Raw genomic sequence first — 288358 nt, 5'->3', positions numbered from 1 at the left:
CATTAAATTTTCTTTGTATAGTACAATTCATATCAAGTATACATGAAATTCTTCTTTACGTTGTACAAATAAGAATTCGAGATCAATTGCTTTCGTAGGTACTAAAAAGTTTAAGTTAAGAACTAATGATTTAAACAGCTATTTACTTATTTTTATTGAAGATATCTCTTCTTCAAAATGAAACTACATTAACAAATTGTTGCTTGTGTGGGCTACCCCGTAGCCTCATGGGTACAGCGCTCGCCTTCGGCCCGTTTAGTTTCGGGTTCAAACCGTACTGGAGATCCTCGGATTCAAACCGATAGTGATTTGGATGTTACTTTAAGCTATAGATCCCGTGTCTATAAAGCCTCCCTGCTGAAGAGGGGCGTTGAACTCCCCAACGCACCCTGTTTTAAGTCAAAGGTCAAATTTCAAATTTATAAAGCATTATACATATTATCATCCAATAAGGTTCAATTTTTAATTGAAAATCCTGCTTTTCCTATAAGTGTAACTACTACCTCCGTTTAGTCCGCTGCATTTTTTGTTTACATACCAGAAGATTGCAAGGTATTCTTTTACAAAATAGTAACTTTGGATGATTAGGCTTACGTCTGAGGATCTGCATGAACATTTGATTCTGGCACCAAAGATTGGCAACAAAAATTATTTTAACATAAGTATCTAATAATTCATTCCCGATAAAGATTAAGTGAATCGAACTTATCTTTAGTTTAAAGATATATTAAAAATATTGCTTACCTATTCCAAGTTATTTAACAAATAGTCAAGTTGCTGCTACACTACAATTCTCATTTTTCAATTCAACTTCGGTGCATCTTCATAAACCAGCATCGATCAACTTTCAATTACAACCATGTTCAACTCACAACACAAGAGTAAATACAATTCAGAAAAGGAGAGTTTTCTTACTCCGTTATCACATAACATAAAACGTAGTTAAAATTCCCCCCCCCCCTCTCTCTCCATGAACAATATACACAAAACAAACCCATATACCTGTGTGATTTAGAGCGAAACAGTTGCGACCCCCTGTTGAGGGATGCTGTCTTTTCAATCTCTCGCATATTGACCGAAAGCCAATGACTCCCAGTAAAAGGATGTTTTCAGTTGCAAATTCCAAAAAGGACAGGAAGAAGTAAACTCTTAAAGGTAAGATTAAGGTAAAAGTATGTTGTTTCTGAACAAAAATGCATGTTTGCCGATAGAATAACCATAAATTATTTTTCTCCTGCAGCGAGGGTCGTTTGAAGCATTAAAAAAAAAAAAAAAAAAAAAAGTCTCACGCTCAAAGAAACATTAGCAATTCAAAGAAGCGTAGCGCATAAATACTTTAAATGAGGATAATAAAAGTAAATTTTAATTTAGCACTCTAAAGTACATTTGGAAATACAATTTCTTCCAACATTTCAGTCAGTGTTCGAATTAAACTTTCGAATGTCAGGGTGATGTTTATGTATTGTTGCTGTAATGTAGAAGGCAAAAATTTATCACAGACAGGGATGTTATGTTACTTCTGTGATATGAGCCAGACATAAAGTTTTACCGAAGGGAATTTCCCCGGCATCCCCCGTTAATTCAAAGTGATTTTAGTTAGGCGGGCTGCAAAAAATTTAGGGGGGCTGAGCCCGCCCTAGCCCCCCCTGACTACGGGCCTGTGTCCCCATATGCCCACGCAGTACTGTAAGATTGCCATTAAAATTGTCTTGTTATATAATTTGAAAATCTTCTTGTCCAATCTAAAGTCCTTTGTTGTAACTGTCAGTAATTTGTTGGCTACCTTTTTTGCTTTTTCTGTTATTTCTGTTATATGTTTATGAAAGTTTAATTTTTTATCGATCCATACTCCAAGATATTTGAATTCATTTACGTGTTCAATTTTTTTATCATTAATTTTTATTATTGGATCCCTCTTTAAGATTTGACCAAAGACCGTGTATTTAGTTTTACTTGCTGATAAATTTAACTTATTTTCTTTGCACCAATTATCTAATTCTGTTAATACTATTTTCCCTTTTGTTTCTATTTCATTTCTTGATGATGCTGAAAATACAACTGCCAGATCATCAGCATAACCCACAACACCGATTGTTTCTTGCATATTATTTAAGTGATTTAAACATGGCTGTAGTGTAACATCCCACATTAAGGGTCCGAGTATCGAGCCTTGTGGGCAGCCTTTTGTGCTTATTGTTTTAATGGTTTCTCCCGGTGTTTGTATTTGTATTTGTCTTCCGCTACAGTAATCTAACATTATATTATACAGTGTTTTACTGATGTTCATTTTCTTTAATTCGTTGAAGAAAGCTGGCCACCATAAATTATCAAATGCTCTACTTATGTCAGCGTAAATAACTACTTGATATTTTTCTACTTTTCCCTCTTCTATCAGGTCTATCATTCTTTTAATAGCTGTTTCTGTGTTTTTTCCTTTCCTAAAACCATATTGTAATAAGTCATTTTCTAAAACTCTCGTCCGATTAATCCTTTCTGTTATTGTTCTTTCAAACAGTTTGCTTATAATATTTAGTAAACATATAGGTCTATAGGATTTCGGATCGTCATCTTTTTTATAGTCAGATTTCGTAAAAATTACTAAGTTAGCCTGTTTCCATCTTCTGGGTATTTGTCCTTTTTTAAAACATAGATTAAACAGCTTTGACAAGTATGGTGCCCATTTATCCGCGTTTTTCTTATAAATTTCTGGTTTTATGCAGTCTGGACCTGGTGCCTTTTTATTTTTTAATCTTTTAATGTGATTTATTATTTCTTCATTCTTAACTTCTTCATTTTTATCTTTTATTGGAGTCACCGTCATTAAATTTCGTAGTTGTGTCTGTGTTTCATTGTCTTCCCGCTGATCGTCTTTTGGCAGCAAGATGTTCATCAGGTATTCCACTGTTTCTTTCCAGTTTTTTGTGTACGTCCCGTCCTGTTTTCTGAAGGTTGAAAGAGTGGTAGGTGTTTTTACTTTTTTGCTTATTATTTTATAAGGCTCTCCCCACGGATCTATATTCAGATTTTTTTCGATATAAGATTGCCAGCTTCTTTTCTTACTTTCTGTTATTTTATTTTGATAGTTTTGTTTTAAATTTCTGTACTTGTTTAACCTTCTTTCTCTTAGATTATTATCTATAGTATTTTGGTATAATTTTCTCGCTTTTCTTGTCTTCCTCTTTAAATTTTGTAATTCGTTTCTCCAAAATGTATTATTATTTATTTCTAATGTAGTTGTTGTTTTAGTTTTAGTTGATTTTTTTATTGCACTTTTTGTTGCTTCCTCTATCTGTTGGCCAAGTTGATCTAGGTTGCTCCCATCTTCTATTTTTGGTAATTTTATTTCGTTCCAAAATTTTTCCCAATTTATTTAATCTGGGTTATATAGAAATATTTCCTCTCCCTTGTTTGTGACTATTTCTTGAGTTTTTGTTTTTATTATGTCGAAGATTATTATATTGTGGTCACTTTCAGTGGCCGCATCTAAAACTTTCCAATTTTTTTATTAGGCTGTGCATCTTCGTTGATGCTATTGTTAGATCAATATTTGACTCTCCTTGACTGCTTCTATAAGTGGGAGGATTTCCTTCTTCGTTAATTATTGTTAAATTATTGTTCATTATTAGATCTTCCACTCTTTCTCCTCTTTTATCTGTTCTATTACTATGCCATAAATTTGATTTTGCATTCGAGTCCATGCATATTAAAATACTGTCTCCCTGGTAGATCTGACAGAAGTCATCAATATTGTTTAAAAAAGGGTTCTATATCCATGCTATATTGGCAGTAACAGTTTACTAGTTTGAAATTTCCTAAAGTAGACCTTAACTCTAAACACACAGTCCAATTATCTCCGAGTTGCGTAATATTTAATATCTTTATATTTTTGTTCCTATTTATAACTGCTGCCTGTGGTTTTTCACCTGTATTGTATAAATTATGGTCTCCTCCTGTGTGACTTTTAGATACAATTGTTTCCCATGTTCCCATGTTTGTTAATTTTTTGTTTCTTGTATATGGTTCTTGAAGGATAATCAAATCTGCTTCCACTTTTTCTGCCAAATCTTTGATTTCATCCATTACTGTTTTGCTTCCCTTTGCATTTAGTTGAATGACTGTTATTTTTTCTTCTTTAGCTTGGTTATTCATTTTGTTAATATGAGTTTGTCATAGTTCAAAGATTTTGTTGTTATTTTACTATTTTCTTCTATTAAAAGTCAATTCTTGCTATTGTTCTCTCATATAACAATTTGTAAGTTGCACAGTCTTGATCGTTTTTTGCACTACATTGTTTTTTCCTTTTTGTGCAAGGGATGCATACTTTCTGTTTATCCTTGTTAGGACAATTTGTCCGGTCATGATTTTCTCCACAGTGGTTACAGACTCTTCTCTCCTCTTTACAGTACTTACTTATGTGTAGGTAGTCACAGCACACCGAACACTTGGGAATAGTTATAAAATCTTTTATTGCATGGGCCTCATACATGAGGTATACCCTGCCATTTTGTAGTAGCCTTCTTCTAATTCTAGAGGTGACTTCTATGACTAAATGACATTTTGTTTGATTTTTGGGTCCAGTTCGAAACCTTGGTTTTATTTCACTTTGTACTTCTCCTGTTTCTTCTTTTTCGAAGTTTTGTTCTATGAGTGTCTCTATTATTTCTTCATCTTTGAAATCAGATGGGACACTGTATATAATGAGTAATGGTTTTTTCTTCTTGTGTTGTTCTACCATTACCATTTCCTGAAGTTTCTTGTTCCTTATTATTTTTTTCATGTCTTCTTCGGTAGCAGTCTCTACAATTACTGTGTTCTTCATTTTCCTTAATGATGTAATTTTTATTTTCTCCTTTGCCGGGTTTACATTTGAACAGAATTTTCGGTGTACTTCCGTTACATTTTCGTTGTTTTTTCCTTTCAGAAATATTGTGGGCTTCTGCTTTGTTATTACTTGTTGCACCACTTGTGCTCTTTTGCTAGTCAGTCCTGTATTTTGTGCTCCCGAAAGAACTGAGGAATATGTTGGTTTGTTTTCTACTTGTTTTCCGTTTTCGGCTTTTAATTTTGCAATTTCGGTCTTCAGTCTTTCATTTTCTTGCTTCAATTTTTCGTTTTCCATTTTCAGATGCTCGTTTTTGCCTAGAGTTTTTGATTGTTGAATGAGCCATTTTGTTAGCTCCTTCTTTATGCTTTTTGCAATAGCACCACTAGCCTTGCTCCTTTTTACTGCGTTGTCCACAAATTCTAAAGCAGATTCATACGTCTGTGATATATCTCCCACTGATCCCTCCTCCTGATATTTGTCCTTTTCTCTCGCTAATTCTTGTTCGTCGGCAGATAATATTTCCTCATCTTCCTTTTTGTTTATACTTTTATTTTGATTTGAATTTACACTTTGGTACATTAAATGTCCTCGTTCCTGTTCCAGTCTATCAAGCATATCGTCATACGAGCCACTTGAATATCGCGCTAGTCTATCCATTTTATTTAATTTGTATTTCTTAGTTCTGGGGGGATCCCGCCCCCTGTTTATGTTGCAAAGTTCTTATCTGTTTTGCATATACAAGTCAGTGGAGAAAAAAAACAAAGAAAGCTATAAAGTCCACTTACCTTGTTATGTTGATGTTTAAGTCAGCCAGAAATGTCACTATATGCACACGTGATCTTTTACTATTGTTTACTACAACACATGATACAGGATGAGTTTCCGCGGGAGAAATTCACGCACACTTAGGTCACTCACAGTTCATTTACACTTTGTCACTTCCTATGTTCGCACAAAATGCAAGCTTGCAAATATTTCTTTTTCCTCTTCAGTCTCCACGTCTTAGGTTTTTAACATTTAAAAGTTGCCATGTAATACACTAAAAACACTAGATATTTTACTAATATGTCCGTAAGTTTCTAAAATTTTTAACATCTATTTTCGCACACCTTGACGTTATACCTTTACGCGTCCACAGACAAGCGGCTACTTTCCAGCTTAGTCTGCAAACCGTACGTTTTACCGTATTTTGCCGGAGCGACACACACACGTCCACTCGCGCTCACATATACATATACAACATCTTATGAGCTTATTATATGAATTTTTCTCAAATTTGAAGGCTATATTTATAAGTAATGACCATGTATTGTTTCGTTTGGTTTGAGTTTAGTATCTCTTTCAGCAGCAAGGTTATAAGAGACACAGATCTACAGTTTAACGTGGGATCCAAATCACATGAGCCCCCAACGGAAATCGAAGTCAGATCTCCTGCGCTAGTCATGTATTGCAATATTATCATAAAAGCAGGGGTAAAAGAGCGGGAGAACGCGAGGGAACGCCGTTCTCCCACCTCGTAAAAATATGTACGGCGTCCCTCCAGTTCCTAAAAAATTACAATGGGCAAAGATAGGCAGGGGAAACGGCGTGATGTCATGCCGCTACCTACCGTCCCCACGCCTTTTCAGATCCACTTTTACCCCTGCATAAAAGGAATAGAGAATCCTATATAAGAATATCATTTCAGTGTGAAAGGAGAATAGTTAGATAACGAAGAATTTGTCCTAAGTAAGCACTTCATATAGGGACTAATTTAGCATAGCAATGCTCTCTCATTAGCATGGCAGAAGTCTAAATAGGTGACATCTCTTTGCAAGTGTAAATAACTATTGAAACGATTGGAGAAGTTAGAAACAATTGGAAGAGAGTCTAATCCAGCATTTGTTTGAGCTAATCCAGCATTCGTTTGATGTTAAAGCAGAAACAAACTATTAAGATTCTACTTTCAGATTGTAACATGAACACTCAATGCTTCTCAATCATGCTTCTGTATTATATAAAAAGGGGGTGTATTATAAATTCAACCATTACGATGGCAGTAGAAAATAAGAATGGGAAGGTAGTCAGCGAGAGAAGTGACGTCTTAGAAAGATGGAAAGAATATGATTGACCATGTGACCTACATGTTGAAGTAGAAAAAATCGTAGGTGAAGACGAAGAGGTTGGTGAAAGACTGTGGAACATGGAAGCTTCTTAGTTACGGCAAATGATCTGCCAATAATGGCAGAATACTTGTGATGATGATGATGATGATGATTATGATGATTATGAGTTCAAAGATATGATACACAACAATGTCAAAGTAAACATTATTCTTGCTTCTATCAATTTTCTTTCATGAGTTCCTACTCAAAATTGTAGAATGAATTGTGAAAGAGACTTAGGAGTGGTAGTTTACTTTTCACTACGTAGCCCTATATCAATATTTTATTAGTGATACTGCTGTAATTCAAGAAATCTCAGTGAAAAAAATCAATACTCGTCGCAAATATCAAACTTATGATCTCCAGATTACAAAGTGAGTATTCAATTGACTCGACTCTATATTATGACCAGTTCGTATGAGAGGACAAATGATATGAACGCCAATCCCTGGTGAGTTCAGAGGTATATGATATAGTTATGTTATAGACTTAGGATCAACATTGCAGACAATGATCATTATCATGTACTAAAGTACTATTTAGAACATATAAACTTCGATGAAAGAATGTATTAAAACAAGAGTTTGTAAATGACAGTTATAATTAAGTATTATATGACAAAACGCTGAAACGAAAGTTGATTTGTCACTCAGTCGAAAAAGTGTAAAAGCTAAGTAAGATTTTTTCTCATTCACACCAGGCAAATGCCGGGATGATACCTAAGATACAGATCCCAGGCCGTTTCCGTCCTTCTCCAATTCTTTCTTCCTTCCCTTTCCTCGGCTACTGGGATCACTGAAGGAAATCATCTCCCATGCGTGACGGGCTAACGTGGCCATAAATGCCGAAAACCCAGAAATATAATTCCTAATCCTAATCCTAAGATAGATTTGTGTGATCGAACAGAATCTTACAGCCTACATGAAATAATACAGCGTCAGAAGAACGTTAAGGCCCACACTGAAGTCTAAGAAGATGACAGTTATCGGTAAACGTTCAAAGAAACACAAAAGAGAAAGAAGGAAATATCTAACAATAAATCTGATTCACCATAGCGACATTTGATTGGTGATAATGAAAGATATCCAAGAAAACCACGATCAGAACTATTATTGGAAAGTATTGAATTTATGATCTTCGGATTAATAAGGTAGCATTCAACCCTTTTCTACCATGATCAATCTTTATGTGGGGATAGTATCACAAACACTAATCGCTTGAGTCCAGAGATGTTGAGTATAACTGGTTCACAGATTAAATATCTTGGCTACGCAATATTCGTCATAAGTCCTGTGTTTAAAAGTTCAAGAACTGCAGGCGATGAAAGGTAATATTACTACAGTATATGACAATATATAAGTATCTGAGTTTAAGTTTTTGTGTTTAAAATTCTTATGCAGATGAGACGTACTATTAACGTGGACTGTGGCTTCAATCTAGTGCAGTTGTTGGGTGAATAGCCCAACCTGTAAATTTTATCCTCACAGTACAAGACACTCCCCACCATTCTATCTCGCCTTCAAGGGACCAAGATTCAGGGCCACGCCATCTGTCCCAACTCATAGGCATGGTTGCCGAGAGGGCCCGTGACCCCTTGAAATTTGCTTGAGGGGCTACTATTTGCATTAAAATTCTCATTGATGTCTTGTTAGGTGATACCAAGCTGCATGCCTCTCCTCCTCAAATGTTATACAGAAATCGGCGCCTCTGCTAGTAGGTTATGGATTTCAATATGTATTGACAAAAGCAAATACTGTAGCAACACCTTCTGAAGTATATAAATTCGATGTAAGAATATATACAACACAGAACTTATGAAAGATGAATTGGATAGCCACGAGTTTATCTGCAACTAAAGTAGTTGAATTGAGTTGATTTTGAGTTTAACATTCCTTTGAGCAACGAGGCTATATGAGACGTGGATCTACTGATTAACGTGGAATCCAAACCACATGTGCTCCCACCGGGAATGCAATTGAAGTAGATTTGTTTGTTTAATAAAATCTCATAAATTACATCGTAACAAAAATATCCAACTCTTATGGTTCAAATGAAGTCTGAGACGATATTTCTCTACAAATACTCTCAGAGAAGAAAACGATTGCAAAAGAAGATCTAGAATCTCAATTTCATTTACCATATCAGCATTTGATCCTAGTAAAATCTTATCAGCATTGGCAGGAACTGAATTTGGTTTCTTCAAATTAGAACTAAATATTGAATCAATCTCTCATCCGTCATGTTCAGTTTCTATGATGATATAATAAGTTTATCATAAGAGAACTAATCACTGATAAGCCGATGGAGTGTAGGGCATACTATAACTAAGTCACAGAAGTATTTTGATTACTTAATTTCCGTTATAAGCCCTGTATTCGAAATTGTAAATAAAATCATTCAACAGCAAATAAATTGAAAAAAAAAAAAAAAACTGCTTGCACAGCAACCCATAAAAGGCTTAGGGTGTACCAATCACACATTTAGAGTAATATGTGATAAACACAACAGCTCCATGTTACTGCTGGGGTTTCTACAGTTTTATTCAAGTGGTTACCCATTTGTCTTCATGACCCTGGGTTGATTGCCAACATCCTCTACAAAGTGCCAACGCTTCGTCTGTCAAAGCAGTTTTCAAACAAGCGCTGCCTGACTCCGGTGATCTCACCTGGATATTGTCTAACATCATTGTGCACTATAGCAAGTCTCATAACAAACAAAACTGTCGATGCGATATTATTAATACAGGGCTCATAAAAAGAACAGTACAGTAATCGTAATATTATCTGACCTCCAAATTCACTAAAGGTGGTTCAACTCGATTCATAATTAAGTACGGAATATTGTTTAACATCAGTCATTCCGCTTATAGATTCTGTTCATTGAATGAAAATGAAATGAAGTTATACATCCCACGATCATGCCGGCTAGGCAAAAGAAGACGGTAATGATGAGAAATGAATTAAATGGTAGAATGAAGAAAGTGGGAGGAAACTGGAGAACTCCGAGTAAAGCCACGCACACGATGTTTGTATACCAGAAAGCTCACTTGGCACGAACTGGGATCGAACCAAAGACCCCATGGACCAGAGATGAACGCTGTACCACTGAGCCACCGTAGTTCCCCCCCTGTTCATTGGATTGTTGATTAAACAACTTTTAAGCATAATTGACTCATATTTAGTGAAACTGGCGGTCAGATTAACGGAGATATGATGTGTAAAAAAAAAAAAAAAAAAAAAGCAGAAGATGCGTAGTCCCATTCAAAACGTAGCGATAAAAAAAATCAATGTTTCTCAATATGTTTTCAAGTCACTATCATCTCAAGACCACTTTTCATTCTCATAATTACGATAAGTATTCGTATGAGTTTGTTCTTTATAGGACTTCTCACTTTTAGTTACTTTTTTCTTTTCGCAAATTAAGAGAATTTTTTTATAATCGTTTTGTTTTTCATAAATATGTATTCTAGTTCTTAAAAAAAAAACAAATGAACGTGCCAATCCATTTACACTACTAAACAAGAAGTTTATTGTGAGGCATGTCACATAACAATACAATTTGTATAAAATTTGTTTTTGAAAATTATTTTGCATTTTTTTCTTTGTGCAGTATACAAGATGTTCCAAAAAAATTAATAAAGATGTTGCTTTAAAAAATATTACTGAGATGACATTTGTTAGTTAGTCATTCTTTGATATAATTCGTCTCGATTTAATCGTATCAAAGAACGGTGAAAAAAATACGAGTTTCACTATGTCATGTCATCTCAAGTAATGTTTTTTTTTTTAATCAACAAAATTCGTTGTTGCTATTTTGTTCTTTTTAAAGTTGTTGTTTGTTGTTGCTATTCTTGTTCTTTCTTTCTTTCATCAGGCTCTGTGATTGACATGTATAAACAATAAAGAATAAATAATAATAATAAATAGCAAATAAAAGAAAAATAAAATTAATTTTTATAATGAACATGGAGGTTCCCCATTATTGTTATTATTATCTTTTTAACCCATAAGAACTAAAACACACTACCACCTCTCTCCCTTTCTCGCTATGAACAAACTCTCACTTTTCATTGTTGGCACAAAACTTCATTGTTGGATCTCTTCATTGTTGATGTTAATGGTTAAAGGGCTCAAGCACACATGAACCAAAGCAGAATATGGTGCTCATATATTTTGCTTAAGTTGACATGTGTACTAAGATGTCTTTCTGATTATTATGCTCTGTTATCTTAAAAAGCCCCTTTATTCACAAGATCTCAATATGAGCATTTATAATAATAATAATATAATAATAATATTAATTATTAATATAATTATAATATTGTTACAAAATATTGTTCTCTAATAAATTGAGACACCATATCACCTATTGTATCATCTCACAAGTCTAACGCAGGATTGATTGAATGTTAAACCTGTAAATAGACACAGAGATAGTACAAGAGAGTCTGGTGTTGCGTAAGTTATCCAAAACAAAACAAAGACTGAGAGGTGGAGTTGCTTTTGTTTCTTTGTTTGATTGTCCATTGTTCTTGTTGTTGTTTTCTTTGCTTGCTTGATGGAGATGCATGAGGGGGCGTGTTTGTACGCTGCGATGTTGTTGCTGTTTGTTTGATGATGTTGATGATAGTTGATGATGTTGAAGTTTTTTAAGTTGAAGCAGTTTAGAAGCACTTGCGGTGGACAATGCCAGGGCCAGACTCGTCGTATTCCTGCTTGGAGATCCACATCTGTTGGAAGGTGGACAATGAAGCCAAGATGGAACCACCGATCCATACGGAGTACTTCCTCTCAGGAGGAGCAATGATCTTGATCTTGATGGTGCTGGGTGCCAAGGCAGTGATTTCCTTCTGCATTCTGTCAGCAATACCGGGGTACATGGTGGTGCCACCGGACAAGACAGTGTTGGCGTACAAGTCCTTCCTGATGTCGACATCGCACTTCATGATGGAGTTGTATACGGTCTCGTGGATGCCGCAAGATTCCATACCCAAGAAGGATGGCTGGAACAGAGCCTCTGGGCAACGGAATCTTTCATTGCCGATGGTGATGACCTGACCGTCAGGCAATTCATAGGACTTCTCCAATGAGGTGGAAGCAGCGGCAGTTGCCATTTCCTGCTCAAAGTCCAAAGCGACATAGCACAGCTTTTCCTTGATGTCCCTAACGATTTCCCGCTCAGCTGTAGAAGACAAGAAACAAGGAAAAATCTTTGTTAGAAAAACTGTCCGGAAAATTTCCCTTCAAACATACAACTTAAAAATTACACAAAATTCCCCTAAACATCATACTATAGAACTTCGCCAAGAAAATGCCTTTATTTTTGCTCGCAAGAAAAGCAAAACTTATTCTGAAATTGAATTTTGGTAAATTTTAATCTGCCTCTTTCTACTGTTTCCGTTTTCGCTGTTTTTAACGCACAGCATTGAAAGGTAAAATAGGGCTAGCTAGTTTTTTCTTTAGTTATATTTATATTAATTTACCTTTAATGAAACTTCTGTATTTTCGTAGGGAATAAATATTAACTTAAAGAAAATCCTGAGATTAGGAGAAACGGACAGAGTACAAGCTAGGAAACTAGAATTAGAAAATAGTTCTCCCGTAACGAGAAAATAAATATAACATGAGAGAAGAAGTCTCAGACTAACTAAGAAAATGAGTGTCACGTAAAAAGAAGGTAACCCTTGGATTAACTAAGAAAATGTCACGTAGAAAGAAAGTAAGCCTTAGATTAACTAAGAAAATGAGTGTCACGTAAAAAGAAGATAAACCCTGGATTAACTAAGAAAATTAGTGTCCCGTAAAAATGAAGATAAGCTTTGGATTAACTAAGAAAATGCGTGTTGGGTAAAACAGAAGATAAGACGCGAACTAACTAAGAAAATTAGTGACGCGTAAAAAGAATATAAGTCTTGGATTAAATAAGAAGATGGATTCAATGTAATAATGAGAAAGGAATCGCAGAACCTATATAATGATATAAAACGACCCTAAGTAGCTAAGTAGTAAAAGAGAATCCCCAAGTAGCTAAAGAAAGAGACAAATTAAGAAAGTATTAGGAATAATAAAACAAAGAGTAACTCCAAAAGCTAAGAAACATAGTCTTGCGTACAAGAAAGAAAACTGAAACCCAGTCACTAATTCTAGTTGTTTGCTGATCATTGTTTGGTATTTGAATCTATTTTAAAAATCATGGATTATCTACAACAACTACCAAGTTTCCTGGCTTTACTGCCTAAGAGAGGTTATGGATGGCCAGACGGTTTTAGCTCGCTTTCGATATTTTGTCAGTACATCGGCTATCAGTTCCTTTATTTCTACTTTTCATGAACAGACTTCGTTAACTCTTAATGCAAGTAGCCCGATTGCCTCACACTGTTGGGTGGTCAACATCGAGAATCAAACTCGAGACCGTACCCAAAGACCATCACGCTAACCAATTAACTATACCAGGATACAACAATCTACTAAAATTTAAAATTATATTTTGCAGGTATGTTTTAAAAAAAGATTTTTTTATTTCACTCCCTGTTATTGAAGATTTATGAATCTGACTGGTTTTGATTTTTTTTTTTTTTTTTTTTTTTAATGAGAGAGAACTTTTTTTCTTTCTGATACGTACCGGTTGTGGTGAAGCTGTAGCCACGCTCTGTCAGGATCTTCATGAGGTAGTCAGTCAAGTCTCGGCCAGCCAAGTCCAGACGCAAGATGGCATGTGGCAAAGCGTAACCTGAAATGATTCAAACACAAATAATGTTGTCAACCTTCAGATATATTTACATTTAAAAAAAAAATATTACAGCACAGTAGTTTCTACTCAAAAACCAATAATTTATATTAGCATGGCTCTAATGATTTAATGTATTGTGCAATGTTAACATATCTTAAGCAAATATTAACTTTTTTTTTCTAGAATAATTACGATATGGTCGATAGAACTATAAGGAGTATATTGACCAGTTTGCACATTATGAGTTCGAGAAAGATAATCGTCTTTGGATGGATATAATTATGAGATTTAACTTGTAAGTTAAAAGAACGATTACGTTAAGTTATGCATATTCTAAAAGAACGAATAGGTGTTACAAAACTGGTTCATTTTAAATGATTAACATTTCCTGTAAGGAAATTAATAAACTAATCTTCCTTTCTATTTTCAGAACGGCTGAAGATTAGATATGCTAATTGTCACCAAAACAGTCGGCATGTTCATTTAACGGATTCAGTAAGTTAGATTTATTTTGAGTCCTCAAGTTTTGCTAACATTTTAAAGTGAATGTTTTTCTTCAAATATTTAAGATTATAAATCAAACATTGGTGCTGTGTAATGATAAATATAGTCAAAACTATTTGATATGTAACATACAGTATTGAAAATAGATATTTGATATGTATACTTGTAAGATATAGTCAAGCACTATTTGATATGTTCTCTAGACAACAGAAGGAATATGAACTAAGATGAATTTTAAACTTTAGGCATTAGTGTCTTTTACAATTGTATTTATTAATTGTTTATGCTGTAGTGCAGTACAAGTTACGATGCTTTGATATTTGTGTACCTATGATTCTTATGAAATGAAATGTTAAGAAATTATTTTTATAGCATACCTTCATAGATGGGGACAGTGTGGGAGACACCGTCACCAGAGTCCAGCACAATACCAGTGGTACGGCCGGAAGCGTACAGGGACAGCACGGCCTGGATAGCAACGTACATTGCGGGTGTGTTGAAAGTCTCAAACATGATCTGGGTCATCTTTTCTCGGTTAGCCTTGGGGTTCAGGGGAGCCTCTGTGAGCAAGATGGGGTGCTCCTCTGGGGCGACTCTCAACTCGTTGTAGAAGGTGTGATGCCAGATCTTCTCCATGTCGTCCCAGTTGGTGATGATGCCGTGCTCGATAGGGTACTTCAGGGTCAGGATACCTCTCTTGGACTGGGCCTCATCACCTACATAGCTGTCTTTCTGACCCATACCTACCATCACACCCTAGAGAGGAAGAAATTAAAATTATTCTTGTGGTGGAAATACAGAAACAGCACGAACATAGGAAAGAAAAACTCTGTCCCTAGCTTTTTTAAAAGGAAAAAATTCTCACATGCGACAAAATATAAGACAAAATGGATATTACAAGGACTCTCCGGAGAAATGATGTCGGGGAGAAAACTGAAACGATTGAGCGTAGCACTCTCCGGGAAAATGATGAGGAGAACGCTGAAACGATTGATAAAAGAACTCTCCGAGAAAATGATAAGGAGAAAACTGAAACGACTGATAAAAGAACTCTCCGGGAAAATGATGAGGAGAAAACTGAAACGATTGATAAAAAGAACTCTCCGGGAAAATGATGAGGAGAAAATTGAAACGACTGATAAAAAGAACTCTCCGGAAAAATGATGAAAAGAAAATTCAAACGATTGATAAAAAGAACTCTCCGAGAAAATGATGAGAAGAAACTGAAACGACTGATAAAAGAACTCTCCGGGAAAATGATAACAAGGAGAAAGCTGGAAAGGTTGATAGAAAAACTCTCCAGAACATAAGCGGTAGAGGAAAATTGAAAAGCTTCATAATAGAACATACTGGGAAAGTATTGGGAAAATGGGTGGATGAAAACATAGATACATACAAAAAAAATCTGAAACACTTGTTTAACATTTTTGAAAGATCTTTGGAAAGGACAATGACTATTTAGAACTGGAAGACAACTAGTATTGAAAAGAGGGCTTAGATAGACAGAAACTGAAAATTGTAAGGGAAAAATTTGGTTAACACATTATATTTCACAATAAAATATCTTGATTTAGAGAAATTGAAATCAATGAGGAAATAAAAGCAAGTGGAAAGTAATATTATTAAACAGAATTAGAAATTAGAAGATCTTTGAAAAATGAATGGGTACTTGGAAGAAATGTAGTAACGAGACAGATAATTTAGGTAGAAGTAATAGGATTAGCACTAGCACGAAAAATATAGTTTTTACGAAATCGAAACTAAGGATTGAATGTTGAAGAAAACTGGAACGGTTGGAATCTGTTAAAAATGCTAATAGTTTAGAATACTGATGCTATGAGAAATGTTGTCTAAGTTTAAGGAAAGAAATAGGAAAAATATGATAATGTAGTAGAGAGTCGCTGTATTTTAGTAGGAAAGCTGAACTGTAAACTTACATGGATCTAAAAAACAATACAAAATTAAAGGAAGATTGAGTTAAAATGGCTGACCTTTTCCATCACATTGAAAGGAGTGAAAGAATGGTTTGATTCCCATAATAAAAGTATCTCGGTTCAATTACCGATTAGAGTACTCAAGGTGCAGATCACTTCTTAAGAATAGGTTCACGTCTCAAACAGCGCAGATAGTGTAAAGCATATTAAACTTCAAACAAAGAAGTAAAATGAAATCATTATACAAGAATGTAAGAGTTTTTTTTTTTTTTTTATGAACTCAAGTTTCAACAAAGCCAAACAATGAAGTGAAATTACTAAAAACTGGGTCCCGTAGAAATTCTTTAAAATGTTTTGGGTTTAGTTAAGTTCTTGAATTTGCTAGATTGGATCATGATTCCGGCTTTCGTCCGAAATTTTAATATGTGGAAGTAAACTACGTTTCATGTGCATTGTTTCTTTGTATGTCTTAATGTTTTCACTCGAAAATTCTATGTACGTAAAAATTGGACAATATGTTCCTACAAAATTTTGTTTGAAACCTAAATTAACTAAACAGCTGTTAACTCGTGGAACTTTCTTTTAAAATAATTTTCATTACCGAGGTTAGAACCCAACATTATTGGTAATGTTATTACCATTTGTTGGTTTACAGTTTCACCGCTCCATTAACACCGAGGCTATATGAAACGCAGGCCTTCCAGATTAAACGTGGGATTATTAACCGTAATCGGCTCCCACCGGAAATCGAACCCGGGTCTCCCATACTGAAGATATATATGCTAACCATATAGCTGCGACGGAGTTCTCTTAACTTCTTACAAGTTAAAGCGAGAACTAGAAGAGAGAGAGAGGTAGGCTTCTAGATAAAACGAAATAGCCGTTTCCTTCAAGTGTCAGCCATGGGAGTATCGGTTGGTTTGTTTACAAAAGTTACAAGGATAAATATTTTAAACAATTCAGAGAAAGGGTGCTCGAATCAATGTGTCTTTTCCGTAAATAAACCAACATTAAGGTATTATTAAATCAAATACTGGTTGTATCTCAGTGGATGCTCTCACTGTGAGAAACAAACGAGTTTTGTGACTACAAACTGCATTCTATGCGAAGATTTGCTGTATGTACTCCTGATTTAAAAGAGCGGCAGTGGAGTAGTTGGCCAGATGTCCATCCACCAACTGGACAAGCTCCAGTTCGAACCCGAACAGAATTTATTATTTATTGTACGATGGATGTGTTCAGGAACTGAGAGTGGAGGCGGTAGTGGAGTGGTTCTGGTCACATCACCTCCTCTAAGTGCCAAGGTCACGAAAGTATACTGCCGGTGAATCATATTGACCTGTCCGCATTAACGGAGTTCTTTCATAATTTTACTTCCGATTCGTTACCTTCTAACTTCCAATAATTGTTTTATTTAATTAGCATTTAACATGATATTTGGTGTTTATGATCGGTTTCGGTCCCGTGAAGTCACATAATGTTTATAATGTTAACCCAGCACCTTGAGAATTGTGAAACCGCCTTAATGAAGAGGCAGTGAATGTCCGGTCCGGTCTATCAATATAATTCCAGAAGTAATTACTGTACACAGCCGATATGTTAACAACACCTATCTCTACTAAAGTTCCACTTGGCTTCCCATAGCCTTTCGTGCACTGTGGTGCTAGGATTTTTTTTTTTTTTTTCATCTATCTCCTTTAGGTTCAAGTTATAATTTTATTCCATTTTCCGACAGAGGCTGAGAACCTTTACTGTCATTTAGTGAACACTTTATTTTTTAATGAGTTACCAATTACTAGTTATATATGTACACACACACATGAGCTTTAATTCTTGTTCCAGCTGGTTAAGAGAGTCAGCTAATAGGTAAGGGAGAGCACGAAACAAATTGGAAACAAGGAACTTGACTTGAAAAAAAAAAAATGGAAGAGAAAGATATATCCAAAAATAGTTACGAGTTGGAAAAGTGAAGATGTACGCGCATACTGTACCCAACCCAACTAACTTTTACCCTAACACCCCTTTACGCACGCTTTGCCGTAATTTTTTTGAAAGTCAGCCAGAAAAATGTTCATGTGCTGTTTGTTGAGTCTCGATCAAGTTGAAGAGTTATTTTTCTTCTTCTTGAGCTCGCTATGGGAAGAAGAAGGAAAGAAGAGGCACAGCTCTAAAAGAGAAATGAACACGTGAGTAGAAACACACATGTACACACATATATACATAGGAGAAGAAATAGCGGAGAGTCCTGTTGGAAATAACCAAGGAAAGAATTTACACATCCTTATATGGTCTCGTTCCCCGCGTTGTACATAATGTGTGAGTGTGTTCATCATCACAAAACGGTCGCTGGCTTGCACGCACATAAAGCATCCGTTTCGCAGAGCGTACAAGGGAATTGTCAACACTAAAAATAAACATTTGCTTATTTTTATTAGTTCTTATGGTTTAACCATAAAGTCTGGGATTTATTTTATTTTCTTCCAGTGTTACAGGCCTATTATTTGTTCTTTCTTGAAATGCTTTGCTCTTCCTCAATACGAGCAATTTCATTTTCTTAAAGGGTTCTCTGAGTAATTACAGGTTTTCTTTGTGTGTGCCTGAATGGTCTCGAAATCAATCCCCGATGGGAACATGACACGACACGAGTCATGCTTACGAAGTATGCCTTACAGTTCTCCATAGCCTCAATCCACAAAAGAAAGGTTAACCTTTATGTGTCTTAAAGGTTCAAATTGAGCTTATTGTGTGTTTTGCGGTTCTCAACTCAATACCCAGGTTATGAAAGACAGGAGCTACTATTAATGTCGACTCCTAACTACTGACCGGGGCTTGAACTCAGTTAAGTTGGGGAATTACAGTATGTGTGCCCACCACACTATCTTGTCTCCTCGATTACAGAACTACGTCATCAGTTTCCGTCCTAAAGGCTCAAGCTTATTATAATTATGTATAAACGTCATCGGTTAGAAAGAACGCTTTGGAAACGAAAACCTGTATCCAAAGAATGATGTTAAGAGCTTATGGCGTATCTACAAAAGTGAGCCTTATAAAATTCACTTAGCCTACACATGTCAGAAGATTTGTAACTGACTGTAATGTAATGTTAAAATTTGTAGGTTCCCATACCTACAATCGAAAGAGTATCTGCATAGTTCAAAGCCAAAGCGCCTCAAATTTAACTCCTTACTTTCTGCTCATGTTCTTAGCTTGTCAAGTTAAGTTTGAAGTTACGGGTCATCTTGTTAAGCTATAAAGCGCTTTGAGGCTTTATCTCAGTGGCGCCATATATCTATATAGCATTGTGGCGGAACACGGGGGGTCATCAGGTTTGTCAGATATCATTTAACAAGACATCAATAAGGAATTTAATCTAAATCCTTAAGTCCGAGCAAACTTCTGGGAAGACAAGGCCCCCTTGGCCCTCCTAGGATCGGAGCCCATACTTTGACTGTATGTAACGTTCTATTAGCTGTAATTAATTTATCAGCAACATAATTTTAACCGACTTGGAGCACAATTGATTCGGCATATGATGATATAGTAACTTAACGTCTCGTCTCACAATTAACATAGAAACCAATTTCCAATTAAAAGGTCAAAGCACACAGGCAGTGCCAGTTGCTTCGGACCCATGGAGAAGATGCTATTTATCTTCATACTATATGCATGAATATCGTTTGAGAAGCTAACGCGTAGCCTACAATACTAAAGATCTAGAATATGAGACGCAAAGTTTGTTCTCTTCCAAAATTTTGTTTTATATTTAAGTTACTATTACCGGTAGTTCACATACCAGATACATCAACATATCATAGGGGAAAGCATGTAATGTAATTGTTTAAAACAAATTAACTGAAAATATTAATTATTTAAACTACTAAACTTATTACAAATTATTTTTAAAAAATTGTTATGCTATAACTGGAATATTTAATTCAAATAACTAAATTATTTAAGTTGAATTCAAATTTTTAGAATGTAGTTAAAAACTAGACCAATTGAGTTATAAAGACCTCTGAATCACTCATTATGTAATTGTTCAGTTAGAAAGAATAAAATTGTATGAGGAGTGAGTCAAAATGTGAGAAATGAATCAAGAAAGTGTCCTGAATCAAAGATGTAAGAATTGATGAATGGGAGAGAAAAAAAGAGCTAAGTGAGAGATAAATCAAGGTTGTGATAATGTATTTATTAATAAAGAAATCAAAGTAAGAAATAAGTTTAAAGAAATGTTAAAATAAATTTGAGAAAAATAAAAAAATAAAACAATGCCAGATAAATGAGAAATGAATCAAGGATGTGATGATGAATTTAAACGGTACTAATGAACAACTGAGAATTGATCTAGGATTTAGAATTTCAAAATGGAAGAAAAAATGCTCAACCTTCTGAAGAATAGTTAAGAAAACGTACAAATTAATCATAACCCAATCAAATAAGTAACTGTTTTCTTTTGTGTGAGATTGTGAAAAAAGGCAGAATGAATGAGAACTACTGACTTGCAGAAAAGTATGTAACTATGTGTGTTAAGTGTATGTTGTGTATATACGCACCTGGTGACGGGGTCGGCCGACGATGGAGGGGAACACGGCTCGTGGGGCATCATCCCCAGCAAAGCCGGCCTTGCACATGCCGGAGCCATTGTCTACAACCAATGCAGCAACGTCGTCGTCACACATGTTGGATGTCTGTCTTTGTTAACCTGCAACAACACAAATACAAAACGGAACATAAGTACACATAGTTCCATCACATAAAAGTGAAAATACACAAAAATTAATTAACATTAGACTCTTAGTAAAATCCACGTCTTTACTTAATGAATCAAGGTACAGTGCGCAGCAAAATTATATGTCCATTCTCAATGGCCGCTCATGAGGTAAATCATGTCAGTAAAAAATTACAATTTTATCTTAAAAAGCTTGTTGCAAAAATTTGCACATTAATAAGCTTTCTTCTCTTAGTTTGTAACGATAAAATTGTAATTTATACATATATGACTTCTCTCTCACGAACCGCCACTGTTCTGACAATAATTTTGCAACAGTTTTTCGGTAGCTTGCAGATAATTAATTGCGTTCTCTCCAAGCCAGAGAAAGAAGGCTTTACTTGAACTGCTCATTCGCGCTTGATTTTATTCGACTATGACAAAATAACAACTATGTACAGCATGGAAATTGACTCATACTGTATATTACTGGTATTAAATTACACTTACTGAAATTAGACACTAATATTTATTATTTTGAACTAATGATTTGAACTTGTTTTTATTATTATATATCTAACTTCTTAGCAAATTCTTTCAGATAGAAAAAAACTGTACACATTTAAATGGAAGTTCACATTTTATCTATACATAAAAATAACAAACTTTTTAGTGCGTATTGCAAGATTCTTTAGCAGCTATGATGAATGTTTTACTCATGTAAAAGAACCGATGAAATTAGCTACGAAAACAAAAATCACTGTTAATTTTTAGCGAAAGGTAAATTACTAAAAATGTTCTCACGTTTAAGAAATATTTAAATAAAGTATAATACTTACAAGTTGCAATCTTATGAGAAAACTTAGAAAATCAATCAACTTCTGTGAAGGAAATTTTGAAAAAAAATATTTTCGGAGTGCTTATGTTCAATCAGTGTTTTAATTTGAACTTCGTAACTTGCACAGTACGTCATTGTGACGTGAATATATGTAAAAGTAAAGAAGTTATCTAAACCGAAAATTCATTCAGTACTTTGTTTGTATGGATTATAGCAGAAAGAACCTGAGTCACATTGTTGTGAAATTTGGTTTATGAACATTTCCGATTCTCTAGGGGTATATGTATGTATATAGAAAGAGCAGGTGTCGAAGGTGTTACACAACGGTCCGAACACAAGATTGAACTATAGGTTGATAGCAAGAAATGTCTGTAGCCCTAGATTTAAACAGTTTTTCTTTCAATATCTCAATGATACACAAAATAGGCTCAGAGGGGACATGGTGGCTGAGTGGTGGAGCACTTGCCTTTGGTCCCTGGTTCGATCCCGCCCAGTAAATTTATGGCGGACAACATTGTGCTCGTGAGTTTTCCCGTTTCCTCCCACTTTCTCATTCCACTAATTCTTCAATCATTATTCACTTGTTTTAATAATCTCCCTTAGCCTAAAGGGCATAATCGTAGGACGTTAAACTGAAAGATTTCATTTTTACAAAATAAGCTCAGGTTTCTTCTGCAATAATTCATTCATATACATATATTAGCGTTAATTCAACAGTATTGTTAAGTATATCATACAAATTATGCTATTTAAAAAGTTAAAAGCAAGTCCTAAGCATTTGGCTGTATATGGCAATTCTTTTAGTTGACATTTTCTAGTCTAATTATGTCTTAAAACTTACATAGAAATAAAAAAAAAATAATACAACACTGAATCAAGAAGACCAGAAGTATGTGATTCATAATTTGGAGCTGCCTTGAAATATTTTAGGCAAGCATAAGCCAGTGTGTGGGCATTTGGTTTCTCTCACATCCCCACACTGAGATCGTATTTCTTAATAACGTTAAGTTAACAGGAACGTAAAAGCGTTAAAATATTGCATAGCAGGTGTGGCTGTGGGAGGTATTGGACTGCAGCCAGATTCGAAGCTACTACGTCGTTTCCACGCCGTTTTATTTGTACGAAAAATAAATTACCCAATCACGCTAACGATCATTTCTGCCATTTATATTGTTTTTTCCCCCCTTCTTCATTGAATCTTTGGCATCAGGATAGAGAGAATGAAAAAAAATCATTCCATGTGGTAATGTAGCAAAGACCTCCACTGCTTGTTTAGCATTTCAAAAATTTCTATTATGATTTTCAACTGCTCTAATGTGTCTTTTTTTAAAAAAAAAAATTTCATTATAGGTTATATCCAATTCTATTTTCGAAGCATAGATAAATATTTCTTTATTTATCTTTTTGAGTTTCATCTTGTCTTAAGAACGGAACTTAAGAAACTGTAATAGACAGATTCGATGTCTTTTTTTTTTTTTTTTTTAACCAGTCAGTAAATTAATATTTAAAGTATAGATGGGAAAGCTAATCATAAAGATAAAATCAAAGCTTTTTCCTATTCAAAGTTAAAGAAAATATTTTCTGCCGTTAACATTTTGTACTTTAAACAAGGTTTTGTTAAGGTCTTTTGATATTTTAATAAAGTTTTCCCGAGAATCATGTCCCCCATCTTATTAGCCAAGCTTAGCTATAAGTCGAAATGTAAGTTCTCACTTATCTACAAAATAATTTTAATCTATTTCATTCAAATTAGATATGTTTCTTTCAGATAATCATAAATAGTGTAAGAATAATTTAAGACTGAGGTGCTGCATAGTATTTATCAACAATGATAAAATGAAACTCGCTTCAAGAAGTATAAGTGTCCATTCTCAAATATCTAAACTATTTTTCGTGTGTTAAGAATGGAATGTGGATTTGAGTTAAGTGTCCCATTCAGCTGCGAGGCTATATGAGATGTGGACCTACAACTTAACATGGAATCCGAACAACATGAGCTCCTGCCTGGAATTGAACTCGGGGTTTCCCACGCCACCATATGTTTAAGAGCTCCATCATTGTTAGAGGATATTCCCATTTACACTTACTATTCAATAATTATAAATTTTAAAAATTAAAAAAAAAATGCTTTAGTAATGATAACTATCGTTATTTCTACATAGCTATCTTTCGTATTTAACTTTCGTAAATGTTGGATGTTGAAAAATTAAGAGATATTAGTCCAATTTTCGAAAGCTTGCTTGCTTTCAAGCTAAATATTACGAAGTTTTGTTGGTAGGGTAGTACTTTCAAGTGTTTCATCTGAAAACGTTGTTATATTATAAGCTCTATCCTATTGCATGTTTCAAGCATGACAGCAATAGTTTAACAGAAAGAGGCAAACGAATAAAAGAAAAGATTTTTCAGTATCCCATTATATGACTAGAAGCAAGTCAAAATAGTCATTTTGAAAATGGTTTCGAATCGATTTAAATTTCCGATTGTCAAATCTACTAACCCCCAACTCCTATGCTAAAATAAATAAAGTAAATAAATGTGTAAGATCAAGATTCGAGGATAACGATATAGTTTTACTAACTTCATGTAGGCCTAACCGTTTTTGAAATTACCATCTAATTCTCCATAATATATTCATTGCTAGGAACGGTATGTTTCCACATGTTTCATTATAATTATTTCTTAACAAGCTTCCCATATTTGGTTGTGCCTCATGGTATTCCCTAGTTAATCCTCTCCCTCCTTCCTTCTCACCCACTGGTTTCTTTACACACACAGACCACGGTGCTACACCCATCCCGAATTCGTAGCACTAAGCACTATTTCAGAATATTCTTAGTTGCACTCATTCAAAACTTGGCAGCTTGTCATTGGCTCCATATATGGAGAACAAGGCGATTGAAGTGCCACGTGGTGCTACCAGGCTAAGATTAGAAAAAGCATGTCAATAGTAAATGTTTATTTCCATTCAACCCTATCCACTAAATTCTTTTTCATCATTTTTATGGGCAACGGAAGAAGCGCAGAAGAGTAGTAAAACATTTATTAAATGTTGGTCTGCGTATACTTATAATGTGTTCTATGATCAAAATGGATTTTTAATTGCAACTGCACAGAATCACTATTTTGAACACCACAATTACTATCTCCATATATTCATAATGCTCCCCATACTATTTAAGTTAACGTTGCCTTTAAATTAAAAATTTAATTGTTTTAGGAAACCTTAACATAAAAATAAAGACCGGTTTCTGCTGAAAATCGAATTCATTAGGAGGAAACCTAAATCAGCTATTACTGAATGAAATGTGTAAATTGCTTAAAGTACAATATTTCTAGTAGAAAATGGGACTAAATGACAATAAGATATAGCAGTAGGATTAATAAAGCAAATTATTAATCGATAATTTAATTAATTATAAGTCTCGATATTCTGTTAATATTGATCTTATACGACCTCAGCATTTTAATTGTAAAGAAAGTAAAAAAAAAAAAAAAAAAAAAATCCCAATTCGTTACGATCTAATGCGTATGTGCAGGTAAAATATTTTCAATTTAATTCTATATGTAACTGACAAAGGCTTTCGAGTTGGGTTTAAGGAATTATACAATAACCGGATGAAAAATTCATTTAAAGAGATGGTGTAGACGTTTTAAAACTTAATTGAAGTGTTAATTAAATTTTACCTTTAATATTCTGTTTCTAAACTTTATATTTCTACTCGAATTCGCATATTAGTTAACGATATTGAAGGAAATTTCATGTTATGAAACAGTGGCGGATCTAGAAGTTAAAAATTGGGGGGTCAGCCAGAATCCAGACTATGACAGGTATATCACGAGTTTATTATAAACTATAGCTTAACTTATCTTTGCCACTCAAAAAACCAGGGGAGGCTAGGCCCCCTCGGCCCAGGGCTAGATGCGCCATAGTTATCAGACTCTACTAGAAGAACATCAGTTACCGATGCTAAAGCAACTCTCTACGATTAAGTAGTTATTAACACGTATTCCCATTGGCCAATAATTTTTGATTATCTAATAATGAATCAGGATAAACTTATTTTTGCTTATATTAGTACAGTTATTAATCTTTTACAGGGTAATATGAGCCTATTATTTTTTTACTATTGCACGTAAGTGAAGTTTCTTACTTTAAATAGGCTATCTAAACATTTTTATTTATTAATAATTTTATTATTTGTTATAATCGTTTGTCATTTAACGTGTTAGTTATTCGTCAATATATTCTTTTGATTTTATTCAGAACGTGGCATCTATGGATTTTCCCGAAAATATACCGTTTCCTCCAACATTCCTCATTTCTCCAATTTTTCTATAATAGTTCACTTCTATTACTCATCAGCCGCATTTAACTTTCATAGCATAATCGTGGCAGTTCAATTCTAATTCGAATCCCTAATTAATAAATATGCACCAAACTTAACAATATGCCTCAGAGTCATTCTCGCTGATCTAGTGGTTATCCCGTTTGCCTTTTTTAGATCGTATCCTGGGTTCGATTCCCGGTGCGGGATTGTTGCGAAAGCACCTACAGTGCTTCATATATTCCACTTTCAACTGTAAGTCTTATCCTATATATTCACGTTGTTGGTAAAGAGCGTATATGAAATCAACTATTATGCCCCAGTGTCACACTTAACGTACTAGGGCTATTAGATTGTTTCTACAAGAACATCGGCTGCCTATTTCTAATGTATTTCTTCTAGCTAAGATCACTCAAAAGGCCACTGTTCGAGCTGTCACTTCCTGTCAGTGACTGCGAAATATAAAAATACTGTATTCAAATGTTCACTCTGAACTCCTGTCACTGCCTCAGTCCTTGCGTTATTGTATATCAAAAGACAAGAATGCTTTGGGATCTTCGTCAATAGGATTCGGCGTGCGAGAAAAAACAAAATAAAATATAAACACGAAGTTGAATCACATACTTCCACTGAGCTTCAATTTGTTAGTCTTCACTTAATTCACTCTCGCTGTCCTGTTCACTGTTTCATAAATGATCACCACTGTCACACAGGTAAATAGCGAACCTCCTGAAACAATTAGCAAAAACCTAGGACCGAGTGAAGTAATAACAAGCGCGTATGAACCAAAAAACCACACTATAGATTAAATGAAACGACCACTCTCACACAATCCTAGTATAAGCACAAGTTGTGTATATATCCCCTTTGTAGTAGTAGTAGTTGGTAGTACGTACCCCTTCTGAATCTGTAGCTCCGGCGTGCTCGGTACCCTAGTATCGAGTGAAGACCAAAGCGTCGAAGGGACTATCTATATGCTCTCGCTGTAGGCCAGATTCCCAAAATAAGTCCTCCCAAACAAGGTATCCCCTCTCGCTCAGGACCGATTCGTCTTGGAGCAAGCACTCAGAGGGGGCCCCCTAATCTCCTTAAAAGGTCATTGGTGGCAGCACGGCAGACTCGGGGTAAAGCATGCCAGCCAGTCCATAAGGGAGGCCCTCGTTTCCCCCTCCACTAACACTCACATACACACACATACACATAACAACCAACCTCAGAGCAACGTTGCCACCTATGGTGTGTTCTCCAAAGACACACTTTCTTGCATTAGATTCTTAGTTGGCATGTTCTTTCTTTCTTTTTTTTTTTTTTTTTCGAAAAGAGGAGGCGGGCGGATGAACGTGGATCGTACCCCGAAAAGGAGGTCCCCTGGATTTGAATACATTCACATCTTTCCACATATTCTCTCTCAGACAAAACGTTTGCTTGCACTTTTTTCTCTCTAATTAACTAAGAGGATAAGGATTCGTTTGTGAAGAAAATGTGCAGTTGTTATCTTATAAATCATAATCTAACTTACTAAATAGATTTGCCTAACGTATTATAACTTGAAACAAAGTTAAAAGCATCATACCTTATTCGATATTTTTTAAATGCAGAAGTATAACGTATTTGTTCAACAGCAAGACCGCACGAACTTAAATTGAGATTATCTAGAGCTCCCATTGGAAGATCTGAGTTCGATTCCCGATACAAGTTCATAGGTTTCGGATCAAATATTAACATCTAAATCCATGTCTCATGTAACCTGAGTGTGAGAAACGAAAATTGAATTTCAAATAACTGAGTCAAATGGTCTTACTCTCAATCTTAGGCGATTTCTAATATATTGTACCAGTGTAGGGGGTAGACTACTAAATATTTTTCAAAAGCTAACAATTTTTCTTTTGCCAGTTTTTCGTAAGTGAAAAGAGATGATGAAATGTAACTTGCGTCAGTAATAGATAATGTTATTCTATATCCGAAAATACGAATCGGAAGAATTTTCAGTGTTGCCATACATAGAAATTATAGTATGACCAGAATTTGAATTACCCAAAAATCTAGGTTATGGCAGCGACTGGAAAAATGGACTCAACGGCAATTGATGACTTATCATTCTGTCTGTGTTTCTTGTTAATTACTTTTTAAATATTTGTATTTCAATTTTACTGTTTATTAAAAATTATTTATTTTTTCTCTTTATTCCAAAATAAATACAAATATTATTTAAAAAGTAGTTAACAAGGAACACAGACAGCATGATAAGTCATCAGTCGCCGTTGAGTTCATTTTTCTAGTCTCTGTCATAACCTAGATTTTTGGGTAATTCAAATTCTGGTCACACTGTAATTTCTATGGATGGCAACACTGAAAATTCTTCCGATTCGTATTTTCGGGTGTAGAATAACATTATCTACTATTGAGGTAAGTTACATTTCATTATCTCTTTTCATTTACGAAAATGTGGCAAAAGAAAATTGTTAGCTTTTAAAAAATATTAGTAGTCTGCCCCCTTAATGGGCACTAACTAAAATTCTAATAGGTAATACTGGTACTATGTTTGCAAAAGTGGCTTTAAATTTCGTAAACAGTTATTGGAAATTAGTGAAAAAATTAGTGAAGCGTAACTTACTCAGGAAAAGCATTATTGTTAACATTGTAAAATCATTAATGTATTATTAAGTCATTAACGCATTATTCCGTTTACCCATGGAAAGCTACTTTCACAGCTTCAGTGCCTAAGGTGGGCATTTTTGCTGACCCTCACTCAACTTCAGAGTCAATCTACTCCCTCACATTCAGGGTCACTCACCCCATTCTCAATATCATTGATACCCTTACCATTAGTCAACTTTCTCACACTCACATTCACCCTCGCCCTCATGACCGAAATGAAGTCGAGTGAGGTTAGGGTACCAACCGTCCGGTATAGTACCGGACAGTCCGGTTTCTTTGACCTCCTTGTCCGGTGCCCGGGACGACCTCAAAACTGGACGTTAGATGTCCGGTAATTTTTGCTCTTACTAGTCCTGTTCTTTGTTCTATTCAGATTATTTTGGAGTAACAAAACGAATCGTTTGTTGACAAGGGCGCCCATGTTGTGGTTTCCAAGGGGGGGGGGGCAAGTATAAGCAACGTTTCAAATATAGTTTCAAATTTTGCTGTAACTAATGTAAAAATTCTATTGGGTTTTCGATATCCCCAAGTACAATTTCCTCTTAGGGAGCGAGCGCCCCACCTTGCCCCCCTGATGGGCGCCCTTGTTTGTTGATGAACATGGTCAAAGCAGAGCTTATAATTCTCTTTGATATCGACCTGTTGTGCGCGGAATTTGCTGAAGAGTTCACTGCACTGCTTCATCCTCAGCTACATCTTTCAATTAAATAGTGCATCCAGATTCAGTTAAATTATGGGGACATTATGAGACATTACCAGCCCCAGGAAAGCTGGAAAGACTTATTTTTTAAGTTTATTTTGTGCATGCCGTAATTATATTGTCAATTATATTTGCCTTTCTGTTTTAAATACGATGTAGTATTGATGACTGACTACAAAAATTGCTTGTGCTGACGCAACCAAAACTGGAATAACCAAGTTTAATAAATGATTCAAAAGTAACTAAAGTTATTAAATTCGGTCACCGAATCGCTCAATTTCAAATAACCACTTTCAGATTGTTCACATTTTTGTAAGCGATAATGTCACAATATTAAGAGTACACGTACTCCATAAGGCTGTCCGGTATTTCTAGTTTTGAAAAGTTGGTAACTCTAAGTGAGGTGACAGCGGCCCTATTGGGGGTAAAATAAATAAGGTGCCCATCTCTATTGGATGGACGCTACGATCCTGGAAAATTTCATGTACTCTTTGTATGAGTATTTTTTTTTTTTTTTTTTTTTTTTTTTAGATTTATCTTCAAGAAAATTGTCTTTAATTCCGAAACTTAGTAGCAACCGTTTAATAAAATAATAATAATAAAAATCTTTGTGACTATTTAAGCACAAATGTGATGCCAATGGTTGTATTTAATATTTTTCTGGCGCCCTAAGTCATTAACAAACAGCGGCGGAAATCTGTCTTCAACATAGGAGGGATAGGTAAGACCGTTCTCATATATATTGTGATGTCCAAAATATTTATGAAGTTGAAAAACAATGTTGTTGAGGAGCAGAGGAGCAGAGTTGTCTTCAACGTTGGGAGGCGGGCAGATTTGAGGCTTATTCTGGGGGACATCAATTTTATCTCACGTTCCTTTCTGACGATCGGATAAAAATCATCAAATTTCTCCCCAAAAACACATTTCAAATCGGATTATTGAGGGGAACACTTCCTTTTAGTTCCAAGATTGGAGGGGACATGTCCCCCTCAACCTCCGGGATTTGTGCCAGTGTTAACAAATGCAGCCTTCTACACCTCTAGGCCCAAGAAATCTGTTTGACCTTCCTCTTCCCTCATTTGTTGGTTCATAAAGGAGAACGATACAAAAATTGTAAAAGTCAAAGATTATAGTTTTATATTGGCACCCAATAAGCAATAACCTGAGCTCCTTTCAGTGCCAATAGTATCATAACATAAATACTCAGTTGTGTTGTGGTTTTCAGAATACATTTTCCTTAAATTTCTTTCGTAGATAGTTTCTTGTTTCCGCATGCCATACGTAATCTCGATTTTTCTTTAAAAAAATATGCCGCTCCTCAAAATTTGCCTCCCAGGGCCCGGGTCGGTGTATTACTTTCGTAAATACGGGCTTGGTTATGCACATCCATAAAATTGTCTATACCTAACACAGTGGCGTATTTACGATTTTGTTTCGGGTGGGCTTTATTAAGTTTACTCCTGGAAATGTGAAAATTTTGCGAGATATTTCATTTACTTTAAAAAAGTTTATTGAATTTCGGGGGACACTTAAGCCCGAAAGCTCCCCCCCCTTAAATACGCCAGTACCAAAACATCTCTCAACAAAAGAGTCCGCATAACTATCTAAAAGGTTTAACATTTAAAAGAAATAACAAAGATATTCCATGTGAACTTCAATCTCTTCAGTGGCACACACAAGGGAGGATCGAGGTTTAAACCTCGTCCGAGCAAGATATTATATAGATATAGATATATAAACATATAAATATACAAAAATCATACTTGTCCTTGAAGAAAATAAAATTGAATGCTTGAACCTTCTCATTGATTGTATTCTGCACACGCGACTGTATCTATTATCTATTAGACAGTTGCTGTCTACTTAGCCCTCTTCAATCACTTTTTTTTTAAATCACTAATTATTTTAAACTTCCTTTTACCGAAGAAACAATATAGTAGTTTGTTAAACAAGAACAAATTATAGAAACAAAACAATCAATTATACAAGGATTTTAAAAAATAATTTTCACTGCTAAGTATAATAGATCTATTAGTTAATGAGAGAGTAACAAATAAGAGAGATATTGAACGTCTATGTGAAATTATAAATGAAATAAAAGAGGAAATATTAGTTGAGTGTCACACTTGCCCAGTGGCGGCTCTTGGAGGAAGTCACATCGGTAAAAAGAATAATAAATATTATCGTTACAAGCTAAGATATTAAAACTTGCCTAATATAGCTTTCTGTAGCTGTATGAAGTTTTCTTCCTTCAGTTTTTAGCAATAAAATTTAATCTCACACCGATGTGAGTTCTTTCAAGTGCCGCCACTATAGTTATCTATAACATATTAAGTTCTATATATTTGATATCACTAGGAGATCTTGGCGGGTCGTTTGGATGGGACGGGTGGCATATTGAACGATAAACGTAGACTCGGAAGTGTGAAGTTTTACACTAAAACAGAATAAAATAGTCTATCATAACATTAAATGTGTGTATGATCCAGCATAACTCTGAAAAACCTGAGACAATGTCAACCAAACCTGATACACGTATTATTTCAACCAAACTTGATACCTGCAAAAGAATACTGTGTAAATAAGATCCCTCTAGCACACCTAGGTGAAGTGGCAAGTTTAGTTTTAAAATCATCTAAAGTGATCTAAACTCTGTTCGGCGTAAGCTTTAAACTGCGATAAACAAAGCCACGTGAAACTAAATCTCGCTGATTTGCTGTTAGCCTACAAACGCTTGTACTCTTCCGCAAAATAGTTCGTGTGATTTGATTATTACTTTTACTATGAAGCTCCATATAAAACTGCTACATTATTATAAATGAGAAAAATATAATACGGATTATCTCATAAAACTGCAATCGAGTGTAATTAATGAAACAATAGAAATAAACACTAAGCATGCGCAGTAATTATGGCGCCAATTCAACTGTGGAGGCATGTTCTGCTTTCAAGCCTGAAAGATGGCTGGCATGAATCCCGGTTCCGCGAGTGTTGTGATGAAACACCAGCAAGCTAAACCTTTACTCACTAAACAACAATAGTTTACCAGCAAAATTCAAATATTTTTTTAAAAAAATCTTTCGATTTTTTTTCTCTCTTTTCTGCTGCTGCTATAAATATCTGGACAACGCGAGACACTATTGTCAAAATGCTCGTGTATAATTTGCTCCTCCCCGTAGGGAGTGGGAGTGATACATCACTAGCCAATCAATACATCACAATACTATTTGTGACGAGCGGAAGGATACTAATATTTTGTTTATCGGAGTTTAGAGCTTACACTGAACAGGGAATATATTAGTGTCGAATCCATAGTTTTCGTGGTAGCTGAGGTCAATCATGACACTCCTGATGCGTTAATGGCCAAATTCAGCTCCATCAGTACCCTTGGGGAGAACAGGGACATGTAAAATAATCTAAAATGATTGATACTGGTATCAAATCAATTTTAGGGGTTGCTAAATAAGATACCAGACAAAAGCCAGGCTTAGTCACCAAATATAACGATCTTGATTCTTTACACGATGAGCTACATGCGGCAACTTTCTAAAACTGAGTATCTATTAGACACTTCAATCTTGCATTCCCTTCTCGCCGACCTTCCTCTAATTTATTTAATTTAAACCTTTCCGCTTTCAGATGCTTAAAAATTGCCTCTTTTAAAAAAAGATGATCTCTCTCTCTTATAATTCCTGTTAGCAGGTAGTTGTAGTCAGTGTCACAGTTAGGTTCTGTAGGCCTAAACGAGCGAACATCGATTATGACAGACTGTCTTTTTCTATCTATTAAAACGTGATCAATTTGATTTTGTATGTTTCCATCTGGTGAAGTCCAAGTATATTTATGAAGTAAAGATGTTGGATGTTCATATTTTTCACGATAAAGTTTTTAGACATTACGAGTTCACAAATCGAATGCCGTTGTCATCATTTTTATTATGCAGACTTTCGTTCCCTATAATCAGGTAGAAAAGGATAGGTGCTGACTGCCACGACTGTCGCTGATTTCAAATATGAAGGTGCTGACTGCCACGAGCCTGGGAGAAACTGTATTTGGAAAGAAGGGAATTAATCCCTCATACTTAATTTATGATTATTAATTAATTTAGTAGGGATTAACTGAGTAATCATCACAGCAAATCTATGTGGCATCCTATAAGTTACAAAGTTGCTCACTAAGTGGAACGACATACACTTGGATGTTTATAAAGGGATTGTCTTTTCTGTTATATGTACAATTTGCACATTTCATTTTTTATATTAATTGTTTTATTGTATTATTTAATGAATATGATGGTCTGAAGCCAGCTGACAAGGGAAGTTTGGGAGAAAGCATTCGCCTGCAGAGAAATAGGCATGTCATTTGAAGGACCAATTCATGCTGATTACAACAGGTAATAAAACTCCTGTACGTTGAGAACTGTTCGAGATATTCAGCTTGGAAGTTTATATGAGAAAATGAGTGGATGCACGCTTCAATGCGTTAAGTATTCTCACCCATGACGAAGCCTGATGGTTTGAAATTGCTATTGCTTGATCACTGGGGTCCATTTCACAGACAAATTGTCCATTACAAGTTGCATGACGGATGGCAAAGACGTAATGGTTGAGAAGATACCAAAGAATTGCACACGATTTGTACAACCATTTGATGTGTTTTGATTCCGATCAATCAAAGATTATGACAGGAGATTTGTACATAGTATGAATCTTCTTCATCTGGACGTTATAATGTACCAACGAAACAATCCAATAAAGTTCGTGTCCATACGAATCACTTCCGATCACCGCGATACATTGGATTGTTTCAGTTTGCGTTCTGCAAGGCAGGTTACAAACAAATTATAGGCCTATAACTTTTGAATCACTTGTCGAATTTGCTTTTTGCTTTGGTTCTGCGAACTTTTCTCTTAACGGATGCAACACAATTGCACATATAAAATGTTCATGGTGCAAGGGAGTATTTTGCGTGCGTCATTTCTTCATAAAACAGAAGAACAACAGTGATCAATTTTCATTTCTAACCTATGATTATTGTGAACAATGTAATGACTAATTGTATCTAACAAACCCGTTAGTTATTGCGAAACACTTTTTTCTGTTACTTCCGATAGCTTTCAAGTCGTATATCAATATTCGTTACTAATTATGTTGTACTTAACGCGTAAAAATGCGTATATCCTAATTTTCTCATATAAACTTCCAAGTTGAATATCTCGAAACGTTCTCAACCGTACAGGAATTTTATTAGCTTGTTATAATCAGCATGAATTGGGACTTCAAATGGCATGCTTAGTTTCTCTGCAGGCGAGTGCTTTCTCCTGAACTTCCCTTGTGAGGTACAGCCAGCAGTGCTTTTTTGATGGAACTTTCAAGAGCTGCTCGAAACAATTTGCACAGGTGTACACAGTTCATGCTGACATAGGGAGTTCAAGTGAGAATACATAAAATCGTACCAATTTTGTACGCACCGCTCCCTGACAAAACTGAAAGTACACTCATGTCCAAAATTATTGTCGCATATCTATAACTGTCTTCTTGTAAGAATATAATTTGATAATTTTGCAGAGAACTTTTAATATTTATATTATGTGTATAATCAGGAAATTTATATTTGTGATAAATTTCATAGGAAAAGAATTATAAATATGAAAATCATAATGAGTAAAATAAAATGTAACTAAATGGACAAGAATTTTTTTTTTCGTTTTATTGTTTTTATTTACTGCTCTTTTGACATGAAATTTACCACATACAGCAGAGCGTCGATTATCCGAAGTAATTGGGGGACATGGGTGTTCGGAAAACTGGTTTGTTCGGATAATCGAACTGTACATGTTTATTTGCCAAAAAGAAGTACTGTACAGTAAATTTATTCATAAAAACAGGCATCTCTTTTGTATTACAAAGTAACGTACAAAGGCAACTTTAGTAGGAATATATAGTATGTGGTACAGTTTATTACACAAAAATATGTACATATTACATATGCATTTTGCTGGCGGCTTGGCCGGTCAGCAGCGCCTTATGAAGGCCCCATTAGAAGCAATGTTTCGCCAGCGGTGGCTCAGTGCGGCGACTACTGTGGGAAACTTGGTTTGGGAGTGAGGGGGATGATGGACGGTAGGGTGGGAGAGTAACAGGTGCGAGCGAGTACACAGTTCGGTTAAGCGGTTGTTCGGTTGACCGACGTTCGGATAATCGACGCTCTACTGTACTTGTCTTTGCCGATTATACATACTAACATTATAATAAATACCGGGCGAATTCGTTATCAAATTATATTACTAGAACAACATATTTATAATCATGTGACAATAATTTTGGACATGAGTGTACATACAGAGACCTGTTTACCTTTGTTAGGTGTTGGTCTGAACAACACTATCCTAAAGACCATCTAGTTTCTTTCATGCTTCTTGGCGTCCGGTAATGTTACGTCTAGCAACTTTCTCTCAGGCTCGTGGCAGTCAGCACCTTGATATTGGCAATCAGCGCCAGTCGTGGCAATCAGCACCAATAATTGGCTGTGGCAGTCAGCACCCGTGGCAGTCAGCACCCCACCGTAGAAAATACCCTCTCGTAATACTTTCACATTGAAATTCCCAAACAGAATTTTCATGGTACCGAGGGAAGTTGTCAAATACCCGTTCTAATTTTCCGTAAAAATTACAGATATCCTTTATATCATCTTTATCTTCTGCTAGGCACGGGCGTCAATCTCACCGGGAATGTATCCCAAAATATTTGTAAAACGGCTTTCGCCCCACTAATATTTCAAGAATCTTAGGTCAAATATGATCTAAAGGAGGCTCAATTATATAGCAGTTTATTACGTTCACAAAACAATGTTTGACGAGGTGAATATGAAAAGAAGTAGCACAAAAGTTTGTTTCCATTTGTGGAAAAAGGCAGTCAGTTTTTGGCCCTATGAAGATGAAGGTGGAGAAAACAGTAAAGTAACAAATTATTTTTGTTTAGATAGCATGCAGCAAAGCGAATTTAGTTTAACTAAGTAAACATAATCTTCAATTCATTTTTTAACTATACATTGTTGAACCTCATTTACATTAGTTATAGACTTGTAGGCCTAAAATCTATTTTCAAAACTTTACTTTTTCTGAGTATTCACTTCACACTACCTTTTATCATTATTTTATTTCTGATCTACTTATATCGTTTAATCAAAATTCTAAAACAAGGTTGAATTTTACAGTTTGAATAAACTAACAAAATGTAAAGTGTTTTTTTGGTACCACATTTTTCAAAAACTGCTCTAGCAAAGATAAAAATAAAACAAAAAAAATTAAGTTTTTATTTGCTTTTTAAGTTAAAACTGCTTTAGAATGCAATGTACGAAGGATTTTTCTAATGTTCCGAGGGGGATCCCCGAAATCCCCGTTTTCCCGGGGTATTCCATACACCCCAGTATTCTCCGAAGTTTATGTTCTGCTGGGGCATGTACAGTGGGTCACATAAATTCTTGATGTACAAAGTCCGTGAGTTAGGCAACCCAACTAACGTCTGTTCCAAGATTAACTACGCCTGCTAGAGTAGCTAGAACAGCAGCATAAAGTTGCCACACCTGTTAAAAGAACAAATCGTAAAGTGTGTTTTTGTGCAGGAGTGGAGCGAATTGCTGACTGACGGAATGACGGAAGGGAGTTTTTGGATACTTGTACTCACAGTAAACAGCACAATACTAGAAAACAATATATGGACACCAGAGGCGCCTATCAGAAGATAACAGTCAGGGGACTTAAATAATCTTGTAAGTAACTCAAATGAAGGATTATAAACAAGTTATCTTACTTCAAATTACTATACATAAATGAGTATCAAATAATATACGGATAAATTATGCGGTATATATAGTGGGTCATTTTTTAAGTAAATACAAAGCCTTGCGCTGAGTTTTGAAACTATTAACAATAGTCACGTGGAAATCATTAAAGTATGGATCGATCATTCGGGGAAGAGCCCAGCCTCCAATGAAAATTTTGGGGGTCTAACAGGGCCTGAGCTCCTTGGTTCCGGCGCCACTGATTGATACGTAATACTACTTCGAAAGAAGAACTTGCCCGATCTCATCATTCGTTAAATGACTTTTGAAAATGTTAAATATTGGTACGCAGTAATTTACGAGTATTTGTAAATATAAAAATGCAAAATTCGATAATTCTCAAACGAGTTGGAGAACTTATCCGTACTAAGTGTATTTCCCCCTAGGTTGCAAATATAACTGAAGGTTCCTGATTTGTATAATAGTTGTGAAACTTTACACATTGAGACACAAGGAGAAAAGGGGAGAATATAGTGTCAATTAACAACAATTTTTAAAATGCACCAAATTAACGGATAATATCAAATATAGAACCATTAACAGAATTAACCCTATAATTCGTTTTCTCCATTCATTTTTCTTCCTTTATTTTCAGGATTACATCATCACTGAATTTCTCCACTAGAAATTATCTTCGTTTAGCAGCATCCAACTGAAGCTCAGCCTTGTAAATGAAACATTTTTAAAAGTGTAAAGGGAGCGGATGAGAATCGAACCCGGACCAGGAAATTGGCAAATCACAACGCTAACCATTCACCTAAAGCATTACTTACTCTGGCTCGCCTAAATAAATAGTCTTTTCTGTTCGCTCAAAACAGTAGTTTGTTTATAGTCAAATTGATTTGCAAAACACAGGAATATGTAATTGAGGATTCGCAGGGCATTATATCATTGTATTCACTAAATTATCAACATTACAGATTTTTAAAAAATAAAATACAAAACTCCATTATTTTGAATCAAATACGGCGCGTATATTATCCCTTTAATTGGCAAAGCTGAACGAGTTGTGTTAAAAATTGCAAATTTGGGTACAATAAATGAAATATGATACGTTGTCCACAAGCAACCGTTCCAATTTGAGGCATCTTTTATGCCGTGTTACACCTCTCATACTTTGTGGATAATTTTTTTTTTTTGATGGATATGATCTTACGTTCTTCAACAAAGATATATTTGGAATATACAAATTATATATATACTGTATATACAGGGTGTAACATAAATGCATGGCCAAAAATGACAAGGAGATTGAGGACATCCAAATAATTAAAAATTTTCCTATAAACATGGGTCTGATACCACTTTGTTCCCGAGATATAGGGTGTTCACATGTCGAGTCCCTACATTGGCTCACTATGGGAAAGTAAATGGAAATGTTCAATATTACAGGAATAATACAATCAAGTGGAATTATGAGTGTGCAAATACTGTTATACTAACATAGAGAATGAAGCTAATCAACATTTGAGCTTATTGGGTTGACAATATTGCCCACCTGGTATAAAGAGTTATGTTTTCAAATAGCAGTAGACGTCCACACTTTAGCATATGATTGCTGACATCAAAACGTTCCTAAATATGGGGCATTGCCTTCCGAAGTTTATGTGCGACATAAATGAACGCTGCGTCTAAATCATCATCATCACCACCCGGAGGGAGTTCACGTGGTTCGGTTTTTACGTTAATCAATACGTCCACGTCTCATATAGTATTGTTGTTGAAAGGGACGTTAAACTCCAAATCAACTCAACTCATTAAGAACATAGTTCTGAGTTAAATACCAACTTGAAACCGTACGTCCAAAATGAAAATTATTCATGCTTCTGGTATATACAGTGGCGGATCCAGAATATGATCAAGGGAGGGGCTAAACCATAGTTTGCCGTTTTATCCAGTGTAAAGCAGGATTGAAGCCCATTTTTTCCAGTGTATACCTGAGCGACAGGGGGGCTAAAGCCCCTATAGACACCCTTGGATCCGCCCATATATATATATATATATATATATATATATATATATATACATATATATATATATATATATATATATATATATATATATATATATATATATATATATATATATGTGTGTGTGTGTGTGTGTGTGTGTATATATATAATGAAAAGCAGAGAGAGAGAGAAAAGGAGCATAATAAATATGGTTGTATTTTTCATATCGCCGCGGTGGCTTAGTGGTAGAGCGTTCACCTCTGGTGCATGGGGTCCTTGGTTCGATCGCAGCTTGCGCAAAGTGAGATTTGTGGTGGAGAAACACAGTTTGTGAGTGGGTTTTATCAGGGTTCCTCTGTTTTCTCCCACTTTCTTCCACAATTTTCATTCATTCCTCGTGATCACCATCTCCTTTACCTATCTGACGTAATCATGGGACGACTAACTTAAAGATTTAATTTAATTTCATTGAAAAAAGTAGTATAATTAATAATCTGCATCTTTATAAGCAACTTGAACAATCATATAGATGTATAATGTTTAAAATTGAATTAACTCCTAATTTCAGTAATCTGCAATATCTTAGGTTTCTCATTTATTTACATCAAATGTTTAGTTATTTTATACTTTATAGCAAGAAACATGAAGTGAAATCATTAGTTTTACGTCCCAAGGTTATGCCGGTTAATCTAAAAGAGATGGTGATGATGAGAAGTGAATGAAATGGCGGAATGAAGAAAGTGTGTGGAAACGGGAGAACCCCGAGAAAACCCACGAGCACGGTGTTTGACCATCACAAAGTCGATATTATCTTGCTATATAAGACACAATTATCTATACCTTTGGTGTGGGAGGGCCTTGTTCGATTCCGGCGGAGCTCATGTGGTTCGGATTCCGTGTTAATCAGTAGGTCCCGTCTCATATAGCCTCGCTGCTGAAAAGGACGCGAAACTCAAATTCAACTCAACTAAGCAATTATCTATACATTGAATTTAATTAGGAAATCGGTATTGTTATCATAAGAGCAAGTTTATGAAAATGAAATGTATAATAATGGTTATATATAAAATTGAGTTTGCGTAATGTTGTAATACCCAACTAGGGTTGCAATAGTGGACAGTTCAAACTGTCGATCACATCATTCTAATTATTTCACTTCAATGTTCATGTTCCAAAGTTGTGCCCGAAATGCATTGGTATACCAGACAAAAAAAAAGCAAATATTTGCTGCTCAGACGGTGAAGTCATGGACTACTAACGACGTCATGGACTCCGTGTACGAATCTCGCTGCGATCATAATTTTTTATAGTCGGGATTGAAATGCTACGAAGCATATTTTTACTTTGCTGAAGCATTAAAATTTTCTATTTCTAGCAGTAGCTTCTATTCCTATCAGTATCTGCAGTTGGTTGCTCCAACAGCTCATAAAAAAGTATTTTTTATTTGCTAACAGCCAGAATCCACTCCTTATTTCGATGTATGTTGTTTGACTTAAAGTGAGCATTGTATAAGTGTTTAGTATTCTGTTCCACTTTCCTTCAGGCAATTTTTACACGTTAACAGGCAATATTGTATTGACCTTGCAAATGCCTCTAGGCATAAGAGAAAATCAAAATGTTAACATACTGTTCTGTGAGTATTAGCTCAGCACAGGTTTCGATTTATGTTTATCTGCTATGTTTCTGCTCTCTTTAGAAACAACAACTATTTGTCGTATAAAGAAATTAATTCGTTCCATTACTTTCTTAACGTTCACCCACTAAAGCTAAACAATCATCTGTTTTACAGAAAAAACAATATGTAAAGTTTTACTTTCCTGTTTAAAATTTAATCCTTTTCCAGTGCTATGTGCCAATCAGTGCTTTATATGTAGAGTGGAAGAGGAATTTACATAAATACTGCTTTCCCAGGGCGGGAAGAGTCCCTGTAGAAGCCTAACAATTCTCATAAGCACTATCAGTTAGGCAATATTCCTTCTATAATACGGCAACTATATTTTGCATCTCAAGTAATATGTAACATAATATAATAATAATAATAATAATAATAATAATAATAATAATAATAATAATAATAATAATAATAATAATAATAATAATAATAATAATAATGGGATTTTTACATGATACATGTATTCATGAAAATAGTCACTACTCGTTACGTACTCAGTTAGTCTTCCATTCCCAGCGGGAGCTCATGTGGTTCGAATTCCACGTTAATCAGTAGGTTCTGTCTCATATAGCCTCGCTGCTGAAAGGGACGTTAAACTCTACAATGAAATGAAATCTTTGAGTTTTACGTCCTACGATTATGTCAGCTAGGGTAAAAGAGACGGTGATGATGAGAAATAAATGAAATGGTGGAATGAAACAACTGGGAGAAAACCCGAGAAAACCCACTCACACGGTGTTTGTCAACCACAAAGTTCACTTGGCGCGAGCTGAGATTGAATGCAGCAGAGGTGAACGCTCTACCACTGAGCCACTGCGACCTGGATTAAACTCTACAAGTCTAAAATGCAACACTTCCCAAGTGTAAGACTCCGATTTTGATAAAATTTAGCAGATAGATACTACACATAAACGAATACGTGTTTTTTTATTTTCTGAGGAAAAACGGTCTTAGGGGGCAAAAGCTCCCACTTAAAATTTTGAAAGTTGACGTCCGAAAGGCAAGAAGAAGTGGACTGAAGTTAAGGAAATTGTGCACAGATATTGTAGACGTAAACTGAAGAAACACGTGCTTCACATTTTCCTGGAAAAACAGTTGGGTCGGCCACGGATCCCTCCAAACCTTTGATCACGAAATATCAAAAGTGTTAACATGTGTTCTAATAGTCATAACATGTGTTCTTTATCCGAAATCTTGTATCGAGACGGTTATATCAGGATATGAGTTGAGTTGATTTTGAGTTTAACGTCCCTTTTATTCAGCGAGGGTATTCATAAGAAGTGAAAAAATTAGAAAACCTATCACTGATTGTTAGTATTGCGATTTAAATCCATATTGGGAAGTAGAAATTTTGTATTTGGAAACATTTTGTAAATTAATAAAATTATGAATTACACTTTCAACTTTTTATGGAAAACACAAGCATTAGATATGTGTGTGTGTATTCACAGTCCCGGAACGATCAATTATCTTGTGAAATATACAGATCAGGAAAACAAAAACATGTGTTAAACAGTTTTGAAAAGGCTACCAAAAACGTGAATAAGCACTTACCTTTTTATTTTGGGTGCCGACAAATTTTAATGAAATTGTGCATATACGAAATTTATTTCGGGGGGCTTGAGCCCGATAGCCACCCTCCTAAATACGCCACTGTCATTATATTTGCGGATACAAATGAACATTTTTATTGTCGTATGCATTGAAAATATGGTGAATTAATACTTTACTTGTAGTTACAAATGACTACCTTATTGGTTACAACAAGAAAAATATCCCGATCGTGACATTTCGCGTGTAACCTACTCCTCACTCTGCCACTTGATAACGCGTTCTATCATATATGCGGAGAGTCAGAAACTTTAAGACGGGTTTTCTGGCTATTGCAGTTCGTAATATTGACACTAAATGTGCACTCTTTACCTCGCGAAAGATAGCTCCGAAGTTCATTTACCAAAGCTTGCTTTATCCCCGTCAGTAACTTATGTTCCTACTCAGTTATACACATTTTACCACTATTTTCAGTAACCTTTAACGACAGGGACACCAACACAGACACACTGAGAACGTTTAAAACTCAAAACGTTCTCATACCGGGAATCGAACCCGAGACTCTGTCCACCAACGACGCACGTGTTAGCCACTAGACCACACAGGCAAGTTATGAAGCCAGCGCGTTTTAATAGTTCTACCGGAAATGCTCAAGATATGCACTTGTAACACATTGAGTGAATTATTCGAGAGAGGCAAAGCATTTTACATTGAATCCTTTTCATTGTTTCGTTTTTATTGTGTTTATTCTTTGCATTTTTCGCACAGCGTATGAAAAAGGAAATACATTTTTCGCTACGGTGTCGAGAAATACTATTCTAACTGATCATAAAACAGAAATATATCGGTAAAGTAATATAGGGTAATGTGTGGTATTCTAGTTTTATACCGAGTTCCTTCGTAGCTAAGCGGTTAACGTACGCACCTTTGACGTAAAGGACCCGGTTCGATTCCCGTTGTGAGCTCATGTGGTTCGGATTTCACGCTAACATGCATTTATTTCTTTGTCACATATTACAAATCATCCGACTATTTGCGACATTAATTACAAAAGCTTTGAGAAAAAGAAACTTTATGAACAAACTTTATGAAGTCGCTTCAAGCGTTCAAATCGCTTTATAAAAATCCAAATTATGAATTACAATAACTTTTACGTTGTAAGTAAAAATACAAACATAGATTGTTTTTTATCTCTCACATACTCTCTCCTCCTCCTTTCTCTCACACACTCACTCTTTCTCTACATATACACCTGTATATTGCAATAGGTATCAGGAGCATGAATAATTTTCATTTTGGACGTGTGGTTTAAGGTTGGTATTCAAATGAGAAATCTGTTCCTATTATAACAATGTTAACGTTCCTCATTTTAGCGTCTTCGTATATAAATGATGAACATTGTCAATAAATATGACTGACAAGGAGAAAGCAGACTTTGGTAAATGAACTTCGGGTCCATTTTTGGAAGGTGATAGTGCACATTTAAAGTATTCTTATTACAAACTAGGAGAGTGCAAAGGCCTAATATAGGAGAGAAAAAACATCATAAAGTTTCTACCTCGTCACATATTTCATACGTTGCGCAATGTAATGAACCGACAGCGCGCCAGAGTCAGTAGTATGAGTGACTCATTTGCCAAGGGTTCTGGGTTCGATACCCGCAAGCGTCAACCGTTTTTTTCTTGCTTCAATCAATAAAGTAACCACTTGTAGCTACAAGTAAAATGTTAGTTTCCCATAATGAATTAAAACAATAGAAATATTCAAATCAGTTGTAAAATCATTCAATGTTCCATGTTAACTACCAACGAAATATAATCTATTTCGTAAATATATTGATATTATTAGTTATATTATGGTTACCACAGTCGTGTAAAAAATGTTCTTGACGCTTCGTATCTATATCTGTTGACGGTCTGAGAATTACAAGGGTGATGAGAAAGAAATCCTCTTTGGTAATGCTAGATGTTAGTATAACCAAAGGAGATTTCCCACTTATTCCCCTTGTAATAAGCGGTGAAAATCTGTCTCCAACATTGGGAAGGGGTAAGACCGTTCCCATTTTATAAAGCGATGTTCGAAATATTTATTAAGTTGAAAAACAATACTGTGGAGGATCAGGGGAGCAGAGTTGTCTTCAACATTGAGAGGTGGGGAGATATGAGGCTTATTCTGGGGGGATATCAATTTCATTTCATTTTCCTTTGTGGCAATCGGATGCAAATCACCCCGTTTCTCCTCCCCAAAAGACACATTTCAAATCGGATAATTGGGGGACAGTCCCTCAGTTCGAAGATTGGAGGGGACATGTCCCTCTCATCCCTCCGTGCCATTTGCACCAGTGCTTGCAATGCACACATCGTCAACAGATGTAGACACGAAACATTAGAACATTTTTCACACAACGACTGTGGTAACCATAACATAACTCGTGATATCAATATATTTACGAAATAGATTACATTTCGTTGCTAGTTGCCAAGGAATATTGAAAGATTTTACAACTGATTTGAATATTTCTACTGTTTTGATTCATTATAAACATACTTTATTGGTTGAAGCAAAAGGAAAGATAAGTTAGCTACAGCGGGAATCGAACCCGGTACTCTTGGCTCCTGAGTCACAGATAGTATTGATCCTGCCACTTCGTCACTTAAAAAACTTGCACATTGTACGATATATAAGGCGAGTCGGAAACTTTTAGACGCTTTTTCTCCGCTTAATTAGGCTGTTTCTCCCAGTTTTTAATGTGAACACTTTAAATGTGCAATTTCCACCTTGCAACAATTGACCGCGAAGTTCATTTACCAAAGTCTGCTTTGTCCTTGTGAGCTTCGAAAGGTAACGGAACGAGTTGATTTTGCTCTCTCATGCACTTCAAAACAGAACTTTATATTTAAGAAAATGTTTCCATTTATTAAAAAAAATATTTCCGGACCTTCAGATTTCAGGCCGAGAGCCTTGACCACTGAACCACGTTTATTACGCGTTAATTGATTCGTCTTAAGTTTGGGACCGCGGTGACTCAATGGTAGAACATTCACCTCTGCTTCATGGGGTCCCGGGTTGGATCCCTGCTCCCGCCAAGTGAATTTTGTGGTGGACGAACACCGTGTGAGTGGGTTTCCTCAGGGTTCTACCGTTTTCTCCTACTTTTCGTTCCACCATTTCATTCCTTTCTAATCATCAGCGTCTCCTTTAACCTAACCGGCATAACTGTGGGTCGTAAAACTCAAAGATTTCATTTCATTTTTTTCGTCTTTAGTTTGTTTACGTGTATAATATACGCGCGTATCTGTTTCAAAATAAAGGAGTTTTGTACTTTGTTTTTTTAAAAATGTGTAATGTTGATAATATAGTGAATACAATGATATAATGCCGTGCGAGTCCTCATTTACATATTCCTGTGTTTTGCAAATCAATTTGACTATAAACAAACTACTGTTTTGAGCGAACAGAAAAGACTATTTATTATGCGAGCCAGGGTAAATAACACTTTAGGTGAATGGCTAGCGTTGTGATTTGCAAATTTTTTGATCCGGGTTCGATTCCCGCCCGCTCTCTTTACACTTTTAAAATGTTTCATTTACAAGGCTGAGCTTCAGTTGGATGTTGCTAAACGAAGATAATTTCTAGTGGAGAAATTCAGTGATGATGTAATCCTGAAAATAAAGGAAGAAAAATGAATGGAGAAAACGAATTATAGGGTTAATTCTATTAATGGTTTTATATTTGATATTATCCGATAATTTGGTGCATGTTTAAATTGTTGTTAATTGACACTATATTCTCCCCTTTTCTCCTTGTGTCTCAATGTGTAAAGTTTCACAAATATATAAATCAGGAACCTTCAGTTATATTTGCATTCTAAGGGGAAATACACTTAGTACGGATAAGTTCTCCAACTCGTTTGAGAATTATCGAATTTTGCATTTTTAATATTTACAAATACTTGAACATTACTGCGTACCAATATTTAACATTTTCAAAAGTCATTTAACGAATAATGAAATCGGACAAGTTCTTCTTTCGAAGTAGTATTACGTATCAATCAGTGGCGCCGAAACCAAGGAGCTCAGGCCCTGTTAAATCCCCAAAATTTTCATTGGAGGCTGGGCTCTTCCCTGAATGATCGATCCATACTTTAATAGATTTGGACGTGCCTATCCAAAAACTCCCTTCCGTCATTACGTCAGCTAGCGTTTTGCTCCACTTCTGCACAAAAACACTCTTTACGATTTATGCTTTTAACAGTTGGGGGCAACTTCACGCTGCTGTGCTAGCTACTACCAGGCGTAATTAATTTTGGAACAGACGTTAGTTGGATTGCCAGTTCACAGAGTTTTTACATCAAGAATTTCTGTGGCTCACTGTACATTCAGAATAATAATGTCGCACCAACGATCCTGATGAAGAGTAATAGAAGAGAGTATATCATTAATAAATTTCACACATTTAATTGCTGATATTATTCGTTTGTGAATGGAAAACTATTTCTTGTTAGTAATTTTTTATTTCCTTCTCCATAAAAAAACGTAAAATTTCCTGTCTGTGATTTTTATTTCTTTCTCCATAAAAGAACGTAAAATTTCCGGTTTGCACCGCATCCTTTCCATCCCATTTAACTTCCTTATTTTCTATCAGGCCTATCCTATATTTCTCTAACTCACTTATGGATTTTAATGTGCCTCTCTATAAAGACTTCTTATATTCCAGGTTTCAATTAGAAAATTTAATTCTCAAAGAAAGGATTGGAAGAAGAAATCATTAAAATTAAGCTTTTAAAATACTAATGTATTTGAAAGAAATAAAAATGTTATTCAACTAGACTATGAAACAGAGATGGCGCTGGTGTTCAACTCCGTGAAGTCCATGACGGAAAACAACCTTTTAAATTTGTACACGAACATAATTACAAAATTAGTCATATAAATAAACATGTTTTATTTTAGAATATTTAAACTCTGTTTTGATGTAAAGGACTATTTAAATCGACTCCTTCTTTCGTTAATATATCATCTTGTAAAGAGCTTAAATTAATGCGGTCTCACTTTTGTGTATGTGTGGACGCACGGTGATCCGAACACAGTTGCGGGCGAGAGGTTGCAAGAGATTGAGGGATTTTCCCAAGTGGAAGCTAGCTGAAGTGCACAAGTAGTGCATATTTTGAACCTCATTTTCATTTTCATCTTTCTCCTATACGCGTGGGTCCTGCTTCAGATCGGTTATCTTCATCGCTTCATGGATACTGGACAACCTCCTCCACCACCCCTGAAGATGATCGAGAAGCGGAGAAATCACCGTGATACGATGTCCACCGACCAAAGTCCCGAGCATTCTCGTTCTCCAATCCACGGGCACAACCTAGCACCATCAACTAGTCCCCACCATCCAAGAAGAAACATACCGACGCACATAGCATCTCAAGCTCCGACGCTGATTCCGAACGGCTTATCATCGACAAAGATTTTCCTCCTCTGCAGCCTATCTACAGCTTCCTACTGCAAAACTATGATCCAAAGTACAGGAATTCGAAGCTCTTGCTCCAGCAACTTCTCAAGTATCGTCCACGCTCCGAGATTTCACAGATAGTGGAAACACGAAATGGATTCATCATCAAATCAAAATTGGCTAACTTCGCAAAAACCATCAGAGACAAGCACAGTTTTGAAATCTTCGGGAAAACTGCAACCTTAACTTCTCTCACCAGCAGCCGCTACAAGCAACCCCCGCCACCACGTCAGCCACCCACCATGTCCGTCGTGGTACGAGGAGTTGACCCGTCCATAACCGATGACGAAATAGAGGCTGAACTACGAGAAAGCTACACCTTTAAAAATGCATCCGGATTCGCAACAATCAGGGACCTAACTACATGGTTCGAATTCTGACCAACTCCCAGGATACTATCAACGACCTACTGGATAACGGTGCCTTCATTTCCAAGAAGAAGCATAGAGTTGAACCATCCCGCTCACTACGACCACTTCCTCTCAGAGGTGAACGCTGTCAGGAATACAACGTGCATCCTACTCACCGCTGCACCAATCACCTCAAATGTGGGTATTGTAGTGGACCTCATCCTACGAAAAGCTGTCCGAATTTGCAACAAGCTCCAACTTGCAACACCTGTCATGAACGCACACATCCGACGCACAGCTACAAGTGTAAATCTCGACCTGCTCCAGAAGAAGACAAGCCAGAACTTGTGGTACCGCTGCGAACTCATGATGTTCAAAATCAAACCGTCGAGGCATCATCAGAGAACGATCATTCTGCTTCCATTCATCAACTATTAGCCTTTGTCACCCTCACTCTTCAAAACGTTCATCCTTTTGCACGCCCATTAATGTTACAACACGTACAGCACGCAGCTCGCAACATCTTTCACCTCGATTTTCACGCAACCTACAATGGCCCGTACGTACACTTTAATGCATCTCCACTTGCAACAACTGTTTAACTTCATCTTGCTCATGGCTTTAACTATGGCACTTATATTTCCATTTCTCAACATTCGCTCACTCTTAACTCATAAACTCATCTTTGAACAACTCCTACATGAGGAACAGGTTAACACATTCCTTCTTAATGAAACCCATCTCACTCCCAAACTCTGTTGCAAACTTCCTGGCTATCAACTAATTAGACACGATAACAACCTTCCTGCAAGACGAGCCAATGGCGGCGTAGCAATAGGATTTTCCTCTCACATACCGTACCGTATCCATTCTCCATCTCTTACCAACATTCCTGAACATCTAATCATAACACTTTATTACAAATCCTTATGTGTCACAGTCGCAACTATCTATGTTCGACCAGGTCATCAAATTCCTCTAGCATTCTTTCAATATCTTTCTAATCATTTCCGACATTACCTTATCTTAGCTGATATTAACATATATAGCCGCTCAGACAGAGATAAGACAGCTTTTCACAATTTTACTTCTACTACAGGCATCATCCATCCACTTCCAAAACCAACCCGTCCCGAATCTAACACTACCCCTGACATAGCTATCACATCTTCATCACTTTCCCACCGCATCATCATCGACATCCTCGATCCTCTCGGTATTGACCATGTGCCCATTAAACTCACTCTAAAAGTTTCCATTCCTACTATTTCAGACTCGCCGCCTCCACGACTAATTCCTCGCTATGATAAAGCGGACTGGTCCAACTACCGAACCTACTTAACCCATGCCCTTTCAGCAATCACTCCCCCTTCTACTGAATATGAATTATACTCCACTAATCATATACAACTTGCATCCGAGCAGTTCATCCCTCATACCACATATTCATCTCATCGTCCTAAACTCCCTCCTCACTACCTTCCTCTGATTAAACGTTCCCGTCAGTTTTGTAAGGAATACATTCACACTGGCAACCGTGAAGCTCTTCAGGCATCATAGAGCCCTCCATCGCACAGGATACAAATTACGACAGTGGATTAAAACCTGCAATACCCTTTCTACCACATCGCACCCTTCGCAATATTGGAAACGTTTCAACGCATTAGCTGGTAAATTTACTAAAACCTCATATCCTATTCTAAGTCTCGATCAGGAATTACACACAGACTGCGAAAAGGCTAACGCTTTTGCTTCCTACTTACAGGAGATCTTCACACCTCTACCATCCGTCCGGCATTTTCATCATCCTGTAGACCATTTCAGCTTCAATTCACCATATCTTCAACCCAACGTGGCACACAACCTACCCACTCATAAAGCACTCACTGCCCCCATCACTATCTCAGAAATCACTCATGTCATCAATCATAAACACAATACCGCTCCTGGAATTGACAACATTTCCTATCGACATGTTAAAGAAAGTCCACCACTTCTGCTCACTCTTCTCGCCCTCATTTACACCTTTATCCTCCGCACTGGCTATGTACCCGCTCACTGGAAAACATCCAAAGTTCTTATGTTTCTTAAACCCAATAAACCTCCTGATAACTTTCATCCTACCGGCCGATACAACTCACTCCAGTCTTTACAAAAATCCTCGAGAAAATCCTTGTCAAACGCCTTCATGTTCATCTTTCTCATAACCATCTCTTACCACACCATCAAGCAGGCTTTCGTCCACAGTTCAGCCTCAACAATCAGCTTCTGCGTCACCTCAACTACATCCATAATCAGTATAATACCGCTAAGCCATCTTGTCTGGTACTCTTTCATTTGGAGAAGGCATTTGATAAAGTATGGCATCAGGGTCTGCTTTCAAAACTGCTCAACTTTCGCCTTCCCATCGCATATATCCGCTTTATTTATAATTTCTTGTTCTGCCTCCTTGCTTATGTTTACATAAACCAACAGTCCTCTTATCCCACCTTTCTGCACTCAGATGTTCCTCAAGGCTCTTCACTATCACCTTTATTATATCTACTTTATGTAGCCGACATGCCTCGACTCCCTCAACATGTTCACTTATTTCAATACGCTGATGATACAGCATTGCTAGCAACTGGCCGCACTATACACCAAATCAACAAAGCCTTACAACCAGCAATAGACGCGTTTGTTCTCTGGTGCGATAAATGGCGACTAAAGATCAAGGCCGCTAAAACCCAATCTATAGTCTTTCTTCCTCCTAAGAAACGCTCCAAAATTCACCGTAATCCAACCTTACTTCAGATCACCGTTCACGACACCCGTCTTACACTCTCTAACACCGTTAAATACTTAGGACTCATCTTAGATAGGCACCTCACATGGAAAGCTCATCTCCAGGACATCACCAAGAAGGCAGACTTAATCTCTTAAAACGTCTTACTGGCACCACTTGGGTCTTTCTGCGGAGCTACTATTAAACACTTATAAAGTCTTTCTTCGGCCGGTGCTTACTCATGGGCATCCTGCTTGGGTCTCGGCACCCCTCTTGTATTATCGAAAACTTCTCGAACGTCACGCTCTTAGAATTGCATACAGAATCAAACTTCCCAGTCCTACTGCAGAGCTCTATGATCACATGACTTTTCCTCACATATGGTTCCATTTAGAAAAACTCCGCCTCCGATACTTCCAGCAACGCCTCTCTTCTCATCATCCACTCCTCGTAGATACCATCAATGCTCACACCAATTTTGATATCGCTCACCCCATCACTCATTCCCCCCTCTCCCTTCTCTTCACGATGTATCATTATTCCTTACCACCAAATCATCCAAATCTTCTACTCACCCGACCATTTCTTCTCGATCACCCTCCATCGCATATCATACCCTCATCTTCTGCACAGTAACTCCTTTGTCACTAACAGGGCTTCCCACCGCCCATCATTAATGCTTCGAGTAGCCCCCAAGCGAGAAGAATAATTGGCATCTGTCCATTAACACTATCCTATGTGTTGTGTCGTCTAACTGCACCTCATCCCATCACTATATCACTCATCCCCTCATTGTCATGTAACCTAACTACAGTACTTTCACTAATGTATATAACTAATTGTGCAATTTCCTCTCCTCTACATATGATTACGATCGTAAAGATCGTAATGTCCTCATATATATAAATTTATTTATAAATAAAGTTAATGACAATATTGAATATCCCTTAGCCCATCTCCCATTCCTTTCCACCTGTCCCTTTACTTTACTTCCCTTTTCCCATGGAGGGCGTAACCCTCGAGGGGTGGCTAGCCCCGGCTAGCTATTAAAAAAAATTGTGCCATGAAAATTTACGATAAAAACGTAAGGGTAGGTTGTATCAAATATGATGGTGTGTACAATAGAACTCCTATCAGAAAGCCTCTAAAAGGTTCTCTTATATCTTTGCAATCGGGAGGAGATTGTGAATTTTAGAACTAAAATCGTAATTATTAGATTATATATGTTTTATAAATCAAATTTTACAAATCACAATTTCAATTTTAGACTAAAACATACCATTAGTAACAAATTCAACTTAACAAAAAAATACAATTTTAGACTAATGGGAATTATTAAAAAACAGTTATAACGTTACTTCTGTTAATTATAATTTATACTTAAAATAAAGAATTGGGGCATTGTTTTCCTACTACAGAAGTATAAGGAACATCCTTATTCCAATGTTAGACGCTTTTCTGTTTTAAAAATAAATTCACATTTAATATTCATTTATTAAGAAACTTCTAGGTGCAGCATGAGAGACCATTTCACACTAGAATCATAATAATAGTAACAACCACAAGCACAAAAGAAAATAACCTATGTTTAAAGTAACCTGACATATTCGCTTGAGAAAACTGAAAATTCAGTCAGGAAGATCGGTAACCACATTTGAGCCTATTGTCTCTCGATTGTAAAGTGAGAACGCTTACTAGCCTAAGCCTATTTGGTTTAATTTATTTCGGTGGCATCCGCATTTTGACAGTCTTTCAGGTCTAAATTCAAGAACAACTAGGCTGAGTGCTGATTTCCGTTTTCTTCCGCTGGATTTCCAATACCCGGGAGGAAGGAAGGAAGTGGAAATAGTTCTGTGCATCTACTGGTAATCCACCTTAAGTACAAACGGATATTTGACTCCGGAGGTAATTTTGCTGGTTGGGAAGATTTTCCCCGTTGCTATTGATTAGCTATAAAATAAAAGACTTATATTTCAACTATAGGTATATATAAAACATAGCATTCATCGTTGCTGCAAATGTTTATTTCTTTTATGTGCAATTCCATGTTATCAATTGGGCGAAGAATAGCTGGTCGATATCACCGTGTCTGTGAGTTTTCTCGGGGTACTCCCGTTTTTTCCTGCAATCTCATTCCGCCAATTCTTCCATCATCTCAGTCTAAAGAGCATAATCGTTGGATGTTAAACTGAACGATTTTGTTTTCATTTCATTTCTTGAACATATCTAGACAATCAGGGAGGCTGAAGCTAGTCACAGAAAGTGGTAAATCCTCCTGGCCACTCCGTAGCTACAGGTCTCCTTTACAGTTTATTTAAATTCGTAAATTAATATTGCATACCTCGATGCAACTGTACTTTGGAAGTGCATCTGGTCCCACAATTCTGATGTTGGACATGGCGCAATAGTAGACTACTCGAGTTTAAAATTCTTAGTACGAGAAAAGGCCAATAAGATGTTTGGTGCCTCTAGCAAGAAACATATCATTTTACTTAGAAGTGAGTAAAATGCGCTAATTTGAACTTTCGTAAAAGAAAGGAAAGGAAATTACAAAAATGTCATATCTAGGTAAACTTCAATTTTCTAATGCTCTACAACTTTATGATTTAGAAGGGGGAGAAAATCGTTTAAGGTGGTCACTGCCCGCTCTAAGCTCTCTCTGGATACAGGCCTGAAAGTCAGGAACACGCTGTTGTCCACCATAAATTCAAATGGAGTAGGATCAAATGAGGGACGCTTCGTATCAGAGGTGAGCGCGCCAACACAGTGAGTCAGCGTTTTTCTTCTGCAGCAAATTTAGACTTGCTTCTATTGTCTTATACATTAAGCAACAGAGCAGAAGTTTTAAATAAAATAATAAAATAATCGTATGTTTTTTCTGTTGTTTCCTATATGTCCTTATGCATACTCGTGAATATGAAGGACGAGGTGCACTATTACAAAAAGAGATCCGAACCACGTATATACAAGTATTATCCGAGGGAATAGTTGAAATCGAAATGTGGGAGCTTTTGGGAGAAAGGAGATTGTGAGAAGATCCTTGTGTAAAAAAATGAAGCCTTCTTTTTATTTCTTTTCTCCTCTCTCCCATAAATAATATTCTTCTGCTGCAGTAGCAGGAGTCTCGAAATCTTAAATGCTTTCTCTGTCTTAATGAGTTAAACGAAATACGCCTAATGTGTAGGCATTTTGCTGCACAGCGAAGTCGATTTGGTTATCGTCTCAAAGGGACTGCAATGTTGGCTGGGTCAGGAAACTAAAGGGAAAGAAACTTGATTTTTTTTCTCAACGATATATAAATTGTTGAATTAATCAATATACAAGCATTTTTATGTGACACATTGATACGTTATCTATAAACTTTTTTTTGTAATACTGTAGAATGAGCGTACTAAACGGCTTGCCATCTCCTTTTGTAATCGGAAGGTTCGTAATCTGAAACTTGAGGTTGGTCATTTTGATGGAAGCTTTCCCGAAGAACTTCATCTTCTTACGAGGAGAAAACTAGGCTAGTTAACACACGTTCCTTTAATGCGCGTGATCCCTGGTTGAATTCCCTGGTCGCCTCCGAAACAAACCGAAGTACTGGTTCGTATCCCTCTTTGAACAGTAGATCCCGTCTTATGTAGCCTCAGTGCTAAAAAGGGACATTAAACTCAAATAAATTTAATTAAATCCCATTCTAAACCATTGACCCCGTATTATATAGAATATGTACACAAAAGGGACGCTAAATTCAATCAATTCAATCCCACTTTAAACAGTAGAACCCGTCTCATATAGACTCGGTACCCAAAAGTGACATTAAATTCAATTCAATTCAACACAAGTTTAAACAGTAGATCCAGTCTCATATAGCCTCATTACTCTAAAGTAGTGTTAAACTCAGATCAATGTTATTACATTTCACTTTAAATAGTAGACTCCCGATTTATACATCCTTGGTGCTCAAAAAAAGACATTAAACTGAATTAATTAAACCAATTCAATCCCAGTTTGAACAGTAGAGCCCGTCACACACAGCCTCAGTATTTAAAAGAGACGTTAAATTCAAATACAATCACACTTGAAACAGTAAATCCCATCTCATATAGCCTCATCGTTAAAAACGGAGTTAAATCAATTCAATCCAATTCAGCTTTAATAAGTAGATCCCGTTTCATACAGCTTTGGCGCTCAAAGGAGACATTAAAATCAGATCAATCTTATTAAATCTTACTTCAGATCAGATAGTAGATCCCCACTTATACATAATTGATGCTCAAAAAAAGATATTAACCTCAAATCAACTTAATTAATGCCGTTCTAAATAATAGATCCTGTCTGTTATAGGCATGTTACTCGAAAGGAATATTAAATTCCATGAATCAAATAAAGTCAATCACATTTGCAACAGTAGGAGGGGCGTTCCATATTGATTTACATTTTACTCTTTTACACTTATAAGAACTATTATGCTTCGGCAGATACCTCCACTTTCCCAGCATAGTCTCCATTAAGAACTACACACTTGCGCCACCGATGTGGCAACTTCTCTATGCTCTCTCCGAACCACTTTTTCGGAGTCTATTGCACTCATGTCCGGACAGTGTCTTGCAGTTCCTGGAAGTCGGCGAAATGATGTCCACGCAGGGTTTTTTTTTTCAATGCCCCGAATAGGTGGTAATCACAAGGGGCCAAGTCAGGAGAATAAGGTGGTTTTGGGAGCACCTGGAACTCCAGCTCATTAATGGTAGTCGTTGTTGCCCGACTCGTGTGAGGACAAGCGTTGTCGTGTTGCAGGAGCACACCTTTCGCCCATTTTCCTGGTCGTTTCCTTAGAATTGCACGGTACAAACTCCGAAGCGTTGTCACGTATGACTTGCTGTTAATGGCATTCCCGGGTTTCAGCAATGAGGATGATTCCATCCTTGTCCCAGAATACTGTGGCTATGCGTTTGCCTACGGAGGGCTGTGTAGGGAACTTCCTTGGTGTGGGGCTGCCTTTATCCTTCCACTGTATTGATGGGGGTTGGTCTCTGGCTCATGGTAATGCAGCCAAGTCTCGTTGCTAGTAACGAGTTTGGACATTAAGCCTTCTGAATCCTGGCTGTAGTGATGCAGAAGATCACTGCTCACGTTCTTGTGCTGTTGTCTCTGTGCTGCATTCAGGGATTTGGGAACCACCTAGCAGACATCTTACCAGTCTTAAGATGTTCGTGCACTATGTGGTGCAGAGTGATTCTGGCAAGTCCTGTGGCCGCCTTCAGTTCCGTGAACCTGTTGTACTGAATAAGCCGCTCCACTCTTGAAATATTCAGTGCTATTGTCATAGTCACCTTCCTTTCAGAACTGGTTCCCTTCTCCATTGATGTGAGGCCACTTTTCCAGCCATCCATACAGTTGTATACGGTTTTGCATGATAGTGCGCACTCTCCACACACTACCATCAATTACCAGTGAATTTCTGCAATATATGCACCCTCTTTCCACAGAAACCACGTTGTCCAGCGCTATCCTTGCTGATCATTTTCCATATTGTCCGCTCACGTATTTACAGCTGTTGGTGAAATGTACTGTTGTTTCCAAGGATTACATTTCTCTGTATTGTTCTTCCACCTGAAACCAGACCTAAGTACTACTTCCTTCCAACTATAATGATGAGCTCAATGGTGGACCCTGAAAGAAGAAAACAAGGAAAGTGTAAATGAACATGGAACGCCCCTCGTAGATCCAGTTTCAAAAAAGATGTTATATTAAAATCAATTCAAATAAAATTCAGTTTTATTTTAAACAGTAAATCGCAATTTATACAGCCTCTGTAATTTGTAAACTGAAATCAAATCAAATCTAAACAAAAAATATATTCCGTCTCTACTCCAATCTCTCTCTCTCTCTCTCTACTAAAACCGGAAATGATAGATTTCTACTACCACTTCTGGTTTTAATATTCATTGAGAAAATATTACTCATACAAACTCTTTCAAGTGGTGTACACGTGATACTACTACTTGTTTTCTTCATTATACTTAACACTACCCTAGGAAAAGTCCTTTAATCGCTTAGAAATAGTCTGGGGGAACCGTTGTATAAAGGTATGAGACTGTTATGTTCATTTGTTACTCGATTCAAGGTTAAGATTACGTTGGGCCTAAAATATAACAGATGTCATTTTAGAACGTAGCAGACAATTTTTCCCAAATACAATTTCAAACTAAAATGGCGAACAGACACGTTTTTTAGACCTAGAGGAACAATTTTTGTTTGTTACCCTAAACTCTACTCTATCTATCTAGAAGCCAGAAACATTTTGCGTAACAATGTTGGCTGAGAATTCTGTAAACTGTCCTATTTCTTAGCATTAAGCCGAACCCACTAACCTAGAAGTTTCCAACTGGCGTGCGCTTATAATGTCTTCTGTGATTGTCTATCTGACAATGCAAACAACCAACTTTAAATTGGATGTCTATACCAAGTATTCTAGATCGATCTAAAGGAATGGATACCCAAAGCGTTCGTCTCACTGTAAATTTTACCTTATGCCAATTATGTCGCGACATGAGAAGCACATTTTAAATTCGAGACGAGACAAGGCATTTCAGGAGTCTCGTGGACAACACTAATTCGCCCAAGCTTTAAGACTTCAAACACTTTTTTTTAGTGCTACGTGAATCAAAGCATAAAAACTATAACTTGATAAAGCGATTGTACGAACATAGTGAAGGTTTAAAGATTCACAAGTCATTACACAATGTACTCCAATCATAAATATGATTTAAATGATGTTTGGTAACTTCAAGATGAAATTCAGAATAAAACACTGAGGGCATAAATTTTTACACATTTTTTTCAAAATGAGAATCGAGACGAGGGGACACTTCTATTAAACTTAAGATTCCATTTATTTGTTTAATGGGCAACAATCATCGTCTCCTTTAGCCTAGCCGGCATAACCATGGGATGTGAAACTTAAAGATTTCATTTCATTTCATTTCACTTTAAAAGATGTGGTGGAAAGAAAACCAAGGAGATGAAGAAGACAACAGAAATCAGTGGATAAGTACTAAACAGGTAGCGAGGTACTCTAGTTCGTAGGAATTCTAAAATGGTAATATGTAAACTATGCCTGATAACAAAGCACTTTTCAGCTTATAAAAGTTCTGGTAATAATGATCAGGCGTGGGTTGTTTTGCTGGACAACCGGACTCCTCGCCCTCCCTTTTACCACGACCATTTTACAACCTATTTAACACGATAATAAAGTAAATAAATTTCCCTTAAATATTTACAGTATTTTCTGGAATAATACACAAAATTACACGTATCTTGTGATTCCTCGTCGTAGCTCCTCCACGCGTGAGTGAGGATAACTTAACTGAGGTTACAACTGTAATGTCGAGGTATCGCGGCTGACTACTGTAATCAAATATCAAATAGCATTTTTGTTTCAGACGTCTTTATTTCAGAATTGTGCCTAATGTTATAGTTAAAACAATATTGCTTATATGGAATGTCTTCAACAACATGCGACTATTAATTACAAAATTACTCACGATCAGCAATCAATTGATCTAGCACAACTGATAATCAGAATATGATTAATAGTTTCAATTTATTGATAGGTAACTGTATGTCAGATATATAGCAGATAATAATATGCATATTTTATAAGGAACAGAATGACATACACATATCTTACAGAAGCATATTCGTGATTCTCCTACAAAGAGAGAAATTTTCTATTTTCTTCTTTATTACTGTCGTAAAAGAATACCTTCCTTCTACATTCATGTGTGTACATATCTGAAGCGCATGAAGAGTTATGGCTCAACTTGCTGAGTCATACAGAAATGAATTTCCGCCTGCCCAATGTTTTCTTCGCTGCATTGTTGACCATCGCATCACAGGTGTTTAAGCGTGGAATTGGGACATGTATGCATTAGGCGAGGCTCCAAAGTGGCAACAAAGCTTCCCAGCCAGCGGCACTCAGCGATTCTCTTCAAGCGAATGATGACTAAATTTAGCAGCGTACGTGCTCCCGTTGTCTTAATTTCTTAAAAACCCACTCAGACTCTGTACAGTGCCTAACATGAACCCACGGACGCCAACATTCCACAATTTTCTTTTTTTTTTTTTAAATATTAATTATGAATTCTTTTACAAAAGTGCTTCACACGCTCTCAGATTTTCCCCCCCTTTAAACATTACTTGAGCCTTTAGTGTGAACTAATTGAGAACGTTAAGTAACGGGAACGTAAATAAACTATTTATTTTCAAGCCAATATTAAGACTGAAAATGTTTAAGTACTCATGGTCACTTACCATAAATAGAAAAGGTTCCGTTCATCTCGGTCAGCTGATAACCTCTTCGCCGTGACATAAGAATTATTGTCCATGAACTGCAATACTTTCTTTTTCTCCCTATTTTCCCTTCTATATCAAATCTAATATCATGCTTTCTTGAAATACTCCTCAGACAATGCCTAAAACACTTTTTCACCTTCATTTTAGTTGTCTCCTCACTCACTCTAAATCCATTCTCCGAACAGCGGTATATTGTACAAATATACGGAATCCTCTTGCTTACTACAGAAATCAGTACGAAGCATACGTTATCCGTATGCTACGTAGGCACTGCCCTTAGATGTTACATCACGCCATTGCAGGATGTCTTATATCTAATATTACATACATATATGTATATTACCCTCGTCAGCTATATGTTATATACGTCCATTTGTATGTGTGATCCTGACTGCCTATATAATTGTTTCACACGGAAAGTACGTAGAGGCGGACCACTTATACAGAAAGTATTATAAAACATGCGTTTTCCGTTGTACGTTTGCTGTACGTTAAGTCCAAAATTTACAGGATTTACACATGTAACATACGATTTTACGTACGCTACATACATTTTTTCTTCTCAGTTCAACCTTGTTATTTTCCTTCTAGCATTCTCATTGATTTGTCGTTCCATCTAGGAATTGTTTCCTATAAATTCAGACGCCAAACAGTTCCACACCTTTTCTCATTGATAAAGGACTCGCTTACATTTAAATTTAATTAAATGAAAACTTGAGAAAATCTCATATAAGCAGACTTTTTTTTTTTTTTTTTACAAAAACATTATGTGTGCTAACAAGGCAAATGTTAAACTGAATGGTAGAGTGAATTGATACAAGTGAATTGATCTATTGGAATTCTGAAAAATCATATTTTATTATTCAGAATAAATTAGATGCGCCTTTTAAGTGTATGGGTAGAATGCGCCTTTCTTTATTATTATTATTATTATTATTATTATTATTATTATTATTATTATTATTATTATTATTATTATTATTATTATTATTATTATTATTATTATTATTATTGAACTGGAAAAGAATCTTGCATTTTGAATAACTGAAACCAATCTTGAACAGAATAAAACATTTGGCAACAAGACTACTCCTTACTATTGAAACTTCATGTGAAATTATAATGAATTAATTGGGTGACTAGGTACGATTAAATGGCCAGCACATTCACCAGATCTCAACCCAATGACTTTTCTGTCCGGGGAGTAATGGAAGATTTTTTTTCTTTTTTTAAAAAAATGTGGATTTAGAGTAACTGAAAGAGTGTATTACTTCAGAATTTGAGAAATTATCATACAATAGCATACTAATATAATATATTCTGTGCATAAAAGATATAATTTGTGCATTGAAAATGTTAGAGAACACTTTAAACACTTTTCTAGGTAGCCTAACTTCCTAATTAATGTTATAGCACACATTAATTTTATAGTTTCCTAGTTGAAAAGTAACTTATTTTAAATCGACTTTAGTTAATTGATATTCATTTATTAAAAGGTGTCATTACAGATGAGTTAGACGACATACCATACCACTGTTGTTCGGTGGTTCTGTGCAATAGCTTATATATATATATATATATATATATATATATATATATATATATATATATATATATATATATATATATATATATATATATATATATATATATATAAGTTTGATTCATGACTTGATACTGGCCAACAAGGATTACCGGCTGAAGGTGTGCAGACGTCTTTCTGATTATAGGGAGAACTCACGCCAAGTGAACAACTTTGTGGTGGACAAACACCGTGTGCTTGGGTTTCCTCGGAGTTCTCCCATTTCCTCCCATTTTCTTCATTCCACCATTTCATTCATTTCTCATCATCACCGTCTACTTTCCCATCATCACCGTCATCACCGCCAGCATAAGCGTGGGGCGTAAAACTCAAAGATTTCATTTCATTTCTCTGATTATACGAAGCAACAAGAAAGGTATCCTGCATCGGGTTATCACTTCTGATGAAAAATGGATCTCCAATGATAGAAATAAACTATTAGATCAATTGTTGAATCGTGATCTATGTCCAGGACGTTTTCAATACCAGCAGAACGCATTGTAATCTATGATAGGGGTGATCCACAATGTCACTTTTAGACGAGATAAAATTAACATTGTGGATCGTTGCAGTGCTGAACTCGATGAAAAGTACGGCAACCTTATCTTCAAGCATTCAGCGATGATCAACACTAATCTTGTCCTTATGTCGGATAAAAATGCAGTATAAAACCCTTCCTCAGCTACCGTATTCTTCGATATCTCTCCCACTGACTACTATCTCTTCCGACATCTCGATAACTTCTTGGGAAGTAAGATCTTCCCTGATGATTGGGCGGTGCAACATGCAGTAGAGAGGACTTCTGTGCATCGCAAAATCGAGAATATTCTTTCGCGATAGAATCCAATCATTGGCTGGTAGATCACAAATGTGTATGGTTGCAAACGGCGACTCATGGGGCGGCTTTAGAATTTTAATTTTGGGTAGCCTGCTCCCTCACTTATAGATACATATGCACATTTGATTTATTAATGACAGTAGGAAATTACTTTTTACAGTAGTAGTTGATGCTATTTGTTAAATAATTATCTACCATTAATATAAATAGTGGGAAATATATTTACTCTTTATTGTATCTTTTAACGTTTATATATTTTTCAAAATTTTGGGTTAGGCCCGTCCCCTCAAAAGCCGCCTCTGCAGCGACTATTTTAATTAACCACATATTGAAGTTTTCATCTTTTTACCTTTAACAATTACGCACCTGTGGTAGACATGTCATTCGCATCAACCTAATTTTTTTTAAATTTGTATAATCTAATATAATTTTCAATCTCTTCCCTAATCTTTAGAGAGTTGAGTTTCCAAATATTGAGTCTAAGATAAATTATCTCTAATAAATGACCTGTCGTGATAAAAAAAAAAAATGCAATTCAAAGGTGGTTTTCGCTTGAAACTACGACATACGAAGCTGCTGAAAATTCAACTTTTAACTCTGATTCCCTTATATTGAATTTATGCAAGTAAAACAAATTGTAATATTCTATGTATCAAATAGTCATCATTGTACCCAATTTAATTCCTTTATGTCCAGCAATACGTTCAAAAGTAAGGTCGAAAGAAGCAACTCCTATTTTATGGATTGAAATTTTAAAATTCCTGTCTTCGTGAGTAATTATGAGTGAAAAATAACTACCATAATAAATTTCATCTCATTCGATTGATGGATTCTAAAGACGCCGTGGTCAGTCAATCCCATTATTTCATGATTATTTATTTGTATAATTATACATTACCGTTTCTACATTATTATTACTGACTTCAAGAATAAAAATAATAACAACATGTTTATTAATATTATAGGATATCAATTCTTAAATTTTATGATGTACTTCTTTCATTTTTCACATACGAAAGCTGACCTCTTTATAGGACATTGCAGCATTCTGTCCCCAATTTCTAATAGAAAACAAATCAACGAATGTTTCTGCAGCAGCTGCTGATCATTAAGAATCGTACAAACCTTTAGAACGTATCTGCGTTTGTGTGAAGGGGGAAGACAGTTTGCTTTCGAAAGTTGCAAGATGTGGAATGCTATAAACAACACAATTAATGACTTCGTGTTGTTAACAAACGAATTCTTGCAATATATATTACTTTTCAGGTTAAGAACTTATTTTTAGCTTTAAATAGATATAATACTTATTGCAACTAAATTTCCTGGTGCTGTACTTCACGAGGGCTATACATGGTCACATGGTGCACATTACATGTAGCAACCTACTCAGTAAATATGCTCACAAACCCATATTTTCTGGCTTTCTAGACCGAAGCTCACTACTTCTTGATTCAACTTACTTCTTCATCACCTCACGAAGGTGGATCAGTTTCGAAGGTTCAAACACTAGACCCTACGTAACCAAGAGAGTTCCTTTGTGGATGTGTGGTTTGCGGACGCGAGAGACACGGGTTTGATTTCCCATTCGAGCTTATGTGGTTTCGATCCCACGTTAAGCTGTAAGTCCACGTCTCATGTATTCTTGGTGCAGAAAGGGACGTGAAAGTTTAAATCAACCATCTATTAACCAAAATTAAGTGTGAAAACTAACTGGTTTAATTGAAGTTTAACTTTCCTTTCAGCAATGAGGCTATATGAAACATGAATCTGCAGCTTAAAGTATGATCCGAACCCGATTTCCCTGCACCAAAGGCACGTACATTGGCCATGTAGCCACGGTGGAGTTCTCATGTGCGCAGATAATTGTCATCTAACAGAAATATATGTATTATATCTATATTACTCTATATAGGAGCGTTATTGTTCTATAATGGACAAAGGCAGATAAGTAAATGTAAATTAAATTCCACATCTCTTTTATAGATTCTAAATTATCATATCTCAGCGCGGCGATGCCATTTACTTATGTCTGAAAATTATTGTATTCGGTTTTTCTACCGTTCTCAAGAGGAGAGAATACTGAAGCTGTGAGACAGAAGCCGTGTTGCTGCGTCAGACTTCACTAAAAATACCCCGTCACTTCTCTCCTGCGGCTTCCTTATTCAGTCGCTGTACGTGGAGGAGGAGAAGAAGAAGGAGTAGATAGAAATTGTCTCATCAGGGTCTTCACTTCGAATCCTTCGCCAAGCATGTGGGCGTTTGCTTACATGCAAGAAGGGAAGATATGTAGGTGCGCTCAAGTGTGTTTCCCTGAATTGGCTCTTCAGTGTCTCCCGTTCCTTCGTGAAATCTTTACACTAGTATTTTTTTTTAAATGTTCGTATTTCTGTATGTGTTCTACAATAAAAAGCAAACTTAATTTGTTTATTTGAAAGTATACGTTTTATTTTAGAACCAAGGCTAAAAGAAAATGGATCTATGTTTTCTCAGTGTGAAATCCAAATCACATTTGCCTCCACTTAAAATTAAAGCAAGGAGATTGTTTGTAAAGAGAGATGAAGATAACGCAGTGATAGAAGAAAAGTGAAATGAATTTCTTCATTTATCATTTCATAATTATGTCCTTTAGGATAAATGAAAGGAATGATTGATGAAAATGAATGTTTATGAAAGCACTGATACATTAGAAATGTGTGAGAAAACGAGAAAACACCTAGAAAACCTACGGGCACGATTTTGCCCGTCACAATCTTACATGGCTTAGGATCAAACCAGGGACTTCTCGCAGAAGAAATGAGCGTTCTACGGCTTTCTTGTTTTAAAAAAACTCTTTCTAAAGTCATATGTTCTCTTTCTTACACTTTTAATTACAGGAACACAAACACAGAAACATTGAAGACAACTAGAACCCTGTTCTTTAGGGGGACTAGAACCTCCCGATAAGTTTCGCCTTACGATTATTAGCCTAACGCCACAGACCACTCGAAAACATAAAATAGGCTTTCTTTTAGTGCTCTTTCACCGAGAAACTACTGAGCCATCGTGGCTTTCATGTAGTTGAAGATTTCTCATTCTCAGCACGCAGTGCTGTATATTTCACTGTATAGGTTGCACATAAGACTCTTGAAGCCAAATACAATGTCTATTTTTTCAATCTTTTTCAAATCTATATTTTTCCTTGTCATGCTCTCATTTGCTTTATGTTTTTTCAGTACTATTACTATCTTATACGAATTCCAACAAAACTTTAATTCTCCTTACAATATACAGTTTTGTTAAAAGAAACTGGCCACTCGCCTTTCTTTGAAAAGTCCTCTGATTAAATTAAATCAATGTGGATTTTGTTTTGTTAATAGAGATCTTTACGTGGAGCTAAAGTATCAAAATTCCCTATGTAAGTTAACAGAAAATGGTCTTTTAAACAAGGTAGCTGGCCAAGAATTTTTGAACAAGGCTGTACACAATCCATATCCCTCTGAATCGAAAAATGTATATGATAATAGGGGCTGGTAGATTTTTTCATAAAATGCCTCCACTTTTTGATTGCAAAAAATCATTGAAATCCTGTTTTTTTCCCTTGATTTCTGAATTCTTATTAGATAGTCGCACTCTTTGAATATTAGATAGTTGCACTCGCCAGAAGATTATGAATGATTTCATACGATAAAGTGTTATAGGAATCTTGAAAATCAAGGAATGATGTTTTGTTAAAGTGGATAAAACTGGCCATTACTTCTTATACATTGGTCATAAACAACAAATATACGTTTTCTACAATTATACGTTTATCAAAGACAAAAAATTATTGGTATTGTGATCATAAGTATCGACCCGAAGAAAACATTCGGAGGAGCGAGATTTATCCGCCATTTCTCATCAACATCCATCATTTTTTTTAAATTTTTGCATTAAAGTTCTAAATTATAAAATAATTATTTATAACAAAAGTCAATTATATAGGTGACTAGGACCTAGATCTGTACCTGAATATGTAAAAACTCAAGTAATAAAAGGTTAAGAAAGTAAAGAAGAAAACATTTGAGGAACTGAGTTATAGTAAAGTTTTATCGCTTAATAGTTTTCCGTTAATTTTCATAATATAAATATTTTGAATATTTAATAAACATGACAAGATCCCCTTTGACTATATTAATTTGTATAATAGATCTGAAATTAAGATACGACTCAACCAAATAATAAATGAGTAAAACATTATATTTTTCAAGGCTAATTTGTGCTTCAGATGACATCCCACGAAGTTTAAAGTTTGTAGGGAGAAGAGCAGAATTACTTCCTCTTTAGAATTAAGGTTTGCTTGTGGTTTTTGTGACTGATAAACTAAAACACCGAAATGACAAGAAATCTTTAATACAGTTTTATTTTTATTTTTATTTTTATTTTTATTCTTATTCTTATTATTTTTATTTTTATTTTTATTTTTATTTTTATTTTTATTTTTATTTTTATTTTTATTTATTTTTTAACCAAAATACAAGGGAGTCTGTTATAACTTAGGTATTAGCAATGCCCACGGTCACCAGTAAATAATTAAGCTGTGAGCAGGAGAAAAAGAATACGCAAGAACAATCTTGCCTTGTCTTCTGTCAATAAAAAATATGGAAGGAAGATAATAGTTAATATCTAAACAATCTGCGAAAAGTAATTAATAAAGTAAGTGCTATTTTCTCAAAATAAACTTATACAGAGTAGCCTCTTCTTAAATCTTAGTAACGGAAAATACTTTGTAAAAACAAGCAGTAATGTCACATGTATATCATGTGGAGGAGTTAGGCATAATTAACATTGAGATCGACAGTTGTAGTATATTCCCATTGCTTCTAGTTTTAATTGAGAGATTATAGTGAAGATTGAATATATTCTTGAGCGCTTAATTGAATGCAGAAAACTAATCCTTGCTTCCTATTTACAAATTTGAACAGAAATCAAGAAAAAAGGTGGTATCTATCGTTACAACGCTAAATCGATCTTTAAAATACAGATTAAAATACTATCTCTGATCGTTTTTGCTCTATATAAATCAATATTGAAACCCGAAGTTGCAGTGATTTTTTAAATCACAATTGGTTTTAGTACAGAGTTAAGGGTGAAGAATAAAAACATTCTTGGTATGCTACCCTTAGTCGATTGTAGGAAACCACATCTCGCTATGGGGGCGCGGTAGCTCAATGGTAGAACGCTCACCTCCGGTGCTTGGGGTACCTGGTTTGATCCCAGCTCGCTATGTGTGGACTTTGTGGTGGACAAACATCGTCCTCGTGGGTTTTCTCGGGGTTCTCCCGTTTCCTCCCACTTTCTTCATTCCACCATTTCATTCATTCCTCATCATCACCGTCACCTTTAGCCCAACCGGCATAACTGTGGGACGTAAAACTCAAAGTTTTCATTTCATTTCACATCTCGCTATCTACTAACAGAAATGGTTGATTTCTACCATTCCGGCTTGAATACAACTTCATCAACGAACTTGGTTTCCTGGCCAAAATTGATAATGATCAATAAAGTAGCTCTTGAGACTTTAGTCTCCAGGACAGACGGCCACATGAATAGAGTAATCAATAAAGATGTTTTGGTAAACGACGCTCCTTAATTAGAATACGTATACAACAGTGAAAGATAGGGGGATAGAGGAATCTGAGCCTCAAGATCCGACGTTTATGATCGTGAATATAAATATACGTGGCTATACCCTGAATCTATAGCAATAAGGTTATTGTGAAAATAATTAGGCATTTTAATTTTGTCATCACTTCATATCAAAGTAATTGGCAGCTTTTTAAAAGAGAAAAAAGTTTTGATTTAATCGAAAAAAAATTTTTGTGATAATTTACATATTTACATATCACTTTTATATTTGAGCCACCACATTTAAGTCACAATTGCAAGGAACGTATTCATCTTTACTGCGTTATTCTGCAACTGCTTATTGGAAAACCATCAAACTATCTCCATATGAATCCAGAGTTCTTGATATATATATATATATATATATATATATATATATATATATATATATATATATATATATATATATATATATATATATATAGTCATTTCATGTTTATTTATATTCAACCTGTAATAACCACACATATCATCCGAAAGCATGTGCAGAAATCTGATTTTGTATCATAGTACCTTAAAAAACGACAAACTTTTGTTCCTGACGCAAAGAGTTCCAAGAGTTCTAATCTAGTATCATGTAATGTAAATTTGTGGGGATAAAATCAGATTAGAAAGTTTTTCTACATTTTTTTCTTCGTTTCACCCCAATTAATATCGTGCCATCAATCAATTACGTTCACTATCCATCAATGTAAGTTACACATCATAAAAGCGAAACATTAAATAGTAATAAGTATTTCAATCACTTGAAAGTACGTAAAGAATATTTATACGTGTATTATTATTATTATTATTATTATTATTATTATTATTATTATTATTATTATTATTATTATTATTATTATTATTATCAGTGACTCAAGTCTCTTTAAAACTGTGGGTAACGAGATAAACTGAAAAAATGTGTAATAATGACAGACTAACTATGATAATGATGAGGTTAGTCAGTTATTTTGCTGTTCTATTTTCTATAAGTATCCATATGAAAAATACAATATAAAGAAATAAAGATCGATTTTCTTTCAGAACAGACCATAAAGGCCGAAGGGAAATGAGTGGAGGTAACGGATCCACACTTTATCTCCATGAAGGTCCAAAGACTATGTGTGGAAGTAAAGATTCCATACTTAATTTCCATGAAGGCCAAAGGGCCATGTGTTGAGATATAGACTCTACACTTTACCTCCGTGAATGCCCAAGGACAGAATGAAGTGGTGAAGATTCCACATTTGACTACCATGAAGGCCCAAGGGCTGTGTGTGGACTAAAGGTCTACATTTTACCTCCACGAAGGCCCAAGGGCAGTGTGTGGAGATATAGGCTCCACACTTTGCCTCCAGGAAGGCCCAAGGAGTCTGTTTGGAGATAAAGGCTCTACACTTTATCTCCTTGAAACCACAAGTGTTAACTCTGCATACTTTAGAGGTAACCTCTGCATACTTTAGTAAAAGGTAAACTCTGCATACTTTAGTAAAATGAAGACTCAAGGGACTTACGTTCAGACATAGGCTCCACTCTTTACTTCCATGAAGACCTAATAGCTATGATTGCAGATAAAGTGTCCAAATTTTACTATCAATATAGGCCCAAGGCTGTGTGTAGACATAAAGTCTCGACACTTTACTTCCATGAAGGCTCAAGGGCTATGTATGGATGTAAAGGCTCCACATTTTACTATCATGAAGGCCAAAGGATAAGTGTGGAGGTAAATGCTCCACACATTACTATCATCAAGGCCCAAGGACTGTATTGTAGATATAGGCTCCACACTTTATCTCTATGAAGGCCTAAGGGCTGTGTGTGTTAAGATAAAGGCCCTTTACTTTATATCCATGAAAGACCAAGGATTATGCATGAAGGTAAGTGCTCCACATTTCTCTACTTCGTCATTCATGGAGGTGATATGATTAGTACTACGCTGCAATCCTTTTACTACTCCATAAACTAATTTTAAAGAAGCCAGATGAACTTCAGAGTTGCATTAGAGCCCGCTCCTACTGGGAATCAAACTCGAGCCGGCAGGCGACAGGTAGGCACCTTACCAACTACGATACTGTTGGAAGATTGGGAAGATGGGTTAACTGCATTAATAAGTACAAGCGCAATTTGAAAAGTTAGATTAAAGTTAGATGCATGCTGTGTAATTTTTTAAATTGTTTATGGGAGAATTGGAGAGCTTTTGCTGGGCGATCTTACGTATTTGTTAGGGCGTCAAAATTGCACATATATGGTTTGTATTTATAGCAACTTTTGCGAAAATCATTATAGTGTTAAAGTATACTACATTTGAACATCCTTTGTTCAAGGTGCAGTTACATATTTTATATATATAGCTTTAGTGAATAGAAAGATACAGCTTTAGTGAATACAGAATCTAATATATATAATTTCAAACAGATATAACAGGTACCGTAGTTCTGATGAATATTCAGATAGAAATAATAGGATATTGAATCATGGACAACAAAGAGAGGCATGAAGAGGGAAATTAAAATGTATGTTATTCAAGGTTTTCAATTAAGCTTCTCTTTCCTATCGTACACAATGAACCTAATATAACATTTATATTGACAATAGTTCTCGTTGTGATTGTTTACAGTGTTGTTCGCAGCTCCCTGAATTTTGCTTCCTGGTTCACATTCCGAAACTTCTTTCCTTCACTGCAACTTTGGCTCATCACCAACACGGAAGTTTTGTCGTCGTCGTCGCTTGCAATTAGGTAAAGTAATTCTGTCGAAAATGAGCTAACCAGGCTAACATAGCACTGTACTGCACCGAAGTCTAATGGCATTTTTCATGAGCACAAAGTAACACTATTAAAGTAGTTAATGAGATATCAGGTTAAATATTTTTAATGGGTGTATCTTTTCTTAACTTTAACCCTTTTTATAATTCGCAGTGATTTGAATCTTAGTTTTGATTTGGCAAATAATTGAATAATGCTAATTGTAACCCAACATCAACAACTACTTCCAAAATAGCAGAGAAACAACGTAATTTTAATCCTATGAGGATCTACTAACCAAATATGTGGCTTTCATGAAGTGAAATTAAATCTTTGAGTTTTATGTCCCACGGTTATGCCGGCTAGGTTAAAGGAGACGGTGAGGATGAGAAATGAGGGGAATGGTGGAACGAAGAAAGTGGGAGGAAACGGGAGAATCTTGAGGAAAACCACGCACACGGTGTTTGTCCACCACAAAGTTCACTTGGCGCGACCTGGGATCGAACCCCATGCACCAGAGGTAAACGCTCTACCACTGAGCCGCCGTGGGCCCCATATATATGACTCAAGAACCTACAAGTTTAACACAGTAAAAACTAAAATTCGCCTACAGTGTACTTTATGTTGTACCAATTCTATCTAGTTAACTTTTCCCTCTAGATATTTGTTTTATATTATCCTATCTATTCTTGGTATCAGTAACTCCTTTTGACCAAATTTTTGCATCCCGAGCCAAAGATGCCCTTACAAGGTCGGCGCTCACGAGTTCGAAATTGGCCCTCACAGGGCCTCAACCTCACTAAGTAAGCGTGAGTTTGAGTGAGCGTAATACCGAAATCATGTGAGATCGAGTGAGCATGATGCCAGACTGGTGATGATTAACGTGGGGTCAAGCAAGAAAGAGAGAATGATATCGAAATAATATTGTGAGCGCGATATCAGACAGGTGATGTGAGCGGGAAGTTGAAAGAAAGTGATGCCAGACTGCTGATATGAGTATGTTGTGTTGGTGATATGAACGTAAGATCAAGTGCGCATGAGATCAAAATAATGATGTAAGCGTGAGATCAGTTTAATGATGTAAGCGTGAGATCAGTTTAATGATGTAAGCGTGAGATTGAAGAGGTTAGGTCAAATAAAGTCCCAAGCAACCAACCTCGCAAGCAACCACTATAGATACCTCGTGTGTATACCTCATGTGAGTAACGCGCAGTACATGTTACGAGTTTTGTGTTATGAGACATTCTTCTTTTTCACATTATGATTATTTCCTACATACGAGAAAATATAAATAAAAAGTCAGTGTTTTTTAAGGAATTGCTTTAAAACCACAATCAGTTAAAAAAAAAAGGCATTTTTCAATTTAACATCCCACAATTACCCACAGAGACAAGAGAGAGATGAAGTAGATAATAATGGTGGAATGAACAAAGTGGGAGGAAATGGGAGAACTTCGAGAAAATCCATGCAGAAAGTGTTTTTCCACCATAAGGCGAACTTGGCGCGAGCAGGGCCAGAAATAACCCAATAGTATAATATCAGTATAAGCAATATAGTAAAAAAAAAAAAAACATCAATTTCTGTACCTCTTTTGGCTTACCGTTGTTTCTAGAACATAAATAACTATTATTATTATTATTATTATTATTATTATTATTATTATTATTAGTAGTAGTAGTAGTAGTAGTAGTAGTAGTAGTAGTAGTAGTAGTAGTAGTAGTAGTAGTAGCAATAGTGGTATAACTACTTGATGTTATTGCTGCAAAAGAAATGGTAGCTGGTTCTTGTAGTTTGGTTTGCTCTGTTTTTCAATAGATATAGATACGCTTTCCAAGACGAGACACCACTACGCCTTTATAAGACTAGACAACCTCAACTGTTGTCCCTATCTCATAGTTAGCCCTGATTGTGACCGTTTTAATATTTTTCAATTTATTATTATTATTATTATCAACATCATAGATATTCTGTCATTATTGGCAGGTCACCGGCCACTGAGAAGATTCCATGCTTCACAGTCTTCCGCTAACCTCTTCGTCTTCAAGTACGACTTTTCTGCTTTGGTATCATCCATTAGTTAGTCTCCTTTGCCCCCTCCTTTTCTTTTCTGCTACCATACCCTCTAACACGTACCACATGATGCAGTTCCTTCTTAGCCAATGTCCTAATCAGTTTCTCTCCCTGTTCTAAACAATCTATAAAATTGTTCTTTTCTCCCCCACCATTTCTAAGATCCTCTCATTTCTTTTCTGCTCGATCCAACTAATTCTCTCCATTCTTCTCCACGTCCACATTTAGAAAGCCTCCAGTAGTTTTTCATCATTTTTGCGTAATGTCCACGTTTCTGTTCCACAAAATCCAGTACTTCACACGAAGTATTTTTTGAACCTTTTTCTCAAATCTTTATTCAAGATCCCACAAAATAGTATTTTCTTTCTCCTAAAGGCTCCTTTTGACATTTCTATTCTTGCTTTTATTTCGCGTTTGCATTTCATATCATAACTAATAACATTACCCAGAGTATTGAAAACTAATCACCTGTTCTATTTTCTCTGCTCCAACTTCTATACTTGACACCGGGCTATTGTCATCTGACTGCAATAATTCTTTTATCTCTGGTCGAGTACTTTTTGATTGCTATTACCACTCAGACTTGAAGATAATTATACAGGGTGTTTCAAAACAACACCGACAACGTTTGGGAGGTGATTCCTGACACCAAGATAACACAGTATAGACAAACCTGAGTGCACTAATGCTTCCTTTCGGAGTTATAGACTTCCGAAAACATGAAAAAATGAACTTTAAAGGTCGATAGGTACAACCCTACCGACCCTACCGACCCGACCCTACCGTAGTCGAGTCAAGACTTCACTTAGGAACTAATACGTGCCTTATCCAAAAAGCCATGTTTCAGAATCCAAAGGTACTCACGCAACAATTTTTATGGACGGAGTTTGGCTACGGACATATAATTTGAAGTCCTCACCAACTACTTCTATAAAAATTGATGCGGAAGTACCGCAGGATTCTGAAACATGGATATTTGGATACTGCACACACTAGTTCCTAAATGAAGTCTTGCCCCGACTACAGTAGGTCCCATAATATTCTAACTATGGACCTTTAAATTTCATTTTTTCATGTTTTCCGCAGCCTATAACTCCGAAAGGAAACATTTGTACATCCAGTATGGTCTATATCTGTCTTATCTTGGTGTCATGAATCACCTCCCAAACGTTGTCGGTGTTGTTTTGAAACACCCTGTATAGTAGCATTGTAATAGTATATTACCTATATCATAAATCCAGAGCAGCTTATACTTTAATCTAAATATTATTATTTTTTTACTCTCGTCGTGGGTTGTAGAAGATAAAAGTACGGTGATCATAAAAAAGTATCGAATTCAAGATGTCAATGGATTTACACATTTTACGGCACCAACAAGCTGAAAAATTATTTTTGGATGTCTATCCGTCTGTTCGTCCGTCACTCAGTCCGTTCATCCCGACGTAAATGTGTTAATTCGTCTAGAGGCCATATCATTCAACGTATCCGTACGAAATTTTAAATTTGATGTTTTAATAAGATTCCCAAGGAGGATATTTTGAATTGTTTTCCCACCCCACCCCAAGTTAAGAGAAACTTACTAAAGAGTGAAAATCGAAAATTATGATTTTGTTTATATTTCGTACATGTATATTTCATTAGCAACCCTACAATGCAGTATAAGTCGTTTTTCTGGGAAAATCCAGAAGAGGTAGTTTACTCATGAAGTGAATTTTTCTAGGACGATTTTTTTCAAAAACTACACAGGTGATTTTGTTCATATTTCATAAATAAATGTTCCATTAATAACCAGACAATATAGCATAATTCATTTGTACTAAGAAAAACCCACAAGAGGTAGTTTACTCTCGGAAGAGTTTTCCTGAAGGAATTTTCATTAAAAAAAAAAAAAAAAAGAAAAGAAAAACATCAGGCGATTCGGTTCGTATTTCATACTTAAGTATTTCACTAACAATTTTACAATGTGGTGTAAGTCATTTGTCCTGAAAACTCACGTGGGGTAGTTTACTCTTGGGAATGAGCTTTTCCGTAAAATTGACTCAGGAGATTTTCTTCATATTTCATAAATATGGTGTAACTCAATCTTTCTGAAACTCCACAAAATATAGTTTAGAATGAGATGAGTTTTTTGGAAGATTTCCTCAATAACTACTCAGGCCATTTGGTTCATATTTCATAAATAAATAGTTCGTTACTGAACTAATAATATGCCATAACCCTTTTCCTAAAAAAAATTACAATGGGTAGTTTACTTTTTGCGCTGAGTTTTTCTGGGCAATTTTCTCAGAAACGACTCAGGCGATTTTGTTCGTATTTCATAGAGAAATGTTTCATTAACAACCTTATAATGTAATATAATTCATTGGTCCTTTTAAAAAATTCACAAGGGGTAGTTTACTCTTAGGAGTGAGTTTTCTTTATAGATTCCCACAAACACGTTATAGTTGTTCACATATTTTACATATAATTGTTCCAGTAATAACTACAGTATGACTACCGTGATTTTGCTTAAGAAATTGGATTGAAAATGTTCATTGAGAGGCCCATACTTTTTATTTAATTCGGTATTAAATTCAAGTTTATTATTACAATATTTCTATATGATGGGGTAAAGAATCTATATGATGGGGATGGGTGGCTTTATCGATTTTATAGTACGTAGTTCGGATTACGCCTGAACATACCGCAACCGGAAATTCCATTTTGCGTTTTAGGTTGCATAATGTGAAAGGCAAACCAACACAATCCAATCCAATGAATTCAAATAATAAAATACATGGGTCATTCCGTAGAGAATCATCAGACAACTGAAAAAATTAGTTGCATCATGGTCATGGAATCTGACGAAATTCTGCAGAGTTATTAGGTATGCCAAAGTAAGTTCAAAGTTAAAATATTACTATCCCCTCTGCCCCTGCATTTAACCACACCTTCCCAAAGTTTTAATGACGGTCATATTCTTTTTTTTCTTTTTTTTGGTGAAAAGCATGTCATTTGTCGTTTTTTTTTCTTTTAATGTAATGCTTGATTGAACATGAATATGCTAGACATATGTTTGGTTTATTTTAATCATATTCAATTTCTCATATCTCTGTGTTGGATACAAGTACAGAAGCTTTTTTTTTTTTTGCCTAGAGACATATATGATTGGTCAGTTCACACAAAAGATGATTGTATTATTTGTATGCACACGTGAATTTTTCAATGGTGGAGTGAATCACGAACTTCGTGACCCGGAAGACCCAGAAACAGTTAGACACATGACCCAGATTTATTCGGTCTAACCTAGTGACCCGGTGACCTGGAGACGAAACGTCGTCATACGCATGGGGAATATGTGTGAAGCTGCTAACGCCATTCTAACAAAATGATTTTCTACTCTCTAATTGTCTTTTCACTAAATATAATTTTCTTCCTCTTTGTCGTTTACGTCTGTGTGTATCAAACATTGCGCTGATAGATAACTCCAAAGTTTATCAGACTACAAACGCATCAGAACTACAGAAAGCTAAGTTACATGTTTCTCTTATGAAGGATTGTCAAAGTTTAATCGACCCGTAAACCTCGATGTTTAGAATATAAAATATACCGTTAAGACCAAAAAGTGTTTTGTTAATTCTTTCTGTATAGGCTATAGGGAAAACGAATAAATATGACATTATGTTTCTGAAAACATATATATCAAATAAATGAATGTTCGAGCTCACACAGTGAACATTATTAATCAGCTACAAAATTCTGAAGTAATGTTGCAGATATATTTCGGCTGCTTCTGGGTCACTGGGTTTGTTCGGGTCACCAGGTCTGAGAGGCTAGACGCAAACCTAAATGACCGGGGTGAAAGTTGTGAACCATGACCTATTGCATTACTAGAATTTTCAATACATTGAAAACGGTAAAAAAGAAAACTTAAGAGTAACGTTTTAAACTCGAAATATCAGTGTGTTTAAAGTCAGACAACACTGACAATAGGTCCGAACTGTAGTTTGCATCTAGGTATTCTAACACACACATATATATATAAACTATTTGTGGCTGTAAAACGTACATGTGTTATGCTACTTTTTATGTACGTACGAGGAATGTCAGAAAAGTATCTGACCATGCTCCCTGAAAACCAATACATTTACTGGTGTTTTCGTCGTCCCAATCTCCTTCGAACTAGTTCCCTCCTGTTTCCACACACCGAGTTTGGTGGTCTTCCCACCGCTCGAAACAAGCCTAGAACTCCTCATCGTGAAGTCGTACGATAGTAGCCGTCACGTTGGGCTACATCTTCTCTCGGGCTTCTTTCTGGTACCTTTTGATTTTCGGGAACAATCAAAAGTCTCAGGATGCTATACCTGGCGAGTAGAGAGCTTGATGAACCCATATATACCAAAGAGAGGAGTAGACAGTATTTACATTTCAATTTATTGGAAATGGTTACAAGCTGTCAAACTTATTCTCTACAATGATCAAGTATTACAAAGTACTAGAAGTAGCTTGCTACTTTCTAATGTTATTAACACGCAAAATTTATATAGATATCGCAATATTATTGTTGTTGTTTGTTGACGTTTAGCATCCCTTTCCATCACCGAGACTGTGAAACGTGGAGGTATAGTTTAAGGTGGAATCTGAACCACTGTAAAGCGTACATTTTTTTATGCTCTCCTACCAGAAATCGAAACCGGGACCACGTACAGAAAAGGTATAAAGTATGGACATAGAAGGAGATGTTTGAACGAGGTTCTTCCCAATCCACAAAACCTAGAAGCGAGAGAAAATAGTTACAATTTACAATGTTGAACTTTCGTTTTCCACGAAGCGGTACAGTACCAATCATGGAAACCTAATCATGCCCAAAAATTGTTTCCGGAAGGATACAACAGACGCACAGTGGGCTAAAATCCCAAAAAGCCAATCAAAAGTTAAAAAACAAAGTTTCGGTTTGCGAATTTTTAGGTCTTGGGTTATTTGATGTATTCAATTTCGTTAAAACATCTGTTCCTTTGTTATACAAGTGGAGCAGACAATCATTTGAAAAAGTGCCGTCTAACCGATTCGGATGTAGTGAACGTGAACATGAAAAAATATTTTGATTTGAAGTATCAAAACTTCGTTAATTTTCAACATTTTTTGGATTTTCAAAATGTATAAAAGAGATGACGGTTTGTAGAATTGACATTTAAATAATTTAAGCTGAGAAAACAATTGAAGTTATAACATATCATTTAAGTTAACGAAAAAGAAAGAAAAAATAGGTAAATGCAGAAAAACAGTTATGAATTCCGCATAATTCTATCAACAAATTGATTTTACGACACACGCAATACTATAAGATAACGGAATTCCCACACACACACACACACAAAAAAAAACACACACACACACACACACACAGCTGCCCATAGGTATCTTTGCACAATGTATACACGTGTTTCCCAATAGATGTTCAGAATACCAATTTTTAACAATTATTAAAAATTTGAAACTATAGCAACAATAGATGTATGTGCTATTTTGTTTCTTTGCAGTTTACTTAATAATCATTTTGAATATGGACATTCTGACTTTATAATCGTTATCAGCGACCTCAAATATATAAAAGGAAAATAGTTTTTAGCGTATTTGGAAAAGTTTTGAAACATTTTGCCTGCCATATTGGATCTGTCATTTTGATTTTTTGAGTTTTGACCTCATAATCGTTATCAGCGACCTCGAATGCTTACACATTCGTAATATCATGCAAATTGACCTAAGTTTTCATATTTTGACCAGCTTTTTGGGATTTCAGTCCACTGAGACGTGTAAATTTAATGAAATAATTCTTGCGTGGAAGAGAGGATTTACTGACTTATTCAACAATATTCTTTGGAGCGATGAAGCTGTATTTCGTGTAAAAGGTTTACAAACAAACAAGACTATCATATGAATTAGATGGGAATGACCTAAACACGGTTGAATGGCTACAGAACAAGTCGACAATGATACTTAAATGTGGTATAGCTTATCTGCTAGGAGGTACCTGTTGCTTGGAACGTTACAAACTCTTGTGGTCAAGTATTTCTGCATGGAAGGAAGCAAATGAACTTATTTTTATGCAAGATATGGTTCTCCATATTTTGTCTGGCTGATTAGAAATCGACTAAATGAACATTTTCCAGAACGGTCGATAAGCCATCGAGGCCTCACAGAATTGACCTGCAAAGATAGACTTCACTTTATTTGCAATGCAACAGTTGCATGGTATTTATATTTCCCTTAGGAAAACAAAAATCAACAGAAAAAAGCAGCAGAAATCTGTGCATTATTCTTTTAAATCTTATATTTTTCATTTTAAAAATGTGGTATTAATTTTCGCATGTCCTTGAAGTTTTGGCCACCTTTCCTAGAAAGGACTGTGGAATAAGTTGTGCTTTATATGTAAAATATAAGGTAAAATCTGAATCAAAGATAGTGATGCACTTTTCAGAGTAGTTTTATGTTAAATTGGAGTTTCGCACAAATACTGCAAAATAAATTCTTTCCATAAATTTTCAGATAATTTAACCACGCGAATGCTGGAATGGTACTTGTAAGCTCTAGCGCGAACCTCTTTCTTGTCTTCCTTTTCGAACTGCTTCAGCGGCGAATTTGTTAGTAAAAGCTAATTCTTTGGTGTAACATTCCACTTCTATACCCTATTCATAAGATACATCAAGCAAAAATTTCAAGCTCCGATATGCGTTGAACAGTAAATACGAGAATGTAGAGTTTTATTTATTTATTTATTTTTATTCTTTGATTTGAGTGACATTATTGATCTGAATAAAGCCAAGAAATAATTTAGTAAAATGTTCTAACTGAATTAGCTAAGTGTATTTGTCACTCAAAACACGTAAGGATCTAACTAAAATAATTACATGAGCTAATAATTTAAAACACTTAAGTGTGTCTGATTATAATAAATGAATTCTATTATAAATATGGTAACGAAAATATACCTAAAGGCATCATTAGACAAATGCCAAATTATCTCGAATCTCTTTATGTGCTACCATGTGTCTTCTGAGGTATTTTCAGTAATTTTCCTTCATTTAACCTTGCAGTAGCTGGAGAGTGAAAAATAAGCTTTGTGCATGGAAAATGATTTTCTGTATTTTTTTTTTTTTTTTTAAAATTAAGTCAGCCGTTTTATTAAAATCAAATATCATAATGGCTTAACCTGGATTCAAATTCGATCCTAAGCTTTAAAAGTAACCACTGTGATGCTGATTCTTCAAGGTTTCTCCTTAGGAGCATTTCCGAAATGAAAATTTGAAACTTGTAGGTAGTAGGAGTCGCAGATTATTATCTCAAAATTTGTATTAATATGATAAACCTCGTTAAATCATCTCTGACTGTATTCAACAGGTGTGACAGTTGTTTGTGGATAGAAAAGTCTTTCTCTAGCCAGAAGCACAGCGCCGCTGCAAGAAGGCAAACGACCACTCCAAATATGGCTGGAGGAACAAGGCGCACACACTCACACAGACACACCTAAGACACATTCACACACATACAAACCGCCACCACCCTTTACACAGTCGTCACGTGACCTAGAGCGGAGAGGAAACACACATCGGAGAGGACGCTATTTCCGTAACACATCGCAAAAATAGCCGTCGATTGCTTCTCGCGCCAAATGTAGAGCGTTGTCATGACAACCCGGAGAACAGAGATTCCCGCGCACCCGTTAAACCAAGACTTACTAGTCCATGATGTATTCTAGGCTTCAGTTCGAAAGCTCACCCTTCCCTTACACACATGTGTGCTGTCACAATCAGACACGCACACACGCACCGTACACCTCTTGAGACTTCACACCCAATTGGGTTCTTATATTCATTGACTCCTTAATTGTTCATAGGAAGGAATCTCACGCTCTGTAATAGTGGAAGTGCATCAATTTCAGTGATATACTGTCTTCAAAATAATAATACCTACGTATTTGTGATTTACTAACTATAATCATTAAGTTAATAGTTTCACCTTAGCCTCCTAGAAGTGCTTAGATTTATCAGGTTCTCATAGCAATGGCGGTCAATTTAATTGTCATTCTCTTCTTGTAATTTAGGCTCAGATGTACGTGGTAGATATCTCGATGGTAATTTTGCAACAAAAGAAAAGAAAATAGTTTGCATCTATATAATATTTGTTTTTCTGGTTTGAAAGTTAGATGTTACTACCCAATTAAGAGTCTCCTTGGCATTCTAGGGTCCATGAAGGGCTATGACAAATAAATTAATTTGTTGTACATATTCCATCAGCTTCTATCCTAACTATTTTCCGGCATTTTTAGACAGCAGCGTTTCACGATGGCGGATTAACACAATTTCTATGCCGCTATCGTAAATTTAATCTAGTACCAATCATCACAGTTTACTCCAGATACAACTTGACTACTTCAGCATTATAATCACTTATTCAGGATCAGTAATATTCAGTAGATTTTCTCTCAGAAAATTCCATGTCAGTTAATCTATTCAGATTGCCCAATATTAGAGAAGAGCTCCGACATGTTTTGTCTCTTCGATTAAAAAAAATCAGAGTAAACATGATATTGCGTGAAATCAACGTTTTTCAGTAATATCTATGGTGCTTCAAGTGAATGTATGACAAACATAGCATGCTCTCATTATGCTTCATCTATTTTTTGAAGCAATAGATTTGTCTCCTCATTATTGACTTATTGTAACCTTCAGCAATATGAATTATCATGTAACCTCAAAGAAAACAAATATTATGTTTTATCAAATTGAATATCTTTTTTATAGAAGTTATCGTGGAAAATCGTTTAGTTGCACAAACTTATAAATTGAGGAAGAATTGAGTTCCTTTTACTGTCCTATTTTCGACTTACTTAAACTCCAGGAAGCAAATTTGATTTAGAATTCTGAAAGAAGCTGTACATAAATGTATAATGGGACAGATAGACACTCATATATAATTACCATAAGATAGATGTATGTTGTGTCGAGTGGTAAAAGGTTGCACTTTCTCTCGCTTCAAATAGCACGTGTTGCTACAAATTCGAAGTTCTATTTTTTTTTTTTTTTTTTAATTCAACTGACCACTTTAATTTTTCTTCAACAGTACCAGATGAGCATTCATGGTGTTTACACGCATTGGGAAGTTATGTGTTCAGACTCTAAGGCAGCATCCAGCAAAACAAGATCCCTTTTCGAAAACGATCAAAAAGTTACTTTAAGTATAACTTTGTTCTGTATGAATTTGAGAATTTTAGGGTAGATAGAAATGGATGCTTCCGATGGGATGGCCTTGGTAAATTGGGAAGATAACACATTCTATAATTTCCCGTTAAGCTATTACGTTAAGTTTAAAATTATTTGTTGTCTGGAAGGTAAAAACTAGGAGGGCAGACAGAACCCAGACTATCATAGCCATATCATGAGTTTGCTATAAACTTTCAAAAATATGTAAATAATAGCTTAAATTATTTTTGTCACTCAAAAAACTGGGGGCCTTGGACCCCCGGCTTAGAACCGCCGCTGTTGCTGTCGTTCACGAAATTTCTTTTTAAAAAATTTCTAATCATTTTTCTTTTTCCCTTTCTTTGTTAATGCCCTGAAATTAGACTGTTAATTCTTTTTACCTGACTTATCAGGGGCAAATCCATGATCTTTAATAATATTATACCTTTGGAATATATATTTCGTTAAAAAAAAACTTTCTAGGATTGTAAAGGAACCACTGTCGTTTGTTTACCCAATAAAGCACTCTGTTCTTAATTTATAGCCAACAGAAAGGACACAAATAAGTTTAAGCAACCAATGATGAATCTAAGGAAGATTATATTTGACAACAACTATTTTCTTCTGAATATTAAATTAAGGAAGTTGATTATTTTAATGAATGAAATTTTGACACAAAAATTATTTTTTAAAATTGTGTCACACACACACACCTTGATGCACACGTGCTCATAATACTTCATGTAATACTATAGTATTCAATATAAATATGACTAAACACTATAATATCTGAGTTAGCAAATCTAATATGTTTGACATGTATTTCGAATAACTGAACCCCTTTGAATATCCAGGGAGGACAATTGCACGCCTTGTCCCACACTGTGGATGGCCATGAACTTGTTTTAAAATCTATTATATAAAAATGGTGATATTTTTAGACCTTCCTTGAACCAGGACAAGGACGATGCAATGGGGACTATATACTAGGAATGTTCAAAAACCCCTAAATGATGTCAGGCTTCTGCACTTACCCTAGTTTATAACGGAATACTTTGATACAAACATTATCATATAAGGTAGTGTGTCAAAATCAAGAAGCACCGTATAGTAACGTAAAGAGAATTCTTAAGACATATATATATATATATATATATATATATATATATATATATATATATATATATATATATATATATATATATATATATATATATATATATATATATATATATATATATATATGTGTGTGTGTGTGTGTGTGTGTGTGTGTGTGTGTGTGTGTGTCTGTGTCTGTGTGTGTGTGTGAGAGAGTGAGAGAGGAAGAGTTGGTGAGATCTTCATCCAGTAATGGATTGACAATGATGATTGCCTATGATATACTGTATGTGTGCATATCTAATAGTAATTCATTATATATCATCTCCCCAAATTTTGTCTCAATGGTTCTTAGTTCCTGTCACTTTGTATCACTTTGGCGTGTTAGTATCCGCGGAGAATTAAATATTCAACGTGAGAAGTCAATATTATAAACGCGAAAATAGACCACGAATGACTAATATTTGCATTCATCTCACTCATTACTAAGCATTTGTTAAGAAAACAAATCAAGTACCGTGTCGTAAATCAAAGGGAATTAACCTAAATCAGGTTGCCTGGTTTTCCAATTGAAATCAGATTGTCTCGGTTTACAAACCAATGCCTGAGGCAAACGCTATCTTTAGCATTACAGGGATCCCTCGTTCACGAATATCCTTCCCTTGGAATAGCTTTATTGCATATTCATCCGCTTGTCATTCAGAAAAAACCTATAAATTATCTTAGTGCTAAAAATCACACATTTCAATTTTCTACTTATTTCTTTTTTAAATTTAAGAATAAGCACTTCCGTTTCAATACAGTTAAATTACTGGTTAGACGACCCAGATTAAATGTGTTGGCAAACAGACCGAATTGTTACGTGTTTACGATTTTTGCCCGTGCTTTGATCAAGTTCAAACAACCGTCGCCTTTCTGCTTGCTCGGTATTTGCATCTCGAGTTACACGTGCCTGTGATAATGTTTTAATTTATTTTACGCTTTACGAGCAGATAGACATGCCTAGATACTTCATACCATGAGAATAGGTGGAAGGATCAAATCTAAAGCCCTAATATGTCATATGTTTCCACATCAATTGACATTATGTAACATGTTTGAACCTGTAGCGATTGCGTAAGCATAGCCAAGAATTTACTTTTCTTTGACTATGTTGCGTTTGATTCAACTGTCAGCTTTCCGGGTTTTATATAGTATGGGTTTGAAAACGCTTTGTTTCCATCTCATGATTGCTATTATTACCATTATTATTTTCCGATCTTGAAAGTCAGTAATAGCGACGATGGAAGTCGATGTGCTGACCACAGATATCATTGTTTAACCAAAAACCCTCTATAGTAGATATCTAGCTATCAAGCTTAGATTACCTTTACAATTTGTACAATCAGGGACAAAGTTTCTATCCGTTTGGTAAAATTTATTTTGGAATGCACATAGTTTTACCGAGTTTCAAGGTTGGAACGTACAAAAAATTACATTCTTTTTAATTTACTAAAAACTGTACTTAAATTGTCCTTCCATTCTGAAGTTATTTACGAAACTTATTTCATCAAACGGAAAAAACTTTTGTATCTGATTGTACAAACAGGTGTTCTACCCTCTCCTCAATATCCTCTCCTGTGTACATTCTGCAACTTCAACGTAAGCCCAGGCCGGTAGCCAGCCCAAAAATTGTGGGGGGGGGTCCCGATCCAACCATATTATATTTAATTGTCATATTATAGTTCATTTGCGAGCCTACCGTGAAAAGTTTAGGAGGTCAGCAAAAATTTAGAGGGATCCGGCCCCCTAGACCTGCGTAAGCCCTCTCTGTAGGTCTAGTGGCTAGAGCGTGTGCCTTTACTGCGAGTGAATCCGGGTGCAATTTCCGGTGGGAGAACATTGAAATTCGAATAATGGTTCTGATCACTCCACCTTAATACTTTCAATCCTACGGCTATACAGGGCTCGTGATATGTTATTAATACAACTGGACGAAGTCCAAGTCAAGATTGGATCTTGGATATAAGTCTTCCTGTTATTTTATACGAGTAGTGGTCGGTTGTCGATTATGTGGAAAGCTTATTCAGCTTTGCACCTAGAAATATAAGATTGTTTTCTTAATACTTAGCGGTGAAACGGTAGATATACGGACAAAATCTTGCGACCGAAACATCGCTGCCCAAAATAGAGGGTGGCCCAAAAGTATGAATACAATCGCGTACTGACTGGCTCATGATATTTTATAAACTTTTCTTATTGTTATCCATCCAAGTAGTGACTTAGTTTATTTATTATTTGTTCTTAATCTCTCTTCACTCATGCCTTAAGCTTGGAACAGACAGAAGCAAATAAACTAATTATCTTAATAAACTAAAATGTTATAGAACTGTACACCTACTGTAGAACTGTATACCTACTTTTGCGCCACCCTGTATAGTGCAGCAAAACCCTGGCCGTCCAAAATTTTGCATGGCCAAAACCTTGCGGATCAAATGTTACTGTGTCAAAACTGACATACCGAAATCTCGTCAGAACAAATCCTTCGTTCCCTTTCAATACATATGAAGTTTCTGGGTTCAAAATAATAATAATAATAATAATAATAATAATAATAATAATAATAATAATAATAATAATAATAATAATAATAATAATAATAATAATAATAAAGTAGCATGAGAGCAGAAATGTTTATTTTAGCTCTAGAAATTTAAAATTAATTGGATTCAAAATGAATGGCTATATAATTGGAAAATAAACCCAAATTAGGGGAAATTTTATCCATTGAATCCAGTAGCATCATTTCAGGTTATCCTCTTTGAGGGGTTGAATACCTTTCAATATAAGTAGAATTTCAAATTTTTCATAATCCCTCCCCCTTTAAGCCCCAAATGACACTCCTGATCGAACCTATTTTAGTAGTTAAATTCTTCGGTGAGCGTGAACTGTAGATCTTAACAGGGATTCAAAATTTGTGCCATAGATTTAGTATCTCACGAATTGCGTAATTTAAGAAGATGAAACTCTGTATATAACCTCCTCATTAAAAAATATGTGAATACATATCTCAACTTTTCTGAGCGAATTCGGTTTTAAGAGAGAACGGGAGCAATTTATATAGTGTTTTCTCCACTTTCAAATTTATGTTTCTACTAACTCAATACCATGGAAAAACGACTGAACCGTTTATTAAACTCAGATTTATTTCCAAATTTGAGGTAATGTTTTCCATGAATAATTTGAATTGAGACATTTCCTGTCCGCTATGAGAAAGTTACTAAAATGTTGGCGGAAAAAAAAAGAGTTTCCGTGTCCGTATCTGAGAATGACAGTGAAAAAGAGGGGTCTGTTTCGTATTTGCCGAGATAAAAAATGTCCATATTAATGAGGTGTCCGGTAGAAGATGTTTCACTCTATATGCTATTTCTTAATATGGAGCCTTATACAGTATATACAGTAGTATTTGGAACATTCGTCAATAAAGAATAGCTATGGCGAGATTTCGTCCTGCGAGATTTTGGACGGCGAGGATTTTTTCCTAGGAGAGATTTCGTTCCTCAAGATTTTTGATGGTGAGGTTTTCTCGTAGGAGAGATTTTGTCCCGTGAGATTTTGGACGCAAGGTTTCTTACTAGAAGAAATTTCGCCCTCGAGGTTTTGGATGGTGAGGTTTTCTCGTAGGAGAGATTTTGTCCCGTGAGATTTTGGACGGCAAGATTTCTTCCTAGCAGAGATTTCGCCCTCGAGATTTTGGACGGTGACGTTTTATTCCTAGGAAAGATTTCGTCGTGCGAGGTTGTGGCCAGGAAGAATTATGGACTACGAGATTCTGTACCCAAACCGAAACGTATGTACTTCTTCTAGGCTGGAAGACTATTTCAAGTTGCACTAGGTAAGTGTAAATACAATTTATTTGAAGCAACTTTCAATTATTTTAACCAATAATATCAATAATAAGCAGTTTTAACATTTTTCACCATCATGTCTTTTTTTTTTTATTTTCGTGTAAGTGAAAGAGCGTTTGTGTGAAGGAGTTATTTAGCAGTTAAACCCAAAAATAGCTATAAACATTGTACTTATCTTCAAATCGAATACTTAAATATTTATTTACGATTAGTTCCGAATATTACCCTTTTCTTACGATCTGATACGTATGTCTTTTTAACCCTTTGGGGATCCTGGCTTTTTGGGCTATTTTTTAGACTTTCAGTCAAGCAGCTACTGTATCGTCACTATTTATCCTAGGATCATGGTTCATACCTCATTCTCTTTAGAATAGAGCTGGCTTTCAAATGATACCACTTGCGTGCTCATACCATATACCAGAAGCGGGGAAAAAAATGTCAAAGTGAAAATTTCGGAGAGAAAAATTTTTTTCTCGAACTTTGGCCCCCCCTGGACCCCCCCTGTGTGATCGAAGCCATCTTAAAAAAATCTGAGAAATAGTACTTAGTATACTGAATGTGTGGGCCAAATTTCAAGTTTCTATCTTGAATAGTAAGGGCGGGAGAATTTTTATCAAAAATTCCCACAGTGCCCCAAAGTACCATAAAACACTATGATCTCAGGGAAAAAAATTCCTGAGACATCCCTAATTACCCTAGGACTATAATCCGCCAATCATTCTCTTCAGAATAGAACTGTCTTTCAGGCGGTACCATTCATATGTCTCCATCATGTATCTAAGGCGGGAAATTCCTCACAAAAGGGATTTTTGAAGGCAAAATTTCCCTTTTTTCAACTTTTGCCCCTCTGGACCCCCCCTGTTTTTACGCAGAAATCGGAAAAAAAACTTCCGGTAAATACTACTCGGTGGACTGAATGTTTGTGCAAAATTTCAATCTTCTACGTGAAAAAATAAGCCCGCCAGAAAAAATTTCCCTACCATGCCCCAATTTTACCCTATACTATATATTTGGATAAAAATTCACTGAGACGGCCCTAATTACCCTAGAATAATAATTCGACCGTCGTTCTCTTCAGAATGGAACTGCCTTTCAGACGGTATGAATCACGTGGTCCTATCATGTATGTGAGGCGGGAAAATGACGAAAAATGGGATTTTTGGGGTAAAAAATCCCTATTTTTACCCCTTTGCCCCTCTGGTTCCCCCCCTGTTTTAGCACTGACATCGGAACAAAAAATCTGGTAAATACTACTCGGTAGACTGAATGTTTGTGCAAAATTTCAATCTTCTACGTTCAAAAATAAGCCCGCCAAAAAATATATATACCGACAATGCCCCATATTTCCCTATATAGAAGTAAATTTTTCAAAAAATCCCTGAGACGTCCCTAATTACCCTAGAATAATAATTCGACCGTCATTCTCTTCAGAATAGAACGGTCTTTCAGACGGTATGACTCACGTAGTCCTATCTTGTATGTGAGGCGGGAAAATGACGAGAAACGGGATTTTGGGGGCAAAAAATCCCTATTTTTACCCCTTTTCCCCTCTGGTTCCCCCCCTGTTTTGGCACTGACATCGGAACAAAAAATCTGGTAAATACTACTCGGTAGACTGAATGTTTGTGCAAAATTTCAATCTTCTACGTAGAAAAATAAGCCCGCCAAAAAATATTGAACATAGGCTTAGAAAATGAGAAAATAAATTTTTGACTTATGACGTCATCACCTCCTATGTCTGGACGCAAGACGGTCTGAAACCATACGTAATGTCTTCTACAAGGCCTCTGGACTTGGAAAACAAAAAAAACCCGGACGAAAAAGCTCAAATAGAAGAGAAATAACGCAATGTACCATGAAAAGTGCATATGGTACAAATTGTACCATAGGATCCCCAAAGGGTTAATCAGTAAACTGCCAGCAAACTAAAATTTATGTAGTTATATAAACAAGTGTCAAATTATAGGTCCATGTTGCATATAGCTTTAGTGTTAATAACGAATACAAAACTTGAATAAACAGACTAACTAATCTACACACAAAACCAAGAATTTTAGGATTGATCCAAAAAATGAATTAAAAGATTGCGATCTTGGTCAAGAATTTTAGGAATGATTCAAAACTCTGCATCAAACGATTGTGATCTTGGCCAATAATTAGTTTTTGGATCAGGGGACACAAAATTTTTGAACGGCTCCTAAATCGACTTTTCGTATTTTTTTACGGAATGATCACATTATACTGAGTTAAGTGATAGCTTGGGTTTAGCTACACTATATGTAGTTCTCCAGATGTAAGACATACAAGAAAATGTTTGATATATATTATTATAATATATTATATCTTTTGATCTAATAAGGTAATAATTATTATAAAATAGGCAGGAAAGAAATTCTAAACTTTTAAAAAAGTGTTTGTAATAAAATCTATATCCAAAAAAGGAGAAACATTATTCTTTGTTTTCCAAGTGCAATATGTCGTGGGTATCGTTCACACAATAATTAAAAAAAAATAAGCTCCTGTTTCCATTTTTGTGTTTCGAGGAATTCTATATTAGAAGTAGTAGTAACAGAAGGAAGGGAAGATAAATGAGAATAAAAAAGAAGAAAATTCTTTTTTTAAAAAAGTAGAGAATGTTTTCTCCATAAAAGGAGTGACACAAAAATGGTTTCAGAACGAAAAGAGATAGAAGAAGAAGAAGAAGAGGAGAGCCCAAACAGATGGAAACGCAGTGCAGATGAAATAGATGGTGTTTGGATAGAAGTAGGAAGGAGAGATGGATTCCCCAAGTCAACAGACAAGAATAGAATCTCTGTTTTCTTCATTCCCTCCCCATCAACACTGATGGCTCACTTGTTTATGTTTTGCTTCAACATGTTTCTATACCTTTCGTTGTTGCATTGTTAACCTAACTACAGAAAGGGGTTTGTGGAGTGTGTGTGTGTGTGTGTGTGTATAAAGATGTATAGATACTTGGAGGTTAAACTTTCAAAAATCTGTCAGCTTCCTGATATTTAGTTAAAAGTTTTAAAAATAGGGAATTGCTTCCAGACTATTTTGAAAATATAATCTTCACCTTTAAAGAAGACTTTAATTTCATCTTAAGACTAATTTCCATGAAGACTGGCGCTCTGGCGCATTGTCAGTAGTTGCCAGGGGACAAGAAATTCCTTTCTAAATTCAAGACGAGGTGAGAAACATGACAAAATTGAGACGAGACAAGACAATTCTCAAGTCTCGTGGATAACATTAATTCACCCAAATCTTAGATAGAGGTGGATCTAACCGGGGCCGGGGGTCCTAAGCACTCAGTTTTCTGAGCGACAAAATAATTTAAACTATTATTTATATATTTTTTGAAGTTTATAATAAACTCATGATATACCTATCATAGTCTCGGTTCTTGCTGCTCCTCCCCGTTTTTAACTTCTAGATCCGCCCCTGGTCTTTGAACTCAAGAACTGTTTTAGTGTTACATAATTGATAGTAAAATAAAAACTATAAATTAATAAAGTGATTGTACGAATTATGATTAAAGGGCTTTATCAATGTTTAAAGACACGCAAATCATTACATAATACATGTTTACTCCAATAATAAAAATGATTTAAATGTTGTTACATTACATCCTTCGAGAATCTCCTGTCACGCGAAAGGGTCATAATAATTTATAGATGAACTGAAGAAATAATCAGGGCATACAGTTATACAAGGTATTCTGAAATAAACATAATAACCTAAGCCAACAAAATTTTCTAGAGGCGACAAGTTGACATAATAAGGCATTAATAAACGATAAATCTTTGCTAATTATCAAATTTTGGTAAGAAGTTCTATTTTATTATCGAGAAAATGCATACTAGTTCGGAAGAAGTTTGCAGAGTGATTTAATCATATGTAATTTTCAAAAATGAAGCAGAAAGAAACCCAAATTATATACTTCAATATTTAACAAAAAGGAAAGAAAATAAAACAAACAAATGAATGAATGAATGAAAGTAAAAACACCTAAAGCGGAGCAACCAACTTCCAAAATGTTCCACTCTAAATATGTGGAGAACTAAGTTCTTCTAGTGACATTAACTTAGTAGAAGAGTATAGCACAAAGGTGTATCGAATGAAGATATTCTATTTCTAACAAAAATTACACTTGTGGCCGGTCTTTTCCCCACTCCTCTTGGAAAAAGTCCTGCGGGCATCCCTGGGTTTCTGTAATTCACGTTTCCTTTCATGCAATACATTTTCTTTCCTACTTTATTTTTCCAAATTCCTTGTTTCAGAAAGCTAGGTAAAAAAGACTTTTAAAAATTCAACCATGTATTTCACTATAATGTTTATAGGTCAACGCAAAGCATAACCATTGTTAATTCACATATACAATACATTACATTTAGTTGGAATCCATCGGAAACAAATGATGCCGGAAGTACTCTGCGTAAATGCGTCATGTATGATAAATTCATTGCCTATCAACTTCCGGTTAAGGAAAAAAGACGTAATTTATTGGCTCCACGGTTGAAGAAATTCGAAAGATCATAACGAGAATGCAAAAGTTTTCAATGGACCTTATTCTTTGTTAGCGTTGTCGGATATGTTCTGCTTTTTATCATTTTCCATCATGCCTGATAGGGTGTGTTCGAAGTGAAAAAAAAAAAAAAAAAAGCAGAGCCGGTATGTTTTATTACGATTTTGACTTGACATAACGACTATCTAAATGCAGTGAGGGTATGTTGTGTAAATTATTACATTTCTATTTACATAATGACTGAAAACCTCGATAGAATCTATTTAGTTACGGGAGAACCTAAATCCAAACAACTTTCTAAAAAGATTAAAATATCCCCGTATATTGTATTATAGAGAGTTATACACGAAAATGCTCAAAAGCCGAATCTATATATTAACAATTTCCTGCGGGAAAACTCCCGGATCACCACTCGACTGAAGGGTATTCTAAACCTCCGGAAGAGTAGACCCCACAGCAGACAATCTCTAAATCCGTTCATGCTCGAAACACAACATTTACGTGAATTAAGAGAAGAACACACACACACACACACGCATACATACATACGAAAGAAACAATTCAGTACGGCACATCAAAATATAAACTAGATAAACTTCTTTGTCGACACCTCATTTTAAAAACAAAAGATAGGAGATAGATAACAAAAATGTCGGTGTTTTCAACTTAGAAAGTATTTCTACATAAGAAATAAAATCTTTTTATGTGCAAAGTTATTCCTCAATTACTGTATATAAAATTGATTTATTAAAGGTATTTAGCATCTACTATCCAATGACGGTATGTCTTGATCACTGAAAAACCAGAGGCGGTATGGCATACCACCGCATACCGTCTCACCTCGACCACTGCTGATAGGTATTTAAATCACTCTTAAATTGTCCCCGTTTAACCAGATTTGTATTTGTTTTAAACTTTATCTTAAGAATGTCAAGAAATGATAGAAATTCTTAAACAAAATTTAGGATTTAGATTTTTGAGCTTTTGGCATCTAAGGCCATTTAGCCCTTCACGATTTGAGGGATGACGTCCCCCTGCGAGCACACAATCCGGGGAAAGGGAAGGAAGAAAGGATTGGGAAAGGAAGGAAGCGACCTGGGACCTATAAGTTAAGTACCACCCCGGCATTTGCCTGGTGTGAATGAGGAAAACCTCATTCAGGGTGTTACGCTTTTTCGACCGAGTGACCCCACCAGGAATCAAACCTGGGACCGCTCGCACCGAAGGACCGCGACTACGCTACGCGGGGCAACAAATTATTAAACAGTTTGAGTCAGGTGAGTAATTAAGCATGTGCTATACGTCTGTGATTTGACCCATACTGTTGTCCTGGTCTGGTATGCATTCCTAGTGAAGATCAAAATTTAACTCATGTGGAGTACCGGTGTCAAGCTTTTAGAAGTAACAATAACACTGAAACATTCAGTGAACTTCTTAAAATTTGCTAATTTTATTTTTGCAGTGCCAAGCAATAGAACCGTAACTGAAAGAGGGGTTTTATCTACCCAAAGCTCACTGGACAAATGAAAGAAAGTACCTATTAACAAAGTCCGTAAGGGAATTATTGCAGAAAGTATAAATTCAGGCACATGGGATGTGAAGAATTTTATAAATACTTGTTGCAAGGACATTATACTGTACATTTCTTCAATGACATTAAACGTTTCTTCTGTCAAAATTGAGATACACAATGCTAATACAATGAATTTGAGGGGGATTTTCCGTAGATAATGTCACATTAAATCGATTCTTTGCCTTTTACTTTCTCTTACCTTTTATTCCCAGCCGAATATAATTCTGTTCCTGTGACAAATACAGCTACAGCATGGTGAACACAATTAGCAGATAAGATGTTAAAAAGAGCGGATTTTTAAATAAAAGTCAGGAATTTTCTGAAAGAATGTCTGTGTTCGATAATTTGTATATGGTATCCCTATCCTTGTTGAAAAAAAAATGAAATGAAATCTTTAAGTTTTACGTCCCACGTTTATGCCGACTAGGCTAAAAAGGGGACAGTGATGATAAGAAATTAATGAAATGGTGAAATGAAGAAAGTGGGAGGAAACGGGGAAACCCCGAGAAAACCCACGTATACACGGTGTTTGTCCACCACAAAGCTTACTTGGCGCGAGCTGGGAACGAAATGAAAATTAAATGAAATTTTTGAGTTTTACGTCCCACGGTTATGCCGGTTAGGCTAAAGGAGACGGTGATGATGAGTAATGAATGAAATGGTGGAATGAAGAAAGTGGAAGGAAACGGGAGACCCCCGAGAAAACCCACGCACACGGTGTTTGACCACCACAAAATTCACTTGGCAGGAGCAGGGTTTGAACCCGAGACCCCTAGCACCAGAGGTGAACGCTCTACCACTGAGCCACCGCGGCCCCGAGCTGGGATCGAACCAAGGACCCCATGCACCAGAAGTGAACGCTCTTCCACTGAGCCAGCGCGGCTCCACTATCCTTGTTAATTCAGTCTTATAAGGTTTATTAAAATCTATCTATTTTATTATCAAAATCAATTTCATTATTAATATCCAATTCATTATTAAAATGTTTCATTATTGAAGTCTATCTCATTATTAAAGCCTATTCCATTATTAAAATCAATTACATTATTAAAATCTATTCCATGCTTACAATTTCCACCTTAGACTAAGGATGTATCCTTCTCAAGCTAGACTTAGTTAATTGTTTAACAAACATTCTTTAATAGTGGAGATACTCATAGTTAAGAAATGTGCTGAAACTACATCTTTTCCAATTCACTCTCTCTTTCTCCCACACGAGACATATCTCAACACTTGGCAGTTTGTGACGCAGCCTTTGACGTCAAATAGGATGAAGGCGTTTTGCGCTCTCCACAAACAGGCACAAGGTGCCAAATTTGGATCTTAGCTCCAGAGTGCTGCCTCCGAAGTAAAAGTCTTTCTATAAAAAAAAGGGAAAAAAAGTTTTCCTCCTTTCTTTATAATATGCGTTGGTAGATTTGTACTTAAGTAGTACTGTAAAAAATTCCAAAAATTTTACTGGCAAATTTTAACCACCTTTATAGATATTAGAGATTTGTTATCTGTTTTCATTTCACTATCTTAATTCAAAGAAATTGCTTTAAAAATGTTTCGCTTTAAATAGAACTTTCAACGTAATAAGAAAGATAAATCACACCTTCACAAGAAGGAAAATACTTTAATTAAGGACGTCACTGACACGGTATTCCATTTCAACAGAATTCGTGCCTATATAGGGTGAGACGGAGCGCAAATAACAATGTTTCGTAGAACAGTCTGCACCAATAAAAAGCAGACTATGTAACACATAATGCATTTCGGAGTTCTTTCCGAATTATAAACTGTCACAAATGGTGGAAACAAACGTGTGAAGAATCATAGGGTATAAGAAAAGTGCGAGAGCAAGCGATTCTTAATATTGTAAAAAGAACCGGAATAACGCTATAGAGTCAATCCATTCTAAGTGATCAAGCATGTGCCGCTCGATCATCTCCAAAAAATCTAATTTTTTCATGAATGTTTATACTATATTAGGGTACTTCAAAACCACGATCATTGGATTTTTAAAACATTTCGTAGCAACGCAGTGGCTGCCGTCATTTTGTGTTTTCTCGATTTTAAGCATTTACGTTGTTTTGAATATCTCAGCACGTATTTGTCCTAGCAAATCGAAAATTGCTGGTCGTCTCCAACTTGTGCAGAGCTAAAACCTTCATCTCTTAACATGTTTGCATAAAACCATTTTGAAATGGGTGAAATCATGGCCTACAGTAGCAACATTTTTGGACAATGAAGACATGTTTGGGAAGAGGAAACAACTGACGTAGAGGTCTGAATTTGTGTGTGCATGTAGTACGGAGTCATAAGTTTATACACAAAAATTTACAGATCTATAGCTGCTACCAAAGAGCTGGAAAAATGGTAAATTTGGGTATAATGCCAATTCGGCATATTTCACTGTCCAATATCTCCAATGGGCCTGGATTAAAAAATCTGAAACTTTGGAAATTGTTACTCCTTTAGTATACCATAACACACAACAAAGCGCCATTTTGTGTTTTTGAGCAGAAGAGGGGTCAAAATATTACGGAATGACATACTGTAGGAGGTGTTTGTGAAGTAAAATACAGTAGGATAAACGGTAAGTCCAGTCAAGGCTCTCAAGCTCATTTCTTTCCTCTAGTTGTGACTCATTGTCTTATCACACCCACAGAAGCACTGGTGAGGGATGCAGCTATCAGCAGAAGGCGAGTAAAATCAAAATGCACACTTGACAAAAAGTCCGTAAGTACTCTTTGCTGTTTGCTATATTAGTAATACTCAATCATGATTATTCTTGTTTTAACTGTCAACTCATGCAGGAGACTGTTGTCCTTTCGTTTGATCTGTATTCCCCAATCAGTGAACGCTCACTCAGTGTAAACACTGACTGGGGAATGTAGATCAAACGGAAGGACAACAGTCTCCTACATGAGTTAACAGTTAAAACAAGAATAAACAGAATTGAATATCATTAATATAGCAAGCAGCAAGAGAAATGAGTATTTAAGGCTTTTTGTCAAGTGTGCATTTTGACCATTCTCAACTTCTGCTGGTAGCGGCATTCTTCACCAGTGCTGCTGTGGGTCTGATAAGACAGTAATTCACAACTGGAGGAAATAAGCGAGCTTGAACTGACCATTTATCCTACTGTATTTTACTTCACAACGAGTGTCCACTTGAATTTTTGAATAAAACACCTCCTACAGTATGACGTCATCCCCTAATATTTTGACCCCCTTCTGCTCAAAAACACAAAACGCGCTGTTGTGAGTGTTATGGTATACTAAAGGAGTAGCTATTTCCAAAGATTCTGATTTTTAAATCCAGGCCCATTGAAGATATTGGACAGTGAAATATGCCGAATTGGCATTATTCCTAAATTTACGATTTTTTAAAGCCTTTGGTAACAGCTACAGGTCTGTAAATTTTTGTGTATAAACTTATGACCCCGTACTACGTGCACACATAAATTCAGACCTCTACGTCAGTTGTTTCCTCTTCACAAACATGTCTTCATTGTTCAAAAATGTTGCTACCAGGGACGTACGGAAGGGGGGGGACACGGGGGTCCGGACCCCCCCCGAAATTTCGACTTTTTAAAAATTTAGCCTAATTTTAGGGGCAATTTTAGCAATTTTAATATAAAATAGCTTCATATTTAGTTTGAACCCCCCCGAAATAAATTCCTGGGTACGCTACTGGTTGCTACTGTAGGCCCTGATTTCACCTCTTTCAAGTGGTTTTAGGCAAAAATGTGCAAAAATTCATCTGCGCCAGTAACAAAAGCCAAAGTTCAAAGCTTTAAACACTCAAACGTTAATCTGAGCCTTAAATCATGTGGTGGACAACATCGTGTCCATGGATCTTCTCAGGATACTCCCGTTTCCTCACACATTCTCATTCCACCAATTCATCCATCATCATTTACTTGCCTTAATCATCGTCTCCCTTAATTTAAAGGGCATAATCGTGAGACGTTAAGTTTCAAAAGTTTCATTTTTGATTCTTAAACCACGCATTTCGTCTATAGTCAATTATATTGCCAACTCCGTTGTTGCGTAGATGTACTAAATAAATAAAATTAATAAACAAAGATGAAAATATTATCAGTAGAAGCTAATATTAAAGAAAAAATACGAAAACCTTGCCGGCAGTACGAAATTACCCGACGGACCGCCATTTGGACAACTTTGTTCCAGGCCGATCCAACCATATAACAGTTCATTTGTAAGCCTACCATGAAAATTTTAGATTTAACAGTAAAAATTTAGTGGGTCCGGCCCTCTAGACCCCATTGGATACGGGCCTGCTTTGTTCTAACTAAATTACTACCGGCATATGATTCTTCTCTTAATGGTGAAACAAAAATGTGGTAAGTACGAACAGTAAATAAGCGTTAGAAGAAATATAAACGTGACTGAAAATATTCTCACTCCCTATTAGCACATCATAGACAGTAGACTGAACAGTGAGCAACGGTAAGTTAACCAAGAGTTACATTTTCTCATTCCCTAGCAGCGCCCCACAGACAGTAGACCCAACAGTAAGCAACGGTAGGTTAACCAAGAGTTACATTTTCTCACTCCCTAGCAGCGCACCACAGACAGTAGACCCAACAGTGGAAAACGGTAGGTTAAGCAAGAGTTACATTTTCTCACTTCCTAGCAGCACACCACAGACCCACCAGTGGGAAACAATAGGTTAACCAAAATTTTCATTTCTTTTACTCCACACAACATGACTGTCAGGTAAATAAAACATAGAGCGGTGTAAGTTTCACATTTATTTTCATGAATAGTAAAGTTTTGATTATCTGCGGAATTTGAGTAGTACGGCGACAGCGGATAAGTGGGAAAAAGAATTGAAAAGCTACAAGTACCAGTAAGAGGAAAAAGGAGAAGATCGAAGATGTGATGAGATGGAAGAGCTTTCAAGAAATTAATTTGAAGGCAAGAGGATGCCAAATAGACGACGCTGAGGATAGAAGAAAGAGGAGGAACAAAATTAAAGAAAGAAGCGATGGCACCATAGGCCTAGAAATATAGAAAAAGGCAGAGACAAAGAATATTTATTTATTTATTTAGAGTTTTCCCATAAACTACCCCGAACTCCATACTATGCTTAAGCAATCATTCTAGGACTTCGTTATAGCCTACACATCATTGTCTTGATTTAAATCATTGAGTAAACAAATAATAACACACAGACGTCTCAGGTAGGCAAGTGATAGCGCAGGTAGCGACACTTATTAGAGTGAATGTTTATTATTAGAAATTAGCATGATCCACAAACTAAACCGTTTATTTAAAGAATATTGTCCTGAGACTTTTAGTAGATGCTATATTGAAGATTAGGTCTACATATAGAATAGGCTTATTACAAGTATAATAAAAATTTTATAGTCTATATATAAAATCTAAGGAGGTAGCTCACTGGTAGAGTGCTCATGTCTGGTGGGATGGGGTCCCTGGTTTGATCCCAGGCCAAGTGAATTTGTGGTAGACAACATCGTGTCCGCATTTTTTTCTCCACGTTTTCATTTTACCAAATATTTCAAAATCATCCACTCCATAATCCATTCCATAATCATAATAATCATCCATCATTCGTCTTTTCTATCCTGAAGAGCTTAATCATAGGGCGTAAAACTAAAAATTTTACTCATACCATTTCATATGATAATTTAAAATTATAAAAGCACTACATGTAAGAAATATTACCTTGTTATTTTGTCTTAATTGATATCTTTGTGTGTATTTCCTATCCGGAAACTTTACGTACAACAGTTTATAACAAGTGTATTCTATTAATTCTAACGAAGCTAATTTATTAATTCCTTTTTTGGTTGCCGGAGCAGCAGCAGTCGATGAGGTTGTTTCTCTATTTTTGTATCCGTGTTCACCGTTTTTATCTCGCTGCAGTGTGCTTCATCACACACCCGCTCCTTAGCCCGCCTTGACCTTCTTTGGGTCGGAGGAAAACTTAGCTTTGCTCTCTCTCTCTCTCTCTCTGCTCTATTTTTTTCTTCTGTACATCGTTGCCACCTAATGTGGACTCAAGTTTTCTTAAATGATTAAGCAAAAAAGAGAAAGAAGAAAAGAAAAGAAAAAGTAAGAAAGAAAATATGAACAGTTTGAAGTTTTTAAGCATTCCATACACCCTGGAATTCGAAAAAGAAAAGGTTGAATTTTGTTACTTGAATACATAGCACCTAAAAGCCACATTAGCTCTCTCCACTGGTCTAGTGGCACTTTTGTTGCAGGGGGTCCTGGGTTTGATTCCTACTGAATGTATTTGTATAACTGAATGTATTTCCTTGAGAAGGTTTAAGTGGTAGAGGAGCAATATACTGAACCTCGCCCGCTTGAATAAAGCCTTTTTCAATTCAATTCAGTTTCAATTTAATTCAATTCAATGATGAGAGAGCTTTAAATTTTGAATCGGATTCCATCCATGTCTCTCATATTGTCTTGGTGCTGATAAGGAACCCTTTACTCCAATCAACCAAAAAGTCAATAGTAATACTTCAAATCGCCAATCCTCCTACAGTGAAGCATTGAAAAGAGCTGTTTCGTGTTTTCTCTGTTTGTTCACGCTTTTGAATAAATTGCAAAAATCAAAGATTAAATATACCTGGTCCGGGGTCTAGTCTAACTCCGTTATTAGTCAAAGTACGAAAAAGAAAAAAGAAGAAAGAGGGAAGCTGTTAATAGTAGATGATTTTCAGTTTAAAATGATGGATTTTTGCACACCAGCCGTTTTGGCATCATAGTGGTAAGGTATCGTATGTTAAATGGAAAAACAACGTTGCCAGTTCAGCAGGTTATTCTTTTGGGCCCTCAATATACAAGCAATACAGCCCATTGTTGCTAAACTGAATCGAACTGTTCTAAATCCCCTCGCACAACAATGTGCGCGTTCCCCTTCTGGACACTTTTTTTTTTCATTTAACATAGTGTATTTTACCAGTGTGAAGCTTAAAAGTCTGGTGCAGTTGGAAAAATTCCACCATTTCAGATTAAAAACTACCTATTACCAATAGTTTCCCTCTCTTTTCATTTTTACTTTTGAGCGACGAAGATGCCTGGCCCATAGATACCGAAAAAGTGATTTTTCGACATCTTTCCGTCTGTTCGTCCGTTCGTCCTACACTTGCCTAGAGGCTATACCGTTCAATGTATCGAAGTCAAATTGTAAACTTAAGGTTTACATGTGATTCTTCAGGGGTTCTTTTTCGAATTTTCTTCCTACGTCTAAAAGGATAATTTACTGAAGGATGAAAATAAAGAAGTGCTATTTTCTTAAAAACGGCTCTAACGATTTTGTTTATATTTTATAAATAAATTTTTCAATAATAACCTGTACTGTGGTATAAGTCATTTCTCTCAGAGAAATCTATGAGTAGTAATTACTCCTGAGGTGAGTTTTTTTGGGACGATTTTCTCAAAAACGACAAAGGATTTTGATCATATTTCATAAATAACTTGAAAATACGGAATAATTCATTTATCCTGGAAGGGTTTATGAAAGGTAGTTTATTCTTGGGAGTTTTTTTTTTTTTGTTGTTGTTGTTGTTGTTGTTTTGTTTTGTTTTGTTTTTGGACGATTTTCTTAAAAGGGACAGGCGGTTTTGTCCATATTTCAGAAATAAATATTTCAATAATAACTCTTGATGTGTACTTCTTTAAGTAATACAAGCTCTAAGTAAGAAGGATCGTTGATTTTATAAAACTACAATGTGGGAAATTACAAGTAAAGTTACATGATCGACATTTAGTCATAACATTTCACTATATGCTATACAAACAACTTTCTGCACAAAAGTACAAGCCTAGGTTACAATATGCTTGGCAAGAGGCAGATTATGATCTTGACATATGAACATCATCATTTGAAAATATAGTTAGTGTGGTGTTTGATATTGAACTGCTTGAATGCAGAAGTATTGTTGAATGTGAAAAAGTGGCTTGAATCTTATGTGCGTTTTGTTCTGTTCCACTTTGATTTGACCACTTCATTTAAATCCCACACCTGCACTTCGAGGACCGATTAGCGGGACAACACCATCAGGTCAGTGGAAAAGGTTTGTTGTTCAGACAGCATAATTATTTTAAGCAGAAGGAAATATAGCAATCGGTCCGACATTGCAATATGTGTGTGTTTTTTGTCTTATTATATGGATATTTTATTTCTTTGCGTTACCAAAGTTCCTCTCTTAGATTTTGCATACATGATCATTCTAATGTCTCTCGTGGTAAGACGTGCAGATTTGCACGTAAATAGGTCATACCGCTGTTTTTGGAATGAGCGATTTATATTCTAAACATATTTTTGTGTAATTCTGAACGTTCGAGGTCATGCGCACAGAAGATTTTGATTATATTTCATAAATAAAAAATTTCATTATTATTCCTATAATGTTCCATGAGCATATTCTCAAGTAGTAGTTTACTTCTTCTTCTTCTTCTTCTTCTTTTTTTTGACAATTTTGTAAAATACCACACGTGATTAATTTATTATTATATAAACAAATATTTCATTAATAACCCTAACGTATCTTATAAGTCATTTCTTATGGAAATATCTACAATGGGTTTCCTTTGGGTGATGCTTTCTGAAAGTGCCTTACAGTTTTGTTCATATTTCACAAGAAAATGTTTCATTAATAACTGTATTACAAAATAATTTAGTTGAAGGAATTGAACCGAGAAAGTTTTTAAATGCAGTGGCCCGTACCTTTTTATTTCGTATCTTTACTCAGAACAAGGTTGAGTTTTGGAGCCGGACTTTTGATGCATCTTGTATAATAATATCTCTGCGTAATTTTCTATTAACCATAAAAATAGGTTTCCATAAACTAGTCAATATTTTCCACATAACCTTCCTTCTTCCTCAGTTCGCCATCTGAGACTATGACGTCATAACTGATTCGAATAACCAAATACCATTGGATTAACCAACGAATATATCTCAAACGCTGCGATTTTGAGTTAACACCTGTATCTTCTATGATTTTACTAGATCTAGTGGTCACTGTAAAAAAGCTGTATGGCATTATAGGCGACGGAGGCTTCATTCCTGAGATATCAAGTAAATGAGCAGGCGGAGAGATAGGTTAATTTCGTAATATCGTATAATAAGGTATCGGTGGTAATTCAAAATCACAATTTTTGAGATCGGTTATTGGAATGGAAAACACGTTGCCAACACAAACTGCTTCACTCAGTACACTTTTTTTTTTTTTCTAAATACTGAATAATTATGTAGAATAATTTTATTATAATTCGTTGATATGTATTTTTTCCTCAATGTGGGAAGATGAATATCATCATCATCATCATCATCATCATCATCAAACAGTGTTAACCTATTTACAGAAAGCTGGCTACGAAAAGAAATTCGACGTTTGGGTGTTACATGATCTGACTCAGAAACATTTACTAGATCGAATTTCTACTGAAACATAACGAACTCGAGCCACTTATGAAGTGTTTGATCTCGAGTGATGAAAAGTAGATGATCTACGACAGCAATGTGTGAAAAAAAAAAAAAAAAAAAAAATTCGTGGTCAAATCGAGGAAAAACTCGAAAGTCTGTGGCAAAGCTCATATTTACGCCCAGGCAAGTTGTACTGTGCATTTGATGAGATTAGAAGGGCATCAGCCATCACAAGCTGCTGTCACCGGACAGAACGATAGACTTGGAGCTATACTGTCAACAATTAGCGCGAGTATACTTAGCAATTCAAAAGAAACGGCTGGAACTGGTCAACAGAGAAGGGTGTCGTATACCACACTGACAACCTCAGATCGCATATATTTTTAACGATCCGTCAGAAATTGAGATAACTTGGTTGGAAGGTTTTGAAGCGTCCACTGCATAGCCCGAAGTTGACACCGTCAGAATTCAGTCTCTACAGAATTCTCTGAATGGTACTAAGTTAGTTTGAAAAGAGTCTTGCTAAAACCATGTGTCACATTTTACTTTTTTTAATTTTTTTAAATTTATTTATTTATTTATTTATTTATTTTTTTTACTAGAAACTACAGTTCTACCGCATTTTACGGACTATAAGACGAAGTTTAATTTTTAAGCAATTAAAAAAAAATACCGTAACATTTTTCCAGTTTTTCGCAAAGTTTACGGCCTGTATATTCTAATCTGTGGTTCTGGGTTTGTGATGGCGGGGCGGGAGGGAAGGGAGACAGTGTTAGCAAGCCTGTGAACTCCTGCAACTCATGATCGTCGCATCGGTGCACTGTGCCAGTTGAATTCAATGTTGACAGATAGAGATAGGTTTACCACGGCATCGAATATATGGCCATTTTAAGACTGGTGGGTATTTAAAATCAAGTACTGGACATTTATATATTAATTTTGATTATAAAACGCACCTGAATTTTGGAGGCAATTTTTCGAAGAAAAAAAGTGCGCCTTATAGTCCGTAAAATACGGTATAGGACGGGATTATGGTGTTGTCGAAAACATGGCAGGACCTCGAACAAAATGGTGCATATGCGGTTTCATAATGATAATTTCAAGCAACAAAACAACAATATATTCTGAATTTGACCTTCCAAGGCTCAATACTTTTTAAACACCCTGATAGTAGCGGTGGTAGGATAGCGGTTTTTTTCTTTTTTTAGTTTAACGTCCTTCAATTATGAACTTTAGGCTAACGGTTAGGCTTTAGGCTAATAATTAATAGAAGTGATTATTGTGAAATTAGATTTTTTGTGTTTTTCCACCAGAAATCGAACCCCTGGGACCACATGCACCCAAGGTGTACGCGCTAGCCACTGGACCAATAAGTAGTGCTAATAGAATTAGTAGTGTCAGCTGAAGTAATGAATATTTGATCAAGTCAATATTTAAAAAAAAAAAAAAAGACTTACTAATTTTCATTATCGTAGCTCTCAATTTAGAAATACCCTATGTTAGTCAAGACAAAAAAAAAAAAAAAAAAAAAGCTAGTTACCTTGAGAACAAGTTAACACTATTAATATTAAAATTAGCTACAAAGTTCCCCGTTTTGTATGTTGTTTTATTAGTTTCAATAAATATAATCTTTTGATGTCAATTCGGGTCTTGAATTTTAGTCGCGGAGGTTTAGATACCATCCCAAAGTGTCTAGCGTCTACTGTCATCAATTGCTTTCGCCATATTCCATTTTTAGGCTAGAAACTCGTAGGTTTAATTGACTACTGATTACATTGAAAGCAACATACGCAAATGTGCAATATAGCTCTAGAATTAAAACAACTTGATAATCATGATGTATTGATTACGAATGAGATATTAAAATTAATCCTAAGAAATAAAAAGTCTTGTGTACTAATGTACTTATATCATTATTACATGAACATCTTGTATACAAGCTGAAATACTATCTTAAAATTCCACCAGGCCCATTGCCAATATGACGCCACTACTGGTATGTAGTTAGCTGCAAAGCCAAGAAAAAACTAAGTATTTGTCTATCAAATTCTGTTGTTTGTGTTTCAACCTCCGACATACATTAGACTCGAACACGCTTGATCTGAAGAAATACTCTACCAGTTCTAACACATATATTTACCGTTAGAAAGTAACATTTATTACTATAAACACAAATAAAACAAATAAAAATACTAACAGACAAATGAGAATATAATAATAGACTGAATATTACACTATTAAGCAAAGAAAAGAAAAATATACAATTTAGACATAACAATATCAAAGACAATAAACCTGTAGAAAGGAAAAGAAAAAGAAAGACAAAAGACAAAAATACAAACAATTAGACCAAAACATGAAAGAACAAAAGAATAGCAGAAAAGGAAAATTAATATCAATAGTAATATCAAAGAACAGAGTGGTTCACAAGACACAGAAAAAGGCGTTTGAAACAATACGAATTGAAGAAAAAAGCATAAAGACGACACAAAATAACGTGGACACGTGCAGAATTATACGAAACTTCGTGCATACCACAGAATACAGTAAAAACTACAGAGAAACAGTACTATACTTGGATGACATTTACTATGTCATCTGCTCAGAAAAGAAACAAAAAAAAAAAAAAAAAAGATAAATGTAACAATAATAATAATTCACTCAGGCAAAACAAGACATGTAGTCACCTCATCCGTAATCAATCTAGGTCTACCATTAGCTTGCATTCATTTTCCTATAATCTCTTTCGAAAATATACACTATTTTAAAACCCAGCATAGACACGCAACAAGAGGCCAATATTTTATGCAACACGAAACAATCTATGTTGTTAAATTTGCTTCTTTAGTCAGCTTATAATTTACTTATTTTATCATTACTTTGTTATATTCCTTACCACGGTATAGTGTGAAATAACAAAGAAACTTGTGCATGACACTTTGTTCAATAAATTAATAAATTCTCTATTAGGTCCAATAAAATATATGATAAACATAGACACGTAATAATCATTAAAAATTAAAAATAATGCTGTTATAAAATAGACTAAAAAGGCGAAAATATATTTTTTGATGGGGTAAAATGAAGAAATTGCAATAAGTCTAAAAGCCTTGGGTGCTTCTCCTAAGGTCGAGGGCTCATCCCACCCAACGCTTTTAGTCTTACTGTAATTTCTTTATTTTACCCCATCAAACAAATTATGTTGTCCTTTTTTAGTGCATTACATAAAAGCATTGTTTTTGAAACTTTGTTTTACGGTTATTTTTTTTTTCTTTTTTTAAAGTAAAAGATATTTATCACTTTCAATCAGTTCTTGAAGCCTACTGCCATTTCACAATGATAAACAAAACTAAATCACGAAGATCTGGATGTTATATCATACGTACCAACTTCAGACCATTTTTGGTTCCGTAGTGCAATAGATTGGTTGATTTGCGATTTGAACCATATGAGCTCCATCGGGAATCAAACCCGGGTCTTCCGTGCCAAAGGCACGTACTCTAATCATACAGCTAGCCACGAAGGAGTTCTATATAATGAAATAGAATATATAATTAGTAGATAGCTATAACTTAATTAATTTTAAGTAGAACAATCAGCTAGGGAGTGAAAATTATGTCAAAATATTGTATTGTTACCGGGTTTACGTTAACTGGACAAAATTTCAGGATTCTAGTTGTGTAGTATGGAAATGCCTGAAATTTAAAGTTACATGATTTGAACCTAACAAATAAACAAATAGGAAAATAATCTAAATAATTTGATTTTAAAACGAAAAACTAAAGTTAGAGAGTGAATTCTATTGTCATCAGGTTTACACACTTCTACAAAATTTCAGAGCTCTTATTATTATGAAAGTGCCTAAAATTTAAGTTCAAAGATTTGACTTAAGAAGAAAAGTACGCTAATAAAAATATCCGTAAACGTCTTTCGAACATTAAATTTAATTTCACAGGAAGTGACTATGGTTTGCGCGTTATGTTAGCGTACGAAACACCTTCCCACAACGAAAGCATACTCCCTTTGCCCCGAAAGCTACCCAAGACAAGACTGAGAGAACTTTAGCTTATTTAGGTCAGGTGCCGCTAGGATTGTATTATTAGCACCTCTCGGCTCTAACTTCCTTCATTGCTAAAGACGGTCGTGCTCGAGTTCCCGGAACTCTGGTGGCAAAACAAGGAACTGTCAAGTCCTTGCGTTCCATTCGAAAGAAAATGGCCTTGGTGTAAACAATGCTCCTTTTTTTCTTTCTTTTTGTTTCTTCTTGTAAAAATGCAGCCGACAAACATCTAAAGTTTCAATGAATGCACTTCAGAAGTAATGTACAATTACTTCACACATACATATGCATGTTACATATATTGTTATCAGAGACAGAACTTTATGTTCCTTCCTCTCCGTGCATCTTTACATATTAAATTCGTAAAAAAATGACAGATTAGCATTCTATAAAAAAAAGCATGTATGTTCAACGGTTATAAAAATAAGGAAATAAAAAATCAAATAAACCAAAATTTATCTCCCAACCTGAATGTCACATTGAATTCGTGCAGGTGAATTACTTTGTACTCTGTGTATCAAAAAGTATCCATACACTAAATTGAGTGGCTACAAACATTTCTCCTATTTTCACCGTAAGGAAATAACCTTTTTGGGCTGACATTTTAGAAATTCGTGCTCTATATACGAATTCATAGAGCATCATATATATCGAATTTCGTGCATGTACCATTTTAATGTTACAAAAATAAATAAATAAATATAATATAATATAATAAAATAAAATAAAACTATCTCTTACTGTTCTTGAGTCCGTCATATTGAATTTGATCCTCAGGTGGAATTTCGCTTTTTTCGTGCAAGTGAATTAGTATTAGAATTAGATTTAGAAATTAGATTTCTGGGCTTTTGGCATCTATGGCCATGTTAGCCCGTCACACACAGATATTTGTATTGTGTAAATGGAATCCTCATATACAAAGTTTCATCCTTGCTGTTCAAAAAATCTCCTCCTGATATCTGCCATACTAAATCCAACCCTCTTCTAATGTAAGGACTGATTAGATTTTCATTTACGTATAGGATGTGTTATTTACGAGGGGATATTAAAAAGTTTGTGCAATCACTTAGAAGAAATCCACTCTGAAGAACTCTGACACCATGATGGTATTTGTCTACGTAGTCACCGTGCCTAGCGCCACATATTTGCTAACCATCGTCGGTTTCATCACATGGTTCTTCACTTTCCGTAAGCCTGTTTTGTAAAAGTCTGTAGTTTGGCTTCGAAACCACACTTGAACCTCAAAAACGACGCCATCTCTACTGTCAAAATGGTCCCTGAGTGAACGTTTCATTTCTGTGAAGAGAAAGAAGTCACTTGGTGCTAGGTCCGGTGAGTATGGGGGTGGGGCAATATTTCATATTCTAATTCCACTCCCTTTATCATGGATACATGGACGTAATCAGACAGCAGCACTCCTATTGTGACTAATCCCCTACGTTTTTTCTTTATTCTTCATGTAACTTAGTCAGGAGATGGGAATAATAGATATTAGTAATAGTTTGCCCCTATGGTAGGTAATCTGTCATGATGATCCTCTTCACAGTCTCAGAGAACGGAAAGATCACCTTGGTGACAGATTTCTGCACTCGTGCCTTTTTAGTGGCGTGGAAGGAGGGATGTTTCCATTGTTTGCTCATTTCCTTTGTTTCTGGGTCATAGAGATAAATAAAAATTTTCATCCATTGTCGCTAGTCTGTCGAAAAAGTCCTCTCCATCCACCTCACAACGGTGCAACATTTCTCTTGCAGCGTCCTCGCGATTTCTCTTCTGAAAGTGAGGAATGAGAAGCAGTTGTGGCACTCACCGTGTTGAGAGTTTCTGAAGATACAGATGGTTGTGAATATTCCAGGCGGACCCATACCTATTGCACACATAACATTTTTACTGGTTATTCTCCAGTCTTCCATTATGATCTTCTCAACTTCCTTTGTCAAGGCGGCATTATCAGTGAAAGATGGTCTTCCAGATCTAGAGGCGTCCGCCGTGGTCACAACAACGTGAGTTGCAACAAAATTTTAATGAAATGCTCAACGAGCTTGATGTATGCAGATTTCCTCCGTTATTGTTCACAAGAATATTAGTTGTTGCACACGTTTTCCACATTTTTTTCTCTTCCTCTTGACCTTCTTTCTTTATTAAAAATTTCATTTGGCCCACCTTTTGGTTTGGCTTTTGTCTGGACGGCGATCGCCACCTAGCCATCTGGGTCAGTCCGGGTGTGTTGGATACTTTTTTTTTGTTTGTTTGTTCAACCTTTATATTTTTCTTTACTTTTATGTTTTCTTTTGCTACTACTACTACTATTACTACTACTACTACACCTTATTTTATTATTATTATTATTATTATTATTATTATTATTATTATTATTATTATTATTATTATTATTATTATTATTATTATTATTATTATTATTATTAATGGTAGTAGTAGTAGAGGATAGCAATAATACACAGTTCTCTTTCTTATTATGCTTTTTTTAATTCTTCATGTTATGCTTCATTGCTGTCTCTTTTGTTCTTCTCTCGATTATCTTGTCTGATTCTTTTAATGTCATATTCTCTGTCAATATTTCCCATTTTTATAGATCCCTCTGATATCTTTCTGAATTTCCTTATTTCATTTCTCATACGTATTCTTTTTAACATGCTACATTTTACTTATATTCTCGTTAACTTAGCAATTGATCAAAGGGTGGTTTGAGTCGCAGTTAAGTTCTTTGGGCTCTTGCATCTTTTATTGATGTAACGCTTATTCGATATTGTTTGTTTAGTTTAAAGTCAGGAGATTTCCAAATCGCTATATGCATCTTTTCATGTTCTTTTTTATCATTCTATATCGATTTGAAAATTCTTTTAACAATGTATAGTTATCACTATTTTCTTCGTGTAGTGTATGGGTCTCCATTACTTTGATGAATGCGTTTTTCTTTATTTCATTCTGATGTTAAATTCCTCTACTACTACTACCACGTCTTACCATAGTGTGTTGTAACATGTTTTATTTTTCTCCAATATTTTCTTAAATTGTGTCTTTTTCTTTATTATTCTTTTCTTCTGTGAATACATGAGTTATTATGATATATTTCTAAATGTTTCATTTATTCTGAACATCTTTTAGTCTTTTCCCGATTACGCAGAGTCGACATTTTTGATTATTCACTACCATCTAGCTCGGTCCCAAATATCACCCTCTATTAACACTTCTCCTTCTACAATCCGTAGTCACACAATCCACCCAGCTTCTTTTTGGTCTCCCTCTTCCTCTTTGTCTTCTACTTCCATCTTCTTCAATCTCTTGCTTACATACTCATAATTTCTTCCCACATCATGACTGTATCACTGTAACCTTCTCTCCTGTACTTTTCTTGGACATCTCAACCACTTTAAAGCTACCTCTTATTCTTTCATTTTTGCTCTTATCCAACTTCGTAGCACCACACATCCATCTGAACATTTTTATTTCGGTCACTTCTAGTTTATTCTCTTGCACCTTCTTGATTCCCCAAGTTTCTGCTCCGTACAGCATTGCAGGTCTCTCTACGGTCTTGTAGACTCTTTCTTTCACTTTGACACTTAATTATTTTATCACAAAGAATACCTGAGATCTTCTTCCAGCTCATCCATCCCACCTTCATTTTGTGCTGTATTTCAGCACCTAAATTCCTATCCTTGTTCATACTAAAATCTAGGTACAGTATAACCTGTCAAGTTGGCCACCTCTCTAAGTTGGCCACCTGCTCACTAAAATCTAGGTACAGTATAACCTGTCAACTTGGCCACCTCTCTAAGTTGGCCACCTGCTCATCTTGGCCTGGTTCGTCTTGAACCTGTATTCTCCCATACGAGATTTGTTACTTATTACTCTATAAGTTGGCCACCTGTCTATCTTGGAAGTTGGCCGCATTGAAGCAATGTTATCCTATGATGATAATGATAAATTTACCTGTGTATCTTGGCCACGCAAAATACCATTTTGTTATTTTTCTAAACTTCTTCGTACTTACATACGAGAGGCAGATGTTCTGTATTTGTGACTTGAGACAAGAAGCATAGATTCCCACGATTTGTTCTTGGAGGTCAATGGCCAGAACACTACCCCGATAAAGGGGTGGTGAAAGAAGATGAGAATATGAAAAAGCACGTACAGGAATTCAGGAAATGGTTGTACGTATTTGTTTACCCTGTCTGTTTTGGTAAAACCATTAGGTATATCGGCTCCTTTTATCAGTGGGGAGCTTTAGTAATTCCAAAAAATTCTCAAGGTTAAAGCTATCCATTTCAATTGTCAACTATTGGCACCTGACGGCTTATCGAAAGGTAGCGGAAATTCTGAATTCCCTTAAGATTTTCCCAAAACATATTTTGCTGCGAGGGAAACACTTGTAGCTCATTAACAAGAGGTAGACGATACTATACTGTACAAGCCTGTGCATATGTGCCAAAAAGAATAAAAGAAATACGTCTAGAATGAATCACCATAAAATGTTTGTCACTGTTTAGTCAGTTCAGATGAAATTTTCTTACTCTACAGATAGCAAGAAGAAGAAAGGAAAAAAAAAAACTCCGATTTCTGTGTGTGTGTTCAGTGGAAGGGGGCGTGTTGAGTTCATGAATTCATAATGGATTCAAAACGTAGGAAGTTGAATGAACTGTGCGTAAAGAAGAAAAAAGAAGTTAGATTTGATAGATAAAGGTGTGAGTCAACGCTCAATATCCGTACAGTTTGGGGTATCAAAATCTACGGTAGGGAACATTAATAAAAACAGGGACTCAATTATTAAAGCCTGGGAAGAAAACTGCAAAAATGACAGGAAAAGAAAATTACGAAAAACTGATCACGAAGTAGTCAATTCGTTAACCCTTAAATTTTTTCATAAGTGTCGAGCGATGGACATTCCTGTTACAGGGCCGATGCTGCAGGAAAAAGCAAAGGAAATTTCCCGAAGATTTCAAATTGAAAACTTTCATGCTAGTAATGGGTGGTTAGAATCGTTTAGATCCCGTCATAACTTTAATTTTCGTTTCCTCTCTGGTGAATCTGCAGGAATAGACACAAAAGTAGTCGAAGACTGGAAGTCAAAATTGCATGAAGTTATTAGTGGTTACCCATTAGAAAACATATTTAATGCCGATGAAACGGGATTATTTTACCGCCAACTCCCACGGAAAAGTTTGGTACAGAAAGGCGAGAAATGCAAAGGAGGAAAGCTTGCTAAAGAAAGATTAAGTGTCCTTTTGTGTTCTAGTGCTACTGGTGAAAAGTTGAAGCCATTAGTGATCGGTAGTGCCGCACGCCCCAGGGTGTTCAAAGGAAAGCGAATCGACGTTAAGAATTTGCCAATTCATTGGTACTCGAACAAAGAGGTATGGATGACATTGGACATTTTTGAAAACTGGCTTGAAAATTTAAACAGTTCAATGAAAAAGCAAAATCGCAAAATTTTGTTGATTATTGACAACGCAACCAGCCACCGCAAAACAAATGATTTTAGCAATATCGAAATGAAATTTCTCCCTCCAAATGTAACAGCAGAAGTTCAGCCTCTTGACCAGGGAATAATTCAGAACATGAAGTCTCGGTATCGTCAGTACATGCTACAATATGTTGTAACTGCAGCTGAAGCTAGTAGCAATAAGGTAGACTTTGTAAAGTCAATAATAGTGTTGGACGCTATCCGTTGGTTACTCAGTGCCTGGGACCAAGTTTCAAAGGAAACAATAAAGAAGTGTTTTGGTCGTGCAGGATTTTATAGCGAAGTGAAAAGTAGTGAATCTGGTGATGCTGAGATTGTTGAAAGACTAAATGAAGTCATCAGCACGTTTCCGTTAAACACTCAAGCAGATTTAGTCGCAGTGGATGAAATTAATCGAATCGACGATGGTTTAGTTGTTCACGAAGAAATCCCAACTACACCAGAAGATATCTTAGAAACTATAGTAAAAGAAAGGCAGCATAAGGTGTCAGTGTCTGAAGATAGTGAAGATGAGGAGTCGCAAGAGATAAAAGAACAAGTTCCATTAATGAGTCATGCAGAAGCTTTGCAATGTGCGTCTCAATTTCTTGCATACACATCCACTTATGAACCTGAGTTTACAGATGATATGTTTCGTCTGTACAAAAGAATTGAATCACATTGGATTTTTTCAAAAATGAAAAGAAAACAGACAAAAATAGGGGACTATTTTGTAATAGACAGGAACAGTAGCAAAGAAAAAAAGGTCGTATAAACTGCATAAAAATGTTCAATTTATAAACTTGTTTTTATTGTTTTAAATCTGAATAATTTAGTGTGCTACAATATTAGTTTCAATGAGCTGCGTACATGTGTTTCTATTTTGTGGTTGTTTGTGTTGTGTTTTCAGTGCGAATAATTCAGTGTACCAGACTAGTTTTCAGGAAGGGAAATGTATGTACACATATTAAACATATTGTAGTTTCTTTTTCTAGTACTGCATATTGTTATGATTACTCAATATACATTATTTAAAAGTAGCTTTCGTGCCATTGCTTATTAGAATTTTACAATCAAGTAATACTAGAAATCCTATTCTAAAAATACACCATCGCACTTATTTTCTGTGAGTTGGCCACTGTCTAAGTTGGCCACTTTTCAATGGAACCGATGGTGGCCAACATAGACAGGTTTCACTGTATTTAAATGTATTTACTTTCTTTCGACCCTCCTCTTATCTATACGGTTTGCTCTCCATCTCCTCTGAAGTTTATATATTGTTCTCTTCCTACTGATTTTTAATCCTCTGCCTTCCAAATTTCTTTTCTACACTTCTAATTTCTCTTCTCTGTTGGTATTACATAAGATAATAACCTCATCTGCAAACAGTACACACCAAGATGATGTGTCTTTAATACCTTCAGATAGGACACCATAACTAGGTTGAACTCATATATACGGACTCAAGGAAGATCTTTGATGTAATCCGAGTTTGGTAGGCAGTGGCGTATTTACGATTTTGTTTCGGAGGGGAGGGGGAACTTTGCTTACTTCAGTCCTGGAAATGTGAAAATTCTGTAAGATATTTAATTTACTTTAATATAGTAAATAAAATTTCGGGAGGGGGTTTAAGCACGGAAGCCCCGCCTTAAATACGCTACTGATGGTAGGTATCCAGTCCGTGTAGCCTCCTCTGCTCGTGACCCTTGTTCTAGTTTCTTCATATATATCTTCGGTAAGGCGAACATACTTTTTTTTTTAGTACATCTCTATTTCTCCTGCATGTCCAGATCTCTTGACACGGTACTTCGTCATAAGCTTTCTCCAAATTAATACCACATGTAGTTCTTTTTTTTTTTTTTTTTATTGTATTTTCCCATAATTTCTCTAATTGCAAAAATCACATCTGTTGTTTCCGAATCTGGCATGAATTCGAATTGTTCCTCTTCTACTGTTGTCTCCTTGCGAAGTCATCTCTCAGTTATTCTTTCTCAAATCTTCATTGTGAGGAAACATCAGTTTCATCCCTCTAGAATTACTACAATCTTGAATATCAATTTTCTCCTTGAAAATTGGCATTATTATATTGTCTTTCCATTTTTCGAGTATTCTTTCTTCGGCAAATATCTCTTGCATAAAATTTAACAATACATCTATTCCCTCTTCGGTGTTGCAATTCCATAGATACTTCATCTGGGCCAGTTGCTTTGTCATTTTTCATTTTGCGTAGCGTTAATATTATGTCTTCTTTTCTTATGTTGCCCATTTCTCCTTGGTTTGGTACACCGTCTTCCAACCTTACTTTTGAATTTTCTCCATTTAACAGCTGTCTTTAATAATATTTCCTTCTTTTTTTTGACTTTATATTCTTTCTGTTGTACTTCTTCTTTTTCGTCCTTCATTTGTATAATATGTGAAAAATCTTTTGTTGCTTTGTCTCGTGTACTGGCTATCCATAGGAATTTTCTATCATTTTACTAGTTTCAAATTTTTGGTACAATCCCGACGAGGCCTCTGACTTTGCTTTCCTTCCTTCTCTTTTAGCTGCTTTACTCATTTTCAGGTATCGTTCTCGATCCTTATCAGTTCCTGATATATCCCGTTTTACTTTCACGCTTCTTTTCTCTTTGACTGCTTTCTGTGCGTCTTTATTCCATCACCAAGTTTCTTTATCTGATGCAACACCTTTCCCTTAAGTCTTTCCTAACGATTCCTATTCTATCTGTCGATCTTCCATCATTTATTAGTTCTTTTTACAGGTTGTAGTTTTTGTAATACTCTTTCTATGAACTCACACCTTAGATTTGGATCTTTGAGTTTCCTCCACTTAATTTTAGGCGTAGTTCTTTTAGCAATTCTTTTCCTTCTGCAGATGTATTAACAATCCAACTAGGACTCTGTGCTGTGTTCCTGAACATACTTGTAAATTCATCTATTGACTTGAATTGTAATATGTTTTCCTGACACTATGAAACCAACTTTGTGTTGTTTTTCCTTCCTATATGTTTCACTGTTGAAGAGACCATATTCTTTCTTGTCTATTTTTGCTGTTCCATTCAATATGTTTTCTTGTGTACAATAATGTCTATTTTACTTTTCATAACTCAATTGGCTATATTCTTACTGGTTTTACCCTTCTTCGATCTAGTCAGCGTTGAGTTCCTATTGTCTGAAATTATCCATATTTTCTGAGGCAGAAGGTTCGATTTTTTGTAGAGTCTTACGAATTATTGGTCCTATGTTCAACTTCACCCTTGAGGACAATGAATTTCTACCATTCCTTAGGCTTTGTAGATCCCTCTACTAATTGCAAGGCAGGAGTACTAGATGGGTCCATTCCGGGAATTTGTGGTAACCATCATACCAAATAGGCACCTCCACCAAAAGCGATCCGCCACCTGGGAAGGAGCTTAGTCAACGTTTCCGCAGAATATTTGATTAAAGTTTTTCCCTTTCTTTCTTTCTTTCTTTCTTTCTTTTCTTCTCCAGTAAGACATCAGGTTACCTTTTTCTGAAATGACTTAGAAGTAGAAATTAACTACATTAAAAGTTTAAGAAAGAAAAAAAAGCTACATAGAAGTGACTAAAAGAAGCCAATAACATTATGTAAAGAAAGAGAGGGAAAGGAGGGGAAAACAGAAAAATGGACCAGTATACCACAATTAGCATTTCTTACTTGAAATTCCCTTAAAATTGAAAAATATGCTTGGCAAATATAATCATAGTCTGGTTCAAACTTCTTCTAGTAAGAAATAAAAAATATCGTCCTTTAAAAATTAGGAAATGACAAGCAAGGAGATCTATGAAACTGACTGCGAAAGGCTGATAAATACTTGTAACAAACGTGAAAATCAGTAATAAATAGTTACAATATTATCAAAACATTAAAGGAAATTCTACACAAAATTAGTGACAAATGTTTTACATAAGTCTAAAATCCATTATTATCTCTTTTAGTCTTTCATGTCAAGCATTTTCTAAAAGTGTTATACCCGTCTTCGTAGAATCTTGCTATCTTCTTTAACGATTTGCCATTTTGTCTTTACATTCTATTTTCTGTGCCTCAAATCGACGTGTATATATATATATATATATATATATATATATATATATATATATATATATATAAGTTATTTTACGTTTTCACCAAGCAACTTATAGAAAAACACATTAAATTGTGGCACAATTATATGAAATAACTCACATTATTGATAATCTTTAATCGTATTATTAGCAGTCTTTATATATAATTTGGTTTGGTTCTCATTTTATGATCTGGAAATGAGTATGTAGTACAGTGTTTCTGAAAACCTTGCGTTAATTAGGGTTATCTTAAATATTGTTATTCAGAAAGGTTAGAAGGAAAGAAGAGTATAAGCTTTCTTTTCATTTTTTTTTTTTTTTTTTTTGTTTCATTTCTGTTCATAAAATCAGTATAATCGTTTTACCTATTCATGAATGACTCACCTTATCGATGAACACTCAGCTATCTGAAAATTTGATGGTGAAAGAAGTAATCAACAAAGAACTTGTAGAAGTGCTTCACCGACTGTGACGATGATATTGTGTATACCATAATTTGAATTTCAATACTATTTAGATAACTTATTATTGTCTTTTTTTAAACCATATACTATAAGTGAAAAGATGTTTTTTAATATAACTATTATACAAAGAATTTATATATAATAACAGAAAAAAAGTATAGTAATTTTTTTGTAGTGAGTAATATTAGTTTGTTCAATTTATTGTCGTGTTTACATTTTTTTTATATATAGTCATTTTTTAATACCTGTTAAATTATATGATTTACAAAATGGCAAAGCTTACGAAATAACATGAAAATTAATTCTATCACAGAAAGAGTTTTAGAGTACAGGAGAAAGACTTTTAGTACATTTAGATGGGAAATATAAAACCCCAATGCCACAATGATATTATGAAGATACAGAGCAAGAAATTACAGATATGAAAAATATAAGTTATTTATGCATTATGATCTTATGAATCCGTTAAATAATGGATATTCTATACATCAAATATTTTTCAAGAATGAGCCGCTAAAATGAATTATTTTTGAAAATTTATAAAGGGAAAATTTATGTTTAATTAAGATAAAAGATTTCTTCTAACTTGTGTGAAGGGAAGGAGCTTAAGATACTAATCAAATTGCCTCTTTGTATAACTAAGCTAATGCGTTGTACTAAAAATTGTTGGCTTCTGGCGTCTCCTGATTTAGTAATCAAATTAAAACCCAGTCCTTTCAAAAATTTGTGAGCTTCTTTGCTGAAAACCCCCATAGTTTCAGTTGCAAAAGCAACGAAAAGATGCTCTTCTTTCAGTTTAGAATATTTGGAGTGTTTTCTCTTGCATGCAACTTTCAGCTGCACTACCTGCTTCGTTTTGTGTTGATGGCAAATAAGATGGTGCAAAGGTATCCACGCATGTGACAAGACAAGTATAGTAATTAGATGAAGAACATAATTATTTAAAAAAAATTTGAAGTTGATTAAAGATTTTTTTTCCTTTTTAAGTTGAAAGCGCATGGTTTTCTCTGCTACATTTCATTGACGTAAGCATTTTCCATTATGCATTTTCACAAGTATGACTTATCACAAAATTTTATGCTAATATCACTTTTACATCACTAAAAGTGGAAAATTGCATTATCCAATTACAAAAAATACAAATTCGACTGGTATAAATGAAGTTCAGCTTCTCTTCATTAAAAAAAAAAAAGTTACCTTAAAACATTCTCTATCAGAATTAACCAATTTATAATTCGAGCGCGGCCAATCCTCTGATAATTTTAAAATTGCCATCAAGTAATGCCATTACACCAATTGCAAGTAACTGTAGACCTACTTCTATTTTACCAATTGTTTCTAAAATTTACAAAAAAAGAAAGGAAAATACGCATATTTATTAAATTACCGAGACATTTATAAGCTATTAACATTTTCTAAATATGAAGTTTGGAAATAATATAGTATGAAGTCAGTATTTCATGAATTACTTGATGTTATTAACAGCCTAAAAATTAGAAAATTTCTAGGATTCTTTCTCAGTCATTACCATTAGTAACATCAACATCTTTTGGGAAATTATTCCTAATGATAATCTATGCAAGTATAACTAAATCACTTAAAAAAAAAATAAACTCAGGATTGTTCTGTTAAAATCACATACTCGCTTATGAAATTTAGAAACTTTAAGTATAGCCCACTTCTCGTGCTTCCTCAACTTGGTACTTCCGTTATTTTGAGAAATATGTGCGTTAAGAAGTGTTTTATATTACAGAATAAAAACTATTTAACTAAATGACATCTAAGAACTCAGTTTAGACAACTACCTCCAGAATTTAAGTATTCTTGTAGTGAATAATTATTCATAAAAGCTGGACTGCTTATTACCGCAAAGGAAATATTAGGTCACGAAGAAAAGATATCAAGAAACGAATGGATCACCAAAAAAATTTTGGACTTAATGGATAAAAGAATAAAATTGGAGGCTAAAACGCAGTATAAAAGAATAAGAAATCAGATCATTCGTACACGCAGACTTGCCAAGGAGGATTGGATAAGCAAATAATGTGAAGAAATAGAAAAGGATATGAGCACATGAAAAGTAGATGTGGCTTATAAGAAAGTTAAGGTGAACTTCAAACCACGAAGACAATGATCAATTCACTAAAAGATGAAGAAGGAAGATCTATGATTGAAGCTGGAGATAAAGTAAAAACATGGAAGAAATATTTAGAAAGGCTCCATGGAAGCGACAAGCAATTAGAAGAATTAGAAAGCATGGAGGAAGTAGAAGAAGAGGTGAAGGAATAAACTATAAGGAGCGAAAAATAATATATAACCTGTACAAAGAACAGAAGGCAACAATTGAGGTAGATGGAGAGAAAGAAGTAGCAGCAATCCAGAAAGAGGTTAGACAAGGGTGCTCACTATCACCAATTTTGTTTAATCTCTACACTGAAGAAGCAATAAAAGAAATCAAGGATATTCACAGCATAGGAATAACTTCATGGGCAGAAAATGCATACGCTTAAATTTTCGGACATCATATTATAAAGGCAGACAGCATGAAAAAGTCTAAACAATGTGCAACATCTACTTAGCAGCAAATTCATCATGAAGATCAACAAGAGAGAAACAAAAGTTTTGAGATGCGATAGAAAACAAACACGAAAATGAAGATCAATATAGGAGGAGATGGAAGAAGTGGAGGAATTTTGTTTATTTAGGGAGTAAAATAACGAGCGATAACAGGTGCAAACAAGATAAAGAAAGAGAGAGAAAGAAACGAGAAGAGTTTAAATTAGAAAATATCACTGAAGAGAATCGATTTTACATCAATGAAAGTGGAATTAATGAACACGTCGGATGTGGAAAGGGAAAAGATATTCGTACGAGAAAAAATACTGGAACTGTCTCTGGTAATCATTTTTTCAGAGGCAGTAAAAAGACAATTCTCAAGATCCAGAATAGCTCAGACGAAGAAGACATTCGAAGCAAAACAGAAGCTTCTAACCGAAAGCATCAACATAGAACTGAAGAAGAGGCGGATGAAAGCATAGGTGTGTAGTGTTTCATTGTATGGATGTGAGTCATGAATACTAGGAGAAGAAGGAAAATCGGAAAATGGAAGCTTTTGAAATTTGGTGATATAGAAGAATGATAAAAATTAGATGGGTGGACAAGGTGTTGGAAATGAGAGAGTATTGGAAATAGTAGGAGAAGAGAGAAATATACGGACGAATATTTCGAAAAAACAAGATACGGTGATTGGAAACATTATGACACATGGAGGAATCACGTTAGGAGGTATGAAAGGAATTGCAGAAGGAAAAATACCTAGAGGAAAATCGCGATTGAAATATACGGACCAAATAATATAAGATATAGGGAAGGAAAGCTACAAAGAAATGTAAAGTCAGGTCCAGGAAGGGAAGGGAAGGGTGGAAAACTGCTTCAAACCAGTCGAGAGATTGCTGACCTGAGATGATGATGAGCAGGGTTATTTTATTATTAAGTTATACTAGGAACGTTAGAAGCCTATATTACATTAATTCAGATTAAAAATAATGCAAACTGAGAATATTCAGATATTACAGATACAGATACAGCTTTTGTTTCTTCTTATTTTCAAACCTCAGTTTCCAGCCTGGTAAACTTTACGATTTTAACTCGTACAAGACAACGAGGGAGCTGAAACACCCTTGTGGCTATATGGTTAGCGTATGCCTCTTCGGTGCGAAAGTCTTCGAGTTTGATTTTCTTGGTGGGAGCTCAGGGTTCAGATCTCACGTTAAGCTGTAGATCCATATCTCATACAGCCTTAGTGCTGAACAGGAAGCTAAACTCCAAATCAACCAACCATAAGGGAACTGCTTCCATGTCCCCACCGGCTAGCATTCAGTCAAAACATAGTATTTATTTTTCTTAAATGTGAATAAGATTTTGCTTCAGACGGTTGGATTATACTCAAATGTGAGGATAGAGCTCCTTTGTAGCTAAGCGGTTAGCGTTTGGCGTAGGAGACACGGGTTCGATTCCCGGCGAAAGCTCATGTGGTTCGGATTCCACGTTAATCAATAAGTCCCGTCTCATACAGCCTCGCTGCTGAAAAGGGACGTTAAACTTAAAATCAACTCAACTCAACTTAAATGTAAGGACTTCAGACCAGAAATAAGTGTTCATTTACATAGAGAAACTAAATAAAATGATACAACTGCCTTCGTGTGTTATACATGGTATAGTCCGCAGCAAAAATCCTGCAACATAAGCATGTAAGTTTATTGTGAAACGACGAAGTCTTTTGTTCCAAAATAAATGTGCACGGGAGGACACCGAGGTTTCTTCTGGCGTGATTCGTGCCACTTAGACGTTATGTTGATTCCCTACGCTGTTAGGCGTAGTTTCACAATAAAATTACATGTTCATGTTGCAGGTTGTTTTTTGCTGCGGACTGTACATGATCTACGAATTTTTAAAGAGCTTCAAAGCTTAGATGGGTTTGTAGCAAGAGATTGTGGTGTACTGCTAAGGAAAGTAGTAAAATCCATGCATTGACTTTGTTACTTAGTAACAGTTCAGTAATATAGGTTAGATAGGTCTATTTAGTTGTATAATCGTGCAATATTAGTTAATACTATAACCTTGTCCTGGGATATTCAAGTACGTACATTCAAATGATTGGTAATAAATAAATAAATAAATAAATAAAGAGACAAAGAGTTTATTTTTTTAAGAAGCTTAAGGTCCTGTTACTCTTTTCATATTCTTAATTTTATTAGTAACAACGTTGTACACATTGGAAAAACTTGAATCTTTCTAACTTTCTCTAAGCTGGTTTCCTGCTAAGAAACAAAGTTTTCCCTGCATCAACGTAGTCCTCACTGTTCCAATATATGATATACAACCATGACGCACGAGCAACAGACCGAAATTCAAATCCAAATTTCGACTAATTAGAATCAACATATAAGCGAAATGAAGTATTTTACGTAAGCAGATAACTCTAAATATTTTATACTATAATATACTAACAACAAAATAGTAGAAATGTCCATTAAGCTTTTATTACGAGATGAATAACTTAGTATTTTTGCTAAAATTAAAAACTACAAATTCAATGAACAGAAGCTAAATATCAGATTGCATTCGTCCTGGTTGGCAATTACAACGAAAAATGAACTGACCTTTTTCAGTCAAATTCACTCATAGTAAGATTAGTAAAGTAAAATGCATGGCTTCTACAAAATTATCAGATTTGATTGTTCCTGAATCCTGCAGGAAATGTTGAAACATTAAAAAAATTAAATAAAAACAAAATAAAATAAAAAAATAAAGATTTACCTTGGTTACTTGATATTGGGTTTTTAAAATATGCAGGTAAAATTTCCCAAATTTCTTTCTTCAAATTACTTAAAATAATCATTTCCCAAAAATAATTGCATTTCCACATTTGTTATAGTCTTTCATATTTTAAAAATTTTTAAACGAGTTAAAAAATATAAAGAAAACCTAGAAAAGAAAATAATTTTTTAAAAAACAGAATAAAGAAGTCCTGATAATAAACACAATCATATTTTTAAAACGTAAAACGCATTTTTTAAACAATATACTTTATTTTCAATACAATTTTGAGTTACGAGCTCAAAAGTATAGAAAAAATGTATGAAAAATCAAGTTTCACTGAATTGCTGCCAAAATAATACGATATAAAAGCATTAATGATTCAAAGCTCACTCATGTCCACTTAATTATGTTGGTTTGTTGATATTTGACAAACAACGTAATTGGAATGGTGTAGTTTTGCTAAAGGAAAGTAATAGGTGAATATAATTTTCTTTGACAAAACTCCAGCGTCCTTTGTACATCCTGAAAATAATAAATTATATTATCAAAATAATAAGTAACTCAACAAGTAAAATAATAATTAATATTTATAATGTATTGGTAATAAGATAAAACACAAGCAAAAGTCGGTATGCATCCTTACGTGTTCTTTTGTAAATAACTTCGAGGCGAGTCGACTAATTTTAATTTAGTTCTCTTTAGAATAGAGAAAATCGCATTCTAAGATTAGGCAATTCTTTCAGGAATAGATGAAACAAAATGAAAGTTAATAATGAGTGTATATAATTTTTCGCTGGTGACTGAACGTCTAACAACTAACAAGTATTATTACCAGAGACGGACTGGCCCACCTGGCTACTCGGAAATCGCCGGGTGAGCAAGCACTATCATGTGGGTTATCATGATAAAGACGAAAGTGCCTATTTCTAGGGAAAAAATATCTTGTTTGACTTTTTTTTTTACTTTAATCACTAATACTAACATTAGATAGATACTTACCCCATTTTCTAATGCTAGGTTGCGTAAAACTTTTGCGTGGATATTTCTTAAAAGCCAAAGGAAACAAGAACTTCTTTTGACCGATTTGTATGATATTTTCAACTTACAAACAAAGTGTATTTGTAGTTGAGCACAATATTAATATGACATCTGTATAACGATCTGGAGGATCATAAAAACTTAAAAGTGTACAGGAATGCTACTGTAGTTTACGTGGTGTCCACCAAGAATACTGATCTACAAACTCCAATAGAAAATGATGTTACTGAGGGATAAGGGTGAAACTGATTTTTGGAGAAAAGTTTTAATGCTCATAGTTGATACTATTGTGCTTCTTGGGGGCACAGTGGCTCAGTGGTAGAGCGTTCACCTCCGGTGGTTAAGGTCCCTGGTTCGATCCCAGCTCGCGCCATGTGGATTTTGTGGTGGACAAACACTGTGCTCGTGGGTTTTCTCGGGTTTCTCCCGTTTCCTCCCACTTTCTTCATTCAACCATTTCATTTATTTCTCATAATCGCCGTCTACTTTAGCCTAACCGGCATAACCGTGGGACGTAAAACTCATTTTTTTTTTTTTTTTTACTATTGTGTTTCTTGAAGATAAGGGATTTCATTCCATATCCAGTTCCATCAACGCAACGCAAACTTTGCATTTTATTTTGCGATATTCGGTAGTGTATACTGATTTTGTGATAAGATACGAGTGATGCAAATTAACTATTTGGAACCATCTATCTTCCGATATTTCCCACACAATCACCACCAAGTTTTTAGCGTTTGATTTGCATTGCGTTGCGTTCCAAATTTTCCAAAGATTTTATGGAATGAAACCCAAGGTGTATTGTGATGTATTTTCCTCCTTTTTCATATATTTAGCACTGTATTACAATGCATCCAAAGTGGACACGTCATTTATATATACACACAAAAGTAAAAGAAACAATAATAATGTAATTTACACACACAAGGTTAATAATTATGCCTTACATTTTGCATGATATCATCATTAAAAATGAAGTTAGAGTAAGTATTTATTATTTACAGTGTATGTGGAAATCCTTGCATATAAATCTAATGCTAAAAACAAGTAATGACACTGATTTACTGAAGATAATGTAAAATTTTCATGTATTCCTGTACCGAGTAAAAAGTGTTGTAATAAATATTTCTGGAGTTATTTTTTGAATTTAGCAACAGAGTCCTGAGTCTTTATATCTTTTGGAAGTTTATTGTAAATCAAAATACCCGCGTATTTACACCCTTTTTCACATAATACAGTTCTGTGTTCTACAACAGGAAAGTCTTGTTTGTTTCTTTATCATGATTTTGTTGTTCTTCTATTCGCATAAGAACACCTTCTAGGTGTCTCTTTACAAAAATCAGTAAATTTAAGATATACAAATAGGAAATTGGAAGAATATGAAGTTTTTTTTTAAATATTGGTTTAGCTTATAGTTGAAGTGAAGGGGAAGCCGCTGCAGATTGTGAAGAATAGAAGAGTTGATCATGGTAAGGTTTTGGAGTTAGTCTTGTTGGTGAGCAAATGAAGATCTCAGTGCAAGAAGAGGACAGCTCCACTTCTTTCCGATTTTGTGTTTTATACTGAAATATTGAAGAAAAATATTCTCTTTCAGTCTGTACAAGAACGGTACAGGTCCAACTAATATTCCATAAGATATTAAGGGAAAGGAGCTGTAACAGTTTGTGATTCCTAAAAAAATAAATAAATAAATAAATAAATAAATAAAATAAATAAAAAAAAATAAAAATGGAGCTGTTCCCTTCTTGCATCGAGGTCTTCAAATATAATCGAATTCTGAACAGTCATGTGATAATGGCTGTTCAAAAGAGTCAAGAGAGGATAGCTCCACAGAAAGGAGTCTATAAATCAACTGAAAAACGTGATAATATTTTTTACGCTTTTACTTAAATACATTTTTTTTTTCAAAAAAATCATAAACAAAGTAATGGCTCATCTTGCTTACCAAATTCAGATTGATGAAATAAACGGGCTGGCTTATTTAGTGTATACTCTGTTCACTATCCTCTTATACAGTTTCAGAAACTCAAAGGCATGGTTCCTTTCCCCCCAAAACCACAAAACAGCACTCAAATAACGTCAGCGGATAACTCTCCCGCTGGCAAAACCGATCCATCAATGCTTGTACGATTTTACCTTATGTCTTTTCAAATTGTCAAGAAAGGGTGGTCAGTGACTATCTTTCCTTCTTCCTTTTTTCCCCTTTTTTCGGTCATTTTTTTTCTAAAAAAAATCACAACACACTTTTCTTTTACTTTCCCGTAACTCAGATAAAGTAAACATTTTCCAGGAAACTAGAGCAATGTAACACAATAAGCATAAACGTCTCCCTTGAACACTGATTAAATACTATAGTAATAGAATATAAGCGTTATATAAATAGTAACTATTCATTGTAGCAAAACCTAATGAACGTACTGTAATAGACGCACTCTCCAATTTTGATAAACATGAAGCCTATTGTGTAACACAGTTCGAATATTATTACGAATATAATAAGAAATACGTCTGATACAGTGGTGTTCACGAGTCGACACGAGAAATAGGGTTTCCTTACCTAAATTTTGTAAGTCACACCTCGTCTCTCTTCTCGAAGAATTTTTTTCTCTAGTTTCGATTATCGAAAAAGATGTTCTCGTCTCGTTTCATTTTGTAAATTCACATACAAAATTTATGACCTGATTTTTTAGACTTTCAAACTATGCTATGCATAAGTGTCGGAAGTCTTACAGAACGGGTTTGTCCGTCCGTTGGTCTGTCGTCAGTTATCACAGCCAAAACAATAGGAGATATCGAGATGCGGATTTTGAAATCGAATCAGCACCCCAGAAACAGGTCCTGTCTTCTCCATTAACCTTCTATTCAAACCAGAAGTAATTAAAAATAATCATTTCGGGTTTCAATATTTATCGCCATAGAACAAAAATAGTAATAGACAGCGAGGAACATTTTTCTGCAATCGATTCATGGTCTCAGGAGTATTATATATATATATATATATATATATATATATATATATATATATATATATATATATATACAGGGTGACCGCGTGACTATGTTACAAAATTTAAGGTATGATTCCTGACACGGAAACAAGAAAAAAAGTTCAAATCAACTTTTGTCCAGCGTACATAATTTCGGAGCTACAAGGTGCCGAAAGCGTGGGAAAATGACATTCAAAGCTCTATAGCTCGACTATGGTGAATGATAGAGCTAATGCGGCATGGTCACGTCAAAGACACCGAAGCTGCTGTGTTCAAAAATGCTTAGGTCGAGATCGTGCAATTCGTGCACAAGGGATTCCCCAAAGGAGCGTAGGGATTCCCGGATAATCTGTCAAGAAAGATGGGTCGAAAAGGATACGGATGAATAGCTGTCCCAACTGCTAGCAATAATGCGTCTGTACTAAGTCGATATCTCGCACAAACACAAAATGGCGAACAGTTTTATACGTGCCATGTGTGGTTGCATAACGCGCACTAAATAAGAGTGGGAAACATGAAAGAAAAATGTGAATAAATTGGTACAAATGGTAAATACGTGATATTACGCTGTCCTATTATTGAACAGACGCTTTTAATAAAGGGTAATAGTCATAAAACTTACTAAAATGTTGTAAAAGGATCACACTATTAAAGTCTTTCTTCCATGTATTGTTGTCATTGAAAACAAATAAACAAAACTGAGCGAAACAACCATAATGCAAAAGAGGTTGTTTCCTAAAAACAAAAGTCACAAGAATGGGAATAATGTCTTCAATCAACATTTTACAGCAGGATTGAATGCAGCCAAGAACATCATCAATTACCTGTAAACGAGACAAATCTCCCAATTATCCTACAATAGGTGATGGACATGGCGTCCCTCTACTTCAACACAGGCGTTACAGCGTCGCAGTAAGTTCTGACGCATCCGCTGTAACAACCTAGGAGCTGTTCTTATAGTATCACAGGCAGCGAGTATTCGTGCTAATAGTTCTTCTGCGTTGTCTATAGGCGTTTCATAGACAAGTGTTTTGACATGACCCCACAAGAAAAAATCAAGTGGAAACAAATCTGGGGAACGTGCAGGCCAATTACAAGGACCGCCTCTTCCAATCCATCTGTCACGAAACGTTTGATTCAAATACTCTCAAGCACTAGCTGAAAAGTGGGCTGGGGCGCCATCATGTTGAAACCACATCCGTTGACAAACACCGAGAGGGACATCCTCTAATAACTCTGGAAGTATGTCTTGTAGGAATCTCGTATACACTGGTGCAGTTAATCGTGGTGGTAGTAAATATGGACCTATTATCTGATCACTGATAATACCCGCCCACATATTTATGGCGAATCGGTCTTGGTGACCCCTTTCCACAATTGCATAAGGATTTTCGTCTGCCCATACATGACTATTGTGACTATTAAATATCCCGTCTTTCGTAAAACAAGCTTCGTCGGTGAAAAGCACGTAGGAAGCAAACTGCGGATCAATTACAGAGCGTTGGAGAAACCACTCACAAAACTGAACGCGAGGTTGAAAGTCAGTTGGACGTAAGGCCTGAACCCTCTGCGGATGATAGGGGTGTAACTGTTGCTCGTGTACTACTTTCCAAACAGTATCTTGTGCTACTCCCATTTCACGTGCTACTTTCCGGGTACTTACTGTTGGGTCTTGGGCGAAACGATCAAGCACTTGTTCTTCAAAGTCCGGAGTCCTTGTGGTTCTTCGTCTTCCTTGGTCGTAGTATTGAAGTTGTAAATTCCCCGTGTCTCGTAAGCGTTGAAAAAGTCTGGTAAACATAGTATGGGCTGGATGTCTTCTTTGTGGATACTTCAGTCGATATAACCTATCAGCTTCTCGACTGTTGCCATTTGCTTGACCGTATACAAATATCATGTCCGCAAGTTCTGCTATCGAATACTCCATTTGATCTCACATTCGAACAAGCAAAGCACAAACTACACTAAGGAACTCGTACGCTACGAACAAACCACATGAAGAATGACCTTCCACCTTCCACAACGCCTTCTAGTAGGGTTGTCTTATACTTTCCTTACCTTCGATTGTTTTCTACGACAGAAGGAAGAACAAATGCTTGTGATCGAACCTGAAAACTGTGGCGTACTTCAGGTGATAACACCGTCTGTGAAAAGAAAATATTTTCTAAACGATAACAATATGACGACATGTTAAGCATTCTAGACAAAATCTCGGAATCAGTCCTGCAAAACATCGGAAGCAGCGACTAAAACAAACGTCCTGATAAATTGTTTTTCCTTGTTCTTTTTCAATGTTCGGGTAACGCACATTACGGCTAATGATAAGAAACGAATATTTTACTGTTGTTCTCTGGCAGTGGTCATATTAACATGGGATGGCGGAACAATCCCCCTCTCGTAAAAAGTATCCTCGGCTCGTATCATCAAATAAAATAAGATTTCTGCCTGGAAGAAAGCACCCATATCCCCCGGCTTTCCCCTTAGTTTTACTTGCTTTCAATGACAAAACTACATGGAAGAAAACAATGTTAGTGTGATGTTTGTATAACATTTTAGTACTTTTCATGATTATTCCCTTTATTAAACGCGTCTATACGTACAATGAACAGGACAGTGTACTATCATGTATTTACCATTTGTACCAATTTATTCACATTTTCCTTTTTATTTTCCCACTCTTATTTAGTGCGCGTTATGCAACCACACATGGCACGTATAAAACTGTTCGCCATTTTGTGTTTGTGCGAGATATCGACTTAGTACAGACGCATTATTGCTAGCAGTTGGGACAGCTATTCATCCGTATCCTTTTCGACCCATCTTTCTTGACAGATTATCCGGGAATCCCTACGCTCCTTTGGGGAATCCCTTGTGCACGAATTGCACGATCTCGACCTAAGCATTTTTGAATACAGCAGCTTCGGTGTCTTTGACGTGACCATGCCGCATTAGCTCTATCATTCACCATAGTCGAGCTATAGAGCTTTGAATGTCATTTTCCCACGCTTTCGGCACCTTGTAGCTCCGAAATTATGTACGCTGGACAAAAGTTGATTTGAACTTTTTTTCTTGTTTCCGTGTCAGGAATCATACCTTAAATTTTGTAACATAGTCACGCGGTCACCCTGTATATATATAATCACAACCTGCAACACACTATCGAAACCGGAAGTAGTTCAATCTATAGTACTTCTGGTTTCAATACTGATTTTCATAGAGCAAGAACTGGAAAATATATTGAAAAACACTTCTTTTGCAATCTATTCAGAGTCCCAAGAATAGATTCTATCCCCTCCCTTAATCCTCTATTCAAACTGGAAATGATCCAAATTAACGATTTTTGGTTTCAACATTTCGCCACTGAACAAAAAAAGTAAGAAATAGCGAGAAATGTTTTATATATATGAACTCAGGAACAGGTTCTTTCTTTGATATTATTCCTCTATTATAGTAAAATCGCTCGAACCATCCCCACGCGGCTACAAAGGAAGCGGAACACAATTGAAGGAAACCGCGTGTTTCTTTGTTACATGGGAGGGATAATTCAACATGTCCTTCCAGTTGAGGGTGGCCTGCCAGTTGACCTGCAGAAAAAGAAAGCGATGTTGCAATTTTCACCCTCTTGCTTACTGTTCTTCAGTAGTCTTCGCAGAAAGTCAGATTTATCTAGTTGTTTTTTCGTTACTTTTGTTTTCATTGCATCCTCCTTCCGTCTCCTTTAGCTTGGAGAGCATAATTCTGGGGCGTTAAACTGAAATATTTAATTTAATTTGAATTCGTTGTAATGAAAAGAAAAAAGAAATCAATCATTAGTTTCATGATATGTGCTTATATTACTCTTAAATATAGCATATTGTTAATATTATGTAACTTCCATAACGATAACGCTTGTACGAACCAAACATGTTAAGTAGTTCGCCCCTGTCCTCCCCCCGCAAGGCAGTGCCGCAAAAGCCTGATGAGAAAATAAAATACAATCTTTCTTTGCCGCTCCCAGAAATCCGTCCTTGACCGCCCCTGTCCATACTATTATACTGAATTCCTTTAATGATTGTTGTGTTTTTTATTATTATTATTATTATTATTATTATTATTATTATTATTATTATTATTATTATTATTATTATATATCCATCGATAATAAAAGTTTAACGATGGCAACAACGTATTACTTCGACACCGAACACGTGCCGTTTATGGCTTATTTGGAGTGTTATTTATGAGGGCGGTTAGGGCAAATTTTCTGCTTGAGTACAAAGGAAGCCGGTTGGGGACGAATAGAACGTCTCGACTATACATCCAGTAGTTGTAGATGTAGCCGACTACTTCGAAGTTTTAAGTATTGTATTCGGATGGTTTGGAAGTATTACATAGTTTCAACTGTGAAACAACATTCACTTGTCTGAATTTCATATAGAAGTTACCAGAATCCTTAAGCGTAACGAGAGGTTCATGAAGGGAGAGTTTGTATATAACACTCAAGCCTTATTTATCATTGGAGTATATGGCGTAGGACTTGCATATCTTTATAAAAATGATAAATGTTCTACACTGTGTTCGTACAATCATTCTATCAACTTATGATTTTATGTTATGATTCATATATCAATAAAACAAAGTTTGAGAACTAAGACTGTGATAAACTAGAGTTGCCCGCCAGACTCTTGAAATTTATCGTCTCGTCTCGATTCTAGTCTCGAAAATGAGACGAGAATAGCCATTTTTCTAATCTCGTCTCGAATTTAAAAGATATTTCTCATCTCGGGAGCAACACTAGTCTAATACTATATATCCTAACAATAAATTACGCTTAATTAGCCATGAGGAAAGACGTAGAATTAAAACAACACTAGGAAAAACTCTAGAAACTAGTGAAAAAATATAAAATAAAAAAGTTCCAGTAGCATTTGGCTGAAATATAAATTAGAAATGAACATCTGCGTGAATTCATGTTATTGTGCTTTTGTTATAATTATGAAGGTTTATTTCCTGGTCTGCACAATTCCAATTGCTTGTTTCTTAAAGTCATTACGGATTCACTAGTTAATAAAAGAATCATATGTGCTCATTTAAAACCTACTTAGGGAATCTGTAGGACAAACGTAATACTTAAATATGGATAATAATAATCATTATTAATCGCTAACCACTTCTCTATATATTAGCAGTTTTGCAATCGTTTCCTCGTATACAAAATTCTTAGGTATTATGTTTTAATGTAGTTAAAAAAAAGACCTCTAGAAATAACACAAAAGGGAAAATGTGGCAACAACAGATCTGTCACCCTCACTGACTTTCCTTCGACCAGCCATAAATAAGCCCCATACTGAGTTTGGTGACATCCTACACCACCCGCGGTGTGTCGGCATCGGACAGCAACTGTATACCAAGAAAGCGGACTACTATACCAAAATATAGCAGTAATGAATAAGTTAGCACTTACTCTCTTATAGATTAGTTTGACTCCCTTTCTTTTTATATGAGCTACAACCTATTAATCAGGTGAAATGAGATATCTTTAAAATACCAATAACAATAAGTCACTAAACAGAAATTAGAAACATGGTCTGAATTTTTGTTACGAGTGCCGGAGTAATAAAAAATGATCGCTCTAACCTGCCGAATGGGTGGGTTCTGAGTGGTCTGTATCTCCTCCGAAATTTTTTACTTTAGTACTTAAAAAAAATACTGGAAATCCAACCATCCTACTGCCAGAGACAAATAAACATCTAGCCTAAATATATTTTTCCGTTAGTTTGTGAATTAACAAGAGGAAAGATAAGTGGGTAAGGCGTTCATTTCACTATCTAGAAATTTGAAGGTGTGTATATGAAGAAGTGGCATATTGTTAACAATATGCGTTTAAATGAAAATCAAAAGAATCTATTTTCTAAATATATGTGTATATCTAAACATATGACGACACCCATGAGTATCCCAGAAATTATTGGACTGATTTCGTTTAAACGTTTACTGACTTTTGAAGAATAGTTTAAAGAAATTTTCAGGAAGAATATTTTCAATGTAGATTTTTGTTATGTTGATGATATTGTATGCATTCAAGTTTATTTGCAATCATTTTCTCTAATCAAGAGACCGATCTTGATAGAACTTTCACAGATTTATCCACAATTATTTCAAAAAGTGTTTTATGCGTAACATTTCTAAATTTTAGAAAGTGTTTAATATTAAATTAATACACTACGTTAGAAAGAATTAGAAGTATAACTATATTCTTACCTAAATATGTTATACTCTTTTATGCTTTATGAAAGAATTTCATGCCAATATATATTTTATATTGGAAATTGTAGGATCTAAAATTACATTTTAAAAATAATAACAATTTGCTAGTAATAATTAAAAAAAAAAAGTTAGTGAAGACGGCATGGAACTCCGTGAATTGGTGCTCTTTTAAAGTGAAGAAATCTATAACTGTATACATTATGTTTCAACTGTCTCATGTATACTTGCGAAATAGTTTGACATGAACACTTCACTATTTATATCGTGAACTTCATTACAAACACAGGAGCCGACTTTTAGGCCTCGAGCAACTAAGTCTAGTGCCGGTATGTCACTTTTGATGTTACTTGTGACCTGTACATACATTTACATGAGTTTGAATGCTTGACCTTAACCTAAAACGCGGATATACTGTGACATATTACCTTGTTTGAAGATTAATATTGTTATGAGGTTGGAGTGCAATGAAATGTTATGTTTAACAAACTAATAGGAATAATGGATTCTAGATATTGTATCAATAAATTAAAAATAAAATTAAACACGTTATTCATGAAATGGCAGCTTAATAGTGCTGTTTAACGTCTCTTCTAACACTAACTTTCTTCAATCGCTTGTAACAAGTTATTTTGTGTATATTGAGTCCTATTTATTGAAATCAAAATCATTAGGTGCTTCGTGTTTACTATCAAGAGTTTTGAGTAATACCAATATTCAGTAGTTTAACCAAGCTAATGGCTCTTTTTCAAATAGCAGTATTTTTCTTTTCTCTGCTCAGCATTCAAGTAGGCATGTAAACATCAATCTCAGTTGATATACCCGTAGATGTGAATCTTGAACGAATGAAAATTTAGTATATTTATTCTATTTCTGTATAAAACACATAATATTTCTGGTCATATTTCTAGGTAGCAAAGACTAAATTCCTCAACGCGAGCCTTGAGGTTTCACTATTCAACCTTATAAAAGTGTGAATAATAAATATCGTAGTGAATTTAAACCTAACTCTTCTGATGGAATACGACGACGTCATTTGTATCAGCTATGTTTGTTTAAACAAATGTAACAGAGAGTGAAATTTTAAGTACAACTATAATGTTTTCAGATTGGTTAAGACAAATTATAAGAGAGTAGCTTGTATACAGGGTATTTCAAAACAACACCGACAACATTTGGGAGGTGATTCCTGACACCAAGATAAGACAAAAAGTATAGACCAACCTGGGTGCACAAAGGCTTCCTTTTGGAGTTATAGGGTACCGAAAACATGAAAAAATTAACTTTAAAGGTTCATAGTGCAAATACTATGGGACCTACCGTAGTTGGGTTAAGACTTCATTTAGGAACTAATATATACACTATCCAAAAATACATGATTCAGAATCCTGCGGTACTCACGCAGCAATTTCTATAGAGGGAATTTGGCTACGAGCATATCATTTGAAGTACTCACAAACTACCTCTATAAAAATTGTTGCGTGAATACCGCAGGATTCTGAAACATGTATTTTTGATAGCGCATATATTAGTTCCTAAGTGATGTCTTGACCCGACTACGGTAGGTCCCATAGTATTTGAACTATGAAGCTTTAAAGTTCATTTTTTCATGTTTTCGGCACCCTATAACTCCAAAAGGAAGCATTTGTGTACTCAGGTTGGTCTATACTTTTTGCCTTATCTTGATGCCAGGAATCACCTCCCAAACGTTATCGAGTTGTTTTGAAACACCCTGTATTTATTTATAAATAAATAAATAAATAAGTAAATAAATATATAAATAAATTAGGATTCTTCTGTTGAACTTGAAATTAAATGGGTTACACGAATTGCAAAATTTTGTAGGTTGCGTATACTCATCTTATTCTTGTTCGTTTAAATAATTTACATACTTCTGTTGCGTATATACAAATGGTATGAAGATGAATGACAAAATGTTGTTATGTGTTGATTTCATGGATTAAATTCTTAGATTAACCCATCTCTTAGCTCCATTTTTTACTAGTAATGATAAGATCCTTAATTTCAACCAATGATTTTTATTCAAAATACAAACTACAACAAATTGAATTAGTTGTGTTTTCTGTCATCTAAACATAGAGAAAGAAGAGAAAAATTAGACTTTCATATTTAAGTTTTTATTTTTACCTGTAGTACAAGTAACTTTTAAATAAATTTTACACTATTATATATTTTTTAAAATTTTCTATCTATATAACAGTATCCTTTCTACTTGAAAACTGTCTAGAACACACTTAATCTACGTATTTAGTGTATATATGTGTGCAAATTTTTATTGTTTATGTATATTTCATAACATTTATTTCTATAACGCTTGATATTGTTTTCCATTTTGAACTTTCTGTTGACATTTCTGTCCTTCTGATGGAAATGTATTGGAAAAATAAATATGCATAACTTAGTTGAGTAACTAACTGAGCTGCATTAGGACCTTCTACGTATTTCCCCAACAATTAATAACAAGTAATTTTATTCTACAATTTACTTGCACTTTGTTCATACTCAAAGATAAATAAATAGAAGAAACTTCGTTCTCAACACAGTTGGAAAAAATAGGTTTCAAAGTGACAAGATCTGATTTTCAGAGAAACGAAAACTATTTTTCTTATCCTTTTAAACAGCAGATGAAGTTCAAAGAATATCTTAAGTCTATTGCTCCTTCATTCTCAGAATAGCCAAAACATTGCTCCATTTTGGAAATTTACAATTTAATACACATAAATTTCGTCCAATAAGGATAGCTTTTTGGTGTACGTGATCCCGGCTTCAATTTTCGGTGGAAGAGCTCGGCAAATTTGAGCGCATTATGATGATTCGGATTCTACTTTAAACTCTCGAAGCGTTAGCGCTGAAAAGGAGCGCTAAACTTCTAAAAACAACCAAGGATACTCTTTAACTTAAACTGCAATAGATTGTAATATACATAGGTTGGATAAAAAGTAGTGGCAAGATTGTTCTCACGTCAGAGGTGTACCTCACCACTACAAGAATTCCGTAGCTGATAAGGGAATATGAGACGATGAAGTGGGGCGACTGGTAACGATTGTGGGTTATTCAGTCAAAAACTAGTGTCATAGAGAGGTCAGGAGGAAAGTGGAAACGTCAGAGAAAAAACGAACAATGTACGAGGATCAAGATGGGAGTGGTAAGTGGACTTAGTGCACAACACTGTTTTCAGGGTCTTTGTGATGACGTTTTCGACAAAATGAAGGAATTACTTCTCGGAAAGCAGTATGATACAATAGAAAACATCATTCGTGCCACATGGTGGTCTCTATGGGATCATCGTCAAAGATTGACTCGCTGACGTTGCACGACGCCATTTCACACGTGTGACAGAAGGTGATAGAGATGGCAGGTGATTACATTGAAGAAATGTAACAGATATTCTTCTGTGCACAAAGCTAGACACGAATTATAACAATGTTGAAATTACATTTTATCCAGCAAATAAGGTAAATTGATAAAATAAGGATATATATATATATATATATATATATATATATATATATATATATATATATATATATATATAGTGCTTTCTTTTTGGGAAAAAAAGGTATCAGTACTCAGTATGAATATGTTATTACGTATCTTCCAAACTTTTAACATGTCCTCCGACATATCTTCATTTTTCATTTTATTAATGCAGAAAATGTTAATAACAGGCATTTGCAGAAAATAGAATATACTCAATATACTAAGAAATAATAATTTTAAAAAAATCAAGAAAAATGCAGGTACTTCGTACCATTGCGCTCCAACAGAAGAAAATTACAATTCACATTTTCAGCAGGATACAGAGATGAATGCTTTTTATTCATTTATGTAATATGTATTCTATGACATTCATTAGTAAATACATGTACTATACTTACACAAATGACACAAGAAAAGTACAACCACCAAAATATCAGCAGATCATTTTCCTTATGCTAACTTCTATTAAACATAGATAATAAAATAAATATATATGTGTTATCATCCTTATGTTAATAATTCTTATCAATGAGCCATTTACTCAAGTAACTTTTTCGTAGTTCCTTAAAACTCCCAGTACTTGTTTTAAAAAAGAATGATGTAAAGAAGGAACAGATGATTCGCTTTCTTATTTTTTCCAAATGTTATTGGGGAAAGAAGATATATATATAAACGATTCTAAGTTTCATTTCATTAAAGGACAAGATACTTTCGAAAGCAGAACATGAATTTATTAAAGACAAATCCATACTTACTGTTGATTTGCTTAATTAAAACCCTAGTAAGTAGACTGCTTTCTCCTCCTCACAGGAGTTTGAAAAAAAAAAAAAAAAAAAGTTTTTCTAGTTAGCAAATTAAGGAAAATGAAACTCTAACGGCTGTTGTAGAACAGCAGCACTAATGCACACACAAAAATTAGTATAATTTTAGAAGAAAATTTAGAAAGCTAACCTCTCATACAACGTGAATTTATACTGTTCTGCCATCCACATACATGTAGTACGAAGCTGTAGAAATTAGTGCGCTTAGGCAGGAAGATTTGATACTTAGACAGATCTTGATGCAAAAGGAGTGAGAAGGTCACCAACACATGTGGAGAGGTTTTCTGCAAATAAGTGACTGCAGAACTCATTCAGCAACTGAAACAGTCCATTGTAACAATCACAGTCTGACGTGAATTGCATAATGTGATGATCTGCGGTTAGGTTGCAATTTCCGATCTGCTGATCACCACCAACAACGTTTAGAGCGAAGAAAGTGATTCCAAGAACATGTAAAGTGGACCGCTGATGATTAGAAACGCGTAATATGGTTCGATAGTAGTCTTTCACCTCATTTCCAACAACAAACCATGTTTATGTATAGTGGAAGCCCGAGAAAGTTTATGTTCCGAAAAGCCTTCTTTCTACCATGAAGCATGGTTGCCATTTCCTAGTCCTATGATTAAAATCGGCTGGTCATTATACATTTCCTAGTCATTATAAGGATATTTTAGGTAACTATGTTCATCGTATGGTCCAGATGTTGCTTCCGGCCATCAACACTATATATATATATATATATATATGAAACAGGGGTAGAAAATAATTACCAGAAAATAGTGAAACTAATTCACATATTAGATTGTTGCGAATAGAATGCCAAATCCAGGTGCGTCATTAAAAAAAACAAAGAAAGAAAAAAAGACACCTGCTTAATTAAAATAGTCGCTGTCTGCAACTACTCACTTTTATTATTACTCAGCCAAGTATTGGATTCCACAGCGAAAAAGATCTGGAGTCTGTGATGTGAAAAAGCCTTGAATCACTTGTTGCACTGCCTGATAAATTAGTCCTGCCATGCAGTGATTAAGATCTCGGAAAAGGTGGTAGTATTGAGAGAGATATCGAGGGGATATAGTAGGTGAGGAAAGACTCATGGAAAGCCTGCACTATCCTTTGTGCGACACGTGAGTGAACATTGTCGTGCGACATGCCGGATATTTCAGGAAAAGTCTACAGTGCATTTTGTAGAGGTCAGTACTGGAACTAGCTCAATTGATCATTTCACCTCGCCTGATAAAAACATGATGAATCAGTCCTTCCATAGATCACCATACCAGCAACAATACCTTCTGTGAGTGGGGAGATGATACAACAACATGTATAATTTTCTTGTAATCATTTTCTTGTAATAAGCTTGTAATTTTTCTTGGTCGATACTTGATTTTTATATGCACTAGCCTGCTATTCCGATAGAAGAAGAAGAGGATAAAATATTTTTGTAATATAGATAATGGAATGTTTTTGGTATCCATGACGACGGATTGCTTGTTTATTGTAAAAACGTAAGTTATACTGCTTTAGGTTGTTCTACGTTAAATATCTGAAATATTTGAAATAAACGACATATTAAGGGAAATGTGAGTAAATTATTTGATTCATTCATATTGGCTCAATAATATCGTAAGGATCAGGGAGGTAATGTTGTTTTGTTGTAATGGTTTATGAAAGTGTAGTGAACGTTGATCGCGGTCCAATATTGTTCTGATTGTTTACGATTGTCATAGCAGATTCATTTTTCATCTGAAGTGACAATTCGGTGCACGAAACTTTCCTGGTGATTCTTTGCACTCAGAGAACTAAATACACACCTTCACACGGCGATTCTTGTTGGCAGGTGCCAAGTCCAACTTTATCACCTTACCGATTGTATGGAGCCGCCAAACGACAGTAGTATCGTAGACGACCAAAAAAAAAAAAAAAAAAAAAAAAAAAAAATCACTCTCAACTATATGTCCTGTCGGTGAACTTTCCGAGAATCTTGTTCAACAACACATTGCCTCCTGACTGTCTCAGCACCCAGCTTGTTTGCTAGACATGTACTGAGTTTATGATGGTTGACGTGTGGTCTTAGTCCATCCCTGTGAAGACTGGACTAAGCTGAGGTGAGTTCTCTATTAGATATCAAAGTGGACATTTCATTTGTACCAACCTAATACCTAAAAAAAAAAAAAAATGCACTATAACTACTTTCGCTAAATACATTATCAAATAGGGAGGGAAAAGTAGGGAGAAATGAAAACAATAGTAATATCACGCGCACACCAAGTGAAGAAATTCGTTTTATATGATGTGGTATTTTCTAAATTAGTATTGAAACTGGAAGAAATACTAGTAGATTTGTACTACTTCCGGTTTTAGTAGAGAGATTAAAAGTGGAGATGGAATATTTTATTGGGATACTTAATTAATTGCAGAATACAGCCTTCCGTTATCTAGTACCGTTACTCTATAATGATAAATGTTAAAACCGGAATTGGTACATTTCTGCCATTTCCGGTTTGAATAAATAGATAAGAAAAAGATGGTACCTATTCTTAGAACGCTAAATCGATTCCAAGAAACAGCTTCTCACTAACTTTTATCGCTCTGTATGCAGAACAATATTGAAACCGGAAGTTGTACTGAATTTCTATCACATCCGTTTTTAGCAGGGATTTAAGGATAGAGATGAAACATATTCTTGGGGAGCTTAATTGATTTCTGGTAACCACTTTTCGCTATTTATTGCCGTTTCTGTTTGTAGTGACTAATGTTAGAACCGGAAATGGTTGATTTCTTATACTTCTGATAAATTGAATAATTTCCATCAACGACATGGATTCATAACGTTTGTCCCTTTACAGTCTGGCTAAAATTGATGGTGATCCGTTACATAGTTCTTGAGATTTATTGTCTCTTGAATGGATGGGCACATGGACTGAGAGGTTAAGGGGACAGACTAGTAAATATTTTTAAAAACCTAATTTTTTTTTCTTTTTTGCCCGTTTTTCGTAAGTGAAAGAGATAATGAGATGTAACTTACCACAGTAATAAATAACGTTATTCTACACCCGAAAATACGAATCGGAAGAATTTTCAGTGTTGCCATCCATAGAAATTACAGTGTGACCAGAATTTAAATTACCCAAAATTCTAGGTTAAGGCAGCGACTAGAAAAAAAAAAAAAAAAAAAATGAACTCAACGGTAGTTGATGACTTATCTTGTTGTCTTGGTTCCTTGTTAACTACTTTTTAAATTATACTTGTATTTATTTTGTAAGAACTTATTTATTTTGTAATAACTTATGTAAGTGTTGTAATAACTTATGATGAAGTGTTTAGCGCAAGAGCATATAGTATACATTTTACCTTGTGTAATTATGTTAGTACTATTTTCAGGCAATTAATTCATTATATATACATTCATTAATTCATTCATCATATATTTATTATATATATAATAAATTAATTACCAGAGAATAGTAAAAACATAATCACACATATTAAAACTACGCTGTATGCAGCTTCAAACAGATGTTGTATATACGAAGGCACATAAATTTATAGTTACTAGCTAAAATATCAGGTAGTCTAGAAAGTATTGAGACTTTTGTGCACGAGATGATGTTAGTATACCAGATCTCAGGGTATATAAGACGGAACGTATCAGACCTGACGTCATTTGTAGAAGAAAGTTGAAACTAGTAGACATGCACAAAGTGTTGAAATTCTTAATTAAGATATTGAAGATGAAAAATCTTTCCCCAAAACTGCAATACATTTTACAATTGTATTTCAATAAAGGTGAGAATGCTGCTTAGGCACGTGAAGAAATGTGTGCTGTGTATGGGAAAAAATTTTGCTAAAAGCAACCGCCAAAAGCAACAGTTAAGTCGCTTTCATTCTGAAAATTTCTGTATTCAAGATACTTGTCGTAATGGAAGACCAATCACAGCAGAACTCAAGCAAGACAGGCATGTAAGCAGTCATAACATTTTTAATGATCTAAACATCCATCACCAAACAGTGTTAAAACCATTTGGAAAGAGCAGGTTACAGGCTCGAAGTTTGAGTGTCACATGATCTGACTCAAAACCATTTCTTCGATCGAACTTCTATCTCCTAATTTGTACTAGAACGTAATGAACTCGAGCCATTTTTAAAGTGGTAGATCACGAGTAGTGAAAAGTGGATAATCTACGACAATGTGCGAAAAAAATCGTGTCGATGCTCCACAGTCTGTAGCAAAGTCCACACTTACTCCCAGGAAGGTTATGCTCTGCGCTTGGAGAGATTGGAAGGGCATCGTGCACCATGAGCTGCTGGCACCGAGGAGAATGATAGACCCGAAACTGTACTGCCGACAATTAGCAAGTGCACATATTGAAAAGAAGCGAAAGAAACTAGTCAACAGGAAGGGTATCGTATACAACACTGACAATGTCAGAAAGCATACATCTTTAAAGACCAGTTATAAATTAAGATAACTTGGCTGGAAGGTTTTAATGTACCCACCGTATAACCAACCAGTACCACCAGCCTATCATTTGTTTCGATCTCTGCAGAACTCCCTGAATGGTGTTAAGTTACTTTCAAAAGAAGCCTGCGGAAACCATGTGTCTCAATATTTTGACGAGAAATTTCAGAAGTTCTATAGCGACGTGATTATGGTGTTGCCGGAAAAATAGCAGGTCTTCGAACAAAATGCTGCTGCATAGGAGATTTCATAATGGTATTTTCAAGTCACAATAATTGTATTGTCAATTTTGATCTCCTACATTTTAGACAACCAGATATTCAAGAAATAAGTAAGTTTCCTGTAGTTTCATCATTTTTTGAAGTTGCATAGTGAGTTATATTTTTTCCATGCCTAGTAAGTTAATGCAACATTATAAAATGAAGTATCTTCCATTTCTTTTACACCATTTTTTATCAGATGAATAATTTTGTTTATCTTATGTGGGATGAAATATTTACAACACCTTGTTTATAATTTCCCATCATTTAAATTGCCATAGCTGATTTCCTAAAACACTTGGTCCTTAATCTGCTTTATTGTTTCATAAAGAAGTGAAGGCTGAGGATGAGCCAATGTAAGCACAATTTTGTCTGAAAATCTTCAAAGAACTACATATATATATTAGGGATGGCCAAAAATTTTCGGATCCGGATATCCCGGATCCAGTGAGATCCGGATCCGGATCTTGCCGGATCCGGACCTAGATCCGGATCTCGGATCCGGACCTAGATCCGGATCTCGGATCCGAATCTCACATCCGAATCTCAGATCTGGGTCCTGATCTCGGATCTGGATCCGCTGGATCCGAAATTCGAATCTCAGATCTTGATTCGTATTCAAACCTACATCTGAAATTGTGATGATAAAATTGAATATCTAAAATTCGTTAAAACTTTTTTTAGGATTCACTGATATAGTAGGTTGCTGTGCTTTTAAATGTTTCCATAACACGTTTGTGTTACCTTTGTTCTTTATTTTATTTTAACCTTGCAATATTTACATGTTGCACTTTCTGTCGAAGTCTCTTTAGTAAAATGTTTCCCAGTTTGATTTCTTCCCATTTCAGAGTATAGTGAACTGTCTGAAAACTGATGTAAATGGTAACAAATTCTTCTGTTTAGCTCCTCTTCGAAACTTAATGTTAGCTTCACATTGAAAATATTTATTTTATTCTTAGAAAATAAACTTTCTTCTTTTCTCATATACAAATGAAATATCTTTTAGATAAGGCCCTTCTAATCGCAGGGATAGTAGACAAAACAAACTCTTTATTAATAGTAGTTTCTGATTCACGAGTCCAACCACCAACAAATGTAATAATGAATATCTTTCACTTCGAAGGTATATACAACAAAAAAATATAGACTGGTTGGTGTGGAACAACAGTAGATTTTTAAACATACACACGAGAATTTCAGGAGAGCGATATGGTTGTGTTCGTTGTATGACTTTATTACCTAACTTATGGCTTGCCCTTCTGAGGTCGGGAGTTTGTTGAAGGAGAAACATAAAAGAGATTTCTGTTATTTTTTCTTCACCCTCCTTGCTTCTTTAATCATACATTGCAGGACGTAACCAAAACATATCCATGCATCGTATCATTGAAGCGTTTTGTGTTTTGTATATTAAAGTGTTCAAAAATATTTAACATATTCGCATTTGTTCATGTGATCTCAGGTTCAATTCTCGGTGGGAACATACATGAGAAAATTGAAAGCTGAAACAATATGAAAATAGTATATAAAAGTCAGGAAATTGATATTAAAACTTTAGCTATCTATTGGGACTGTAAGGCTGTAGTTAAATTAACCCACACGTTTCGTGAAGGTATATTACGTCGTTATTGTTTATTTACTATAAGCTACCAGATACATCCTCAGAGGCCATTTTACACTGCAGTAATCAACAGATGAAAACATTGGAAAAGGAATGAAAGGAAGGTCTCCAGAGCCTTAGATCAAGGTACTAACCTAGCATTTACCCAGTATAACTGAGGAACAACCCTGGAAAATCCCCAGTCAGGATGGCTGGTCTCCAAATTCGAACCCGGTATTATCCAATTGCGAAGCAAGAATCCTAACAAGTAGTCTGAGCTCGCTCCGTATTATTATTATTATTTAATAAACGTAATGTTTTAAAATTAGTGCAAATTAAACCGTACTTTCTTTATTACTGATGTTATAGTTAATAAGCCTACATGAGACATCAGTCCCCCATTAAGAAAGAATACTAGAACTGGAATTCAGGAAGCGGGGGTGAAGAGATTAATAAGGATGAGGAAACTATGTACGATGCAAAAACTGAGTAATTATGACTTCGTCACAGATATATTCACTTACATACGTCAATTAATATTTCTCTGATACAGTGCACTCTTACTTTCTATAGTGGTAGGAAAATGGCCCGCTTTTGTAAACGAACACACTAAGCACGTGCGTATAGGCGCAATGTCCGTGCAAAGAAACATAGGTAAAACTAGAAAAAAGAATAGGGTAAGCGAGGGGAAAATGATAAACCGTCCTTCAACTTGAAAAAAAAAAAAAAACTAAAAATAACTAAACTTAGAGCTACGAAAGACGCGAGGCGAATTTTATTGAAAAGATTGTTTTTCCTTAGTGATTAGTTGTGCTAACTATGAACATGAATTAAAAAGAAAACAAGTAGCTAGCTCTGAGTTTCCCAAACTAGTTGAAAAGAAAATATTGGATAAAATTTAATAATAAAGAAGCCATTTATGATAATTAAAACAAACTAAATTCTTGGCACGACAGTCCTTTGGTTCCTACCAGCGGGCTTACGTTGAAAGTGGGGATGTGTAGTCAACGCATCGACACCCGAAGTCCCTAATGCCGGCTTTCTAGACTGCAGTCCGCTATCTCTTACTTAAGATAACTCCCCAATTGTCCTCACGATGCTGGGTCAACATCGAAATTGTTGAGTGCCTCTCCGGGAATTGAACCCATGACCACGGGCACCTAAGGCACGCTCTCTGTCTTCTATAGACGAAAAGCTATAGTTACCCACATTGTCTAATACTGAAATAAGTTCTGATTCTCCAATAGCTGCTGATGGTGATAATCAAGGTTCACCGAAGCATGATCCCAAACCCAAACTGAGATATTGATGTCACTGGAATGCCTGAAAAGTCATTGTGGGTAAGTGAATTGCCCACTTGTCAGGATGAAGGGCGATGGTGATGTGAAATGCGGGGCTGTCAGAGGTATTACTTATGATAATTGGATTTATAATATTCTATGTTGCCATAAACCTTCTTCAGGAACAAAACTGTTAATCTTAGCTTTCAAATGTTACATAAGGAGTTTTATTGCTATCATTAGGTTGCATTAGGAATTATCGGATTTATTTTAACGCTTAACTTTTACATCTCTTCTGATTTACGAATATTTAAATCGCAATTATCTCCTTAAGGTCAATTAGTGATATTTTAAATCATTTCGAACCAACTTTATATATGGTTAGTCTTGTTATATGGGAATAATTGAGACCAGAAGCAGTCTACAGGCTAAGTCCAAAAGAATCTTGGCCGACCTCCTGATAAACCACGTCTTTCAGCAAGGTGAATCGTGGCAATCTGATACCCACATGAGGAAATCTTCGGTTCAGTGTGAAAGCTTCCATAAGAACCAGCACTCTAATCAGTGAAATGTGCTTTGCTAATTTTTATTCAATGTGAAAGTACCTAGCTTTATTGCTAAAAAAGAAAAGACATTTATTTTAAACAAGTCGCCATTACAGTTTTCGTATTTGAACACAACGCTCATGAAAAGTCATGTTAAAGCGCAACTTGCCCCTGAAAAAGAATATTTATCTGTTTTTAGTTTCTCGTGTTCCCCAAAGTACCGGTACATGCGGAATTAGTGCTCGCCTTCCGCTCGCATTACCTAGGTAAAACGGCTACGATCTTGGTACTAGCACTTGTTTCGGTGTCCAGATCTCAAATATTTATCTTTCAGCCTGATTCTATGTATGAATCCGAAATTTCAAATCTAGATAAGGGGCACCAAAATTCATAGTTTATTCTCGGTGCTCATATTGTGATTTACTAAATAATTATTAAATCTAATTGTAAGGTATACATTTGATATTTAGAGCAGACTGAGCAAGATAAATATACGTAAAAACTAGTCAATACTTGTCTTAACTGTTTGTTTTCTTAACTGTCAATGAAATAGGTGTATTGAGGAATTTTAAATATTCGAGTTTTGTATTCCGGTTTCAAATATAAATATGTGTATATTTCATCTCGGTCCTGCAACCGGGTGGACCTAGATTCGACATTCGAATTCTCATCCGGGTCAAATCAGATTATTTTTTAGTAAGGCAAGCATTTGATCTTTAGTGTAGAATAAAGGAGACAAATAGACTTATCAATATCCGTCTTAATTTTCTGTTTTCTTCTTCACTGTCAGGACTTCGTGAAATTACTTTCGGTGAATTTTTGATATTCAAGTTTATCACAATTTGGGTGGGATGTGGGTTTGGATAAGAATCAAGATCTGAGATGCGGATTTCGGATGCAGATCCGAATTTCGAACCGAGATCCGAATCCAGATCCGAAATCCGAGATCCGGACCCAGATCCGAGATCCGAAATCAGAGATCCGGATCCAGATCCGAGATCCGAAATCAGAGATCCGGATCCAGATCCGAGATCCGGATCCAGATCCGAGATCCGGATCCGGATCCGGCCATCCCTAATATATATATATATATATATATATATATATATATATATAAACATCAAATATGACTTCAAAATTCTCTCCAATGTGGAATGCAGTGACTATCATTTTACATTTGCATAATTCAGTATTTGTATACGTTGTTCGTCGAAATCAAAGAAGTTTCAGACGCTCTGTATGAGTGTACATATGAAAATAGACAAAGCTTGACCCGCCCCTTCATGTCAGACCTGGTGTCATGTATTATAACTCCAAAACCTCCTTGACTCTTCATTTTTTTTATGCGCAACGGTTTAATTTAGATGGACATTAGTTTCCTCCCAACAACACGTCCTGCGTAGAAAGCTGAGTCTGTGGTCCAGATCGCCATTCGCGATTCGCGTACTTGAAAAACGCAGAATTTAGGTTCTCAAAGGTATACGCCAGCATGAAGTCAGTCGCTTTTACAGTAAATTGTTAAAGCACACATGAATTATAAAGGTGTTCTATTTATATAAAATACAAGCATCAATTACCCATTTTGCTTATAAATTAAGAAAAAAATAGTAATAAGTTCTGTTGATCAGTCACTTTTTACTATTACTAAAGCACTCTCTGATATCGCTCATTTCCGATGATTTTTATATTTCTCTCCCCTTCTCCTTCCCCATGCAGCGTATCAGAAGTGTCACTGTTCATCACAGCGACCCCGAAAACTATGAATTCGGCACTAATATCGGTCATTTTCGATAATTTATAAATGCCCCCTCCCCTAAGTTGCACTATCAAAGTGATATGACAAAACCATCTCAGGTCTGAACCTCATCTATGAAAATTTCATCAAGATCGGTTGGGTGTTTAAGAGTTATTACGTTTATATATATATATATATATATATATATATATATATATATATATATACCTAGGTAATATAAAAATTTATAAACATAATATAAAAAACTTTCCAGTCTTGAATCTCATCTATGATGAAAATTTGATTGAGATCGGTCAGGTGGTTCAAGAGATTAAGAGTCACAAACATAGTCACTTTCAATTTTATAATATAAATTACTATTTAAGTGCAAGTAAAACACAACACAAATTGCGATCCAAATTATCATATGGATAGACTTAATCTTGTAACATAATAGTTGATACATAACCCTTATTGTTCCGTTTTCCTTCATATTACGGATTCCATTGAATTGCACATGTCTGCTTCACCAAATTTCCAAACAAGGTAACTACTTTAATTTACACTTTTTATAATTCATCCAATTATTATAGTTAATTCATTTTATGTTTTATAGCTTACTCTATACTTACCTTAAGCTTCTTTTATATAATTAAATTATAATAACTTTTAAAATATTATATTTTATATATTACGACTTATTCAATTCATTGCATATTTTTTTCACAGTTTTTGAGATGGTGGATATTATAATGCATCAGCAACAATAGTAAATTTAAATTATCGTTCTTAGTAAAGTTTTATAAGCACGTCATCAGTTGGATAAATACTACTAATTACATGCAACGTTTTACTTAAATCATGCCGTAAAACAAGATAAAAATTGTACTGATAATGAGCGGCATAACTTTTGGAAGATCATTCGATGTTGTTGTTAGATTAACAAAATACAAAAAGTTTGAAAATATGTAAAATTTTTAGTTGTTCATGATATCAAAAGTGGCATTATCTGGACTTACAACCTTTCCGAGAAATCCACTTATACTTTCAATAATATACATATTATATCGTCAGAAACAAATTTAATCAAAATCGAAACGAGATAACAGTTTACCTTAAAGGTGGACTATCTACAGAATCCACTAATTTATCGTATCGTAATCTTTCAACATACATTTTTCTTGTTGTTTTGAATTCACCATTTAGCACTTCTACCTCAAAACGCACTCAATTCTTGAATACAATGTTATGGAAGATTGTCGAATACTGATAAATCCTTGCGTTCGCCCATTACAGAGGAACTCTTAATTACTCACTCACTACTTAGAGCAGTAGCTATGCATTACTGTGGTAAGCACTATCGTCATCACAAACAAGATTGGTGTAATATTTTGGATATTGGACTTATGTACTTGAGTTTATTCTTGGGGGATACAAAAGGTATATTCCAAGAATTTTGCTTATAGCAAAACCAACTTAAACAATTTTAAAATAATACTTTACTCTAATCTTTTGTTTTAAGAAGTATGATGGAGAAATAAATGAATTGATGCAGTTACCATATATAAAGAATTAGTTGCTGATGTTAGAATGAAATTGCTGTACTATGTTATTGTTTCTATTATTTTATTAATAATATTAACCTACTATTGAGTTAGGTTTTCATTGTCTGTTGTAGGTACTTTTTTTTCTCCTTTTTGTGTGTAGTTTTGAGAATCTTATAATCACCGAGCAGTCCCAATTTTCAAGTGAATAATACATTAGTAACAAAAATCAGTCCTTGACAAATCTTTCTGTCGTTCCAGTAAGATGGTATAGTAAAAATTTGAAATTAAAATTTTTCCTTTGAAAATTCATGCACACTAAGATGATTTTGGAAAAAATGGATTGATTTGAGTTTTCTGGATATCGAGTAACGTGTCTCTGTACGAGGACAGAAATTCAAAATATACATGTTTCTTGCAAAAGTTGCTTACATGACCCACTTATCAAAAGCATAAGTAAAAAAATTCTCAACATTTCAGAGAAGATTTCAAGTTAGTATAAAGACAGAATGTTAAATATTCCATTGGTGTGACTTAGTTGATAAGCATAAGGAGTTGATGGAACTATTTGGGAAAAGTACAGAGTTAATAGAAGTGCTTGAAACTTTTCTAGATATGTCAATTACAACTTTCATTTATTCATTTGGAAACTTCTCTAGATGAAATAGAGTAGTCGTTCAATTTTTCATTGAAAATCTGATCTCTCTCTCTCTCTCTCTCTCTCTCTCTATATATATATATATATATATATATATATATATATATATATAAGGGCACCGATTTCTCTGAAAATTTGGGGGGGCCCATTCAGATGCACATAGGGCATATCGAATGGTGTGGTCCCTGTGATCCCAGTGGCCTCCCTGAAGGGGTCTTGGGGGCTAACTTCAAAATTTCAAATAGTAACATGAGTCGAGTGGTACCTCGTTCGATAAATCATGCAAAATCAAACATCTTGCAGGAAAAAACGATTGAGGTGAAATGGCAGTGTTCTCAAAAGGCCGCCGAAACATAGTATCCGTGTCAGAGAAAAGGTTTAGTACCCGTAGTATGAAAGCGATTGGAGATAAATAAACAGAAGAAAAACTGGAGTAGCTAACTGACGTAAGGCACATCGAGAGGGGTTGCCGGGGTGACTCCGAGGGCCAACTGAAAGGTATCCGGGGCCAACTTGAAAATTTCAAATAGCAACTTAAAGCGAGTAACATCACGTTCATAGACAAATTAATATCAAACAGCTTCTTTCAGAATATTTTCGACACGTTTTCAAAATGATCGCCAAGACGTGATGACTGTGTCTAAGAAAACGTCTAGTGCCCATAGTATGAATACGGTTAGACATAAATGAAAATAACATAAAATTAAATAGGAAAACCACGAAGGCGTTCCAAGGCTCGAGAATAATACAACAGAGATAAAATTATTAGAGTAAATTTGCCATAATGTATATAGAGAAATCCAAGTCCTGCAAAATAATCTCTCTCTGCGCTCTGTATGTGAGTGGGGTGGAAAGTAACTGTGAAAGTTCAAATGAGAACTCTACTTTAATTCGCAAATTAAAGCTACCTTACAAATAGGTATGGTGTGGTTGAAACATTTGTTTGTAAGGATGACGCTGTAGTGACTAAAAAAGGGTGAAATTTTATTTGAATGGTAACGCATATCTGTATGGCTGAGTATGATTTGATGCGAAAACAGAAGGAACGTTATACGAAAGAAGTTGTCGAATAATGCAGTTGCTGGAACTTACAAACGTGTGAATTTGCTAACCTCCGTCGCCACAGAAACTTTTATGCAATGCGTGCTGGTTATTCGGAAAGCATTTCGGGGATATACGTACGCACCGTTTCATCCCTGAAGCTCACAATATGACATGAGTGCTAATCGTTAATCAAAATGTAAATGTGGCCATCCGTATTAACTCAGTGCACCAATTCTCTATCCATGAAGTCTGCCTTCCAAACAGCATTGGGTAGGTCAAGCGTACGCCCGAACCGTTGTCCGGTCGGACATTGAAATTTTGAAGTTAGCCCCCAAGACCCCTTCAGGGAGGCCGCTGGGATCACAGGGACCACACCATTCGATATTTACGTATTTCAATTTTGTTCCATTCATTTACCTTCCATGGTTTTCATACTACGGGTACTGGAGTTTCCGAACTATATCATGGCGGCCATTTTGAAACTGGTGCTCCATATGAAACATCTTTTGGTACAGTGTTACTTAGTTTTCCAAGACCTTTCGAACGAGGCATTACTCGACCCATGTTCCTATTTGACATTTCAAAGTTACCCCCCGTTACCCCCATTTACGGGGGGCGGGGAGGGGTACTTTTGGCGGAATTGGTTTTCCCCCTTAGCAATACATAACGTGTACTTCAAACATTTCTTCTATGTTTTATCATTTTTCAGATATTTCCGTGGATTGATTAAAGTGGCCCACCCTGTATATGACAAACTATAGCATTTAAATAACATCTACAGCCTCAAGAAAGAACGAAGTCTTATCTTTTCAAAGTTCTCAATGTTACATTTACTATATCATTGTGACAACACAATTTTACTACCAGTAGAAGATAAGAAGTTTGAAACTTCATGTTTTAGCTTAACGTGAATTCTTATTCAGACAAATTAAAATCCGAACAAAAGACTACAACTGAAGAAATACATGATCAAACTGTGTTACTATTCAGGTATTAATACAGTACTTTCATCAGATACATTGTCTGATAACGCATCTAATGAAAGAGTTATGATGAAACCAAAACTGTAATACATAGGGTTATCATATACTCATGAGTGGAAAGCAGGACAAATGTGGTCAAAAAACAGGACATATTTAAGAAATCATTGAAGCCAAATTTTTTCCAGCAAAATTAACAAAATGATATACAAAATTACCAAATATATATATATATAAATTAACAAACAATGGTATGTACTGCATACCATGTTTCTATTCTGATGTGTAATGGTTAAATGCAGTATTCTGATTTACAGCATAGAGCTTACTTATTTGTACTTTTCTGACAAGCCAATTTTTTTCAGCAAGTCCTTACTCTCCAAAAGGTAATTATAAAACTGACTGCATGTGAAATTTTTGAAATTGAACTTCGTACAAACCATGTTACACTCTCAATATCCAGCCTGTTGCGCTCTTTTGTCCACTGAACACCCACTAAAGAAAAAATTCTTTCAGCGTTAGCATTATGAGCAGAAATTGAAAAGAAAAATTCACACAATTTTAATAGTTCAGAAAAACATTCAATATTAAGGTATTGAAATAGTTTATCCACTTTTTGTGCATTGGAGTATCAATGAATGTTTGATCTTGCTTCTTCACTACTACGTAGTTTTTCAAATTTACAAACTAATCAAACAATTTAAACATCATCAATGTTAACCCTCCTTCTGTTTACATAACTCACAGTTTCTTCAACTTCTGACCAACTTGTTTCCGAATCCAGAGTCAACCATTTAAAACATGCAAAATCTTCCATTGGCTTCACCCATTTTTTGAGATACTCAAGGCAAGAAGCATAAACAACTTATTTCTTCAGAAAATTTATCACACATTTTCTGCAGCCCATTTTCCTTTAACTCGTTCAGAACGTTCTTGACTTTGAGAGGTATAAACTTGTGCTCTAGTCTACCTTATAACACATTAGTTACACTCTAAAGATGTAGCTTCGCTTCAATGTCCAAATTGTCCTCTCTTTCAATTTGTTGAATTTTCTCTTGAAACACAGACATTAGTGACTGACAAAATAACAAGTAAGCTTCACTTAAATCGTTACTGAAAAAATTATTTAAGATTGTAAGAGGATGGTCCATTGAACGAAAATAGGATTTTAGTGCTAGGTACATTTCAAGCACCCGCTCAATGGCTGGAAAAAGACTCAACCACCGCGTCTTGGAGTGACTCAATAATGTCTTGTAATTAATACTAACAAACTCACAGAACTCTTTAAGTGTTTCATTTCGAACTGTATAAACAGAAAAATAGTTGAAAACTTTTAGAATAATACTTTCAATGTCAATTGGCAATAAATCGACACCATGTTGAATGCTGTTGTGTAAAATATGTGCTGGACACCCAACACCTATCAAATTTTCATTGACCTGGGACTTCAAATTTGAAAAAACATTGTTACCTTCACTTCTTCGTATTCCACCAAAATTCGTATTGCAATTATCACCCCCAAATGCAACACACCTACTTTCAATCCCTTTCTGAGACAACACATCTTTAATTAAAAAGGAAATTGTTTCGGCTTTTTCGTTAGTTACATTTCTTAAACCAATGAGTTTCGTTTTCAGTCCACCTTGTTTGAAATTGAAATATTGAATAACTATAGGAAACATTTTTATATCTCCGTGATTACTCCCATCTGTACTGACGCCAATGCAAGACACGTTCTCTGTTTCTCTCACACAACTCTCCACAGACTCAGGACCAATCACACTGTTAATAATGGCCTCGCACTTTGTTCGCGCACACGACATTTTTCGCTACTTCACAATCTGGAAATATTTTTGCTGGTAACTTCGAAAAACAATCCATTGTATTGTAACTATTCTGATGTACAATGGTATGATAGGCTAACGTTCCTTCTGCAGCACGTATTTTGTCGGTCAATGGCGAATTTATTTTAGAGAATTTGTAAGTTATTTTGGATGACGATGATGTACCCTGTGTACTACTTTTATGCTTCGTTGTAGAAATGTGATTTTCCAGGTCCGGTGCACCTCGGTTAGCAACAGACACGTACGTCCAGGCCTTGCACACTAAACATTCAGCTTCTTCATCTGTACGTCCTTTCTTGAAGCACTTGTACTTTCTCTCTAGTTCTACAGTAAATTTGCACTTCCTCTTCCCCATTGTTTACTGTAAATGGAAACAATGCACTACAGCTTTGTGCACATACTAAAAGAATTCAGTTCTGACGTAAACTCTGAACTGACATTTTCTTGCTCATACGCGACTCAATTCTCATCACAAATTCAATGTGGCCAGTTGCAGTTCCAACAAAAAACCTCAGTATAAGTGAAAACACACAGAAGCGATGTTGAAGCACAAAGGTATGTCCGTGAGTTACGTGTTTCACTTGCGATTGGCAGAGTACCCAACAAAGCTCAGTTCAAATACATGCTAAGATTATATGAATATCACTTGTAGCTAAAAATACGGACATTTTACAAATTTCCAAAATAAATACGGACGCCAGGACAAGCCTTAAAAATATACACTTGTCCTGGTAAATACGGACGTCTGGTAACCCTAGTAACACAGGTTGCTAATATTTTATTCAACTGCACTGTTCTGTTCGAAGTTACTCTTATGTGCATAAGGTTTTTAAATCATGAATTAATTTGAAGCTAAGGATAATATACTTTGAGCTCTGAATATTATGACTCCTTATACAAGTAATGAGTTACGCTCCGTAAAGTCAGTATTCTCGTGGTAGTTGAAAATGCCAGACCAAAGAGTGTCTAGGGTATGATAAGTATGACACTTGGAATGGACGCTATTTTAAGGGAATGTCAACTGAGTAATTTCTATCATTTTTTTAAAAAATAAAACTTATGTTTTATATTTTAAATTATGCTTAGAATGTATTTTTGAGTTATGTAATATTATGTAAAATATTTACATTATTAGTTGTTTGTATAAATGTATTATTTCCGTGTTGTTATTCATGAATATACTTCCGACATTAACTGCAGAAAAAACATACCAATACGTCTATCGTGCTCGAATAAATATGAAATATATTAATGTATACGCGCTTTTATTTTTTACAGTCGGTAAAAATAGGCAATCTGTTAGAAATATTTTCCATCACTTACAAAATTAAGGATTGTGATATTGTTTTAAAAATATCTTGAACCCTTGAACTAAGAGAATACACAAAATTCTTCAAATATTATTAGCTTTTAACGGAAAACAAATGTGTCCAAAGATATATAACATTGTTCTGAACAAAATTATATATATATATATATATATATATATATATATATATATATATATATATATATATATATATATATATATATATATATATCCTATATATATATATATATATCCTATATCAGTATAATTGCTTATGCGTAGTTTTCGAGAAAAACTTTTTAGTTGTTGTACATAAAAAAAATGATGGTGTAAAGTGAAACTGATACTGAAGTATATCTGCGTCAACTTCTTCATTATGACGCTAAGATCACAGTAGACGGTATGGTTAATGAGGTAAACGCAAAAGACATTACTCGGACAGACGGTTTTACCAAATTTTGACACATTACTTACATTTTCAGGTTAGGTTAGAGCTTTTAACAGAGCATGCACTAAATAAAGACCTCCATTACTACTTGTAGATTAACTTCAGGAGACCTCAGTATAAATACAGTGTGGACAGATGACATAAGAACTACAGTGCATAGAACATTAAGCAACTTGTGCTAGGTGGCCACTTAAAAGCACGAATACTATCTAACCGAGTCAGGATAGGAGCGCAGCAGGGACTCGAGCGGCAGCGAGGGGGTGCGTCAGTAGAGAACAGGCGCGTCAGCGACGGGAGGTATAGGATAGTGGAAAAGCACACTTAGACACACAAAACTTGTACCATCACTCAAAATTCATTCAATATGCTGTGCAGTGACACTAATTATTTATATTCTCACTCTTATTCCTTCACAAAAAATGTTTCACATCGCAGTTTACTTATAAATTTTATATTTGGTAGAACTGTCTGCTCGAGTGAACTCATCCGAAAATGATCATTTGCTCGTAAACTTTAATTTTTGTTGAAATATATATATATATATATATATATATATATATATATATATATATATATATATATATATATATGTGTGTGTGTGTGTGTGTGTGTGTCAGTTGATACACCATATCAAGCTGAGTAAAATGACGTGCTTGAGGATAAATTCTCATGCGTAGGTTTCGAAAAATCGAGAGAAATGCATTTTATGATGTTGAAAAGCATGTCGTACATTACCAATTTGAACCAGCTAATAGTTTTTCATTCTGCTGGCATAATTATTTATCTATGTACTGTATATAAAAAAACTATAAAATTAACTAGCGGATTGTATCTATTGTTAATTGATTTCTCCTAACAGTGACATACACATGAGTATCTGTAATATACATGAAAATCTGTAATATACGTATGAGTATCTGTAATATACATATTAGAACCATGGATTCCAATATTAAAATGATCAAATTATACTAAATCACACGTGTGATACTAAATGTTTAAATTCTGTGCACCTCATTTCCTACCCAAAATCACAGTAGTTAGACTATTTGTGTCCTCATAGGTACCATAAAATACAATAGTAATTTTTATCTCAATAGAAACAATATTTTACACAAACTACCGGTATACCAATGTGTTGTATAGTTATGTAAAAACGGAATACTATCTGATACATTTTCGTTTGTATAGTTACTTATGAACAAAACGCGACGTCAGAACAACTTTCTGTATCTTAGACTGATTGCAATCTTGATTATATATCCTTATGAAAGATGAGACTGCAACAGAGCACACTTAGCAGAAGACCATGGAGCATGGAAGCTTCTCACCTACGGTAAGTGACTTGCAAAGAGAGTTCAGATTCATGTTACTGACGTCAAACGTAGGAAAAACAACTGACAATGAGTTGCAATAGCCAAGGAGGAACATCTTAGGGACACTGTTTAAAAAAAAAAAATGTAAATACTACAAAAATACAAGGAAAAATAATATTGTTATTAGATTTTTGCATTAAAAAATGGGGGTAAAAGAACTGTGAAATACTGTTGTGATATACAAAAACTATGAAACACTTATGATTTACAAGGGGGTATCAAATAAGAAACAGAACTGTTATTCACACATCATATTGTTAAACTTATTACAAATTATTGAGATCCCTTAACAATGATATTCTATGTATACATTTTGTCATATGCACCCTTGTTCCCACTTACAATGAAATATTTTTTAGAGATGGAATAGCGTTAGATTAGGAATTACTAGCAATATAAACTTATCTGCTTCGTTTAATAATTGAATTAAAGAAATAGACCAAAGGAACTTCATAAGCACAAATAGAACCTTTATCACACTTTTTCAGGTTCACTTCAGTTTTCATAATGAAACGGAGTAATTTGGGGTTTACAATAAAAATGATTAAATGTCTTCGGGTAGGTCTCTTTCGCACGGTGATTTCTTAGTTTCCACTATCAGTGAGTCTCCTTCGCACGGTTTTTTGCCAGGTTCCACTATTGTAGAGTTTAAAGAGAGTTGATTTAAAGATCCTTTAAAAAGTGCTTGGTTTATGATATTCTCTGCACACAAACGCTGTACTTTGTCCATCTCACGTAACTTACAGGCTACCACTTTACCATAATAGTCAAACATATCTTCTCGTGGGAAAATTGTCGGTGTATATATTTGTTTTGATTCTAATGACGGTGTCGGCATAGAGGTATCTAGAGGATCATTGGCTATTTTCTGTCTCTTATAAGGCGGAGGTACTGGAGAGGCTGTAGGTGTGACGTCCACTATGTTGCAGCTACTATTTGATGCTTCTTGGGGAAATGTACCGTCTTGGAACGTACCGTCTTGTAGCTGAAAACAAGAACAGAAAAGGAAATTACTAATAAGAATAATAATAGCGAAATGTATATGTATCCGAAAAATTGACGCTAAAAAGGAAACACTGCCTCACAAAAATTTAAAATCTGATGAGATGAAAACTAAAATTATTACCAACATACAAAACTCAGTTTAAGTTATTAGATGGTAAAGATTCAAAAATATTTATTAAGTAAAACAGAAAAGAGCATAGAAATAATATCAGAATTCAAATAATTGGGCCTACAGTTAGGTGAAAAAAGAAATTATACATACTGGAAAAGCATACAAAAAAGTAATGACCCATAAACAAAATATTAGATATAATGAATAAAGATTACAAGTTCCTAATAAAACAATTTCTACTATATTATAAAGTAATAGTCGTAGCGACAATAAGTCATTGCTCTAGGGTCTGCGGAAACAGGATATTACAAAATATTAAAATACCAGGAAAGTTAGCCAGATTACGAAAAAGAGTTTCGTTAAGAATAATGACGATCCACCTGTGGTGACACTTCAAATATTATAATCAATGGAGCCATTGTCTTTAACAACTTAAAAGAAAGAAAAAAAAAGTATATTACTGATTAAAGGAAGGAAGAAGTGCTGCAGATTGAGACACTTTTAGACGTGAAGATAAAAATCACGAAGGCATTGAAAAATTTGTCGAAACGAAAATGAAATAAAAGCTTTAACATAACGTTCTTTTGTTAAGTGAAAGGAGATAAATGATAATGAAAATTAATTATAAAAGAATGAAAATGTGGAAGAAAGTGGGAGAACTCGAAGAGAACCCGCGGACACGATATTGTTTACCAAAAGCTTTCATGGTCTGAGATTGAACAGGGGACCCTCGTCTCAAGTAAGTGCTATACTATTAAGCAATCGTGCCTCATAAAATGGCAATCTTATAGGGACAGTATTTACTATCTAACATCAAACAGAACCTAGAAATCAGTTGATACTTAATGGGGAAAAAGACGAATGCTACATCTAACTGGTCGCCCCTTGGAAACCATACATCAAACTAGGACATTTAAAAAAATGAAATTTGGTTTTGTTGTAAACAACAGTAGTATCCCAATGATTTGGGAATAGTAAGATTATACCCAATGAACAAAACACAGCAAGAAGAGAAAACTTGAGTAGAGAAAGTATAAGAGAAGGTATCATAAAGAAAGTACTTCTAAAAAATTGAAATATCTTGCACCATAAAATAAATAAATAAATAAAAATAAACATAATTATGCAGTTTGGAAAAGAAAAGATTAAGAAGAAGATAATGGCAAACGAAGACAACGACAAAGTTGTATAAAATATGTCGTCATTTATCTGTTATATTGGGTTTGTGTACCTTTTTATCATTTCTTATGTTATTTTTCTAAGTTTGGGTTCTAATTTATTTTATTATATTAGACTTTTGAATAAATAGGATGAAAATCAACACACTTACGAAAACTGATGAAAAATAAAATGCACATAAATAAAATTAAGTGCCTTGGCGATAAATAGATGTTAAACGAGTATAATAATAAAAATAATAATACATTGAAAATTAATTATAAAGTGTCAATTATCACTTATAATAAAGTGAAAGAGAAACAATTGTTTTGTGAATGACATCTTAGTTGTGCATGATGTGTGTTGCATATGATATGCTTGTGTTTCTAATTTAGAAGAAAGAAAAAAAACTAAAATTAGGTACACTACGAAAGGATATAAAACAAACTAATTAAATTCATATCTTGCAGTAAAGTTTAAGTGTTAGGATAGAAAAAAACATAAATCTCCACTTTAAGGTAATGAGAATCAAGTAAGAATAATAAAAGAGAGACAGAAGGATATCTCAAAAACTAAGATAAGAGTTTGTAGAACTTGTTGGGTGGTAGAAGTGACTCCTGAAGGTAATTAAACAAAGGTTAAGACAGGATTCAGTGTAGGGAGTTTAAACTTCTATAACATTTTATTTTCCCTTTTTGTATTCATAAAATGGCGAAAATAAGAAACAGCTGAACCACTACACTTTGAAATGAGGAGGAGGGGCTTTAAAATTTCCATCAAAGAATAAAGCCTGTACCGTTTAAAAAATTCTTTGAACATAACTAGCACGTGTTTCAAGCTGGGCAAGAGGTGCATCCAAAAACTAAGTATTTCTTCTTACATTTCAAGATCTTCCTGGCCGTAAATACAAAGGAGACTCAGTGGCCTTGAACATTTTATTGCTACAGATAGAGCACAAGTAACACTACTTTTCAGCATATTTACCACCGGAATTCTGACACTTCTCATACCGTGGAATCAACTTTTGTACAGTATTCCGATATCGTACAAGTCATCCGCCTGGGCAGGATTATTTTGAGTTTTGCAGAAATAAGCAACATCGTTTCTAGCTAATTATCAAAATGTACTAACTTTTTACAAATTATTATTATTATATACAGTGAAACTTTTCTATGTTGATCACCACCAAAATGTGACCAACTTAGACAGGTGACCAGCATACAGAAGAATAAATGTATTCTGAAGCAAAGAAAAAAAAAACTCTTGTAGACTATAATGTAAGCGCTTCTAATGCAGTAAGTACTTATAATCTACGTATTAGTTTGTATTTTATAATACACAGCGTGTACAGAAATTATCTTTACAATTTCGAACGTTAGTAGTTTTGTAATGAAAAAAGATATTTACATTCTGTTTTCTGCGGTAAATGGGGCAAAAGTTTTCAATCTGTTTTATCGTTTTAAGTTAGCCAGCTGTAAGTAAGCATGTGGACCCCCTAGGAGAAAGCACTGAGTGTGGCATGGTTCATAGAGACCAAATTGAACACACAAGTCCAACGGAACTTCCGTACACCATTTCACAGGGAGCCACCATCCCGACCCACCATCCGTGCATGGCACACCAGCTTCATGACCACAGGTTCTGTGTTGCATAACAAAGGAGTAGAACGACCCAGCACAAGTATTAACGAGTTGAGTAGGTACGTACAGCATTCGTGGGCAGTCCGAAAAAATCAATCCGTTAGGCCGTTAGACAATTGCAAATAGCCAGGTCCACCGTACACATGGTGCTTCACAAACAGCTGCGTCTCTATGCGTATAAAGTACAATTGTTGCAGGAATTGTTACCAACAGACAAACTAAAACGGGCTGAGTTTGCGACATACATGTTACAACGTATCGATGAAGATACAGGGTTTTCGAAACGGGTGCGCTTTAGTGGTGAGGCAATATTTCATGTGTCGGGCAAATTAAACCGTCATAACATACGAATATGGGATTCAGAAAATCCACACGAAACACATGAACTTCAGAGAGACACCCAAAGATTAATGTCTGGTGTGGTCTAATGCAAAACCGAATCATTGGACGTTTTTTCTTCGCCGAGCAACAGTTACTGTTGTCACCTATCTCGACACGCTTCAATTCTTCGCCACTCCGCAGTTGGAGGATTTGCAGCCCAATGTTGTGTTCCAGCAGGATGGTGATCCACCACAACACGCAACAGTCTGTGATCACCTGGACGATACCTTTCCCAACCGATGGATTGGACGGGGTGCCCCATTCCATGGCCACTGAGGTCGCCAGACATCACACATCTCGACTTTTTTCTGTGGGGTTTTGTGAAGGATAGTGTTTACCGTACACCGGTTACTGACATAGCTGATTTAAACCCGCATTACAGCCGCTCTTAACATTGTTGCACACGATATGTTAGAGCGTACGTGGCAGGAAATTGAGTACAAACTGGATGTGCTTCGGGCCACGAACGATGCACATATTGAGGCGCACTAATGAACTTTGCACATAAACTTTAGGAGTTGCACTATTCACTGCAACGGGCAATATGTAAAACTCTTTGTCCATTAAAAAGTTGAGAACGTTTGAAACTGTAAAGATAATTTCTGGACACTCTGTATAGTAAACATTACTTTTATAACATAAAAAACACAATATACAATACATAAATATAAATATTAAATTGCGATTTGTACATTGTGTTTTAAATGTTGCATTTTTGACATACTATTATCTATAAAACACTACGCCACACTATATTCTTTTCTCCCTTCCAACTATGGTGGTAGATTCAGATGATTGTTAGTTCCAGGAAATATTCAAAACATCCATACTATCTTGCACCTTCTTAATAATGAAACACCGAAGAAACTCTGTTGGGCATTTGGAAACAGTTGATAATGTGTGTTGACCAACAAGCAGCGGAACGAAAACAAGAAAGTTTTTTCTTTATATATATATATATACGAGGGTAAGTCAACTGAAAACCATAAAAGTAGAAATAAAACCGCATATGGCGCCAGTGAGCTGTAAGTTGGCATGCCTGTTTACGATAGTATGCCAGATGTCTCCTAGGTGGCAGCAGCCGGCAGATGCACAAACACCGGCGCAACAACAGTTCCAAAATGGCAGCCCCACTAGCCACATGCACCAGCGGGGAGCAGCGTTCTGTGACTCGGTTTTTGCGAAGTAAAAGTGTGAAACCGATTGACATTTTTAGGCGAATGAAGGTTCAGTATGGAGATGCGTGTTTGTCACAGCCACAAATCTATGAATGGTGCCGGAAATTTGCAAATGTTGTTACGTCTGTGGCCGATGCTCCACGCCCCGGCCAGGCTCGGCGCGTAGTGACTCCAGAGACCATTGCAGCCGTTGAAGTCATCGTTTTGGAAAACCGCCTTGTGACAATAGACGAAATTGCAGCATGTGTACACATGAGTCATGGATCGGCACATCATATTGTGAATGACGTTCTCCAACGGCTGCAACGACTTATTGCAAGACACAAAACGATATAATAACCCCATCTGCCTTAGTGGCGCCAATCTTTTCATATACTCGCCGACATTAGACATAAAACCAATAAACAATAATCACACCTGCTGCATTTTTGGAAGTTATTTTGAATCGACTAGTTTTCCTTACTTTGAATCTAACATTTGAGGCAATAAAAATTACATACTTTGGGTTGATCTAGTCATTAATTTATTACGGAATTATTTTCTGAGGTAATATATTTAAAAAAAAAAAATTACAATGCAAAAGAACGATAAGAATAATGTTATCAGTTCCATTTCATACACCTCAGCAGACCACATATAAGACTCACTCTTTCGGCGGCTAAATATATTACCATTATCGTGTATACATATTCTCAAAACAACATTATATATACATATTAAGGGGACAGACCAATATTTTTCAAAAGCTAACAATTTTTCTTTTGCCCGTTTTTCGTAAGTGAAAAGAGAGAATGAAATGTAACTTACCACAATCATAGACAATGTTATTCTACACCCGAAAAAAAGAATCGGAAGAATTTTCAGTGTCGCCATCCATAGAAATTACAGTGTGACCAGAATTTGAATTGCCCAAAAATCTAGATTAAGGCAGCGACTAGAAAAATGAACTCAACGGTAGTTAATGACTTATCATGTTGTCTTCGTTCCTTGTTAACTACTTTTTTAATTATGCTTGCATTTATTTTGTAATAACTTATTTATTTTGTAATAACTTATTTATTTTGTAATAACTTATGTAAGTTATTACAAAATAAATACCAATATTATTTAAAAAGTAGTTAACAGGAAACCAAGACAACATGGTAAGTCATTAACTATCATTGAGTTCATTTTTCTAGTCGTTGCCTTAAACTAGATTTTTGGGTAATTCAAACTCTGGTCATATTGTAATTTCTATGGATGGCAACACTGAAAATTCTTCCGATTCGTATTTTCGGGTGTAGAATAACATTATCTATTGTTGTGGTAAGTTACATTTCATTATCTCTTTTCACTTACGAAAAACGGGCAAAAGAAAAATTGTTAGCTTTTGAAAAATATTTAGTAGTCTGGCCCCTTAATAAGAGAAATTTTCAATTAAATTCTGACTTACATCAATACAATACGAGAACCATCAATTATATTCATATACGAAACTTTAGGTTAACAAAACTTCAAAATTCGATACACCATATAGGAATAAAATTATATAATAAATTTCCAAATTAGGTTAAACAAATATCAAGTTCACAATTTAAAAAAAAAAAAGACAGGTAAAAACATTTTTATATAATCATCTGTTCTATAATACAGACGATTGCCTTTAAACAGACATTTCTTTGTGTATCGATAAAAATTATTATAAACGGTAATTAGTCTTTAAAAATTATTCAAGTTTTTATTTCAGTATAATTGCCCTTCTGATAGTTTTCTTTTGAGTGTATAGTATCTGTAAAGTATGTTCTTTTTATTATATTTTTTGACGAAGCCTTGAACTAATAGTTCCTAAAATGGAAAAAATAAATAAATAAATAAAACATCCCGAAACACACAACAATACAAGACATTCTGGAAAGTGTCTAAGAAATAAATAGCATGTAGGATTTCAACATACAGAGGTGAATTCAACATTAATAGCATAGGAATAATGTTCCTTCGACGCGGCCAAGTTGTAAGTTGGACAGATAAACAATTTACAGAGTAATACGTAACAAGTCTCATGAGAAAATGTAAACTCCATAAGAATGGCTTCACGTTAAAAGGTTACACTGTAATATCAGAAATTTGATTAACAGGTTGACTTCGCACTCAAATATTACAACGAAATCTTACGCTAAAGGAGATGAACCACAAATGCAGGTGATGATGGCAAAAGAATTGGTTCGGTGGAAATAACGAGGTGACGACGAGGATTTTGATTTGATTTGATTTTCAGTTAAGCATCCCGTTCAGTAGCGAGGCTATATGAGACGTGGATCTATAGTTTAACCTGAGATCCGAAACATGAGCTCCCGCCGGGAATCAAACACGAGCCTCCCACGCCAAAGGCGCGTACGCTAACCGCTTAGCCACATGGGAGCTCGCGACAACAAGGAGATCCTTAGAATATTCATAGATATATTGTAATCCACGCCAAAGGCTTAGGTCACCATTCTTGTGCTCCCAGAATATGTTGAAAAGAACATAATACACTTAAGGGAAATCTGGAGGGAAGGAGGTCCCGACGAAACCACTCGCCTGTGCTATTGTTTCTTTTCACCAGATTATCTCTTTAACATGGTCTCATATACAGAAGCAATCAGTCTCGGACTGGGGGGTATAGGGCCTCGGCAGGAGCCTCACTTGAAGGAACCACATTATTATTATTATTATTATTATTATTATTATTATTATTATTATTATTATTATTATTATTAGTAGTAGTAGTAGTAGTAGTAGTAGTAGTAGTAGTAGTAGTAGTAGTAGTAGTAGTAGTAGTAATAGTAGTAAAGAAGAAGAAAAAGAAATTTAACAGAGTCTTGTAAAATGCGTGGTAATGGGGCCCCAGGGTCGGGACCTGTTCTTTTCTTTATGGTGTTGCAATAACTTGTCAAACTACTAACAAAGGTCCGTAGTAGGACTACATAGAAGTCAGTCTCATTTCAGCATTCATGGAGCCCTAATACATATTAGGACAATATGATGCTGGGGCCCAATTCTTCACATTAAAATATATTCTTACTAGGCCACAAGCAAAGGACCCCAAAGAGGACTTTATAATACTATTAGTTTCATTCCAAAAATGGAACCACAAGACAACATTCAATGCTGGGGGCCACCGAACTCTGGGAACGGAACGAACTACAACAAGTAACAATGCTCCAGCACAGCAGACATGTTTTATCTAAATTCCATGTTATTCATTATTATATATGAGAGAGAGCGGGCCCCGGCATGGATTCCTGCCCTCCAGCCAGTCCGAGCCTGGAAGCAGTGTTTCAAATTTCCTGTTAGGTTTCTACAACATTTCCTCTAAAGCTATTAGTGTTTCACGGTTTATTTCTTTATTATTTGCAAAGTTCATAACTCAGAAATGAAGCCTATTTCGTCTTTTCTTAACACAGATTTTGTTGATTCTTTCCATCACTAGAATCACTTCTTAAAAGTTATAACAGAACTGTTAAAACTTTATATGGGAGCAGAATTAATAGCATTGATTTTTAGGGGACAAAAATGGATTCAGTTAAGCAATGTGAGGGCCAATACAGTATATAGAAAATTTAAAGATAAAACCTATTACTTTACAAAGAATGACTACTGTTAAAACAATGTAAGCCTTACTACCACAGAATTTTCTAAAACAAAAGAAATGCAAACAGTATGTACAGTACACTTCAACACTTCATATAATTGGATCAAGTACTGCTTCTCTGACATGTGTTATCCACGCCAGCCGCCATCTTGGATCCGCCATATTGGATTCAACTTTCGTTTTTTTCAAATGGAAATGGGTGCATATGATACATCAAATTCATACAAAATTTTCTCAGAAATTCATTGGTGTAGTGAGTTTTATGGTAGCTTGTATTATTTGCAAGATATTACATGTTAATTGTAAGGCAGTTCACAAATTCAATCATTGAAAATTTGTGCAGGGCCCCGTATGTATATGTAATCTTTTACGTGATTCATTGTTGAAGAAAAGTCTTCTGAACGTACATACATACAGACACACAGACGTAAATACGATATGGTAGATCTTCACCAAAATCTGGTCGTATCTAGATTTACATTAGGCATTTTGTTCGTAATACAATAATTCCTTGTTATAGTATAACATGGAAGTAATAACAATCACTCACAGAAATGTAAGATTATGACACCAATGTTGTAGAGAGTTTGTTTATACCTACAGTACTTTTCCAGTTAGAAACTGTTTTGATTTGTCAACATCAAAAACGTAAGCGTAACGGATATTACTCTGCAATGTCTATTCGCGAAGTGCCTAGAGGGATTTAACATGTAATATCTTAAAAATGGTACAAGCTAGCCCAAACTCACTACACCAATGAATTTCTGAGAAAATTTTACATGAATTTGATGTATCACATGCACCTATTCCCATTTCAAAAACCAAAAGTTGAATCTAATATGGCGGATCCAAGATGGCGGCCGGTATGGATAACATGTGTCAGAGAAGCACTACTTGATCCAATTTGTTTTGCATATGCCAACATTCATGTTCAGCTACATCTAAAGAAACTAAAAGCAATTTTGTGACCGAGCATTATAGTAGTATATGAATGAATTCCGGGCATATGAAGGCTCATAAATATGCAATGTACCCATATGGGCCGCCAAAATTAGTACAATATATATTGAGCCATGGATAACTTTGCATTTAAATCAGTTTTACATGAATTCCGAGGGGACACTTCGCGAATGTACCTTGTCAGTTGTAGCCATCGATATATAAGGTCTGTGCATGAAACTGTGACATCATTACCGCTAGAGATTTCGTATTCTAAAGAAAGACACATTGAAAGACCCGTTGCAGGCGGCGCTAACGAGATTTTAATTAAGTTTTGTGTGGAAACTTTTTTTTTTTTTTATCGAGAACTCGAATTTGCCTGGTCTCAACTCTCGAAAAAAAAAACTCATTTAATGGCGTTTTTGGGCACTTCATTTTGGAGACGCCTCAATTACATTCCAAAATCAATAATGGATCCTTACGAAATTTTGTAAACATGTAATTTTCGCGTACAAGAAAGCGATATATGCGTCTTCGCGTACAAGTAAGCGATTTTGCTATGGCTCAATTACCAAAAATGAGATTAGCAGTGTGTTGGGACGCTTCATTTGGAGGCTTTAAAATTTTAACTTAAACTTACGTTCGTCATGGAATTTTGTGAAAAGTTGTTTCGAGTACAGAAAACAAGGTGACGGAAAAAAAATATGGAATAGAATTCCCTGACTTTTCCCAGTTTTCCAGAACATTCTTGAAATTTTCCCTCATACGTAAATAGCCATAAAGATTTTCTCTTGTGGATGGGAAAACAAGACCAGCAAAACATGACAACAATGACACATAAGAAATATATTTTTCCCTAATCAAGTAGAAAAATGAAAAATATTAAAACAAACATTTTATTATGAAGTTACAGAACATTAGCTAATACAATTTCCTGCACAAAGCAAGAAATTAAACATCTTTCCTAAAACTTGAATTTGTAACTTTAGTCACATGATGAAAGTTTCGTTCCATATGAAAGGAAAAGGTCAGAGTAAGACGCTCACTGAAAAAGGGTGGATATATGTATATAAAGTTGACTGCAATATATTAACAACTTATCTTTTTTTTTAAAAAAAAAAAGCAATAGTATTATGTAATTCATCTCAGTTAATTTCCTCATCAATATTGCGTATATATTTTACTATTTTAGTTTTCTTAGCTTCAAGCTACTTCAGAATGATCTTTATTTTCCTGTGTTCAGCTTCTTTCTGTTTGTTTTCCTCTTTTTTTTTCGTAGTTGATTTATTGCATCTGCAAAACAGTACGAGCATTTCGTGCATAATAAATCATGAACTTCCTTATGGATAGTTTCTCAAGGCTATCAGAAAAAGCTGCTGAATCTTATACAAGTGTGAGTGCTACTAAAGTTTTTTTTTTTTTTTTTAACTTATTTGCTACACATTGCACATTGATTGAAAATCCACTTTGTAGATATGAATTTTCATGAGAGAAAATCAAAGCTATTCTTAACACTTTCTACAAATTTCTGTAGACACTTTCTACAAAATTTCGGTGAAAATCCAAAACAAAATGTCCAAATCCGTTATTGGCTGGCATTTCTTAAAAGCAATATGTGTAGCAAAGCCAATGTCAACAGTTTTCGTAGGAAGAAGATTTTCTTCATTTTCCACACTAATTCGTATACATGAACTTCAAGAACTAAAAGCTTCTGGTTTTACAAACTTATTTTTACATCACTTTTTTTTTTTTTTTTTTTTTTTTTAAATGTCCGATAAACTATTGTAAATAGAAGATAATCAGTCTGAAATTTAGTAAGGAAAGGTTCTACTTGTAAAGCAAATGCTTTAAAAACTATAAGTTTAGTAATAATCATTTTATCTTATTTCAACATACTTGAAACGATCTGCTAGTTCGAAGAGCTGGAAATTTTCTCATCTTTACTGACACGTTGAATATACAACACAAAATTTTCAACCCAACACGGAACAAAACTTCATTGAAAATTTTTGAGCTTCTATGGCATGCTGGAACATCCTTTAAAAATAAGCTATGCCGAACTCTTAGAAATTCGTGATTCTATAGTTCGTTACCTTAATTGCAGCCTTAAATACTCCATGCAAAGTAAATAACTCACAGCTTGCTATATAGGGTTATTTTCTGACATCTTGATATCTGACTTGAAAATGAGCAGAAATATAAAGTTTACACTGGTCGTATCCATTTGAATAATCATCTTTAAGTTGAAGGGTGAAAGTGCCTTTCTGAAAACGATTCAAAGGTCGGAAGCTGAATAATTCTCTAAACATACCCATGTTAAATAACGTGTGAACCTTTGGCCTTTTACATTTATGACTTCAAAATGTACATTTATGACTCCCAAGAACAGAATTAGTTCACTTCTAAGGTATGGTGATAACCCTATTTTGTCACGTTAAATCTGGCAATCTCGCTGTCTGGGAACATAAGTGATACTTTCACATCTTTAGCAGTAATATACATTGTTGATGTCACTACACTTTGAATACACCATACTAATTCTGCTTTTATAATGCTATCTTTTACCCCAAAAATTCCTGTGAACTGCTTTGTTTCGACCCGGAATTCGTACGCACTTGAATCGTAGAGACCACATTTGAGCACGCAATGTCACTGTATTCACAATATCCAGTTGGATCAACGAGCCAACGATAAATTAATTTTCGATGCACACACAGTTCATTTTTTTTTTTTTTCATTCCCACTAGTTTCGATTTTATAGGAGTTTCCTATCCTACATTAAGTGAGAGTAACTTGCCACTCACATGAAGGGATTTTGGAATATAATTACTTGTATTTGGGCTTTGTGTTCTCATTGTAATGTATTTTAATGCGCAAAGAGGTGTATTTCGGAAAGGCTTATCAGTACGAAAATAGCTGGTAAGTTGCCCATCAGCGTGTGCATTGACTCAATACTCAGTGGATAGCCGGACTAATTTCATCAGACCTTAAGTTTTAAATGTGGGATCTGCCTATACTAAAATGTATTTTCTACTCTGTGCTTGTAATGCAATATTTATTAATTTTTATACATTTGTAGGTACATATTTAATCAATGCCAATCGAAAGTGAAGATTGGAATTGAATCGAGGGTGGTTGTGGTGTTCGTTGTATTCAGTGTGCCTTTACAGATAACAATTATATCGGTTTCCAAATATTCCAAGACCACGTTCAATCCTTCCTGCTTGTTTTATTATAGATTCGGATTCGGAAGCCGGCAAGATGTAGCAAGTTATATGAATTGTAAACAGCATTTGCAGATGGTCACGTCCATTTCAATATCAGGGAAAGCTATGCATTTCTGAATCAAGAAAACAACCCAAAATCTTCTGACTTGGAGTGTAATCCTATTTGTACCTCATCTGTACAGAACTTAAAGGTTACTGGTGTTCGGATGTCAAAATATCTTCGCTTGGAAGACAGTCCGAGAATACTTACTAGAATTGTATCAATATCATCCAAAATTTCCCTATTGCATAAAAAAAAAAAAAAAATGACTTTTACCAAATGAGTTCAGTACATGAAAGCATAATAGAATAACAACAGTTCCGCTGACAAATGAGATTCTCACACCTAAAATTTGCCCTTTTCACTTTTATTATAACTTTAGTAACAATATTGGTTTAAAAAAAAAAAAGTGCTGTTTTGTTCTCAAGGTATTCACATGTTTCATTTTGCAATTTTTTAAAAGAATAATTTGGAAACTAAACCTTAAACAATTTAAATGTTTTAAAATAAATAATGAAATACCCGTAGGATAAAAGATGAATCGTCCTGAAAGTATATTCATGTAAGCGGCAAAACTATCGCAGTTAATTACAGGAAATTATACTCCATATAAGTAAAAAGACGAATTCCAGATTCAACTGATTCCAGAAGAAAATTTTAATAAGTAGTTCGACATATTTAATTTCGATAAGGAAATTATATAAGAGGCACATTTAAGAGGAACCCTTCCGTAAAAAGTTTCAGGAATGGTGGCTGAGATGCGTGAAATATGTAGAACGAAAAAAATGAAGACTATGAGGGAAAGCTAAAGGTAACAGGTAAAAGGAAAAAAGAAAGACCCAAGACAACATGGAAGAACAAGATACGAAATGATTCGAGGGAGGAGAGACCGAAAATAGAGGACGCCCTGGATAGAAGAGAGTGGATTGGTTGATTGGGGTTTAGCGTCCTGCTCAGCAGAGACGCTTTATGAGACATGGACTTATACGCAGCTTAAGGTGGGATTTGAATCCCACCCCGCCAGGGAATCACACCCGGGTCTCCAACATCAAACATGCCTACACTAAACGTCTAGGCACGAGGGAACTCAACTAAAGGAGAATGTAAGAAAATAATTAAAGACGGGAACGCCGATCCCATATAAACATGGGAAAGGTAGAGACAGAGAAGAAGACCTTTCAATTTTAACTAAGCTTCCGTTTCTTCTGTTTAACACATTGACTGCCATACTAGAAAGAAATCTCTTTCTGGTGATCACGATATATTATTTCGAAGAACTTGGAGAACAAAACGATCTTTAAAAATAATTAAGATTTTCATGAAGCAACTGTACAGTTTTGCCCAGGATTACCCATCAGATTACGTAACTGTTGCAGCATGGTAGCGTGGGTTACCTGCGTACTATGTGGTTCCCAAAGTAAATAAAATATGATTTATATTTTATTCATGTAGTTAAAGAGCTTAAAACTAACGTTAGTTGAATTCAACCTATGTGGTAGTTAATGTGTTAAAAGAAAGTTTTATTTTTTTCACACAAATTATACTAAAACACCAAACCAACAGAAAAATATACAACATATATGCGATGTTGATAATTAATAATATAGCTGAGAGCGTGACGTCAGTGCTCTCAGGCCTTGTATATCGTAGCAAAGATTCAGTCCACTCCCTGAGCAGCCATAGATTTTATCAGTGATATACACAGAATTTCATCAAGGGGCGTGGGTGAGTTGAAGCCTCAAGTTAATATCTTTCAGGAGTAGCACATACATGACCTTTGTTTTCATATTTTATGTTTATTATATTTCACCTATGTTTATTTTTCCATATCTACTTGAAGGGGGAGGGGGGAAGAATTTGGAGATCAAAATGCAAACAGAGCGTTTGTGTAAGCCACTGCATTCTATCACTCTTGCAGTCTGTGAAACTTACATTCTATCATTCAAAGTGACACGTCGGTTTTCCTGATTTTTTTCTTCGACTTTTTTCTTCAATTCTTCCGTAACAAGCCTTCCACTCCGATCTTCATCATGCACGCTGGTCCTTCCGAATTCTGGAATTTTTCCGATTTTACTTTCCGGATTCCGGAAGTAAAAATTCCGGAACTGGCCATCCCTAGTATACAGACAGCATCAATGCGTGGACAGTCGAGTCCTCACTTCAGATTTCTTAGTCACGTTCCCTTAGTGTTTGGTTTGGCTAATTACATATGGCCTACATCTCCCCAACAAATAAAGAATTCGTGACGCGTGTGATACCTGCTAAATCCGAGTTTTGTGTAGACCGTTCAGGACAATTCTTGATTCCCATTTATTCACGATCTTGAGTAACATTAAAATAAAATTTTAAAAAATAGGGAATTAGAAACATCACACAGTTAATTTTTAAAATATGCTACTTTGGTAATAATTTCTCTTGTATACATATGATCTCTGCATTAAATATATTAGTAATTTATTATAGGCCTATTAGAACACAGTATTAATACATGAAACTTGATAGATTGGAATATATGTTTGATTTTACGTGCATCCTAATTACATGTGTATGAAAATTTTGGTCTATGCCAGGGTTTCTCAACCTGTGGTACACGTACGACTGGTGGTACGTGAGCTGCTTTTGGTGGTACGTACGGCTTATGGTAATATCAATAATTAATGTGCTTTGGTGGTACGCCTGTGAAAAAGGTTGAGAACCTCTGGTCTACACTAAGAGTCTCAACCAATTCGTATGTTTTCGCAAAAATTTCGAACCACAACGCAACGCAAAATACGGTATGTGTTAAGAACTTTTGATGGTGAGTCTGTTCTGTACAAATGCCGAGCTACTGCTATAGATCACAAACGACGTTTTCTGTATCAATACGTAATAGCCAAAATTATTGCAAACTCAAAATATATACCACTAACGTCATAGCACAAAATCAGTATGTGATATCGAATATCGCAAACTAAAAAGTATTTTTTACGTTGAATTGAGCAAAGTTTGGAATGACACTCCTGAAAGCATCAGAAACTCTGGTTCAGTGTTGACTTTTAAACGTCGGCTTAAAGAATATCTTTTTAATGAAGGTCTTCAGTTAAAAAAAAAAAAAAAAAAAAAGTTACACACGAAACTATTCCTTGCGTTACCATGTAGTCGTTCGTCTTTCTTTTTTCTCTCTCTCTCTCTCTCTCTTTCTATTTCTTCTTATTTTATTTTCTATTCCTTTCTGATACATATGTATGTACGTATATATTATACACAATCACTTAAGTATGTGCATCATTTTATCTATACAGGGAGTCCATAAAGTCCTGCAGGAAACTAAAACTCCAAAACTTCGAAACCGTTACGTTACGTTTAAGTGTATAAATTTTTGGGGTTGGAAGAAGGGAAGTTTAAAGTTTTGTTCTGGCCACAATGCTCGATAACGTTTGCGCTGGTAATCACGTGACTTAGGATGGCGTCTACTCAAGAAAATGCACAATGTGTTTTGTGGTTTGCGGAATTAAAATCTTGCGTTTCAGTGCGGAGAAAGTTCCAAACAACGTATGGGAAAACACCCCCAGCAGAAACAAGCATCAAGAGGCGGTACGAGAAGTTCAAAGAAACGGGAAGTGTGTCAGATTTACTACGCAGTGGAAGGCCAGGAATGAGTGATGATGAGATTCACACGTTGCAGGACAGCGTAGCCAGGAGTCCAATGAAGTCGCTTAAACGTTGGTCATTGGAACTGGGAATACCAAAGTCAACGTTACACAAGATCGTACGCAAAAATTTGAAGGTCCGGCTATAAGTTAAAATTTGTGCACGAGCTGATAGAGGAAGACTGTGACATGAGAATGGAATTCTGTGAGTCAATGCTTACCCGCTTACAAGAAGATGGTGACATTCTGTCTCGATTTCTGCTTTCAGATGAAGCCACATTTCATATGTCGGGAAAAGTGAACAGGCACAACTGCCGAATTTGGGGGAGGGGAATCCACGTGAATTCGAGGAGCACAAGCGGAGTAGTCCCAAAGTCAATGTGTAGTGTGCTGTTTCAATGGACCACATTATCGGCCCTTTTTTCTTCGAGGAAGAGACGGTAAATGGTAACAATTATCTGAACATGCTACAGACATTTCTTTTGCCAGAACTTACTAGGTTAGGCATCTTTAATGAGGTCCACATGCAACAGGATGGGGCACCGCCGCACTATGCCCTTCAAGTTCGACAATTTCTTAACGAAGAATTTAAGGAGAGATGGATTGGCCGAAGAGGACCCACACCTTGGCTTGCAATATCACCAGATTTGTCGCCTTGTGATTACTAGCTGTGGGGACACGTGAAGATCAAGGTGTATTCGCAGAAGCCAGTAATCTGCACGATCTCAAAAACAAAATAACTGATGTGATTTTGAACATTCCAGACGAGCACAGCCAACACGCAATTCTTGGTTTCCCAAAAAGAATGCAAGTGTTTGGACGTGAATGGTGCACCATTGGAGGTTTGGCGATGAACTTTAACTAGCTGAAAAAAAAAAAAACTTTGAACCTTTCTGTAAGTACACCAAAAATTATTTGTTGATACATTACGTAGTTTCCAAGTTATAGAGTTTTATTTTCTTGCAGGACTTTATGGACTCCCTGTATATAGCCAATTAAAGGAATGTATTTTATATGTTATATATAATCAAGATTGATTTCTTTGTTTCTCTCTCCTTGTATAGTTTAACATGGCTTCAGCATTGTCGCTTGTTTATTTTATATGTAATAAGTTTCATTTTCACTTTTCATGTTTTATTGTGTATGTCTGTACGTCTTTAACTTGCCTAACTGTGTATATCCTTTTTATTCTCGTAAAAAAAAAACTCTATTATGAGATCCGACTGTAAAAGAAAAAATGTAAATGGCTGGATGGAAGAAAAGGTTATGTCTTAACTCCGCCATTTTAAATAAGAAATAAGACCGATACCGAATGAAGCCCCAGCCAAGGGCGCCGAATTCTATAGAATTTTTGTGCTGGTTGTCGGGGGAGTGGAGAATATTCAAGAATATGTGTTAAATGAAGCAAATATAACCAGTTTCTGGAGGAACAAGCAAACTTGAGTGGCCCGGACCCTCTCCCCCTCCCCGAGGCTCTAGTTATTTAAATATTTTTCAATTGTGTATGCCGGTATATAAAAATAAATGATTTTCTCTTACCTGCTTACTTTTGTTCGTTCTACTGGTGCTGTCAACAACATATTCATCTCCATGCCAATTTGGTATGTGCAAAGAAGGAATTGCATCAGGGCGAAGCTTTTTTCTTACAGGTAGCCCAAGAAGTTCGTGTTGTAAGTCTCTCTCATAATCTTCAGGTAAGAAATGAGTAGAACAAACACGAGCATTATTTACATTGATTCTGTCTGCACGTTTACACTGAGAAACCCATTCTTGTTGTACCGACATTTTTTTTGGAAAACGGTGATACATTATATCTGGAGTCTTCTTTCCCCAATTCAGACATTGAGCAACAGCACAGTTATTATTATGTTTATTCATTTCTGTCTCAACAATTAACTACAGTTTAAAAATTCCACGCATCAACACCTTGCACTGTATTCCACTATTGTTTCGCGCTCTCTTCCACGTGACGTCACGTCGCGAAAGAACTCTGGGTATTTTTTTTCTCTCGATAGTAGAAAATGAACTACTTGTAATACGCTGCTAAAGTCGTCTGCTATGAATTTTACTGGGCGCAGCCATATTGGTTACAAACAAACTGATATTAGGGTGGTTGCTAAGGCAGTTTCAATGGCGTCGTATGTTGCACTCGTGAGTATCGTGAAAGATGAACTTAAAATAATGAAGAAAGGAGGGCATATATTCCGAAGTTGGGCGTCCGCTTTCGTCAAGTTTTTTCACTGTTATCTACTTTCCACACTTTCTGCAATTTGTTATTAGGTTCATTAATCCGTGCTCTTCACAAACTTTTAAAAGATTTTGCTCGTTATAAATGTATTCCTTCACAAATGTTAAAACTGCTAGTTCATTGCCCTTGTACATTCGCCATGTTGGTAACATAAATGCTCGTTTCTTTCCCACAATGCAACTGTTCGGTTATCTTGCGCCAAGTAGTTCCCTCCGCTCGCCATATAGTCCCATGTTTATAACCGCTTATATATAACAAATAAACAGATTTTTCGAGACTCTTACATATTATCAAGCACACAAACGATCAAATTATCCATATATTTCCTGTAAATTTTAAAAATTTCGCTGGAAACGGACGCCCAACTTTGGAATTTAACCCGAAAGGAGAAGTAGCGTATAAAGAAAATCATGTAAATATGCTTAACTACGATAGGAACACTGGGATCATTGAAGGGCGAGTAGAAGCTAGTATGAAGAGAAAAGAATATCATGTAAAGGTAAGTGTAAACTGCAGATTAATATTCTCAATATAATGTTGTTGAAAAACATAAATGTGTAGACTGGAATGTCTGATTTAACGAATAGTAGTGAATATATGTACTGTATGTGTATAGGAAGCGTATATTTATCATAATATGAAACAAAATTACTGTTGGTTTTAATTACTGCAATCGCAGTAGACTTTCTGAACAACAAGCGAGTGACAATCTTAAGCATGAACATGAACGTCCCTTAATAATAATTTTAGATTCGATGTAATTAGAATTATTGAAAATTGTTATGCTATATACTTTTTGTTATATTGCTTGTTGAGCTTCAGTGAAAATCTTTAATATGGAAGAAAGTTTACTTTTTAACATTAGGAATCAGATATTCAGAGCAAAAGAGTACAGCGCTAGAATAACTAATGCATTTTAGAACATACAATTATGAATAGGCGTACTTGATCTTAGAAACATCAGCATTACCGGTACTCGAGCAGATGGTTCTACCAAATTCTGGCACGTTTGGCAGATTTTCAGATGTCAAAGCTTTGTATTTCTTTTAGCAGAACACGCACTAAATGAGGAGCTCCATTATCACTTCCAGATTGACTTCAGGAGGGCTTAGTATAAATACAGTGTGGATGTATGACATAAAGACTACAGTGCATAAAACACGTACCAATATGTGCTAGGTAGCCACTAAAAGCCACGTATGCTATTTAATCGAGTCAGGGCAGGAGCGCAGCAGGGAGTTCCGAGTGATAGAGAGGGGGTGCGTTCGTAGGGGGCAGGTGCGTCAATGACGAGGGATATGCGCGTAAACGAGGATAGTGGAAGAGTACGCTTACATATACAATAGTTTTACTATCACTCAAAATTCATTTCAGTATGCTGTGCACTGACAGTACTTACTTATATTCACACTCTCATTTCTTCACGAAAAGTGTTTCCCGTTGTGTTTTACCTTTGAATTATCTATTTGGTAGAACCGTCTGCTCGAATGAACCCGAAACATCTCTTCGTGGAAATAGTTTCCTAATTCATTCTTCATTCTTTTGTCAGCGGGTGTTCATTCCGTGCTTGGCATTGATAAAGTTGAAAAGCATCATCAGAAATAATTATTTAAAAGGCATAATTCTCCAACTATCCTATCTAATGCCCTAATGTTATCTGAATTATTATTTTCTTTGCGCCTGCAACAAATGGCGTACAGATTTGTAATATGCAGCATACACATGCATTAAAATTCATAAGGGAAACACGTACCAACTTACGCTGGCTGGTCAATTCACGTAACAAAGCATCTATGATGATTTGTGGCAGCTCGAAGCTTGAGCGCTGTGGTAGTCAGCGCCACCACATCGTCTCAGGCTTCTGGAACGTCTCTGGATGGTTCCCAGTTTTCTCGCCAGGTGGCAGCGCAGGATCCGGCCAAGGGGACTATACATCAGAGTGAAGAGAGCCTTCTTCTTCACGTGGGACCCGAAGAGAGAACATCAAGAGTGGCAGCAGCGGAAGGGTCGGGACCAGTACCGAGGGGGCACCGGACATCAGGCTGGGAAGCTGAAGTGCATCGAGTGAAACGGAGTGCAACGAGAACTATAGACTCAGTTATTTTTTTGTGAAGTGCAATGGACAGCTGGATGTCATGATAAGTATCCCATCTACCTTAGTATACCTGCACAGTCTGTATCCGTACTCATAAATATTTTTATAAAATATATAGCAAATATTTAAACCTTGATTCTCATTTAAAAATAATATTGGATACCACCTCACCACTCCACGCGCCATCTGCGTAACTAAGGAATATGCACCCTCACATTTACTCTAGCGTAAATGCGACGGTGACATACAGATTATGAGACTCATGGAGTGTTTCCAGTTTCATTAGGAATGGTGGTTATTTTCTTTAGACAAGTGTATACTTACGCCTGGTTTCGCGCGGAGTTTGCAGTACCATGTTTGCGGGCCACGCTCTTTATTTTTTTTTTGTTATGGGGAAAGATAAATTGTTCATTTTAATACCTGTAAGCCCACCCCAATTTCCTAGTGGTACATGTATGGTCCACGTGGTTTGAGATCCGTAGTTTACATAGGCTCTGTCCCACTTTGTTAAAAAAAAAGCATAGCTGTTGGGTAGATTGATCATTTCCGTGCCCGAGTGATATATTTATTTATTGTAAATCAGTACTGTACAGGTATGTTTTGTAATTTCAAATATTCTCTTTTGTGTTATTTTGTACGTATGTTATAGTTGAGGTTCATGCATGCAATGCTTAGATGTGGTTGCATTGTCTTATCACTAGTGTCATTGAGTGTTTAATTTCATGTACTTGCGCAGTGGACATATAAAATGCAGAATGGAACCGGTAGACATTGAAGCTATTTTAAGGAGTATTAGGGAAGAAATTAATAGTTGTCGTAAAGATTTCAAGGACACTCTTAGTAAAGAATTAAGTAACATCAGAACGGAATTATCTGAGCGTGTGGGTGAAATCAATGAATCCGTGTCGAAAGTGCAAGGCGAATTAAAGCAAGAGGTAGCACAATTAAGTACTAAAGTGGTAGATTTAAGTTCAGAACAGGAACGCATTACTCGCGAAGTATCTAGTATTCAAGTTACGGGAAGCAAACAGGCGCGTATTAATGCAGAACTGCAAAGTAAGATAGAGAATTTAAGCAAACGTTCGAGCAGTGAAATGATAGATGTAGTTAATAGGATAGATAACCTTTGTACTGAGCATGACCAACATCGTACCGCGATGAGAAAGGAAGTAGGTGAAGTCTCCAAGAAACTAGAGAGTCAGAAAAGTGAAGTTATACAATACGTTAGTGCTAGCGTTCAGGACGTTGAGTCTCAGTTGGATAGCCTTTTGTTAGAGGTTAGAGACGTACGAAGAGATTTTATGACTAAAGTTGATGAACCTGTGGTAGAGATTGAATCTAGAACGAGCGAACGCGTTTCAGCTTTAGAGAACCAACTTTCACAATTATTAGCTAAAACAGATCAAGTTGTTAGAGAGAACGCAGCCTCTCACAATGATTACCCGCATGTTATTTCGCGCCAACAGTTACCACAGGACCGAGTATTTCAACGTACTTTACATTCTTCGATTGGTGATGCTGTTGTTACGTTAAGTTCGAACAGCGCTTCACAACCACAATCTCATTCTACAGTAAATTTTGGCAATGCGCCGAGTTGTGAAGTTAGGGAACACGCTCATGAAGTTTATAATAATTCATCAGACAATGAAGGTGATAACAATAGGCCGGCACGCACACCACGTTTGAAATTAGCTGATATTAAGTTGTTGTCTAAATTTAACGGATCACCTTCAGACGTGCTTCCTTCCTTGTTTTTACAGCGTTTTGAGCGGGAAATGAAATTGTTAGGTGTTCATCATTCGGATTATCTTGATGTTGTAGAATTTGTACTCGAAGAAGACGCCTTAAAATGGTTCACTCTTAATAGGAACAAGTTCCGTGATTTTTGTGACTTTAGTGACACGCTCGTTAATCACTATCAGAACTCGTATGTAGTAGCTAATAAACTTACGATGTTACGCACGGAGAAATTCTCACCATCTAAGCACGGTTCAGTGGAGTCATTTATTGTTAATCGTTTCCAGCAAATGAAGGCCCTTTCACCTAATATATCTGAAGTCGAAATAATCACGTCTTTAATTCCATTGTTACCTTCGCGTTTCCAGAATTACCTTGCGGCCACCCATCACTCAAAATTTTCTGACTTTCTTGCGTGTGTTCAGCGACTGGAATCGATTCCGAATTTGTTTAGTGACGGGAATCAGGCAAATCAAAGGAACAATTATTCACGTGGAAACACCAATCAGTCATACAGGCCTGGCCCCCAGGAACGTAGATCCGCTAATATTAGGTATTCTGACCGTGCCCAACCACGCGACAATGTTAGGTACCCAGAGTCTGATAGCTTGTACGACCGTTCCAGGAACCGGTTCGATCGTAACAGTCATTCCCGCGATCATGACTACAACCGTTCAGGTAATGCTCGAGGAAGGCCTCGAGGTTCACGGCAATTTAATGTACGTCGGGACGATAGGTCTGGTTATAGTTCTTCGAATGCGCAAACTACACAAGTGAATCGAATCGAAGCTGACTCTAACGAATCTAACGATTCTTTAAACTGATTTCACACTCTAGTAAGAGGGGTACTAGAGTTGAAGCTTGCAATAATAGTGTCAATCCCTCAGAAACTGAATCTTTCTCTGTACAAGACACAGCATATCAAGTTAGATCTGTCCATCTGCCATCTAACAATTGTTCATTAGCTAATGATTCCGTAGGGCTAGTCAGTGCTCATGATTCAATTATCAGTGACAGTGACGGGCACGTTCTAGAATTTATGAAACGTAACTGTTCGGCACGCATTAGAATTCAGTTGCTTGACAATGAATACGTGGCTCTATTAGATAGTGGTTCTGATGTAAGCATTATTGATGAAACAGTGTGGAAGAAAGTAAGTAGATTAGTGTCGTCACCACATTTAGAACCTACTAATAACGTCACTTTGATAGATTTTACCGGTAGGCGGCGAACATTAGTAAAAGGGAAAGCTTTGTTGCCACTAAAATTAGGCCAAGTTGAATTGTACGCGTATTTTCTAGTCGTAGCTAACTTGTCTGAGAAGGTAATTATGGGTTTGGATATTATGACGCAGTTAAAGTCTGTTCTTAATTTTGCGGATGAAACAGTGCAATTTTCTGTAGATGACTTCAAGGAAATCTGTCGTTTCTTACCGGTGATCGACACGAGACAAGATAAGAGTATCCCTCCCGCTTCACTCAGCAATGGTGATGCTGCATCATCTCCTGACGAAAATAGTTCCTTCGAGCCTAGAGAAACAATTATTGACGATTTTGAATGTTTCGAGGAAGTCTTGAATGATGAGAATGAACTCTTGTGTAGGGACATAAATATAGATAACGGAAACAATTATGGCATGACTTTTAGTACTAGTAACGAACATGTTTATAATGGTAGGGGAATCGATTTTAGCAAGTTTCCTCAGTACTTCGCGACAGATGAAGAAATTTTTAACGCTGCAGCGAAAGCTACAGCTCTCAGTGACGAACAGAGAAAGCATCTTTTGTCAATTTTGATGTCACATCGTCAAGTATTTGCTAACTTTCCTGGTTTATGCAGAGATTTTGAGTATGATTTGCAAGTGAATGCAAATTCCCCTGTGGTTAGGTCACCGTATCCCATTGCTATCAAATACCGAGAAGCCGTGAGAAAGGAAATAAGTAAACTTAAGTCTTTGGGTATTGTCGAGTCAAGTACTTCTTGCCACCTTAATCCGCTTCATGTAGTCCCTAAGAAAGTTAATAAAGAATCAAATGAAGTTTCTGTGAGAATCGTAGTTGATCTCAGATCTATTAATGCTCTTACACCACTACAACATGTGCGTTCTGAGAAGACCGAAGAATTACTAGCGCGTTTCCATGGTAACGATTGCTTTAGTTCCGTCGATTTTTCGAATTCGTATCTACAAATTCCATTAGTAGAATCTTCACGCCCATTCACCGCATTTTTGTTCGAGGGGGAACTACTCCAATATACATCTTTACCTTTCGGTCAGCGTAACGGGTCCAGTGCCCTCAACAGTTGCTTGCAAAAAGTATTAAAATCTGATCTACTGCCCCATATAGTGAGATACATCGACGATTTGTGCCTTGTGAGTAAAGACGCCGAAGAGCATTTGCGTAAATTGGACGTGTTGCTAGAAAGAATAAAGTTGTCAGGCATGACACTTAACTTGTCAAAATGTAGCTTTTTTGTGACAGAAACAAAATTTTTAGGATTTATAATTTCAACAAAGGGTTTCCGTAAAGATCCCGAGAGTGTGCAGGCCATTGTCAATTTGCCCTCTCCCGTAAGCATAAAGGATCTCAGACATATTTTAGGTATCTTTTCATGGCATCGGAAGTTTATTAACAACTTTTCCACTATTGCCGCACCGCTATTCGATTTATTGAAAGCCGGACGTAAGTGGCAGTGGACACAGGAACACGATAGTGCGCTTTCGACTCTAAAGAAAGAAGTCATCAAGGACGTGATGCTATCTTTCCCTGACTTTTCGAAAGTCTTCTATTTGCAGAGTGATGCAAATCCACGGGCAATTGGAGCCGTACTTTACCAATATGAGGGGGAAGAAAAGCGCGTGATTGAATATTTGAGCCGTACTCTATCTGATTGTGAAACTCGTTACACTATAACGGAACTCGAATGCCTTAGTATAGTATACGCTGTGAAGAAATGGGAATCTTATCTCGAGGGTCAACCATTTGTTATTAGGTGTGATCATAAGAGTCTCGTCTATCTGCAAAAGATACGTCATTGGAATAATAGATTGCTACGTTGGTCTCTGCAACTACAGCGCTTTGATTACAAGATTGAATACATACCTGGGCCCGAGAATAAGAACCCTGATGCATTAACTCGTGTTTTAACGACGCCTGAGCACAAAATTGTGCGTACTCACGCATTGCAGACTTTGCGAACCGACGTGAAAGATATTTCAGTAGAGGATTTGGTGGAACAACAACGGTTAGATGAAGAATTTTCTTTAGTTCTTTCTTATCTAGAAAAGGACCGTAATGATGATAGTCAAAGTAACAATGCTGACATTAGTTATCCTCCCAGTAGTAGGAAGTGGAAAGATTTATATCGTGTAGAGAACGGAATATTGCAGATTCGTGATTTTCATTTCCCGAATCGTTGGCGTATATGTGTGCCCTCGAAGTACATTCCGAAGATACTTGACAAGTATCACAATGAAATGGGTCACTTTGGTAGGGACAAGTGTCTGTCGTTAATTTCTAGAGCGTTTCACTGGCCCTACATGAATAAAGATATACGCAACCATATAAGGGACTGCCAAGTCTGCATGAGGACCAAATCACATAAAACACCTATTTATTCACCTATGCAATCTGTCACAGCGACACGGAAAGGTGAACTATTATCATGTGATTTATATGGACCTCTCCCTAGGGGACCTAAGAGAGAAAAGTTTCTATTAACTGTTCTCGATGTTTACACACGGTATCTTCAAGCATACTGCCTCACGGTCGCCACGAGCGCTTCAATTATTAAATGTCTTGAAAATTATTTCGATCATTTAGGAGTGCCTTCTTCAGTAGTCACCGACAATGGTGCACAATTTACATCTAAACGATTCAAGGAAGCTATGGCCAAGTATGGCGTTAAAATAAAGCACTGCACCCCCTTCCATCCGAAATCTAGCCTCGTTGAACGTGAGCATTCCAACATTTCGCGATTGTTCCGCCTTTTTTGTTCAGAAAAGCACGCAGACTGGCCGATGTTCGTGTCTCAAATTGTTAGATTACTCAATCACTCAATTTCTGCTTCATTAGGTCTTTCACCGATTGAACTACATCTTAACATTGATCCCGCCAGTAGTATAGAAAAGCAATTTGCTGTACATTTGACCGATAAAACGGGGGAAGACGAGTTGCAGGATTGGAAGAAAAAACTTGTAATGGCAGACCTGCGTAGAAAGAACTTATTGAAACGCAGAAATGATAAAATCAACGAAGGCGAAAGCAAAAGGCGTTCGATACAGACTCACGATTTAGTGTTCTTGAAACAACACCCCATTAGTAACTCGGTTGACAAACGGATCTCAAAGTTTGTTGATTTGTACCGGGGACCATATATTTGCACTAGACCGGTAGGGCAGAAGGTATTTGAACTTCGGGATTCTCTATCCGGTAAATCGATTGGGGTTCATTCCATTGAAAATTTAAAATTGTGGCTGCCAACTCCGCAAACAAAGGAAACTTGGTACAAAATTGCTCTCCGTCATCTCAACGACGATGATGCCTGTAAATTAAAAGAGAAACTTACGATCCAGAATGATCCAGAACAGACGCGCCTTCCTGTTCTCCTACACCCTAGATTTCCCCAAACATCCAGCTTCCCGAGCAGAGATGTGATAAAAAAAAGTAGTTGTTTTTATTAAAACACACAAGTGCCTCTTTGAACTAGAAGTGCCCTTCCTAAGTGCATATTCTGTGTAAATAGAAGTACTGTGTAATAACCCCCGTGCAGAGATGTGATTAAAAAAAAAAAAAGGAACGTAGTTGTTTTTGTTAAAACACAAGTGCCTCTTTGAACTAAAAAGTGCCCTTCCTAAGTGCATATTCTGTGTAAATAGAAGTACTGTGTAATAACCAGTTCAGGAACGCTTCCCTGAATTGCCTAGTTGGACTGGAATTATCTTTTACAGTGTATACTGTGGGTGGATGAAAGTACTGTATATTAATAAGTTTTGAAGCCTTCACTATTATTTTGAACTGGAATTATTATTAAGTGTATATATTATGTGAATAGAAATGCTGTTTATTAACCAGTCCCAACATGCTTCATTGGACTGCCTCTTCAAACTAAAATTAACATCGAACTGAAATTACCATCAAGTATATATATATATTGTGTGGTTCTGTATTTCATTGTTCTTCAGTTGCTGATGAACTGGACTTATTGTGAATGTGCAAGTGCTTCTCAGACCTTGGGTTAAAGAAAGAAAGAAAAAAAAGCACGCATCAAAATTAATCAAGAGCATAACATGATCTCGCTATGTGTTACAGCACCATTAGGCGTTATATTTCTAATCCTTGTTTACTTTCATGCGCATTTCAGCTGGAATTCCCTGCCTTCGTGAGTTCGTCACCAAAAGTCTCACCGGAGCACCACATGTGGTAGTCAGCGCCACCACATCGTCTCAGGCTTCTGGAACGTCTCTGGATGGTTCCCAGTTTTCTCGCCAGGTGGCAGCGCAGGATCCGGCCAAGGGGACTATACATCAGAGTGAAGAGAGCCTTCTTCTTCACGTGGGACCCGAAGAGAGAACATCAAGAGTGGCAGCAGCGGAAGGGTCGGGACCAGTACCGAGGGGGCACCGGACATCAGGCTGGGAAGCTGAAGTGCATCGAGTGAAACGGAGTGCAACGAGAACTATAGACTCAGTTATTTTTTTGTGAAGTGCAATGGACAGCTGGATGTCATGATAAGTATCCCATCTACCTTAGTATACCTGCACAGTCTGTATCCGTACTCATAAATATTTTTATAAAATATATAGCAAATATTTAAACCTTGATTCTCATTTAAAAATAATATTGGATACCACCTCACCACTCCACGCGCCATCTGCGTAACTAAGGAATATGCACCCTCACATTTACTCTAGCGTAAATGCGACGGTGACAGCGCCCATCAGGATTTATCTGTAGGAGCAGGCGGATCAGCGAAGTTGGGTATGCGTGTAAAGAAAGACAGGTATGAAAGGCATACACCTACCTGGGCTACTGATTACTACAAGGAGATTTGCATTTTAATTTCTTAGTAACCATGACAGTTGTTTAACGCTGTTTTCTGTGTTCTTTTTCTACTTAAATAAATTACTTACACAGAACGATTTTCGTAGATTAGCAGATTTTAGACGTAAATCTTCAGAAAAAAAATCCCGTATTTTTCATGCGCACTTAGCGTACATTGATAGGATGTAACAACTATAATTTAACACAAACTAACAAGTCCAGTTTAGATTTTCCAATATTGCCTGTACCAATATTCATATGCTGTGAGGTACGGTTAGGTTAGGTTGTGCTTGCTTAAGTGCGGTCGTCTTACATATATGCGTAACACCGATTTGCCAATTTTAAAATCATCCATTACCTGCGAATTTCAATTTTATCAAGGGTTTCAAATTTTTACACACATATGTTACCAGAAAGGTAAAATTGTCATCGAACTTGCCCTGGTGAGGCTCGGAAAGAGCGGAGGCATGCGAATATCACACTCCATGTTGGGGCAGGCACTGTTCAATGATGCACTGTCTTTAAACGTGTGATTCAGTTATCAGTTTACTAAGAAACGATATTACAGTGTTCCGAGTATTAATATTTATTAAGCAGTTAACGAAATTAGCCTTAAATTGCCACAAACAGAAAAGACAGAGCAAGGGAGCTTATGGTAAAAATGTGTATTTTAATTTCTTTCTGGCAAAATGTGCAAGGAGAGAAAGTGTCCTCCACTTTGATATATCTGTTCACCCATAAATAATTAATCATTATATCGCTTGTTGTACAGTGTGGCTTTGTTACTGTTTCTCTTTAATATATATTATATGTATATATACGTTTTGTACAAAATGGCATAGATCTATATGTTTAAAACCGGTACATTAGTTCGAACAAGATCAGTGGTGGCTCAGCATCACCTACTTAGCGTGCGGTTGTAGTATTTTGGCTATTTCATTCATTTAATGTGGCGTGTGAGTAATTTTCTATTTTAAATGTAATGCTATTATTAAGGTTACGGGTTAAGGTCTGAAGACAGCTACCTGCTGAATCACTAGAAAAACATAATTTTTAAAAAATAATAATATAGAAACATTTGAGTGTAAGTGTAAGCTTCGAAAAAAGGAAACAAATCGTAATCAACTTTTTTTTTTTTTCCTTAATGGAAGTCTGTAATGAAATTTAACCTTCCGTGAAATAGCATATTATCTTCTGAACTATAAATCACTTTAAGTAGTGTTCACTGTTGTGCTTATAAAATTGTTTTATGTATGTTTGCAACGTAATTTTCATTTTTTATTATTACAGATTCGTGTCTCTACTGATGGAGATAAAATTTTAGAGAAATTATGCGAATGTCCACGTGGTCAAGTTGTATGTCATCACATGGTTGCAGTGTTACTGTACGCCATTAATAACATTTCCCAGACGGACAGAACTTGCGAATGGAAAAGGAAGAGGCCAGCCAAAGAGGTAATACTATAAACTATACAGATGTACTTAATTTCCAAATCCATGTGTTAATCGAAACGTCTCACGTTTTCTGACAACAAAATTTCTTCCAACGTTCTAGATATTGTTTGACAAAACAATTCTTTTTACTATTTGATTAGATTTCCATTCATATGCTAAAGCATGTCAATTACTTCAGCACTTACTGTGCTTCAGTAGCTTTAGCTTCAGCTCCAGGACGGTATGCTTTCCTTATATTACCAAAACACTATAATCGAAAGAAAAATATTTATCAACATTCTCACATTACTGCTCACTACAGACCTTAAACAGCATACGGCCTTCAGTTAACTTATGTCTAGTCATTATATCGGCTTCCATCTTCTTGATTTCTGGCTTTCTAGACCACAGTTCGATACTCACATTGTCTCATAACGTGGGTAAAAACAGATAAGTCATTGGGGATCAAACACACACTGAAGGCACCATTCCCATACACGACACACACCGTACCACAGTGGCTCTATGATAGAGCGATTCATTCCTGGTTCGATTCCAGCTCGCGCCAAGTAAAACAGGCAAATACCAAGTATGTGGGTCTTCTCAGGATTCTCACCTCTCTCTCTCTCTCTTTTTTTTTTTTTTTTTTTTTAATTCCACCACTTCATTCATTATCATCGCAGTCTCCCTTAACCACGGTACATAATGAAGAGACGTTAACAGCTAAAAGAAAAATACTAGGTGTCTCACAAATATATATATTTTTTGATAAACAGTGCCGTAATTTATTATCCGTTTTATCCTAACGAAGAACATTATTCTATTTAAAATAATTAAAATTTGTTACCATACTTTTTACACGAGTTCTAAAACTGCTTGATATATATACTAATTATAAACAGGAATTCTGATTGCTGCAACTATCACATTTCTCACTTGTTCCATTTATTCCTATATATATATAAGATGTTTAAGAGAGAAAAGAAATCACTGTAGTTTCCTGAAACTGGGCTTTTAGGGAGAAATGCTATCTTCATCAAAGAAAGGCTTCGTCTGGCAACTTCATTCAGATCAGTTTGACATTTGTCCTTTTGGTATGAAAAGTATGTTGATGATGAGTATTAGGTACTACAATAACTTTTTAAAATGGGGTAAATTTTTCTTACTATCTTGAGACGCCAAAACTCAATGAACCAATAGAATCCTGATTGGGTGGAACTTCCTTTTCGCCTACATTAATTTTACGTCCTTTGACACTGACGTGGGAGACCCGAGTTGATTCCTGGTGTTAGCACATGTGGTTCGGATTCCACGTATATCAGTATGTCCACATCTCATATAGCCTCGCTGCTTAAAGAGACGTTAAAATCAACTCAACGTCCTATGACAATGTTTGCGTTGAAATAAGAGGTCAAAGATGTCAGGATTATAGTATTGCTTTTTTTGTGTGTGTGCTCTAGGATATACTAACCCCTTAAGTGGGCAGCGTCTTGGAGCCTACAGGGTACTTGCAGTTTGTACCTTAACCCTTCTAAAGACTTAAGTTATTTTTGCGCCACTCCTGCGAATGAAAGTACTGGTTCAAAAACGGGTAATGCAAGTGTTGTAAACTGTTTTTATTATTATTATTATTATTTCCATGATTTGGCATGTTGTATTCGGAATAAAATATAACTTGAATTGTTTTTTAGAAAAGAAAAGATTTCTTGGGAGCAGTGGCGTAGCACACTTTTGCGGGCCCCCCCGCAAAGTATAGAGAAGGGGCCCCACTTGTAAAGCCGACACAAGTAAGGTGGAAGTTCTACTTCTTTAAAACTTTATTCATCGCAAGACTTCGGGGCCCCCCGCACTGCGGGGGTTGCGGGGGCAGCTGCTACGCCACTGCTTGGGAGAAATATGCTTATTTTGCGTTTCGACTCCTGCTACGCATTTGCAGTAGAGGATTAAGTATGATTTTCATCATTAATTAAATCCAGAATTGAAATATGCTTGTTAATGTAAATATATTTAAAATGGTCAATGTTGTTTTCTTTATTATGATTTTCTTTACAAAGTAAGTTGGTAATTTTCATTCTTCTTTTATAGATTAGGAAGATCCAAAAAATGTATCCTCAACCCAAGGAATTTCGTGCACGGAGGACACCAGTAAATTTCAGAGAATTGGACAGCATGCGTTCGGACTTAACGTCAATTGGAAGATTTTCTGGATTAATGTGGTTGTTGCAACCAGAAGCTTTGTGCAAGTCCGAAGAAATCAGCACTAAGTCCGTCGAAGACGTCCTTTTTTCTAAGGAATGCCTCGAGGCCACGGATAAAATAGAATACGTGGTAACTGCACTTCAAATAAGTCCTGAAGAAGTCCAAAAAATTGCAACGGCAACCGTAGGACAATCTGCCAGTCCACTGTGGCACAAGTACCGAAAGATGAGGTTAACGTCCAGTAAATTTGGACTTATCATCAAACACAGTGCTAGTGGACGATATCCTCCATCGTTTTTTAAAATGTTACTGGGTACTTACAATGTGGCTGGTGTTAAAGCAGTACAGTGGGGACTGAACCATGAAAAGGATGCTCTTCTTGAATATGAAGTGATCATGAATGTATCGGTACAAAAGAGTGGATTAATACTAGATACTTGTGGATACCTCGGTTGTTCTCCGGATGGATTAGTGGGAGAGGTCAAAATAGTAGAAGTAAAGTGTCCATTTTCGGTGGTGAAAAACCAATCCACTTTAGAGGAAGCAATGGAAAAGAAAGACTTTTTTTTTGAAAAAGTCTTCCCATGGTGTGGAGTTGAATCTTCAAAGTGAACAAGGATTTATGTATTATCATCAGGTACAAGGGACTTTATATATTACACAAAAGTAGCAATGTGACTTTGTGGTGTGGACACCAACTGAACTGTTAATTTTTCCAATATATAAGGACAATACTTACAAACATTGCATAAGAATGATTGATCAATTTTTCAAGGAAGTATTTGTTCCTTATTTACTTGGTTAGCAGGGATTGTACGTTTGATTTAGAGTTTAGCGACAACCTATTAGTTTACGGTTGTCCTGTATGTGATGTAGGATTATTATGACATAGTGTTTTGGGTATTTACATGTGTATAGTACTTATGAAGTGTATTTATGAGTATGTATCTTTAGTTATTATTCTTTCTCTTTATTCTGATTCTTACGTTGTATATTGGTTTTTAAGCCTAAGTAAGGCAAGAGAACATATGGTTAGAGGGTTCTGACTTCATCAACTGTATATTTCTTTGTTGTAATTACTTATTATAAAACAATAAAATCACTTACTCTTAGCTTCATAGTTATTCGTTTTTAATGTTTATTAATTTACGTTTATATTTCATAAATAAATGGTCTGAGAATTCCAAATACTTGCCAAATTCGCTGCAGGATATCAGTAACGTTGTCGACACCCGATCAACTACTATGTAAATAATTGACCTCTCTATATATCAAATGAAATGAAATTTTTGAGTTGTACGTCCCACGGTTATGCCGGTTAGACTAAAGGAGACGGTGATGATGAGAGATGAATGAAATGGTGGAATGAATAATTGGGAGGAAACGGGAGAACCCCGAGAAAGCCCACGCACACTGTGTTTGTCCACCACGAAGTTCACTTGGCGGGAGCAGGGTTTGAACCCGGGACCTCAAGCACCAGAGGTGAACGCTCTACCACTGAACCACCGCTGCCCCTCTCTATATATCAAGTTTAGTTATTTGTGTGTGTGTATCTGTTAGTTGCCATTAGTGTATATATGTATGAGTGATTGAAGTTTTCAACTCCGTATCTCGTATTTCCTATTTGGTTGGGCGCAATCCGTTATATTTTCGTGAATAAGCGTTAAAATGACATACATTAGTAGCCATATGGCAAATATATAAAATGTAGTAAAACACAACTTAGCATGGTTGACACAAATATTTTGCAAATAGAAACCAGAATCAGAAATTCCAGTCCAACCTTCAGGGTTGGCTGGTTTAAACCAGCTGATTAAAGAAAGAAAGAAAAAAAAGTACTGTATTTCGTTGTCTTATCAATACTAAACATTATTAAAACGAAACAATATTTAGAATTTTTCGGTGATCGCAATTGAATAACAATAACAAACTATAAAAAAATTACAAAAGAAACATTCATAAACTTATAAACTATGGTTTAAACCAGCCAACCCTGCACAATGTTTTATACTAAAGTAAAATATACAATGAGAGAAGCATCTTATGTTTTTATGCTATACTGAACTTTGAGATGCTTGGACAGACCAAAGGCAAAAGAGATTATTACTTAAAAAAAAAAAAAAAAAAAAAAAAAAAAGTTATTATAGGGGCTTATTTTAGACTTTTTGTTAAACTTGACGATATTGCCTTTTGTTGTATACAACTCCACGTGGAGAACAGCTATGGAAGTCTTCAACTATTTACAATGTTTAATACTATCGAGAAATGAAATTTCGATACATTAGAAACTATGTCCTACTAAAATGTTCGAAATGGGTATCAGCATTAATTCCCAGTAATAATTGTAAACTTTTGTAATTTTATTCTGTATGTTACACCCAAATATCATTTTAATTTCGATTCTTTTATGGTCAAATATACTCTGTGAAATGTAACGGAAATTCAGAAGGAGCTTTTGCGAATTTCTCAATATTGTTCGATGGAGGTGAAGAATATGTCTGTATTTCAAATCCAAAATATAGTTTGGCTAGTACATATCTTTGAAATCACATTAATTACTTAATCTGTTAAGGAACTAAAGTTCTGAATTTAAAGTTACTTATTATTAATTCACATATTAAAATACACTGACACACATTATATTGTGTGTGTGTGTGTGTTTTGCATGTAGATAGATAAAAATATCACACTAGATACGTATGCTCAGAAACCTGGTAGCGATCAGTTTTATAAACCGTTGGGTTAAGTTCTCATTAGTTAAGCCCTTATTCCACAGCAGCTTCCATTTCTAAAATATTATTATTACCCTTGTTTACCTTAATTTGTAATATTTCCGCACAAACACATGCTTATGTGTGTCTTTTTACTCCTCTCAATTCCATATCTTCATTCTTACCGTTGGGTAGAAAAGCGTGACAAACTCATCACCATCAAAACTCTGAACACTTACTTCAGACTTGGGCCGTTTCTGATTTTCAAAACGCTACTACGTACACTATACGGACACTACTCGGCACCATGTATATCACTGTCATTAACCAATCATAGAGAGAGCTCCCTTGTGGCCAAGGGGCTAGCGTACGCGCCTTTGGGTAGGAGACCCGGGTTAGATTCCCGGTGGGAGCTCACGCGGTTCGGACCCCACCTTCAGCTGCAGGTCCACATCTCATATAACCTTGCTGCTGAGAGACGCTAAACTGAAATCAAATCATATAGGGTCTATAATAACTATCTTTCAGTAATATTAAAAACTTATGACTTATTGGAATATTTGAGTTGCGAGTGAGAAAATTTTTAAGAAATCTATTTCTTTGCAAACCGAAAGATTATAGGACGCCAATACTTTTTGGGGGCGACGTGTCGTTTACTCATTTCCAATACTTTAACTTTCTTTGATTTGATCTGGAGTTTAACAGCGAAGCTATATAAGACGTGGACCTACTGATTAACGTGGAATCCGAACCACATGAGCTCCCGCGGCAACCAATCTGATCAGATCCGTAGCTAGGAGGAGGGGGAAGCGAGCGGGACGGTTGTCCCGGGCACTGACAGCTTTTCCTTTCTTCTTGCTCGTTCGGCGCCCTCTAGCTATCAGCACCCGGGGAAACCGTACCGCTCGCTTCCCCCTCCTCCTAGCTACGGCTCTGATCAGGTTGGTTGCCGACGGTTTCTATTTGGATAAAAGTGAACTTAATGCCTCGAAACCTTGAGACGACCCACGGGATTACAAAATATGACATATGACTCATTGTTGAAAAAGTGAAATCTTCGAGTTTTACGTCCCACGCTGATGCCGGTTAGGCTAAAGGAGACGGTGATGATGAGTAACGAAATGGTGGAATGAAGAGTGGGAGAAAACGGGAGAACCCCGAGGAAACCCCCACACACGGTGTTTGTCCACCACAAAGTTCACTTAGTGGAGACTGGGTCAATTATAGTTGAGACTGCATAGGGAATACATATCTACGACTTTATATAAGACAACGAGATAGCTTGGTAAATGAAATGAAATAGATGGGTTCTAAGTCCCGCAGCTATGGCGGAGAGGTTAAAGAAGACAGTGATGACGATCTACGAAACGGCGGAATGAAGAAAGTGAGGAGAAATGCGAGAACCCCAAGAAAACCCGTCTACATGGTGTTTGTCCATCAAAAAACCCACTTTGTGAGATGGGACCGAACCAGGAACCCCACGCACCAGAGAGGAACGCTCCATCACTGGGCCTCGGTACATTGTTGTGAGAAAACGGAAGGAACAAAAAAAAAAAATCATATTAACTTACAATGTAAGCAAACCTCAAAGTTTCGGGGAAGAACTATTACCGACTTTGTTACAAAAGGTAGAGTGGGGTACACACACAATCAAAAAAACTTGTAGCGTTAAGTGCTTATCATATTGGTAGATGGAAAAAAAAAAAATAAAGGAAAAAGATTTACGCAAATTACAGACATACAACTCCGTGAGCAAAACAAAATAACAATTCATAATGTATGTAGTACAGAAGATCCCCCCCCCCCACACACACACCCAAAAGTAACATCAGCGAATGTGAGAAACAAGTAAGAAAAACGGGATTAACCTAAATCTAGCTGCTAGTTACTGAATATAATTAAAATGGAGACTTGAAACACCAGGCTTACAGTATAAAGTTTATTTTTGTTTCTATTTTACATATTGAATAATAAGTATAAATATTAAAGGAACTCAAATTTTCTTAAGAACTACAACAAACTCTTATCACTCTCATACTGTACACAAATATGCTTGACATTTATTTAAAAAAAAAAAAAAAAAAAAAGATTTGTAAATATGACAAGAAAATTATTTAAAAAAAATATACAACATTATGCTAAATACAAACAGCTATGAAACAATATTACCATCAAACTCTTAAAAAACTAGGGGGCTTTTAAATTACATTACATTTGCTTTTTTTTAGGGAATGAACTTTCATCCTCAACACAAGAACATAATAAAAGTAAGCAAAATATTAAATATTCATAGATTGGGTATTGTACTGTAATATATTCTCAACTGATATATATTTGAAACAATCCCAAACGAAACGCGCTATTTACTCCCACTAGGAACCACAGTATCACTATCATCTTTTGTCACCATGTCTTCTAGGAGTGGATTTTGTAGATTTACTAGAGCGCCACACACCTGGAATGCAGTCGTTGCGTAACTTCTCATATTTACTGGAAAGTTATCCATTATATTAAAAGCTTTCATGCGACCAATAGCTCGTTCGACATGAATCCGTGCTCGCGCAATTCTAGTTGTAAGCTTTACTTGTTCCGGTGTAAATTGATTGTTCAATAAAAAGGGTGGCACATTGACCATAACGCCTGGAGGCACACAATCCTGTATTAAAAAACCTTTGTCTGCTAGCACAAGATCTCCGGATTCAACTGTCTTGCTATGCCACAGTCTCGAAAAATCTCTTTGTCTGACGTTGAACCTGGGTACAAGTCACTAACGAAAGTGATAACACCATTCGGTGCAACCCCAATCAGTCCCTTGAAGGTATTAAAACCTTTGTAGTGAGAATATGTCTGGCGCTGTTCAACCATACTTGATCGAGGAACTGAACATTTAACCTCCGTGCAATCTACTATTACCCTGCAGTTTGAAAATTGAGCAAAGTAATTTGACATTACTGTTTGACATTTTTTTAAAGAAGGTAAAACGTTCATTATAGGGCGAAATAACACCTCGTGAAGCAGATGCAACCAAGTGAGAAAAATATTTCGTGTTGCTGTTGGAGAAATTCCGAAACGGAATGCGAGGTCCTTGTAATCTAAGTTTAGCCTCAATTTCATCAGCGTTAACAACAGCTGATCGTCCTGGGGAATTGATTCAACAGCCCAACCATCATAACAGTGTATTTCTTTGAGTAAACACCATTTCAATAAACAATCAAATATTGAACTATCAGGCAGACCTGTGTAATAATTAAACATATCTGTGTCCGAATGAAGTGCTTTAACGCTCATTCTTTCCAGTATTGGAACAGAAACAGTCCCATGTAGTCCAAGGAAGTCTATTCGAGATTGCTGCTCTGCCACTTGTGCCTTCAAACTCTTCACTTCGTTCTCTAGAATGTCAACCATATTGTCTTTGGCTTCTACTTCTACTTCAGCAACTTGTAGGACGACAGGTTCCTCTTCAGCACTAGTTGCAGATTCATTATTTCGCTCTGTTGACCCAGCGCGTACTTTTCTCCTATAAATAATTTCAAAACTTAGGATTAGCAAAATTTGAAAGTACCATGTAGTTTTTAAAACAAGTTATACACAATAAATCAATGGAGATAAAAAATCAAGGCTGTGATTAAGTTGGGACATATGGGACTGGATTGCACGGACAAGTCCGCTGATAATAAACTATAGCGCTTTAGCATGAACAAGTTGGACCAAGGGAAAATTATCACCCGGGCAGAGTGACTTCTTGGTGCCCCCCCCCCCCAGTCCTAGCCTACATTTTACATTTTATTACATGATTTTAATATTTTAAACACATTTTTCAAAAATAAAAATTAATACTCAAATACATGATATAGATATATTTAGTACTTGAAAAATATACATATGGTATCAATTACATTGTGTTTATTATTATTATTTAAGCACCGATATGTATAAACAAAACAATATCGAATAGCATTTATTGAATACTACTAATAGTGACATGATTACTGCTATGGTAAATTGTATTGTTATATGAATAACATCAGGAGTCATTCTATCATATATCCGACTATGGAACAATTTATTCTAATAACTTGAAATATCAATAAATACAATTCACATATGTTAAACGTGTTTTACGCACATCAATATAAACAACCCTTTTTATGAAGGTTGTAGTAGTAATACTAGTAATTGAAGTCCATAGTTTAGCGCGGTGGTGTCGTTTCTAGGAAATCAAAAGTAAGTGCTGTATACAATGTTCCCCCTCCACTATCACTTTAAAAGAGTAACATATATAAAATCCATAACATTCATTGCCTGAAAAAAGTTCACAAAGAACATGACCCGCTATAAACAATACCAATTCCCTCTCCACTCTTTCTTTTATATGCCATATCTCCACCGTCGTTACAGCTCTTCTAGTGCTATGAAACTCTTCTTCCATGGTGGAATGAAAAAAGTTGATGTAACTGACGCTACTTTACAAGTATACAAACCAAAAATAGTCAGTAGAAAACACGTTATGAAATTTAATTTATAAGGCTCGTTTTGGCGTCCCCTGAGCATGACGCTAGTAAATCCGCGATCATGTAATATGAGCCGTTAATGACTGAAAATCACACTATATCTGCCTACAGCGTCACGGAGCTGCCACCGTGTTTTAAGGTTAGTCGGATCATTGTGGATTACACGCTTCTTAGGGTATTCACCATTAATAAACAAACCCGTGATTTGAAATAAGGTGAACGTAAACTCATCCGACCATAATGAGTGAGACCATTTACACTGACTTAGCAATATTTATGGGATCCCACCTAATATATGGTCGGGACCCTTTCACCCTGCCAAGCATAATTATAGACGTAGAAATTAGTCTGCAAGTTCCTGATATACTTCCGGGCAGTGGACCCATGCAGTCTGCCGAGGGGCAGTTAATTGCGAATTGACTATGGGTCAAAGATCCAATTCACAGATTTATAGTTCAACGGCATCCCAGATATGCTGTATAAAGTTAATATCCGAAGTGGCCAGTTTATTCGTCGGACCACCAATGCGTGCTTCTCGAAACATTCAGGGCCAACATTAGAGCAACGTAGTGTGTTCTTGAAAGACCACAATGTGGTCGAGATGTTGAAAGGCAATAAACGGGTAAAGATAGTCTTTGAGTAGCTGACGACATTGCGGAACAATCAACGAATCTTCCAGAACGACAAGAGGGCCCATTCCATGCCAGAAAAATGCGCCCCATATCATGACTGATACCCAATTGCTCTGGACCGTAACGTCTCCGTCGTCTGTTGGTCTCCTGTCTCGGTTGACCATACGTCCCTCGTGTCGCCGGCCTCAGTTATTGAAAGCGTTTGGACGCCCAGTATGGTGTTTGTTGTGGCCTGTGACGCCTTTATGCAACCATTCTCGGTACACTCTGGATACGGTTACACGAGGGAAGCAGAATTCCTACACAATCTGCGAAATCGAATGTTATATGGATCGGCCATCTACCATCACGCTCCGTTCAGATGCCATCCCACGAATAATATGTACAATCGATAATAATATTCAAAGCAAAACGAGTGTGGATGTTTCGCTTCCCCAAAATTTTTCTTGGCTCCCCTCTTGCCCCCTACTATTACAAGCCTAGCGCCGCTACTGCCCACAACTTCATACCACACAACTGAAACCGTCTCGGATCCCTGCAGCAGTGAAACACAAGTGGTGTCCGCTGCGAATCAGTGACCTACTTTCCTACGAGATTTGCTAAGTGATTGTATATTCTATGATCTAGGTGTTCTCGTTTTAATTATTCTTTGCTGCAGAAATTCACCATTTTGCTATATAAATTTAATCTAACACTTAAATGTCCAAAATGCCTATAAAATTACCAGGGTTGGCTGGTTTAAACCAGCTGCTTTTTCAAAAAGAACCAACTGGTTTAAACCAAAAAACGAAAAATGTTCGTAAAATCTTGATGAACACACATTTGTGGGTTATCACGTTTCACTCCCGTATATTATTCGTATTATATTCAGACATAAATTCCCCATTCATTACTCAAAGATATTATACTACAAAAGCAACTTTTTTATATATATATATATATATATAAGTTTATGAATGTTTCCTTTGTGATTTTTTTATAGTTTGTTATTATTGTTACGCAATTGCTATCCAAGAAAAATTCTAAATATTGTTACGTTTTATTAATGTTTACTTTTGATGAAATACATCGAAATGCTCTACCTTTTTCGGGGGGGAGGTGTCATACAAACCCCACGAGAGGCATTTATTGATATCAGAAGTATCTTTGGTATATATTTATGTATAAATGGTTCAGAGCCAAAGTGGACTTAAATAATTCTTATCTTTATTCACTTTTTTTACTGACATGCAAATTAAGCCCTTATATTTCTTTAACTTGGACTAATAAAAGTCGTAGTGAACTAACTTGGACTAAATTAGTTCTTCTGTTTTCTGCAGTATTTTGAAATTGTCCATACATAATTCTGTATAATGGCTTCACTTGTGCAAATGTTCATCTTTTTCTCCTTCTGAAATGACATATTAACAAATATGTAAAGATCAGTACGACGTATTTTTTATCAGGATTCTTTCGGGAGTGAGTCGGCAGACTTATCGCATTTGTGGCCAATTAGTCCCGGTTTCGAGTTCAAATGAAGGACAATTTCTCTCGGATGTAGGATGAGAAGCGGTTTGGATTCCGCTTTAAGGTTATGAGACCCTTTCCAACACAACCCGATTGTTGCATACTGACACCAAAGCGAAGCTAACTTATTTCTGTCCATATGCGATATAAATATATAGAGCAAATTATTTAAACCAAAAAAACCGGGTTTTTTGTTTTTCTTAATAAAAACCATGGTTTTTGCCAACACTGAAAATTACCTAATATTTCCCTGACTTCCCAAACTTTGCCAATTTCCTGACTTTTCTAGGTTTTCCAGACTGGTAGACCTTGCCTATAATCTATATAGTACTAAAACTACTACTACATGGCATTTAGCAAAGGTCTAAGTTTATACACTTGTATAAAGTAGTTTAACGCTATCCTTTAATATTGTAAAATGAAATCTTTAAGTTCTACGCCCATGGCTATGCCGTTTAGGCTAAAGGAAACGCTGATGATGAGAAATGAATGAAATGGTGGAATGAAGAAAGTGGGAGGAAACGGGAGAACCCACGAGTACGGTGTTTGTCCACCACAAAGTCCACACAGCACGAGCTGGGATCGAACCAGGGCCCCAAACACCGGAGGTGAACCCTTTAATATTGTAAAGTAAGGAAATTATCCATATCACAATTTTCCTTCTATCATCCCCACCCGTAATCACTACAATTCTCATCCACATATATACGCAAAAAAATTCATTTGTTAATATAATAAAACAAAACACTTCACTCATACCTAATTGAAGTCCGTTCAGGATCTGTGAAATTGAAGTATTTGCTTAAATTTCTTTCAAATATAGTAGGACCATTCTCTTTCATTCCATCCTTGAAATGGCAACTGCAAAGCCTTGAGAAATTGTTTGGCTCTCGGTCTTTCCTCCTTAAAAAATATAAAAATATGAATAAATTAAGTATAAAATAAACTGAAAGTGAAGCCATGAAAACTATCTTCAGAAGATATTTCAATAATAAAATATAACAGATTACTGTAAAGCACGTCTGTTTTCACGCTCAGTATACAGGGGTCTGTTCCTTGTGCGGCTGACAAAAAAAAAAAAAAAAAAAAAATCATGATTGATACATAGTTCGTGGAATAAAAGAAGAGAGAAGAAAAATGCTGGTACTAGTGGAATTGCCGGTATTATTGAACTAATTAACTCTTCATGAAAACCTATTGGCAAGACCTATTTGTGTTGAAAAGAAAATCCACAGATCGCAACCAGCCAACAGTTTTATTGATAGTAGTAATAGGTCAAGGTAGTTCTGTTCTGTTTAATAATAGCAGTCATTATTCATATAATTTGGAGCATGCCGTCTAGGAAACTTTACGCCAACCTACTACTATAACTACTGACGTCACGGAAGATTTTTATGGGTCAAGTGTTTGCAGAAAGGGTCCAGAATTCGGATAAATTACCAAAATTTACAGGTAAAACAGTAATTTACCTGGTTTTCATTTCGTTGGTATGAAGAAACGCAGTGTAGTATAAGTTATTCAATAGCTTTAAACACAGTTTTAACAAGACTATTTGTGATTTGCGCGTGTCATCGTGTACAATACATGAATGAAGTAAGTACCGAGGTTAGTAGTTCCAATATGGCAGCAATTTTTTAGTCACATACGTAAGAAATTTCATTTCATTTCGTATGCTGTGATTTGAACCTCCTTCGGTGGTTATGTGGTGTAATAAAAAAATTACTCTCCATGCTAATTGTTGGTAATTCTGAACCTCTTCTGCGAAACTTAATTCCAACTTTAGCAAGGTTCCGCCGAATTATGCTCTCTAGAAAACAAGACCCAATAATTACATTTAAGAAAGTAAAATTATTTCAACAATCATCGCCTAGTTCATTCTAAACTTATTAGGTTGGTGCCTTCTTACTAGGAGCTTACAGCTTTATAATTCCTATGAAACTTGCACTCTGAAGTCAATAGTCATTAAAACGACTACTCATAACAAGAAGATGAACCGGATTTCTACCTATCCGGTTCAAAAGGCAAGGCAAAACTAGTAGGTCCGCGCGTAGATTCAACTGCAGAAAGCAGCTACGAAGTTGGTACACGCAGCAAAGAAGACAAGTGCAAAAATCACAAACCAACCTATGTTAAGTGTTCACTACTGGCATGTTCGGCAGGGTACTAGAATGCTGACCACCTTTTACACTGCATTGTAAAATATAGAAAACAACGTGCTCTACGGGGCTATTCACCTACCTTTACTCGCTATCGCTCGCTCAGCAATACTATGTGGATTCAGTAGAGCTTTGGTACAAAAAGGAACCAATCTAGCTACTAACATAGTGTAGGGGCCAGCGATCCAGAACCTTCCCAGCTTCTATGTTCAAGGGCGACATACATATTCTCTGTCTTCATACATAAATTCCTTAAACATTACTCTTCCCCTCAATACTATTCAGACTGTACATGTAAATTTCAATGTCCCCACATTTTAAATTTGTATTGTTCAAGTGCAAATTATTATCACACAAAAAAAGTGCAAATAGTGGGAAATAGTCTACGATCAAGTAACGGGTTCACTCGAGCAGACGGTTCTACCAAAGTAGATAGATTATAGGTAAAATACAATGGGAAACATTTTTCGTGAACTGTCAGTGCACAACATATTGAAATGAATTTTGAGTGATAATACAAGTGTGCTCTTCCACAATCCTCGTTTATGCGTATACCCCTCAATCGCTGACGCGCCTGTTCCCTACGGACGGATCCCCTGGCTATCGCTCGGGCCTCCCTGCTGTGCTCCTACACTGACTCGGTTAGAGACCATTCATGCATTCTCTGTTAAAAGAAATACTAAGCTTTAACCTAACCTGAAACTGTTAGAAATGTGTCAAAATTTGGTAAACCCGTCTGCTCGAGTAATACGCAAGTAACTACTGTTTTTCAGATGTTTCTCTCAATTGTTTTAGTAAAGAAAAATCCTCGTCGACTGTATTTGAACACATTTCAACACAATCTGTGAGTAGTAAGCATGTTAATATAATAGATTAACTAACTTAATGGGACATGTTTAACAGAAGGGTTCCAGAAGTACGTAAAAAACAAAATTTACAGGAGAAATGGGTTGATGCAAGTCCTTATACCTAAACTAAATAACATAATATTAACAGAAATAAGCGAAATTCTATATTTTTTTCTAAAATAATGCCGAAACCCTATACTAACACTGGCGCAAATCCCGGGGGGACGAGGGGGACATGTCCCCCCAATCTTGGACCTGGGGGGGACTATCCCCCCGAATAATCTGATTTAAAAAGTGATTTTTCGGATAAGTGTCATGATTTGTGTCCGACTGCCCCAAAGGAATGTAAGATGAAATTGATTTCTCTTGGCTTTTCCATTTTTTTTTTTTAAAAAAAAGAATCGTATTCTGTAGTATTTCAAACTGAACTTCGTGCTGTAGTGAGTTTAGTAGTCTTATCAATATGTATTAATTCCACTTCCGCTATTTGGGCACAAATTGCAATAAATGCCAGAGGAGGATATGCCCCTCTCCTCATGCTGGAAAGTTGTCTCAGCTGTAGGTACGGGCACAAATTCCGGGGAAATGGGGAGACATGTCCCCCCCCCCAACATTGGAACTGGAGGCTCTCCCAATAATCCGATTTGAAAAGTGTTTTTTGCAGATAACTGTGATGAGTTGTGTCCGACTGCCACAAAGGAAAGTGAGATGAAATTTGTTTCTCTTGGCTTTTCCATTTTTAATGAAAATGAAGGCGTGCGACTGTGCGTGACGTAACCTGATATGAAATCTTATCTCCTCCTCAGTAGATAATTTTCGTAGAGCGCGTATGCAAATTAGGGTAGGTTTGACAATAGGTCTTTTGTTAAGAGGAATGTAGTTTATCCTTGAGGGTTTATGTACGCAGGTGGGAACAATAGATATCGCAGATTTGTGTACATGTAATCTTTTAAACGATTTTTTTGTTGACAGAGAAGTAGTTGAAGAATGTAGTGGGTGGGGATGAGAGAAGCGTACATTGTTTATATTATTTTGTATTGTTGACAGGAATTGCGTTTAACCTTGGATATATTTGTATACAATAGATGTTTTATTTTTTATTATATTTTATTGCTTGTTTATATTATTTTTTATTGTGACAGAGAAGTAGTTTGACCTTGAATAGTCACGTAGGTACAAGTTTGTATTGGAATTTCTAAGAAAAGCTTATGATTGTTTGGGGAAGAGGTAGAACACAGGTGTGCGTTAAAAGTTTCTTATTGTATTCAGGATTTGCGTTGACCTTGACCATATACTTGAACAATAGATGTTTTTGGAATTTCTAAGAAAAGCTTATGTTTGTTTGGGGAAGAGGTAGAACACAGGTGTGCGTTAAAAGTTTTCTATTGTATTCAGGATTTGCGTTGACCTTGACCATATACTTGAACAATAGATGTTTTTGGAATTTCTAAGAAAAGCTTATATTGTTTGGGGGAGAGGAAGAACACAGGTGTACGTTAAAGTTTTTATTGTGGACAGGAATGTCGTTTGACCTTGATTAGTCACGTACGCATGGGAAAAAAATTCCAAGATTTTTAATGATCACGTGATAGGGAGTCTTGTATGAACTTGTTGTTGTTAGGACGCCATTTTGTTGTGACGTAAACGCTTAAATACAGAGTTTCAGGAGAGTGTTTTATGTATTACGCTATGGCTCCCGTTCGCAAGTTAGTTTTTAGCGAACTCGACGACGAGGAGACATTATCATCGCCTCCTGCGGGAACTAAGAAGTTAAAGACCGACAACAGGCAGGATTCCCCGGACTCTATTGAAGTAGTTTATATATCATCTTCGGATGATGAAATTTATTCATCATCTTCGGATGAAGAAGGCGAATTGGAGGAACCAGAGACACCATCTCCAACGGTGTCGCCAACGCCACCTGCATCACCTTCACTGTTAAGCCGATCCAGTTCCAGATTTTGGAGTTTAAACTGTACATGTTCCAGTCAGAAAGTGGATCCTGATTGTGTAATAGATGCAATTCTTAATTGGGACACTGATAGAATATTAATTTGTGGTGGATGCGCAGAAGCATTGGCTAATCAAATGGGGCATGACTGTTTGTTTTTGAGTCCAGAGGAACTAGAAGATCGCGCCTTGAAATCTTTGCTGGATGTTGAAGTAGAGGACTTATTTTATGTATATGCGAGAACGCATATTATCGGCATATTTACACAAGAACTCTTTTATGAAACCTTTTTTGACTTAATTGAAGAAAAGGACCCTAATTTTTTGAGTGAATTAGTTAAAATTTTTGAAAGCAAAGACAAAAAGAAAGGCTTTGCTAAGTGATTGTGCGTGTGTGTATGCAAACTGAAGTGACAGTGTTTAAAAAACATGTATTCTCATATTAGTGGTGGTGGTGATTATATTTGTGTATCTTGTAGTGACAATAATATTAGTGAACTGTGTATTTTAAAAACTATAAATGTATACTTACGTTTAAATAATATTTCCTGTGAACAATGCACGTTGAATCTTCAACACCGGTGTTTGCTTCTTCATGATACTGGAACTTTTGCTGTACAGCATTTATCCAATGAAATAACTCTTATTGATTTGTTTGAAGTGTTTGAAGAACATCATAGTGAAATCTCAAATATAAACTTTATACGAAAAACGCGAGAATGTTTAAACAACATGGAATTTGTAGGACAAATAATTCCGTTTTTGTTGAATCGTAAACATGAAATTTCACCATGTGTTAATGAATACATTATCGACATACAAGGTTTTAAGATTTCAAATAATGAATTTATTATTCGTGAATTTTGTTTAATTGCATGTGATGATACAGTAAATTTCCATTGTTTAGTAAAATCTCCGATTGAATACAATCAATTATCTTTAGGATGTCAGAAACAAGTTGATTGGTTAACATCAAACTTACATGGACTAACTTGGAATAATAAAAACGGATATACTGTATCACATATACGTAACCTTGTATATCAATTATGTTTGCAAGATGCTACCTTTTATTGTAAAGGTGCAGAGAAATCCATTTGGATTAAGAAATTATTTTTGTTAGATAATGTTGTTGATCTTGAATCAAAACAATGCCCACCATTAAATGAATTATGTGCAAATGTTATGAATGAATATTGTTCTTTTCATGAACAAAATATACAACTTCAGAAAAAATCAGGTTGTGCATATCGAAATGCCCAACAACTTAATTTTTGGTGGAAGTTCCAACGATCAACAGCATTAACTAACACATTTTCAATGATGTAACTTTACTTTTTTATATATTTTTATGTTTGTGAAATGAAACACAAGAAGTAAAATTTGATACATTTATTTAAAAAAATCTTTTTTTGATTTATATATATTTATGTAAGGGAAGTTCCTCTAAGAGCGCGCGGCCTCTAAGAGTACGATCAACAATTTGCCAGATCTGGCAATGCTGTACGATGTTCGTGTGCATTCCTGCAGAAGCGTCGTTGTGTGAAAGGTGGTTGTACACAAGTTGTCTGCTTCCAGCATCTGTGCCCTATGTTTTATTGGTAAGTATATATTTTTGATACTTCCAGTGTAATAATTGAGTTCCCACTAATTAGTGTGTGTAGTTGAATACAGATATATTCTGCTTCTAAACTTAGCATCAAATGTTAGGTATCACAATCAGGTTTGGGCATAAGGCAGATAATACCATCATATCTGGAAACTATTGCACACTTGCGATAGATTTGTAAAATAAGTGTGATTCCTCTAAGAGTACGCATTTTCTTTCCTTCAAGAGTACGCGCGCACTCTTGGGGACCGGTGATGCCGTACTTTTGGAGGACTGTGTAGACAATTGAATTTGATTATCAGAGAAGAACACCTTGTCAGATTCTTTTCCAATTCTGACACTGCAGGGTTACTTTGAGGCAAAATGAATAGGTTTCTCTAATATAAACACTAGCGGTGTGCATCGCTGTTGATTCGCATAGCCCGAGAAAGTAGGTAGGCCTAGGTATGATGTGAATCGCCGGCGATTTGCACGGCTCACTAAAGCAATACTAATGTGAATCACCAATGATTTACATTATAGCAATGTGTCATCACGCTATTCCTGAAGTGAGTGAAGTAGGACAAAATCTCAGAAAAGTAGATATGATTATTTTCAGAATCTGATAATGACAAATTTGAACCTACTGCATGCGAACTAACCTTAGAAAAGAATCTCATAATTAAACTAACCTACTGCAATGAGTTTTTAAATGGTTTTTGTTTAGCTATAGTTCCCTGTTTTTTTTTTTAATTTTTTCAGGGCACTGTTCCAACGTGTCTGCCACGGATAAAGCAAACATTCAGTCCTCTGCAAGAACAGGAATTGGCTTAGCACGTAAGGGACCTTGACTCCATACTTTACGGTATCACATGCCAACTGATGAACCTTGCGTTTGACTATGCAGAGAGAAATCCCATCAACACAACTTCAACGGAGAGAAGAAGAAAGCCGGAAAGAATTGGATATATGCATTTTGCAAAAGGAATAATAACTTAATATTGAGCTCTCCGGAGAAGTGCAGCCTTGGAAGAACAATTGGCTTCAACAAAACTCAATATACGATATTCTTCAGCAACTTTCAGGCAGTGTTACAAGACAAACAAGTTCTATCTCATAGAATGTTTAATATGGATGAAAATGGAATTTTAACTCTCCCAAATAAAATCCCAAAAATACTTTCGCCAATCGGTAAAAGGCATGTGGGTAACGTTGTGTCTGGAGAGAGGGAACAGACGATTACTGTTCTCTGTTACATGTCTCCAACTGGAGTTTACGTGTCTCCAGCCATCATATTCTCCAGAAATATAAGGAAAATAGTGTTGTATGAAGATGGACCTGCAGGAACTTTACCTCTGGTCTCAGATTCTGGATACATAACCAGCGAACTTTTTTAGATTGGCTGAAACATTTCTCTCATCTCGTGATGCCAACTCAGAATGATGAAGTGTTGCTCGTTCTTGATAACCACACCACACATTGCACTTTGGAAGCAGTGCTGTATTGTAGGGATAAATACATTACCTTTCTTTCTCTTCCTCCGCCTGCAAGCCACATGCTGCAGCCCCTTGATAAGGAGTTTGGACCTCTGAAGACTGTCTTTGCTTCTAAATGTGAGAAATGGATGGTCAATGGATGTGATGAGCAATACACGGAACCCATCATCGAAGATTAGGTGCAGTGTCATGCCTACAGGAAGTGGTGGCATGAGGCATGTTCAAATTATGAGGGCCGCGGGGTTTTTTAATGTGACAGCTGCTAATGATCATAAAAATGTTAGGTTTTAGATGCACAACTTCATTATAATGTTTCTATTTGGTTTATTTGCGCATATAAGTTTCTGTTTAGTTTAAAGGCAGTGTCAATTATATTTTGTTATAATTTGGCAGTTTTCAATTTTATTTTGTAATTGCACTTTTTAGGCCTAGGTTAATTGTAGGCTATCTTTTGGTTTCCCTCATTATCAAGAATTTTGAATACTTTTGATGTTACATTTATATTTGTATTCATTTATATCAATTTCTCGCAAAACCAAAAAAAACTTTGGGCCTCTTCCGTGTTTCTCTCATAATTTTATTTGAATTGTGTAATGCCATCTTCATTTGCTGCCTTGTAATAGTATTATTCCCACATAGCAAATGCGTACTCTTGGAAGACACATTGCGTACTCTTAGAGGCATAGTCCTTCAAGAGTGCGCAAATGCATTGTTTTATAACAATGCGTCTATTGTTGTAACTATTGCGTCACTGTCTTTATGTTTGCCTCCAATTTTAACCTTAAGGAATGAATAAAGATTTGTGATAGAAATTATCACTCTGGGTGATTTCCCTTTTCTTCGTTACGTGTTTAAAGACTAAGTGCGTACTCTTTGGGGAACTTCCCTTACATAATATATACAAACAATAAATTATTATTTCAGATAAATATTTTGTTTTCTTTTTAAAAATTTATTTACGTGGTTATATACAATTTTATCATTCTTTTTTAATTTTGTCTTATGAAATAAACTTAAAGTTTTTTCAAATGAATTATTGCGTACTATATGATACATGAAAAATAATACGAAATATCCACACAGCACAGATTCTTCGTCTTGGTATGGTTGACTATTTACATAATAAACTTTACTATTTTTACATAAGAATGAATGAATTTCTTTTGGCACAGGCATTCGTAAACTATCGAAATAAAATCCTTCATGATTTTTGTTTATGTATAGTCCAACCCAATGACTTCCTGTGGAATCTGATGTATCAAGATTAATGATTAGTCCAACAGGAGTTTGCACTGTTTGTGGAATTGTATCAATGGAATAAATTCCATTCACATATGATCCAGTTTGTTTATCACTGAGAAGCACTTTTAAAATTTCATCTGTATACATGACTTTTGTTTATTTCTTTAACGGAGTAGGAACATATTTATCACTGGTATTGTTCACAAACAAAACATAGTCATACACTTTTACATATTCACTGTATAATAAAGCTTCATGCACACTGCACTTGTAATGTCCAAAGCGATGATTATAATGTGCACACTTTGACACATGAAATCCTAGAGATGTGTATCGTGGACAGTCCAAATCCTCGAGATTGATAATATCACGTTGAAGAATTTCCTGCAGAAAGTCCTGACGAGCTTTGCCGAAAGTGTAAACAGATGAAATATTTGTACAATATTTGCGAAGAATTTCTTTAAGGTGTGAGTATTCGACATCTCCTTCATGCCATTGGATTCCATAAAAATTATCACACAAGTATTTGTTTGCTTCTATTATTGTTTCACACAGTTCAGTAGTAGCGCACGGAGGTTTAAATATCCAGCTTTGTATGAATGGTATATCTGGATTAGCTATTGCTAACTCTTTAACAATAAGTTCATCGTCATCCTCCCCACGATAAGCGGAGAAGTGAACAACAACCCTCATGCTACTCAACTGATTTAAATTTAAAATGAATTATCACTATATACATTTCTATCTTTATCTATTTGTATGAGTGAGTCAAATTGCGCGTACACAACACAAGTGATTGGTTGTGTTAATGACTCTTTGAATGATACTTTTAAATTAACGGGAGCATCGCGCACAACATCCCATGTAGTATCATCCAATGTAGCAGTAGGGGATAGAATAAATGCATAAAGAGTGTATCCATGTGGGTATTCATCATAGGTAACAGTATGGCCATCATCTTTATAAAATATTCCTGTACCGGAAAACAGAGTCTGGTAACTTAGAACGTATAAATTATTTGAAAAATCAGGGGTGAGGGGATTGGGAGGAAATGATTTTGAACCAACTTGTAGTTGCAACTTGTTAACGTTAAAGTTTTGGAATTCAAAAGGATTAATTTCTGATTTCCCATTAAAGGCTGCGTTAGAGACAAATCCGATAACGATTGCTTTAGGTACATTTCCAAGGAACAGATTATCAAGATTGTATGAATTTACTTGTTGAGGTATTGTATATGATCGAGTTTCAACTCTTGTAAGAGGTAATTTGGCCGTTTCATGCACCATACCTGAATTTATTTCCATACCAACATGTGCAGATGTGTCAACACGTCGTGCATACATCGTAACTTCTTGAAGCACTACTTTATAAGATGTATTTGGAGCATGCATTAAACAAAACATATCTTTTGTTCGGTGTAATTTAATACGAAGACCAACTTTGTTTGGAAGCACACGACCTAAACTTGCAATATCAACATGAATACGTCCATACATTTCAAATGGTGTACTATTCTTAACAAAAGCAGCACGTTTATTAAACCCTGTATTTGTTTCATCTAATGAATTAAATTGTTTTGCGGTATCTTTGTACCATAAAGAAGATGTAAGATGAGTTTGCGAAGCATCATTTGAATAATTTAACAAGGTTTCAATATATGCACGATAAGGATAAGATCCAGATGATGAACTAATTAATTTATCATTTAATGAAATATCAACTTGACTAAATAATGAATGTAAAAAGTTATTTACTGGTGCAACTACATCGTTTGCATCTAAATTATTACCGTTTGATTTTGTAATTTTACAACGTACATAAAGATAAAGATAAGCAGGATGAATAAATTCACCTGTTTCACCAGGAATAACAAATTCAATAGGTCCTTCTGAAGTTAGTGTAGAAATAGGACGATATTCTACATGAGAGGTTGCTTCTATCGCAGTTTGTGTCATTGGAACGGAAAATAAGTCAAATTCTGAAGTACAACACTCATGGCTATTTGAATTAAGTAAAGCCATTATGAAAATATATCTTTAGTCTTCCTCCTTTTTGTTTTACGTTTAACAGTACGAGAACGTTTACGTTTGATTGGTGGTCCAATTCGTATTACAGGAGCTTTACGTTTTCGTGGCCGTCTCTTACCGCTACCAGATAGTAACTGACCAACTTTATTAACAGCTTTTGTCTTTAATGTTTCACCAGCTTCTTTTACACGTGCGCGAACGGATTCTTTTATTGGACGATTTTCTAATACATCCCCAGCAACTTGTATGCCTGTTTGTAATGCTTGACGACCTAATGCCTTGGCACCTTGTTTAAGGAATGGTAATGCAATACGTGCTAAACCTTTAAAGAAACTACCGATACCATGTCCACGTTGATAAACTGGTCCTGAAAAATAAGGTATTCCACGACCACGTTGATAACATATACGTCTAGATTTCATTTCTTTTATTTAGGAGCAGCGCGTTTAAAATGAAGTGTTACCGTCAATGTCCCGGAACGAAATGGCAAATTTCGCCCTGCATGGTCCTTTAGTAGTACTTCGATATTGTTAAAACAAAATTTTGAAACTGGTAAATAATGAATATCTTGAAATGTAATTGTTTGCACTTTTCCATATTTTACATTGCAAATTGTTGCAATACGTAATAATGGTGCCTTGGTATCACCTAAATATTGATATTGTACAATATCACTATACACAAAAATTTGATGTGGATAACCAATATCAACGTAAGGTTGTTTAAATCCACGTTTATGTAAAACAAGATCTTTATTTTCGGGAAATCCTAATTGTAAAGACAATGTTGGTGACAATGTAAGTGATTTAACACGTTGATCACATTCTACGAATACTGTATTTGACACATTAAATCTTATGAATTTGGAAACTTTATTTAATTCTTCAATTAAATGGTACACGGTTGAATAATATCCCGGTGTAATTTTACTTTTCTGAGGTTCCCCATCTTTTAATGTAAACCAAACAACATTTTCACCATCGATAACATTATGACATGTTAGCGGAATGTGTATTTCACTTAAACCAACACACCAATCGGATTCAGATAAGCGAATAGTATTATTTAATTGATTAATAAAATGTGATGGACTATTTTTAGGATATACATCAGTACTAGCATTTGAAACGAGTGTAATGTAAAAACTATCATCAATACTATCAGAAATCATTTTTGCTTAAAGTGTAGTGTTAAGTTTGAAGTTCCAAATTGAAATGGTAGTTTTTGCCCGTGTTCATCTTTTAAGTTTACTTCTATCGTGTCAAAATACTTTTTCTCTACTTTAACATAGTGTGGTGTGTGAAATAGAAAACATTTGATGCGTGCATGCTCTTCATCATAAACATTAAGTTTTCGAAGTAAAGGTCCAACGTCTTGTTGTTGCTTTACAACATCAACACAAACATTTACTTCAGTTGGAATATTATAATCTAAATTGCACGGGAATTTTCCACGTGGTAGTATTCTTTCTTGTGTGTTTGGTGGTTTTAAGTATACAACAGGAGAAAAATCTGTTGAATGTTCATTAATAAAACCTAAAATGTGTTGTAATCCTTTTGTAATACCAATCATACATTGATCGGATGATTTTAAAATATGTGATATAAATACTTGATTTTTATTTTTATGATATCTTATCATACGTACATTTTCAGGTATCATATCTAAAATACTTTTTATAGAAGAATAATATCCCGGTATGATATTAATTTCGTGACGTTCATGTTTACCATCAATTACAGTATTTATGGTAATTTTTTCGTTTTCACCTACATTATAAAAACTCCAAGGAATATTGATTTGTGTTAATGCAACACCCCATTCACCATCCCTTAAATCGATAGGTTGTGCAAGTTTTACTCTATACGACGATGTTGTATTATCAAAAAGTTTACTACTTGCGTTTGAAGGAAGAGTAACGTAAAAGTCGTGTTTAAATGTTGAATTCATGTTGAAGACTGAACAGATTTTGCTTTAATCCATGAATTCATACTTGACGGATATCCTAACCACTTTACATAAATCCACCCCTTTTTTCGTTTAAGTACTTTTTCAATTAAATAATTTTTATTTGAATTAATTATTACTTTTTGTAATTCTTGTGCATAAAATATTCCTCTAATTTCATCACCATTCCAATCTTTTAATTTATAAGTTACTGGATTTGATTTAATACATCGATCTACAACAAATATTTCTTGCGACCATTTTGGTAAATATCCTTTCTCTAGCTTGTGTTTATATTTACTGACACGTACATAATCACCCGGATGTAATTTACATGTTAATTTCTTTTTCGCGGTTGATGTTCCATATAACGTATTCCATACTTGATTAATGTTTGAATCATTTACTTCTGCAGGTGCCATTTTAATACTTCTGTGATACGAATGATTATAGTTATGTATAATTTTATCGAGAACATCAATATAACGATAAGTATTTTTTGCTGTAAAGTATCGATACAATCTTTCTTTTAATGTTCGTATAAAACGTTCTGCTAATGCACATTTAATTTCCGAATGCACACTATAATGATTGATTTCATTTTCTTGAAATAAACGTTTTACATGTTGATTATAAAATTCACCGCCTAAATCTGTTTGTACATGAAACACGGGTAATTTTAACTGTTTAAAAATTTTTGTGATTGCTTTAACCATTTCAGGACCCTTTTTTGTTTTTAATGGAACGCAATACGCATACCGTGAGAAAATGTCAATACAACATAAAATATATTTATAATTATTATTATACTTTGCAATATTTTGCATATCTGCTAAATCCATTTGTAATGTTTCATTCGGTGCACTAACATAATATTTCTTTCGCTCGAAAACTTTTCGTGCTGGTGCATGTAATGTATACGCATCTTGTGATGCTAACCATTCTTTTATTTTATTTTCTGATAATTTAGTTTTACGTTGCAATGTTTTAATACTAGATAAAGAAGCAGGATTTGAATAATCGTAATATATTTTTGATAACTTTGTCATTTTTATTACATTTTATATTCTTTCCAACCTTTTAAAAAATCTGTTTTACGAATTTTACTACTAATAACTTTAGGTGTACTCACAGGAGTAGAAATAAATTCTTTAGGAACATTAAGTTCTTCTAACAAAATTTTAAACTCTTGAATTCCTACTGGTTGTCTTGAATATTTTCGCATACGAACAACATCATTTACTAAATCTATAATATTTGAACCTGGAATTTGTTTTCCATGTATCTTTACTGTTCCTGATTGGTCCCAATCTATTTTATTCGAATTTATTAATTGCTTAATTAATAGATCTGTTTTCCTTCGATGTGTTTTCGGTACTGATTGTAAAATGTCCGATACAACGGGTAAAATAGAATGATTCTTTTCTTCAGATGATGTTGATCCTTGAATTTCTTTTTCAACAATAGGTAATGTAACAGGTTTTTGTGTAGATGAATATTGTAAATATTGATGTAATGCTTGCTGGTACATTTTCCATTTTTCTTCAACACTAAGATCATGACGTTGTAAAATATTACTCATTTCTTCATCTAATCGCGATTGATGTGTATCTATAGACTTAGCATTTGATTGAAATTGATGCATTGCATTCTCAGGAACTAAAATCATTTTACGTAAGCCTGACATGATTTTATCTTCCAAAAATACTACTTGCTACAGCTCCTAGAATTGGACCTAGTAACATTGGTAAGAACGCACCGCCTTTCTGAAGTAATATCTTCCTTTTCTTGTTTAATGCTGTACGTTGTTGAGAAAGAACTCGCAAGATCTTTTTATGTCTACGTAATCGTTGCTTCTGACGAGAATTTAAAGGAATGTTCCCTTTTATTGTATTTTTAGCAACTTGTGAAATGGTTCGTATTAAATCACCTGAAGCATTTTTCAAAATATGTTTACGTTTTGCTGCTTTACATTTACACAGAGCACGGAGTGTGCTAAAGTGTTGTTTCACCTTCAACATCTTGATAACAACTAAACATAAACTACGATTTCATCGTCTTTTACGCTTGTGTACACGTACATTGTTTCATCGGGAAATATGTTTGTACGAATTCTTAATGCGTCATTTGTTTTCTGTGTTAAATCAAATAATAAATAAGTATGAGGTGAACGTGTAACTTCATCAAATACATCAACGATATGTTTACTTTGTCGTGGCATGATTTGTCTAGCTAAATATTGAATTTGTAATTTATCACGTGGATTTTTAAATACTATAATATAATGTGCATTTAAACTAATATCACGTGCATATTTTCCTTTTGGAAACAAATTTTGTACTATAAATATTACAGTTAATTTTTTATGATGTGCATATTTTGTAAATAAATTTGCGACATCACCATTGGTTTCAGACATTAAATCATCTAATATTAATAATGAATTTTCTTCAATGTGAAAAGTATTCATATCTGGAATTCCCTCTACGAAACGAATATTTGCATGAGAATCCAAGTGTGGTATTACTGCCCCATAACACCATACAATTTCACGAAATGTTGTAGTAAACATATGTTCACGTTCGTTAAGTAATCGATTTACAAAACAAGTTTTACCAGCCCTTGAAGGACCAGCAATTAAAATCGTAGAGGGATGATTAAACTTTAACATCTCGTTATCAAATGAATGCATGGAATAGAAAGCTCACCTTTTTATACATTCGCACACACACTCTCACTCAACAACATTTTAGTCACTTTAATATTGTTGAGTGAGAGTGTGTGTGCGAATGTATAAAAAGGTGAGCTTTCTATTCCATGCATTCATTTGATAACGAGATGTTAAAGTTTAATCATCCCTCTACGATTTTAATTGCTGGTCCTTCAAGGGCTGGTAAAACTTGTTTTGTAAATCGATTACTTAACGAACGTGAACATATGTTTACTACAACATTTCGTGAAATTGTATGGTGTTATGGGGCAGTAATACCACACTTGGATTCTCATGCAAATATTCGTTTCGTAGAGGGAATTCCAGATATGAATACTTTTCACATTGAAGAAAATTCATTATTAATATTAGATGATTTAATGTCTGAAACCAATGGTGATGTCGCAAATTTATTTACAAAATATGCACATCATAAAAAATTAACTGTAATATTTATAGTACAAAATTTGTTTCTAAAAGGAAAATATGCACGTGATATTAGTTTAAATGCACATTATATTATAGTATTTAAAAATCCACGTGATAAATTACAAATTCAATATTTAGCTAGACAAATCATGCCACGACAAAGTAAACATATCGTTGATGTATTTGATGAAGTTACACGTTCACCTCATACTTATTTATTATTTGATTTAACACAGAAAACAAATGACGCATTAAGAATTCGTACAAACATATTTCCCGATGAAACAATGTACGTGTACACAAGCGTAAAAGACGATGAAATCGTAGTTTATGTTTAGTTGTTATCAAGATGTTGAAGGTGAAACAACACTTTAGCACACTCCGTGCTCTGTGTAAATGTAAAGCAGCAAAACGTAAACATATTTTGAAAAATGCTTCAGGTGATTTAATACGAACCGTTTCACAAGTTGCTAAAAATACAATAAAAGGGAACATTCCTTTAAATTCTCGTCAGAAGCAACGATTACGTAGACATAAAAAGATCTTGCGAGTTCTTTCTCAACAACGTACAGCATTAAACAAGAAAAGGAAGATATTACTTCAGAAAGGCGGTGCGTTCTTACCAATGTTACTAGGTCCAATTCTAGGAGCTGTAGCAAGTAGTATTTTTGGAAGATAAAATCATGTCAGGCTTACGTAAAATGATTTTAGTTCCTGAGAATGCAATGCATCAATTTCAATCAAATGCTAAGTCTATAGATACACATCAATCGCGATTAGATGAAGAAATGAGTAATATTTTACAACGTCATGATCTTAGTGTTGAAGAAAAATGGAAAATGTACCAGCAAGCATTACATCAATATTTACAATATTCATCTACACAAAAACCTGTTACATTACCTATTGTTGAAAAAGAAATTCAAGGATCAACATCATCTGAAGAAAAGAATCATTCTATTTTACCCGTTGTATCGGACATTTTACAATCAGTACCGAAAACACATCGAAGGAAAACAGATCTATTAATTAAGCAATTAATAAATTCGAATAAAATAGATTGGGACCAATCAGGAACAGTAAAGATACATGGAAAACAAATTCCAGGTTCAAATATTATAGATTTAGTAAATGATGTTGTTCGTATGCGAAAATATTCAAGACAACCAGTAGGAATTCAAGAGTTTAAAATTTTGTTAGAAGAACTTAATGTTCCTAAAGAATTTATTTCTACTCCTGTGAGTACACCTAAAGTTATTAGTAGTAAAATTCGTAAAACAGATTTTTTAAAAGGTTGGAAAGAATATAAAATGTAATAAAAATGACAAAGTTATCAAAAATATATTACGATTATTCAAATCCTGCTTCTTTATCTAGTATTAAAACATTGCAACGTAAAACTAAATTATCAGAAAATAAAATAAAAGAATGGTTAGCATCACAAGATGCGTATACATTACATGCACCAGCACGAAAAGTTTTCGAGCGAAAGAAATATTATGTTAGTGCACCGAATGAAACATTACAAATGGATTTAGCAGATATGCAAAATATTGCAAAGTATAATAATAATTATAAATATATTTTATGTTGTATTGACATTTTCTCACGGTATGCGTATTGCGTTCCATTAAAAACAAAAAAGGGTCCTGAAATGGTTAAAGCAATCACAAAAATTTTTAAACAGTTAAAATTACCCGTGTTTCATGTACAAACAGATTTAGGCGGTGAATTTTATAATCAACATGTAAAACGTTTATTTCAAGAAAATGAAATCAATCATTATAGTGTGCATTCGGAAATTAAATGTGCATTAGCAGAACGTTTTATACGAACATTAAAAGAAAGATTGTATCGATACTTTACAGCAAAAAATACTTATCGTTATATTGATGTTCTCGATAAAATTATACATAACTATAATCATTCGTATCACAGAAGTATTAAAATGGCACCTGCAGAAGTAAATGATTCAAACATTAATCAAGTATGGAATACGTTATATGGAACATCAACCGCGAAAAAGAAATTAACATGTAAATTACATCCGGGTGATTATGTACGTGTCAGTAAATATAAACACAAGCTAGAGAAAGGATATTTACCAAAATGGTCGCAAGAAATATTTGTTGTAGATCGATGTATTAAATCAAATCCAGTAACTTATAAATTAAAAGATTGGAATGGTGATGAAATTAGAGGAATATTTTATGCACAAGAATTACAAAAAGTAATAATTAATTCAAATAAAAATTATTTAATTGAAAAAGTACTTAAACGAAAAAAGGGGTGGATTTATGTAAAGTGGTTAGGATATCCGTCAAGTATGAATTCATGGATTAAAGCAAAATCTGTTCAGTCTTCAACATGAATTCAACATTTAAACACGACTTTTACGTTACTCTTCCTTCAAACGCAAGTAGTAAACTTTTTGATAATACAACATCGTCGTATAGAGTAAAACTTGCACAACCTATCGATTTAAGGGATGGTGAATGGGGTGTTGCATTAACACAAATCAATATTCCTTGGAGTTTTTATAATGTAGGTGAAAACGAAAAAATTACCATAAATACTGTAATTGATGGTAAACATGAACGTCACGAAATTAATATCATACCGGGATATTATTCTTCTATAAAAAGTATTTTAGATATGATACCTGAAAATGTACGTATGATAAGATATCATAAAAATAAAAATCAAGTATTTATATCACATATTTTAAAATCATCCGATCAATGTATGATTGGTATTACAAAAGGATTACAACACATTTTAGGTTTTATTAATGAACATTCAACAGATTTTTCTCCTGTTGTATACTTAAAACCACCAAACACACAAGAAAGAATACTACCACGTGGAAAATTCCCGTGCAATTTAGATTATAATATTCCAACTGAAGTAAATGTTTGTGTTGATGTTGTAAAGCAACAACAAGACGTTGGACCTTTACTTCGAAAACTTAATGTTTATGATGAAGAGCATGCACGCATCAAATGTTTTCTATTTCACACACCACACTATGTTAAAGTAGAGAAAAAGTATTTTGACACGATAGAAGTAAACTTAAAAGATGAACACGGGCAAAAACTACCATTTCAATTTGGAACTTCAAACTTAACACTACACTTTAAGCAAAAATGATTTCTGATAGTATTGATGATAGTTTTTACATTACACTCGTTTCAAATGCTAGTACTGATGTATATCCTAAAAATAGTCCATCACATTTTATTAATCAATTAAATAATACTATTCGCTTATCTGAATCCGATTGGTGTGTTGGTTTAAGTGAAATACACATTCCGCTAACATGTCATAATGTTATCGATGGTGAAAATGTTGTTTGGTTTACATTAAAAGATGGGGAACCTCAGAAAAGTAAAATTACACCGGGATATTATTCAACCGTGTACCATTTAATTGAAGAATTAAATAAAGTTTCCAAATTCATAAGATTTAATGTGTCAAATACAGTATTCGTAGAATGTGATCAACGTGTTAAATCACTTACATTGTCACCAACATTGTCTTTACAATTAGGATTTCCCGAAAATAAAGATCTTGTTTTACATAAACGTGGATTTAAACAACCTTACGTTGATATTGGTTATCCACATCAAATTTTTGTGTATAGTGATATTGTACAATATCAATATTTAGGTGATACCAAGGCACCATTATTACGTATTGCAACAATTTGCAATGTAAAATATGGAAAAGTGCAAACAATTACATTTCAAGATATTCATTATTTACCAGTTTCAAAATTTTGTTTTAACAATATCGAAGTACTACTAAAGGACCATGCAGGGCGAAATTTGCCATTTCGTTCCGGGACATTGACGGTAACACTTCATTTTAAACGCGCTGCTCCTAAATAAAAGAAATGAAATCTAGACGTATATGTTATCAACGTGGTCGTGGAATACCTTATTTTTCAGGACCAGTTTATCAACGTGGACATGGTATCGGTAGTTTCTTTAAAGGTTTAGCACGTATTGCATTACCATTCCTTAAACAAGGTGCCAAGGCATTAGGTCGTCAAGCATTACAAACAGGCATACAAGTTGCTGGGGATGTATTAGAAAATCGTCCAATAAAAGAATCCGTTCGCGCACGTGTAAAAGAAGCTGGTGAAACATTAAAGACAAAAGCTGTTAATAAAGTTGGTCAGTTACTATCTGGTAGCGGTAAGAGACGGCCACGAAAACGTAAAGCTCCTGTAATACGAATTGGACCACCAATCAAACGTAAACGTTCTCGTACTGTTAAACGTAAAACAAAAAGGAGGAAGACTAAAGATATATTTTCATAATGGCTTTACTTAATTCAAATAGCCATGAGTGTTGTACTTCAGAATTTGACTTATTTTCCGTTCCAATGACACAAACTGCGATAGAAGCAACCTCTCATGTAGAATATCGTCCTATTTCTACACTAACTTCAGAAGGACCTATTGAATTTGTTATTCCTGGTGAAACAGGTGAATTTATTCATCCTGCTTATCTTTATCTTTATGTACGTTGTAAAATTACAAAATCAAACGGTAATAATTTAGATGCAAACGATGTAGTTGCACCAGTAAATAACTTTTTACATTCATTATTTAGTCAAGTTGATATTTCATTAAATGATAAATTAATTAGTTCATCATCTGGATCTTATCCTTATCGTGCATATATTGAAACCTTGTTAAATTATTCAAATGATGCTTCGCAAACTCATCTTACATCTTCTTTATGGTACAAAGATACCGCAAAACAATTTAATTCATTAGATGAAACAAATACAGGGTTTAATAAACGTGCTGCTTTTGTTAAGAATAGTACACCATTTGAAATGTATGGACGTATTCATGTTGATATTGCAAGTTTAGGTCGTGTGCTTCCAAACAAAGTTGGTCTTCGTATTAAATTACACCGAACAAAAGATATGTTTTGTTTAATGCATGCTCCAAATACATCTTATAAAGTAGTGCTTCAAGAAGTTACGATGTATGCACGACGTGTTGACACATCTGCACATGTTGGTATGGAAATAAATTCAGATATGGTGCATGAAACGGCCAAATTACCTCTTACAAGAGTTGAAACTCGATCATATACAATACCTCAACAAGTAAATTCATACAATCTTGATAATCTGTTCCTTGGAAATGTACCTAAAGCAATCGTTATCGGATTTGTCTCTAACGCAGCCTTTAATGGGAAATCAGAAATTAATCCTTTTGAATTCCAAAACTTTAACGTTAACAAGTTGCAACTACAAGTTGGTTCAAAATCATTTCCTCCCAATCCCCTCACCCCTGATTTTTCAAATAATTTATACGTTCTAAGTTACCAGACTCTGTTTTCCGGTACAGGAATATTTTATAAAGATGATGGCCATACTGTTACCTATGATGAATACCCACATGGATACACTCTTTATGCATTTATTCTATCCCCTACTGCTACATTGGATGATACTACATGGGATGTTGTGCGCGATGCTCCCGTTAATTTAAAAGTATCATTCAAAGAGTCATTAACACAACCAATCACTTGTGTTGTGTACGCGCAATTTGACTCACTCATACAAATAGATAAAGATAGAAATGTATATAGTGATAATTCATTTTAAATTTAAATCAGTTGAGTAGCATGAGGGTTGTTGTTCACTTCTCCGCTTATCGTGGGGAGGATGACGATGAACTTATTGTTAAAGAGTTAGCAATAGCTAATCCAGATATACCATTCATACAAAGCTGGATATTTAAACCTCCGTGCGCTACTACTGAACTGTGTGAAACAATAATAGAAGCAAACAAATACTTGTGTGATAATTTTTATGGAATCCAATGGCATGAAGGAGATGTCGAATACTCACACCTTAAAGAAATTCTTCGCAAATATTGTACAAATATTTCATCTGTTTACACTTTCGGCAAAGCTCGTCAGGACTTTCTGCAGGAAATTCTTCAACGTGATATTATCAATCTCGAGGATTTGGACTGTCCACGATACACATCTCTAGGATTTCATGTGTCAAAGTGTGCACATTATAATCATCGCTTTGGACATTACAAGTGCAGTGTGCATGAAGCTTTATTATACAGTGAATATGTAAAAGTGTATGACTATGTTTTGTTTGTGAACAATACCAGTGATAAATATGTTCCTACTCCGTTAAAGAAATAAACAAAAGTCATGTATACAGATGAAATTTTAAAAGTGCTTCTCAGTGATAAACAAACTGGATCATATGTGAATGGAATTTATTCCATTGATACAATTCCACAAACAGTGCAAACTCCTGTTGGACTAATCATTAATCTTGATACATCAGATTCCACAGGAAGTCATTGGGTTGGACTATACATAAACAAAAATCATGAAGGATTTTATTTCGATAGTTTACGAATGCCTGTGCCAAAAGAAATTCATTCATTCTTATGTAAAAATAGTAAAGTTTATTATGTAAATAGTCAACCATACCAAGACGAAGAATCTGTGCTGTGTGGATATTTCGTATTATTTTTCATGTATCATATAGTACGCAATAATTCATTTGAAAAAACTTTAAGTTTATTTCATAAGACAAAATTAAAAAAGAATGATAAAATTGTATATAACCACGTAAATAAATTTTTAAAAAGAAAACAAAATATTTATCTGAAATAATAATTTATTGTTTGTATATATTATGTACATAAATATATATAAATCAAAAAAAAGATTTTTTTAAATAAATGTATCAAATTTTGCTTCTTGTGTTTCATTTCACAAACATAAAAATATATAAAAAAGTAAAGTTACATCATTGAAAATGTGTTAGTTAATGCTGTTGATCGTTGGAACTTCCACCAAAAATTAAGTTGTTGGGCATTTCGATATGCACAACCTGATTTTTTCTGAAGTTGTATATTTTGTTCATGAAAAGAACAATATTCATTCATAACATTTGCACATAATTCATTTAATGGTGGGCATTGTTTTGATTCAAGATCAACAACATTATCTAACAAAAATAATTTCTTAATCCAAATGGATTTCTCTGCACCTTTACAATAAAAGGTAGCATCTTGCAAACATAATTGATATACAAGGTTACGTATATGTGATACAGTATATCCTTTTTTATTATTCCAAGTTAGTCCATGTAAGTTTGATGTTAACCAATCAACTTGTTTCTGACATCCTAAAGATAATTGATTGTATTCAATCGGAGATTTTACTAAACAATGGAAATTTACTGTATCATCACATGCAATTAAACAAAATTCACGAATAATAAATTCATTATTTGAAATCTTAAAACCTTGTATGTCGATAATGTATTCATTAACACATGGTGAAATTTCATGTTTACGATTCAACAAAAACGGAATTATTTGTCCTACAAATTCCATGTTGTTTAAACATTCTCGCGTTTTTCGTATAAAGTTTATATTTGAGATTTCACTATGATGTTCTTCAAACACTTCAAACAAATCAATAAGAGTTATTTCATTGGATAAATGCTGTACAGCAAAAGTTCCAGTATCATGAAGAAGCAAACACCGGTGTTGAAGATTCAACGTGCATTGTTCACAGGAAATATTATTTAAACGTAAGTATACATTTATAGTTTTTAAAATACACAGTTCACTAATATTATTGTCACTACAAGATACACAAATATAATCACCACCACCACTAATATGAGAATACATGTTTTTTAAACACTGTCACTTCAGTTTGCATACACACACGCACAATCACTTAGCAAAGCCTTTCTTTTTGTCTTTGCTTTCAAAAATTTTAACTAATTCACTCAAAAAATTAGGGTCCTTTTCTTCAATTAAGTCAAAAAAGGTTTCATAAAAGAGTTCTTGTGTAAATATGCCGATAATATGCGTTCTCGCATATACATAAAATAAGTCCTCTACTTCAACATCCAGCAAAGATTTCAAGGCGCGATCTTCTAGTTCCTCTGGACTCAAAAACAAACAGTCATGCCCCATTTGATTAGCCAATGCTTCTGCGCATCCACCACAAATTAATATTCTATCAGTGTCCCAATTAAGAATTGCATCTATTACACAATCAGGATCCACTTTCTGACTGGAACATGTACAGTTTAAACTCCAAAATCTGGAACTGGATCGGCTTAACAGTGAAGGTGATGCAGGTGGCGTTGGCGACACCGTTGGAGATGGTGTCTCTGGTTCCTCCAATTCGCCTTCTTCATCCGAAGATGATGAATAAATTTCATCATCCGAAGATGATATATAAACTACTTCAATAGAGTCCGGGGAATCCTGCCTGTTGTCGGTCTTTAACTTCTTAGTTCCCGCAGGAGGCGATGATAATGTCTCCTCGTCGTCGAGTTCGCTAAAAACTAACTTGCGAACGGGAGCCATAGCGTAATACATAAAACACTCTCCTGAAACTCTGTATTTAAGCGTTTACGTCACAACAAAATGGCGTCCTAACAACAACAAGTTCATACAAGACTCCCTATCACGTGATCATTAAAAATCTTGGAATTTTTTTCCCATGCGTACGTGACTAATCAAGGTCAAACGACATTCCTGTCCACAATAAAAACTTTAACGTACACCTGTGTTCTTCCTCTCCCCCAAACAATATAAGCTTTTCTTAGAAATTCCAAAAACATCTATTGTTCAAGTATATGGTCAAGGTCAACGCAAATCCTGAATACAATAGAAAACTTTTAACGCACACCTGTGTTCTACCTCTTCCCCAAACAAACATAAGCTTTTCTTAGAAATTCCAAAAACATCTATTGTTCAAGTATATGGTCAAGGTCAACGCAAATCCTGAATACAATAAGAAACTTTTAACGCACACCTGTGTTCTACCTCTTCCCCAAACAATCATAAGCTTTTCTTAGAAATTCCAATACAAACTTGTGCCTACGTGACTATTCAAGGTCAAACTACTTCTCTGTCACAATAAAAAATAATATAAACAAGCAATAAAATATAATAAAAAATAAAACATCTATTGTATACAAATATATCCAAGGTTAAACGCAATTCCTGTCAACAATACAAAATAATATAAACAATGTACGCTTCTCTCATCCCCACCCACTACATTCTTCAACTACTTCTCTGTCAACAAAAAAATCGTTTAAAAGATTACATGTACACAAATCTGCGATATCTATTGTTCCCACCTGCGTACATAAACCCTCAAGGATAAACTACATTCCTCTTAACAAAAGACCTATTGTCAAACCTACCCTAATTTGCATACGCGCTCTACGAAAATTATCTACTCTCCTCTCCCCTAGGCCCTAGCACACGAAGAGTATATAGACTAATCAATGTCAGTAGAACCCATCTTTTCAGTAAATGCGCATTTCATCTATTTGTAGTATCAGCCTAGGCATCTACTCATGCTTCGTTAAGCTAACTAACTCTATAGCCTATGGAACCCGGAGGTTCAATGCCGCGTTCACAAAAGCTCTCCACTGACTTCTATTCTTAGCCAACTGGATCCAGTTTCTACTTTGTATTCCTATCTCTGCGAGATCCATCTTAATATTGTCTTCCCATCTGCGCCTAGGTCTTCTTAATAGTCGTTTTCCGATTAGTCTTACCGCTAACACTTTGAAAGCGTTCCTACTTTCTTCCATCCTGGCTACATGTCCTGCCCACCTAAGCCTCCTAGACTTGATGACCTTAACAATGTTTGGTAAGCCGTATAATTTACGTAGTTCGTCGTTATGAAGTTTCCACCATTCCCCATTCCCGTTCCTCTTCGTCCGAATATTTCTCTCGGGATCTTGTTCTCAAATACTTTCAGTCTATACTCTGCACTCAGTAAGCGACCATGTTTCGAAACCATACAGAACAACAGGTATGATTATCGTTTTATACATTTTAAGCTTCAAATCCCTCCACAGAATTCGCGACGACAAGAGATTTTGAACCGAATATTAACACGAATTCCCTGCTTTTAGTCGACATTTAATTTCTTCGTGAATATGATTTTCGTCTGTTAATATTGATCCTAGATATTTGAAAGCATCCACTTTATCAAAAGTATTATTTAATATTTTAACACATACATAATTTGCCGACGCACTTCCATGTATTTAGTTTTCTCTCCATTTACTTCTAAACCAAATCTGCCCACCTTCCAATGTTGAAGACAACCAATGGCGTATTTAGGATTTTCTTTCGAGGGCTATGCCCAACACAAGGAAGGAAGTGGGCAATTGCCCACCTGAGTTTGAGAATTAAATATATTTTAATTTATGCATAAATTGAAGTTATAATTACAAGAATTACAGATCGATAAATCCTATATGATATGATACAAAAATTTAGAAGTGAATCTAACTCTTTATTCTATTCATACAAGAAAAAGAAAGCATCCTCTTGGCCGTCCTAATTTCCCGGGCTAATTATTCCCCCGTTTTGATTTTCTTTAATTCAAACATTTCCTTCTTTTAAAAATAACTAAACGATATAATTTTTCCTTTGTTATAATAACTAAAGTCCTGTCATGTTGATATCAGCGCATGTTGGTGTGGAACACTAGTTTCGCTTATCAACTCCTCTTAGTTTTGGTGTTACTGATGACGGCCAACTTGAATCACAACTGACAACGGTCGATAAGGTATGATAGGCGAAATGAAAGTAGTAACGTCAAGAAAAAGAAACAGAAAAATAGAAAGGATGACAGAAACAACAATTAAGGACGCAGTTCTTATATGGAATGAAATTTGACAAATAGCCTACAGTATTATTTCTGAACAAAAAGCATAAGAAAATGGAAAGTCAATGACATTCTTAGAAATGGTAAGAAGGATTATTGTTGTACGTGGAATGCGTAAAACTAACAAATTATTTCGAGGGGAGAATGAGCCCGATAGCCTCCTAAATACGTCACTGAAGACCATTCTGCTCCCCTGATCCTTCACAGCATTGTTTTTCAACTTCATAAATATTTTGAACATCGCTTATATATATATATATATATATATATATATATATATATATATATATATATATGTGTGTGTGTGTGTGTGTGTGTGTGTGTGTGTGTGTGTGAACGTCTTACCCGTCCCCCCCAATGTTGAAGACAGATTTGCGCCTAACATAATGTAATATAAACTACGCTAATGTCAACAGAAATCATGGATATTTTTTCTTTTCTTTTCTCTTTTTTCTTTTTTCTTTTTTTTTGTTAAGAAAAACTGGCTGGACCCCTTCTGCTCTAAACACTGGCCAACTTACTTAACGTATAGTAATATCAGCTAAACAAAAGTACTATTTCTCCTTCATGGTGATACCTTATTCAATGGCAGTATGGATAACATTTTGTTGCACTTGTAAGATAATAATTTTAACAGCACTTACCTGCACATTTTCTTCCATTTGGAAAATTGCCTTTCATTTTTCGGAAAACGAAAATATTTACATGTCTCTCTTAAACTGTTGTGATTACATCCGTAAGCGAAACAAATCATTTCACAAGCGAGTACCACGTATACTTCTTTATAGAACCCGCTACAAGCTGGTTTGTTTGGAACCAGCTAGCAAAACAGGAAGCGGAAATTACGTTTTCTGCACCAGCGTATACTTTATATACATTGGTTCGAAATCAGTGTTGTTACACTTGGTGCAATTGTACCGAATTCAGTCCTTTTTGTCATTCATCGGATCGTTGGTACCATGTTGGCATTTTCAGCCCCTTTTGTAAAAAAGTTCGTACAATTCTATCCATTTCAGCACCATTTAACAAATACTTGTCACATTTCCAAAAGTGTCAATAAGACTTTTCTTACATCTCATGTTACTCATACTGTGTGTTAGCAGTGGCGTCATTTAGGGGGAGCAGGAGGGGGCAATTGCCCCTCCAAGAGTTTGAGAAATACATATGCTTTAATCGATTGTCTACTAATATACTAGTACATAACCGTTATGTCATAACTTAAAAATCTTATGTCGGTGGTGCTCTTACCCCCCTCAAGCGAAGTCTGAAATAACGCCCCTGTGTGTTAGGCTCTTAAAAATGCTGTTGAACTTTTATTCTGTGATGCTGTACCGCACAACGCTACGAATTAAGTGTGGAAAATTCGTAATTCGATCTACACCGGCAAACAAATGACGCTAGATGGGCGATTTGTTCGTAGTTTTATATATTTTTCATATAGACCCTATAGCCATAATTGTGGGACGTAAAACTTAAAGATTTCATTTTCTATAGTCATATAATACAGTCCCTAGCAATACCTTTGTAGGAATTTCATAGTTGACGACATTTCTCTTTATATTCATGTATAACATGTTTATTTAAATAATAAAAAAAAAATATATGAGGTAGACATTCTGTGTCCCGGGCATAAGTTCAGAATCCGCCATTTTGGAAAATGGCCGATTGACACCCGTCAAAGTCCGCAGACATGCACTTTAGCGCTCCTTATACCCCGTCTAATTATCCGATTGTCATAAGTGATACATCGTTGGAACGCAGATTAAAACGATATATAACTTGTGTTCATACTGTCTAAATTTTAGAAGAAGAAGAAGAAGAAAACTTAAAATTTAGGGAAAATAGGTTGTATTTCTATTCTTAAGCAGCTGGCAACACTTACACTTACCGTACGCCGACAAAAAATCCAGCGTGTAACTTAGATATTCCTCTAAAACATACGCAACAATCATGCAGATCGATGTTATACTAAGTAAGAGAAAAAATCAGAAATCAAATATTGCCAATGAAGCACGTTTATTATTAGGCTTATGGAGCCCCCTCCTTTTCCCGTACTGTTCTCCACTAGCACTACGCAACTGAAACAAACTTGTCCATACACAATTCAACTTCGACTATAGATGTTGTAGCGTCATATATGAGGAAAAATTTAACAAATAACGTATGATATAGTTCACTTATACATTCATAGTAATCAAAATTTTCCAATGTGGCAAATTCTGAGGTTACGCCCATTACGCAGAACGTCTACTTCAGATATTTTAATTTGAACAAGCATATTCTCTTTGAATATGAAGAGAAATGTCCTCAAGTATGAAATTGCTACAGAGGTATTGTCGGAACTGGTTATTTTCTATCACAATTTAAGCTATTTTAATGAACTGTGTGATGTTAAACCAGGAAAGTTACATGTTTAAAGTTATAATGCATGGCATTAGTATGTTAAATTATTAAAAAATAGATGTAAACTTATTTTTCAGTTTCTTATTTCAAAGTTGTTAATTGCACCTTTTCGTCTTGCAGATAAATTTGAGTAGCCAAGATTATGGATATTAAATCTGGGAAAGGTGTGCCCCTTAAAAGGTCTATTGAACAGAAAGAGACTGTTGATCTGTCAAAATGTGTTATTTGCCAAAAAGACATACCAGGAAAAGTTCCAACTACATCTGAATGTGGGCGCAAACGAATTTTGGAGGCAAGTGCCATACGATGTGATGCTGTTGGAAAACGATTGAAGACTCTTAAAGAAAATCAATCTTTTGTGTACCATTCAAATAATGAATGTTACAAAACATATACAATGAAGAAGACTCTTGACAAACTTAAAAGTATGTCTGAAGAAACTAATGAAGATGATGAAGAATTAGAGAATGGAAACTTCATGAATAGAGAACGTCCAGTGCGGCAATCAAAAGTAACTGCAAATGAAGTGGATGCAGATAGTCGAACTTGTGTTATTTGTAACCATGTGAGACATTCTGGTGTGAGACAAAAGTTCAGAATTTGTGAAAGTGATAGAGCGACACGATTCCTAAATGCTACTACGTACTTTCAAGATGAGGTATTTACACGTGTTTGTGATTTACAAGATCCCGCTGCTGTGTTTGGTGCCGACGTATATTATCACAAATTGTGTCTTGAGGAATATTTTGCTAGATATGAACGTCAGTGTCGTGAGAATGTGCCTAAGGTGGACAACATTAAAGTTTCAGCTTTCCAGAGAGTGAATGACATGATTTCACCCTTGCTTGAAAGTGGTTGTGGATTTACACTAAGCGAAATAAGAGATATGATAAACGATACTGCTAACGAAATTCTAATAAGCAACAAAGAAGTTAAGATATCTTTATTGCGACAATATGGAGAAGCTATTAGATTTTCTAAACCTAAAGAAAGAAAAGAGTCTTTGATAGTGTTTTCATCTAAAATTAGTGCAAAAGAAATTGCAGACAAAGTAACAGCATATGATGCTGTTAAAGAAGCAGCACAACTTCTTAAATCAGCTTTAAGAGATGTTGATTTCGGTTTGGGAGATAAATTTTGTGATGCTTCGCAACTTAACACAGCATGGAGAAGTACAAAGATACCAAGTGTTGTTCAAAGCTTTTTTGTTGAGTTATTTAGTATGGAACGATCAGAAATGTTTCCAAATAACGAAGATATTGAGGAGGAATGTGAACCACAGAACTTTTCTGAAAAGGCGACAGGGAAAGGACTGAAAGCAATGTCACTATTTCAAATTCTCTACTACAATGTTCACAGAGGCCAGAAGAAAACTCCTCTTCATTTAATGAATGCTCATGCGATATATGAAAAATGCAAAAGCAAGCTACTTATTACATCTTTCAACAAGCTAGGTTTATCTGTAAGCTACAATGATCTTATGAGAAATCGGCAATGTTAGCTAAATACACGTGCTGTCCTGTGCAGATGGAAACATTTTGGGCGTCTTCTAGGAACAAAGAGTTGCTGCAAAAGTATTTTAAAGATACAATAATTTCAAAGGCACAAGAATTAGAATTTCGAACATACATCAGTGGCACAACAACAAATTCTTCCAGGACCCCAGCGATATCCATTTGTAATTCTGTAACAAAATCACATTCTGAATTGGAATTTGACATTAAGGAAGCAGATCTTAGAATTATACCGCACTGCATCCATACTTTACAGGAAGGAATATCGATAATCGTTGTAATGTCATCTGATATGGATGTTGCCATTTTACTTCTGCACTTTTATCAGATGATGATTTCTTATGGACTAGAGGAACTTTGGTTAATGAGGTCAGCAAACAACACAATTCCCATTCATACATTAGCTGAACGCTTGGGTCAACCTTTGTGTAAATCTTTACTTGCTCTTCATATATTAACAGGTTCAGATGTCACTAGTAAGATTGGCACTAAAACGTCAGCCTTGAAAGCACACCCAGAACTCTATTTACAAGATTTCGGGCTATCATTTCCACCAGATCAGAAGAGTTTTTCTCAAGCTGAAGAATTCCTTGTTAAAGTTATTAAACCAAAGTGTGAAGGAAAAACATTTAATGAGTTGAGGTGCTACATGTACAACAAAAGTTTGTTGCAATCACTGAATGAACTGCCTCCTACATCACATTCTCTGTATACTCATCTAAAATGTTGTTACTATGTTGTTCATACTTGCGCATCAGTCATGACGCCTCATCACAGACTAAATCCAGTGGAATATGGGTGGTACCTTGACGATGAGGTTTTAATGCCTGTACAGAACATAAATTTCATTCCTGACAGAATTTTCCAATCTTGCGGGTGTAAAAGCGGTTGTTCGAATATGAGATGTGCTTGTAAACGTGAAAATGTTATATGTTGTTCAGTTTGTGCCAGAGATGTGCGTCTACGCGTAAAAAACGATAATTTACGTTTACGTGTCAACTATGCGTAGACAATGTAAACAACGTAGACTATGTAGAATATGTCAACAACACGTAATTTAATATAGCATCGTGGACAATAAAGGAGCTTTATTTTGTCGTTACCCTGCGAAATTGCGTACAAAGAAAAATGCCTAGACCAGCGAATAATAACTTTCGAATACTTAGTTTCGTCTTGATGAAGGAAAATGAAAAATATTATGCATTTTGTAAAATATGCAAGAAAAAATTGACAAATACGGCATATTCAAGACTGAAAACTCACAGGTGAGAATTAGTTTTGTAAATTTCATTATAAAAGCAGTGCTCGAATGGAAAATCTAAGGAAGTAGTATGTGCAGAGCAGAGTAAACATACAGATTAGATAATTCCCTCTACTTTTTATATGTTAGTCGTTTCCCTAATCTTACGCTGCACCGAAGCAAAACAACTGAATGAGGAAATATGAACAAACGGGCAACGAAATTGTTCCTTACATTTGATAGTGGTTGTCTACATAGTCTACACGGGAAAAGGTTTAATGTAGATTACGTATAGATTACAGTAGACAATCGCGTAGACGTAAAATTATAGTTTACGGCACATCACTGGTTTGTGCGTGCTTCATGACTTGTGCTAATAAGGAAAATAAATGAAGATCAAGTGTCACAAACTTTTGATTACTGTGAATGTATAAGTGAACTATATCATACGTTATTTGTTAAATTTTTCATCGTATATGACGCTACAACATCTATAGTCGAAGTTGAATTGTCTATGGACAAGTTAGTTTCAGTTGCGTAGTGCTAGTGGAGAACAGTACGGGAAAAGGAGGGGGCTCCATAAGTCTGATAATAAACGTGCTTCATTGGCAATTCTGATTTTTTCTCTTACTTTGTATAACGCCGATCTGCATGATTGTTGCGTATGTTTTACAGAAATATCTAAGTTACACACTGGATTTCTTTTTTGTCGGCGTACGGTAAGTGTAAGTGTTGCCAGCTGCCTAAGAATAGAAATACAACCTATTTTTTTCCTAAATTTTAAGTTTTCTTCCTCTTCTTCTTCTAAAATTTAGACAGTATGAACACAAGTTATATATCGTTTTAATCTGCGTTCTATGCCCTTTCCAACGATGTATCACTTATGATAATTGGATAATTAAAAGGAGTATAAGGAGCGCTAAAGTGCATGTCTGCGGACTTTGACGGGTGTCAATCGGCCATTTTCCAAAATGGCGGATTCTGAACTTATGCCCGGGACACAGAATGTCTACCTCATAATTTTTTATTCAAATAAACATGTTATCCATGAATATAAAGAGAAAATGTCGTCAACTATGAAATTCCTACAAAGGTATTGCTAGAGACTGGACTAATAATAATGTGTTGGTTTATTGGCCACTTTAGAATAGATGCGCGTTTGGTTTTCTTACAGTACATACCGAAGATGATAACTGTTTTCTCTCTTAATTTGCGGCCTCTGTTATACTTCCTAGTGCGAGAAAAGTTTTATCTACTTCCACGGTTGTTCGGGGTCCTCATATTTGGATGTTTTTAGGGGGAGGGGGAGTGTTCTAGAACTTTACCTCTTTTAGTTTCGTGTTATAGAGTATAAAATAATGAATTCTGCCCTTTTTCTTTCAATTTGGTACTATTTTTAGCCCACTCCAGAGCTAGGACGGTAGCAACAGTGTTCGAAATATTCTCTTTTTCTGTTAAGCACCACGAAAAATGTTGCCACGGAGTTAACAGCAATTACAAAGGTAATTAAATGTGTACAATGTAAAGATTTTATTTGTAGAAAAAGGAAAAAAAGTAATAAGGATAGGGAAAAGTCACAGAAAAATGTACAAAGTAATAATTATGATAAGAACGGCAAAAGAACGTGAAACGTAAACATCACAATCGGGAAAAGGAAATGTCAAAATCGGGAGAAGGTCAAAATCAGGAGAGAAGTTCAGACAGTGAAAGAGAGCCGAATACCAACATGGTCATGGCTAAAACGGTAGGGAAAAGAGGAAATGTATGATAAATAAAAGGAAAAAGTGTAAAGGAAAGAAATGGATGTAAAAACAAGTAAATATACACAGAAGATACATGTAAGTGTAGTGTATATGTGAAGAAAGTCCAACTTGACCCTCTTCCTCTTCACAGCACCACGAATAGATATATGAACTCGAAAGCAGTCACTGACGAAAAATATTAAATTATGTCTTGATTCACTGATACCAACCTAAAAAGTTGGAAAATTCCATTTCGAGAATCAAAAAGTTGCTTTTGAATTTCCCGTATTATACTAATTAATAATGGTGCTGGTGTATTTTTGGTGCACAATTTTACGAAATATTTACAGGTAAAATTCAATACTTTGCATGGAAAGACATGTTTATAACAAACAAATTTCTGCAGGCGAGCAATTCAGCTATATTTTAGGTTTACAAGTGTAGGGTTACTCACTGGCGTCTCTGGCATGTAAAATTTGGGGGGGACATCAAAGAAACTGATTTAAATGGTACTACCCAGCCCAACCTGTTTATTATCTTTGATTCCATGTGTTACCTTTCTGCTTACCTTCACGGATCCCCTGAGGTATATCAGGAACTCTGTTACCTATTATATTGCAAATAAATAAAATAATTATTACTTATATGTAGTTCTGTCGTTAGTAAATAAATTAAATTAGAATAAAATATTGAATATTTTGTACTCCAAAATATTGGGGGGGACTCGTCCCCCCCGCCAGAGACGCCCATGGGGTTACTAGTGTAAAATCATTACAAGTGTTTTACGATGGATAAAGTAAGTGAATGCATATGAAACATTAGATGCTATTTTCTATTGGCTGTATATTTCTCCAGTGTACAGAAGCTGTATTTTATGTTCACATGTGAAGTGTTACTAGTATGAAACCATGACAAATGCTATTGAAACTCGTATCATTGCCAAAATCCTCGCTACTTCTTTTCACTACCCTCGCTTACGCGCATACTATCGTTAACGCACCTGCTCCTTTCGGACGCACTGCGCAGGTCCAGCAGCTTCGCCCATTTCTGTTTCGATTAAATAGCATTCCTGCTTTTGTGGCCACCTAGCACAGATTGGTTTGTAGTTTTTGCACTGTAGTTTATAATACCACTAGGGATGGGACTTGGGTATTTACCCACTGGATAGGTAAATAAAAATTGGGTAAATACCCGGTAAATTTTATTGGGTAAATACCCTAACCTAAATTTTATTTACCTACCCCAAAAATGGATATTTATTACAAACTGCAAGATTACATAATAAGAAGGCATAGTGGGTTCTAAAATAGCAGAATAAGATCTTGTAAGTACAAATGTGGTTAAAGATGCAAACTTGCCACACTGGAGACTCATAACTTGTTTCTGGTAACATTGCTTCAATCAATTCCTTTTCTAATTTAGTTCAGTACTGGTATTGAGTTGAGACTGGTTGAGAGTAGAAGTGCCTCTTACCTTAGTTGAATTTCCTGTTTTCTTATACTCAGAGAGAGAAACAAACTGAAAATGGATAAAAAAAAGAAAAGTAATGTTTGGAGCGCTTATAAAGTACGAAGTGATAAATCTGTAAACTGCAAGCACTGTGGTAAAAATTATAAACACGCAAATGTGAATAAAATGTCAGATCATGTGAATAAATGTTTCAAGTGTCGTGCAAGTATGAAGAAAACAATTTTAATAGGCTTACAAGGGAGAAGTTTGTCTAATTGTTGTCAAAATACTGGGATAGAACAAGTGAATAAAAGTGAAACACCTACGTCAAGTTGTATCGTGGAGGAACTCTTCTTATATGAAACTGGCATCAAAGTTTTATCAGGCACCCACGTCACTAAAGACTCACCAATGCTCTTATTGGTACTTACCAATAAGAGCATTGGTGACTCTTTACTGACGAGGGTGGCTGATGAAACTTTGATGCCAGTTTCATATAAGATGAGTTCCTCCACGAATGAACACAGTTCATCTAGTAGCATTGCCACTTTTATGGATACAATGACAGCTGATGAAAACGTAAGTACATATATATAGCATAACACATGTAAGTTAATGAGTTAATCAACTCACACGCACACATCACATATCATGTTACGTTTTGGGTTGAGCGATAAGGGAGTAGTTTGCTAGCCTGCAGTGTCTTTAAGTTGTCTCAAAATTCAGATAAAAATTGCAAATGGCAAAGGACAGTTAAGTACTTGTGTAATTAATTCAACAATTATCTTCTTATATATGACATTGCATTTACCCTAGCACAGCGCAAGCGTTTTCTACTAGTTTACAAGTAATTTTATTTCATATAATTTAACGCCATGCTGTATGACCTTCAAAAAACGATGGCTGAAAACGGGTTGGTAAAACACATTACAAGTATTTCCAAACACATTATAGTTTGTAAAATAATGGCCAAATAAGTTAAAAAGGAAGAGATGGTAGAGAGTTATGAAAATAAATGGACAGCATACAAGACAGCGTACTTGTTCTTTTTAAGACATGCATCCAAGTTCCCAAGGATTCATGTTAATCACTATGTCAGTAATTTTCATTAGAACATTTGTTACTACAGTGAAACCTCTACTTACGGACACCTCTATAAAGCGGACACCTCCCATAACGGACATATTTTGTAATCCCCAAACACTGTAATAGGATAAAACATATTGGCAAGCCTCTCTAAAGCGGACACTCTCTAGTACGGACACGGACAGTCTTTTCTGTCCTTTTTAGGTGTTATTTACCTCCGTATTGCGGACACTTTCTCTATAAATAAGTTGAAAAATATTGTAAAAATACATTTTTAGTAATTCATACATGTGTTACCAAGAACGTATTGTGACATTTTGTTTCCTCAACTGTCTACTCAGCAATCCAGATGAAGAGTCTTTATTTAACAACACTCTCATGTCTTTCGCTTGCATTCCACTCCCACCCAAGCTGTTTTAGACACAAAAGTGATTGACAGTACCCGCCGTTTGGAATACCACGTTATTCTACTGTCCTGCTGGAGTCTCTAACCAAGCAGAAGACTAGTTCGGTAGTTTTTGCCCGCGGGTACGCATATTGTCACAAGACACTACTGGACTTCAATTAACATACCAATTAAAGCGACATGCTGAAACGTAAGAGTAAAGTGCAGAGAACAATAACATCTTATTTTCATCTTGTGCCTCGAAAATAGAGTATTGGACAGCAGAGGACAACACAGGTACAGTAACATTTTGGTAATATTCGTGAATACATGATTCACCCAAAAATATTGTTACTAATTGCATATTACCTTCTTTACTAATTTACGTAAGAAAATATCAAAACCTCTCTAAGGCGGACACCTCTCTATAGCGGACAATTATTGATTCCCCACGGCTGTCCGTTTTAGAGAGGTTTCACTGTAGTAAGTTTCCATCGAAATTAAACGAATGAATTACTTTTAAATAATAGCAATTTCTACGCGCTTCGTTCAGAATTAAAAATGCGGGGAGGGCATTCTTAAAGTGTGAGCTGCTACAAGGACAATTAATCTTTTAATCTTTACTTTTTTTTCAATAAATTGTAGCTATATATAAACTTTTTAATTCGCTATTTTGTTACCTGGGTTATTACCTCGCGGAGAGCAACTTTTGATCCTTTTACCTTCATTACATGTATACAATAAATACTGTTATTAACAAAAATATGTATAATATTTACTAACTTTCCAGGCTGAAAACTCTTACTGCAATTTCCTGCTGGTCCAGCAAAATTTCTCATTTCCCATCAAGTATGAGTGTGTATTGGTCCGATTGCCAGCGTGACAGCAATATATTGTTTGTATCTGGCAAATAGCAGCAGAGTTTTCAGGAGAAACAAGTGCATATTAGTGCTAGTATAGTGTCACAAAATGACGATTGTGTGACGAGGACGGCAATTGTCAAATGTGAGGTCGGAAAGAATTTCTAACACTTGAGAAAGAATCTATGAAATATAGAATTAATAAAATCAAGGGCATAATTTCAAATATTATTTCGCTTTAATACATATTTTATTTTAAAATCCAATTCCAACCAAACACAATTACACACACAAATGGTTGAATAGTACTTCGTTAAGATCAGGAACTGATTTCCATATCTAGATTCCAAGATTAAGTTAACAAATTCCTATAAAGGCAACACGTAACCGTTATACGTGTAGCTGAGTGTTTGGTGATAAATTTGTACCCACAGTGAAAATTGAATGCATGTCGGCCGTATGTGCAGACAACGAATGTATTTATTACCGGAATAGGTTAGGATACGTGTTCAACCTTAGATGACCTATTTCACAACATATTTTATCTTTTCAGGCAAAGTTAAACAGAATGCTAGTAAAAGCTGCCTCCGTAACTAAAGCGCCATTGTCTATGGTGGACATTATATATTTCTTGAAGCGGCTAAGACCTTCATTCAAACTTCCAGATAGAAAGTCATTATCAACTTTGCAACTTGATGCCAAGTTTAATGAAATGCAAACACAGCAGTGTGTAGAGCTACAAGATTCGAGGTATCTAAATCTTCAATGTGACGGTTGGCGTAATGTTCGTAATGAGGGAATAATCAACTTCATTATTGCGAACCCTCATCCAATATTTGTTCAATTTATAAACACGAAAGATAAGAATCACAGTGCTGAGTACTTAGAGATAAAGTATTTGAGGTCATTGAAAAATACGACCCCAGCAAGTTCTTTGTTCTCATTGGTGATAATGCAGCAAATATACAGAAAGCTTTTTCTCTTGTTCAAGAAAAATATCCCCATTTGAACCCCATTATCACGTATGGCACACAGTTGAACTTTGTCTGCAATGATATTTTGAAGTGTTCTCTCATTTTATCATTTATGGCAAATGTTGTAGACGCCATTAAAACGGTTAAAAGTACTGAGGTCTTGAATGTACTTTTTCATGTAATTAATAATGAGAGAAACATTCACACCTCTCTTACTCTTCCATGTAAAACCAGCTGTGAAAGTTATTTAAAATCTCTTGAAAGTTTGAAAGCCAGAAAAGTCACTCTACAGAACCTAGCTGTTCATGAAACCCTGCAAGATATACAGCATTTATCAAAGACCACAAAGCAAAGTTGCTTGAGGATGAGGTTTTCTGGGTGACAGTCGAAAAGCTAATATGTATTCTTAAGCCAATAATGTCCTGGATAAATATATTAGAATATGATGAATGTAACATACACCGAGTTTTTCTTGCTGTCAAGGAAATCGAAGAGCAACTAGAAAGGATGTACCCGAGTTCCCATTGTCCAAAGCAGAAGAAAAAAATATTCTTAATAATTTTGAAAGCAGAAAAGCTACAGCACTGTCACCAATTCACTATGCCGCAGCATTGCTAGATCCATCATCACAGGGGTTGACTCCAGAATAACATGGAGATGGATTGGAGTTTGTACACAAGGTTGCAGAGAACATGAAAGCAGATCTTGTAAACACGATGGTGGATTTCGCACATTACAAGTCAAAGGAAGGTTTGTGGGGCAAGAAGTTCATATGAACAAGTTCTAATGAAATGAACCCAGTGATTTGGAGGCAAGGTTTGTATGGAAGCACTGACTTATCTGAAGTCGCATAGTGGATATCAACAGCACCGGTATCATCCGCCACCATAAGCAACCATAGGAAGATCTTTCAGTACCTTCTCAAAAATTAACACTAAGACAAGGAATAGGCTGAATACTTCTAGAGCCGGAAAAATTACATATATAGCTTATAACTGGAAGTTGCTTCACTGAGAACAGAAGTCAAAAGTATGAACACAGCATAAAGAGAGAGAGAAGATTGTTTAATCAGAAAGACTTAGAAAATAGGTGTAAATTATCAAGAGATGTAAGTTCATCACACTTGAAATGCACCATGGTACCGAGAAAACGTAGAACCCTTGAAGAAGACAGTGACACTTTTTCCGTGTGTGAGATATATGGAGACATTACCAGCGATGATTCGATATATTCATTCCATGTATCCTATGAATCTGATGAGTAATCTTGGTAGAAATGCCATCTCATAACGAGATAATGTTTTGCCCTTATGTGTATAGAATATTTCGAGAACCTTGATATGTCCTAAATGTTCTGTAACTGTTTTGTACTTCTATTAGCTTGATGCTGCAAATTGAGGTGTTTGAAAACAGAGGAAACTAACTGCATTTTGATCACTTCGGAATTAAAGCATGAAATCATTTGAATTAGGCGTATGAATCTGATGATACACAATCAGAAACGAATTAGAGAAACTGACGTAACCGTCATGTGAAACCCATTTTCCAATGGCATTTTATCTATTTTGTTTCCAAGAATACTAATTTCTCGCAAAACATGAAAATGCAGTAACTTAATTCTGGGTTCAAACAGCTCATATTTTATTACAGTTCATCTTTTGATGCCTTAGCTAGCAACTGCAGTGTACGTGTGAAAGTCCCCCATTTACTCCTACCTTTACTGCGTTTTATTTGTAGTTATTAAAACATGTACGATGTAGAGAAAATATATTTAAAATCATGTCAGTTGTAATAACTTGTCGCCCATAATGACTTACAGAATGTAAATAAAAAGAAAAGCACTTATCCGCGTTCCATGTACTTTTTTTTAGTTTTGTTTATTTGTAGCAAAATAAGTGTTGTCTTTTACAGAGTCATCAGTTCTTAAAAATATGTTCCTGGAGAAACATGCTTCTTTTATGTTACTATTATCAAAACAGGAACGACCACATAACTCATTTCTATTAATGAAAATAATAAATTTATTGCCTTTTGATGTTTGTTATAGCTTCTACTGTATCTGCTGTTACTTTTCCATTATTTTATGCTCTGCCAAAGAACGTCTGTATCACATATAGGATTGAAAAGGAAAAAAAAAACCTTATATTTACCCAATTTGGATAAATACCTGGGTATTTACTCAAGGTAAATACCCAAAACATATTTAACAGTAAAAATCCCATCACTAAATACCACACGTCCGGAAGCCATATTTATACGCAAATCGTACAAGTATTGTACATTTTCAGCAATTACTTCTGGTGGCCCCCTTGAATTTTATCTATGCCAAGTGAAATATTTTCATGACCCAAAGCGGAAACCTTTTATGGCACAATATGAAGGAAATTGTGAAAGAATTATAGTTTTTCAACATTACCTTCTACTGATGCGCCAAAACTAAACCACTACTACTACTAATAATAATAATAATAATAATAATTAAAATAATAATAATAATAATAAATATCGTTTGATTTATCTGTGGCAAAATGACGTCATCCGCATGGTAGGGTTGCCAAAAGTACTGGTTTTGCTAGAGATTTCCTTCCTATGCTGTTTTCTTGAAAATCAAAAGAACATTCTGAACCAAGTAAAGCTTAATAGAATCAATCGTGTAGGGTACATACTTTAAGTTATTGTGCGCTAAATATGAAAAAAATATTTAACATAGGATAAACCACTGAAGCATGTAGTTGGTTGCTAACTTAATTTTCCCATGTGAAAATGGGACTTGAAGAAAATTTATACTTATGTATAATAGGAATATCAAATAATATAAAATTTATTTGTCTACGTCAGTGGCGGAACCAGAAAAAACTCATGAAACTAAAAAACTGCCATGTGAAAGAAACAGACAAGCATATAGTAAATATACCAATGCACGGGCCATGCGTCACGAGCTGAAACGTTCATCGCGTGGCTGCACAGACTTTCATACACATCAGGAGCGTCATTTCAGAATTCGCTTGAGGGGGGCAAAAGCACCACAGACATAAGACTTTCCGGTTTTGTACTAGTATATTAGTAGACAATCGATTAAAATATATATATATTCTTGAAACTCTTGGGGGGGCAATTGGCCCCTCCTGCCCTCCCTAAATGACGCCCCTGATACACATACTAGAATTAACAGACCGCAAAGTCAGCGAAAAACTGGAAACTAGGCAGCAGTATCGCCTCTAACACACGACGACGGAACTAAATAGTCGATCTGACATCACCTACGTAGAAATTTCGAAACTAACCACAGACGAGGTTATTTTTTCTTCTTATTTTTCTTCCATTTTGTTATACAATCGTAATATTGGATAGTAGTATTCCCCTTTCAAAAATGTTTCTAAACAACAACGCAGACACAATATTTTGTAATTGCAACTTGCAAGAAAAATCATGAGATATTTTTGATGTTTAGTATAAAATCTTTATGCTATAAAAACAAATTTAATATGAAATATACTTTTCACATTTGTCAATTAATGTACACAGAATTACGTGTATACTGATACAAGTTTGGATAAGAACTTGTCAGTTCACATTTCCAGAAGGAATACTTATATTTTTATTACGAACTATTACTCTTTCGCTCGTTTAGTTGCATTTAGGGAACAGTTTTTCTGTTGACGTATCTGCGGAACTCAAATATTTTCAAAATGAACTCGTTTAAAAAGAAGAAAATTCTATTAATATATAAAAAAGCTGGAAACGGACGTCTAGTCCAGAGACAGTACAAGAAAAAGTGAGCATTAGCTTATCTGATCTTTCTGCACTACATCTAACACTGAGATGCGAAGCAAACGAAAACAACAAGCCGGTTACTATGGCAACCCATGACGTCAAGTTCCAAGACCGATGGCAGCGCCATTCACACACCACGACACAGATCCGGCCCTTCGAGAGCGTTGATTGGTTCTTTCACTGTGTAGTCGATCCAAACTGATTTCAATAGCCCATATAGGAAGTTGCTCGTCTGTGTGTACCTAGGTATTCTAGTCTGTGTTTTCATCACTTCCGATTCCATATTAAGTATTTTATTTCAGTACACAGAGGTAAGCCGAATTGCAGATAATAAACCAGTCTCATTCTTTATAACCATACTGAACAGAAGATTGTTTGGAAAAACAAATGAAGAAGTTGAGAAACTGTCCGGGTTCAGGAGAGGTAAGGGCACAAGAGATGCAGTTGGATTAAGGATGACGGGTGATAAGTTCATAGAAAAAGGAAAAAGGTGTATGTTGCATTTATTGATCTAGAAAAGGCTTTTTTTCCCACGTTGGGCGTTCTAAAGAAGGTTGAATTGGAATGGAAAGATTGAAGACTCATACGAAACATATATATGTATATACAAGTACGTTTTACAATAGGGGATGAAATGACAGAGGAGAGTATAATTGGAAGGGGAGTTTGACAGAGATGCCTGTCGCCAACATCATTTAATATCTATCTAGAAAAGACAGCGAAAAAGAGCCTACATAATGAAGACAGCACTTCGGTAAGAGGTAGAATTATTAAGTGTGTATGGTTTGCTGATGATATGGCGCTTCTTGCAGATTGTGAAGAGAAAATCAATAAGATGTTAGAAAACTTGAAGAAGAGCTGTGAAAAATATGGGATGAAAATAAATGTTAGAAAGACAAAACCCATTGTAATTGGAACGACGCGTTCGATATCAAATATAAAAATGACGGGCGGGGGGAGGGAGAAATTAGAACAGGTGACTAGCTTTCGATACCTGTGTAGTATTATTAGTGATGATATGAAGTGCGAACGTGAAATAAAAGCAAGGATAGGAATCGTGAAAGAAGCCTTTAGGAGGAAGAAATGTCTATTTTGTGGATCCTTGTATAAACAGTTGAGAAAAAGACTTATAAAATGGTTCGTGTGGAGTATTGTACTGTATGAGGTAGACACATGAGCAGTACGCAAAAGTGACAGAAAACGACTGGAAGTTTGTTGTTTTCAATAGATACGTATTTTACTTTCTTTCATTCAATCGTTCATTATTTAATTTCTTCTTTCTTTAAATACCAGAACACCAGTTTTGTTACTTTGTGGTTGGTTTTTGAGTATCACACACTCCACAAACCACTTCTTAACTGGCATGAACTTTCCTGGAACCATGAATTATAGTTCTGTGCACTTGGCATCTATGGTCATCTAAGCCCGTCACATATGAAGGATGATCCCCATTACCAATTTGCCACCATCGATGGCGGACCACCTCCTACTTCAGCGACCAGGACGCCAACACAGGCGGTGTTAAGGCGGGATGTAGGCGTTGCCCCTTATGCAGTTTTGCAGCTATTTCGCGTGGCGACCCGCCAGTGACGATAACAGATTTGCCGCTAAAGAGCCTGGTAGGAGAAATCGTCGTCTGGTCGGTTCGCGTTCTTCATTTGTTACATGGTGATGCAGGGTTGGTGGACTCCTTCAAACGTTTACAATGAGAGTTTACACGTACAAGTGGGAGAAGACATTTTGTGAGTGATAAAAATGTGCATACAGTATACCGTATTGCTTTTCCAAGTGAACAATAGTCTGGCAACTGTACCAAGTTGCTGGTTAAGCGAAAATGACAACAACATGATGTATAAGTGGCCCCTGGTGGGGAAGACGACGAATAAAATAAATGCTATATTGTGTTCCTTCACTGGTTTCTTCCCAATGACTATAGTTAGCGTAACACATGTGTTGCTGTGTGTTAAGGGGCCTTATAAACCAAATTAAAGTACCGCTAATTTCATCATTTTTCTGTCGAAAAATTGCTTTGTAGAAAAACAGTAGTGTGCATGAGTTACAGTTATCACGAGTCGGCTAACTGCTTTCGTTAAGCAGAAATTTGTGGAATTCACATTAACGAAAGCAGTTAGCCAACTCGTGATAACAGTCTCATGCACACTACTGTTCCTACAAAGCAATTTTTCGATTATTTTTTTCTCAGTTTGATTACAGAAAAACGGCAATATTTAGCTGTACTTTAATTTGGTTCCTCCGAAACCTGGTTCTTGAGAGCCAGGCATTTATTCATCCGGCTGCCTACGTACGGATTTGTGGTCGAAAAAAACACAAATCGCTGACAAATTTGGCAGCAACAGACACGTTACTGCTAAGTGGGCCGCCGGTGGAAAAAGTGTAAAATCGTTGGCGGGCTGCTGTTGATACAGGCCAGAGGCCGGCTGTTTGGCCGCTGGCGGCCCGCTCTCTGCCCGCCAGCGGATTGTCAATGGGGATTTTCCTTGCCGATCACGCTACCCGGGAAAGTGGGAAGGAATGAAAGAACAAGGGCAAATATATTTGTATAGTTGCTCGGCCAGGAACAGGCTCGGCTCGATAAGGATTCTGTGTTCCACAGCTTTGTGCGCTGGAGCTTCTGAGTTCGGTTCAACTATTGTGTCCACTTATTAAATGCTTCCTATTCGCATTTAACAAGTGTTACATGTTTTCTATTTGCATTCGAAATATACTGGATATAAGCATAATCCACTTTCAATATCATTGTACTAAGAGGGGACTTGAGCCATATACCCAGAAATATATTGATATATTAAAGATTGAAAGTAGATAGAAAAGTTTCTATATTTATTTGGTATATACTTGTTAAAGTTAACAAGTTGACACATTGGCTATTGTATGGTAACGACTTTTAATGTACATATTCAATCAGTATCCTGTACATCATAGAAATCATTTCTTTTGCAGGTAAATATTGAAAAACTTATGTTAACCTCCGAAGTGAAGAGGGTTGCTGTCATCGTTTCTTTGCCTACAGGCCACTTCAATCGCTGCATTCCTGAATGTCATCCGGCCATTCGTTCCAAAGTTGAGAGAGAAATGCTTGCCAGGGGTGATGTAACTACCGTTTTCCACACGATTTGTTGGCGCTCGGACTTGATTAGGACGCCGTAATTCTTCCGCTCTGTCCAAGCTGCCATCGATGAAGATTCTGAAAAGTTCATGCGGGCATATACCAGAGGGCTGTAGCTTGATGAGATCACTATTCGACGCGTGATTTATGAGAACTTTCATTACAAGTCATACGTGATGCAGTGAGGTGCTGAACCTTATATCGCGATATGAAAGGGTATCTCCATCTAATGCAATGTTGACTCCCTACTTTCTTGACGGGTTAGTACCAAGGTTGATATGGTTATGCAGAGAACCGGTAGGCTCCCTTGGTCACTAATACGTTTGTTTTGGTGTTGTAAAGTGAAGTGTGTTCGAATAGGAGTCGAAAAACCGATCGATGATCCCGATAGTGCTGTAGTCACTTCTCGGGTCACCGTGCGCTACAAAAGAAGCTTCTGTGGGAGATATTTGAGTCTATCCTCATCTGCCGATTCTGCTGCGTAATTCTATGCCTCACATTATCCATGAAACCATGGAGATCCAGCAGGACCTCAGAAGAAGTGACGAGAAGCACGAATTGTTTACTTGTGGAGGCGCGTATCTCCGGTGACCGACGGGCCCCTCGGGCATTGTGGGTATGGGGAGAACGTGAAGACACGCTATTTTTATAATATGCAAACCTCGATGTCACATTTGAAGTTGTTCCAGTGTTAGATATCAAAGGTCCACACACACTACTGATCGCTCTCGGCTATTTCGACCCTGTAGCTAGGAATGTGTTATTGGGGAGGTACAGTTCAATTTGTTCCTTGCATGACACACAACACATCTCTCATTCTCTTATATATATATATCGGATCTTCTGATGTAGGTTGGATATCGGTGTTTCGTGATAACACATCACTCGGGTTTTTCTCGCCAGGGCAGTGAACTGGTGTGTATTGGTATTGGGCCATATCAAGGCTGTACCTCAACAACTTAGGTGATAGTTTCGGTGTAGTCTGGAGATATTTTATACACCGGCAGTCCGTGAATAATTCAAATTGTTTATTATATAGATAATAGTTAAAAGCTTTAAATGCACTCACCACGTCTTTTTGCCTCCTGCAGTCGCAATACTCTACTATAGTACGCGATCGGAGTCCATTCATTATTTTCTTGCTTTTGCATTAACACCGCACCTATGGACTTAGTCGATGCATCCGTATATACTCGTGTGTCTAAATTCTCACGAAAAGGAGCTAGTAGAGGTGAATTTAGCAACGCATCTTTCAATTTTTCGAAACCCTTTTGATGTTCATCTGTCCAAACGAACTTGTGATTTTTTCTAAGCAACGGATGAAAAGCTACTGCGATTTCTGCATACTCTTTGCAGAAGTTTCTAACATAGTTCGTTAGACCTAGAAATGATTTCAACTCCTTAGCAGATTTCGGTGGTTTGCATGCATTTACCTTAGGACTGATTTATATCCTGCTTCACTTACAATATGGCCTAGTGCAAAAACTTTCTCCTCCATGAATTGACACTTCTCAAGAGACAACTTTAAGCCATATTTACGCAATCTTTGGAAGATGGACTTCAATACCGACTCCATTTTTTCTTGTTCGTTAACGTATACAAAGACATCATCCATGTAATATGACACCGCCTCCGGACTAACGTTAGCAAGTGTCATAGCCATGATCTTTGTGTACACTGCGGGCGATTGTATGTATCCCATTGGGAGCACTTTATATGCGTATGCGCCTACGCCAGGGATGTTAAATGCCGTGTATTGCCCAGTCTTTCGTTATAGCCACCGTATGATATGCACTTTTGATGTCCAAGACACTGAAAAATTTGTGACTACCCTTACACGTTAAAATTTGATGTATGGGCGGTAATGCCACGGAATGGAACTTTACATGACGATTGAGATGACGACAATCGAGAAAAGCTATGATCGCACCAGAGGGTTTTTTGACGAACAGCATAGGTTGTTGAGTTGAGTTGAGTTGATTTTAGTTTAGCGTCCCTTTCAGCAGCGAGGCTATATGAGACGTGGACCTACTGATTAACGTGGAATCCGAACCACATGAGCTCCCGCCGGGAATCGAACCCGGGACTCCCACGCCAACGGCGCGTACGCTAACCGCTTAGCCACGGACGAACAGCATAGGAGAATTATATGAACTGTTGCTTTCTTCTATAATATTTTGCTCTAGCAAAATGTTAATCTGTTCTTTGACCTTTTCTTTCAGTGCAATGGGGATCGGATATTGCTGTCTTCGGAAAGGAACTTCCGTCTCCAATTCTATCTTGTGTTATACACCTTTCACACGACCTAGATCATTCTCTTTCCATGCGAACACGTCCGCGTAGTCGAAACATAATTTTTCTAATTTACTTTTAATTTCAGGTTTTGTCTTTACTCCAAATTTTAATCTAGATCTATCATAATTCCTTCTTACCTCTAACACCTTCTCTATCTCATCCACTGTCAAACCTTCCTGCCTTAACTCTCTCTCACTCATACACTCCTCGGCATCACCAATTTTCATGTTTCTTGCTAATATAATAACTTTATTGGAGGGGTTTATAATTTCTAATTTTTGATTTTCCTTAGACAAAATTGCTCTAGGTATTAAAACGTTATACTGATTTTCTAGTCGCCTATCCGGTTCCAATAAGTATTCGTTACTATTCCAAGAGTTCACTAAATTCACTTCAACGGTCGTCCTCGTTCTTGGTAATAACCTCACTTTATGACTTAATGCCCATTTCGGTCTTAGACTAGTTCTAATACTAATTGCAGTGTTCTCAAAAACTGATCTTGGTTCCTGATCGTTTTCGTTTTTCTTTATGGGTCTTCCAAATCTTTGCACCAAAATTTTACTCTTACCGTAGTCGATCTGGCAATTCTGAGACTTTAGAAAATCGTTTCCTATCAACATTTGATAAGGAAAGTCTTTAATAACTCTAAATTCTTGATGAACAGTTTGATTTGAAATTTTGAACTTTACAATAGCCAATTTATTAATTACCAGAACATCTTGGGTTATTCCACGTATTTTAGTTTGCTTTGGTATAACCTTCGCATTAGGTGGTAGTAATTTTTCGTTAATAATGGATATTTGCGATCCGCTATCCAATAAAGCTTTGACTTGTCTATTTTCGATTTCCAATGGCAAATACACCATGTTATTCTCTAGTACTACAGAGGCTATTACTTCACGTATTCTGCAATTTCTATTCCCTGTAAATGTGCCTCTTTCACTTACAGTGCAAGCAAGTTTAAATTTTGCGTACCCATCGGTTGATAGTACGTTGTACCATTCACCTGTGCAGGTACTACTTGCACGAATCTTTGCGGGTTCTGTTCTTGTGGGTTTTGATTGTGATGACAGCACGTATGCTGACAATGATTATCTCTATGCCAGTTTCCTTGCTGACCTCGACCTCTGTTACCTCGCCAATATCCATTCCGGTTTCCTCGCCTATTAGAAGAACCGTTGTTGCCTCTATTGCCTCGAAAATTATTTTGGCCTCTTCCGTTGCCATTGTTGTTCCAAAACCTATTGTTATTATTTCGGTAATTATTCCTACCATTACCTCTATATTGTCTGTTATTTCTAAAATTTTGATTCTTTGTTGGCTTACTGTCCCTATTTTCACGTTTTTCATCATCCTGGGTTTTCGCTGATAATGCAATTTGGAGTTGATCGATTTTCTTCTCTAATTCGGCAAGCTGCGTCAAACTTTGCGGTTCTTGCTTTATTTTATTTTCGTCTTTATTTTTCCGGACTAATACACGGTCTAATTCTGAATCGCTCTCATCGTCTTCAACTTGCTCTCGAATTTTTTTTACCAAATCTTTTATCGTGACTTTACCCGTTTCACGTTTCACCCGTTTCTCAATTTTACACTTATTGCGTTCTATCTTCTGTAAATCATCAACAAATTTATCTAAGCTTGAGTAGGCCACAGTCCGTACCTTTTCCATATAGTAAGGGTGTAGATCACTCACTATTATACCAATTTTCTTTTTGTCCGACATATTCGAGTCCAATCTTTCACATAAAACAAGCATATCATAAACATAGTTTATGATTGCTTCGTCTTCTTGTTGCAACAGTTCTCGTATTCTATCTTCTATGTCAAGCGTTACGTTTGATCTTGTAAATTCTTCCACTATTTCGGCCTGTAAATCTTTGTATGAAATTTCGGCTACATTTTTACGCTTAAGAAACAATTTTATCCACTGTCTCCCAACTCCTTTGAATATACTCGGAAGTAATTCTTTTCTTTTGTTTTCGGCGACGCCTGCCATCTGACATGCGTCGTCGAATTCATCAAAAAAAGAAACAATGTCCCTGTCATTTTTTAGATCGAATTTCGGAAGCTTATTGACATCAGCATAAAATGTAACATTGGACGCCATGTTTACGTTCTCGGTATTCTTGTCTTTATTAATCAAATTTTCGTCTATATTTAAAATTGATGGATAGTTTTCCGAAAAAGATTTCACCACCGGGCTACTCGGAAAATTAAATACTGGGTCTTTACCTATTACTATTTTTGGACTCGCGGGCTCGACGGCTGTTTCCTGACTACTTATCTGTCCTCGTCTTTCAGGTGTCCTCACACTAAACAAATCGTTAAATTCTATTCGAATGCCTTTACTTGCTTTCTGTGCCCTCGTTAACACTGTACTTTCAGTCATCTAACAATATATTTATCACTTATAATGATTTAAACTTAACTTAATAACTTAGTGAGGTAGGGTGGTGAGGGTTAACCTGTTTACTTAAACACTATATGAGTCGTTTTTAAGCCTGTCGGAATTCGAACCAAAAATTCGCATCCTACCAATGGTAGTCCTTATTATGTTACTGTAAAACGTAAACAATTTGATGAAATTATTGTCGACTTAAGAGATAGTACAGGTAATCAATCCACTTCCTTTCCAATATGGTAGTGTATGTGTAAAACTATATTTTCGCAGTCGTTTTTAATAATAATAATAATCAGGGCCCGGATCTTGTTGACAAGTCAACTTTTTTCTGTTACGCATAGGACAAGGGAAGTTCAAATAAAAACGTTATTCATCAACTCTAGGTTCTAAAAATACATTTTTAGGGTCAACGTTTGGTCACTTTTTGTAGTTTTGAAGTTTCAGGTCATTTTTTAATATCTTAAGGTAACTTTTAGGTCACCTATGGTCTTTTTTCTTTTTCTTTTACATAAGGAAATCTTGAACACTGTTTACGGATGTGAAAAAGACGAAGTTAAATAATCTCTCTTCATGCTTCCTGACTATTGGAGTGGAAAAATTGCATTCTTAACAAGCTAATGAAAACTAAGCTGTAGTTGGTTGACGAAAGGTGGAGTTTGGTAGGTGACCCAACAGATACTTTTGGGTTGTTGACCACAAAGGATGTGATCACGTGAATAACAAAATGGATTTGAAGGTACAAAGATTTTAAACAGGGTTTTTTTTATCTATTATTCTCGTGCAGTCTAAAGTTGCGAACTTTTATTGTCTAAGAGTGCTTCCTAGTTTCAACTCGGAATTGACGCTTTCAGTGCGTACAATGCCGTACAATGCACTGATCAATGGACTGCAACTAACTGGAACAAAACTTTTTGAATATGAGTGAGAAACGGTAATTAAAATACAATGCATATTTAAAAAATGTCACTGTTTAAGGAAATAAACGTTTAAAGAAACGCAAGTTTTAAGGTCAATTTTTGTGAATTTTAGGGTCATTTTACAGAAATTTTAGTGTCATTTTATAGGTCATTTTCTAGAAAATTTTAGGTCAACAAGATCCGGGTCCTGTCCTGATAATAATAATAATAATAATAATAATAATAATAATAATAATAATAATAATAATAATAAGTTATTATAAAACTAATTAATGAGAATATTAATAGCAAAAGAAAAGAAAAATGCAGTGTGAGTGTATGAAATCAGAACGAGATTTATTTGCAGGTTTACCCACTCAAACAAGTATTATAGGCAATAAAATAGTTGCATATAAACCTGTGGCTTCAATATCTGATAACGCACCAATAGACTTTGTAGTTCCAGGTCATTGTGATGATTATATTGATTTATCGCATACAATGTTATATATATTAAAGGTAAAATTAATAAAACAGGTGGTTCTAATTTAGCATCAGCTGATAAGAAAATTGGTCCTGTAAATGATTTTCTCAATGCAATGTTCAGTGAGGTGCAAATATATTTGAATAACCAACTCATCTCCTACTCCTCACATACATATCCATATCGATCGTATATTGAAAAAATATTAAATTATTATGTCAATGCTAAATCAATGCATCTTCAAACATGAATGTGGTTTAAATATACTGCAGGCCATATGGATAGTGTGGCCGATAGTAATTTAGGATTTAAACAACGTTTTCTTCTAACTATTTAAGTCAGTCATTTGAATTGTTGGGTTATATTCATGCTGATATTTTCAATCAGGAGAAATTTCTACTGAATGTCGTACAACTAATTTCAGCTAAACCTGCATTTTATCTAATGGGAGAAGCAGATGTTCAGGGAAAAGTTGTAATTACAGATGCAACATTGCTTGTGAAAAAAGTTGATGTATCCCCCGCGATTAAAATAGCACAAAATAAAGTATTACAAAACCCTAAATTTAGAATAAAATCTCATATAACAAAAGCGCAGGTGAAGAAAGAAACTTTACCACAAGGAATTATGGATAGTACACTTCCAGATCTGTTTTCTGGCATAGTGTCTAAGCGTATTACTATTGGGTTTGTTACTAATAAAGCTTTCAATGGTAGTTATCAGCCAATTCCTTTTAATTTTAAGCATTTTAGTATGTCATTCTTTACATTGTATGTTGATGGAATGCCTGTGCCATCCAAACTACTAACACCAGATTTTGATAAGATATATATATATATATATATAGATATGTATCATAGGCGCCGGAACCTGGGGGCTCAGATCCCTTCAGCCCCCCCAATATTACCGATGAGGGGGCTGAGCCTCCCCAATATTTCAATTATGTTTTCGTATCCTTATTTCTTCAAAGTACTTTTTCCAGACTTAGTTTTAGAAAATAACTACTCAGGTGCGTTTTCATTTTCAGAATATAATATTTAGTTTTCTTTAGTAAAATAAGTGTCGCCAAAGAAGTATTTTTCCGCTTGAGAACTTTTATTGACAAGAGGAAAGAATACTTTTTTTCTCCCGCTTCCAGCTTCAATCCTTTACTGGTGACCGTATTGGTGAGCATTGTCGTCCTGGAGTATCAAAACAAACAGAGAGAGAGGGAGAATTGCCATCGTTTTATTACTATATGAGCGGATGTAAAGGACAAGTATAGTGGATCTTTCTTTTTAGGAATTCTGGAAGCCCGCTGAACTTTCCCTGCTAGGAGTTGCAACACATATGACCCCTAGTTGCAGAAAATCAACCCTGCTTCCCTTTCTTTTTTCTAATTTTTTTTTCATTCTATATTTTCAAATATTGAGTTTTGGTGATTTTGTGGAGAAAACACAGTTAGTAACAACGTATACTCCGATGTGTTTTGTTCCAAAGATTTCGTGTCGGTCGGTGTGTTAGTTTATCGATAGTGTTGACAGAAAAAAATAAAACATTATTGTGGTGACGTGTTATGGTTTCAGTTTTCTGGAAGAAGAGGAGCGTGAGTTTTAGTGAAGTGTTTGTTTTATTTATTCATTCATTCCTTATTTGCGGGTAACTTGTGTTAATTGAATATTTGAAAAAATGGATCGTTTTATAGTGAGAACGAAAAAAAAAAGTGCAAAATGAATCTTCTATTTCAGTGATTGACAATATTGATAGTACGGTAGTGCTTCTATTATTGAGGGAAAGCAAGAGGAAATTTGAATGTCGTCTTCATCTACAGACAGATCTATATCAAATAAAAGAACCTTTCAGGTACATTGAGGTGAAAAGTTTTCTGGGTTGTTTTATGACGCTAAAGTAGACGCATTTGTAAAATTTGCAAAGACGCATATGAGAAAAAACTTTTGATGTTTTCATCAAAAATGGAGTTAACCTTTATTGAAACTGTTTTCCGTAATTGGAAGAAAGCGCTGGAAAGAATGAGAAACATGAAAGCTCTGATTGTCATCGAGAGTCGTTTTCAAAACTTCATGTTCTGAACAGCAAGATCAGTATATCTTCCCAGCTCTCTGATGGTAAAAGAATTCAAATGGAAGAGAGTAGAATTGCCCTACTGAAGATACTTTCTTCTTTGATTTATTTGGCTGTTCAAGGACTTGCTATAAGGGGTCATACTGACGACAAAAGCAATTTCAATCATTTGCTCCGATTGAGAAGTGAAGACAGCCCTATCCTTAAGTTGTGGCTTGAACGAGAGAGAAAAAATGGATATCACACGATATATGTAACGAAATGTTATCAATTATGAGTAATGCTGTAGTAATGCAACTTGTGTCCACTATAAAATCCACAAAGTATTACGCTATGATTATTGACGAAACAGCAGATATCTCAGTGAAAGAACAGATTTCCTTTTGCTTTAGAATAGTCACCAACGATCTTGGAATCGATGAAATTTTTCTAAGCTTTTACTCAACAAATGACACACATTCAGAAACTCTTTTCAAAATAATTCAAGATGTTCTACGTTTCAGTCTGGAAATAACGTATTGTAGAGGCCAGTGTTATGATGGTGCTTTCAATATGGCTAGCGTACGTGGAGGACTTCAAGCAAAAATTTCTCAATTAGAATCGAGGGCTCCTTATGTACACTCATGTCCAAAATGATTGTCACATATCTATAACTGTCTTCTTGTAACAATATAATATGTTAATGATTTTGCAGAGTGCTTTTAATATGACACTATGTGTACAATCGGGAAATGTATATTTGTGGTAAATTTCATAGCAAAAGAATTATAAATACGAAAATTAGAATGTGTAAAACAAAATATTGCTAAATGGACAAGAAAATTTTATTTTCGTTCTATTGTTCTTATTTACTGCTCTTTTGACATAAAATTTGCCACACATATGTCTTTGGCGATTATACACATACTAACATTATAAGAAATACCGGGCGAATTCGTTATCAAATTATATTCCTACAACAACATATTTATAGACATGCGACAATAATTTTGGACATGCTTTTCTCACTCTCTTAGCTTGGTTGTTCAAGATATTTTAAGAAATGTGACAGGCTGTCGAAATATCCTCACCCTGGTTAGGGAAATAATTGTTTTTGTAAAACATTCCCCTAAGAGACTGGCTTTCTTTCATCAACTACAATGTGAAAATGATAAGTCGATTAATTTACGACCGTTTTGTCCAACAAGAATGACAATACGGTATGTCTCTCTTCAGTCATGTTACCTTAACTACCATGAGCTTATCGATTTCATGTCAGAGCAATCTTTATCAGATAAGTCAAATGCTGGTGCCAAAGCACATGGCTTCCTGGTTCAAATGCACCGTTCGATTTCTTTTTTCATCTCGCATTGCAAATGAAGATGTTTTGTTACATAGATAGCACAAATACCGCATTACAAAAGAAAACTTCATGTATTCAAGATGCTGTAAATATGATTTCAAGCCTACAGCTCACTTTGCAGAATTTCCGAACAGATACTGAATTTGACACGTTCTGGGGAAATGTAGTAGGAAAAGTGAACGAGTTTGGGCTTTCAGAACCAGCTCTCCGGCAAGAAAACTTCCAAAACAGATCAATCAAGGTGATAATCCCCATGAATATGAAAACCCGCAGCAGCTATATCGTCAACAATATTTTGAAACTATTGACACAGCAGTACAGTGTTTAGAATCACGGTTTGATACTAAAATAAAACATTTTCTAGGGCTCTGTGAACGGTTTATCGTTGGTGAAACAAATGATGTTAGTGCTATAGATGAATTTTATAAAGACGATATAGATATCGAACGGCTCAAGCTGCATCGTGATATGCTACTTGATATTCGCAAAACGCAAACTAGCTCCCAACCTTTCCGAAATTTTGCGTGTGTTCTTGACTTCTTAAAGCAAAACACTTATCTTCAAACCATGTTGCTAAAAATAGTTAAGTTCGTTCGATTACTTTTGACGCTACCTTCCACTAGTTGTACAGCGGAGAGATCCTTTTCTTCGATCATAGATAGACGACTAAAGTCCTATCTACGATTTACCATGGGACAAAAACGGCTCAACGCGTTAGCAATTTTAAATTGTCGTCAATAACTTTCTGCAGCACTCGATCTTGATTTTATTGCAGACGAATTTATAATGCGCATCGAAATTTTGCAGCCAAACCTTTGCTATGAGAAAGAAGTAATTCTCCATTTGCCACCTACAAATCTGTACCTAGATGGAAGAAAATCAACTAAATACAAGTAAGTTAATGTTAACATAATATTACAATTTAATAAGAAATTTAAAATTTTTTAGTCATATCTTCTTCTTACATCTATTTTATTCTCTCATTGTATCATTCAAACATTGGAAATGTTCAAACTTTTTTTTGTGCCTCCCAGCAAAAATGTGTGTGTTGTTACGGGAGCCCTTTTACAGACATCTTTCATATACGAACAAGTAGTCATGTCCCATTGATGTCCGTTTTTGAGGGGTTTTATTATACTTGCAGAAATTAACTGAACCTATTATGCGATAAAAGGCTAAACAGTTTATTGGTTATAGCGAATTCTTAGCCACTATCGTTTCTGAATTGTTGAAACTGTATTGTTGAATTGACTTGATTATCATTCATCGTATATTTTCAGCAGCAAGGCTATATGAGACGTGGATCTACAATTTAAGCTGAAATCCGACCCACTGTAGTTCAATGCTCTCCCACCGGGAATCGAGCCCGGGACTATGTGCACTAAATGCATGCGCGCTAGCCACTAGACCAGCAGAGAGGGCCGCAACTGCATTGTGACGTGCTGTCAGTAGTCCATTATTGGCGCACAGAAACGGAGAACGTAAATAGTGAGAAAGTGAATGAAAACTGTTAACCAGAACGAAGCGGAGGAGGGGGGAATTAGGCTACAATGTGTCTATTCCACTCTGATTAAAACCAGTTGGTTTTCAACCAACTAACCCTATATCCATTGTTCGTATTTAAAGTAGTTGAGCCCCCCCAATGTTTTATTCATGTCGGCGCCTATGATATATATATATATATATAGAATAGAATATGCATATATATATATATATATATATATATATATATATATAAAAGCATATTCTACGCTATTTACAAGTTCTGGTATTTATTATTCTAATCAAGATAATGATATTTCACTTGCCGAATATGCTAATGGTTATACTCTACTGGTGTTTGATTTAACTCCCGATTCTAGTGCTAGTGCTGCATTTCATACTAGTCTACAACGCCAAGGAAGTGTACGATTAGAGGTTCACTTTAAAGAAGCACTGCCATCTCCTGTACGACTGCAATTACAAGGTATTTACGGCGAATTCTTCTCAGAACTAGAAATCGATTTCCAGAGAAAAATATATATTAATTAAAAATGTTAAATACCCTTGAACTTTATGAGGTATTACAACAAAATTTGCCTAAAAATCATTTTATAGGTGTATATGCTGCAGATGAGCTACCACGTTTAATTCACACATTTCCGGCAACCATAATTATAAATACTCATTCTAGTGATAAGCCTGGTGAACATTGGGTTGCAATTTATATATCTAATATGCGTGTGGGAGATTATTTCGATAGCTATAGTATACCACCCTATATACAATATCATATAAGTTTTTTAAAACGAAACTGTTTGTATTATACCTGGAATAATAAACGTGTTCAAGATGAGTTATCTAAATTTTGTGGACATTAGTGTTTTCTATATCTAGCGTGTCGTGAGTCTGGTTATTAACTACACGATTTCTTAAATAAATTCTCGCTCACCACTACTGATGCTAATGATATTATGCTTTATTCGTTTATGAGAATGGGATGGTCACTGGAGAGACATTAAGTTTTCCGTAAACCGTGTGTGATGGTCACTGTAACGAGATTAAGTTCTCCGTAAACCTCTGTGTGTGTGTGTGTTGTTATTTTTTTTTTAATCTCTGCCCAATTATGATAAAACATGACATTTTTCTGTCAAAAAAAGTGGTCATGAAACGTGCACAATGAATAGCCTATGTTTTATCTCCGCCATTGCTGGTCCCAAGCCCTGGATTAGAGAGCAGGAAGGTTGGGGAAGCTACCCCCGTAAAAACGTCCAATAGTATTTTATAATACCTACTATGTGTAATTTTTGCTATGTTACATCAGAATTAAAAAGGTGCCATACATAGGGGGTTGAGTTCGTAGGCGTAAAAAAGAACGAGTATACCTACCCTAGTATACTCAATAGGAGTTGGAAAATAAGTCATACTCTTTTATTAGCGGTGCTATGTTAAATAGGGGTTGTAATATATGTTAATAGTCTTATGTAATCTGCTTTGTTAAATAGAGGTTGAAAAATAAGTCATACTCTTTTAAATGAAATGAAATGAAATCTTTGAGTTTTACGTCCCACGGTTATGCCGGTTAGGCTAAAGGAGACGGTGATGATGAGTAATGAATGAAATGGTGGAATGAAGAAAGTGGGAGGAAACGGGAGAACCCCGAGAAAACACACGCACACGGTGTTTGTCCACCACAAAGTTCACTTGGCGGGGGCTCATACTCTTTTATTAGCTCTGCTATTTACATAGGGGTTATAAAAAGTGCTTGTAGTCTCTGGTAGTAGCGATTGAAAAAACGCCATAGTCTTTTATAATCTCTGCTATGTTAAACATTAGTTAAAAAACAAGCCATTGACTTTTATAATCTCTCCTATGTTAAATAGGGATTGAAAAAATGGTCATAAAAGAGAACAAATACATCATCATACTCTTTTTGACATTGAGAAAGGGGTCATAAAAGACTACAAAAAGTTATAGATCTGGTTACAAAAGAAATCGGAAATCCGGTTACAAATCTTACACCAAGTATCTCACCCTACTGTTACACTAGTAAAAATTAAAGTTTTATCGTTTCAAATTGAGGTAATAATAAGGGTAAGGTAATAAAGTTTATCTAATGTGTAATTGGTGTATGCAACTATTAGTACATTAAAAAAAATTCTCTTAATTTCAAAAAGAAAAAAAAATAATTTCTTGGAGACGACCCTCACGAGCCGCCTCTGATACAATTGATTACCCAAAGTAAAATTTATACATACGGTTGGATGCAGTATTTTCTGAGGGGGTGCACCATAACTACCAAAATAACAAGTCTCTTTGAAACTCTCCAAACTGTCATGTGACAATATTCTTTAAACCTGACAACGTTGATACATAGAACGCGGAGGGGAGATTTCAAAGAGGGTCGGAAGTGATGTGCAGGAAAAATTGTTCTTCTCTCTTTCTGCCTTCTGTTTTCTTTCCTACTTGACAAAAGTTATATTGCTTTGTTTGGTGAATCTTTTTCCTTCAACCTTCAGAAAATCGACTTAAATTATTGCTTTTGCAAAATTCGTCTTTCTTTTAAGCCCCAAACGGAAAGATGACGGCAGAAAGTTTCGGAAGCGCTTGCTATTTTCACTGTTAGCTTCTCATTTTAGATAGAGTATATTTACGATAAAGGGGGGGTGCACGTGCACCGGTGCAGCCCCCTTAATCTGGCTCTGTATATATTTTATATATATATATATATATATATATATATATATATATATATATATATATATATATATATATATATATATATATATATATATATAGGATATGTATACGATGTTAAGGAGACAGTGGTGATGAGGATATGAGATTAGTGCTTGAACCCACCCCTCCTTGACGAAATTCTGCGTATGCAACTGGATGGTATTGCGTAGTGAAAACAGTATGTAGACGGACAGAATGGTTAAACATATTTATATCCCAGACAGTGGCGTATTTAGGGGGGGGCTTCCGGGCTTAAGCCCCCCCCCGAAACAAAATCGTAAATACGCCACTGATCCCAGATAATGTGCCTCTTATCCTATAAGCTACTATAAATTGAAAGACTGAAGGATCTGAGACGAAAACAAAACGTAAAAAAGTCGAAACGTATGATCATTTGAATGAAGGGAACAATATTAATTGTGGAAGATGCAAACCATGTTTCAGCTGGAGAAAGAAGCCTTTAAAAAGAAGAAACGCATATTTTGTGGATCTTTCAGTACAGAGTTTAGAGAAAGACTTATTAAATGTACAACAGTACGTTGTATATTTGTATATTTTTACTACTTGTAAATCCTTATTTTATTTGGGCGTAAGATATTTTAAAGTATGTACTAGGCTGATTATGTAATTCGAAGAAGAAAAAGAAAAATGTTAATGGTGCCTTCCATTTCAACTCAGGCAAAAAAATATAAAATTGTACCATCACCCTCTCAGATATTGTTGAAACTTTTTTTATAGCAACTAGACATGTTTTTAAGAGACCCATATTTTTTTGTTTTGTCGAAAAAAAAAATTCCCGCCAAGTAATGGGCAATCAAAGACGGGGAGTACAATTTATGAATTGTAGAAGACATGGAAAATGGTCAACTTCGGAGCCTCACCATTCGACTATGGAGACAGGTAGAGTTATAATTCTTGGTGTGGTATGTACATAGGGATATAAATAAACTATATTTTATTATAGTTTGGTTTGCGCATGCGAATCTTTTTGTACATAAATTAACAAATGAACGTCAATTTATCTGAAAAGTCGAAGTTTGCGAATTTTTTCGAGCACTTCCGGTTCGAATTTTAAAATTCTGTTTTCGCGGTTGGTAAGACCTAGCTACCCGCTTTCCGAAAAAAAAATTTGTATCGCTTCTGTGGTCAACCGTTTTGTCGCAAAAAATTCGAGAAATTGTAAAATTTTCAGAAATCGCCATTTTAGGGCGCCATTTTCTAGAAAAACACCACCTTTTAAGATTCTGAAATTTTGTCAGATGGTTTAACTTTACATGAATAATAAACATACCAAATACTATTCTCGACCAATGCCTCATGAATTAACTGCAGCCTTTTAAAGTTAGCAAAGTTTCGTTAACTTTGATGTCACAGTTAGCAACACTGGGAACAATAAAAGCGCAATGATTTGATGTTTGTGGTTCACATTCATTAAATGAAGAATAAAAGGTTTTCTTGACCGTTTTTTTTTATTATTATTATTTTGATCAAGAAGGCTCTCTGAAATAGTAAAATGAGCCTCCCCCTACTTCTCCGTTTTCTTAAACCGAAATAATCTGAAGTGGAAATTACAATTACGTAACGCACAAATTTCAAGTTCAGTTACTTAAAATGGTCTTCGGAAACAAAATTTCACTGATTTTTTGTTATTCTTTTAGACAACAGTGCATTTTGTAGAGTTCAGTACTGGAACTAGCTCAAATCGATCATTTCACCTCGCCTAATAAAGACACGATGAATCAGTCGTTCCATAAATCACCATACCAGCAACAATATCTTCTGTGAGTGGAGAGATGGTTTATGAAAGTGTAGTGAACGTTGATCGCGGTCCAATATTGTTCTGATTGTTTACGATTGTCATAGCAGATTCATTTTTCATCTGAAGTGACAATTCGGTGCACGAAACTTTCCTGGTGATTCTTTGCACTCAGAGAACTAAATACATACCTCCACACGGCGATTCTTGTTGGCAGGTGCTACAACAGTACGTTGTATATTTGTATAATTTTACTACTTGTAAATCCTTATTTTATTAGGGCGTAAGATTTTTAAAATATGTACTAGGCTGATTATGAAATTTGAAGAAGAAAAAGAAAAAGAAATATATTAATTATAATATCGATATAGAAAGATATTCATATGTTTTTAAATAATAGGATTTTGGAATGTCGTTGTCAGGACAACAAAAAATAAATAAATGGATTTATTCAACGGAGTTGGCATTTTAATGGCTCAATAATTTAAAAGAACCGTTTTAAATTGGTGCCGGAACCCGGGAATAGGTTGTATCGTTTAGAAGTAAAGTAAAAACGAGCAACATTGAGCCTGATATTAATTGTACCATCTTAAGAAGCGGCAAGATAATATCTCGAAATATCATGAATGCTACGGATAGCCAAAATATACATACAGATACGAGTTTTCCAGAAAACATGATGGATGTTTTAAAGGGAATATCGAAACAAATTAAGGAACAAGCTCGACGAAGTGAGGATCAAGCTCTTCAAGCTCAGGAGCAAGCTCGACGAAATGATGAACAGTTTGAAAAAATTAATCAACAATTTGAAAAATTAGACCAAAAGATGAATCAACGAACTAGGGAACAAGCTCAACATTTTGATGAAAAATTCGAGTAATTGCAGCAATGTAACGATGGCAAATGGGACCAAATACAACAACAATTGAGTCAAATGAACCAGGAAATCACAGTTAGGTTAGAGCGTTATGATGAAGAAATGGGCAAGATAGTACAGAGATCCAACGAGGTTCAAGACTCTGTAGATAGTATAGAAACAACGGAGAAAGCAAATTTTTGAATTTACATTAGTGAAATTTACTGAGTTTTCTCAAAAGCATACTGCCTATTGGTTGGAACAGACTATCCTAACTTTTCTTTTCAGTCGAATGTTTTTGATTGTCTTATGGATGCTGCGTGTAATGATGATTTTGGTATGCATCAAAGTGTGAAAAGTTACGATCCTTTTCGTCTAGTGAATGCTATTGACTACTTGAATTTACAGTACCATGTTGAGTATGTATCATGTCATGATATTAATCGTGAAGATGAAGTAATGATAATAGAATCCTTTAATGGTATGTGCATGACATTAGTAGCAAGAAGAAAGATGATTCCAGTATCTGTGAAATTCAGAAAGAAGACTTGTGTTCCCACCAATGTTTGTATTGATTGGCCGATTGAGTTGAATCTGTTGAACTGTGCATTTAATGACAAGACTAATATGATATTAATAGTGAGCAATCCGACGATGTCCTTACGGAACATAATACAGTGCGTTGATTTCAATCATCTAAGCATGACATTACGAGATTTTCAAAATCCTTCAATGGTCCAATACAGTGATAACTTGAACCAAACTAACATTAATCGTAACCAATTTCGATACATTCATGTGAGATTAAAGAGTGATCCTAGTGTACAAGATAATGTAAAATACATATGTACCGGTAATGTAACCAAACCTAACAACAGAGATGGAAGTCAAAATGATTGGCGAAGAAAAGATTGGATTGACAGAAAAAAGGAAGTCAAACAGAAATTATCCGCCTGACAACAAAGCGGCTACTTCTAAGAAGCAAAATAGAGATACATCGGATGCTTCGAGGGAGCCTTCGCGGAACAGAAACCATGGCAGGACAGACTACCGTGGATGTCATGTAAATAACAAGTACAGATCCATTAGGAGACACGATATTTCACCACCAGTGAAACGAAGGAGAACTGAATCTACACTGAGAAAAATCCATTATCCGGACAGCGGTATATTGTACAAATACAAGGATTCGTTATGTTTATTAAGGAAATCTGTACGGAGCGTACTTTATCCATATACTACATAGGTACTGCCTTTTACCCGCTTAGATATTACATCATGTCTCTGCAGGATGTCTGATATCTAACAATCTTCTGTATTTTACATACGTATACGTATGTTAAATACTTCAGCTATACGTTATATACGTCCATCTGTGTGTAAGATCCAGACCGCCTATAGACACTCTTTCTTTCGCCATGGCTGACGTCATTGAACTACCGTCTTTTGCTTGCGAAACGAGGTTGTTTACAAACGGAACAGAAGAGAGGAAGGAAACCTGGGAAGCCTGGGTAAGTACAATAGTTAACTATTACTTTAGTTAAATATTCCCATTAATTATATATTCTTTTAGTGTAACTTGCTTTAATATAGTACTAAGTAAGTAATGTAGTTTATGACTACAATTCTTACTATTGTAACTCGTAAATGATTGAGGAGAATGGAATGGGTGAATCTGAATTTTGAAAAAACTTTGAATATTAATGTTTTGAAACATATTGTGTTTCAAGGTAGCAAAATGAATGTTATGTGTTTATTCATTCCATTTTATATGTGACGATTTATTACTTGGTGCAGATTTACTACAGGACTGCTTAACATAATTGCTAATAAACCGTTTTCAGCGCGGAAATTTCCTTGTGTAGTGGATTTAGGATTTAGATTTCTGGGCTTTCGGCATCAATGGCCTTGTTACCCCATATGAGGGATGACTTTCCTCGGCGAGTACACTATCCGGGGAAAGGAAGGGAAGAAAGGATTGGGGAAGGAAGAAAACGGCCTGGGACCTATATGTTAGGTACCACTCCGGCATTTGCCTGCTGTGAATGAGGAAAACCCAAGGAAACCTCATTCAGGATGGCTGGACTTAAAATCTTTTGATACTTTTTCGACCGAGTTCTCCCCCGGGATCGAACCCGGAACCGTTCGCACCGAAGGCGAGAGCGCTAGCGACTACCCTACGCGGGGCCACTTGTGTAGTCTAGAAAACTCATTTTTACTAGGATATTTGCAAATTTTTTTTTTTTTTTTTTTTTTTTGCTTTTAGTTTAACGCCCCATGATTGTACATCAATGTAAGAGAGACGGTGACAATGAGATACATGATAATGGTGGAATCAAGAAAATGTAAGGAAACTGGAAAGTCTTAAGAATAACCACACCTACAGTGTTCACCAAAAGGCTATTTGTCGGGAGCAGGAATCGAACCAGGGACCTAACGCGTCAGAGGTAAGCGCTCTACTACAAAGCTTTCTTTTGTTTAAAGAACTTGTTTACATTGAAATATATATATTTTACGAAGATACTAACATATTTTACAGCCTCACTGAAATTAAAAAAAAAATAGTAGTCAGGGAGAGTTTACTTGTCAGATTTTTATTTTTTAATTTAATTTATTTTTATTTTTATTTATTTTTGCTTTGTTATGTTCCCTAGTTAATTAATGTTTGGGTTACTGAAAATTAAAACCTTTTTAGTATTATTGTTATGTCATCACTTTGGAACCAAAAAAGTTAGATTTTTTTTCTTGTGTTTTCATATAGGAAGTTGGTAAGTTTGTGCCTTAGCATTGGTTTGGTTTCTAGAACGTAATTGAAGGTCATGTTGAGTTGAGTCTTGGCGGGTTTAGAGTTCGTGAAGTGTCAGGCACTGCTTGTGCCCCTGTCTTCTGTCTGTGATGTTTCCTGGCTTTGGGCTGTGAGGTATTTATGTTGAGGAGTACCAACGCAGGCCGCGTGATATACAGGTAGCTTCAACAGCTACGAGTGCCAGATGTTCATCTTTCGTTACGGCGTGACTAATGCAGTATAGTACTAGGTTCAAATTCTATGGGTGGTAAAAATGGTCGTGGTGTGGTAAGAAATACAACGTAATTGTTATTAGTTTATTAGTGTTTCTTCATAGTATAGTTTCACTATTTCTAGAAGGAATTAAGTATTAACGAAGTAATAAATAAGCAAAAGCACACTTTGATTGGCGTTAACTATTTCTCATACTCCATTGAGAATGTTTTGATCCTCAGTTGCGCAAACATCCAGTGTGCGTTTTTTTGTTTGCTTACACTGCCTTATAGATGAGCTCCCTCGTGGCTAAGTGGTTAGTGAACACGCCTTTGGCGTGGGACACCCGGGTTCGATTCCCGGCCGGGGGCCGCGGTGGCTCAGTGGTAGAAGGTTCACCTCTGGTGCTTGGGGTCCCGGGTTCGATCCCAGCCCCGCCAAGTGAACCTTGTGGTGGACAAACACCGTGTGCGTGGGTTTTCTCGGGGTTCTCCCGTTTCCTCCCACTTTCTTCATTCCACTATTTAATTCATTACTCATCACCGTCTCCATTAGCCTAACCATCATAACCGTAGGACATAAAACTCAAAGATTTCATTTCATTTTTTCGATTCCCGGCCGGAGCTTATGTGGTTCAGATTCCACGTTAATCTGTAGGTCCACGTCTCATACAGCCTTGCTGCTGAAAGGAACGTTAAAATCAAATCAGCACTGTTTTACAGATGCAATTGTTCGATTCCGAGTTCGAATGAAGCTTTTTACGGGCAGGGGGCGACTTTTATATATACAATCCAAGGATTTTAGTTATTAGTCAGTGATGCAATATATAGACCTATATATATTACAAAATTGAAAGTGACTATGTTTGTGACTCTTAATCTCTTAAGAGCTGCGGTGGCTCAGTGGTAGAGCGTTCACCTCCGGTACTTGGGGTCCCGGGTTCGATCCCAGCCCCCGTCAAATGAACTTTGTGATGGACAAACACCTTGTGCGTGGGTTTCCTCGGGGTTCTCCCGTTTCCTTCCACTTTCTTCATTCCACCTTTCATTCATTGCTTATCATCAGCGTCTCCTTTAGCCTAACCGGCATAACTGTGGGACGTAAAACTCAAAGGTTTCATTTCATTTTTTCTTAATCTCTTTGGAATCTTGTACTTAGGTTCACAGCGGAAGCGACGAAATAACTCGACTCATCCATTGTAGCTCTCTTCGCAACCAGTTTCCAAAATGTTGGCAATAAGTTTGCGAAACGGGATATGACGACTCCAATTTTGGGTGAAAAGTCGCTATAAAAAATAATAGAGAAATTCATTGTCTATAAGCATTGTTTTAAAGTTGTAGATGTAAACTAAACAATATGTTCTACTCACTGGCGCAAATCCGTGGGGGGGGGATGACGGATACATGTCCCCTCCAATCTTGGAACTGAGGGGGACTTCTCCCCAATAATCCGATTTGAAATGTGTTTTTTGGGAGAAATTTGATTATTTTTGTCCGATTGCTACAAAGGAACGTGAGATAAAATAGATGTCCCCCAGAATAAGCCTCATATCTGCAGCCTCCGAACGCTGAAGACAACTCTGATCCTCCACAACATTGTTTTTCAACTTCATAAGTATTTTGGACATCGTCAAAAAAAGTATGGTAACGGTCTTACCCCCCCCCCTCCCAATGTTGAAGACAGATTTGCGCCGCTGGTTCTACTCACATCTTTGTAAATAGGGCGCAACCAATCCTTTAATTCAGGGATCATTTTTTTGTAAAAGAAAAAGTGCAGAATAATTAAAAGACCCCAAAGGACAAATATAACAAACATCTTCTTCGCCTTTATTCACGCAATCTATAGCTAATCTTGTTGCTATCGGTAATGATGTATTACGTGTGTTTCTCAACGGAAACTCTGCGAACTAAAGGACATCAAGTTTGTAGTTGTTCTTCGTTAGAGGGCAAGGGTAACATAACAATGCAGGATTGTGGGGCAGTGAGTATGCTGTATTTCCAAACTCTTCATCAGTTGCGCTGATTAAAACAAACAAACAGAAAAAAAGAACGTAAAAACTGTTTTGAACTAATAATGCTTCTCTACAGATGAACATTTTGTTTGGAGCAGAAAGTCGCTAAATGTGTAAGTAGGTAAATCGTCATTTAAAAATCACCCAAAAAAGTCTCCAATCGGAAAAAAATATTTTTTGTCGCTATCGTAGGGCGACCATACGTCCCGTTTTGACCGGGACAGTCCCGTTTTAGTGGCGTGTCCCGGCCGTCCCGTCAGTAGATGGAAAAAGTAGTATTCGTCCCGTTCTATGTAAATGAAAGAAGTAAATAACAAACCCAGTATCTTTACTCCTTTTAAAAGTATTAATAATTAATAATAACAAAGAGGCAAAAATTGAACTGAAATTCCCTATATTAAACATACTCTATAGTTCGCAGTACTGCTCGAAAGGCAGCAGAGGTTTTAGCAGTTGGTTGTGTGTTGAACAAATTTCAACGTGTCTTTCCTTTTTCATAAGTACCCGTTCTGTAACAAAGAGAGAGAGGAGGAAATCTGATATCAAGGCACTGATAAGAACAAAGGTAGATCTAAAAGTCTAGGGTTGCAAGAACCTGTCCCGTTTTTAACTGAAAATTTTATGGTCAACCTACGCTATCGTTGAGGTCGAATTCCCCTTATTTAGCGACTTTACCCAAAATTGGCAACATTGACCCCCACCGAACAAACAACACCCCGTTATCTTTAGCCTAGCCAGCATAATAGTGGGACGTAAAACTTAAAGATTTCATTTCGAACAACACTCCCAGAAACCTATTGTTATACCATTCCCAAAACACCCTTTTGTACAGTTCTCCCTATTCGAAAAAAAAATTGTAAATAGCAGTGTTCATATATAAATATGGAACTCAATTTCCCTGAATTTTCCAGGTTTTCCAGGTATTAATTTTTCAATTTCCAGGTCTAGTGGAAGAAACTAATAGTACGAGAACACATAAATTTTAAGAATACTATATTTATATATTTGAGAATGGCCACCCTTCTCCCCAATGAACGATTGCAATTAAATATTGAGTCACAAGAAAATAAATAATTAAAATAAATAAAATTTAAGTTGAAAAATATGAAGTTGAGAAACCTACTAAGGGAATTATATAATACTTTTGTTCCATACTTGAATACATTCAAAATATACAAAAATATTGGCTTGGGGAAGAAAAAAGGGCCCGCGAGATTTTAACTGATTCTTGTAGTACTCGACGACAGAAATAGATTACTGAAAGAATTTTCAAAATCGGCACAGGCAAACATGAAGAAAATCGCATTTTCAGGTACCGGTTCAAAATGGGAAGAAAAAAGGACCGCGAGATTTTAACTGATTCTTGTAGTACTCGACGAGAGAAATCGACTAGTGAAGAATTGTCAAAATCGGCGCAGGCAAGCATGAAGAAAATCGCATTTTCATGTATCAGTTCAAAATGGGGAAGAATAAAGGGCCCGCGAGATTTTAACTGTTTCTTGTAGTACTCGACGAGAGAAATCGATTAGTGAAGGAATTTTCAAAATCGGCGCAGGCAAACATGGAGAAAATGGCATTTTCATGTACCGGTTCAAAATGGGGAAGGAAAAAGGTTCCGCGAGTTTGAACCGCTACGATGTATGTTCACGAATGTCCCCGTCTTCTCAAATTTAGTTAATTACTGTGACACTGAAACATGTGACACAGAGTCACATTGTGGATGACTGCAATCGGCAACCACTGCACATATACTCCTCCCGCCCCACAGTTTGATTATTTCGATCCATTCCTCACGTGCTAACGGCATGGTTCAACATCTGCAAGAAAGAGGTAAATGTAACGTTCAATTGGCAATAGCTTTTCACCAAATTAAGCTGCATGAAATCTGATTGCATATTTGACATACTGAGAAAATTCTAGTCCGTGGCCATATGTATCACATATCCCATCAATTCATAAAAATTTTGAACACAAAATTACGGTCGTCCGTGTGACGTACTCCCAAAAGGCCTAATGTGTATCACCCACCTCACATTCAATGAAACCACATCCGTGTAGAATTTAGAAAGGAACTTCTTATGATGTATACAGGATGTCTCAAACGTTCCCTGACATAGGATAACTCTGTTATTATCAGAGTTACAACAAAATGTAAGAGGAAAAACATCTCGAAATATGACGTTTTCAATCTAAAGTGAACACTTTTTAAAAAAAAATCGGACGAGATGTTTGTGCTGTATACTCTTTATGCACCCAATTTTAAATGAAAATGCAACGTTGTCATTTACCTGGACCCACAACATAAGTGAATGAAGTTACTGTTTGAAACGGGGGCTGGCCATCGACATGTTAGCGTAAAAGACAGTAACTTCACTCACTTACGTTGTGGGTCCATGTAAATGGCAATGTTGCATTTTCATTTCACATTGGACGCATAGCGAGTGTACAGCGCAAACGGGTCATCCGATTTTAAAAATTCCTTCACTTTAGAATGAAAACATTATATTTGGAGACGCTTTCCAAAGTAGTATAATTTAGTTTGTTTAAATTTACAATTTAATACAAGTAGATTCGGATTTATATGCGTAGGATTTTGTATGCATCTAACTAATGAATTCTTTATTTTCATGCTTAACTTAGTGACTTGGCTTTGGACTGCAACTGATTATTGTAACCCATTATTGCTTGAGAAGAAACAAGATATCCGAATCTTCATTTGGAGAAATCAAACGTCTATTGGAAAGCTGGGGATTACAATCATTAATTTCTACATTTCAAGGTGCGTAAATTATATATTCTGTGTTTGTTGTTAAATTACTATTACTATTATTGGGTTTAGAATCAATCAAGCACTTCATGATATTTTATGGGGATCAAGATGGGTGCCGGATAGATAAGTATTTGAGCGTCAGGCTCTTATTTCTTTTCAATTTAATATTTAATCAATGATTATTTTTCTCCCACATTATTCCACCAAATCGTATTCCAAGATCATATATCCATTTTTGATCGATATATCCATATTTTTGATCTCTTTCATATTTCTATATTTTCGATTTTTGATATTGTTTATATTTCGATATTGCTGTATTTTTCGATATTTCGAACAAGTTTCGATAGTTTGTCAATATCGATTATCTATATCTAAATTCGGATATCCCAAAGCCCTATCGAACCCCCTCCGAAATGAAGTTTTTGGCTATGGACCTGATTAGGGATGCGCACGAGACAAGACGAGACAGAATTTTTGTTACGAAATTCGAGACGAGATAGAGCTCTTCCAATAGAAACGGATCCAGTTTTCGAGACGAGACATAACTTTCGCGGCACCTTTTCGAGAGGAGACAATCTCAAATCTTTTCTCTTGCGCATCCCTACACTTGATCATGAGATATAAAAAGAAAAAAAAAAGTTAATGAGAAATACCGGTAACATGTAAATACAATATAGGTAGCTAAAACATTTTTGTTTTCATTCTTCAGTAATGCATTATTATTAATCTCAGGGGGGCGCGGTGGCTCAGTGGTAGAGTGTTAACCTCCGGTGTTTGGGGTCCCTGGTTCGATCCCAACTCGCGCCGTGTGGACTTTGTAGTGGACAAACACCGTGCTCGTGGGTTTTCTCGGGGTTCTCCCGTTTCCTCCCACTTTCTTCATTCCACCATTTCACTCATTTCTCATTATCTCCGTCTCCTGTAGCCTAACCGGCATAATCGTGGGACGTTAAACTTAAAGATTTCATTTTTTATTAATCTCTGTATTTTATAGTGTATTCTCAAGCTTAAGGTGATGTATAATTAAATTTTGAATTCAGTTAACTTATTTTGTTTCTCAGATTGTTTTTAAAATGTATGTACAAACGTTTATTTTCATTCTTGAGAGTTTAAAGTGACGTATAGTTATTAAACATAGTATTTAATATTGTACTCTTAACGTGGAAGTGATATACAGTTAACTTTTGAATTCAGTTAACATTTTTCTCTCTGAAATTGCTTTAAAAAGTATGTAAAAACGTTTTTATTTTATTTCTTGAGTGCTAAAAGTGATGCAAAGTTATTAAGCTTACTACTTTATATTGTATTCTTAACCCTAAACTGATACACAGTGCGTTTTTGAATAAATTATGTCAAGTTATTTGAGTGACGAACACTGGTAGAAAATCCTGACTACTACTGGAACATTTTGATTTTAAGGTGACGACTACTGGTGCAAGGATTTTAAAATATTGTTTTTCCTCCAACGGCTACTCCTTTTTTAATTCTAACTACATGGTCATTATAGGAAGGATCAGTGAGTCTTTCCAACTATGGTACAGCTCCGACAGATTCACGATGCTCAGAGAAGAGACAAAATAGTATGTTTTCAACCTTAAAGTGAGAACCACTGGCGTTTTTACCCTGCTATGCAAAAGTAAGTGAGTACTCCAATGGAGTTCCAATGCGGTACTTAATTTCTGCGTTTTAGATATATGGAAATACATGTCTCTAAAATGTAAAGAACTGATTTTTTTTTTTTTTTTTACTGAAAACTGCAACTCGGTAAGCCTTATGGATACCGAGGTATGGGAAAATAAACTATAGGTATGTGGGGCTTGCATACTTGACGCTACAATTCGGAAATTGAATTAAAATATGACTAACGGCTATCAAGATGTTGTCAAATAAAGGGAGGACCAACACAGTTAAGGGGTTTTCGTGTTAGATGCTAAAATTTCCGAAATCGGTCATGGAAAGTTAATAAACACCAGTAGCAATTTCATTTTAAAGTAATTAGATATCTTCATGGAGTGTTAGAACATCATGGAGTCTACCAAAATTAAATTTTAAAAGCTTTTGAAAATATAATCTGACATTTGTAAACAGTATTTGAAATATGTGTTTACCCAAAACTTCCAGCTAGTACATCTAACATCTGGAGAAACACTGTGAAATAAAAGCGTACGAGATCTTGAAATTTCGGAAACAATTATTGGTGGCAACAAAATTAAATAAGATGGTACTTCTATGGGTTAAATGAGTACCTCAGTACAATTTCGTTCGAAAGATTAGTTCAGTCCTAGGTTTTCTTCAGGCAATTCCAAGGGTTCATCGTGCTGTGCAAAAGAATGAAAATTCGCTGTCAATATCTAAGATAGTAACCAAGATATAAGGAATTATATATTTTATGACGTAAAAATAGAGATCTTTACGGATTTGTACTTTTGGCTCTTTCCTATAAGAAAAAAAATTCAGAAAACTACTGTATATACCTTAATAGACAATTCAGTGGGCGGGGACACAGTAGCTTAGTGGTAGGGTATTTAACTAATCTTTTTTTGCAGAAACTATTGGAGTATTCACTTAACCTGTAGAGATACGATCATACTTAACTCCCTATTTAATTTTAAAATTAAATAAAAGGAAATATTTCAGTGTAGCGACCCACGATTATGCATTTTAGTCTCAGGGAGATTATGATTAAAGCAAGTGAATGTTGTTGACAGAATTGATGGAATGCAAAAATGGGAGGAAAGAGAGTACCCCGAGAAAACCCACGAATACGATGTGCACTACAAACTGACTTGACCGTGGATCGAACCAAGAACCCAATACACTAGAGGTAAGCACTCTACCCCTAAGCCATCGTGCCCTCGCCCATTTAATTGTCTATTAAGGTATATACGGTTGTTTTCTGAAATTTCTTCTTCTTACAGCAAATACTCAAAAGTACAAATCCATGTGGGTCTCTATTTTTACGACGTCATAAAATGCATAATTCCTTATATCTCGCTTGCTATATTAGATATTGACAAAAAATGTTCACTTTATTTCAGAGCCCGATGAACGCTTGGAATTGTCCAAAGAAAATTTAGAGCTGAATTAATCTTTCGATCGAAATTGTACTGACGAGTCTGAGGTACTCACTTAATCCATATAAGTACCATCTTATTTAACTTTTGTTAGGATCAATAATTGTTTTCTGAAATTTCAAGATCTAATACGCTTTTATTGTATGGTGTCTCTCTAGCTGCTAGATGTACTAGCTGGAACTTTTAGGTAAATACATATTTCTAATACTCTTTACAAATGTCAAAATATATTTTACAAAACTTTTAAAATTTAATCTTGGTAGACCCCATGATGTTCTTAAACTCCATGGAAATACCTAATTATTTTAAGATGAAATTGCTACTGATGCTTATTAACTTTACATGACCGGTTTCGGAAATTTTACCACCTAACACGAAAACCCCATAACTATATGGATCCTCCCTTTATTTGACAATATCTTGATAGTCATATTTTAATTAATTTTCTAAATTGTACTGTCTAATATGCAAGCTCCACGTACCTATGGTGTCGCTTTTTATTTCACCATATTTCGGTAACTGTTAGGCGTACCTATTTGCGGTTTCGGTAAACACACACCTCTAACGTACTTTAAAACGTTATTAAGATATATTTTAGAATATTTAGAAATGAGAGTTCTGGGAATATCATGGTACCCGAAAACCCCCATCAGGGCGTGTGTGTAGTGTATTTAATTGAAACTACTTTTGAGGTTGTTGTAAGCCCTCGTAATTACGTTTCCGAAACTGCACCATCTAGTACGCAAACTCCACAGTTCTGTAGTGTCGCTCTTTATTTTCCCATATCTCGATATCCATAAGGCTTACCGAGTTGAGGTTTTCGGTAAACAGATGTCAGTTCCTTACATTTTAGAGACATATATTTTCATATATCTAAAAAATACAGACATTAGGTACCCCATGGTAGCCCGAACACCATTGAGGTACCCACTTACTTTTGAATGGTAATACATTTTGAGTTGTTGTTCAGCATCAATAAACACTTCATAGTTTTTCTACGTGCAACCCAAAAGTCCATACCTGACCGAACAGATTTTGTCCATTTAATCTCAAAAATGTTAAGGTACTTTGTATTGTTAAGTACAACCAAATTAAGCACACTGAATATAACATTTTAAATATTTTCTGATTTTTGTTGCAGGTATTTCGTGCATCAAACCAGGATTCTGCTTGAAAGACAGTCAAAAGAAGCAGTGTAGGTTGTGGCTAAAAGTACGTCCTTTCTGAAGACAGACTCAGTTGTACTTACATTATTTTGTACGAATATATAACCCTAATAAAGATACTGTACTACAAATTATTTCTTTCTTCCATAAATTATAATAAAATATTATCTCTGTTTAAAGAAAATGATTGTTAATGTTAAGTCATTTTAATTCTTTTTCTCTGTAATAAGAACATTATCCCTAGCAATATTTTTTATCTTTGTGCTATTGCGATTGGATGAAGTAAAATTCTATACGAAGCACTATTATTTCAGACATGCATTAATAACTAATGTATTGTTCTGTATGTAAGACAATGTGTATACTGAACATGTCTAGCGAAGGTGTTGTTTTAATACAGAATCTATAACTCAGCTTTTCAGTAGTCAACTTTATTGGGAATCCGAAGAAAGAAGTTAAAAAAAAAATGTTGGACTTACAAGCGTGTGTGTGTTCGAATTCTGGACTAATCCAAATTATCCAGAGAAATCATTATATATTTCTTTGTTGCTATTTCAGATGTATCCTTTATCCAAGTCGTATGAAACGGAGACTTCATACATCGCTATACTTTGTATGAACTATGTTCCGTATTTACTTAATCACTTTGTAACTTTCTCTAGTGTTGACAAGGCCGCAGGTGTCAATCGAATAGTTTAGTGTTTCACTCATGTCACCTTGTGACTAAGGTACGTCCTGTCGGTATATATATGGTACTGGGTTCAATTAGCGATAAAATACATTTTTAGCGTTAAACAAATGCAAAAATCTACACGAAATGAGATACCGTGATCTCTGACTTACGGATAACACCAAGCAACTAATGGTACTGAGTGTGATTAAGTTTACTAATTACTATTTGGCTAAAATCAGTGTTCCTTTATCTATAGTTCTTTTCGTGCTTTGAATTGCAAAGTTTGAAATAACGGTTTTAAATTATTGTGTATATATATCTTCCGAGTAATTCTGAGAATCATTGCTCTTTCTTTAAGCAATGTATGAGACTGTTAAATTGTTCTTTCCTTAAAATGTTGCACTAAGAAGGATGCATCCAGGAAAGTCCAAATTTGCAGAATGTCTATAGCAGGGAAGAATAAATATGTTTAGTCGATGGCTGCACAACGCCTCCGCTGTCACCACGTTGTCACACAGCGAATACAGCGAACGTTTAAGAGTATTCTGCACTTACTATTAGGTATCGGCCTGGGAACTTTGGCGCATCTACCCAGTCTCCTTCTTGGTGTTTCATTTTTAATGGCGAGTACTGAGTAGGAATCATATTGTAAGCGAATACGTTTCCGGCTGACACCACACTTTTAATTATTGCGACATTTAAAAAAAAAAAAAGACATACCTGTTAATTAAAATGTACAGAGAAGTTATTTCTGGAAAATTCTATTCAGGCCTCTTGTGGTAACAACTGCACTTTAGTAGAAGATACTATTAAGGAAAAGAATGAGGTAAAATAATCTTTATATCGTACAAGCAATGGATGATAACAGCTTAATAAATGATTGTACGTAAATCTTGTTTGAGTTTGAATATAGGATTGTATAAGGCTGTGCATTTTGCATTATTATTGAGGTGCTGCAACTAACTAACTGCAAACCATATGATAAATTCTTACAGTAATATATCACATATTGATTTACTCTGTATGGAAACGAAAATAGTTTAATATATGGTTAACCTCCTTTGTGCCAGGGGCGGATCCAGAGGGGGGCGATCGGGGCGATCGCCCCCCCCCCACAAGAGGAAACTTTCTTATTTTATATATAAATAAACCCATCCATAACAAGTTTGGAGCTCTTAAAAGTAGCAGTATTACCGCCGACCGGCCCCCCCCCAGAAGTCCGTCCTGGATCCGCCCCTGCTTTGTGCCCATAATTTTAAAATTAACGCTTGTGTCACTTTTCAACACTTGACTTTGCAGTAGCTTTCCAACGAATTAGCAGGAAGCCCAAACTTATAGGACACCCTGCAGGTAAATACATTTCTTTGGACAGTTTCACTGCTCCAAACTAAGATTTGAAAAGTGTAGTATTGTTAATTTTATTATTATTGGCACAAAGGAGATCAACCATATTTTAAGCTATTTTTGTTTTCATACAGAGTAAAACAATATTTGACAACATTACAGTAAGAATGTATCATGCACTTTGCAGTATGTTGCAGCACTTTAATAATGGTGCACTATACGTACACTCTAGATCCTGCATATGTCCGATCCATACATTACAAGAAGGCAATACGTATTCGATACAGGTAAAATCTGTATATTTCATATGGACAACCTATTAGCTATATACATCCAATCTATACATTACATATGGCCAACCTGTACGCGACATACGTATAATCTATATGCTGCATGCAGACAGTCTGTAAGCTACATATATGCACTCTGTATGGTGCATACGGATATTCTGTATGCTGTATCTGGACAAGCTGTGTGCGACATAAGGAAAATCTGTATAATACATACGTACAATACGTATACTGTATCTAGTCGTACGTATGGGGCACAAGTACAATATAGATGCTGTCTCGGGGTTGAACGCAAGAAACATACGTACAGAACGTATATTGCATACTTCTTGAAATCATGCTCCGTCCTGATAGTCAGTGTATGTCGTCATTATTAACCCACATGCTACATACGACCCTGACGTCACAAAGCTAGATATTACCTCCGTATATACTTGTTACTGCAGATAACGTCACACGAATGACGTCATTGCACTTGTGCAGACAGTACGTATAATACATACTTTTTCAGCTATACGTTTGCTGCAGGATGTTATATACGTTTGTACGTTAAGTCCAGAAACTACAGGAATTACGAATGTAACCTACGTTTTTAAGTATGCCACCTACATTTTTTTTCTCAGTGTAATTTTACCGGTAATACGACACAGTCTAATCACAACAGAAACAATATTCATAATGGGACAGACTATGTCGCACCGATTGAACAACATTTTGGAGTTCAAATTAATGGAAACAATGAAACTGATTATTCACATCTTGTGAGTATGATTCATTTTCGCAGAATGCAGAAATTCAAGTCTCGAAACTTGAAAGTTGAAGAACAGCAATTGGGTAAAATTAAAATTCAGACTAATGATTTGGTATTCTTAAGATTACATCCCCAGAGTGATGCATCATTGAAAAGGATATATAAATTTTGTGATATGTTTGCTGGACCTTATTTATGTACGAAACAAATTAATCCTAAAATATTTGAACTTATGGATATAAGAACGGGGAAAATTTTAGGATTACGAAATATTGATGAAAGTAAATTATGGCAATCTACTGAAAACACTAGAAAACGGTGGATGGATTTAGTCAAAACTTTAGTTCATCCAGAGATTATAAGGAAAGCTAATATAAAGAATACTTAACAGAGGGAACTTAGTTTTCAAATAGGAGGAAAACAAAGTATTTCATGGATATGTAAGTTTGTTTAATGTATTTTATTTTGTTATTTAATCTTTGAGTTCATGTCTATAATCGCAGTTACTCGATTTATGTCAACAAATGTCTTAATGTTATGTGTTTTCTTTAATATTCGTATTTCCTAATATTCATGCGTTTTCCTATGATAGCAGAACGCAATATCAATCACATTGTTCGTGTTTCATGTTATTGAAGTATATTTATAAGCATCTTTGTAATGCGAAAATATATATTGAAGTTAGTAATTTATGATTTTCCTAAGAAACTCATATTCAAGCAATTCTTACTTTTGTATTCTTATTATATTCGAATTTATGTAAATAATATAAATGTTAAAGAAAAAAGGGATATTTTTAATGTAAACGTATGAAAGTAATGACTATTATATAAAATTAAATATTATATATATATATATATATATATATATATATATATATATATATATATATATATATATATACATGAATTGCAATTTTCAAGTATACGAGGTGCATTCGAAAACTCGAATGATTAACATGTAAAGGTAAACGGTCCAGAATTCTTTTTCTTTTTTATTGAGTAAATAAATAAAAATGAAAATTCGGTCGAGCGCCATAATATACAACAGTACGTTGCATATTTGTGTATTTTTACTACTTGTAAATCCTTATTTTATTTGGGCGTAAGATATTTTAAAATATGTTAATTATAATATCGATATAAAAAGATATTCATATGTTTTATATGTTTTAAATAATAGGATTTTGAAATGTCGTTGTCAGGACAACATATATAAATAAATAGATTTTTATTCAACGGAGTTTGACACTTTAATGGCTCAATAATCTTAAAAGAACAGTTCTAAATGTTTCAATTGTAATATTGTACTCTACAAGCGATTTCTATTGCACTGTACAGGACAGAAACGTAGTTGCGACTAATTATAATAATGCTATATATAATCTATATAATTATATATTAAAATGCGACGTTTATATTTGTGGCCAATTTCTTTCGAAAATCAGATCTCGGAAACTACAAGCTCTAGAAGTGTACGTTTATGTACAGTATTTGTCTATAGCAGTTTTTCCCAATTAATAGTGCGAAGTCCGTGCAATCATTTACATTTTTCATAATTTATAGTTTATTTAAATTTCATAATTTTACATCTCAAAATGCCCATTCTTCGCACGGGGAGAATATGTTTCATTTTGCGGCACCGGAAGTTTCACTGTGTACGTACGTTCAACTTCTAATGCCATTGTTTCTGGCTTTCTACATCGGAGTCCGCAGCGCTGTTAGGCTAGTATCGAAAATTATGTTCACAACAAGAATCGAACACAGGGTAGATTGGTCCGTATTTCTAAAATGAAGTAGTTGGTCGGACTTCGGTTTAGCGTCTCTTTCAGCAGTGAGGTTATTTCTGAGACTTCAATCTACAGCTTAACGTGGATTCCAAACATGAGCTCCCTCTGGGAATAGAACCTAGGTTTCCCGCGTGAAAGACATGTACACTATCACAGCTTTCTGTGACATTATCCATAACGTGGTACAAGAGAGTTCTATGATTAACCAATGCCACATAAAAGGGTTCTGGGTTTTAACCTCCCTCCCGCTCTGAGAAATAGACATTTACCATATTTAACGGTATACAAGAATTCTGAAATGAACTTCGAAGCTTGAAAGGCTGCGTATGCTTTTCAGTGGCGTAACTAAGGGGGGAAGGGCAAGCGGGACTTGTGCTCCGGGCGCCGGATTGCGGGGGCGCAAAACTGAACAAATATTTATTTTCATTATAAAGCAAGGAAAGAAGTTTTAGCAAACTAAAAATTAAAAAAAAAATACCTCAGAGGACAACGCCTCACCAATTTTAGGATTATATCCGTAGAGCATTAGCTTCAAAACTATCTTTTGATGACATAGCAAAAACCTTTGAGCCAAAAGAGCCGTCAAAGTTAAATTTTAGTTCCTTTTTTTTGTGTGTGTTTTCATTTAACTTACATCGATTTAAGAGATTTGCAAAATGTTCAAGCATAATACGAGACAACACCTTGACTGTAATAAATATTCTATTCTAAAGCAACAGACGTTGATTCATTCTACACATGCCCATCCCGATGTAATTCCAAAAGCATTGTGGTTTGCAATTATTATGATGGGACTGTAAGAATATGTCAAACATGATACTCTCAGATTATTTGGCAATCAAATACTAATTCGTTTACTGTTTTATCTTTACTAAAAATTAAATTATTTACTGGCAAATTTGAAATTAAGTTTTACCACTTGAAGAAAAAATGGAAAAGAGAATTTCTATTTAGTGCCAATATCAGGTGTAGTCGGGGAGCATTTTGGTCAGTGAGGGGGGAGGCGCTAATGAGAGTTCTTGCCCTGGACGACAACTCGACTAGTTGCGTCGTTGATGCTAGTGTAATAGTAATTGATTATTTCCAATCTTTATAACATTTATTTTATTAGTCTCGGGTCTTCCTATATATATACTGACAAGGGTAGGCACAGGCGTGTATCCAGTATGATCTTTACGAAACTATAATACATACAGTGATGCGAGAAGGGGAAGTTCTACGTAAGCTATGTGATCCCTCCCCCGGGGCCTTCACCTCTGATGCGTGGGGTCCTTGGTTCGATCCAGCTCGCGCCACGTGAACTTTGTGGTGGACAAACACCGTGTGCATGGGTTTTCTCGGGGTTCTATCGTTTCCTCCCACTTTCTTCATTCCACCATTTCATTCATTTCTCATTACCACCGTCTCCTTTAGCCTAATCGGCATAACCTTGGGACGTAGAACTTGCATATTTCATTTCATTTTTCCCTTCTCCGGGCCAATATCTCCAATCATATGGATTTACTAGTATTTTTACACTGCAGTTTTCACCCGCTAAGTACTGAAAGTTCCACCGAAGGAAATCTGAAATCGTCACTAACTATATTAATGATGCATTTTATTCTATAGTTCAAGCAATGAGTTCTGTCAGTGTTTCTCCAGAAGGAAGGAAGTTTTTATGCATAAATTGATTACTAAAGATGTCTTCGTGACATTATTTGTTAGGTAAATGTCCCAGTCGTTGCTCTCGGAAGGTCACATTTGGGCACGGTGGCTCAGTGGAAGGGTGCACACCCTCTGATGTAAAGGGTACCTGGTTTGATCCACAAGTGAACATCGTGTTCATGGGTTTTCTCAATTCTTCCATTGGTTGGTTAAGTTGGGATTCAGCGTCCCGCCCATACAATAGATTCTATATGAGACGTGGCACTACAATTTTACGTGATCTCCGAGCATGAGCTCCCACCGGAACCAGGGCCTCTCGCACTGAAGATGTGTAGGTTAGCCATATAGCTGCGAGGGAGCTCGGAAGTTTCCGAGGCCCGTATCCACGAGGGGTCGGCCAAACCTTAATTTTCACGGTAGGCTTGCAAATGAACTATTGTGTTGGGAAATAGATTTTTTGAAAAAAAAAATGGATAAGATAATTTGTGCTTAAGTAAATGTAAAAAAAAAAAAACTATTAAAATTTTTTTGTTAGAATAACTTGGCCTAAGGGACAATATTAACAAATAAACAAGATTTCTTAATTGTTTAAAGCGTAATAAAGTGGGAAATATAAAAAGGATCCAGGCTGGCAAAGAGGTGGAACGGAGGCAGCCATAATAAGTAAAAAAAAGTAAATCAGCCATGTGGGTGAAAAAACACCACACACTCATGTAAAATTAATTCCTATTTGTAAAACTTAGCTAAAAAAAAAACTCTAAGCAAAAAAAATTTGTCTTCTTGCAAAATCAATTTGGTAACCAAAATTTATATTTTGTTAATGTTCTCTCATTTTTGTATATCTTAATAATTCATTCTGTGTAAATAAAATTTAAAACTAAATATTTTTTTTTTTTGCTAAATTAAGTTCTTTTACTAACTTCCATAAAAAAAATTAAAACAAATCCCCAATAATTATATGACAGCATAGGATACTGTCTACCAATACCTCAAAAAGTTTGTACTATCATTTTTATTAAGCACTATATAGTTCGATCGCCCCCTTCTACATTTTTGGGCCTAGCTACGGGCCTGAGGTTTTTCTGTATCCTCCCATATTCTCATTCTACCAATTCACAATCATTCAGTGGCGTACACAGAAGTTCCTGAAAGGGAGAGTTTAAGTTTCTAAATTCATATATATATATATATATATATATATATATATATATATATAGAGTCGCGGATCCAGGATACGATCAAGGGAGGGCCTAAACCATAGTTTGCCGCTTTATCCAGTGTAAAGCAGGATTGAAGTCCATTTTATCCAGTGTATACCTGAGCGTCAAGGGGGGGCTATACCCCTTGGATCCACGCCTGTATATATATATATTAATAGGTAACTTTTTTGGTTTGCATATTTTCTTTCTCAAGGATGAGGGGTTGAAACTCCGAAACCCCCTTTCGCATGGCTCTGCTTTCCTTAATGATCCGTCTCCTTTAGCCTACGGTAGCCTAATGATTGTGGGGACCTAAAACAATGAACAATCATTTCTCAAACGAGACCAAGTCTCTCGGAAAGACGAGGATTTAATATGCTAGTCTCTTGTGAGCCTTGTCCTGGGTTCGATTCCCAGTCGAACACTCAATAGCACAGTGGTTCAGATCCCTCTTTAAACTTCCGTCCTTAGAAACTTCAGTCCCGTCCTTAGAAGCTTCAGCTGATGACAACATTTCTTTACTGCTGTTTTGTTTTGCACACATTTCAGATATTAAAATTAATTTCATATGTGCCCAAATTATTCAATTTACTAAAATTTTAGTGGATTTTTTGAACCGAACGTGGGCCGCCTCTGTTTACAATTTAAAAAAAAAAATAATAATAAATAAACAGGAAACAAAAATTACCTGCACTTCAACTGGTGTAAAATAAGGTTCGGTACCGTCATCTAAACTTGTTTCTTCCCCACCATAATCATCTACTTCATATTCTGCATTTAGATCTTCATCGACGTCTTTTGTGAATAATAACAAATCATAATACCAAAGAGTAGGCTTATACACTTCCCCTCTCTGCGCCGCTTCTCTAACCTTGCGATGTTCCTTCCGGAAAGAAGCACGCAAAGAATTTATCTTCTTGATGACGCAGGCTTTGTCCACACGATCGTCAACTGTTCGAAACTTGTCTACTAGAGTCTGATACGCTTGCTCCTTAACTGCCCTGGGAGTAGCACGTTCTTTGCTTTTCGTTTTCCATAGACAGGGAAAACTTTTATACAGTTCTATGAATTCTCTCATAAACTTGTGGTCGTTACTAATATAACGTATATTCTCCATTTGAAATTCCATTATGCGTCTTGTCGTTAAGTTACAACACACACACACACACAACACTGACACTTCAACAGTAGAGCCACGAACGATTACAAATGCTTCCAGACACGTCACGCCACGGCCACAAGCCTCTACTCATCTGTTGATCAAGCCAAGCCATGAGCCTGGCTTGTGCAAGTGATCGACAAAAGCTTGGCTCGAGCAGGGTTGACAGCGCTACAGAAGAATCGTGTTCTTCCTTTTGAGAATATCATTTTGTTATTCAGTAAAACGCATTCGTTGCGGAAAGAAGCGCTAATACTGAAAATAGTCTAAAAGAGAAAAAAAAAAGCAACTACTCATATGTAGGTCATTGTTTGCTTGTCATTTTAGGTGCTGTCTATGTGGTAGAAGGTAAAAAGAGGAGGAGAAGAAGAAGCACAATTCTTATACCAATGGAAGCTCCTTGCGACAGACCTGCTGCCAATGATAGCAGAACTGCTTTGTTATGGTGGTGTAAACAATCCTTTTCTAATTATATACTTCTTAAGTTGACCACTTGTATAGGCTAATTTGGTATGGTATATTGAACTAAACATGGTTAACTTAAACAGTTTTTACTGTAATACGTTATTCTCTTTGTTTTTGATTGATGAGAGCACTGTTTCTCATACTGAGGTTCGTAGAACACAAGTGGTTTTCGAGATTCCTTCCCATGCCTGCCTATGACTCTTCAGCACTTTTGTTACATATTTTTGTATCTAATATTTTCTAAAGGCAGAACGAGAATTTCCGTTCTGCTTCATCTTCGTGGAAAAGGATATTTAGATTTGAGGAAATGTTATCTAAACTTGAACTTGCTTTCAGAGCCCCTTGATTTTTGTTTATCATTTCAGTGTTCCTGAAATTAAATTAGAAATTGTGGAGCAACACTATTGTATTACGAGTACGCCTACAGGATGACTGCTGGTTGTCTGATTTTTTTCGTAGGAAATTATGATTTTTTTAAAAATTTCTTTTCTTTTTTAATAGTAAAAGATTACATATTGTAGCACTTGAACTTCACAGAACTAAGCAGTTCTTAATTTTGAGTTTAATGTTCCTTTCAACATCTAGGCTATATGAAACGGGACCTACTGATTAACGTGGAATCCGAACCACATGAGCTTCTGCCGGGAATCGAACCTTCGTCTCCCACGCCAAAGGGGCATACGCTACCTGCTTATGCGTGAATTAGTTCACAGAACTATTTTTTTTTTAACCACCTTATGGTACTTGTGTCTAAGCAGCGGCGGACAGACATCGATACATTAATCATACACTAAAGTAAAGCTGGTACGAGATTTCTTACGTAATATTGGATGTGATATGTTGGGTTCTGCTATTTGAATTAATATATTGATATTGTTCTTAATATTTCATACAGGAAATTATTGTTGGCCACGAGATGAGAAATAAGGGTTTCACGTCTCGTCTCATATCTTTTTTTTTTTTTTTTTTTTTTTTTGTATTATCGAATTTTCGTCTCGTCTCCATTATCAGAAAGCTTTTCTCGTCTCGGTGTCTCGTATTGTAAATTATAAGAATCCTTCCGTGTCATGAGAAGTCTACGAAAGGTGTAATATAACATCATTTAAACGATCTATATATTAAAAGGCTAGAAAAGTTTATAATGTGGCCAATCCTTGCGAAAATGAGATCTCGAAAGTACTAGAAACGTGCTGTTTTCGCAGGCCGATTCCAAATTTTGTATAGATTTGCCAGTTCCCATTCAAATTTTCAAAAAAAACTTGTCTTTATTTCTCTATGCCACATTTTAGGCGTCTTTTTGGCCCTATTAATTTTATATTGGCACTAGATTGATACTCTTGTGAACGGCAACCAGTAGAGGAGCTATGTATAGCAGGTTCATGGACATTTCAGGCGCTTTGCTTTAATCTGAATGACAAAACCTATTGCAAGCTGGCAAATTCAAAGGCTTGTGGATCCAGGGGCGGACCCAGGACAGACTTCTAGGGGGGGCGGTGGGTTGTAATACTGCTACTTTAAGAACTCCAAACTCTGGGATGGGTTTTATTTATATATAAAATAAGAAAGTTTTCTCTTTTGTTGGGGATCGCCCCCTTGGATCTGCCACTATGTGGATCCACAATGAGGCCTACTCGGATATGGAATTATAAGAAAAAATATTTGCATTTGGTATAATCTATTACTTATCCAAGTTTACCACAAACTCCCCCAACATTCTATATATTAAAATATTACATTTATACAAGGTATGTTTGTCTATAGCGATTCACTCGCTTTGAAAGTTTTCCTGTCCTTTACTTGTGTTCGTATCGGGACTTGCACAGATATAGTGAGAAGTGGTAAGGAGATTCACTCTCATATTAGAACTGTGAGCTGTGTAAATAGCGAGGTTCAGCTAGTCTATATATTAAAATGTTATGTTTATATGTCTTTAGGCAACTACGTTTATATGTTTGTGGCCAATTCCTTTTGACAATGAGATCTCGGAGACCATAAGCTTTAGAAATGTGCCGTTTTCGATTATCGATTCCAAATTTTGAGTATGTTATTCTCTAATTCTTACATACAACGGCGCCGACTTTCCAAAATATATGTGGGTGCATATCAATGGCGGGACGTGTTATATGTTTTCAGAAAAGTCTCGATATTTTTTGATTGATTTCTCTTATCTTTTATGAACGCTGTCATAAAGGGCTAATTCTATTTGTAATAGTTGAACTTTTTATTGTGTGGACTGTCTTTGAGTAGGCCAGAGACAGGCAAGAAAAAGAGGAGTGCGTTGCTTGGTTGCCTTTGCTTGCACAGACACATTTGAAACAAACAATTATGTTTTAGGGGTTAGAAATTTTAACTTCCATCTCAATGTTTTAATTGTTTATTTTATTTTATTTATTTATTTATTTATTGATAATGGCAAGTGAGAAGTATTTATTTTATTTGTTTTTATCAATCTACAAATATTGTGGGTGCTGGAGCCCCGGAGCACCCACGTAGGCGGTGCGCGTTCTTACATACACTTAATACGATGGAAAGAGCTGTCGTTAATCTAGTTTCGAATTTCTCTAATCTGACAAATTAGATGTCGTAATCTAAGGGTACTCTACTTCACGATCTATGGTTTACTCGATAATCAGCACACTCATTGCTATACTATTAATTTTTATTTAATATCTTTTCTGAGTGTACATTTCACTATTATTTGGTACTAACTCACCGATAATGTTGCATTTAATTTAATGTTATTCTTTTAAATAGCACTTGATATTATTCCTTAGATTGTATATAATTCTCACTTTTGTTATTCTGAATTCACTGACTACCGGTATATATCTAGCAGCTACAGCTAGCAGCTCAATCTTCTGACGTTTACTTTCAAGTACATATTCGTACAATATCCCAACTGTATAGATTTTCCACTTCTTATTCAAATTTTCAAAAAGCGTACCTCCATTTTTCTGTCCAACGCTTACGGGTCGTTTTCAGTTATATGTATAAGATAAAAGATTTACTTTCTTTTAAATCTTATATCATTCAACAGTGTGTAACCTTTATCTTTTGAAAGTATTTTTGGTTGCTTGTAGAGGAGGATAAAATGAACTCTGCTTGGATCATTTAACATGCAAAGAATGAGACAATCTTTCTTGTTTTAGAAGAATGAAGAAGAAATTAGAGTTAGTATTTTCTAAAGAAATAACCGTCCTCCAGGGGCGTAACTACGGAGTGGCTGGACTGACAAAGGGCCAGGTGCCTACAAAATGAAAGGTCCCATCCATGATCCGATATACTTGTTTATTCCTTAAGTTTATTCCTATAAGTTTATTCCCAAGAAAGTGCCTTATGCAGAGTGGTTTTGACGCATGATTAGTGCCTTATTAAATACCTGACTACTGCAGGAAACATACGTTAGTCGAACTCTTTAGTATGGCACTAATCACGCGTCAGAACGACTCTGCATAAGTCCCATAGTGTTCATATGTACACTGCTCAATATTTAAAATGACACCAAGAAAATAACATCATAGAAAATCCAAATTTGCAAATATATGCAGCATGGAAGAATAAACAATTGATTAGCACAACAACACCGTGAAGTAGTAACAGGCTCTGGGTATGCTGTCTAGTATCAGCAAGCAGAACCCGGCCAGATGTTCACAGTTCAGTGGTAGAGAGAGATTGGTGTAACGTGAGTATCTGCGTACGGTCAAAAGATGCTTTGTCGTCGAATGCTTCAGTCCTTCCAGCAGGTTTTAACTTTTCATCGCGGACTCATAATTGAATCTCGCGACTGTAGCTTATCCTTCCGCGACATTGTTGCCCGTATTGGGAGGAATGTGGCCACAGTGCAGCACATATGGACTCGGTGGCTCCACGAAGGCACTATTCAACGACATGCCGGATTCCAGCAATTACGTTATAACACGGGCCACGAGGATATACAATTTGTCTGGGTCTGATAGATAGGACTACCGCATCCTGTACACTGGCGCAAGCACTATTGCACACCGCCCAGTGTCCCGACGAACAGTTCTACGTCATCTGGAAAAGTGGGCTTATTTGCAAGGTGCCCATTGCCACCGTTTTCGCTGACTGCACTATATAGATATGACAAACTACAATGGTGTCCGGAAAGTCGCGCATGGAGAGATGAATGGCAGGGCATCCTCTTGTCAGACGAATCCCGCTCCTGTCTACAGAATCATGATGACCGAATCCAATCAGTAGCATGGCATTAGACTTTGCGAGGCCTGCACTTTGAACCGCCACGCCAGTCCGGCACCGGGCGTTATAATGTGACCGGCCGTGCCTCCTACGCATTGACGGACCGTACATAGATAAGGCATTAGCCTGGATTGTAATCCCTTTAGTGTATATACAGCCAGAAACTACATTTCAGCAGGATAATTAGCGCCTTCATGTTATACGTTCTGTTCTACATTTCCTGTACAACGTTCCTTAGCCGGCCCGATCTCTCGCCGATTGAACACGTCTGGTCGATGATTCCACAATGCTCTCATACCTGCGAACTCCTCCAGTTACAGTTATTGAGTTGTGACTTCCTGTCGAAGATGCATGACTTGGCATACTCTAGAAAAATATCCGAAGTAGAGATAGCACGAGCGAGGGTTTTTTTTTTTTTTTTTTTTTTTTTTTTTTTTTTTTTTTTTTTTAACTCGACTCGACTCGAAACAGACACCTTTAAGCTCGACTTGAATTCGAGTAATGTAATGTAATAATGAAATAGTATAGGTAATATAATAAAGTAATAATAGTATGCCTACATAGTTATATCAACGGATTTCTGTCTTGTGTATGAATAATGGTGTTTACATGATACCCTCAATGAAGAACTAGAAATAATGATAAAGGTACGGAAGTCATTTTGGCATCATGTACTATACTGTATATACAGACTTCTTAATGTTACTCTCTCTCCTGCCATGTGGAAACCACCATTCTAAGCATACAAAGAAGAAATAAATAGTGCGGATGTAAGGTGAGGTGCAAATTTAATTACCACTAAATGATAGAATTGCTACCCAAGCATGATAAGTTTTACAAGAAGTACTCAATAAACGTGAAGAATTCCAGCATGTAGAATGAAGTTATTAACGTGGAGACCAAAATAGCGAATGTAACACAAGAGCATATCTTCTCTAAAATAATGCATATGACACGAAATATATCTAAGATAGATCAGGTAAGTGAAATTTATCGTTACTTTATGATTTTGAAAAGATGATAACAGAATACCCAAAGTATTGGAAATTAAAGAATCGTTTCTTGGTTTCTCTGTAGTGGAGGACCAGTCAGCACCACATTTAACTAATGAGATCATGAAAGTAATAGAAGAGAGAGATATTTATTTAAAGAAATGTCGTGCGGAAGGATACGACACTGCCAGCAATACGAGTGGTGTTTACAATGATGTTCAAAAGAGAAGGCGAAATATTGAGCCATATGCAATTTAAATGGCTCAACACATGTGTGTCTTTTTGTGTGTGTACAATGCCAAGCCAAGCGGTGGAATTCACTCAGTAGTCTTTTGCCCAGCATATGTGACCAAAATGTAACTGAAGAAAGTTAAAACAACAAAATGGACCGGAAGGCATGACAGCTTTTGCTTTACAAGTTAGATTTCAAGACATTCAAAAGGCGTAAGGAGTAAGGTAATTTGATTAAGTACGAGGTCTGATGAAAAAATGAAGCTGAAGCACTGGAAAAGAATGCTGAGAATTTTAACTTTGTTTACTCAATGGTTTTCCAATGCAAAACATTGCAGAGAATCAACATTGTGTTCAACACATTTCAATCGAAAAGCATGGATTTTTCAAAACAAGTACAACTTTTACAGAGCTCCCTGAAGAACTAAAGCAACTATCGCAATAAATTTGAGGAACTAAAGGAGGAAGCAAACATAATAGAAAATACCTGATTTTTTTTTTTTTTTTTTTTTTGGTAATGTCCCATATAGGAGAGTAACTTCATTACGACGAAATTTCTCAAGACGAATAATAATTAAGTGATAGTGAAAGCTTCTTTCACATAAATATGTATTTGTTTTCTGGTACTAGATGTGATAACAAGTCAAATACTATGTCATTTCAGTACTTTGAGTGAAGAAATCTCAAACTTTAGCGTGCTGGAACCTAAATCACCGCAATACTTAAGCTACGCTGATCTTCTACATAATGCTGGTGAGATCACAATATACAGCAAAGATTTTTCTTCAGCATTTGCACGAGAAGTGGTCGGCATTTAGTAATAAGATCTCTTACTCCCAAAAGAGAGCAATAAGTGAACTAGCTTATAGTAAAAAATCACTTCATTTCATCCAGTTTTCCGAAGGTCTGTACAGCTTTGATGTTCTGACCATTCCTATCACTACTGTAAGTGCGAAGCGTTCATTTTCCAAACTTAATAATAATAATAATAATAATAATAATAATAATAATAATAATAATAATAATAATAATAATAATAATAATAATAATAATAATAATAATAACTATGTGAGGAATATCATGAATTACAAAAGATTGAAAGGATTAGTACTTCTTTGCCTCGAATAGTTCCTGGCTTAGTACCTGGACTTGGCAGAAGTAATAGATAACTTTGCCGAAGTCAAAGCAGGAAGGAGGAATTTAAGGTATGAAAAATGTTATGGAGCATCACATTTATAAAAATATTAACTTAGAAATAAATCGTATAAATTTTGCATATAAATTAGATTTAGAATTGCGTACTTCTAATATGCAGAGCACAAAAGTAATTATATTATTATAAAATTTCAGTGGTAGAGCGTTCACCTCTAATGCATGGGGTTCTTGGTTCGACCCCAGCTCGCGCCAAGTGTGCTTTGTGTTGGACAAACACCGTGCTCGTGGGTTTTCTCGGGGTTCTCCCTTTTCCTCCTATTTTCTTCATTCCACCATTTCATTAATTTCTATTATCACCGTCTTCTTTAGCCTAGTCGGCGTAAAAGTGGCACGTAAAACTTAAAGACTTCATTTCATTCCATTATAAAATTTGTAAGGATGTTAACTGTCAGGTATAGAAACCAAAAATGGGAGCCATCCTAAAAGTTTGTCAGGGACCTGCAAACTTCTATTTACGCCCCTGCCTCCGTCCTTCACTTGTGTCTATAAACGGACATGACGCACTGTGTAGACAACAGAGTTCTAGCTGGTATTTTCAACGAACTTAAAAAGTTCGTTACTGGATTCTCTATGTCTCTGTGAGTATGTGTGTGTGTTGTGTCTGTCTGTTAGTTGCGATGTTTTCAATTTTGAGCCCTCCGTTCGATAGAACATCAAAAACTATCTGAGAAAGTGATGGAATTTTTCGCACCACTCTTACCGTTCCCGAGATATTGGCCAAAAAAAGTTCCGATTTCAGAAGATTTAAGAAGCCATATCTCTAGAACCGTAAGTCATAGAGAGATCACATTCGGTTGATTAATACCTAAGAGGAAGGTGAACATTTTGGTACCAAATAGTAACCGTTAAAGCTGCCAACCGGCGACCCTTCCCCAGATATTCTCAACATCCTTGGTTGCACCAAGATGAACTCTTCTTAAATTGACTTTGGTCCTTGTGCCGTGCGCAGACCAATCAACTTTCTTTTCAGGATGGTAACAACTATTTCGTTCCTTCTCAGGAAATTTTTTCGTTACTACGTATGCCCAAAATTTAATCTTAAGAGTCTTTGGCGCCCGTTAGGTTTTCCACCGGTCATCTAGATTTGTTTCGAGGGAAAACCTTTCCGGGCCCTTTATAAACTGCTGTTTTGGGCTCTATCGGCATCTTGCTTGGGCACCTCTTGGATGTTTTAGGCTCTATCGACAACTCTTGGATCTCGTGCGCAATCACCTAGGCACGACTGATCCGATTGGACATTCTCTCTGCCCTTGCATCCCTCAAGGTCGTACTATCTATCTTGATCGCAATATCTTTAAGATCCAGAGCTCCGAGCTTGATTCCCGGTAACTCCTTGCCGTCACTTACCCGACTTCCTAGTGAAGTCATC

At 35.6% G+C, this 288358-nt stretch overlaps 4 protein-coding genes across 5 annotated transcripts; 1 reads left to right on the top strand and 3 right to left on the bottom strand.

Annotated features, from left to right (window-relative positions):
- Positions 1-11571: 11571 nt before the first annotated feature.
- On the bottom strand, positions 11572-27058 carry LOC145668629 (actin, muscle). Its single transcript, XM_081736672.1, has 5 exons — positions 26904-27058; positions 20690-20838; positions 14580-14958; positions 13591-13698; positions 11572-12150 (listed from the first exon to the last, which is right to left on the bottom strand). Exons 2-5 carry the CDS (start codon positions 20813-20815, stop codon positions 11633-11635), a joined length of 1131 nt encoding a protein of 376 aa, XP_081592798.1. The 5' UTR covers positions 20816-20838; positions 26904-27058; the 3' UTR covers positions 11572-11632.
- A 42947-nt stretch (positions 27059-70005) lies between these two features.
- Positions 70006-190169, top strand: LOC145668627 (uncharacterized). 2 transcript variants are annotated; one of them, XM_081736670.1, is made up of 3 exons: positions 70006-70132; positions 185316-185480; positions 187545-190169. In XM_081736670.1, exons 2-3 carry the CDS (start codon positions 185394-185396, stop codon positions 188268-188270), a joined length of 813 nt encoding a protein of 270 aa, XP_081592796.1. In that variant the 5' UTR covers positions 70006-70132; positions 185316-185393; the 3' UTR covers positions 188271-190169. The 2 variants fall into 2 exon arrangements, with proteins under 2 accessions (XP_081592796.1, XP_081592795.1); XM_081736669.1 differs by lacking the exon at positions 70006-70132 and adding an exon at positions 174556-174651.
- On the bottom strand, positions 155222-174414 carry LOC145668628 (uncharacterized). Its single transcript, XM_081736671.1, has 2 exons — positions 173444-174414; positions 155222-155970 (listed from the first exon to the last, which is right to left on the bottom strand). The coding sequence occupies exons 1-2, from the start codon at positions 173780-173782 to the stop codon at positions 155530-155532; spliced, it is 780 nt and encodes a 259-aa protein (XP_081592797.1). The 5' UTR covers positions 173783-174414; the 3' UTR covers positions 155222-155529.
- Positions 190170-192294: 2125 nt separating the features above from the next.
- On the bottom strand, positions 192295-279582 carry LOC145668626 (uncharacterized). Its single transcript, XM_081736668.1, is given in 5 exon segments — positions 192295-193069; positions 193072-193886; positions 197778-197921; positions 232508-232552; positions 279398-279582. Coding segments are annotated over 5 exon segments (1386 nt in total). The 5' UTR covers positions 279439-279582; the 3' UTR covers positions 192295-192728.
- Between the last annotated feature and the right edge of the window lie 8776 nt (positions 279583-288358).

Source organism: Thermobia domestica, chromosome 13 (genome assembly GCF_964235325.1).
Source record: "Thermobia domestica chromosome 13, izTheDome1.hap1.1, whole genome shotgun sequence".
Classification (NCBI taxonomy): Eukaryota; Metazoa; Arthropoda; class Insecta; order Zygentoma; family Lepismatidae; genus Thermobia; species Thermobia domestica.
The sequence above is the reverse complement of the archived record's forward strand: the minus strand, read 5'-3'. Positions and strand labels throughout refer to the sequence as shown.

Coding starts and splice junctions, on each gene's coding strand:
- LOC145668629 (XM_081736672.1), bottom strand. CDS start 20,815: ATGTGTGACGACGACGTTGCTGCATTGGTTGTAGACAATGGCTCCGGC. Junction 13,699..14,579: donor CACTGTCCCCATCTATGAAG/GTATGCTATAAA, acceptor GAATCATTTCAG/GTTACGCTTTGCCACATGCC. Junction 12,151..13,590: donor CTACAGCTTCACCACAACCG/GTACGTATCAGA, acceptor TGTCTTCTACAG/CTGAGCGGGAAATCGTTAGG.
- LOC145668628 (XM_081736671.1), bottom strand. CDS start 173,782: ATGAATAAACATAATAATAACTGTGCTGTTGCTCAATGTCTGAATTGG. Junction 155,971..173,443: donor GAACGAACAAAAGTAAGCAG/GTAAGAGAAAAT, acceptor TCTTGTTTTCAG/CTACAAGACGGTACGTTCCA.
- LOC145668627 (XM_081736669.1), top strand. CDS start 174,571: ATGCTTAACTACGATAGGAACACTGGGATCATTGAAGGGCGAGTAGAA. Junction 174,652..185,315: donor GAAAAGAATATCATGTAAAG/GTAAGTGTAAAC, acceptor TTATTATTACAG/ATTCGTGTCTCTACTGATGG. Junction 185,481..187,544: donor GGAAGAGGCCAGCCAAAGAG/GTAATACTATAA, acceptor CTTCTTTTATAG/ATTAGGAAGATCCAAAAAAT.